Raw genomic sequence first — 260,361 nt, 5'->3', positions numbered from 1 at the left:
GAGTGTTTGTACTTTGTTCTTTGAAATTTGTTTATCTTCAAAAAGAAGATCCCCGGATTTTATTTTCATTAAAATCTTGCATCATAAACTAAAGCCTATTTTAGCTTCAGACCCTGCAAAAAAGCTTGTAGTGATCTGCTGTACAATATGGGAGACTTTTTTCCTTGCTGGACACAGTTAATCTTGAGTTGAAAGATTTTCAAAAGTGCACAGTAGTTTATGGGCCTAAGTGTCAGGTTTCAAAGCAGTGTTGTGATGTAGAAGTCCAAGTTTCACCAACAGAGAGACTCTGGGTCAGATTCAGACAGCCTCTTTAACATCTTTGTGATGTTTAAAAAGTAAGGGCCTGGCCTGGCCTTTACCTGCAGCAGACTGATGCAAGGCATGTGAAATGTCTGTGCTGCCAGTACAGGGAGATGAGTGCCTCCAAAAAGACTTCAGAAGACCTAAATGAGGATGTTACCTTTCCCCATTGGTCCTGTGGGAAACCTAGGTGACTCTGATGGATAAAGCCATCCTATTGTCTAGATAAAGCAGAAGTAAGTGGACACAGACCTTCCTCTCTTGGTGTCCTGGGGAGCTGTTGCCTTGGGAGTCAGAGCGGCAAAGTCTTGTCTACGGGAAAGCTGTGAGTTGTTCCCTCATCCCCAGGGGATGCACAGAAGTACTACTACAACATATCTAGAGCTCGTTAGTCTCAGGATGCCAAATCAGGTGGACAATCCAAGTCTTGGTCACATTTGCACACTTCTGTCCCAGTGTTATTTCCACTGTCCCAACTGTTCACTGCAGCTGCAACACGGTCATACAGGCCATGAACAGAAGCCAAGCTTCTAACAGGATGGGAGAGAAGCGCTACCTGAAGCTCAACTTAAAAGACTGTTTAGTTGCTTCCTGTCATGCGTAACAATCCTGAATACTTGCTGTGTTGGTGCAACACAAGCATGCAGGGCAAGGAGCTCACTGTGTCCAGCCTGCTCTGGGACCCTTATTGAAGGACTCTACAGACATTACATGTGTGCTGGTTCCCATGTATACCTTCCCTTGTTTCCCTCAGATTGTTAGGAAATAAAAGCAATAGAAGAGGTGGTAAGCACTAGATGGGTCAGTTGTACTCCAGGAGAGTTAATCTGTCTCAACATGTCTAAACCATTCAGCTCACTACCTGGCTTTCTTTGGGGGCACTCTGGTCGCTGTTATCCTACAACAAATCATGAGAAGATTGTAACTATGTGAAAAAGGTCATGGCTGGCTACGTCAATAGCTTCCTTTGAAGGATGATGACATGATCAGAACACAATGAACCCAGTCTACCTAAATCCTTTTTAAATCAGACTAAAACTCAGACAGGTCCCAGACAGCAATCCATTCCACCTTGGTCTAATCCTTTAGGCCCTTAAATTTATTAGATACCTCCCTGAAAGCTTTGTGGGAGTTTAATTTCAATTTTGGAGCATTTGTTCTGGGAGGTAGGAGGGGGGTTCCTGCCTGTCTCTTAATGGCCCATTGCAATTCATATGTAGGCAGACATTCATTTGAACTCCACCTAAGTTCTCTAGATATACCCTGAATAACATGCTCAAGTCATGACTAATGCGCCCTTATATAGCTAGGAGTTCAAGGATCATGTGGAAGGGAAAAGACAAGCAAAGCCTAAATAAAGGTTTCTGGTTAAGGCAATCATCCAAGAGGGAACAGACCTCTCATTTTCAAACCAGACTCCTGAAATATATGTGCACTTTACATTGGACCATCTCTGCTTAAAAATACATGCAACCTTGAGAGCCAGGACCAAGGCTTCCCCCTGTCTCATATTCAAGCTGGGTGCACTGAACACTTCATGTTTTACCATTAGGAGCTTGTTAATTTTTTTTAACATTTTCACTTGATACTGAATGAAATGTAAACTTTGAAAAGCTCTCCTATTTCTTTACCTCTGCCAGGAGTAATTTTAAAAATTGAAAATTAACCATATGAGAAGGAATAGCTTTATTCACTGAATAATCAAGATATATACTAAATGAAAATACCCCATTTATGCACAGCAAAATGGCTTCCTTATAGCAAATTGATATTGCTGTTTTGCCTGGGGGAAATCATTCCATAAGTATAAGAAAAATATAACATTGAAATACAAATTTATTTACTTCTAAGGTACAAACTCTATATTTGCCTGTAAATGAAACGTGAAATAGTCCCTCACAGCCTCACTTTATTTTTTCCCCCTTCAGTTTTTAACAGAAGCTATAACAGTTTGGCTATAACACCTTTTTTCGTACAGGTCTATAATAAGAAGAATACAAAGACACAGTTCAGTATTGGCATAGCCTGAGCTGCTAAGCAGTGGGAGACTTTGCAGACTTTTCTTTCCCCCTAAAATTGATTTTGCAGTCAGGCATTTATTTGCTATAATCCTGTTTATTTTAGAAGAATATACATGAAATGTTTTCCTGAATATGGTAGAAAGTAAGAAACAGGAGGCAGTTACTTTGCATATCTTTCACCTGCTAACATTTTACTCCAAATTCTCTGGTTTGGATTGCTCTTTGAATTATGCAACAATTAATTTTCTTGCCATTTCCTGTGTTTTCTAATTCCTGCTTGTTTCTTATGGTATACAGACATTCTGCCATACATATATAGCAATTTCAGCTCAGCTCGTGTATTACCACTTAGTCTAACCTTTGAACACTAGTTTCCAGTGTGCCAGCTGTTAGTAAAGCAACTGGAAATTTAACTGTTTCCTTGTCTGGCTTGAATGAAATAGCTGGCTTTACTAACCACATCACTGTTGAAAATCTGTGATCCTGTATCAGCTAAAGACTGGACAGTTATGAGCCATCCAGCTTGCAGCATTACTGTAAATTCTGAAAAAACATTTAATTTAAGCTTTTCAGTTGGGATGTTTATCTCCCTGTGTTTTTTCCGTACTTAGGGCAATGGTAATGATGGAGACTTTGAGTGTGTACATTGCAGATTAATAATAATACTTATGTCATGCTAAATTTTGCAACAAAAGGCTCACAGGCAAAAATGAATTCTTACATTTGAAATATAAAGACATGGAGAGTGCGCTAATCCAGAAATTAGAACCTTTTTGAAGAAGCATAGCTATGAACTATAACTTAATTTTTAACATCATGTCCAACTTTTTGGCTTTGATTGATATCAATAGATGAACCACTATTACAAATATGGAAGAACTGTGCTTCAAAAAACCCTTAGAAACAGCCACGGGCTATTTCAAAAGTATAAAACCCAACTGTTCTATAAAAAAAATTGTCTTGGCAGATATTCAGTTGGCATGTTTAATGTTATTCTGAAATTGGCTGAAACTTTGTTGGAGCTGATTCCTCACTCAAGACAAAAATAAAAATGGAGTAAACTCCTTTATCTGATAGCTCAAATTATTAGATGTCACTAAGCAAAACACAGGTCACATACAAGGTCAATTAGGAATGTCAGCTTTATGGACAGAAAGTTTGTCTGTGGGTTGAATGCAAGCACAAAGAATGGTGTAGTGGTTAATGGGCACGTGTCTGAGAAAGTACTAACAGAAACAAAATTTAAAAGAACTGCAGCTTCCATGGTCCCTTTTCCGTCCTATAAAGATTTTATATACTTGCCATCTTTTCTCCAAGCCAGAAGAACAGGCTACATCTATTAGGATCCCTCTCTGCTTATGGGGTTTTATCTAGTGAGAAATGAAATAGGATTGAGACTAATTCGACAAGTCCCCAGAGATGGTACATGGGTCACCAGTTTGAGATAAAGTGTGATCCTATATAAGCCCAGTAATTCAAAGCCTGGACTCTAGAGGGAATGAGATCTTGGACTGGTATTTCTGCAACAGTATGGAAATGGAAACTCTCAAATGTTATATCTCAACCCCAAACTCTTTTTATGAGAGCAAAACTACAAGATGATAGTGCCATTTTGTGACCATCTGTGTGGCTCTGGATATCAAAATGGTTATAAAGTAATGACGGTGGAGGAATTTGAACATACAGGCCCGCTGGTACTTGGCACTCCTTATCCTACGATTTTATTCACACACAAGAATGAATTAATAAATTAAAAAAAAAAAAAAGATACAGAGATAACAGGCAAAGTGTGTCTACTTCCATTCTCGAATGGACCTATAACCAGTATGAATATGGAGACCCGGGAGAGCACATACCCTCAGTCTGTGGGAGGAAAAAAAGATGTTCAAAAATAGATGAGGAAATAATTACCAGCTGAAGGACTCGCATAAATGCCCATGAAAAAAAAATTATTCACTCTTTAAAGAAGGACAGAGTAAGAGGTTTTCAAGTATACTTTTTTAGTTGAAAGAGTATGCATCTCCCAGATCAGATAGGGCCAAGTGTTCACATTGTGATGGTTGTGATTACACTGTTCATTTTGTCCACTGACTTAAAATAAAATCAATTTGGAAGATTATTTAACCTGAAAGGTGATGATGATTCAGTATATAAGAATCAGAATCAGACTGAGGTTTCTTTGCCTACCTTTGTTGCTTGACCATTCATGTCTTTTCAGAAGTGATAAAGCCTCATGAAATCCATGCAATGACCCTTGCAGAATTTTCATTATTATCCTTCTTTCCCCATATTTCACAGTACACAACAATAATGTTGCCCTCGGTGTAAATGTGGCAATGGATCTATGCTATGGTTTTATTGTGCAGAACAGAAGATAAGATGATTTAAAATTTGTAAGCTATCTGCCAGGTTGTAGAATTTAATTTGCAAGACCAAACTTCCACAATATTGTGTTTATGTTGCAATGTCATTTACTGTTTAATAGAAACATTCACAATGCCCTAGTTCCATCTGTTAGGAATAGTGAAGGCTGATAAACACTATGCAAACACAAGATGCAGCTTTCTGGCAAATTATATTTAGTACCGCCCCCAAACATAAAGCAAGATTTATAACATTTACATCTCTCTTTTTTTTTTTTTACTGTACAGTAATTACTCTAGAGCTTTGACTAGATATATAAATAACACACACAGTTTTACATTTAAATTATTGCTTGAGAAGTCAGGGACAAGTACATATATATCCACCCACTCACACAGACACACACATACACACACACACATATTTCATACCTCCATTTGTACTGCAGTTATGCATCTTGTTAAGGCTGCAGAGTTTGTGATATACTACTCGTAAGTATATTTTTATCAGACAAATCTGGTTGAAAGGGAAGCCCACACAGTATTATGCATTGTATGAAAAAATCTTTCAGTTTTTGATTAAGAAAATGGTGATGAATTAGATGAGTAGTAATAGACCCAGAAAGGGCACTCTGATAAATAACCAAAGATGAAACTACTGCTGTTCCCTGCTTGCAGGAGAGAGATTTTATAGCAATAGCGCAGGTGAGTCACTAAGCAAGGGTGTGAGCAGCTGTGGATGAGGTGTACTAGCCAGAGAAAGCTACTGATAATGCTGTCTGGGCATGATCTCTTTATCACCTGCCATGAATCAAAGAATGGAAAATTATATTACACATTTAAAGAAAAACAAACCTGCAGTCTGAACTAGTCAGTCTATAGAAACACTGCAGACACAGTTTAAATAAGTTGATGTTTTCTTTTTCTCAGATTTGATGCCTGCAGGTGGATCTAAAAAGATGGAAGATTTTTTTTTAATTTCATTTTTGAAGCAGATATATTTCAAAGGAATTAAATAAATTGACAAACCTCATTGTAGTCACTCCTGACAGTCTTTGAAGTTAATGTGTATTTCTTCAATGGCAGAAAAAAATTGTTTGTTTTTCCAGTCAAGTTGCCTGACTTTGACTTAACCGTACCCTTTCCAGTACATAGCCACATTATTTAAATCTTCTAGGCTGTTTGAGCAGATCATGTTATAGCCTGGTCACTTGGAAAGTTAAGCTGTAACACTCACTTTTGGAAAGAGAAGGTGTAAAGAGCAATAAGCCCTCCTGAGAGGAGTTTTTCACATCCAATTCCTCAATTATATTTGAACTTGGAGTAATTAGCAGAGGGAGATGTGATGTTTATGGAAAAAAGGATATTGTGGGAAGCAGCTCCTTCCTAGGCTGTCACCCCAGGACAAAACGCCTTTCATTACTCCAGCTTTAGCAGAGCAGCCTGCAACACTAATATGTTTATGTTTCCATCCTACATTTTTCCTATGTTTTAGGCATTGACTTCTCAATTTTTTTTTGCCTGTCACAATAGGGATGCGACTTTAATGTGAGCTCCAAACTGCAGCAGAAATGGGGAAGAAAATGTGTATATTTACAACATATTGTCCTAGATAGCTGTAGTTTAATCTATTAACGTGGATCCATTACTGGCTTTTTGCTGCAATACTGTGTATGTGGCTTCTCTGCAATATGAGTGCAGCCTTTGGGGTATATGAAGTCAGAAAGACTTCACTTGAGAAGTGGCCCTAATCTGGAATACAGTGAAGAGTCAAGGAGAAATTTTTCTACACGGAAATAGCAGGTCCTTTATCCCTCTGGCCATTATTTCTTCACAGTATGGAATCTCCAAATGTGCACCCTTCCCATTCTTTGCTCATGACCTTTGTTGTAAGGACAAGCATTTTCTTATCTTTTTCTTCCTGGAGTCAAGTTAATTTATTTTACTGATCATATCAAAGGCCTAATTCTTATGTTTGTACCTGTATTTCACTGGATGCGTTTAACTGGGTGTAAAAGAATGTTAAGTAAAGATAACAGGATGATTCGTTTGAACACAACAGGTACAAATTAAGTTGTTTACTGTATTATATACATTGCATTGCTTATCCTGTCTGATAAGCAGGCTCAGTAACATTCAGCTCTCACACATCTCGTAGGTGCATCAAAAACATAACTTTTTCGTGTCAATTTTTTTAGTAGCAATGAAAGTAAAAAAAGAAGGTTCCTGATTCAGAAATTAGGTTTGCCAGGGTTTCTTTTCCTCTTAAGTATCTGCCTTCCTCCTGCTGCAAGGAGCTATTACACTGCTGGAAATTACAGCCTGGTTTGTTATGAACAATTGAAATCGGTCTGTTTTAAAGTGTTGAAGCGAATGCTGGTTTACTTTATCAGGTTGGGCTGTAAAGTGCAACTAGTTCATGCAGTAGAGACAGGGACCTCCAAAAGAAGTATGATGGATGGATAAGATGGTCAGTTAGCCGTTGTCTCCAAAATAGCTGTTTGTGTGAGTCAGCATCCCGATAATAATATCTCTGCTTGTGGTCTGGTATCACATAAGGTCTAAAGAGACAGGCCTGCATTTTGAACCTACTTTACAGCAACATTTCACTACCACTGATGAATAAGGACAGCAGAGCTAATTAATTAGGTACAGGGTCAGAGTCAATTAGACTGGGAGGAACCTCTCTGCGGAAGTTATCTGGTCCAATTTCCATCTCAAACTAGGTCCAGCAGGTTGCCCAGGTCTGTGTCCAGTTGAGTTTTGAATATCTCCACGGATGGAGTCTCCACAGTGTCTCCGGGCAACCTGTTCCAGTGTTTGGCTGCCCTCATTATGAATACTTTCCCTCTAATATCTTATCAGAATTTCCTTTGTCCAGCTTGTGTCCATTGCATCTCATCCTTTCACTGTACGTCTAGCAGAAGAGTCTAGCTCCATCTTCTCTACATGCTCCCATTGAGCAGCTGTAGTCAACCCTGTAGTCAAAACAAGTTCTATTAGCCTCACCTCAGGCCCTAATCACCTTGAGACAAAACAGTTTGTCTAAACTTATACATTACATTAGTATACACAGTGTAGAGTTTAGCTCTTGGAATCAGGTCCTAGATATACATCAGACTTATCTATGCGTGCAGGAGCCAAAGGAGCAACATCAAAGTACAAGATTTCTCCTAGATACATGTAAATTGTTAATCTGAATTAACTGCTCTGATACTTAGATAAATTGCCAGGAAAAATGGCAAGGTGTATTTGTATTGTTATATACGGCATTAGTGGAATGATAAGTAAGAAATAATGTTATGTCCTTCTGACTAACATTTAAAAAACATATATAGCAAACAATATTTGTAGCTTTCTTCTAAGTCTTTTATAACTGGGCAAAGTTTGGAAAATATACCATAAAGTCATAACCTAATAAGCATCACTTACTAAGTTTACCCAACATAAAAGTAACTGGTTATTTGATTATAGTCCGTCAGTACGTACACTGGGATGAGATTTCTTAGATCAGAGCATTTTTGAATCAATAAGACAACACATAAAAGTTCTGTGGTTGGAAGGCAAATTTATAATTTTGGGTTAAAATGATGTACAATTTTGTTTTCAAATATGGCAATTTACAATCAAAACAACTTACTTTGGAGGTAATAAACTCACCATTATGTGAAGCCTTTACATTGAGATTGGATGTCTTTCTGAGAGGTGTCCTCCAGCCCAACCAGAAATTATAGGTCAGATATAAGAATTACTGGGTGAGGTGTTGTGAATTTCAGTATGCAAAAGCTCAGACTAAATTATCAGTATGATTACTTCAGGTTTTAAACTCTGTGTATCAACACCCACACCAAAAGATGGTAGGAGGAAAATATGTCCTTTGTATTTCGGACGTAACTTAGACCGTCTTCTTTTGATACTCAAAGCAGTGTGGGTTGTATCTCCTGTTGCAAATAACTAGATTTTTATGATGATTTCTGGCCATTTCATAGGTGTAATGAAAAGGAAACTCATTAAGTAATCTACATGGATAAAAATCCCTAATCATATTTCATTTTCAGCTCCTTGTAATTTACATTTTATTTATTGATTCTATTGCATATGAGATTGCATGAAACAAACAAACAAACAAAAACAAACATAAACAAAATGCATATAACTGTGGAAGAGAACAGAAAGAATGTTCCAAACCTTTGAAATGATTTGTTTTGCTCCTTTTCACTACAGGTGGAAGCAGAGTGATATTTAAAGCACCCAAAGAGTGCTATTAAGATAATTATGAGCTAAAATCCCTGCACTTTATCTTTCTGTGATGTTCCTAGTCCGAAAGGCATTATGCTTGAATTTTCTGTGATTTCCCCCAGAAAGTCCTCTCCTCTTCACTGGGACTGCTCCTGCTTTGCAGGACTGGGTTCTTAGTCCCTGGAGCTACTCCATTACTGCTGTAGTAGCATACCATGTGCATTCCTCAGCCTGTTTACACAACAGATTGTAGTAGATCTTCAACTTAATATCCTAAAACCTTTTTTTATGAGGCATAGAAATAAGCTTTCCTTCAGTAAGTGATACATTCTTAGCCTTCCAAAAGCATAGCCTAAACTTTAGAAACCTAAAATAAATTATATGTGTTCTACAGAATTCCCCTAAACAAATGAAACTGAGGGATATTTTATAGCAGTAATCATTTCTTACTTGCAAATGTTTCAAAAGATTCCCACAGCAGCATGTATTAAGGAAGTATCCATCTGTTCTTGTTTCTCTGCACAGAAATGTGTTGAATTGCATTTCTAAACGTTCAGGGCTGTCATTAAAAGGGGTTAGCTGTGACTGTCACTTAAAGCACTCCTGATATTGAAATTATAATGAAGAATAGCTTTGTTTCTGTTGCAGTTTGAGAATATGATTAATAGTTGCCTGAAGAAATATCCTATCAACTGACTACTGGTTAAATTTATATTCTGAAAACTGCTTAAGTATTCCTGTGAGTGAATTGGAAATGCTGTATCAGCAGCATTACTGTTCTCTGAAAATAGGGATCAAAACCCAGCTGTTGCAGCTATGTTAATGGATGAAAAAGGTTAAGAGAACTGAAGCATTTATACTGCACTTGAAACTTATTTTTCTACTTAAATATTGAAGGCTTTTCAGCTTTCTCCTCCATTGAGAAAAATTCTTTGAGTCACTTCTAAGGAAGGCTTCAGAGTCTCTAAACTTGAATGCAACAGCATTGGTGGATTGGAGCTTCATGGATGCAGCAGTGGGATCAGTATGAAAAAGGAGAGATGCATATAAGCTGAGAAACCCAACAGATCAGTGTGTTCTGAAGTGAAGCAGAAAATGATATGAATGAATGTATAAAATGTCATGAAACTTCTACGTACTTCAGGTTGTTATAATTTAAGTATGTATATTTAAGCTATGACTGTCATATATTCAGTAGATAAGAAAATATAAATTGGCAAACGATGTGAAAGTGTTAAGAATCAAAATTCTCTCCTTGCTATTTAGCATTGTACCCCACTAAAAGTCCGGGAACAAAAAATTTTAGCAAAGTTCTACATACAGCGCATATGACTATTAATTATAACATCTCAAGAATCAAAGCTAAAATACTAGCAACTGAGGTATTGAGGCTTCATATTAGTTCATGATTTGCAGTGGCTGATTGCTTCCATCAAAAAAAACCCCTGCTAGTAGTGCTTCCTCAAATGCCAAGGTTATATCTGTCCGTTACATTTTTACTTCTACTCCTATATTCCTTTGATCCCATCATTCTCTCACTACGGTATATTGCTTTAAGTCCTAGGGAACATATTGCTATTTAGATGTGGATAACCTGATTTAGATACTTGGTCGACAAATACTCTAATTTCCATTATGGAATTAATTCTGGTAGTGCCAACCACAACTGTTTAAGGTTGAAGCTACATGCAAAACTTCAGAAAATTGGTTTTGAAACCACCAGTTAAAAAAAAGAACAAAACAGAGCTTTGCATCTTCCAAAGAAACCCCACAAACAGATAAAAGCTGCCCAGCCTCCAGTTGGCATGGGATCGTTTCATCCAACCTTAAATGCAGTTATAAATATAATTCTTGCATTGGCTTTTTGGAGGAAACAGGTTTTTGGAAGCTTGTTTTTTGGCTGTTGACCTTACTGCGATTTTTAGATCCACCAAGATGCAAATAGAGGAAACTGGGTTTCTAAGAAAAGAGTTAATTAGGAATATTGAAATTGATAAGTGAGAAGAATATGGGAGTAGCATTTTTACCTAGAAAAAGCTACCACAATAGAGCATGCAATGTACTAATTTGTTCGATGGAAAAGCATGGATTGCGTACTATGATTGTTTTGGTAGCAAGCATTTTGATAAGCCACCTGCCAGGTTAAAGCAGTCTCATAATGTAACCATGGTAATGTTGCTGACGTAAATGCGAAAGAGTGGTTTGTTCAGCCACTAAGAATTAGGCACCGTAATGCATTAACCAGAACTGTTAGGAAATGCTTGGAAATAAATATGTAAAATAGGTATAAAAGGTTCTTTTCGAATGCTTAGTGTTTTACTTGGGGCAATATTTGTTAACAGCAGGCCCCTTGTTTATCTGGCTAAGTGAACGAGGTTGTGAGCACTGAAATAGATAACAAACTGCTATGTTCTGCTCCGCTGCATTGTTTTGTGCGTTGATGGAAAACAACCGTTTTTATAAAAGTATGTTAACCCATGCCTGTGTATGTGCTGAGCAAGACCTAAGATTTAAATTGCAGAAAATCTGGAGAGAGACAAACCTAGCAAAACCAAAAAGTTCTAATTAGGCTTTATTACAACAGCCAGTGATGTACTTTTGTCTTTGAGGAGTTGCTGCCACTTGCAACCCCTATTTTCTGTGTTACTCTGCTGTTTTCCATAGCTTTCCCCCCGCCCCGACATTTCCTGCCCTTCTCACATTTGCCTTTCATGTGGCCCTCAGTTCTGTGCTCTTCTCACACCTCCAATTTGCAGCTGCACTGCTTCACAAATAATGGATGTGTTTTCTCCAAAGAGGCGATGATCTGATGATGTACTGTCTTCAACATGAGTACTGACTCAATTAATTTCTACCCTGATGTCAACACAAGTGGTTGGAGGACTGTGCTGCAAATCAGATCAGAAAAGAGATCCACTTTAAAATAAAAGCTAGCCCTTCTCTCCCACTCCCCTTTTTTAAGCCAGTTGCCTGGTTCATACTGTAGCCCCACAAACAGTCGCCTATGCATAATTAGAGAGATGCCTCAGGGAATTTTATAGGGAGTGGAAGAGAATACTGATTCTTGCTTTGTAGCCAAATGAGGGAAAAATATAAACTTATAAAATCTGTATTCAACCTTCATGCCAAAAGACAATTTGTATGAGAAGAAAAAATGGAGTTCTTAATGACCTCTCTCCACAGTCATACCTTGTATTTATTTTGGTCGGTTACCAGTAGAATTACTTAATATATTATTGTTTCATAACTGATTATTTAAATTCATTGTATCTTATTTCGCTGGTGAATTCCAATTAACACAGGTAGCCCAGACTGTTGCTCTTGGCTATGACCCAGTTGTTGCCATCTTCTCCCTGTTCTACCAATTTTTTTACTGACTTCCTCTAGAACTTTTGTTCTGAACTCTCACTTTGCTTTTTTTTTTTTTTCTTTTGCTCATTTTTCAAGGTTAGCACCAGTTCTCAATGGTTCACAAATTTGCCAGACAGCACTCTGCTTTCTGGAGCATACTTGTGTCCCCCAGGCTGTCATCTGTTGGATTCTGCATAGAGGAGTTGCTGAATTAGCACATGTATTTGCTGCTGAACTGCATCAGGTTTTTTGGCTTTTTTTGGGGGGGGGAGGCGCTGAGGAGAAAGTGTTTGTACAGAAGTAAGAGAGATACAGTTTTCAAATCTGTTGTGGCAATGGGAGCTCACTTGTAATAAAGGCTATCGCGGATTTGGGGTTATGCAGCTTTTTTTCTGTCTCTGAAGCTTTTCTTTTCTCTCTTATGTCCCCGTAGTTGTATGGAGTCCACTTGAAATAGGCACTCAAGGTAAATATCTGAGCTAAGGAAGCTCAAATTGTATTCTTGCAAATAACGAGAAGTTGCTCAGTGTTCCAGGATTTGTGGGTTTTTTTCCTTTTTTCCATTCTTCATCTTTGAGAATAGCAGAATTTAACCTATCAATTATATGAAACTCATAGTTGGTAAAAGAATATTTTTTCTTTTAATAACTTAAAATACATTGGGTTGCTTTAAGCATGATTATATATCTTCATAATTCTGTGGTTACTCACATTACAGGATCCAATTCTCCATTAAAAGGAGATTAAAGAACTACTATGAAGATCTGCTTATTCTTTCATATTTTCTTGGTTTCTTCTGATCTGCTAACATTTGGGATACAAGGTGCACTGGGGATAGCACTGTAGTTGAAATCAAAAGAGACATGAAAGATATATAAATAAAAGCAGAATCAGAAAAGAAAGAAATCGAATCATTCATAAGTAAAGGGCAGTAAATAACATGGCCAGTGATTACATTTGATTAAGTGTTGCAGAATTTGATTTTGCTGCTTCTTGAAAGTTCTGAAGAAATTCATTTTTTCCTCCAAACTGCACTGGTTTGGGACTGCAAACGACAGTGGAAAAGCAGTGGTAGCCAAAAGCTTCCATCTCTGAATAGGAAAGATACATGACACAATATATTTTCACTGCCAGGAAATAACACAAAAACATTCTTGACTCTTTAGTGTGTACTCAATCATGGATAGAAAGTCAACTTGCTTAGCTGCAGTGTGGCATAGATTTCCAATAACTTGCTTTTCCTCAAACACAAACATATGACAGCACTTCAGGAAAACTACAGAGTGAATCTTTCATGACCTGAAAATAATCTTTTTAGATTTCTATGAGAAAAAGAAAAGTTTGTTTATTTGGTCTTTTTCTCCCACCTTGCAATTAAGTCAAGTGCTGACACAGTTTGCTGGATTATTTATGCCCCAAACCACTCATATACAGATGATGTCTTCTCTGGTATTGTGAGTATACAAAATTAAAACTTTATATATTTAGTAGTAATAATAGTAAACCAATATACAGAGTTATCATACAGTTGTGTATGCTGCTGCATAATAGGTAGTCACTGTTTTGCCGTGCATCTGTGCTCTAGTAACCAATCTATCTCAATAGGTCAGGTCACATTCTATTAGTGTTTTATACAGAATAATACTGTCTCTACCTGGCCTTGCTCTGTTAGGTTGACCTATGGGCTTCCATCATCTGCAGTGTTTTGGGTGTGGTTGCCCTACTCCAGAGGAACAGCGTAGAGACATTAGTGGGGCTGGATAGGCAGCTCCAGGGTGTTCCACCCATGCCCACACTGCTGGTACTTTACTTCCCCCTAAGAACAACCTGACACTGTGAGGCACCCTTGTAAGATGAAGAGATGTCTCTTGCATGATGTCTGTCTCATAAAGCCTTTAACATGTCTCAAAGGCTCTCCAAGTGCTGTCCCAAACTCAACTGTCCCATATATATGGCATGATTTCACTGTGCAGCTCTTCATGAGCAGTTCTGCCCAGCACTGTCCATCAGTATCCACCTTAATTTCACTGTGACAAACTAAGACAAATTCAACCTGAGATGCTGGGAAGCATGAAGAAAAGAGCAGAAATCTGCAGAGAGCATCAGGCTTTCTCTGCCTGCTCTCCTTGTATTTGAGGGCATCCCTTTCTGTCTTGTATATTGAGAGTCTTTATGGAAAAACATTGGCCTCCAGCAATGTCTCTACTGTTTAATACAGTTACATCATATATATCTATTTCACGCTTCAGTCATGAATTGACTACCACTGTGACACTGACTTCATGATATAACTGACCACGTTCATAACTCTGGGGTGGTAGCAGTAAGCAGCAAGTATGGGCTGCCCCACAAGGGAAGGCCAGCCAAGAGCTGAGGGTGACAGCAAGGCAGGCAGGGTAGGCACCACACCAAAAAGGGCACGGTCCCACAGAACCCGAGCAAGGAAAGCGCAGAAGGTCCAATGATGGTGACCAGGACCAGCCAATAGTCCAGATCATTAGACACATCTGTAGTGATGAGGCAGGTTCAAGGCCAAGCCAGGAAGTCAAGTCAGTGGGTCAGGATCAGCAACGCACACGGCCAGACACAGGAATACCAGGAAGGTGGCTCAGGCACACTGCAAGGGTGTGGGCCTGAACTCCAGTGCAGCTCCCAAGCAAAGAGCAGGAGGCTTCCATGAGAATTCCCACAGCTCTTTCTCACACAGCTTTTTTCCCAGCAGGCTGACCCAAGGTTAGAAGTGCACCATAACGGAGTTGGAGCATAGGCAGCCAGAGCCCTACGAGAGGTGAAGAGATTGCAGAGCCCGCTGGTGCACTCAGGGCCCTGAGAGTGACATGCTTGTTTCTAGTCCTGAAGGTATCAGCCTCTTAAAGGTAATCATGCTAGAAGGGAGGGACAGTTGTCTAGGGCTTGGCTGTTTACTAGAGTCTGGTGAAAGTCTGCAAAGCCATATGCTATTTGATCCTCTGCACCCTGGCTATTTACCAACTCAGTGTCCTGAGCACAAGCAGGCTGAGCTGTGCCAAAACCACTGATAGTTTACCCATGGAGGGGGCATGCAGGTGTCATAATTACATGGGATTGCATTCTCCTGTACTTAGTGATCCATCACACCCACCATGCAGGTTCGTCCATGCTAACATTCAGACCTGAACTGGCCATATTTTGACAAGCACATAGAACTGCCCATAGCATCATCATGCCATTATATATAAGGCCTTATCCTGACAACTTGATAATTGTCCTTTGAAAGCAGTGATGCTGCCTCTGAGACTGATGTAATGCCAATGTGGAATATACCTTCAAGATCACCATGTCCTGCCATGTATATAATGATCTGTGGAACAAAAAGAGGAGCTTGTTAAAACTGAATGGCACCAAAACTGCACAGTCAGATGACAAAACCAATGGGAGCCAGCCTGACTAAAACTTTAGTCCTGGCCTTAGTGAAAGTTATCTTTCCTTGCAATGCCACCTGCAACTACATAGTTTTTGCCTCTATGTGCTGGTATTACATCCAGGACTTGAGAATTAACAGTTTCCTGACAGCAGCTCAATTGCTTTGAGACAGAAGAAGGGATGCTTGGACCCTCACTCCCAGCAAACACCTCCCCAGTGCAAAACAGTTGTAGTATGCTGGAGTCCTTGCTATTCATCTACAACTTAGGAAAGCTCATGACAGAAAGAGGAGAAAGAGAAAGACTGAGTGCTGAGTACTATTCTCCCCCTTCAGATAAAACAGAGAAAACATTCACCAATAGCCCTGCACATTTTGGTCCAGATGCAGTAAGAATACATACTAAAAAGCCGATCCTTTTGACTGCAGCCTAATCAAATCAGGCACTGCGCATCACTGAGAGACAATCACTTTTTATCAGGGCCATCTAGAATGCCTCTGAGGTTAAATACACTCACAAACACCTTTTGAGCTATGGCCTAGGGCAAATTATTCAGGGAAAGAGAAAGAATAATATAGAAAGGCACATTTTCTCCTAGGTCACTAAAACAATTGAGAAATAGCTCTGTAAATGCAGCAGGCTCCTAGAGATTCAGTGAATAGAAGTGAAGGCCCTTTGCCTTCACTGCTGTTACTTTGGGCCACAGATCGAGTGTAAGACTATCTGTTCTTGCATTCAGTAAGAGGACCTGTTATCTTCAAATAATGTAATGAAGAAAGTCTACAGAAGACAAAAATTCAGCCTAAACCAAAATTAAATAATAATTTGAACTTGGTTGGTTAATAATTGGAGTGTAACAGAAAAAAACAAATTGTACTGCATATATGGAGTACAAGTAGAGTGTGGCAGAGGTGAGAGGTCTTTATTACTTACTTTGGGCTTACAGTACATTATAAGACATTGTTGCTTATTTGCTGTTATGGTACCTAAGATGACTTGTTAAGTAACCTTCCTCCTTTCCTCCCTGTACCTTTCCAAATAGCCATGTAATACCTCAAGCACATATATAATAAAGTTAAACTTAATAGAACCAAAATTTAAAAAGACAATTTTATTGATGTATAAAGATCTTATTAAAACATAAATAGCTTCATGCATACCATTTTGAAGATATAAAGTACTAGGTACACATTATTTCTTTTAAGGAAAAGATCATTAAATTCTCCAATTTTCTCTGAAAGCTGAAATCATTTGAAAAAGATGTATCAGAGCAATTTGATAAATCTCATATGCTGTGTTTGGATGATTAAGAATGTTGCTAGTATTTAGCATGTTTTTGTTTAAAACACTGAGAAACCTGTCTTCAGAGACAAACCACCGATAAATGAATATGTTGCATCAGAACTGTTCACACATTAATATAGCAGCAGGAACTGTCCTGTCGTCAGGGCTTGGAGTGCATCCCCCTTCTGGGAGTTTAATTGGTTATGGGAAGGAGTTTTGTGGCGGACTCCCAGGTCAGCTCCTCCGCTGATGTGCGCTGCTGTGAGGAAAGCTGGAAGCGAGGGCTGCCCCCCTTTTCCCTTGGGAGCCGCTTTCCAGCTGGGGCTGCACCGCTGGCCCTCGCCTGAGCCACATCATGGCTCTGCAGCAGCTCCGACTGTGCTCAGTCTCAGGCGCCCCATGCTCCTGCTCCTGACCCAGAACCACTGGCTCGGCTCCTGGCTTGGCCTCAGGCCAGACTCATTGCTGTGGGCTTATTGGGGGATCTCCAGGCTGTGTCTGTCTCGACCACTGTCCCTGGTCTTGATCCTGACCGGACTTGTTGCTCTGCATCCTGGCTCCTTGCTGGCACCTGCCTTGTCATCACCCTCTGCTCCGGGAGCCCCTTCCCTTGGGAAGCAGCCAGCCCTCGTTGCGCCCTGATACTTTCCTGCTTTGTTTTGAGAATAACCATTCTGAAGCATTCCTTGAAATTTAACATAGCTGATTTACACATCAAACATTTTTAAGTAGGACTGTCAGCCAGTCGCACATGTGCGTGCATTTGTGCAAGCCATCACAATGGCTAAAAATTACTCTTTTCTCTGATGTTGACCTCTTTCACAGGTACTGTAAAAAGAGATTTTGTATCACACAAATTACCCTGAAGTTAAATATATAAATTTGGCAGTTAGTTGTTCCTCACAGGCCTTGTTTTTTTACCACATAGTTGTCAACAGCCAACATTTTGAAGCAGACACTTGAAAAGGGAAACAGGACTGTGCTTCTCAGCTTCAGTGAAATGTGTCAAACTAGGTTATGGTTTGGACACAGAGTCTGAGCAAATTTTGTGAAGAGTAATGCAATCATTCATCTTTAATAATGTATTTTTCTCTTTTCTCTTTTTCAGAGAAAGACTTGTAGGCTAGAGCCCTTTACGGGTGTGCTGGAATCTAGGTTCATTCCCTGTGTAGTCCTAAGTACTTTGACTTTCCTTAGCTTCAGCAGAAAATGTCATTTATTCTAAACATGGCACATGCAGAGCTCAGGTCTAAGAATGTTTTCTCATGAGCAGTTTGTACAGAAGGTCTTTTTCCTCCAATTTACAGTTCTCCGACTGTCTGGCAGGTGTTGTATCACCTTCTGTTTTACAGTGGACCTAATTATCTATCTCACATTGGAGCAGGGCAATAAGCAAGCTAGAAACAGCTAAGATTGGGCAGTGCCCTCTGCTAACCAAGAGAAACATGCACTAATGGAGACTTCTCACATACAAAAGTGTGTATATATTTATACATAACATACGTGTATCTCAGCTTTCATATAATGAACTTGTCAGAACAGAAGCCTGCAGACCTTTAAGAAGCACAGTGTTTACTACATTTTCTTTATAGATGGTGTTTTGTGCCATGAGGTGCAATAAACAGTTGTATACTGGAGTAATTGCCATTATAATTGCCTGGTGATTTTGATGAAGATTTAAGTGATTTCAGTGAGCAAAAGTTTCCATGTCTGGAACTAACTTGAGGTAATGCATAAAGTGAGTGATTCACATTATCTTCTTCTCCTAGGTCACTCTCCATTCCTCTACAGTCATCCCTTTTCCAGTTACAGTAATGTTTACAGCCTTGCCCTGATAATCTAATGTGAAGCTAGGTGATATTCTGAATGAGAACTACTTTTATTTCTATTTCTTTTTTTCCTAACAAGTGACTGAATCGGCAGTACAGTTCCACCTATCTGCTGGTGCTTTTCCATGTCAGCAGCTGCTACTATGAGTCTGCAACAAAATCAAGGGCGTGGTTCAGCCATGAACATTTCAAACTAACTCTTCTGTTTGGCCTTGGGGCGTTGCTCTGTTACCACTGTAACAGTGTCTTAGGTATAGCCATACAGTAGGTAGATTTTTGGACTCTTATTTTAGTTCTCCTTGACATTATTGATATGGGAGCTCATACTCAACTAGAGCCTGTCATTACATGACTGCACAGCCTTTGAAAATCTGAACAAATCACATGGTTGTTCAGTCCATAAGCTACAGGGCTGCTTGGGTTTGCTGAATTCTCCATAGAGGGCTTTGGTGATTGCCCTCTTACGTACTTGCATCAAAGGTGTTGCAGTTTCCCAGTTAATAATATTCCTTCTGCTTATCTCTGTCTTATAACTAACATGTGGATTAAAACTTCACTGGGTGTGATATTTCTTTGAGATTTTGCTGGCAGAGATAGTATCTGCCAGTCCTATATTTTAATTGCAAATTCATTATATTAGGGCTAGAGTATATTCCTTTTGTTGAGACTCCAGATTAGAATGGCTTGAAGTGGTATAATATATGTACTGTAAGAAGTTGCTCAGCTGCATCTGAACAATATAGGCATTGCTTCCTCCTTCTGTGTCTTTTCTTTTAATGAATAAATGATTTGAAAAAGATGCCTAACTTTTTGTAAAACAGCAGCTATGCTGCACAAAATATACACTAGTGACAAAACCTTTGTCCTAGAGTGTACAATTTGCATGGTAGGAAAGAGAATATGATCCAGTAAGAATGAGTGAAAAGTAAAAAAGTGAATAGTGCACAGCACAGGTGATAGTTTATTATGTGTTTTAACTTCTACCATGAGTGATTTGCAGCCAATATATTAAAGACAGGTTTTCAGGTAGATCAGAAGAAAAAAACAGCAAGCTTTGGCTTGAAAATGCTGCATGAAAATGAAAACATCCCAGGGATGAGAATGATACCCTGGAGAAAAATACACCTTAAAACAGACGAACAGAGCAGGTAGCTAGATTTGGAAACTCAGGAAAGGAGTCACTGTATTGAGCACCTCAGTTGCAGGCAAAAGTTATCCTGATTACCCTGAGCACCAAGACTGGGGCAGGAATTTTCTTAATTCATGACGTACTCATGCTTGGCTCTGATAATTTCTTTGAATGCTGGAGCACGTAGCAAAAGGAACAACAGCACTCCCACCCCAGCTGACCATGGTCACTTGGAGGAGCTGGATACTACAACAGCGCCATTCTTTTTGAACATAATTCCCATTAAAAGGCAGATCAGGAAACCAAACGTTTATTTCAGTGCACAGGACAAAGCATTAAAAAAAGAAAAAGGCTTGAAAGAAACACAAGAACTTGTTTCTTTCCGGAAAGTCTTGTCCGCCGCTCTAAAAGCCCAGCTCTCATCACGGTGAGGATGCCGAGAAGGCTGCCTTTTCTACTCAGCATCGCCAATATTTACTTATCCATCAAACGTGCTTAAAACAAACGCCTCCCGCTACTGTTGTTCCTGCTAGGGAGGAACCAGGCCGTCGCTTAACGCCAACGTTTATCTGCAAGAAAAGCTGAACCGAGCAGCGCCAAGCCAAGGCCCCCCGGCCTGGCCGGGCTGCCCCGGGCAGGGGGCCGAGGCCGCACGCAGGAGACGCGGGCAAACCTCGGGCCTCGGCGGGAGACACCGGCCTCGGGAACGCCCGGGGCAGCAGAGGCCCCGACGGCGCTGCTCTGCCCTCGCGCTTTCCCGTCCCCGTCATGGCGGCAGCGGCTTCACTCCGCCCCGCCCGCCTCGTCCTGCCGCTGCGGCGCAGGGGCGGGGAGCGGCGCTGGCGCCGGTCGCGGGCTTTGTTCGTCTGCGTGTGCGCCGCCGCCTGCCTCCCTCCCTGTCTGCCTCCCTCGCCCGGCCGCCCCGCCGGAGAGCCGGCCGGGCCCCGTGCCCGCAGAGGCCGCGGGGCGGGGAAGCAGCGGGCTCCGCTTGTCTCCGTGCTTCGCCGCGGCGCCCGCCCCGCGCTCGGCGGCGCTGAGCCGGGTGCGGAGCGGCGGCGGCGCCATGGCCGGCGGGGCCGCGGCCGAGCTCTCCGAGGCGGGCTGGTAAGTGGCGCCGCCCGGCCCCGCCGCCCGCCTGCGCTAGGCCGCGGCGCCGCCTCACCGCCATGCCGGCGGGCCGAGCGGCGGGGTGCGTGTGTGGGGGAGGCCCGGGTGTTTATCCCTTTCTTTGTGTTTTATTTCTCGGTGAGCGTGCGCTCGTCTTCAGGAAGCGGCGAGAAAGGGGCAGGGTGACATGACCCCCGCGCGGGCCCTCCGTGGTGTCGGCGCGGTGCGGATCTGGTGTTATTTTTAATCGCGCCGTGCTAGTGCAGCCCTTTCCGTGAAGAGGATGAGCTAGAGCAAGTGCGGCTGAAGTCGGTTAAACCCGCACTCGAGGCTGCAATCCGGCTACTGCTCCTCTCCAGTTTGTGCTAATCGCTGGGCACCTTATCGCTTCCTCGGCGGGGCGTCTCGATGCGTTGTGGTTTCCAAATACCCAGTGCAAACTCGGCTTGTTGTGTGCTAGCCTGGAGGTGCGTCGGCTCGTTGACCAGAACTTGATGCCTTACTGATCAGTGTAATTCCCTTATTAGTCAACGCTTTGCCTCTTCTCCTCGACAACCTGCAGCTCTTTCCCCAGAGCAAAAGCTCGTTACTAAGTACCACGCCACAGAGCAATTTATTTTGGCTGTGTTTGAGAAAACCGCTTAAATTGTGGAAGTATCGTTATTTCCGGTGGTGTTCGAGGGGTAGTTTTATTTCCATGCTTTTAGTTTAATTTCGCGGTTTTACTGGGTTGTACTTTCATTTATGGCTAACATAAAGAATTAAAACAAGTATCATATTTTAATTGTTGTTTTTATGGTAATACGCTTGATAGGACTTCTTTCAAGTTTGGATTAAAACAAAGCACATGGAAGAGCTTTCGTAAATATGCTAATCTGTTACCTTTCTGCTGTTACAAATTTGGTTTAGCTAGTTTTCACAGTATAGCTTTGTGATACCAGTTTGAGGAAAATTAGTGTCTTTAGGTCTGTTTCTTGAGTAAGTGTATCACACACTTCAAAAATACTATTTCTTTAAGGGTGTGTAAAGTTCAGTATAGTCCTGTGATTACTGGCTATTAGTGGATTGAAACAATCTTAATTAGTTACTTATGATAATTTTTATAACCTAAACTTATTCCCTTTTCCCATGCTTTTTGCTCTCCAAAAAGGAGAAGGCTTTCCATAAAAGTAACTGAATAATTTATGCTTTTCGTGTTTTTTGTTATATATTCAAAACTTTATCACACAACTTTAAATTATTAGATGTTTTGCTACTTGGTCAGTTTAATGAATGCCATTGTTAAACTGCTTTTAGGTGCTACAAATACGAGGCGAGGTATGTTATTCTGCATCGTTTGTCTTTCTCCTTCGGGGTGTATATTGTTAATGGCTATTAATCACTCATCATTCTTAAAAAGTTGCAGGGTGTGAACCGAAAACACAGTGACTGAAAGATGATCAGGCAAGTAGTGGGCTGATTATCTGGTCTGCTGGAAGTATGCTTTGACTGAGTTGTATTGGGAAGGGTGGCACAAGGGAAAGGGGAATGAACACCTGTACTTCTCAGGAAAATGAGGTGGAGTGGGAAAAAGAAATAACACATCAGAAATGTTCTTTAGATAAGTTTTCAGGTACTTTAAAATAATAACCTCGACATCTGTGCTTTTAATTGTTTTGCCTTTGCTGTCATGCTTGTGACTTTGCTGTCCTCTTATTATTAGTAGCAGATCCTAAAGTCCTTTAACACGCATGCTACAGTTGTGTTATTTAACGTGTGTTTCTGATGTACACTTGCAGTTAAATCATGTTTAGTACCAATTTCTTTTGGTCTCTTCTTTGGTTGGTGTCTCCTCATGTCAAATGGTTATGTTTCTTAGTGCAAAAATTGAAGCTGAGTTTATGCATTAAAATCTGTCCCCACAGAAACAATTGAAGCACCAGAACAGATTAAGAAACTATTGTTCCATAGTTGCAAATCTGCTAGCTTGTGAGATACTGCCTATTCCAATTCAGTTACCATAACTTTTGTAGATCTTTAAAGATAAGTTACTATAAACACTTGTTTACATGAATTTTTGCAATTAGTTTTTGTTATGTCTCTGAGTATGAAGTTTGTTTCCCAGTAAAGCAGTGACATAGTGTAGTTAATGCAATATAGTATACTTTTTTTCAAACAGCTATTGTTAGAGTCATTTATTGACAATTTGTCTAGAAATTTGTTTGCTTTTTTGATTTGTTTCAGTATATCAGTTAAGTATTTCAAGAACTTTTCAGAGAGGAAGTTTCTTTACATACAGCTACAGGAAGTTTTCCTACAGACAGCTAATGCTGGGAACATAGGTTGGGTTTTGGAGGGGGATATATTTCATGAAAATAGGTAGAAGACCTCAGTAGTTTGTGAACAGAACTGCAGGTTTTTTAAAGAGGAGGAGATTTCCTTGCAGCTGTCTTAAAAAGTGCATGTTTTTTGAGGCTAGTTCTTTTCATTATATAGTACACTGTACCTTAGAAGCTGTATGTCCAAACGTGAGATTAAATAGTGTGCGTTTGTATTACATTGTGGTGAAAAGATACTTTGTCTTGGAAGGGAAGTTGTGTGTTGTGTGTTAACACTCTCTCTCTCTCTCTCTCTCTTTATTTATTTTTTTTATTTTACCAAACATTTATGGAGAGGAGGGCTGAGAGGAAGAGAGAATTCTCTTTTTGTACTGTTATAGATACAGTCCTGAATTTTGGAACAAATTTTCCAAAGCTGCCATTAACGTATAGACCTAAATGGAACCTAAATTATTGAATCCAGTGTTCTACAATTCCAAGCAGCTATGTACTGGACATGAAGTCCAAAAGGACTGCAGAATGAACCCTCTTTGTGCAAACCATGAACATTTCTCAGTGGTCTGCAGCAAACTTCATTTTGTTTGTTTGTTTTTGGAAAGTCTCCCAAGTAGCATTTCATAGGAGAACAAGAAAGCAATCCAGGACGTCTTCAGTGTCCTAGACCTTGCAGAACTTGGCAGTTTATTACATGAAAATGTCTCAAAGTTTTGGAAGGTGAATGAACAATATACTGTGTCCTGCAGCAGGACTAGCCTGTGGTCCCACTGATCAGTCTGGTGACTGGTTGATCTCTGAATGTGGGAGAGTAAGACCTGCAAGGTGCATACCTGAAGAATTTCTTAGTATAACTAAAAACTACAAGCGAGTTCCTTATCAGGTGGTACAGATTGCTTTTCTTACAGTATATGATGCCATAAAAATTAGTAGGGCTAAAGCAAAAAAACCCACTATATAGTCTTGTAAAATTTTGCATGTTTTGAAGACTGCGTAAGTAATGTTCCCAGTATGGCAAGTTATTACTAGAGATGAAGAAGCATCAGAATTTCATTGGTTATTTGGAAACATGAGTGTTTAGCAATGCTGGCATCAATCTAGTCTAGGTTCGATATGTTTTGTAAATGAAAGCTATATACTTTGTGTATATGGACCTATTTTAAATTGACTTCTGTGGAAGTATTTAAGTAATGTGCTGCATAATGGTTAACTTTAGATTTAAGATGAGTCTGTCCTAGCTAACTTTTCTTATAGGATTAACCATGTGATGTGATCTTCAAGCTGTAAAATGGGAATAGGTGTACACTTAGAAATGCAGGGAAATGCCAAAGGAACTAACCTAACACCAGTCTGTAAGAATGCAGCAGGAGTTCAGGAAAGTAGTTGGTTACAGGATCCTACAAGATGATGCCTTTTGCTTACATGTTCCTTTGCTGGTCCTCTGAAAGCTCTTTGGCAAGCTCAGCTGAATTTCATCCCTATACTGTATATGAAACAAGCCCAGCCTGGATAAAATATGTTCCCTACACAGAGGAATAATCCAGTGATTCACAGGAGAGATGCATCTCACTCTTGAAATTTATGACAGTCCTGTAATGACTTACCTATGTGGCTTATGAAATTTGATTGGTACTTGTGAAATCACGAAGTTACAATACAAAGCCAAGTGCTGCATAGTTGCATTCTTTTGTCAAGGTGTATCCCACGCTGGCTGGCATGATTTGTTTGCATTCTTGTGGGATCAGGAATAATGGATTGTTATAACCTTGTTTCTTTATGTTTTGTTTGTGTAGATATATCTGCACATATATATAGCCATTTTCGCTCTGGAGGAGCTCAGAAGGTCTGATACTGTACCTTCTGTTAATGGAAATAAGCTTGAGAAACTAATACAGGTTTTGTTTTTTTTTTTAAGAAGTTGCTAAGTAGTAACAAATTACTGGAATTGTATGGAATCGTCCCAAGATTTCAAAGAAACTAGGATATGGATGTAATAAATAGTTAAAAAGATACAGAGAAGGATAACTAAAATAGTTAAGGAGATGGAAGGGGCTGATGAGGGAGCTATGACGGAGTAGCTCTCTTCTGGGAGACTGACGTGTTGGGAGCTCCTTAAACTGGAGAAAGCTGAAGGTGGAAAACTTAGTAAGGTTTATTTAATCTGAAGGCAGTAGGTAAAAGGACTGTTGAGCTGTTACTCCCCAAATCCTGCAACGTTGTTGCGCACTGAATTCTGCGAGGCTGGATGGAGGAAGCACTTACTAAGCTAGTAGCATTCTGGTTTCACAGTAGGAAACAAAGTATTTTTACACAGTGATGGTGAAGGTGTAGCATTTGTTGCCGCATAGGTTGTGGAGGCAAATTGTATCAGCAGGCTGAAAAAAAATTACACTATTTTATGTACAGTACTCCTATAAACAGATTTTTAAAGGAAATAGTGATGTATCCTCTAATAATCATAATCCACTGATTGTGACGGTCTTGCAGGAGTATGAGAGGAGCAGACTGCAGGAAGTGACTGGGGTCTTAAGCTGTTCCTAAGGAGCCTTTCCACTGTCCACTGGCAGAACGCTGGCCTAGATGAACCATGAGCCTGTCTCACTAGAGCATTTCGTACATTCTTACTAACAGTAGTGTTTTAATCTATTAATTTAAGCTATTATTGGAAAGAGAGAAATGGAAGATAGCTAATACGATACTGTTTTATTTTTGTGTTATCTGTAAAATTAGAGGTTGGTAAGTCAGACAGTATGAGTAAAATTGATAACTATTCTAAGAGGAGGATTATCAGTCCCTTCAATAAATGTAACAGGGGAAGTGGCAAACTTTCTTGGCTTAAGCAGAGTGAAATTGATCATCGTGGACCTTTTCAGAATTGTTTGCAGGGTTCAGTGACCATGTAACTAAGATATGATTGATATAGTGCTCTTGAATTTTTAAAAAATATTTGACGATAGACCTTGATCAAAGTTTCTTAAGCTTTCTTGATGAGGATGGAAGCTTATCCTGTGGACAGTTGGTTAAAACATGAGAAATAAGATAAAGGAACAAATGGTTGCTTCATGATGGAATAAAGATATCAGTGGATTTCTGCTGGGATCTAAGACTTTTTCATATTGAATAATACTCTTAAGGAATGATAGTGGTGTGGCACCATAGCAGTTTGCTGGTATATTCAGGTTAGTAAAATCTAAATTGACTGTATAGTTGCAGAGCAATGTTATGATACCATTGCCTAGTAGTTTCAGATGGCAAGTATAGTTCAGTTTTGATGAATGCCAAATGATGCATGTGGAGGGAAAATAATGCAAACCAGTATAAACAATGATGAGCTCTCTAAGACTGGTGTTACTTTAGAAAAGGGCAGGGGTCACAGAGCTGTTAGGAATTATTCAGAAAGACATAATGGCCTACCAAATTATTTTAGTCTTTATGTAAATCAATGGTGTATTAAAAACTTGAACAGTGTGCACTAATGTAACCATCCCAACACAGCAAGGCTTTCATAGACAACGAAAAAAAAGAGAGATGTTGGATCAGAGGTATGGAGATCTGTGCTGGGGAAGATGAAGGTCTTTAGTTTGGAAAACAGAAGAATAAGGGGAGAGGTGATAGAGGTCTTTAAAATCCATAGATCTTATAGAAATGATGACTGGCAAGCAAGAATAGTCATTTTTCTTAGCATAAGAATTAGGCCACCTAGTGAATTGAATTAACCATGCTACTTGATGAAAATTTAAGTAGCTGTTCAAGCGATGTGCAATTGAATTGTGGAACTTAATTGCCACATAATATTGTGGAGCAGAAAAATATAAGTGGGTTAAAATAGTAATTAGACAGAATCAGGTAGGGGTAGATGTACTGAATGCTGAACCTCATGGTAGAATGCAGCTACTAGCTCTAGAATTGCCTGAAGCTAGGAATTATTCCAAGCATTTCTCTCTATATTTGCCCATGTCTTACATTCTTTCCCCAAGTTGCCTGCTTCTAGCCACTCTTGGAGGAAGGCCACCTTATTAGATAGATCTGGATCAGATAAGCACATCCACACTTTCTTTTCTTATTTTTATATCATAGGTATTTATCTTCACGCTGTAGTTCTGCTGAGAGAAGGATTTTCTCCTCTCGTTTGGAGTGGGGAAGGAGGAGGTGGGAATCTGGAGAGAAAGGAACAGGACGTTCAGTAATGGGGCAAAGAGAAAAGACAAGTAAGTGTGACAGACCCCTCTGGACTCAGCCTTGGGTGTAGTTTCTGTTGCCTTACTGCAACTCAGCGTCTGGTTTTTTATTAGTTGCCGGAAGGGCCTCTCCTTCTCTTGACTTGTTATGCCAGCTCTCGGATCAATTTAGGAATCTTCTTTGGGGACACAGTCTTTACATGCTGGTTTCTCTGACTAATGTGCTAGGAAGCTGAAGGACTGGTTTAAGGTATTCTTTGTTTATAGAATTGTTGCAGATTTGAATGAAGAAGGTTGCTACTGTGAACTCTTTACTCAAGAAATGAATAAAAAGTGTGTAGTCTACTTAAAACAATTTTAAAGGTGAAAGTTCTTTAAATTATTACGGACTTTTTTTAACACCCACCTTTTCATCATACGGTGTGTTTCAGGTTGATTCTCTTCAATGAATGCATTCTGTAGAAGCATGTAGACTTTCTGTAGCTAGTTTCCTTTTTGGAGTCTTTGGAGACTTCAGAAGTATTTAGTTTCCCTTCAAAAGTTTTTTACTTAGTCTTGTAACTCATAGGCTTTGCCTTCTTTTCGAGATGCCAATATATTATGAGGTCAGGTGTTATTTACTGTATTTGACTCAGTGAGGTAGTAGTTTCCTTCTTTCTGCCTCTTTTTCTTCTCATGCTCTTTGATCTTATATTGAAAAGTATACATTATCTCTGAGTTGAAGATACCTTCTAAGTTTTGTAATATTTCATATTGATTTGTTTATTGATGAACTAATTGATATCATCATCTAAATGAGGTAAATGGGTGGAGCTTGTTACACAGTTGTAATTGTAATTGACCACTTAGGGCAGATTTACCTCTTTCCTCCCACGATTTGGGCTTCTAAGTATACTGTAAAGGGAAAGTTTAAAAATGTACTCTTGACAGAGATTTGAGAGAGAGACTTGGGCAGGGTGGAATAGCAGCATGCTTGATTATTGCTTGCTTTTACCAGCAAAGCCAGATGAACTTCCCAATGGAAGAGTGAGTTAATGAAAATAGCGATGTGTTTAAGAAGTCTACTTTTTCCTAGCTGTCAGTTTCTCTTACGATGTGAACAAAAGTAAAAGCAGAGGTAATTCAAACTTAATGTTCCCGGAGATTTAAATTATTAATCAGATAACTTATTCTTTCTAGAAATTGAAAATTTGGGGGTTCTGGACTAGATGTTGCATACAGGCAAAGGAGGTCTCAGGGGAGAGCTCTTCACAGAGATTGTGCACTCTAAAACCATGCTATGAGACTCTCGAGACATGATTTGGCTCTGCTCAGACACTGTATGTTTCAGACTTCCCAGATGCTGGATTCGCTGAGCAACAGGTTGAGGGGAGGGTGGTTGGAGAATTTGCAGTGAGGTACTGTTGTCATTTATACCAATAACAAACAGATGTTCAGCTTTTTTTTTATGTGTGCATATTTTACTTAAATACCACTTTACATCTTAATGTAAATAATACATATGGGAGTATGTAGCGATACAGAGACATCCTGAAGCTTAATTTAACAGACAAAATTGCTACTAGGAATGTTAGCTTTGAAAATATCCTATACATTAATTATTTAGTGGTTTGCTTGTTCTGTGATGCTCATAACAGTAACATTGAAGCAAATGTAAAGACTGCTTCTCCAAGCTCTTCATGTGGTTCATTTTTTGAAGAAGAGGACGTTTTTTCTTTTTTTTGGGGGGGGGAAGGGGCATGTGAGTAAAAGGAGTATATTTAATTCCATTAAAGAAAATGATGGGAACTCTTACAATGGCATCATTTTGAACCTTTCTCTTGAAGAAATGTAGCACAGGCATTAGAAATGGGAGTAATGATATTAGCTGATGGGAAGAGAAGACTTATTCTGAGTTAGAAAATAGACTGCTGAAGTTGCATGTTTGACAGAGAACACTACCTGGTGAGTGTGGTCAAGATTGACTTTTTTTTTTTCCCCCCGTTGTTTGTCTCATATAGTGCTCCAGATGACTATGAGCTTCTTGCGTTGTCATGTCTGAATAAAAGCTGTTGAGGGAAGCCAGAAGAGGAGAAGGCACGCGTGTTCAGACAGTTCCAAGATATTCTTAGTGCAGTGGCAGCTGTTTCTCTGGCTTGGGCTCAGGCTTAGAACTCAGTTTAAGACTGGCTGCCAGCATTTTCCCAAGGAAATGTGAGTGAGAAACAGTGCTGACAGCTTATAGCTCAGCAACAATTTAATGAATTTCATTAGATGAAGAATGAAAACCATCTTTTATCATTGTGACTTTTGTATGTCAGATTGCTGTGGCCTGTTACGAATTATGGAATATCAGATCTTCTCAAAGAGCAAAGTATGTAAGAATATTTGCCCAGTGCTTTCTGACTGCTGGAGTTGTTACTTGCATCTGCTGTATTATAGCAGTGCCACTTGCTAAAAGGTTATCTTGTCAGTTTGGAGTTAGCGAGGTTGTCTTGGATGCATCTCTGAATGTTAGCTGTAAAAGTTTGACTCTTGTGTAGCTGCTGTTACTCTTGGATACTAGTCGGCACGCTTATCACTAAGTCTCTTTTCTGTTGACTCATATTAAAATTGTTTGCAATCTGCTGAAGTTTGATTCTCTTATATTCTTTTACTATTGTAAAAAAAAAAAAACTTATGTGTTTATCACAATATTTAAGTAATTTTATAGATGTAAATCAGGAGATATCGTTAAAACATGGACTGTAAGTATGTACTATCCAGAATCCTCACCAGGTGCATTAAAACATTATTTTCACATTTTAGGAAAACATAATCACTTATTTAACTCTCACTTATATTGATGACAGTATAGCAAATGGGGAAAATAACACTTTCAACAGTTAAATGGTTCATCTTGGTATGTTTTATTGTTTGATAGAGAGATATGCCATTATGGAAGAACATTTACACTCCTTTCTTTTGAGTAATGTTACCATAATTACCATTACCGTCACTACAGTGAGAATGAGGGAGACTTTCAAAGGCATCAGGGCAGTTAAGTTTCCTGGATGTTCTTGAAACCTCCCCTTTTTTTATTTGTTAAGTTGTGGTATTGTATCCAAGAAAGTTTTAAATACGAGGCAGAAGTGTTTCATTCTGAAGTACTGTTTAGACTGGTAACGTCAAAGAAGCATTACTTTTTTCAGGTTCTTAGAACACTTTGTTTTGTAGTTGACAGTACTTGCAAGTGCTTAGGTTTTCATTTAACTGAGGAAGGAGAGAAGGAAAAAAAAGTCAGTGAAGGAACTGAAGAAAAGTGGGTAATTTTCAAGGGTCTGGTTCTCACTTTAGGCAGAGTAGTGATTTCTGAACGAGGCCGATCTTGTGTTGAAGTGTTGAGCTGCTAGGGAACGCTGAGAGGAGCCTTATGTAAAAAATGGGATCTGTCAAGCTGCACTTTTTTGAAAATGGGATGTGTAATGAACGTAGTAATTGTTCTTGGTTTTGAAAACTTATTCAGAGAGTTGTGGGGTTTTTTTTTTCAAATGTGACATATATAGTACACAGATATACGTCTGCATATGCGTAATTATTGATAGACTTGAGAGCTGCAGCTCAGCTAGTTTAACAGTTTGAAATTCTTCTGTGGCAAGTACTTGTCCTCTTCCTCTTTGTAGCTCTTCACTTATGGATTGCTGTTTGCAACTTTGTATGTATTTTTGCCACAAAATAATATCAAGTCTATTCTTTGTAACTATGAAAATCAAGATAAGTGAAGGAAGTGACTGTATCAATGCATATACTTAATGTTTTACGCAATATTCAAAAGCTAAATCAGTTTGGGTTTGTTTAATAGTGAAAGTTACTCTTGAAAGTGTAGCATGAAATGATTTCAAACCAACATTGGGTCATTAAATAAAGTCAGGGTTTTTTTTTTTCTTTTGAGGGCTAATGAAGTCTCTCCATTGGAAGGTGGCTTGAAACATTTGTTGCACAGATTTCAGCGCTTGCTTTTGAATGGTTGGCTGAACTGAGAAAATCTATGCGGGAGGAACAAATGACAAAACAAGCACTTTGAGTGTTTTCTATTCTTGCCATGTTGAGTTTTGTCAATCCACCAAGTTTTCAGCCTTGATCACATTTATTACAGCAATTCATGGTTAATGCTCACCATGGTCTTGGACTTCCTTGAAAGGCAGAAAAAATATTGCATATTTTTTGAGTTAGAAAAAATTTTCCTTGGAAAATGCTGCTAAGAGATAGCCGAAGGGTAGTCTTCTATAAGTTTGGGAAAGGGGAATACAAGGGAAGGGAAACCTTTTTTTCAACTTCTTTGTTCACTCTCTTTTCTGTTTCCTTAGGTTACATTTGAGTTCCTAACCTAATCATGTTGTCATGTGATAATAACATGAAGAAATGGAAAAAGCTTAATAGAAATTGCAATTCTAGATTATATTATGTTCTAGCTATGATTCAGATGACGATTCAGATCTAGTATATATTCAGATGAAATTGTGGTGTTTTACAGCTGCAGACTTCCACTCTTGAATGTTTTTCAGTTTCTTCCCTGGATTTACTGAGTTTGTAATTTTTGTGGATGTGTTATATGCAGAAGAATTAGTGTGTTCCATTGTTGTTTGATTATCAAATTAAAAACATAACTTTTATCTGCTAATAATAATTACTAGTCACTTGGAATTAAACTTGTGCAAGACATTGATTCCCCCCCCCCCACTCCCCCTCAGTGACTGACTAGAAAAAAATAGTTTTTATTCACGTGAAACATTCCTGTGATTTATTAAATAAAAGTGAAGGAATGGAATTGAAAGCCTGGATTACAGCATAATGCAAAAAACAGATGAATGAAGACTGTATGTTACTCTCCTGTTATTTATCCTCTGTCTGGGTGGTTAGGATAATCTCTTGAATGTTAGAGCCCTGAATTCAAATCCTTTCTCTTCCTCAGTAACATGAGGTCACAATTCTAAAATACTAAGTATTAATTAATATTTCTCAATTCAAGCTGTAAAATCTTACTTTATCACCATACAGAAACAGCACTGAACCATAAAACTACAAAATGAAACTTGGAAATATCATTAATTGATATTCTGTTATTTAAGCATGTCTACCATATCAGTGTCAAAGACCTGGACTACTTCTGCTTCAAGACTAACCCTAACCCTAACCCTAACCCTAACCCTAACCCTAACCCTAACCCTAACCCTAACCCTAACCCTAACCCTAACCCTAACCCTAACCCTAACCCTAACCCTAACCCTAACCCTAACCCTAACCCTAACCCCCCCCCCCCCCCCGCCTTGTTATTTCAGAGAGTGTTTTAGTAAACTGTATGGAAGGAACCTTTCCTGGTGTCTGGCCACATCTCTTTTCTGTGTTTTGTTTATAGCAGCGACAAGCTATTTCTTCCCACTTTGTGGGAAGACAGACTGTCTGTGCATTGATCTTGCTTTGTATTAATTACAGTGACTTCCTTTCCAGTGTGTCTTTCTTACTTGTCTCTCTTCTTCCATTTAGTTGCACTGCTTTTAAAATTGTCCCTTGATTTGTCAAAGAAGTCTTTATCTGCATCAGATTTAAGATAGTTTGGTTTACAAGTCCAGCTTTGTGTGAATGTCGTTCCAGCAAAACACTTGTAAAAGCAATGCATGTTTTCTCTTGTGCAAACTGGTCTTTCAGTTCTTAATAGCTTTGCAAAAGTGTTTGCTCTAATGAAACTTTACTGTTACAGATACAAGCATTTTAATTAAAAGTATTACTGGTGAGTAAAAGCATCTTTCTGATAGCATGTTTTAACTGTGCTTATGGATACCAAACTTTGTTTTGCAGTCATTTGCCTGATCACCTCATGTCTTACAGGCCTACGGGCATCTGTAGATCAGTGGTTGAGTAATACTGCTAGAGTGCATGTGCAGCTTATGAACTCCAACTTGGAAATACCTCTTGGAGGTCCTTTATCTTTTTTTTTTTTTTTTTTTTTTTTTTTTGTTAGGAGATCAAATTGAAGGATACAGTAGTATTTTTCAGTTTTAAAAATATTCAGATCTCTGTACCTGTAGCCAGCTATGTTCTTCTGGTCACTGCTAACAAGTCAACAACCTCTGATATGCTGGCACCTCCCAAACTTTTCAAATATATCATTGAAATGCAGTGTATTAGTTTTAAAACGTGTTCTTTTACATTGCATAAGTATGTATGTCTTTGCAATTTTTACTTTCAGTGATTTTTTGCAAAGAGACTATAAATCTAGTTTTAATGGTGTGTAGAAATGGCTGTTTTTAGCATAAAGTGGAGTAAAAAGAAACCTGCTGCTTTAGCAGCATTGAAAATAGCTTCTCTGTATGCAGAAAAACTTGCTATGTTGAGTTAAAATTATATAATAATAGGTGCATGTGTGCGTTAAGCATAGATGGCCACAGCTGTAAATAAAATATTCTTCTGCTTAGCATCTTCAGTTATAACATAAATTTTTTTTGTTTCAGTAACGAATACTCATCTTTCATCCTTTGTCTTCTGAGCAGGTTGTGACTACTACTTCTTGTTTCTTTGTTTGTTTTGATGTTTAGGAGGGATGTGAGTGGATTGTCTCCAAAAGTTATATTTTTTTAGTTAGAGTCACTTCTGTAAGAAGAGTACCCACGACAGCAGCTGTTTTGGGGGATTTGGAGGTTGGTGATATAATCCTTTTAAAAAAATTTCAAATAAAACTTAAGGCGTTTGCTTAGCATTTTGCTTTCTGAGTCAGTAGACGCTGGAGCTGCTAAGGTTCTGTTCTTTCTCAAATTAATGAGTGTGTCTTGAAGCAGAAGTAGTCCAGGTCTTTGACACTGATATGGTAGACATGCTTAAATAACAGAATATCAATTAATGATATTTCCAAGTTTCATTTTGTAGTTTTATGGTTCAGTGCTGTTTCTGTATGGTGATAAAGTAAGATTTTACAGCTTGAATTGAGAAATATTAATTGTCTCCTTCATGAGTACAGCTGATAAGTTAAATTAGGTGATTAAAAATGACTAAAATTATACTTCCACTACTAAAAATATAGCCTTTTAACCATATTACTAGTTTCAGCCTCAATAAATCAACTTTTAAGTATCATTAGTGGAAAGAATGCACAAAAAAATTCCTGTGAGAAAGCATTTTGAGGCATTGCTTCTTGTAAAGACACCAGGTTTAGCTTTCTTTTTAGATATTAAAAATATTGTAGAAAAACTTAGGTTGGAAGAGGGCCTTTGGGAAGGTCATTCTGGTCCCACCCCTTACTCAAAGTGGGGCTAAGTCCTGAGTTAGGTCAGCTTGCTTAAGGCCTTGCCAGGTGAGCTTTGAGTATCTCCAAGGCAGCCTGTTCCAGTGCTTAACCACTCATTGGGAAGATTTTTTTCCCTCGGGTCCCATGGGATTTCCGTCATTTCAACCTGTGTCTCTTGCACCTCATTGTTTCACTCTAAATCTGAGAATTGTCTGTCATCTCCATAACCCACCTTCAGGCAGTGTGTATGTGGGAAATTAGATCTTCTTTGTGCCTGCTCTTTTTCAGGCTGAACAAACCTAACAAACCAGCCAACAACTCTCTCAGCTTCTGCCCCTATGACATGTGCTCTAGCCGCCCGAAACCTCTTCGTGGCCTTTTTGTAGGCCTCTTGTCATATTGGAGAGCCCCCAAACTGGTCACAGCTTTTAGCCAAGGCTTTGTGCTGGGAGGAAGGCAATAACTACTTCTCTTGACTTGCTGGCTGAGTAAATCTTAAGTGTTTATCACTATGGGCTGACTCCTGTTCCTTGGGGAACCACAGAGCTGCCTCCTGTCCCGTCAGGTTGCCTGTCTGAACTGTTGCAAGCTCTGTTTTCGTCCTTGCCGAACTTCATGACATTCCTGTTGGCCAAGGAACCAGTATGGTGATGCTTGTTATATGTGTATATTTTTACATGCAAACGGCTTTTCCCCCTGCCAAATTAGCACTGTCATATTTTTCCTGCCCAGAAGTTGTGCATCTCCTGTAAGGTTTAGTTTACATAGGAATAAGACCTTTTAATAAAGTGGTTATGTTAGAATAAATTTGACATGATTATGCCACTGTGAGCTATTCTGGTGTATAGTGAAAAAGTTATTTTGTAATGTACTATATGATTATGGAAAATGTGATATACCAGCAGTGCATATTAAATAAATAGCCTGCTAAATAAGGTACAGATAATCTGAAATATATTCTCACAGTGTGTATATTTGCATTTATTTTGATTCTTCAGAACAAAGTGACAGCTGAAAAGTGATTTAATTCATAGCAGAGTTTTCAAGTAAAACTAATGATGTTAATTCATGCATCTCAAATACTTTGTCAAATATCTGTACAATGACATAAAAATAGTGTGAATTAGTCTAATCTTTTATTTGTATATTATCGTAAAAATCTGAGGATAGATTGCCAGTATTTTGATTCTTAAAACTTTGCCCTAACCTTCAAAACATTATTTTTGCAAGCATTTCACCTAAAGCAAAATTAAACTGAAAGCTAGACTGTTGGAAAAATACTGTTTTCTTCTACTGGCTGAGTCTCTTCTCTTGATGACTTTTTTTTCCAAGTCATTTTTTCCTCTCTCACTTGGGTGTGAGAGTGTCTTCAAAAAGGTCTGTTTTAGTTTGAGTTTAGTTTCATAACTTTAGTACACACTTGTTCAGTTAGAATTTTAATGCAAAGGTGCTCATGTTTCGCATAAGACATTAAGGAATACTTTTAATAGTTTTTTTGGCAAGTTAATTTCATTGGTAACTGAAAGGGGTCAAATGTAGTCATATTTGATGAAAGGGCATTAGTTACTGTAATATGCAAACTTTATCTTTGCATTTTATATCTTTATTCCTACTCTTGTAATAACTAGAAAAGAGTTGCCATAACCAGTGATTTCTAAAGGATCTGAATAAAGTAATAGTGGTAGTACCAATGAAATGGAAGTATTAGATAAATAAAATGGTAATCATGTTTTTATGTTTCTGTAGCCTAGCATATTTCCTGAAAAGAAAGATAAATTCCAATGATGTTAGTTAAAATTGGGGGAAAAATAAAAAATCAAAGATTTTCAGCAAGGTTTATAGACCTCTAGAGGGGACTGTCCACTGTACCCAAGGTAAAAGCATCCTGAACTGTGAAATAGAAAATTTTTAGGAAATGAGTTGCAAGTGCAAAAGAGAATGCACCGAAAGGTGTAAGAAGAAATTACAATGCAAATTTTTAACTTGAATTGGCACAGTGTGCAAAAGAATTGAACATTGGAGGCTGTGAGGAGTTTAATGTGATGAAGGCACATATGTGAGAGAGTGCATGGAGGCTTCGCTGTGGGTTGCTTCTAGCTCAAGGTGGCTCAGTGAAGCCAAAAGAGGTTGCTTTCAAGAAGCACTATTTAGTTGAAAGGAAGATGAGTGGGTTTTTCTTGTTTGTTTGTTTTTCCCCTGAAGCATAATGCACAAAAATTGTCTTCCTTTTGGGTTAGTATGGCATATATTTGTTAGAAAAATAGTAAATATTGTGTATGCTTGTTTCATATTTACCATCAGGAAATTGGTATTTTTTTTTCTGAAGGTGTTCAAGTAGCGTAAAATTCACTTTGGAGCTGGAAAAAACAGCTCCCAAATGAAGTAATAGCTGTGCAATTACACTCAATGGAGTTGTTTCTGGATGTATAATGACTTAGTTAAGAGGATGCATCATATGTGAATAGGGCTTGGGTATAACAAGTGCAATATGTAAAGGTGACAGTTGCTTGGAGGTTAGTAGCGGTGAGGAAATTAAACGTATTGCACTTTAAAATTTACTTTTAAAAAATAATAATTTAAATGTATAGTTCTGCCTGAAAGGATGAAGTTACCAATTATTACCCTTTCAAAAATTGAGAAAGTTCTTGTAGAGAGTCACTGTTATATACATTGATGACATTTATCAAAATCAGTTACATGCACTTCATAACTTGCTGATTGTTGCATTAAATAGTGTAAAGAACAAAGATAAAATAATTTTGTAGTTTGGACTATGAAAATGTAGCTAACTTTTAAGTTAAGCAAACTCTAAGAGACTGCTTAAACTTTTGAAATCCTGGATATCAAAATACTCTATATATTTGTGTGTTAAAATTTTATAACAATTATCTGAAATAAATATCAAATATGGACATATGTTTTGAAGAAATAATCTTTGTTTGTACTTGTTTGTAATTACTACAAAACTACTAATCTGTAGCATTTGTGACAAAATGTGTTTGGTAAATCACATCACTGCTTGAAACTTGTATACTGTTTCTTTTTGAGATTATCCTTTAATTTTGAACTTTTTTCTTGGAGATTTTGAACAAAAATGAGTCCAAATTGAGAAATACAGACTTATTTTTTAAAAAACAAAAACCACCCAAAACCTCCAAGTATTTCTTGAACAAATGTGCCTGTCTTATTTGCAGCTTCATAGGTAGAAGACAGGAATTTTCCACTCTGAAATTCTCCTTAGCATGTGTACTAATTCTTAGTACAAACCATTGCTGGAATGCCCTTTCTGGTTTGACAACTACTTCAACTTCTGTTTTATCAAATTCACAAATTGGAGACTAATACAGAAGAGGAGTGATCTCTTCATTTTATGCAGAAGTAGTGTTTTGAGCTAACTTAAGTTTCTTGAATCTGCAGCAAAAGCTGATATCTTCCCTCTGGCCAGCTTTTCTTGTTCAGTCTCTGTGATTGATGATCTTGCACTCTCCTTTGCTTTGCAGAGCAAAGTTTCTGTCCCGGTAATCTGTTTCCAAACACATCCAGTAGCTGATGTCTGTCGAGGAGCCTGAGAGTCGGGCAAATATGCAGGGATAGTTCCTCAGAATGTTCTCCCAGCCTTTAAATCTTTGTGGTTAGGCAATTTTATATATTTATCAAATAGATTTTTTTTTTGGTGAATCTGCGCGGTTGTTATTTGAACCTATGTAAAATTTCGGCATCCACAAAATACAGAAGAAAGATATCCCATAACTTTATATGTCATGTGAAACACTCTTTTCCTAAGTTTATTGAATCTGACACTTGCTAATTTGGAGCTAGTGAACAACCAGTGCCTTTTTATTGCCCTGATGTCACTTATGACTGTATAGATAGTTAAATCCCTTCCTTGGTCTTTTTGCGTAGTGAACAATGCTATTCTGTGTAGTTACTCCTCAAAAGGAAGGTGTTCTGTATCTTTGATCTGCATTGTTATTGTGATATGAAGGAGGGCAGAGAGAAAACAGGATCCTGAAAACAGGGAGAGTTTAAGAAAAGTGATCTGAAAAGGAGGGGGAGAAAGTGAAGACGCATGCATTGCAGATATATATTGTTCAATCTCTGTCATTACAGAAGAGAATGCAAAATGACCAGGAAATGTGATGTGATGCAGATGTACTAATTCTGCAAAAAAATAATAGAAAGATAATTAACAGTTTATTAAGCTAAATAAAGTGCACAGTAAATTACATCTGAGTTTCAAAATTGCAAATGTATGGTCTTTGATATGATGCCCTTAACCCTTGAGGTATTTGCGAGTGTGGGTAGAAGAGTGAGTATAAAGGTACAGTCATTTGCATATACGCGAGTTCAGGCTTAGCTTATACATGCTTGTGTGAGACTCAGTGACTGGATGTGTATGCTCCTAGGTCATTAAACATGCAAAGTAAGAGGATTAGTTTTATCATGCCATCTTTCTCTGGAGATGTTGTACCAGTTTTACTTCTACACAGATGAGTGTGATCAGTTGCCGCTTCTCAGCTGAGAGGCAGTTATTTCTGGAGATGCCTTGTCTCTGTTGTTTCTTGCTTGTCTGTCTGCATCCTAAGCTCTGTTGTAGCCCTGACTCCATCATATACTGAGATGCATTTTAAAGGCGTGCAGGTGTATATTTTGCACTTGACTGTTTAGCTTAATATTACTTCATAAATGTTGTGATGCATGCTTGATTTCACTATTTCTTATTAGAATATTAGAGCATAAACTTTAAGTAACTTGCATATTAAAGGAAGTCAATATCCCAGTTTGGAGTCCTAGCATCATATGAATAGTTGACTTCAGTGATGAAATGACAAGCAAGCTGAAAAAAAAAATGTCGAGGGCTGTGGAACTACAAAAGTGTAGTTTTCTTCAGACTTGTGCCCTCCAGACCTAAAACCAAACTCATTATTGTTGACTTTTCCCTTAGACCTTCCTGACTGCCTGCTGCAGAGCCCTTGGTGCTTTCTAATACCTGTGTACTGTCATATCTCATTTCCTTCTTATTTTCTTTCCTACCCCATAATATGCTGTGCCTCCTCCTATGTCCCCATCTGGTTGGCAAGCGTCAGCATGTGTTATGGCTGGTTCAGAGCTATGCATGTGCTCCAGTTGACCAGCTGATTGCTGCTGCTCGCAATGGAGGCGAGCCAAGTTCTGTTTCCCTTTTCCACAGTGCAACTGCTGATTTGTATGTCTTGCTTCTACCCAGCTGCTAATTTCTGTGAAACTTTGAGGAACTCACTGTCTTTGAGGCCTCTGGTTCTCTGTCAGATTTGGCTGAAATTGGCCTGCGTGATTACAATTCACTGATGTGATAGGGCTGCTGGACAGACTGCCTGAATGTGTAATTGTTGTTTTCTAAGGGTAATTGAATTCAACTACTTTTTGAAAACTTTTGGAGTTGCTCACTAAAACAAAAAATGAAGAAACTAAATTTGATATGAAATGTTTTGTTTGACTCCAAGCGAAATGTTTGCTTTCTTTAAAGCCCTTAAAAGGAGCAAGGAAGAATTTGGCCAAAGTGTTTGTTTCCCCTTACAGTCATTAGTTCAGGGACTAGAGTATTTCCGTATAGGTGAAATAGCTACAGTTCTGGTCATAGGGATTTGAATCATATATTCTGCCTCCTGGTAGACTGCTTTGTCTAATCTGTAATATATACTCTGATGTTTCTTCTTTTATGCTATTCCACTTTTTATAAATAGTCAAATTTCTTTAGAGTTGGCACTGCATCCCAAGCATGTCACCTTAGTGAGCTGCTCTCGTTCTTTCCTTTGTCACTGTGGGTATTTTAGCAAGTGGAGCAACTTCAACTGAAGGAATAGACAAAGGCTCAGTTACCTGGTAGGAAACTGTGGAGAGATGCTAATGCTTATGCAGCGTTTTGATTTGAATTCTAATTTTTGTGCACCATCTTATTTATTGTGCAATTACCTACTGCATTTATTTGTTGCTATGAAAATGTGCAGCTGCAGCAGGGTGTTTCTAATCCTCCATTCATGATTTTAGTGGCAGAAACCAGGCTTGTTATGCAAGGCAGGTTGAAAGCAACCACTTTCCTAGAGGCTTGTGAGGTAGGTATGATTTCAACAGCTGCAGACAGAGTTCTATCAAAATTCATCCAAATAAAAATGACTAAAATGACTAAAAAGACCGTTCTTACTAATTAGTTTATAGAGTTCCAACTGTTACTGGCAGATAGTGATTCTCCAAAATGCAAGAGAATAATTTTTGAAGAAGATTCTCTTTTTGATAATGAGATGTAGAAAATAAGTTTCAGTGCAGCTCATCCTGATTGGAGCAGTGTCTTCAAAGTAAGGAAAATCATGTTGCTGAAGTTTGCATTGCAAATTCTACCTTTTCCCAGTCTTTATGATGAGACTGCAAGACCTATCCCAACTCAGTCATGTAGTTCTGTCCTTCTTGGAAATCAGAAATCAGAAGTTAAGGACTTAACTGCTCTATTTATCTGGATCCATTAAATTTCCTCTCTGTCACCTCCTGTCTTAAATGGCAGAGATCAAGAACAGTTGTATATGAAGCTGTTTATCTTGTAACTTGTCAGGTGGAAGTAGATTGGAATTTAACTGTCCTTAAAACCTGTAAGGAAAGCAGAATCTGAGTTAGATGAGCAGGAGGGGAGTATTCATAAAGAAAAGTGGAGTTACAATCAATTTTAAGTGTCACTTGCTTTGTAGTAGACTAAATAGGCAGCAAGAACCACCAGGCTTCTAACGTAACGCGTGTTCTGACCTTTAAAAACATTAACTGCAGTTAAATGACTATCAAGCAAGAGGACTCAGAATTACTGTTGTTTGGCCTTTAGCTTTTTAGGCTCTAGAAGCATCGCTCCACTGCAAATTTCCTTCTCTCTGTTATTCTTGATAACACAGGAATAGTGTTTCCTAATGCTTTCAACTTGTATGGACACTAATTTTCAGATGGCAAGCCTATTATGTTGGGTACCTGGAATATAAATGTTCCTTGTGTGTAAATATGTATAAATGTTTTATTATCAATGTGAGAATTATTATAAAAAAACAATAGGGTATCTGACAAAATGGCTGTAATGTTACTTAGCTGGATGCTACAGTGAAGAAAAGGACTTATTTCTCCATTCTTCTTCCTGGACATACTTTCTAATTACTGTTGAAAGAACATCAGTGTGCAAAATAGTTAAGTGGCCTCACTTGAAGTGTTATCAAAAAAAAAAAAAAAAAAGCAGAGCCAAGTTTACTTTTTTGGACAACTTCTCCGAGCTTTGTTATTCATCCATATATTTGACTCCCTTTTTTTTCTTTTTCTTTTTCTTTTTTTTTTTTTTTTTTGGTCTGAGTCCTTTACATTTCTTTGTACTGAAGCCATATAGGCAGTTTAAAGAGATACTTTTTGTTTGTTTGTTTATTTAGTTGAGGGATAACCACAGTGTGTAAATGTTACTAATGACTTACTGGACCTGGGCACCTCAAGTGTTCGTCTCTCTCATTCCTCTCCCCGCTTCCTTTTCTCTGTGGTTCACTCACAAATTACCTGAATCCCACCCGCTCCGTCTGACCTAACTGATAAATCTGGATGGAACTGTGAATGTACTTGTATTTTATATTATATACGTTTTGGTTATACATTGCCATGTTAGGTCTGGAAGACAGAATTGGAGCTCAGTTAATTCAGACCAGTTACAATTTCCACTGTTAATAAAGGGTTGTATAGATTCATTTCACTCATCAAGAACAGTTTTTGTTGTGCATGTTACTCTACAGCTAATTTGTAAGGTAAGATTCGCACTGAAGTTTTTTGACTGCGGTTAGCACAGAGGTCTGGGATTATATCATTATATATCCAGCAATCAAACTTATTTGAAGGAGATATAAGCATGTGGTTACACATGCAAAATGGACCAAATCACATGGTAAAGAATTTGTGCTGGCTGTGGGAAAGCAGGATGATGACAGCCTGTGAATAAAAAGGGAATTCTCTGAGCAGATCTGTATGGACAAAGCAAATTTTTGAGATCAGTATGTTGAGTTATATGGCTGTTTGACCAGTCTTAAGAACCTAAAAGCCAAATTTCCTGTTACCAGATGTTTAGCTCCCCTTAACTTCTCAATGGCAAATAACTTAATGGCCTTACTAAGTACAGAAAGCGATTTTTGATCTTGCAGAGGGTCTCTCTGAAGAGATGGGGGCAGTCATGTTTGGAGAGGCATATGAGAATTGCATCATGAGTAACTTTTTTTTTTTTTTTTTTTAATTCTGTGGAGGCGAAGTTGGTGGAAACTTAAAGAAACCTATAAAGACAAAAGAAATAGCTGAGTGTAAGGTTGAGCAGTAAGAGATTCTGTCTTCATGTGTACTCAGGCCGTCCTCACCCGCAGTCTGGGTGTACATGAAGGCAGAATCCCGTACTGCGTTGCTTAAGTAGACATTTACAGCTTTTCAGTGGGATACAAAGCAGGGAAAAGGGAAATGCTTTAGGTTTAATCTTTTAGTACACTAAATCAAAAGTGTCCTCCTGTGCCTGGTGTGAATTAAAGAGCCTTGGTATATAGAAAATACTTTTGAGCCTTTTAAGGTCCTGAGGAACCTTTGTAACATGTACTTGACATCATGAAATTAATAAAAATATATGTTGTCAGAATAAAAAATGGCAGGCCAGATAGCAAGTTGCTTTGTCTGGACATACTAAAGTACTATTTCCCTGCTTCCCCCTAAATATTACCGAGTCCGTCTGTAACACTTTACTGACAGTCTCCTGGTGATCTTTGGACAGTGACTGAGAGGAGACTGCTTTGCATGAAATGCAGAAAGCTGAAGGGTGAAATGCAGAAAGCAAAGGGGTGAACGTTCAGTCAGAGTAGAAGCAGAGGTTGGAGGAAAGCTAGAATAGGAGTTTGCCCAAGTGCAGAGCTCACAGCTCTCCCATGCAGGGTTCTAAATGCACATGAAAATACTGATTGCTCACAGGAAAAACTGTGCAGTTGTTTCAAGCTGGGCATTCAGAATTAGTGTTTGTCTTTTTGACACTTTCAGCCAAAATCTGGCTGTGCTTAATTTCTTATTTTGAAAGGAAGGTAATATCATCTCACCTTAGAGGAGCACTTGAAGGCAGATTTAATTATTTCCTAGCGTTCACTTGGATTCTCCAGTGACAATATCCTAACTGAAGAAAAAAGAGGCTTAAAAGGAAGCTAATAATTTAGCATGGACTTTAAATAGCGCTTTTTGGAAAATAAAAGTGACTGCATATTATATTGCCTGTATCCTAAGCAAAGTAAAGGGTCCTGTAGAAATATTATCATGTCACGAAAGAGTAAACCTTAAATACATACAGATCAGTTGTTTATGAAACCTCAATTTGACCTTAATGTTTGTACTTTCTAACCCTTTTGGTATTGCCTTTGAAACCTTAGTGTGTATTTAATACGCTTTTTATGTGCAGTGATAGAGACTCTTGAAATCAAGCTGTAGATTTTCAGTATATCCATTTGGATAAGTTAATGAGAGCACTATTTTTCTATTCCTGAATTTTGTGTGTCTACATGTGAAAGTGTGGTTATAAAATTGATGAGAAAACAATGAGAAGCTGTGCAGGACAGGAGAATTGTGTATTTTTATGGTGCTCATTCGATGAAGAAGAATGGAGACTGTAAGACTGCATTATTGCTGCTGTTAACTGGCTGTATGCTGTTTGCTGCAAATTTGAGTTACACAGAGTAGGAACTTACACTGGCATTTCTTCAGTGAAAAAATAGCAATTTTTACTGAAAATGCCTGAATTAGCGGAAGTTTGGAGTTATTTCAATTATGTATATTATTCATTGTCCATCGTTTTCTTTCTTTGATGTCAAGGCAGTCATTTAGTAGAGTCTCATCTGTTTCACGAGGGTTTAAAAATTGTTTTGTTTTGTTTCTGTTAGAATTGCCCTGGTAGCAGTATATGAGCAGAAAAACCCAATTTGATGCAGGAAAACTAAGGATATGAGATACAGGAAATTAAACAAGATACCTAATTTGTAATTGTTACTAGGACATATAACTCATCAGTAGAAGTTTTTGTGTGGATTGGGTCCTTCTGCCACCATGCTTAGCACTGAAACTTTCACAGTTGCTCTCTTAGAAATGCTGTAGTACCAAACAGAGGACTGAATTTGCAGTGCTGTCTTGTTACAGATTTAGTCATGTTATCATTTTAGGAGGAATAATGAAAGAATAATAAGAGCTGCACTATCAAGTAAAGATTTGATATACTTGGTGTAGATTATGTAGGGAGGGGATCAGTACAATTTTGGCAAGGGAATTTGTGAGGGCTTTTCTCAATGTTAGAAGTAATATTTGGAAATTCCTCAATTTTTGGAGTAACTTAATGTGAAAGTCTATTGTGTGCTCTGGCAAATTTCTTAAAATAGAAAAATATGTACCTTGTGATTTTCTTCAGGTGTGTATTTCTTGCACATAGGCCAAACTGTCTAAAACCGTAATCCTATAAATGTGTGATTAGAGGTCAGAACAGTAGTCTGGTAACTAGTTGAGCCTTGGACTTTGAGGTCAGTAATGACCTAATGTTTTACGCTGAGAATGATAGGTGAGGTATTTCATGATTTCTGGCTTTACATGTGTAGTTATTTAGCTTTTTCCTTTTAACCATTTTCAAAATCAGTAGTAATAGATAATAGACATTCAAGAGTGTGTGATCCCATTGTAATATTTATGGAGAAATATTTTTAGTTACCATACTTTCTGATGATAAAATATTCTAGTGTAAGCACTTTATGGCTGTACTCGTCCTGTTGGCTGTGAAAGTTGCTATACTTTGTGTGCCTGGAGATGATGATTTCCATATGTGACATAATTATGTCATCCTGGCTTAACAGCACCTCACTTCTGCACGCTTTCAGACTCTATTATAGCCATCACTACTATAGATGTAAAAGAAACTTAATATTCAAGTAGCAATTTCTCTGGTATCATCCAGTTAAATCTAAGCATTTTTTTGTGAGCCAACAAGTTCAGTTATCAAACTGGAGAACAGTCAAATAATTCATTACTTTTTTTTAGGTATGTCCAGCTGTTCGCTTCTTCCTCTTAGAGACAGAATAGGAAGCAAAAGTGTAGTTCCTTTTACTACAGAACTTCTTTGCTGTGCAGGAAACTTTAGGTGATTTCTTGGGTTGATATTTTTATATATGTGTGTGTTTACATGTACGTGTGTGTATATACGCATATATATGTAAAAATTTGCTGTTTCTGAGAAGATGATTTCTTTTTCTTAGTATTAAGATTCTGCCTAGTTTGTAGAGTTTATATCTCATACTCCGACATACTGAAAGGCTGTCTTGCAGTTGTCTTCAAATATTAGGTAAGTCTTAGCCTCTGCTTCAGAAAGTATAGGTCTTGTTCTGACACCTGTTGTCAAGAACATGTAGCTGAAGAGTTATGTTCCAACAGCAGACACAAAGTTTGATTGTTCTGTCCAGATTTAGTTGTCTAAAAAATTAGATGCCTCTATTGAGCTAGTTACTCTAAGTCTCCATTAAATTTACAGATATAATTACCTCCAAAAGACCATTCATCTCTTTCTAAGCTAGGTGTCCAAGATAAGAAAGATAAATTGCTCTGTTGACTACAAATGGAGCAAAGAGTGACTAGTTCAAACTCGCATATCTAGCTTAGCCTCTGCCGTTAGGGTCACTGAATCTCAGCAGAATTGTTCAGATGGTGCTAGTTCAGTTGCAGGTTGCTGCTTCCTGTTTCTAGCAGGGGATTTTTTTTTTTTTTTTTTTTTTTTAAGTGCAAGTCAGCCCTTATTGTATGCTTCTGAGGCTTTGGCGGTTTGGATGAGATACTGCTGTTTGCTTCACCTTTTGATTCTGGAGGTCCAGTTCAGTGGGCCAGTGGCAAGTTCATAAAATCTTCCTTTTTACCTGAGCCATTTTTTAAAGGAGTTTTTGTTTTTATGGGTTGTTTAGACCATAGCTAAGATGGATGTATATTAACAAGTGATTTCTCTTACTATCCTTTTTTTTTGACCATGACAGACAATATTAATTGTTTCTGCTTTTTAATTATGTTTTTAATTATAGCAACAGATGTAATAAATCACTGTATATAAAATAAATGTGCTTTTTTTGTGCCTTTTCCTTGGAGGACATGGAAAAAGATAAGAGAAGAAAGAGTATGTTTCTGTATGTGATTTTTGCAGTGTTTCTAAATATGAAGTATAATAACTTGCTTCAAATGCTTAGTTGCTGATTAAAAACACTACAAATTTTGTTCATAAAAATACTCATTTTTTGCATCTGAGTTCTTCCTAACCTTTAATTCATTCTTCTCTTCAGTGTGCTCGTGAGGTAGCAGAATAACTTATCCAATATTTCATGGATGGCAGTTGTGACAGAGGTTTTGCTTTTCCATTGTTACCTAAGAGGGCAGTGTGCCCACGTGAGCTAAGTGCCAAGTTCTCTGGACTCGAGGGCTCAGCAATGTTACCTAAACGTGTGGGTGTCTACTGCCAGGTCAGATGCCAGATATGCGAGCTGGTAGGTAAAGGACAGAAGCATCTGGTATTCATCTAAACTGTAGATCTGGTGGGATCTCAAATGGTATTAGATATGTATGTGTAAGGAGTTGGGTCTAGTCACTACTCAATATGGTAACTATGGAGAACTCTTTAAACTGACTATGTTAGCCGACCTTATTACTGACATGCCTTGATTTTTGGCATATTCTTGTTGCCTTTGAATACCTGATTTCTGGGGTGGGGAGGGTGGAAAAGAATGTAATCTGAGCAGAAAATTTTACGTGTTTTCTTCATTGATTAATTCTTGGAAATGAATTTCTTCTTAAAGTAGGAAACTGAAAACTGAAGCTTATAGATTTAAAAACAGTTTTTCTGCAAAGATAGGCTGTTCTCATTTGTAGAAACCATGCAAGGTATCATTCTGTTAAAATTCCTGTGCATTATGATTTGAGAAGGTAGGACAACTTGGTGCTAAATGTTTAGTAGCTTACTGTGCTGTGGGTGTGTACACTGTTAATGTTGTAGCTGATAAGTAGAAATAATCAACTATAAATGAAGTAAGTACTTGTGTTGCAGTTCATTTTCACAATTTGGATTTTGATATTTTTAGTTTCTCTCCCATAGTTTAAGATTAAGCCAAGTATGCCAGTGTAGTTAAGAAATGAAACTTTCACAACTGAAACGGTAAACCTTCTGGATGTGGTTATACTGACAAAATTTGTGGAGGAATGTATGCTGTGAGTGTGACTACTCGGGAAAATAGTCAGACTGCTAACAAAAATAGCAATGATGGTACAAAACTTTACATTGATAAATTCATAAAGCCTGAGAAATCAGAAGTCATATCTCAATCATACTGTGGCAGATATTCTGACAGTGTAGTTCCTGTTTCAGCCCCTGTATGTAAAAATATGAAACAGCTATTCCAAAGCTTGAAACGGTGACCTGCGGTGGGGTTGTGACAGATGGAAGCAGGGTCATAAGGGCCATCAAAAATCGTTTTTTCTAAGTTAAATAATTCTTTAGAGCACTGGTTCAAAACTACCTCAGCAGGAATCTTACAAAAGTTAACGAAATTTTGAATTGAATACTGGATGTGAAGCTGAAAATTATAGTTAGTAATATCAAAATTGCAGAGGAGCTGTAGAAATCTGAAAAACATATCTGGATAGGGCTGCTGTGGTGGTGGGACACCCCTTTGTCTCTTCTCCTCTAGCCCCAGGATGTTTCCGGGAGAAACGGGGCTAAGACAAGTGTTAACTTAATTTAACTTCCAGTAGGTTTTGTTTTCTTTCTGAGATGTCTAAACTTTTAAAATCTTGGTATGTCGAGGTACTAAGTTTGTCATATACTGTACATCCCCTCTCAAAGACGGGACTATTTCTTGTGTGCTGTTGTTGAAAACTCATCTTCCTGCCTGTCAATAGCAGTAAGGACTTTTTGTTACCTAATAATTTCTGCTAGTTTTGGATCTGTTGCAGTGTAAGTTTTGAGGAGAAAGTGGCTCTTTCTTCTTCAGCCTGCAAAACTTAAAGTTTTATTTTAGTACTCTGCAACTTTTTATTCTTTTTTTACTATCCGGATAAATTCTACTTTTTTGTATTTGCCCTGGTAGCTGTAATAATGGTAGCCAGACATGTGTTTCTCTTCAAAAGGAATGAACTCTGGAAAGAAGCAAAATTCCAGCTAAGTGAATTACTGCAGATGATGGTAAGGGATCAGCTCTTTGTAGGCTTCCAATCTGGGGATCAGCATGTTACTGTCGACCCATGGACCGTCTCGCAAATTACACGTGAACTCACTAGTTATTAAATTTTGCTCCTCGTTGTGGCTATTTGTAACGAGCCATTAACTATTGCTTCACAGGCCATTCATAGTCTGCAGGCAGCCTGTGAGAAACCACTGTTTTATAGGAGGGTTAAGGAAAGATAACTTCAAAAGCACTTTGAGAATCTCTTACGGAAACAAGCGATCGGTGTAGAAACAAATCCAACATGTGCATCACTGTAGCAAGAGGACTCCTTGAAAGTGAATTGTTTTTATCTACGGTAGTGTAGTGATATTGTAGCTATGATGGCCCAAGGATAAAGAAAGCGAGGTATATAGGAAGAGGTAATGAAGTTTGGGAAAAAAAAAAAAAAAGTGAGTGACCTTTTGGGCTCAGAATCCTTGCATTAACTTTTAACAGTAAGTAAAATGCAAGATAAACACACAGCAATGTAGATGCCATTGTTTTGGATCAGCAGCTAAGCTTCTGTACTTCAGAGCTCTTGAGAGAAAAGGGACTTCAGCACCTGGGAGGCAGGGGAAGGAAAAATGGTTCAGGTATTTTCAAAAGGAAGTAGGGGCAGTCTTTGTTTGAAGACCATGGGTAGTTGACTTGTGAGGATGGTTCTCAGTGTTTGGGAGTTTTTCTTACTGATCGTTTAAATCCTTTCTATAGTGTTGCAGTTCAGTTTCAGCTACGGAGTGTTTCTCCGTATGTTGAATCTCTCAAATGTGAATGCCCCTATGCTTAGTGCCTTTACTCTAGGAGACTGATAAATTTTGCCTTTGTGAATGCCGCATCTGAGTGTAAAATTGTGGAATAATGTTCTGAAATGCCATGCCATGATCCTGACTTATACTTGATATAAAAAGGGATAATCATCACTGTACAGGTGCATACCTCCAACAGTGCAGAGCTGTTACAAGATGCTGAAAATAAAATTGCTTCTGTTTCTTCCTTTCCGGTGCTAGTAGAATAAGAATAGGAATAGCCCTTTGCTCAGGCTAAAACAAGGAAGCTTTTTTCTTCATGCACTATAAGAGGGTAGGTTAGAACCAGCGTATATTCAATATACCTTGATACAAAGCTTGAACAGTGTCCTTTAAAAAGGATGGGAAGCCTGTCTTCCCTCGAGGAGAGGGGGTCTTCGTCCTGGGAATTTGTAGAGAGTGGGCTTGAGGAAATGTGCTGAATTACCTAACGAGCCTACAAAAATGCTTTAACAACCTAAGATATTTCACAGCATAAATCTGCAGCTTCCTTAGATAAAGGAAGGGAATGAATCCACCTTTTGTAGCTAAAGCTAGTTGTAGCTGCTTGAACTAATTGTATGCTGCTCTTTTGATGGTAAAACATGCTATGCCTCCATAGAAAGGGTTGAAACTGCCACGGAGAGGTTCCAGATAATCTCTGCCCTGAATTTCACTACTCCAAATGCCATTCCCACCCCCGACCCTGGGGAAATATATATTCATTCTTCCCTGTTGTACCAGCTCAGCCGCTTGCATTCGTCGTAGCAAAAAATTTGCTGTAAGATGCTGCCAGTGACTACTTGGCTGCCATCCTGCAACAAGAGTAGCCTGCATCCCAGTTCTCATGCGAAATCATGCGTAGGTTAACCTTTGTAAACCATCTCAAATAAGTGAGCGCTGTCTGTGTGGAACAGTTTGGGCTATTTATAGGAACAGTCAGATACTCTCTCTGCATTAGATAGCTTGCATGCAAACTACGCAATTAATGCCTCTGGCAGTTGTTGCTGAGAAGCTTCCCCACTGTGAGATAATGTCTCTGAGAAACTACCCGCATGGAAAGTAAATCTGCTTTTCACCTTAAGTTTCCAAATCACTGGGTCATTGAATGTGGAAGTATAAGTAAGGCATCTAGTGTTGAAATAGTTTCATATACAGGAACTAGTTACAGTTTGTGTCTTTTCACTTTAATCTGACATACAATGTGAGTGAAAACTGGCAAATTTTGAGTGAAAGGTGTTGTGTGTCATCATCCAGGATGTCATGGGAGGATTATAAGTGCCACAAAGCATATTGTAAACTAACATTGGTTGAATTTCAGATACTGTAGTTGAAAGCTAGCACTTAATACAGTCTAACTATTTAGAAATTAACACTAAGGGAAAGTCCAGATGACCAGGTGTTCTTCAAAATCTGAACTGTAGGAAGAATCTTTCAAGAGAAACATCTCTTAAGGTTTTTTTTTCTTCTAAACTTGTTTCAATTAGTGGTAAGAAACAGGCTTTTTTTCCCAGAAGGCAATTCTTTATCTCCCCCTGCCTTAAAGAAGTATCATAAGGAACAAGTTAAGGTAGGGGCCTTACATATGAAGTACTTTTACCTTATTTTATTTCTTTGATCTATTCATCTGGATTGTCTTGATCCAGATTAGGATAAAATTATTGGTCTAAAGTTGCATAACAAGATTACTGCCAAAATGCCTGTTTTTCAATATATGTAAAATTGAATGATTTATATGTGATGCTTTTGTAAATGAGGCAACAGAAAAAATGGGGCTGGCAGAAAAGGCTGATTGGCTTTAGCCATTGTTACTATACCTTTTGCTTTTTCATGTGAAAATGAGAATGTTAAAAGTCAGACTAACATTACATTCTGTAAACAGTTTGATAATTTTTCAGTGCTTTTTCTAAACAAATGTAATCATCTGGCAAGCAACAATAAACACATTTAAGAACAGGGCATGACAAATCATGACAGGTAGGCAAAAAGCAGTAATCTTGTATTTTTAATCCAACTTTTTGTTCTTTTAGGTATGTACTTAAGAGAAACTGCAGTTTATGCAGGCACAATTGTTTGTAAGATGGGGGAATGCCAGTAGGAGACAATAGCAAACCTGGAGGGTTGTAAGTACTTCAGAGGATAAGTCTTTTAGTATTTAAAATGATCTTTGAAAATAGCATGGAACTGAAAGAATGCTCTGAAAGAAAGGAATATTTTTTCAGTAAGAGTATTGCAGTTTTTGTGCATGGGAGTAGGTAGGATTAATCAGCTATATAAGATAGGAAATAACTGCTTAAATAGCAGTTTTGCAAAGAAAAGATTGAGGTTTTCTTTTTATTATTTCTGTTTTGTGTTACACACTATACAGGATTTGCAATAGCATGCTGTTGAACGGGATGTAGAAAGCAAATGTTCTTGTTTTTTAATCAAGAATGATGCGGTAAGATACCTGGAAAAAGTCCTTTCACTTTGGTCAGCACCTTAAGGCATTGCCTGGGGTTTGTGTCCAGCACTGTGTGACAAATGTGTGGGTGAGGAGAAGGAGAACAAGGTGACTGAGTTGAAAAACTAGAAAACAGACGTTTTAGGGAAAAGCTAAAAAAAAAAAAAAATAATAAACAAAACCCAAAAGACCCCCCGAACTGGGATGTTTGAACTTAAAAAATGTCTGTCCTCAAATATATACAAATTATACTCTCCTTATAGCTATCTATGATGTTTTAAGGGCTTCAGTATGGTCCTGGAAGCTGTACCTGACTTTTTTTTTTTCCTTAAAAAGAAAAAAAAAACAAAAAAAACAAAAAAAACTTGACTTGCATTTGCACTTACCTCTACAAATTGTATTTAGATAAGTTTATTTTGCTGTAGCATTAATGGGTGACATGGGAGACTAATACTAAAAAATAAAAATAGTAGCGTTGAATAAATAAATCGCTATGCAAAAAATATTGCAGTTACAGGAAGAACTGTGTGCTTTCAAGGAAAATGTGTTTATATTCTGAATCCTTTATCTCCTCGCAGGATGCTGTGAGCTGCACATTTGACTGCTGTCTCATCATGTCTTGGTCATAAAACCTTGGTATCTTGCATGTCCTCTTGCGTATTATTCTCTAAGATAATTGCCTTACTCTCAAGCTGAAAGACTGCAGAAAAAGTAAGAACTATTTAGATCCATGGGGAGAAGAAAGAAGATAGCGGGGAAGAGAAAGAAATGGATATTAACCCTTACTCCAGTGAAAGTTCTGTGTATGCTAATCTTATGGCTTTAATTGTTCTGTATGAACAAGGAATCACCTTGTGTTAATGGGGTTAAATAAAAATGGGGATAAATAAGGGCTGCGAAATACACGCAATCCTTACGAAGTCTCTGTTGAAGACAAATAAACAAAACTTCACAAGAGGCAGGCTAGAAGGGAGAACGTCTGCTGAGATGCTTGCCTTTCTAACTGACTTTGCTAAGGTGAAATCCCAGTCCCTATAATAACCTTTCACTGGAGTTTTTTAGTTTTGGTGGAATGTTCAACTCAATTATGTTCCCAGTGTTAGTATTCAGTTTCAGAAATTTAAAATACAAATTTTATGATTTCCACAATTAAGAAGTGTTTCTAAACAATAGTTCAGACTTTAGAAATAACAGATATTTTAGAGATTATTTTTCAGAAAAAATGATTTTTAGTATTAATTTATGTGTATTTGTTGGAGCTGCTTTTCTTTTGTCTGAATTCTGGTATGGTTAATTGGAACTTAGTTCTTACTGCCATACATCGTGATTTAAGTTTTAAAATGTTTCCTTTTGTTTTGGCAGAGAACTAGCTGTTCTCTGGCGGTAAATCTGGCTTTTCTATGCAGTGGAATGTCAGAAGAAGCACAGCCTCACTTTGCACCTTGCAATAATAATTTAGCATAAATACTATAATTGCTGTATTTACCTTCATTTTATAATCTAGAAAAACACAGTTAGAAATTGCGTGAATTTAAAAGGCAGTAACATCAGTTTGAGTGCAGGAAGAGAAGAAGCAATACTAAATTAATGAAAAGAAAAACAACCAAGGTCGTTCTGGAACTGTGTATTAACAAAAATAAACCTATGAAGCTGCAACCAAATATTTGTTAGTGATATAATGACCGGCTTAAAATGCATGCTCTTTTGTGACCCAATCTTTTGTTTTTTTTGTCATTTTTATGCTATCAAGTTACTGCTTGTAATACAACATCACTCAATACCCTTAAAAATACGCTCATCTTTTTCCACATCGTAACTCTTGTTTTTCTTTTGTGCCTGGCTTGAATAAGAGAATGGTTTCTATTGCTGAAAGGTTTTTAGCTTCTGTGTCTGGTCTAGTTTTTCAATGATGAATTCCAATTATACCCAATTGAGATAGTGATTTTAAGGATTTTTTTCTGTCACACAATTGTAAACTTCTACCATTCAGTCAACCAAATGATGGTGGGATCATAACTTTCAATGACTAATGATGTTAGTAGACTGGAATGAATTGTTATGGTCCCAGGTCTTCAGAAAATCAAAACTTAAAGAACAACCTAAATATCAGTTACAGAATTGCATTCAGATTCTTAGAAGTGGTTATAAAACATTTAGAAGTAGTAATTGTGGCTGTGATGAGAGGAGGAAAAAAAGAAGATCAATATCAGCAACACAAAGACTGAATTGCCTACATTTATCTATTTGATAGTTTCTTGCAGGTCTGTTTCGGAATTGGAACCGTTATTGATTTCTGAATCCTCCCCAGGTCATTAGTTGATGAAAATACATATTATGTTCCTGTACAGTAAATTATCGCTTGATTAGTAGTATTGTATAAGCTGGTCTTGTTTAATTCTTGTCTTGCTTATTATAGTATGCTAAGCTCGCTAATCTGTCATGTAATCAGCTTGGTAACACAGGGGGAGGCCCCATACATATCAACTGTTTACTATATGTCTTATAAATGCCAGTAGACCGGGACGTTACATTACAATCCTTCATATTTTGAAGATGTGAGGTTTGAACCTCTGCTAAGGCAGCGTTCAGAGCAGAATACTTCATTCTGGCAGAAAGCACATGGAAATGCTGCCACGTAAGTGTGTTAGGTGTATGCTGAACTGGGATTTGGTGTCTTGAAACGTATCTCTCTTTACCAGTATCAGCAGCTGACTTTTAATTTCACTTGTACTTACATGAAAAATATATATGCCTTTATAATTGTTAAAGATTTCTTTGCTGAAAGATCACCAAATGAGCTTATGGAAAGTAAATAGCTTTTGATCCAAGGTGTGAAAGAAAAAAAGCACCTAAAGGGCTGACATTAGCATCTATGAAATTGTGCCAGAATTCCAGATGAATTTAAAAACATGGAAATAAAAGTGAATATATATCGAAAGTGCATAGAGATAGCTATAAAATACATTTACTGAAGGCAATATAATTTTAGCTTATTTAAAACCAAGCTTAGGCATTTGCACATTGAAACGTAATGTTCAGGTGCAGTTGCAAATTGGACTGAGTTCTGGGAATTGCAGGAAGGTTGACGGGAAGGGATTTCTGGCAGTCGTCTAGCTCAAGTGGCTGCTCCAAGGAGGGCTCTCAGCGAGGGGAGCTGCAGCTTTGTCTAGTGGAGCCTTCGTAAGGTCCGAGGATGGAGCTCCTACAGCTGCTCTGGGAAGCCTATCCGTGTGCTACTTGACCTTTTAAAACTGCTGTATGATGCTTGCGATTTTCCATTCTTTTGGTACAGCTGCTGTTTTAAAGCAGGTCAGCAGTTTTTGTATTTTGGCTCTTGCAGAGCTCTTGGGTTAACGCTCCATGGTGCCGGCGATTTTTATTGATGCTGCTGCTGTTCTGAAAACTTTGTTGTTGTAATGTCCATTTGAGAAGCTGGCTAAGGTGTGTGTCTTGGCAAGAGCTCTCGTGTGGAAGTCTACCAAATACCTATTGCAGAGCTTTAATCTAGAATTAATAATAATAAAAAAACTATGAACTATAGTTTTAGTCCTTCTTGATCATTCCTTTTGCACCTCAGTCATTTATCAGCCTTGTCATTTCTGTCAGGCTTCTTGCATCTACTTTGAAAAATATATTGTTAGCTTTTATCAAACTAACCCACCACAATATTTTTGATCAGTCTTTCTTCTGACTTCTAGTTTGTTTGTGGTTGGCATAATTAACCTTCCTTTTTCCTTTGAAGTATGTCTATTAGATTTTGGGTTCAAATATAAAATTCACTGCGACTTTATGTTTTTGCCCAAATCATTAGTAAAAATGAATAATACTGGCCTGAACAAAGTTCTGTGGGAAGCCACAAAACCATGAAACACGTTTCTCCTCAGGGAATAATAATACCTCACATTTTAAAAATAATTTTTAATAGTGTTTATCTTTTTTCCTGAGCTTTTGCCTGCTTTTTGAAATTAATAGGAACTAATTTTCTATATCTGTAAGATTCTGTCTATAGCTATCTAAAAATGTATATAGCTTTTTCACTTTGACGTGAAGTTGTCACAAAAAATGATAGTTTTCAGTCACTGAAGCAAAATAGAGTTCCCAGTTTGATTCAGAAACGCTCCTGGCCTTACATACGTGGTGGTGAGATGAGTGATTTCTGTAGCTGCGTTTTGATGTGATTGAAGATTACTTTTGGGTTGTGAAACTTGTTTTATTTTTTCCATTCCAGTAAAGGAAGTTGTGTATCTTCTATATGTCTGTCTCATGTGCTTATAAGAGACTGGAAAAGTGGAAATATGAGAGATAGGCAAAAGTTCTTTCTAGCTTGATGCTAAGTAACTGGTGATTGCAATGTTTTATGTTGGGAAAATTCTGTTTTTCCCCCCCTCTCCTTTAAATCTTAATTCCCTACTTCCTAACAATTGCTTCAGTTTTTGACATCTTTAATATGAAAAAATTACACTTTGATGTTAGATAATTTTTAAATGTAAGCCATCTTTCAAAGTGTTGATTTGTACCTTTTGCGCTTACTATAAAGCTGAAAATAAAATAGCTGTTTACATATGTTTGTATAAGCCTTGAAGGTAGTTACCTTTGCATATTCTGAAAGTGCTGTTAATGCAATTTAAAAGTGTATCACAAATAATACCCTAAACATGCAGCTGTACAGTTTAGTATAACCTAACCATGTGCAGATCTGACAACTTAATTGGTAGCTTTTATCCTGTCCTTCAGTCATTTCTTACTCGTTCAGTTTTCCCCTGTTTGCAGATGCTAGTGAAAAGAGATGAGCATTACAGCATTCAATGAAAGCTGTCTAATCTGAGCTTTTTGAGAACACAAGGAAGTAAATTCAAGAGCTGCAGAGCCCTTTCAGAGAGCATCCCGCTTAGTAGCGCCTTCCCGTCTCTTCAAGTGAGGCTTCAGCATGCTTTCCCCTGCCTTTCCCCGTCGCTTGCTTGGAGAAGAGCGGGGGCTGTCCCCAAAGCAGCCTCATACAGAACTGTAGCACCAGGCATTCTCTGATTTCCAGAGTGTCCAAATCTCATGCAAGACTTTTACAAATGATTGTTTTATGTTCTGCCATTGGGAACAGAGAGAGTCTGTTCTTGATTGGGGGCAGCTGACTCTGGTTTTTAGTCAAGCATAGAATGTGAGGTTTCTGGTGGCTGCATGGAGATGGTTAACGTGGCTGTAAGGGTGTTGCTAACTCTTATGGGTGGTTCAAGCACCAAGTTGAATTCTTTCTAACTTTTCTGTTGTGATATGTGTTTGTGAAAGACCTCGTGGTACCTGTATCATAACGTGGTTTTAAACCCTTTTGTGTTTTAAAAAATAAAATTGTATCCCCATAGGAATTTTATGGAAGAAAACAGACTTGGAAAAAGCATGCATCACACTATGCATCACGCTGTAAGCGGCATTGCTATAAACAGCTCAGTCATGCAAGTGTTAAAATCAAATGTCATAGAATGTACATTCTCTATTGTGTAAGAACTTGGTGAAGAGTATGTTGAAAATTCGTTTTGGATGCTTAATTTTTGGAACAGAGTAATTTCAGGGAGGCTGGTGCTCGTGACTGAGAAGAGAAGGGTGGTGTGTGGGCCTGGAGAGGTGCGTGAGAGAATGATGGACTAGTCAGGCTAGCCTAATAATAGATAATACCTCAGTTAGCATGTTAAGCCTATGCTAAAGAATAATTCTAAACCTATCACTGGCTAATAATGCTTTTGTGTAAGAATAGTCATTGTCTGTTAGAAACAGATGAAAAGTTGGGGTAGTAAAAGTAACTAAAAATGCTGACATAAATAATACAGACTTTGAAGCACTTGAAGTATTGCTGGGAGTGCTACTGTCTTTGATGTGCCCCATGAGAAACTTCTTTATCACCAGATCCCATCTCGGGTCCTGCTGACCTAGGTATAAAGTAGCTCTTTCCTGCTCTACCGTATTGGTGCAGGAGGGGGAAAAAGGCTGCTGGTTAGGGAGAGCAGATGCTTCTGCCCTTGCACCTCTCCAGGGCTGAGAGGAGGGGGAGACGCTGGCCCAGCAGTAAGGTTTGAGAGGCCAGGGAGCTGCTGAGGGAGCAGCACACTGTGGTTGGATTGGGCCTCACAGTGTCCGATGCAAGACTAGTAGCATTGCTCATGCAATGAAAGTATTGGTGCCTAATAATTTTGGTGGTGTCTGGTATCACGTATATTTAAGACTGCACTGCTAGCGGATTACCGGCCTTTATTCTGTTACGACTGAAGGTTTCTGCCACCTGGCAGAAGCAACCTGGGATGAAGCTAGTGCATTGATTTTGCTTAAAGCACTTCAGTTGGTTTTTCTTTTCCTGGGCTCTGAGGGTTTGCCTTGCTTTTCTTAGGTCATGAGTTCACTAACAACATAGGTTTTTACTGCTGTGTAATTATGTTTACTTCCCCACTGTAAAAAGGGGAGGAGGGGAAGCAGACATTTTGTTTGTACTATATAATGTTAAAAAAAATTGCTTTCAGTCAATTTCTTTTTTTTAGTTATAAAACTACATTGGCTTTCTTAGCTGGCTTTTTTATTGAAAGACAAGTGTCATATACATCTGCAAGAGGTTAGACCTTAAATTTTCTCAGCTAATGCATGAGTTTGAGCTTGGGGATGCATATTTTATGAATTACTTTCTGGGGTTTCAGCTTGACCTGGCTTGGAGACAGCATGTAGAAAAAGTGGTACATGCCCATGAGCGAAAAGTTATGTAGCTAGGATAGAAGTTTAACTGCCTGGGGAAATGAGATGCTGTAGTTGCTGTGCAGCAATTTCGAGAAGATCAGTAATGTTTAAAATATATGCTTAAGTATATATGTTCCCAGGAAGGTTCCTTTCCTTTAAATACTGTCCTAGTTGCAACCAAAATTTGGTAATTCTCAGTGTGCTTTCTGGGTGGTGCAAATAAGTAGAATTGTGCTAGGAAAAAGGTGTACTTAAAACTTACTGTGCTAGTAAAAGTACACTCTGTTATTTTAGCATTTTGTTTTTGCACCTTTGAGGAGTAACTCAGGGAAACACTTTAGATTCCTGTAAGGCAGTGACAAAACTGGCTGGGTCATGGTTCACTGTCAAAATGTGAGGCTGTGTGAGGGCATTTCCTTGGGCAAGTTCTGTTTGATGCTTTCATTAAAGACCTGGATGATGGTGCATGAAGTATTAAACACAGGATAAAAATACGTGGGAATGTGAAGATGTTAGTGCTTAGGGTTAGAATTCAAAGAGATATCGACAAATTGGAGAAATGATAGGGCAAAAATATATGCTTAGCCAGTAATATTCACCTGTTTAAGGACAAGATGTAGAGCAATGTAAGGGAGCATGCATGTCTTTAGATGTGGTTGCCAAAAGGAAAGGCATCATCTGTTCTTCATGTGTGTGAAGACGACAAGAAGCAATGGAAGGTAACGCAGCAAGATTAATGTTAACAAAACCTTCACTTGCTTGGAGATTAGAAGAGTAAAAGTAAGATTGCCAGGAAGGCTACTGAATCTACATTAGAGCTAGTTATCATTCCTGACAGACACTTGCCTTGTGGATATAGAAACAGCTAATCCTAATTTTGGCAGGACTTTTGAATCCTTCTAAAATCTTCTTTATTCTTTTTTACCCCTAAGTTCTTTTTTGTTTTCTCTTATACAGTAACCTGTATAATACTGCATTATTCTTTATTTAAAAAACTCAAGAGTCAAAGGCAAGAACAATGTCAGTTGTGTTCCCGGTGCTATTATGCAGGTTGGAGGGTATGAAGAAGTCTCCTCTTTAAATCAGATTTTCATGTTTAGCATAATAATTTTTTTAAAAAGTGTTTTTTAAAACAGCTTTAATGATAGTCCCTCAATAAAATTTTTAACATTGCAGTATAATTCCTTTATACAACTGAAATTCAGTAGAATATTGTGAAACATTATTAGACGAGTGCTCAAAGTTTAAAATAGCTGATGTAGAAGAGACCATTTTTCCGTTATGTAGCAATACTGGCATCCAGTGGTTGGCTTGAGCTAGTGCATCCCTCTGTATCATGCTCTGCTTACATTTTTTAAGAGTTTTGTTGTTAAAATTGTTCTCTCATCTTTCGTGACATTAGCAAGTATGAGACATTGGAATGCTCTCTACAAATAATTATTTTGCTTTGAAAGCTTATCTTCTGTGTGGCATAATTATATAAATCTGAATCGGAAAGCAATGGAGAAAGACTATGATTTCTGCATACACACGTTGAAGATTAAAAAAAATATATATATAAAATTCATGATTAAACCTCAACATTGTTTCATGTGGCTGATACTCAGTTACAGGAGGTACTGTTAAAGCAGTTTGCATTTTCTGCTACCATCAAACTGCTTCTGTGATGAAGTGTGGATCTGAAATAAATTTTATAGACTGTGTTTATTAATGTTAACTTTCCTCATTTACTTTTTTCTTTAAACAAAGCCTCTCCTTGTACAGGTAGTAGGAGAAAATCACAGTTGATTTTTAGAGAAATGTAATATGGGACGGAAAAAGGGTTGAAGGTAGCCGAAGATTTGTTTGCACATGAACTATAAACTACAGATAGTAAAAAATCTTGCATGCTTTTCAAGAAAGCTGCATGTATAAAATAAACCTGTATTAGAAAAAGTCGTTTACCTGGTAGATTTAATTCTAGAATAATGCTTGTATTTTAAACCTTTCAGAACTTGTGTATGTATGTATGCATGCATGTTTGCCTGCACATAAAATACTCATTTTGTCCAGCAGTACAGAGCAAATGAAAATGCATCTTACTTTGATACCACCAATTTTTTTCAGTGTTTCAGGCGTGTGTGGTAATAGCATAGCAATAACAGTAATCTGTGTATTTAGGTCATGCCAGGTGTAACCTATTCTTGATAAAGTAAAGCAGAAGATAAAATAAGGTGAACCGAGAGACGGTTGAGATGCTGCAGAATTATAGCCCTCAACCATGGGAGGTACCACAATGGAGAGTGCACATGCTTGTAACATGCAAAGGTGGGATATTAAATTGATATCCTACTTGATATAAAGGAACAGAAAGAAAACAGCTCTGTCTGTCTGGTGTATCTAGTGTGTTTTTCGATGTGTTACCTAGGACAGAAGCCTTGCTGAAGCCTGGTTTTCTAAGAATCTTACAGAAAACCTTTCCATAGAAGAATTTCAGATTTAAATTTATTTGTGAATGGATCATATAGAAAATGCTGGTTCATTACTAATGGTTTTGTTTTAATAATAGCTTCATTGCTGTATTTCGCTGGAAGGTGTTAGAATCTGGGTACTTCCATCTCTTCAGTTTAAGAAGTAGGTGTTCTTCTGACAGAAGCTGTTACTAAGGCGATTGTACTGGTATATGTCTTGTGTGTGTGTGGGGGAGTTCAGGGAGGAAAATATCCCTCAGGTTTTAGCAAGCATAATGTGGAAGAATTGCAATAGAAGCATTTATTTTCCTTCCTCTGCCCTATTTCTTCTCCCTTCTGGTGTCCTCCCCCAAGAGAATGTTCTACAAATAAACATCTCAACTATTGGAGGAGCTTTATGTCCCTTTTTTTGTAAACTGCCTTTTTTATTTTATTATTTTTTTTTTAAAAAAAGATTCACGTTCCAAGGCCACAAAATCTCTATTACCTGACTCATACAGCATTACTTATTATAATTCCTTTGATGTCAATTGAATGATCTGCATTACTTCAATTTATAACCTTTGAGATTGTTCTTAAAGATCTTTGAGAAAGAAGTCTAGTGAGTCCTTTTTCTTTTTTTCACAGGATCCAAAGGCTGTTGCAGTGTTCATTATTATAGTTAACAATCCTTGTAGACAAAAGTTCAGTGCTCTTTTTTTTTTTTTCTTTCCTCCCCCTGTTATGCTTTTCAGCCTCATTTTCCAGAATAGTGTTATCTGAATTGTATGTTAAGGAAATAATTTGTCTCATTGCTCCCAGCACACGAAGATGTAGATGGTCAACTACTGGCTAGCTTTTTACTTCTTAGAGAGCTCTATAGAGTTTGCCTTTTTCTCACTCTATTGTTTTTCACTCATGTCTCTGTTTCTCTATTTTATCATTTTTCTTCCCCTCCCTAGCTCCTTTACCTCCACCAAATGTGCATAAATCTGAAATGCTTGTTAAGAGGAAATACAAAGGGAAATTTATTACTGCAGTAGCACTGTTTTTGTGTTAGTTGTATCCCCCCTGCCCCTTTCCCTTGTTACAGAAGGGAGAGGCAGCTTGGGATGGAGCTGCAGAGAGCATGAATTAGCCAGGACGCAGAGTATGGAGCTGCTAGAGGTGTCTTGGGCTGTATGGGTTCAGGAGCTGCTTCAGCAGTGTGGTCTAGTGCATGGAGGGCTGAGGGCTGCTCCCGGCCTTCTGGCGAGAGGAGCATGTTGGGCTAATGTAATAGGATCGCTTTATACTTCACCCTTTGTTAGCTAAGGTAGTGGCAGGTCCTGGTATCCTGGAAAATGTGCAGAACAGGTAATGTCAGTTTTGTGAGTGTAATGCAAAGACACAGTTTCAGTGCTACTCCCTTTGACCTCTGAGGAGGGTTTTTCTTTTTTAGCTCAGGCAGAGTCTTTTTCTTATCTAATACAGAGAATAAAAGACTGAGTGGCCTTATGCTGTAAGGGTCCTTCCTACAGTATATCACATACCCTCATTGAAAGCAGATAGAAGAGGGGCCTCTGCTTTTTTCAGAGCCCGGAAAAAGATTTGGAGACCTTATCATCCATGTGCTTTTTGGGAAGGATTATGCCAACTGAAGGGTTAATTTTGCAAACTTTTAACTACCTTTTCACATTGTTTTACATTTGAGAGGTGGTATGTTTTTCTGTAATAAATACACTTACAATATTCTTCAAATACTGATTTTATTTTTTTCTTAAATGAGGTAATTTGTGAGCCTGTAGCAGGAAATGCTCAAAGTTGAACAATGAGGAGAAAACAAGATAATTTATTTTCAATAAAAGCTTTCTGTAAGGTTATAAAGAAAATCTAAATGTATTTTGACTATGCAGTGCTGTGTAAAGCAGCCTGTGTAGGAGAGGTTATTAGGGTAAAACAGAAAAGATTGGGCTGGTATATGCTTGTTCCAGGCTTCTGTTAAGGAAGGAGAAATCTATTTTGGTTGCTTTTGGTGTACAAGGTTTCTTGGTTGTGCTTCGTTGCCCCCCTGCAGATAATTTCTTGCACTCATTGGTCTGGTTGCAGACCTTGAGGAGCTTGGAAAGCGCTTTTAATTTTGATTCTTTATAGAAGTCCTTCAGTAGAGTTTTACTGAGATAAGTGTTGGTTTGCTCTTTCTTCTTGATGAAAGTAATTTTGCTCCTGCAAATAGTTTTCATGTGTTTAAGTAATACATGCTTTCATGCAATAAATACCTATAAAAACAAGAAAAGCAAACTCTAAAAACCCCTCACACTTGGATGTTTACAGATGTTGCTTTTTTGAAGAATGTTTTAATAACTGCATTGATCATTCTTTTGCTGAAAAGCTGTAGTGGTTGCTTAAAACAAGCTAGCTGATGTCTCCAAAGGGCATTCACTGTTGATGCCTCTGTTGCATTGGCAGAGATTTCAGTCAGATGGACAATGCTTTTTTTAAGTGCTGTTGCTTAAGTTAGTAAACATCAAAAATTAATAGCCTTTCACAGTATTTTTGTATTCATCATTCTGTCTCAAAAAAAAAATCACTCTGCTTTAGTCAAAATTTTCAGTTTTTAAGATAGCAGTTTAGTTCATCTCGTTACATTGGAACTTTTCAACTGTGTTTCAGTCTTCACTTTGAAGGGAGAGATGGAAGCATGGCTAAGCAGTGCATTGGATGACAGCAGAGTTAATGTACTTTATCCTCTGTGGGGAAGTTCTAGTTCTAGGTCAAGTTCTTACTTAGTCACGCTTTCTAAATAAATATTTATTTATTTGTTTGTTTATTTATGGAAAATCTTAGTGCCTTCCTATAAAGAACTAGAGTACATGATTCCGTAACAGAATTGCAGTTCTGTTAGTTCCAAGGGAACTGGAGAATTACTGCATTTGCATTGAAGAGGGAAGAGGAGGGCTTTTCCCACAACCTGCCCAACAGTCTAAAATTCAGCTCATGGCATTCGTACACCTTATGTTCAATTTTATGCTGAAGGTAACAGAAGGTAAACTTGCAGAATTTATGATACCGCTCTTTTTAGGAAGTTTATGGTTGGTGTAATTAAATCACAATTGAAGCCCCAAGTGCAGGATTTTGCCTGTAGGATGTATCTGTTCCAGTTTCCTCTGACACAGAGAGTGGGAATTCTGTTCTGCTTTACATTCTGACTGGAGATAACAAGATCCATCTGCTAATTCAAAGCATTTATTTGAATCTGCACAGGTTGCGGTACTTGAGCTCAGAGCCGCTCAGCTGAGAAATCCTGTGTTCCTATGCAGCCTAGTAAATCCTGCCGCCTCACTCTGCTGCCTCTTGCGTATCAGAAATGGGACTGCTTCTTCTCATGTCATTACACAGGCAGTTTTCCCTGCCGTGTGCACTTCCCCCCCCCCCCCCCCAGTGTTTTGTCAGGATTTGCTAGATCTTCTTGTCCGACTTGAACAGTTTAGGGGTCATATCAGGTGTCTGGAGAGTGCAACCAGGGCAGTTAATTAGTCTGGCATCGCCATCAGGGCTGGAGAGGGCGATGTTCAGGCTATCGGGGCCAGAACCAGAAAGGTCTATCAAGTCTACTTCCCTTGAAATGTTTTATATTGCTCATTTTTTATACTGTGAACATTATTTTCTTTTAAAAGAAAGATTTCTTGAAATACTCTGGAATATTTATTTTTAGTATGTGTTAAAAAGAAAGCTTAATATAGATTAAATTGTTGCTTTATTCTGGGGGGAATGGTGATTCCTTGCCAGGTAGTTAGTACAGTATCTGAATGTTTTTTGGGCAAGTACTGTTTCAGGTTCAGTATCTAGTGAACATCAATTTTTTTAATGGTTTCTGTGACATATTAAAATGAAGAGCTGTGTAGAAAAGACAGATTGCCAGCTATACAAACATGAAAACTGGGGGTCCTAATAGGAAATATTAGGGAACCATATGTATATATATAACAAAATAACAATAACAATAATAACAAAAGTCACAATTTCTGACCACACAAGTTAAAATTATCTTTTTAAAAATATTTTTTGCAGGTCAGAACAGGTCAGCCCTTTTGAGTTGAATCAATTACATTTTTTCTTGGTTTTCTGCTGAGCAAATTTATTGTATGCTGGTAGAATTTTGGCAGGAAATTACTGATCCCTGACTACCAACATAAAGATCACAAGTGCCATTTCTGAATGTGAGTGTGTAGGAATTTTTCTATTTTTATTTAAACCTTTTCACCATAGTTGGTTATTGGTACAAGGTAGTGCTTTTCCACTGTTGTCATTTACTTTGTAGCCCAGGGAAGCAAAAATAAATTTTCAAGGATGGCATTGTTATATGCCACAACCTTTCCCGGCTTAACTGTACAGTCCTGCTCTTTAGAAACAGTGTTGCACTCCTCCCCCATCTCCTTTTTTTTTTCCTCCTTTTTTCTGGGAAGTGTGTGAGTAGAGGTATGCCACTTAAATAGTGAGTTTAGCCTAAAATGGTTGATTTAAAACAAGTACTTTGGGGGGTAAGGGGTTACCCTCTGTGACTTAATTTGGATGATGGCTGCATTTTGTATTTTTTTTTTTTTTTTTAAGAATTTATGGAAAAAGGAATCTTACATTCAATCTTGTTTCAGTGTAAGGGAACTGATTTCATGGAGTGATCCTTCCAGTTTGAGGGTTTTGTTGTGTTTTTGTTAAGGTATACCTTCTATGCTAGTGATATCATAAGCACAAACTAAATATAATAATCCTTATATATGAAAAATGTTTGCCTAGTAGGTGTTCATGTGATGTACTAACACCTATATATATATTTTTTTCTTTAACAGGTATCTTTCAGATGAAGGAGTTGAAGCTTGCATAAGTTCCTCTGAAAAAGTCAATACAAATGACATTATCCTAGTTGCCCTTAATGTAAGTTATGGTTGTGAATTTTTTTTGACAAATCATGCTAAAAATCATATCTGTAATTGCTCTGGTGCAAGTTTGTCAGGCTAATTAGGTAAACAGACTCATCTGTGTGATTTACATAAAGGTTAAAGTGCTCTCTCCCAGCCCTGGGAGCAATAACATGAATTATTTTAGAATTTTGCTTGGAAATACACCTGCTGCAAATGGTGAAACTTGGAATAAAATGAACATAATTTGCAGTAATGAAAATATTTTTATATTTGTGAAATGTTAATCGGGAGTCAAAGTACAGCCAAATAGTAAGATCAGAAGTGTGGTGGACAGACAATGGTGTGAAATTATAGTGCAAAATATTAATTGTTGTGATGAGTAAGACATACTTACATAGTGCCTTTAACTTCTGGACATGGTATTCCCTCAAACAGATGCAATCTGATGGTGAATTTTCCTGTGACATGTACATATTTATGTACCTACAAAGAGGTTTTTTTTTTGATTTACTGTAGAAATCTCGATTAGCCTGCCAATAAATAAATAACTTGAAAACAAACAAATTTAACCTTTTGAAGGACTCAAGAAAGTGTGTGTGAATCCTTTTTTTTTCAAAATTCTAGTATTTACCTCATTAGTAAATATTTATAGGTCTGTGCCCTGTCAAGAACAATGAAAAGAGGGAAGACATTTCAATTGTGTATTTTTATGTTATTCTGTCAATATGTTGAGAAGGAGAATTTTTCTTTGAGTAGGTCTTCTGAGTCATCCATATCCAGAAGTATTAAAACTTGTACAGGCTCCATATAGATTTATGTAAACTTTTTCTTTTGTAATAATTATATGTAGTTGCAAGAGGAGAAAATGATATGGTAGAACACTTGAGAAAACTAATGCTTCTTAATGAAATTGTGAAGGAGAATTGGCGGGAATTTTCTTGTGCATCTTAATTGAGATTCAGCCACTGTTGGTTTAAGAAGGTATTCTGAAAAAAGTATTTCCTCTCCTCTTCTCATTTCTTCTTCTAAGCATGTCTCTGATCACTTGCATATATGCCTGCACAAATTCACGTAGCAAGTTTGAAAAGAAGTAATGCAAAATTGTAATGTATTTCATTCTCAGACTGTTAGTAGTATGCTTGTATAAGTCTGAGAATGTATTCCTGCTTTAAAAAAAAATAAAATAAAAACTTCTAAATTGCTAGGCTTAGCTTGCATGTGAGTATATGCTGGCGTGAGTACAAAGATGATCATTTGTGCACGTATGTGTGTTGTATTTCCACTTTTGTGGTCTTAGCTCCAATACAGGAATCTGCACCGGTGCATTCCTAATGCATAAAGCTTAGTTTGTTTTTATTTTTTCTGTTTTAACATGCTGCAGATTTTAGCCATCTGGTTCATTCTTTTGTCACACATCACCTTGACCGAAATGCTTGCCCAAACTGTGTGTTGGGTGATGAAAGTGCTTTTAAGGAGATTTGTTCCTTTGATCATTTGAATTCTTTAGTTAAATGTTGGTGGGTATGTTGCGTAGTTGCTGAACAGTGTTGTGTAAGTGTTTATCTCTCTTCCAAAAGAAATAACTAGACATTTAAATTAAAACGCATTTAATGTAAATATTATGTTAACTTTTACTCTGGGCATAACAGCAAAAATTATCCCAATGTTTTATAAGAGATTTTTTGTGTGTGTGTATGTAAAAACAGACTAACAATGCTTTTCTTTAAGCCCTGGATAGAGAGAGGAGAAAAAAGTTTACTGAATTAAACATCAGAATTGCATCTTATAATTAAACATTACTTAATCTTTTTTTCAACTACTAAAAGTTTTAATCATCTTTGAAAACGTTCTTAAAATGAGAACAATGCTAATAAAATAGCAAAACAATTCATTTTATAAAACCTTTGTCTAGTTTTTAATTTTGTGGTATAAAAGTTTTTTTCCTGCTTTCTCAGTTATTCTTAAAGAGATGGGTTTTATATGGTCTACAAACAGTTGGCATTGCATAATAGCAGAAGGAATATCCTTCTTTTTCCTATTTTATGGTAATAAGTTTTTTTTGAAACAGGATATTTTAGGTTAATTTTTTTTGTCTTCTGTTTTAATTTCAGACAGATTTAAGAACCATTGGCAAGAAATTCCTCCCCAGTGACATCAATGGTGGAAAGGTAGAAAAGGTAGACAGTGTTAACTATCAACTTCACTTTTTCAGTCTTCTGTGATTTCTGCGTGATAACAATGTTCTGTGCTGCATTATTTTGTTTTTTGTCATTATTTCACATCCAAATAAAGCTGATATTTTAATATTTTATAGTATAAATATATTGATATAGTAGTTTGCCTATTAGGCTTTATAGAGAGGGCTCTTTTTTATTTCTTTCTCATCTTTGAAGAGTCTTAGATAAATGTGAATGTTCCTAGCACCTTAGTTTATTACTCAGAATTAAGTTTGCCCCCATCAGTATGCCCTTCCTGTTTTCTTCCTGATGTTTAGCCAGCAGAATATATAAATCAATGAATTTTATTTTAAAACAAGTGGTAATTTTTAATTCAAATCATTATTCTTAACTTCCAAATATTGACAGTCTGTATCGCTGATGTTCCTGGGAAATGTATTTCATTAGTGCTGAAATTCGATATAGTAATGAATCAAGGCTGGCTGGTTTTAAGAAAGAAAGATTGAGAAGAGAGAAGCTGTTTGCAGCTGTTTGGATTTGTTTTTTTCTGCTGCTGCTATTGTCTGAATGGAACAGTGACTGATGTAACACAGTCTACAGCTGTGTATTTTTCTTCCTCAGCAAAAAGGGGGCATTAACATCATCAGCTTATAAAAAGCCCACTTGAGAGATGCTCTATTGCAAGACAGATCATAGCTTTTAGTCAGACAGCAATCTGTACATGAAACATAAACTAACTTTTAGGGAAAAGTTTTAATAATTTTATTTTTTACTATGTGGAACTATCTTTTTGTGAGTATTGTAAAAGCATTTTATGAACTATTGGTATTTTATGAACTACTACTGATTGATTGTTTACCTATTTACGTTTTTGGACAACATGGTGTTTGAGATATTTCAGTGCTTACAGCTTTTTTTCCTTAGACAAATTTTGGTTTTAGCTGTTTCTCATATCTATGTTTTGACAATTTTTATTCCTCTTCAATTTCCTGTTCTTGAGCTATGGAAAACACGCAAAACAAATTATTTTCTTTGCCAGCTGTTTTAGCATTGTTTGTTCCTCGGTTGCTTAATTGAAGTTTTATGGAATTTTGGATTTCAGGTTACACAATATTGACCAGATACAACTCTATTTTGTTAAACGTAATTGTCAAAGTAAGGATTGTGTGTGTGGTAATGCTTGCCTTTGTTTTGTGGTTGAAACATGGTTTCATTTCAAAGTGATTTGTAATTGTGTTTTGAGTTTTGTCACATGGTTTTGTTGATTTCTTTAAAAGTTGTTGTTCAGTTTTGGTTCATCACTAAAAGTATACCTAGTAACTTGTCCACTTCTTCTGGAGCAAATGTTTTCTAAATTTCTATTGTCATTCCATAGTTCAAGTGGTCAATTAAATGAGAAACACTGTAGTTCCTTTTTCCTCAAAACTTGTTGGCTGTTATATGTAAGAATCTAGTTACATACTTAAAAAGTTTGCTTCAAGTTTAGATGCACAAGTCAGCACTTGGAGTTTTTACCGTTTTTCGTCTGAGATTAGAGAAAGTGAAATTACGTAATTTGTTTCCACAAAATACAAAGCTTTAGCACAAAACAAAGGACTGTGCTTGAAAACCATGGTGGTTTGTGCTTCGAAATAGCTGTGAGATAACAGCCACCCTTTACAGGAGAAAGCTACTGCACATGTGCACCCGAAAATACACCTGTATTTCGTAAAGTTGCACATCACAGAACAATGAGCTGTGCCTTAAAGCCTGCTAGGGGAAACGATGAGAGAGAATAAAGAAGAAAGAAATGGTAATTTGTTTTGTTCCAAGTTTTATACTTTGCCTTCAGTTTCAGTGTGGATGTGATACTGACCTCTGTGGCAAGATGAACAGGAGCATTTGGAAGTTGTGATTACTGTATCTGAGCAAGCAGAATTTAAGTTTGGTGCAGTCAGATTAGAAAGGATCAGATGATGTTCATCCTGAATTCTGAAAACTGACCCATGAAATCACAGGTTTAATAGCAAATATCATAATATGAGATTCACAACACTTAGTTTGGTCCTTCAAAAATTTTTGAGAGAAGGAACAATTTTTAAGGTCCAGAGGAAAATAAATGAGTAAAAAGCAGCTACTTTATCCAAGGGACATCATAAAAGTTTAACTTGGTTTTGTGTTTTGGTAAGATGGTTGAATATCAGATCCAGGTCTGATGTGTTTCCCTTGGCTGGAAAATCTGAAAGTACTTGGTGCATTGCCTCAAGGGAATTTGTAAATAAGGATGAGGGACACGGGCCAAGTGCTACAGTTGCAAGATGGGTTAAAGAACTGACTAAAAGATGTTACCAGTTGTTTGTAATGACAGGGGAATGTAGGACTAGGAGGAGGATTTCTGATTCTTCAAGGGTGAGTCTTGGAACTGATCTTGTGATTGATTGCTACTGGTGTTAAAAATGCAAAAGAAGCTACAAAATTAAGGTGCTCTTTCCAATACAAAATTGGCTTGACATATGCTATAGGGAGGATTACATGATCTTTAAATTTACTTGTATAAAGTGAAACTTTATGTCTGGGGACTGCTGTAGGCTGGGAACTCTGTACTTGGGAATCAATGCAGAGGAGAGAGACTTGATTATAGAAAGTGTTGTTGACTGTAAAAAATACAATGTGGCTGTGAATAGGTAAATGGAATTAGGAGTTATTTTTGAGACACTTTTAGGTCTGTAAAGACACTGCTGACACTATTGCAGATGCCGATTGTATAATGTTGGTCGCTGGTTTTGAGAAAGGTAAAATTCAGGTGTGGCAAGTACAGAGGAAGATTACTAGGAATGTGGAAAGAGTATGTTGAAAGAGCTTCCTTCATAGTCTAGCAAAATTGAAACACGGTGGGGGTATAGAGTTTGTAAGCACATCCGAAAGGAGGAAGAAATAAAAGGGGAATAAGATTATTTTAAGTTAGAGGACAGTTTTCTACAGAGAAGTGTATTTAACTAGTTGTGAAGAAGTCCAGGTTAAAAACTGAAAAAAGATATTTGATAATTAGCCTAATAACATTCTGGAACACATTTTTCGGGTAGCAGTTGTCAAGGCAAAAATCCGAGCTGTTCTTAAAGGGAGCTTGGTAAATTTCTGAATGGGGTTCTGCCTTATGGTTGAAGGTGATGGAAGACTTGGTGATAAGCTTGAATGACACAGGAATCCAGGCCAATCCAAACTTTCCTTTTGAAGTTTGTTTGATTCAAGGTATTTCTGTTTCCCAGGTTGTCAGATAATTGAGACAGATCAGTGATGATAGATTTCTTCTGTTTTTAATAGTTAAAGAGTGAAAATCAAGACTGAGGGAAAGAACATTTTTTCTTGTAGACAAAAGATTCCTGACAACAGTTGCAGGAGTTTCAAGAAGTTGGAGGAAACAGGCAGGATCAAGGGAAATAATGGCCCTTAGTGGTCAGTGTTATAGGACTTTTTAAATTTGGCAGACTGGCATACTTCTGTCAGTACTGTTAAAGAGCCATGACTTTGCACACATGAACTTTTAGTAATATTTTATTTACTTTATTTTTTAATCAACTGTATTTTATTGAGATCATAGATCTTAGGGAATTATTTACCTCCCCCTGCCCGCCCCCCCCCCAAAAAAAAGAAAAAAAGAAAAGGAACCATCAGCAGGAGGGAGATAATACTTCAGCTTTCAGAAAATAGTAATGATTGTAAAGAAAAGATTTGTGTTTCAGAATGACTCATGTTTGTAATTTTTAGCCCAGACTATTAGATAGTATATGGAATCTTTGCTTTTCTAACTTTTAAAGTAAAATAAAGCAGCTCTGAGTATTTAAGTGCTGCTACTTAATGCAAAATATAATGTATAAAATACAGGATGTATAAAAATATTTAATGTTACAGAACTACACATTTAGCATATAAAAGATAGCACTTGCTTTATGCCAGTAGAGAATATTTGTGGAGACAGGAATGATTTGTTTATATAATCTCTCAGAAGAAAGTAGTCATTTGTTGTTCAGAAATGCTTCAGAAAGCAATAGAAATTATATGCTACAGTTGTTCCTCTCATCTGTGACAAGGATCAGCACTGCTTGTTTGTATGTTGAAAACATACAGTGTATTTCCATTTTCCATGGAAAATAACTTTTATTTTGTGGTATTAATGCAATATGTAAATATTTGCATACAAGATGACATAGAGTCTGAATGTGAAACAACCTGGATATTTGACCATTATAGGTGATTGTCAACTTTAGCCTCATCTTTGCGCAAAAATGTTTTATTCAGTCATTTGTATCTGTTTTGCATGGCTCTAAAAAAAATCAGTATTACCAGCATTAACCACAAGATGGCCATATTTGCCTACGATTCAAAAAAGCTGCCCCCCCCCCACTGTCATGAATATGCATGAAGTATTTTTTTAATGGTATAAAAATGCAAAGAAGGCTATATGAAGTTGTAAAATGTGAAATTTATTAATGATATTACATTTACGGCATAACTTACTTTTCTTTTGAGTATGTTAATGTTCTATTACGATTTAAGCATTCATCCCAGAAGTGCTCAGAAAGGATTTTCTTGCTGAGATGAGAAAGATGCTTTCTGAATACTGGGCACTTGATAGTAACCAGTTATTACTCAAATGATTACCTATTCTGATTACTCTTTAAAGTTACTCATAGACTTCCCACTGGTTCTGTTGTTATGATATACAACTAACTGTGCTTAGCTGCCTTTTATCTTCTCTTCCACTATGGATTTCTATTGGTTTCCTGAAGGCTTTTTTCTTTTTAAGACATGATCAGGTTCGTTGTTCCAGCTACAACTGATCTGCATTAAAGAAACTTCAGTCTCAAGTTGCTCATCTTTACCTTTTTATAATAGTGCTACATCAGGTCTCCTGGTGTAACTGTGCTTGAAGCTGCACGTGTCAAAAATGATCCAGCTCAACTTAAACATATTTTTAGTAGATTTTTCTCAGTTGAACTGATTTTGACAAGACTGAGTTAGTGTGGTCATGTTTGTAGTAATATTGGCAGATCTGATCTGGTAATACTTTTGGAGTTAGCTGTTTGGCAACTGTAGGTAAGCTATGGGCCATCTTAACCTTCACCTTTTCACCTTGATAAATATTTTGATGGTCTCCTTATCCCATAATGACTACCTCAGGAGCCTTCAAAAAGGCATGAGTACTTGCACATTTTTAAGAAAAAATATGTAGTGCTAGATATAATAAGCTAAATCTCTGTGAAAGGCTATTTTTTCTTGTTTGCAGACCAGTTTCAGGGTGCCAAAGCAACGCCTTTAGGAAGACAGTACAATAACAATCTTGGAAACCGTAGAGTGCTATCTAGTTGCTATATTGCAAAAGTTGTTAAAAATTATTAGGTAGCTATTGCTGGTCTTTTGAAACAATCTGAACAGACTGATTTATCAGAACGTTATTTTTCCACGTAGATGACAGAATTTTGTTCAATTAATATATTTCTGTATATTTTGTCTTTCTAGCTTGATTTGAAACATCTATCACCTCTTATTCTAAGGAGAGGAGTAATGACTTAATTTCTGCTTGCATGCAGATAATTGACAGATATGGTGGCAGTTATAAGTGCTGTTTGAAGAGCCCTGATCTGAAATAGTTACAGTTTTATCAACTTTCAGGATTTGCTGGAAAGGCCTTTGGCTTGCTTTAGACCTAGATAATAAATGTTTCCAACTGTTGATTAGTTCGTCCCCTGCAGCCAGTGCAGGGGATTTTATGATTTTATTATAAAATTGTTTTTTCTGAACATGACATGGAGTGCTTAGATATGTTTCTTCATATTGAAGAGGCCTGTAAGTTAACTACGAATGAGTGAATTATGTTTTATTTGAGCTGTGTACAGAAAGACATGAGTATATTCTCTCATGCAATAGTGTGGATATTTATTTACTCTGTTTTTCTTTTGAAGAGTCATATATGTTCTTGAATTAGCACTGAGAGATATGGATAAAGAGAAGTAGTGGAATGTGCTATGTCCCCAAGACTTCTTGTACTACGTGTGTGTGTATATGTATGTACACGCATGAAATCTTAGATAAGCTGAGGAAGTGTAGTCTTGGTGTAATCATGGACTACTTGAAAAATCACTCTCGAAGTACATATATTTCACTGCCAAATTATGAAGGCATTTCGAGGTGGTCCTACGAAGTCTACTCCTGAGTGTCATTTTGATGGATATTTTTGGTTAATGGCTCAGTAGAATATGAAGAACGATAGTGAAATTTGTAAATGACATCAAAGAGAAAGATGATGCACTGAAATGGGAAAGGGGACAGGGCCTTCGGGCAAGATCCTTCCCTTACTGAGATCAGAGACTCAGGATTTCTTCCTTTTTCTTCTAATGGCTATTTTTGCCCTGTCATACAATTGTGGATTTTAGCATGTGAAAGGCATCCTTCAGTCATCTATCACATGCTTTTTAATTTTGTATTTAGTTACTTTTTGTACTGAGCCATAATAGCTTTGCACACTGCAGATAGTTACCTATTCTTGATTTTAAAGCACTGTGCGCTGTAGAAAACAGTAGCTTATTCCAGAGATTCGTTATCCCTGTTATCATTATATACCTTATATCTGCTTTTGGATTTATTAAACTTCAATTTCCAGTCATTTGTCTTGTGCCTCTTTCTCTTGTTTTAAATTTCAGACCTCTGACTTATCCAGTGTTTCTGCCATAAATTAATTTCAAAGCTAAAATATTAACATTATAATGGAAATATTTCTCTTTTTTCACCTTGGAAAGGTAAGCAGATCATTAGTGATCTTATTATAAAATGTGCCATTGTTCCTCAAATCATTTTGCTTATGTTCTGTATTTTAACTTATTTGCTTCCTTTAGAATCTATTTTTTCAAAGCTGTTTATAGTATTACTAATATGGTGCACAAAAATACTTTATTTTTCCAGTTATATTTGTCTAGTTTTTGGGTTCCAAGGTCATTTTGAGCTGCTTTTCACAGCATTCCCTTGTTAACACATTTTCGGTTGCTTGTCCAGTTTGTAAATATTTTTGGAGTGACTGGTGGACCGCACTCTGGGAGTCGAGCCCCATATTATTATTTACAGTGCCTTCATTTTTCTGTTCCAGATAGTACAGTTACGCTTTGCTCTTTCTTTGGTGTTCTGGAAAATGGTTGCTGTACCAGCATCAGATGATTTTCATCTCTCCATCCTGGTATGCTGAAAGAGGTCACCAAAAGCACAGGGAGGAGGAGTTCTGTGGAACCTGCAATTTGAAGGAGCTGGTAGCATGCGATAACAGAGTGGGCTTAAAGACCTTGTAACTTTGGACTGATGAACTCTCTTGGCTGTGGATAATGGCACCTACACGATCCAGTTGTTACTGGGTTTGGAGGGACGCTTTAGTGTGCTCAATGAGAACAGTGACTTAGAAAATTAACTATTAGAATTAGAGCTTTCAGTTTGGCTGACTTTCTGACCACACCTGTAGGTGTGCCTACTGACCATAGCTGTTTTGGAGGGGGACAGTTTGGAATAGCCTTGGAGTAATTTTCTGTCTTGATTCCCACAATGACAGTTGCAGTAATCAACACAAAGAGACCTGGGCTAGTAGGTCTGCGTTCTGGATTCACCTAAAATCCTGTGATAATAGTCCCTTTTTCTGCAGGAAGACTGACTGACTTTTCTGTTGTCATAGTTTGCCCTTTTCATGTTATAAAAGGGGAAAGGAAATAGTGAGCTGAGCTGAGGCTGGGAGACACAGAAACTCTAAGGCCCTGATAAACTTTGTAATTATTTCTGTGGTCTTAATGTGGTTTGTTTTCAGAATGCTACAAGCTCCTTTTTTCACTTTTGCACCTGTTTTTTCAAAACAACCTGTAATTTCCATTGTGAAAGAATGCTAAAGAACCAGACCCTGTTGTGCAAACTCAACAAACGTGCAGCTCTGCTTTATTGTAGTGTATGCTTGACACTAGGAAACAGAAAACATGAATATATTTGCATATATATTTATAGTTAGTCCTCATTTCTTCACGCTCCAGATTTTTAAGGGGACTATGAAACAATTGTTTAAAAAGAAAAACAAGTACCCAGAACTAGAATTTGCTAGACATTTATACAAGAAATTACTATCACAGTAAAGGTCAACTGAGTACCAGACCTAACTGTGGCTAACTAGAGATGCTTCTCATTTACCTAATACTTTTTCATCTAGATGTTTCATAAAGTTGTATAAAACTGAAAATTGTTAGACTTAATTTAGGACAAACCTAAAATTAGTGCATTGAAGCAACCTCTGAATGAGGCACTGTGTTCATTTGCTACTACAGAAAGAATCTTTTTCTATAAAACGTCTAGAGGAGAAAAAAAAATCATTTGCTGAAGTTAATCAATAAAGGGAAACTTGTTCTCATACGGTACATTATCCAGTTTTGCTTCCATTGAAATCAAGGGAATAAAAATTTCCGTTCACATCAGAAACAGAATTGGTCACGTAGTTGATATAAATAAGGTTCATTCAGAAATGACTAAAACTCAATACTGTTACTCTTTATTTACATTATTTTCTTCAAACTCTCAATTATTGAAGAAAAGTGATACAAAAGCTGCAGGTTTAAGTAGATTTCAAGTAAACATAACTTACTCCCTTCAGCTTGCCAGATATCATCCATCTGAAATACTCTATATTTTGTGATTTTTATTTGAAGTCTTAAAAGGTGCAAGGTTCTTGAAATTTTAAATTCATTTGGAAGTGTGAAGAATAGGAAAGCTATGTAGAAAATGTTATTTATATTACTGGCTGTTGTTTCAAGACTGCAGAACGGTTTAACTGAGCTGGTGGTGTGTAGGGTGCCTTTCTTGCTCCTTTTAGTAGCAGTATTCCAAAGTGGCTTGGCTTTCTCTTGTGTTCTTGTCCTAGATGACATCCCTCTTTCCTCATCTTCTCATTTCTTTTACCTAGTCTTACTGCTGCTGTTCTTTATTTTATTTATTCATTTATCTCTTCTTTTTAGATATATTCATGTTCTAGTTAGTTGCTCTCACTTCATGTTCTTCTGAGCTACCTATTTTGTTTCTCAAAGGGAGGGAGCTGATGGAAGTAGCGTTCTTTTTCGTCTTTTCTGCTGTCTAGAGGTGCTTCTCTGGTGCTAGAGATCAGTTGGACAGCAGCAGATTGTTCAGTGTTGCTTCTCAGAGGGATCAGAATAATCCTACTCCCTTACAGAGTGAAGGAGTAGAGAAGACCATCACGATTGTTTACTCTGCTGTAACCTGAAGTTGATCCGTGTTTTTTTTTTGTTTGTTTATTTGTTTGTTCTTTTTTTTCAGTAAGATATAAATTGTGGTGTGGATATGTTGCATTTTTAGCTAACCAAGAGAGAGCGATGTCTCTTGAGGTTGTTATTTTACATTCTGGTTGCACCTTTGTTTGAAGAAGCTATGTTTCCAGTCAGTTTTTACAAAGCAGTTGTATTTGAAATGTAGGCTTGTTACGACTTCAAGGCTTCAAGCCTTCAAGGCTGGCTGTTGTAGAAATTCTGGCAATGACAATTTGTGGGTACAGTGTGTGAAATCTTATCTGTACTCTGTAGTATTTTGGAAGTGGCAGTATTTGTTTAGTGTATAGGTATTTTTTTGTGCACCTTTCCATAATTTATATTGTGACGTTTATAAAACATTATAATGCTTTCTCTGGAAAAGCCATTTTTACGTATTGTATGGTCTAAAACATAATGAGTGATAGAAATTGGACCTGACTGTCTAATCAAATTACACTTTGTTTTGCCTGGGGGCATCTGTTAGTATGTCTAGATAATATTATGTGTTTGGTTCACGGTGTTAACAAACATTTTTGTCTTTTCTATTTTGCATGTATAGCTGCAAGGGCCATGCGTTCTGCAGATACAAAAAATACGCAATGTTGCTGCACCAAAGGATAATGAAGAATCTCAGGCTGCTCCCAGAATGTTGCGTTTGCAGATGACTGATGGACACACAAGCTGCACAGCTATAGAATATGCTAGCATATCAAAAATAAGGTGAACAACTTTCTTTTCAGAGTTTTTCTTGGCACTTAAATGCCCTTAACGTAATGGAAGCGTCCTTACTAATATGTGAAAAACTGCCTGTCAGAACAGATTTTTGACTGACAAGCAGCAATGCAAAGGACAAAGTTTGGTTATCTTATCTTTTGTTCTTTTTATTACTCTTCTGATTTAATTTCAAAAATAATGTAGTTTTGCTGTGTGTCCTCTTCGTTACTCAACTTCTGTGTTCTTCTGTACTTTTTCCACTTCAGACCCTAATAAAGGAAGAAGTCTGTGGTTAAGTTGTAGAGCTTTGGTGGAGTGTTTCCCTCATGATAAATAGAATAAAAGCGAAACAACACCTTGCTTCTCCCCTTAGCCCCCCACTGTATGCACGCTTTTTGATGAGATTCTGATTTGCCCACCAAGTCCACCCTGGTGTCTGAAAACCTGTGGTGGAGAGCAACCTGTAAAGTAAAAGAAACATTGGGCAAAATGAAATCTTGTAAGAAGAGAGCCAATAGCGATATGCAAGTAAGACTAATAAAATATCTTATATAGTCATGCTCTTTGCTTAGAAAACATTTATTCTTCTATCATTCCTAGATTTTGTATATGAAGGAGAACCTTAAATTCAGCATGCAAAGGTATATATGAATATAATTTACAATACCACTTATGCTGAAGTTCATCCTGGAAGAAAGAGGATTTGTGTAGCCATCTGCTGAGTCAGAGTTAACAAGGCAAGCAGCCTTTTGGGTGTGTGTAGACTTGAGTTTCCATTTTTAGTAGCAGCAGAACTTTTATCTGACTTTGGTAACAAGAATGTCCCAGGTCTGAAGCCTAACTTAAGCAACTAGTGCTGGTTTACTACGACAAGGCTTTAACTTGGACCAAATTAATAAATATCTCTTCAGTTAAAAATGAAGGCATAATAGACCTAATCACTGTTGAACATGGGGAATTTCTGTGTGTTTGGTCATTTGGATGTTGAAAATCATCTCTGGAGTTGTGTGTTTTGCTCTTTGCTGTATGACAGCTTATTCTGGTTTAAAAAATAAAAAATTCTTCCTTCATCTTTCTCTGCTAACTGCAACAGTTGCACATAGACCTTTTAAATGTCATCTTTTAATGTTAAACTACTACTGAGTAGAAGCCCACTTGCAGTTCAGAGTGATACTATTTTAAAAGGTAGAACACTTAATGATATTTTAATTCAGCCTTTGAGCCATCAGACCTTGGAATATCATATTCCAACATGAATATAAAAGGGCAGAAAAGAAAGGCAAATAGGCTGCCATGTAAGTAAATTCTATATCACACAACACTTAAGGAAGAACACCCAGTAGAAGACCTAATTTGACAGCTCATAGATGGTCTCCAAAGTGTCACAGAACTCATCACTCTGTTGTGATGATTTAAGCTCTTCTTTTTAAGTAATCCTATATGAAATTAAGTCTTTGGTGTGAGTGTGTTACTGTTTCAGCTTTGAAATTGGATCACTGATTTTAAATAATGTGCTGTTTCACTACATGGTGTTTCTTGTTGAGCAAATGCACAGTTTGCTTTTTAAATAAGAAGTTCTTGTTTTTAGTGAGTAGTGTTTCCATTTACCCTTCCCTTTGCATAATTCCCCTTTGTTGCCCTATTTGTTTCTCTTTTTCTTTTTCCTGATGTTTTATCAGAACAATAGAGATAATCCATTAATATTGCTAAGGTTAATGTCATTAGTGCTAAAATTGGCTGACTCCACTGTGAATGTTCCTCACTGTGTGGTAAGGTCCCATGATTGCCACGATAGCATTAGCAGATTTTAAAGAGGTTATTGTTGAAAGGTTGTGACTGACTGTGTCCTTTTTTGTTTCTTGCGATTAAAAATCACTGTTTCCCAGCTATGCTACTTGTCATATCTTTCAATTATGACATGGAGATTGATGATTCTTTTACGCGTCTGCTATTTTTTTTTTTCATAGGGAGGATTAAATTGACAAAAAGACATGTATCTCCTTATAGGAGCTGACCACAGAGAGCAGCCATATGTTTTTAAAACAGAGAGTAATGAGGGAAGAAGCACTACAAGGTGCATGGCTTCTATATTAATTCTGGACCAATCATGGGTATTAATAACATACAGAATCTTTTTTTCCTAATGGCTCTTTGTTTTCTCCCAAGTTAAAGGTCTAAAACAAATGGGACAATTAACCATCTGGAGAATCTCTATTTATTAACTATAACTGGGTCCTAGGATGAGGAACTTATTCTTAGACAGCTGACTTTGAGACATCTTCTGTTAGTCTAGACAAATCATATTCTTAGTTTGGTATTGTTAAATTAGATTTTAACCAAACAGACAATTTGCAAACATTCATCTCTGTTAGAATCTAATTTGCAATATGGCTTCTTTGTGTTATGAATGGGAAGTGTTCCAAAAAAGCTATTGAAAAGTACAGTGCTGTACTTTACTGTGTAAAGGAATTATTGGAAAGATTTTTGATGCTAATCTTTTATTATGAAATATGACAATATTTGCAGTAAAATAGCAGTAGAGTTTTGTATTGGTTTTTGTAGCAGAATATTAATAAACACATTTGAAATATTTGTTTTGTTTCTACTTTCAGCCTGAACACTCCACCTGGAACAAAAATTAAGCTTTCAGGAATTGTTGAAGTGAAAAATGGATTTTTGCTTTTGGATGACAGTAACACTGCAGTTCTCGGAGGTGAAGTGGAGCATCTTATAGAAAAGTGGGAATTACAAAGGGTGAGGTAACATCACTGCAAATGCTTGTCTTACACAATGCAAATTATATTTAATGACCTCAAGCTTAATGTTAGCTGGGAAGTTCAACCTTTTATAACTTTACTGTCCAAATTTTTTTGCATGAAGCCAAATATGTGTAAATAAATCATATATTATGTTGCAGATGAAGAAATCTCAGGTGATCTTTGTATGGGAACTGATTCCTTCTGTAGTCTGAAAGGTCTGAAAAATGTTTGTCATCAATATTACATGTATTTCAGTGCAGTAAGGATTGGTCACTTCCCTAAACAGTGCTTTTTGGTGCTATAAAGTGACAGGATGGTGCATTTTACAACTACAGTCTGCAGAGCGTATATTTGGGAGGGGGAGAGGGAGGGAATATATTAAGCTTACCGAAAGTAGGGAAGTTAGCACACTGAAGTACAGAGTCTGTGTTGCAGATTTCATCCGTGCTTTAGGTAAATTAGAAAGATGAATTGAAGGTTTTAGTCTTTCAACCAGCCATGAAAAGCTCCTTTACTCTGTTTTAGTCTGTTTACTGTCCTAATAGAATAAGTTAGTGAAAGAAATTTTTTTTTTCTTACATTTTGTCACAGATGAGTGGAAGTTTCTAGAGCAGGAAGTTGTGACCCTGTTACAAGTTGGCTGATATGTATATGCTAAGTGACTGATTTAGATTGCATTAGTTTGTCAAAAGAATGCAGATGCTCAAGTGTTGGGGAATGGCTTGAGGAACAGGGACACAGTCCTATGGAGATGCTTGTACAGGTGCTAGCTTGAGGAAAATTACAGAGGTTTTGAACTTTACTTGACCTTTAGTTACAGCACAGTGTAGGTAACAAACAGCACACCACTAACGGACAGGAGAAGTCCCTGGCAGTCGGCCAAGGGACTTGTCAGGAGGGCGTGTACAATTCTTATCCAATGGTTGTGCGCCAAGTATGTAATCGAGAGTAGAATGAGCTATATAAGCTGTGCTTGTTACCAATAAAGTTGAAGCTTGGTTATCACCCACATTGGGTTGTCTCTCGCTTCCCTCGTCTGTCCTGCCCTGACACTCAAGCTTGATGTTTACTGATTGTTTTTACAGTACTGAATGCTTACTGGGTCTACTACTACTACATGCACACATCCATCCATATACATGTCTAAATTAGAGTAGCTTCTTAAGAAGCTGTGTGATGGTCTTTTCTCTCTAAAGTTCTTTTTTTATTGTTGCTGATGCTAAGTTTGGCGTAATCCTTTGTTATCATAGATGGCCTTTTGAGCAGCTGAGCCAGAATGGATTTGAACACTGGAGTTGCAGGAACAGCTGGAATGAACAGGGTGCTTTGCATGCTTTTTGTGCTTTTATAGTTGGAACTACAGTTTTTAAAAGCATTCCTGTATTGGGTGAGTGTTTCAAATGACACTGCCTGTTTTATAAAAAGAAGGTTCTGGGACCAGTAGCAGAAACTTCCCATTTTATCATTTATATTCATATTTATCATTATATTTATATTGAGCATAAAGTCTTGTGAGTGTTCCATCTCATTAGAAAACCTTAAATTTTAAGGTTGATGGAAAGGGAAAAAAAACTTGTAGAACCAAGAAGTTCTTAAGAATGCTGATTGGTAAGAGAAGGGTCAATAAAATCAGTTAGGTTTATGAATGGTATTTTAAACACTCGCTTTTCATTTTTATTTAGCCTAATTTTCAAAAATAAAGGCTGTTCCATACAGAATTAATTTCTTTTTGAGGTTGATGTCAGGATATAACTACAGAACATGTTCTGATTACAATAAAGAAGACTACTGAATAACCATCAGCAAGTTGCTGATTCTGACAACTTTCAATATTTTTTGTTAGCCAGTTATGCTGATGTGTTTAATAAGATATGCAACTTTGTAGCATAGCTCACAGTAATAAAATTATACTAATGTAGTTGTCTACAAATTCCCAGCAAGAATGTGGCCAAGTCAACAAAGTGGTCAAGTCCCTGGGGGTGACAAGAAATCAGTTTGGATGGGTGAACCATGACCACTGGGAATCTTAGTTCCAGTTCTATATCCAGATTGGCAACTCCAGAGATAGGGCCCAAATAAATCTATAGAAGCTGGATGCTATTTAGCTAGCAGTTTATCCATGAACTTGATGTGTCCTGTTCAGAAAACTTTATAGAAAAGAATGGTAGATCATAAGCGAGATTGTCAACTTTCAAAACTATTTGAGCAAGGACATTTCTACTCCTTTCTAATCTTGCTAGTCAGGATTAAATCAAGTAGTGAACTGTGTGTTCATAAAAAGACTTGTATTTGTGTGACTATTTCAAATTACACTTTTTAAACCGATCTTTTTTCTCACCACTGCTGTGTCTGAGGAGCATTAATTGGGCTTTCTGTGTTGAAGATAAGAATAAGTTTCTTTTACATTTGCTAAAAAAGTTACTTATTTGAAATCAAATAATGTTACAAGGTTGTTTGTGCAGTCTTAAATGATTGCCCTTGTGCCTATCTGTACAGCTTCTAGTTGCATAGTTGCAGTGATATTTAGAAGTGCTTTATACAATTTTGTTCCATTCAGTATGAAGCTTGAAATTGCTCTGGGGAGGAATCAAGTTTTGGCAATGAAAGACTCGCATTACGTTTGTAGTGCATGTGGGATGAATGTAATATTCTCACATTACAAAAATAGTTTATGGGGAATCAATGCAGTATTCTTTGTAGCATTTAGTTTCATCATAGGGGAATTCTTGTCTAGAAATTTCTTTCAATTTTTTAAGTGTCATATATTGAACAGTAAATGAAAAATGCGAATGTTACTGTGTGATCTTTTCCTCTTGATTATTTGGAAATGTAAGATACAATGTGTCATGGGCCTACACTTCTAAATAATGGTCACTTCATAGCGCTGCCAATGTTCTGGTGGTAACTGGTGTTTCAGGCGGTGAGGATCGCTATCTGTGAGGTATTGCTGACCCCCTTTATATGAGCAAAGGGCTTTGTGTTGCTATTAGTCAAAATAGGAGATGATCTGCAAGTAATGCCCCAATCAAATTTTGCTTAAATGATTAGTGAAACAGTGCGGTAGGCCTCTTTTTCTTTTTTAGTGAAACTGTGTGGTAGGCCTCTTTTTTTTTTTTTAAACATAGAATCCATAAAATTGTGGGTAATCTAAAGGGAAAATCTCTGGTATGCTTAATGATTTTTCTGTTTTGGTCAATGTGAGGCTAATTAGTTTCCCTACCTGATGGGAGAAGGAAGTGGTTTTATATACACTTCAAAATTCATATTAGAAAGAAGCAAGCGGGGAGAGAGTAGTGTTTAATATCTGTGTCCCAGGAGAAGGGACTTCATTGTGTTTACTTCGTGGTGTTCACCTGTTAGGCAGAATCCTTTCATCCTGGATAACAGTTTTATGCAATCAATTGCTATGGTTCAGAATCCTACCTAGTGTTAGTAAATGTGCAGTTTTGGTAAATTTCTAAGTGCTTTTTTGTTTTCTACCAACTTACTTGTTTCAACAATAATTTGGAACAGTCTTTCTTGTATGTTTTTGCTGTAGTCCTGGTTTAGAGGGAAAAAAAAGTATGAACTTAAATTTAAGCGTGTTCTTTCTGATCATAGGATACAAGGATTTAACTGGGATTGATTGCTCAAGTTCTCAGGTTATCATATAAATATTTTTATTATAGTTGAATTCAGTGCTGTAGTTCATTCCAAATTTGCATATGTTTCTCTGGATCCAAACCAGAAAAAGAAAAAAGTATGGTGTTTATGGGACTGGATCACACAATTCTTCATTTTCTCTGTAGATTTAGGGTGTTCAAACGTTCTGGAGGGACTGGGTGGTAGTTTTCGTTGCTTCTGTTTTAGTGTGGGCTTAGTACCATGGCTGCAGGGATTTGATGCCTTCTGCAGTGAGTATAACGCTCATGGTGCCTAATGTTAGATGATGTCCCTAATGTAAGATGTCAATTGGAGTTAGTCACCCTAAACTCCTTTTATAATCAATGGAGATAAGTAGATTTTAAGCCATGATATATCTGAGAGATGACATAATCCCTTAAAGTCCCTATTTGCCTCCATTGGCTCTAAAAGAAGAGTCTAAGGTCACTAACTCAGATATTTACATAGTAGGTGCTGTATAAAGTCAGATGAAACGACTCCTACCCTAAATGCCAGACTGTACGCTCAGGCCTGCAAGGAAGAGCTTAGCTGTAGAGGCACTTTGATTTTTGCCCTTCTTCCACAGTGCCTTTCCTGACAGAGCCGCGGTAGGTCGGAAGGCAGAACCCTCCCTGGCCACGTCTTGCCCCTGAAATGACTCCTGGACTGTGCTGCCTTAGCCAGTAGATATGGGAAGGTATGAGCACACTCCAGTGATCAGCTCTTGGGTTGGCCTGTAGTTCTAAAAAGCCACTTGGAGTGAACTGATTGATACTAGAGCAAAATTTCCTGGATTCTGCACTTCTAAGTGCTTTGTTTTGAATAATTTATTGAATATTTTTTATCAATGTTTTTGCTCCGGGCCCAGAGATTTTTCTATTTTAACCCTGAAAGGAACTAATAAACATAAGTGATTCAGTAAATGTTCTTTGGCACTTTAATAAAAAAGTGGTGATTTGGGTTTTGTTTAGTCAAATTAATACCTTACATACTTTAAGAAATTCACTGATAGTGCATCAGCTTAAAGTATAGTCACATGTTTATCCTACAGTTTTCACATAGGGGAACTTATATCTGTTTTACATCAGCATTAGAAATATATAGATAAATATTATATAGAAACTTAAGTAATGAAAACGTTCACTGCCAGCAACCAGTAACAAATGATGTATGTAATTATGCATGACATCTCCAATGAAGAAACATCCATAACAAAATAAACCTCAGGCAATAAAGAATGGAGAAGATGATAAAACAGATGCATTGTAGGAAATATATTTTAGCATTTCAACAGCCTTAAGGACCTTTCCTCCCTTTTTTCCAGTTCTGAAATCAAATATTTCTGTGTATTATGGAATAATTAACAGGTATCAAAGCATGGATTCCAGTGAACTTCATTATTTTGCAGCTTGTTGCTGTTGTCAGAATCTGTAAAGAAACAGGAACAGTGCATCAAGTATAAATGGATATTTTTGTGAAATATTTTACAAATCCATCCTTTCTCCATTGCTGATGACTAGTAACTTACATTATTTGAAAATACGTAGTTTTCAGGCTTAGCTTCCTGAGGACCTGGTTCTGGCTAAGGATTTAAAGCATTTCTATTCTATAAACAGTAGTCTTTTCAGTAACTGTTTATAGATGAGTTCATTAATTTGATCCCTTTTTTAAAGTTTCTAAAACTGTTTGCCTTCATGACCTCCTGTGGCAACAAGTGCCAGAAATTCACTGTGTCCTGTGTAAAGAAACAAATCTGCTGCTAGTTTAGATGAGTGCCTCCTTGTTCTAGTGTTGCAGAATTTGGTGAATAATGAAGTAGCCTGCATTTGCTCTATTGCCTTCATGGTTCTGCAAGTTTTGATCATATTTTTCCTTTCCGTGCGCTTAACAGCCTTCTCCTTGCTCAAGTGCAGTGCCCCAGGTTTTTAAGTCTCCTAATAGTGCAGTTGTTCCATCTGCTTTATTTTTCCCTGTATGACTTACCCTCCATTTATCTTCAGTGAAGCTTTTCTACTATCTTTTTTGCTGGCTTACTCTTGTGAGGAGATCTTCAATCTTTGCACAGTGTTTGACTCCCCCAAAAGAGCCTAGTATCATCTGCAGACTTAGCAGTGTCCCTGTTTACTGCCATGTCCAAGTTACTGAAGATGTTGAACCCAGCCGTCCCCAGCACTGCTCTCTTGAGAGACCCTACTCTTCTCTGTCTGGAAGTGTTCAGCGCCATCCATTACTTCCTATCCATTGACTAGTTTTCAGTCCATAAAAGAACCTCTCTTCCAATCCCGTGACAACTTTTATTTTCTTTAATAATCTTTGTGGAATTCTGCCAAAGACTAGTTGAAAATCTTTAAAACAAGCAAAACTCCAGCATCATATAACTCTGTTCTGTTAGTGAGATAGGACTTTCCTCTACAGAAGCTGGGTTGGCTCTTTTCCAATGGACTGTATTTCTCTGCGTGCCTGTTGGTCTTATGCTTTGTTATAAAAGCTATCATCTTAACAGGGTTGAAAGTCAGACATCCTATCTGTAATCCCCAGAGGCTTGTGGAGTCCTTTCTGTGCATTGAGTTAATAATAATTTAGTTGTAATAATTGAGCTGCAATTATGGAAAGGCCTGCATGTGTAACTGTACAAATGTGAAATAAGACAATAAAGTCCAAATAGGAGCCATAATTTATACTGAAAAATAAACTTTTACTGAAGCATTTGGTAAATAATTTACATTGACCTAATTGTATGACTCTAGATTTTTATTGACTGTAATAAGAATTTGAACAGCTAAACACAGGCGTCTTTACCAGGAGACAAATATCAGAACTAAGTCATGCTTAAAGAACAGTACTGAAATTCTTAGTGAAAGAGTTGATTTCCAAATATTTCAGTTTTTTGAATTAAAAAAAAAATATAAATAATCACAAATTAAGGAATCTGAAGTATAGGATGCCATTCGGTGTTCCCTTGCTGAACTTTGCAATATAACTTTTACATTGGGTAGACTATTTTAATTATTTTTGAGAATTAAAAAGGTAGGCTGTTGTACTTATTTTTCAGTTTCTGAACACTATTGCTGGTAAGTGGTCCTGTAATAAAAATAATCATTTCCAGCAAGTATTCCCTACTCAATTAGGTTATTTTATCTTTTTGTCCTTTGAAAGTCAGATCAGATAATCAATGCTTCAGAGCCTTGTCTATATTGATTTGATTTTGTATTCTATTTCATTTATGTATGGGTTGCTGTTCTGGTTGAGTATAAACAGTGTTTAATTGTTGCTTCAGAAACTGAAGAGTTAATAATAAGAGCTACATTTTGCAGATTCCTTTAAAGTGTGGGTTGCTACTGACTGACAAATGTTTCCTGTGTTACAATAGCTGACACTTTACAGTTCTTAACTAATTGACACTAAAGGACCATACATTTTAACTTCCACTTGAGCCAAATACTTGATTAAAAGGGTATCATACTTTTTTTGGTGCTTAAAATGTTTATTTTGCAAGTTTCATCTACATTCTGAAATGGAGACTGTTACCAGATAATCTGTTTTTTATTTGCAATTTATTAATCAACAATTTTCTTTTACAGAGTTTAGCAAAACACAGTAGAAGTAACATTGGAACAGAAGGTGGTCCTCCTCCTTTTGTGCCTTTTGGGCAGGTACGGTGAACTTCTGTTTGTTGTTGAAGTATAAAGTCACAACATTTTGTAAAATAGCCTGGATCATGGTATCTAGGGGCTCTAGTTCCATTTGCTACCAAAGCACCTTCAGTCATGGTGACCTAGATCCAAAAGATTTGTTCTTTGAATAACCACAGCATCCAGGGAAATCACTGCTATTAGTCTTAAAATAAATAAATTAAAAAAAAAATGCAGTGGTCGGGTCACTTTATTGAATTAATTCGTATTTAACACTTTTCACTCAAGTTTGTGCTTCAATTTTGTCTGATGTGGAGGGGCCTTTGATTCTTCCTGCCGTATCTTGTAGGCACCAACATCTTCCCCCCTTAGATGACAAAGATGTTTACAAAAATAGTGTTAGCCACATCATGAACTAAGCTGAAAATGTAAATTCTTTGGTCTCTCTTGTGGAGCAGAGATGTTTGCCGTCAACAAAGATAGCTAAATGTCCTCTGTATAAGTTTTTGTGATCACATTATTTTTCTAAAGTTGTGCTACTCTAATGGAATAATGCTTTATTTTTTTGCAAACGAGAGTAGACAGAAGAGTTGATTAAAACTTTCTTTTGTACTACCAGAAATGTGTGTCTCATGTACAAGTGGATAGCAGAGAGCTTGATCGCAGGAAGACTCTGCAAGTGACAAATACTGCAAAGCCGGTTGCTGACAATGATGAATTTGAAAAGCAGAGAACAGCTGCCATCGCAGAAGTAGCAAAGAGCAAGGAGGTTAGAATGCATGTGCTGCAGCATTTTACTTACTGTGTTTGGTCTTTTATTGTTATTTTAAGTAATTAAGTATTTCTCTCTTAAAACAAAAGTACATTCTTATGTTTGCCTCCTTACATATCTCCTTAAAAAGATAAATCAAAAACAGTGGATCCTTTTTGAATTGATGAGTGCATTCTTATTCAAATGCAGCTAATGGGATGAACATACAGCTGTATCACAAAATATTTTATTGTAGATAGGATTTTGATAGCTCTATTAAAATGTGTGGATTTTGCAGTTAAACTAATGAGATTAAAGTAATAAATACAGATTATTAATTTCAGTCTGCTTTTTCAGTTCTCAGAAACCCATGATTCCCGGAGTTCTGTCTTATAGACAGAAGCTAGCTATAGAATAGCTATGAAATTTTGTTCTAATGCATCAGTTGTTTATGCCCTCCCTCAGTTTTCCATTTTAGCTTGCTGTTATAATTTGTTAAGTAACTCATAAAAACTGAAATTATGTACCTTTTTTACAGCGCAATCTGGGCATGGGGGAAAAATAAGGTCCTACCAAATAAATTAATCTTTTTTGTGTAAATTAGCACTTTATTTGTTGATACAAAGCACAATCATAAAAAATACAGCTGCATCAAGTTTACTGCACTTTGTGTAGTAGCTAAACATTAAGGCTTATTTTCTGAAGTGTTGTTTACTGAAATGTTATTTTTGTGCTTATCTAAAGACCAAGACGTTCGGAGGAGGTGGTGGTAATAGCAGAAGTAATCTCAGTGTGAGTGCTGGAGGGAATCGAAACAGGGAACTGTTCCAGAAAGAGAAGACTGCAAAACCTGAGGGGAAAAATGAAGGTGTCTACCGAGAACTGGTAAGGTTGAAGACTTAAATGTAACTTTAAACGTGTACTATTAAAAAAACCAACAATAACAAAGCCCTGAAGAATGAGACTTTCTTTTCAACTTATTTTAAAGTCTTTTTTAGAATGCTTAGGGTGTTTTTTTTTTTTAACCTTACTGAGATAGCTGAGGTTCAGCATGATTTTGTAAAACTTTAATGTCTTCTTACCCAGTAAAAATTAAAACAGTGTCCTCACAAAGGAAAGTAGTAGTGTATGTGGTATAGTTCACTACAATATAGTTTTATTTTCTCGTTTAAGTGAGTATTGCATGTTAACATTGATTAATTTGTTTTAGGCAGGAAAACTTCTGTTTCTCAATTTCAGCATGTCAAGTAACATTTTGATGTAGCTTTTCTTCCATGTAAATTTAATATTCATTTACAAAAATCTGTTTTAAACCATTCATTTGACACTGAGAAAACTACATGCTGCTTCTGATATTTAAACTTGCAAAGTAGAAATACTTCTGCTGTAGCATTGGAGTGTCATGCTGACATTGTCACAAATAATGTTTTGTTTTCAATAAGGTGGAAGTTACCATTGGAGAATCTGAAGTATGCTTCTTAATCTAAAACATCATATTTCAGTCTATTTCCTAACTATATTTAGTAAGAAGTGTTCTTTGGGATCACCTCACTGAACTAAATGGATATAAGATGAGTAGTCCTTGAAACTTCTGTTTTGCTTGCTTCAGCAATGTAGAAGTTCATGGTGGAGGTTGTATTTGTAATCAAGGAAAACTCAGGAGAGAGATTTCCAAGTATGCAGTAACAATTAATGATTCTGATTTGAGTAATGAAAGGAGGCTGAAAGAGGTGTCATGACAATGTGGTAACTCAGTATACCAGTATCAGACTATTGATTATAAATATCAATTACTTACTGTTTAATATTTTCCAGCTTATTTACTTTTACCAAAAATTTAACAAGCACAAGAAAATACATTTAGGAACAGTAACTGCCAGTTTGAATTTTGTTCATATTGTAAGTACCATCTTCTTTCAATAAGATGGCTGCTTCCAGCACTGTGCTTAGAAATGCCAAATACAGAATTGTAGAAAAAAGGGCTAAAAGGGTGTCAGGAGGTCATTTAATCATTCCTATGCCCAGTGTAAGACCAGCGATACATATTATTCTTGAGAACTGTGTGTCTGCCTAAGTAGACTTAAAAAAAAGTTCCACATAATTTAAAACAATGGCTAAAACATACGTTTAAAGTATTCTGTGCTTTTTTCCTATGAATTGCAAGAAAATTTTATCACACTGCAGTGTAAAATAACAATATTTCCAACTTAATGAAACTTTATGAAGTCATTTAACACTTCTAGTTGCTTTTTACAAAAAGCAAATATGAACCCAGTAAGTCTAGAAACACCTTTTCAGTTTTATGTAATCATTTTAGATCTTAAGAGAACAGATAATAAATTTGTTTTATCTCTTGGAATTGTGATATCAAGTTGGTTTGATTGTTGATTTGTATGTGTGTGTATATTTAAAGAGCAGAGGTTTTTTAAACCATTTACTGTGTTACCTTCTGGGAAACCTGAAGCACTATATCTTCATGAACAAAATAAGAATCAAAGAAATAGTTTCTCCTGTTCATTTATAGGTAGACAGTAGATTACTTAGCTCAGTCATCCTGCTCCCTATAGTCCTTCTAGTGTATGTCCTACAAGTCTAATTTTCCTTTTTTTTCCTGGTTTTATATCTGAGAACTGGCAAGATATGTGCTGTATAAATAAAGTTGAGGGAAAGATTTTGACATCCACAGAGGCTTCAGATATTACCTTCTTTTTCGAACAGTCTTTATATCTGGGAGATTGCCCTTCTCTTGGGTCTCAGTGTGGCCTCCCCAAGATTATATCTCCACAGCTCAGAGCAAAGGTACTGTATGTATGAATCTGCATTTTCTGCCAGTCCTTGATGAACATAGCTGTCATGTGCATCTACAGACAGAGAAATTGGCAAATTTCCACCACTGAAAGGAGGTGGTGCAGCAGTAGTGTAAGCTAGAATTTCTCTTCTCGTTCAAGACAGCTACTATACCTGCAAGAAGGAGAAGAGTAAAACAGATTTGCTGAGGAAGTAGCAGCTGGCACATCAGCACCCCCTTTATTGAACCCTCTTTGCCATGCAGCAGAATCTAGGAGAACGGCCAGCATGAGGATCTGTCATATTTTGTGACTTAAAACCAAAAACGCTCCAAAAATGGGAGATTTATCTAATTGAAAGTAAACCTAAGTGGGATGACCATTCCCTGTAGACGTTTACATGATCGTTCTGCCCGACTGGATCTTGGAAACTTTAGTAGTTGCCATTCCCTGTATTTATTCAGTCTGTGGACATTTGATCCAAGAATATTGTTGATGAGTTTGGAAATGAAGAAGGGTGCACAGAACAGTTGGGGTTAACTCAACCAAGCGTGTAGAAGTTTTATCCAAACCCTTCAAAGTTTTATCTTGCACCTCCCAATGATTTTGGATAGCCGAGTATGGTTTTGAAAGTTATTTGGAATCTTATATCTGGCTTACTAAAATGTCTGTATTGAGATAGCAATCATGGGCTCCGATTTAGGTTCTCTGCTCCAAAGGAGACCTGCGTAAATCTGTTGGTCCAGAGCACACAGTCTATCTTGAACTAAGAATGAACACATCAAATATCAGGAGAAAATGAGGAATGGAGTAATTTCATCATAAAACTGTGGCAACAGGGGGAGGTGGGGATAAATGTTATCTGTTTGACAGTTCTTCATAGTTCTAATATACATTTTTGTTACTAAAATAATTTAAATTCTTTTAAGCAGTGGAAGAATGTGTCTTAAAGAGTGAGTTTCTTGAGTTTTATGACCACTGTACTGTTATTTTGTCACATGTTGGCTACATGTTGCATTGATCATAGGACTCCAGGTAAGAATGTACTTGGTTACAACTGTTGCAGTGGATGGCTAACTGGCTTCAGTTTGGTTGGGTGTGGGATGAGGAAGGACAGAGGGCCTGCCAGAGGTCTCTGGAAAGCGGAAAGCAGAAATCTCTCCCCCCTCTCCCCCCTCTCCCCCCTCTCCCCCCTCTCCCCCCTCTCCCCCCTCTCCCCCCTCTCCCCCCTCTCCCCCCTCTCCCCCCTCTCCCCCCTCTCCCCCCTCTCCCCCCTCTCCCCCCTCTCCCCCCTCTCCCCCCTCTCCCCCCTCTCCCCCCTCTCCCCCCTCTCCCCCCTCTCCCCCCTCTCCCCCCTCATTTCATGTTCAGTGCATGTAGGTCTGTCTGCAGTAGAAGAGATAGCAGCTGAGTCTTTTAAGCACAGTGCAGATGTAAGGCTATTTTCTATAATTCATGCTCTGCGATTCCTACGTTACGTTTCTGTCACTATGTTTTGTACAACTTGCAATAAGAAAGCCTGTATTTCTGAAGAATAAAGTTGTTTGTATTTCTTGGTTTTCTTCTACAGAATAGTGATTACATGTTTTCCATATTTTAAGAAATACGTAACTGGGTTTTGTATTGTTTGTAAGAGCTGTGAAAAGGTTCAAACAGGAACAAAAGGCTTGTTTTTATACCAGCGCTACTTTGAAAGATCCTTTTGCTTTTCATCTGAGAGAGAGTGTATTACTGTCTGTCAGACATTGTGCAGTGGCAGAAGAGGTAGACTAGGGGAATTTCTGTTTGAAACCACCTAATATTAAAACTGAAAATCAATGAATTAAAAATGATAAAATCTCTGCTAGCCAATTTTTTAGACCTAAGAGAGCTTATTTGTAAAGATTGTATTAAAGGCTGAAATTTTTATCATCAATGAAATATGAATTAGTGTTTTAATTAAGTATTAATGTACAGTTACAAATCTGGTGGTTTTATATCTCTGTTGTAACTTATGATGCGTTCTGTGTGTATCTTTTGTTTCAGGTTGATGAAAAGGCTCTAAAACACATAACAGAGATGGGTTTCAGCAAAGAAGCAGCAAGACAGGCCCTTATGGATAACAGTAACAGTCTAGAGGCGGCATTAAATTTTCTTCTGAATGGCAGTAAACAGAAACCCATTCAGGGACCACCACCTAGAGGTATAATTTGCAAAGAAGTGCTTTAGAACAAAACATTCATGAGCAAAGGAATATGTGTATGGTAGATTGCTAATGTAGTTACGTAAGAGCATATCTACACATTTCTTTTCCCACAAGTTATAACACATTGCAAACCTGCGAGCAAATACTTGGAAAAGATCTCTGTGTATTATATTTTCATCAAAATTTTTGAATATTAAGTCACAGAGTTGAATATCCTTAACAGGAAAATATCTAGATTTATTTTGATTAAATTTTTAAGGTAGGAAATACAAACATTTTATATATTAAGAATACTAAAAAGAAATGTGAACACTTGCTTGTTTTCCTTCATCTCTCATTCCCAAATAACTTCCGTGTGATGTTTGCAGGTAAAGGAAAGGGCCGAGGACGAATAAGACCTGAGGATGAAGAAGAGCTAGGAAATGCCAGACCATCTGCACCAAGCACATTGTTTGATTTCTTAGAATCCAAAATGGGTACTCTAACCATAGAGGGTAAGTTATTGAAATTAATATATCTGGAACCAATATTGGACAGTGTTGGTGGAATTCTTTGTCCTAACTTGGTCATATAAAAATGGCTGTTAGAAGTTCCATCACAGTCAGCTGTAAGAAATGAGGAGGACTAATGAGCTATTCATCTCTTCTGAGGAAAGGTCAAATAAATTGCACTGTGATGGTTTGTATTTCTCACTTGACTATGGAAGAGCTTAGGGTGATTGTTTCAAGTTTAGATGTCTAAAACTCAGTCATTTTGAAATTAGGGGAGATAAATCTTTGCTCCTTAATCTAACTACTTAAAGGCACTTGCAGTCTTTGTTGGCTTTAATGGGCTTTCTTGTTGTTAAGAAGTAACTAAAAAAAAAACCCCCAAAAAACCCAAACAACAATCCTCCTTCCTCAGCTTATAAATATTACATTCTGCCTGGTGCTCAATTAAGAATTTAGTAGAAAGCTGAATTGTTTTTCATTCCTTCAGTCTGACAAAGAAATTATTTTTTTACCTGTAAAATATTAAATGACCTTCTCATGTTTTGTCTGTTTAATAGAGACTGAGGAAATGCAAGATCTTAGAAAGAGGGAAGCCTAATAATTTCAAAGATTTAATGTGAAAGATTTTTTTCTTTAATGTCCTTTCAGTCCTTCCTGCAGCAGCCATATAAGGATGTAGTCTATAGATCAGGATGTCTGTTTAGGTTTAAACTGTTCATTAATTTGGAAGCAGTAACAGATGCATTAGGAGAGGGGGAAAAAAAGTGAAACTCCATGCAACCTGAGGTCTCTAGAGACAGCTAGAATATTGCAGTAAAACTCTCAATAAGCTGAGCAATAAGTTGAGATCCTTTTTTGTTTTGGGTATGGCCTTGAAGGTGTTTCAGTGGCTATGAAATGAAAATATCTTCTTACTTTAACTTAATTCCATCACAAAACCTCACATTATGGTATTTTTCTCCCTAAGAAACAACACGCTTTCATAAAAGGGTGAAAATTAGCATCATACTAATAATTTATATGAACTGTTTGATATTTTGCAGTTCTCTAAGAAGTTAATGCATCCAAGGAATCTCTGCATTTATATACAAGGATTTCAATTTAAGTTCCAAATTATTCTTTTTGACTATAGATAATGATTCTTGACTCTTGTTTTGTGTATTCTCATTGGATTTGGAATTAAAATTTAAAAAAACTAATGTGGAAAGAGGAAAACATGCTTGTTGGAATGAGGGCAAGAGCTGAACAAGAGGTGGTGTTTATCAAAAATTTAGAAAGAAAGTACCTGATGGTGAAAATGGGGTTTAATTTCATTTTTTGTATTATAGGATGACAAATTGATTTTTTAGAATACTGTGTTTTAAAGATTTTTTAAAAAAATGTTAAAATTTTTTTTCTTCCTTGCACATGATAAAATGAGCAAGATGTAGTGCTAATCCATTGATAAAGTATCTAAAGTATCTCACTAGTGTTTTGTGTGTTTTGGTTTTTTTTGAAGTAGTCATAAGCTAAACATAATATTTCTGTGGACTAAAAATCTGGGGAGATAAATCTTTGCTTGTTAATCTAATTACTTAAAGGCACTTGCAATCTTTGTTGGCTTTAATGGGCTTTCTTGTTAAGAAGTAAACACATCTTCCCATCTCAGTAGGAGTTAGTGTATCAAGTTCCTGTTCAGGATTTTTCCTTTAGGTTATTGAAAATCTGAGGGAAAGAAAAGGTGTATCCATATTTGAAAAATATAGTGCGACTTCAAAGTAACAATATGTCATTTATCATCTTTGAATTTGATTAATTTTAAGCACAACAAGATGAAAACCAGGTGTTCTGTTACTGGTAAATTCAAATTCATGTGCATTTATGGATTTGTACAGAGCATAAAGCTATACAGATATTTAGTACTTGGCTCATTTGTCTTTCTTTAGCGACTGACTTAATATGACTTTCCATAGTCTTCCTATACTGCCTTTTCATTTTTGTTAATTTGGAGCTATGTTAGGTGCAGTTTACTGTGTAGGAAGCCAGTCTGTGTGCAAGAAATTTTCTGTCAGTTACTGAAAATAAGGGCATGCAATCAACAGCATCTGACTGGTTAAAGACTGCTAAAAATGTGAGGAAATTGGCAGAGTCACTTTTGTCCCTCAAGGATGGAATATGATAGAATTAGGATGGACTGTTGTCAAGATGAAAGAATACATGTTGAATATTTGAGGAAATTTATCCTTCAGGACTGATCCAACCAACTTATTGTTGGCTGCTATTGAGACTTTTGTGTGTGAATATGTGGTTTCTTACACTACAGATTTGGACATGCCTTGTTTAATAGAATTTGATGTTTTATCTTTTTAGAAAGGACACATTGTCACTTTTCACCAGTAACTCCAGTATTATCCTGCAAGGTGTGACTTTTGAAAATATATGGTATGATATATGGGAATTTGCAGAGGTTGTAATGAAGGACGAGTAACTGTAGAATAAGGAATACATGGAAGGTAATTTGGGCTGAAACAAGGGCTCTTACTGGATACTCTATTTAGATTGTACAGAGATTAACTGTGGGAAGAAAACAGTGAATTTATGAAGCACTAATTTATGCAACCGAAATGCAAACTTTTAAAAGTTTATAGGTTGTATAACATATGCATATATGCATATATAGTGTCTAAGTTGAACTTGGCAGCAGATTTTCTGAGCTTTGGGAAAAACAATGTGAAGTGTTTAACAAGTAGCACTTTCATGCTAGCTATTAAAGGAATGCAGGAAATTGCAGATGAGGAAAAGGGAGATAATACCTATGATAAAAGCTATGTTGAACAGTTAAATAGCAATGCCAAAATGTACTTGGTAGTAGTTAAACTCGTTGGTGCAGTCCCCCAAAAGTCCCCCTTTTGATGGTGTACTAGAAAGAGACCACTGCTGAGTTAGTAAGGAAAAAGCTTAATTACTATTTATTTATTTAGTAAGTCAAACAAGATGGATTCTCAAAAACTATTTTGGTAGAAATGTGACCCATATTAAATAGTGGTCAGTTCTCTTTACCTGCTCTTAATCTGGCACTAGGAATGTAGTAGAAACATGTTAAAAGAATCAAGACATCTGAAGCAATGAAGCTTTTCCTAGGCCTTTGTAGTTTTTCAAATGCAAAACATATTTGAAAGACAAAAACAAAGCTTAGATGAAAAGGATGTTTATATAGTCTTTTTAAGTAAAGAATGTTGCTCCTCAGTGTGTTGATCTGGAGCTGTCCTTAATCACTGTGGCCAAGACTGTATGGTTACAATTTATAAGTAAAAGATTTTTATAATTTACAGATAGAAGTAATTTTTCTCTAAGGTGTATATGCAGTTCTAATTAATGTTAATGAGGTTGCATGTGCACTGAAGGAGAGAATAGGCCCATATGTGAGTTGGCTTTCCCATTTAGCTTGGATGCAAATTGCTGAAATGTTGCTCAGCTTGATTTTTGCTGCAAAAAAGTACAAACAGCTGTAATGTCAGCCGGTGCCTGCACCTGAAATACAGTAAATCATCATGATCACTCTGGTTAGTGGAGAGAGATCTCTTTTTGAATGTGTTATTTCTGTTTGTGGCTTATTTATATTATAAAACGTGCCCTTTCTTGCTATCGCAGTGCATTTATGCTTATTTGTCTAGGTGTGTATTTGTGCTTGAGAGGTTCATTATTAAATTAGAAATAAAAAGACGAAGTTGCGTAGACTGCATCAGTGCACCAAAAAAAGTTTTCTGTGAGAAATATTAGGATTATCTGCTTCCCATTAAATGCATGGTGTATTTTTTTTATGAATTATTTTTGTGAAATCATTCAGACCCCTGAAGCTGTGTGTTTACAGTTGCTACCTCCTTATGCAGTGTAGCATTTTGTATTAATACACTCGAGTATTTCTTGCAGCCTGCAGCAACTAAAAGTCAGCATGTTCAGGTGGGAAGAAATAGAGCAGTCTAATTGCGTTTCCGAAGCTGTGCAGGGAATGCCTTCCTCTAAGAAAGAGGAAGCAACAGCAAAGAAAAAGGACATTTTCTGTTTTAGAAAACCTAGAACAACGGTTGGGCCCAGGAGCCAGCGGAGCAGCTGGCAAAGCCAGGTGTCTTGCTACTGCTGGCAGAATTAGATGCACTCAGAGCCCTTTTAGAGTTCACCAAACACTTTAATGATGTGCTTGGGTCTATTAACAGAAATACATTTGCTTAGAAAATGTGATAGCTTACAGTCCTTTGGCTTGTGAATACTATATGATCGCTGAGTCTTGTTGCAACTGTCTCTCTTTAGATAAATAGTGTTTTATATTCTATTTCTGTCTAGATTTTACTAAAACAGTTTATAAAAAGTGGGAAAAAAATTAATAGAGCTCCTTTCTTACGTATGTTTAGAATTTATGTAGCCACAATTTTATAGCTGTTTTTTGTTAAATAAAAATTCAGATAGTTGTAGATAGAATATTTATATCATGAGTCTTTGCTGCTCGTTTCAGAAATTTTAACACATCTTTAAAAAATACCAAATATCTTTCAAATACACATGTTCGGCATTAGCTGATACAATTTTGTAAAAGTGTGTTCAAGTAATGAACATAATCTCTGCTTTTGTATAAATTTTCCCTTTTAACTAAAATTAAAAAATTGTCATAAATGTCGTAAGAAAAAGATATTTCTACGAAAACTTTGTAAAAGCTACATAGTTTTTGAGTTGCCAGAAATCTTAATGCATGTCCTAACATTACAATATGTAATCTGATGTGCTTTCCTGAATTGTATTTTTAGGGGGGGAAGCTTGATGGCATTCATGCTAGAAAATATTCTGATGATGATTATTTTGGGGAGTTGGACCTGAAGACCTCCAGAGGTCCCTTCCAACCAGCTATTCCATCTTTCCATTATTATTTGGCGAAAAAATGTCTTTTTAAATGTTTGTCTCCTCCCCCCTTTTGTCTGAAGAGATAATAGTAAAAGTCCCTGTATTTTCTGGCATTTGGAAGCCAATGGGCCTTGCTTTCCGGTTGCTTGGTTTCATTTTGTTAGTTTTTGTTTCCCTTACTGACTGTGTCTAGTCTGCATGCCTGTGTTTTTATGGCAGATTTTTTTGGTTTGTTATCATTCAGAGTCTACTTCAAGTGGATTTTTCTAGAAATGCACAGTCATATGATGAATTGCAGGCTTTTCTCTGCCTCTGAAAGTGCTTTCTTTCTTTGCCAAGTCTGAGAAAACCTGTACAGTCTGATGAATTTAAACACTTCTTAGAAAATCACTTGTTGACAATGTTCTTTCTGCCATTTTATGTCCCTGCGGTCATTGAAACCAGTCTTATTTAAGTTCTTTAATATTAGGTGTCTTGATTTTGAAGTTCCATCCAAACTGAGATGGCACAAGCATTGACGGTGTTTGCAGTGCGATGATGTTTGCCAAAAACAGGATGTGTCTTACTGGCACCTTTTTCACTCCATTTGATCTTGTCAGTTGTTACCAGCATAGAAATGTAGCTCTTCCTCACTGTTAGAAGAATAGTGGTCCAAGATGAAAGACATATCAGAGCAACCATTAGGAACAACTCAAATATGTAATGTTACATCTCCAAGTAGAAGATCTCGTCATTGATCTTCTGCAAAGTAAGTGCCCATGCTGGCAGGTTTTCTGTCTTTATATGTGGCATCGTACATCCTCCACTGAATATAAAAGATTGCTCTACAGTATTTTATCTTGCGCTGTCCCATATGACCTCTAAAATCCCAACGTGTTTTTTAATATATTTAGGAATGGCCTTTGTGCAGTGACAGTTGTTGTGAATTGCGGGCACTCCTACCATTGCACTAAAGCATATGATCAGGAGTATATGATTATCTGGAGTGGCCACATCTATCATTATCATTAATGTTAGTCTTCTATATTCTTAAGACAGCTTTTAATTTCTTCTAAATAACTGAGTGTCTATGTAGAAGCCAAAAAAAAGGTAGTATTTTTGAACTGGGATAGATATTTTTTAATTCTGTGCTGCACCACATTTTCTTCGAAAATGGTTTATGTGATCTAGGGAGAAAGCGTTTGGAAAGAAAAATTGTTTTTTCTCAAACACACAAAGAGGATTGATTTGCTTTTCTCTGATCATCTCTCCTTGCTTTTCTTATCTACTGGTTCTTATTCCATCTGAAACCGAGGTACTGTTGATTGTTGAGAATTTATAAATTTACTTTTGAATTTGCAATTACAAGGCTAGGTGGTTCAGTTTATGAGCAGGAACTGCAAAGCAGTTCTTTAATTTGTTATCTTTGATTTGCTCTCTTTTTCCTATTTAGACTAAGCAGAAGAATATTTGTGAATTAAAATAGATCGATACTGTGTTCAAGAGATTTTTTTTTTGCTTTTTAGAGATGAGAAAGCACAATAAGATTTTCTTTTAATAAACACAAATTAGTTATAAGGTGTATAATCTTTTGTTCTGTAAGTGATACCCTGTGTTTTTTTTACCACATCCTCTCACTTTTCATAGTCAATGAAATATTGTTTTGCTTTTCAGTAATTACTGCTGTCAAAACTATTTAATACCTGACTCTCATATAATCAACTAATTCTTTAATAGGTAAAACATAGTATATAGTAAACATTCTTTCTTTAAAAGAAAATGCATAGAATTTTGAAAAAAAAGCACAGTTGTATCCTACAGAATGTTTTTGCTGTAAATGGTTTGTTACTTTTGAAGGTATTTTTATGTTGAAAGTAAGTAGTTTGAGCTTTGACTTGGAAAGAGAAACCTACTGACTGAGCTATACACAAAAATACTAGACAAAACTGCTGTAACTAGCCTCATTTGCTTGCTTCCTTTGAAGGTTACTGAACAAAAAGATTTTTCCATTAATCTTTTTTTTTTTCCTCCTTACTTTTCTGTTGTTATGGGGAGCAATTCATCTGTTTTTGCCTGCTAGAATAAGGAAACGCAGACACAGAGATTTTTAGGGAAATCAAAACAGTGCTGGGAGACTCTGACTGAAGAATTAAGGAAGAACCAGACATGGACAAAAACACTAAGAACCTGACCATGTTTCTGATGTTGCATCTCCCTTTAGTTCTTAGGGACTGAGAGCAGGTTGGTGTTTCCATCCACTTAGAATACAAACCAATGAAAATTTTTGGTAGACACCTACCTCTTTGAAAAACCCAAGCAAAGATCAAAATTATCTTTGAGAGTTATAGCGATGTGCTCATGATGATTATTCTGGTGATTAGAACATTGATGCAAGCTATAGTAGGCCAAATATTTTCAGTTGTTCAGAATTTCCTCTTCCATCCTCCAAGAGACAGGCTGTGCATGGGGTTGACGCTTCATGCTCCTTCTGTTAAAATAAAGCTCCTGCAGAACAGATGGAAAAATTAATGGGACCACAGAAAAAAGCAAGCAAGAGGGAGCATGTCTTTGTAATCTGTTGATGAGGAGCATGTCTTTGTAATCTGTTGATGAGGACACTTTGCGAGGAGGGAGCAAGTCACAGGCTGTAGTCTCTGCTTCCTGTTCTGACAGTCGGGCTTTGACTGATACACAAATTTAGACACCCAATTTTGATTTACACATGGTGAATTAATTGTATTATGAGGTTAATAGCTTCAGCAATTACTAAAGATCACCATTTAAGAAATGGAATCTTTCATTTCTGATCTGAATTTTCTGTATTCAGCTCCTAGCTGCTGCATATCATTATACCTTTCTTGCTAGATGGAGAACCCGATCAGAAGTCCCTTTTCTAGTAGGTTTTTAAAAATAATAATAATAATAACTGAGTTGTCTTTTATTCATCAGCTATATTAGTTGTATGGATTGAGCTTTCTTAGCCTCTCATTAAAAGATTTTTCCAGATTGCCTTTTCTCGGTTTATCAGTTTTCTTCTTTGAGTATGTATTCCATAGCTAAATACAATACTCCTGTAATGGTTTGAATGATATTTCGCAACATCACCATGCTGCTTCTGTTTTGCAATCAAAATAGGAGGAGAGTTGGGAGCAAAAAGTTAAAAATGTTGAGGGGTAGGATGCTGGCAAAATGGGTTTTGGTCAGGTCCATTGTGGACTCTCATTTCATCTCACCCCACATCTGAGCATCCCAGCTAATTTAGCTGCAATTATCCTCATGTCCGTGGTTGCCAGTGTTGTCCACAGGAGGTATGTGCCAGCAGAGACCTGGACCATGTAGGAGGCTTGCAAACGATTGCCTCTAGCAGAGATTTTCTTACTGTGTCATACTGTTCTTAACACCTCACCAAATGGTCCCTCAGAGGACATCTCCGCTAATGGAGAGTGAGCACTTAGCACAGGCATGGCAGAGCACTTAGAGAACCAGCCCTAGGAGTTCTCCAAAGGGACAGGGCACTTCCATTCTTTCAATTTATCTTCTGCTTAAATTTTTATGCTTGAGATAAACCATGATGCTTTTTTTTTTTAGATATGCTAACTTGTATTTTTACAATAGAAGACAGTCTGGGGCTAGAACATCTTACCTAATCTCAACAATCTCTTTTTCTTCCTTTAGTCCATTATATTTTATGTATTTCCCCAAATGAATTAAAGGTTTGAAATGCATTAATACAGTAAGATATAATTTAAAAAAACCCTGTTTGTTTCATTTCTTGGTAACACAATTTCTGTGAGTATTCGGGGGGGGGGGGGGGGGGAAACATGAGTTCCAACTTTTCTCTGAGTTAAAGGGTTTTTTTTTTAAATTTGGAGTTCACTGTTTAGTAGCCATGTTTTCACTGAACGTGTTGCAGTTGAGTAAGAGAGATCTAAATTGCAAAATAAAGTAATATCCATTATGAAGCTTTACTTCTAAAAATTGAAATTCAGGCGATGTTAATTGTGACGATCAAGGAAAGCAAAGTCATTCTTGTTGTAATAATATATATTGTCATTAGCAGCATAGGTTAGGAGATTTGGTATTCTGTCAGTAACTTCAGATAGAGAAAATAAAAATATATTAAATTTCATATTTTTAATAAAAAGTTTGCTCTATTTCCTGTCCTTTTAAAAAATTTTCCAATCATTTAATCCCATAAATTTTAATTTGTAGTCAGTGCAACTGTACTATCATTTTTTCACCACTTTTTCTCTTTGTATGATTTTTACTTTAGTAATGTAGACAGCTTCCACTTTTTTTTTTTTAAACTGGAGCACATAACTAAGATTCCAGTCCCTCAGTGTTCCTTTTGTATTTTAGAAAATATGATATTGATAGTATTTATGTAATTTGACAAACACTATCTCTTTAGTAAACTGGAGTTTTACTCTGAGACATGAGGCTTATGCAAATGTGCTATTACTTTCCCTCTAATTTTTGAACCTTCTGGCGAATTTGAGATGAAACTCGCTGTAGGGGTAGATGTTTCAAAGAAATGCTTTCATCAAGTTGCTTAAAAATAGAAACCACGTTGGAAAGAGAAGCCCAAGTAAGTGCCACTGGTGTGGGAAAGGCTACTACTGCCTGTATGAGCTTAACCACATAATTAAACATGAGGGAATCCACAGGAAAGAGCTACAGGAAACTGTACTTCATAAATACCTTTATTCATGGAGCAGTGTTTATTTTTATTTATTTATTTATTTTTTATTATCGCATTGGCTGGGATCAGTTCCTGCTGGTTTCTTCTATGCAAGAGAATGTGATTGTTTGTGGACACACAAAAGCTTAAATGACTAAAAAATAACTGAGTGACGGTTTTTAAATGAGAAGCTCCAGTAGCTGTCTTAAAACTACCCAGCAGAAGACAAAAGCCCTGTCATTAGTTTTGAAATGGAATTTTTCCAGATTATTTTCCAAAACGTCTAGTTATAATGATAATGGCTGGGCTGATGTGTCTTGCTGTTTGACAGAATAGCATGTCATATTTTTCACCAAATTAATAATAGTTTCTACTGAGTGGAGATCAAACTACTACTTTTCTGGGAACTTTAGCTAATGGTTCATTGGAGGTGGGCAAGAAGTAGAAACGAGAAACAGTGCTGTTGCAAATTGCTGCTGCTGCTACCAGAAGAGGGAATCTGTGATTAACCTCTCTGATCTCTTACCTTTTTCTATTAAAGAATGCTTAGATGTGTTTCAGTTATTTAGTGGTCAGATCAGACAGCACAAGTTAATTAAGGAAGTGTTTTTATCAATCTATAGACCTTTTTGTTGACTGAGTGACAAATTAACATTTGCTGTTATTTAGCAGTTTCCTTTTGGAAAAGGATGGTGCTTGAACGTTAAAAAACATTTTTAATGTGTCCTGCTAATTCAAGGCTGTTGTGTGGAATGATATAGTCCACAAAGAAGCCAGTATGTTTTTACCACAGTAGTTGAATGTCCTTAGAAGACATAAGATGCGTAAAGCATGGTAAACTGAAGGTTAGAATATGAGACTGTCTCAAGTGTTTTTATATGCGCCCTTTGCATGTCACGGTAAACAGGTCTAAAAAAAAAAAAAAAAGATGCTATTCACTGTTTTGAAGTCATCTAATCTCTTCCCATTCTGTTAACATTTAGTACTATTTGAATCTTCCTGTACCGTTTAAAAAAAAAAAAATCTGTAACTAAAAATTCAGATACACTTAAATAAGGTTGTTGCTTTTATATCATGATCACATTATATTGGGGAGAAATAATTCGTTTGAACATCCTGTTGTCCAACTATTTATTTGCAACCAGTATATTAGAAATCTGTTGTTGTTTTTAAATTGTTTTAAATAAATTTGTAACAGTTGGCTTTTTCTATTAACACCCTGCAAAAATTTCTTTTGCTTGAAATGAAGTTATATAAATTTTTTCAGTAAGTACTTAATTCTGGATGCATCTATTTGTGTCAGCATTTAAACATTTAAACATGATGCTGTTTTTTTTCTTAGCTGTTGCACTCTTTGTAATCCGTGTGCTTCTTTGAAGAACAGTAGATTATAATTGTAAATGAAACTTGTTTTTTTTTAAATGCTATCTTACAAGTAATTCTTGTTAAGTAGATGAATAGCATTTGAATTCTGAATTATTTTCTTCTAGATTTTAAAGACTTTTTTTTTCTATAGACAGGAATACTGTCTCATATAAGAATGCTTGTAGCTTTTTACTGGAAACAAAGTCAAAAAGGTGGAAGAAAGGGCAGAAAGATAAGCTTTCTGCATCTGTAGGACAGCTGCAGGTTACAGCTCAGCCATGTTCAGGGACAGTCAGGACTGCTGTCTCTGTATGCTCATCTCTCTGGTAGATGACCTTCAGGCCCATGGTCTCTCCAGTATCCAGCTTCCAGATCTCTTCCAGATCTCTCTCTATCCCACTTGCCAGCTTCTCCAGCCTGATTTCGCCAGCAGATTCAAAACGTGTGTGTGTTCACGCACACACAGGCGCACACAGACAGAATAGAGAACTCAATCACTCAAAAAATAGTTTGAAGTTAGTAAATAAGAAGATGGAACAGATCAGGTGCAGGAGCTTGTCAGACAAGAATGCTGATGAGGAGCCTGTTTACCTGAGACTGTCCTGTTTTATCTCATTCCTTCTCCATTTTCTCATGCCTGCTCCTTCTGTATTCACCTTGATTTTTCCCTTCCCCTTTCTTTGGCTTTTTCCCTAAATATCCCATAATAAGTTTTGCCCTGTCTCAGAATCCCCCTCTAATGTCCCATAGTAAGTTTGCTCTTTCCCATGGATCGACGGTAACCTTGTTTTTCTTCTCATCAGTTGACGTTCTGGTCTAGTTCTCCTGAAGGTTAGGCTTGAGTGGTTCCTGTTATGGCCCATTGATCAGGGTCTTAACAGTTCTGTGTGTTGTCCCCATTAGCTTCAGTTTGTCAGTTTGTGTTCATTTTATCCCTTCTATATCTTGTCTTTGTCTGTTACGCTGAATAGCTGCTGTTAACAAGCTATTTTTACAGCAAGTTTCAATTTGGATAATAAATCTCCCTTTTTTTCCCCTCATTTTCCTCTCTCCTCACTTCTCCACGTTGGAATTCTATTTCTTTCTGTTAAATAACTGTTGTTCAAGCAAGTTACTGATGTGCATGGGGAGAAATGAGTAACCTCCTGCAAATTTATGTCCAGTATTCCTCATGCTGGTAGGTTATTTGGTTCTAAGTACTGCAGACGGGTATATGCCTTCCAATAACTAGGAATTACAATCTACAGTTCAAATGTCTTTTCTACTAATTCTTGGTTTACATTCCATTTCTATACCACAAAGATAAATGCCACTTACTTTTCTAATTAATAGTATTGCTTTCTTAATTAGTGTCTGCAACAGTATTTCTGAAATGTTTTTATGTGGAAATATTTTAATAATTGAAATAATGTCTTTTTCTTTGCAGAACCAAAATTGCAGTTTCAGCCACCACATCAAGTACAACACAAAGTTCTGAATACAGAGCAGAATGGCATCAAAGAGAACCATTCGAGACATATTTCTCGCAATGACATGAGACAACCAAGAAATGAGAAACCCCCTCGCTTTCAAAGAGATATTCAGTATTCAAGGCAGGCTTTGGAAGGTGGTGGGTTACAAAGAAATAGAGGTCCTGAAAGGCACATCTCTTCAGAACAGTGGACAGATGAAAAAAATAAAAATGACAGACATTATCCTAGAAATGACAGGCCAAAGGATTTGGGTTATTCCACAGCCACTCACCAGAGTGATGTTTCTTTTAAAAAAAGGGATTACAATACGCATAACAGAATAGGAAAAGGGGCGTCGTTCACAGAACTCAAGGAGAACTCTGCTGCTCAAGATATCACAGACAACAATAACCAGAAACGTGGGAAAAGGGAAAACCAAATACACAGTTCTGAAAGTTTTTGTGATAGGAAGCCACGAACAATAAGTAGTGAAACCTTTACATTAAAAAGTGAGCAACATTTTGGTGTGAATAATGATTATCAGAATCCTGCTAAAACTGATAATTTTAATGCTATACCAAATGGAGATACTGAGCACCATCAGAAGGGAAGACGAGTAGGACCTATCAAATCATCAGGACCCACTACGATTCCATCTTTTGATGAAAAAATGTTGTATTATAACACTGGACCCAAAAGGAGATCTGGGCCCATCAAACCAGAGAAAATACTAGAACCATCGATTCATGTGGATTCTGGAAAAAGCTGGAGACCAGGGGATGAGTGTTTTGCTCTTTATTGGGAAGACAACAAGGTATGCCTTAGCCAAATAACAAGTACCTCAGATTGTACCTCTAGTGTTTTCTTCTGTACTTGTGGGAAACCTAGCACAAAGGGTTTTGTTTATAGGTGTATAATTTGCGTCTTGGCTAGCATCTTGTTCTGTTTATAAGATATAGGGCTTGAATTCATTGCATGAAACTAGGTGCTTAAATTAAGTCACCTTGGAGGTGATTGTGTTTGTCTGATTTAGGTTGAGTTTGGGATGACTAAGCTCCTAACTTTCATTTAAGTGCTTAAAAAGTGGAGGAATGCGTATGGGTCTAGGTTCCCGTAATATTTTTGAAGGAACAAAAGCCAGGATGCTGTACTCTCCAGAACAGTCTATATGGTAAATGTGTGATGCTTTTTTCCTAGAGTCAACATGCAGCCATTATTAGTGTAAGGGAAGGTCAGGGTCTGTGGGGATGGGGCTAACTTAAAAAGAGCCTCTTTTATGTCCAGTATCATAGAAAGGAAACAGCAAAAAGCTTGCTTTCTATTATCACTAGATCATTAGCTGAAGAATTTATGGAATAAATGAATTATGCTGCATGATAGTTTTATTTGATTTTTTTTTTCCCCTAAAAAAGTACAGGTAAGACTAAAACAGGTAGTAAAACATGCAAAAATTTTGGTATTGAGGACAGGCACATGCAGTGGGTTGACTCTTTCAAATATGAACATACGTTTTGGGTGGATTCATTAACGTGAAATATAATGGTGTATTATGAAATTGTCTCCTGTTTTGAGAAGTGTGTTTGCATCATCATGACATACTAGCTGTTCAGATTGTGGAAAATATGAAATCTGCAAAATTAGGCTGGGATTACCTCATTTTAACTTATCTGCAAAATCGTAACACAGTTCATTGTGTTAGAGTGGTTTTTTGAGGACTGTTTGTTTTGACTAGTCATAAATGTATTACTGTAGGAAGATGTCATAGCCCAGATTATGCTGCTGCTCAAATCTAGGGCAGTTTTGGAAACATGAGGATAAAATACAGTACTGAGTTTAACCACTGTAGGAGACAGTGATGTCTGTGTTCAGTAAGACAAAAAGTGATTGGATAGGTTCAAGTTGACTTTTCAACATTTATCCAAACACTGAAAAACAAAGTTGGGATTGATAAAGGAAGACTTTTTGATGGGCCAATTTTTTATATTTTATTTTAGTTCATTTTTAGTATGACAGTGTTAAAAATAGGTATATATTAACATGCATAGTATATATGTGTATATGTATAAGCGAGTGCCCATTAGGCATGTATCTAAAAAAAAAAAAAAAAAGTCACTTCTCTATATACAGCAGCATTTGTATTAGTCATGAATTTGTTTTGCTTTGCAGACAAATGAAAAAAAAAAAGGCTTTTAAATGTTCTAATTCCATAAGCTAGATATATTCTTAATAATTATTCTAAATTCATTGTTAAACCGTAATTTGTATTGTGCTACTGTGTCCTTGCAGTTATGGGCCATGTTTAAAACTGTTGTGAAGGTTTAACATACAAATATCTGGTACAAATCTTACTCAAAATGTAATACTGACAATGAGTAAAAATATATGTAAAAATTATAGTTAAATTGTCTGTGGTATTTCAGGTAGTATTTTGTGACCTTTGAAAATTTCTCTTTTAAGTTCTACCGGGCAGAAATTGAAGCTCTCCATTCTTCTGGGACAACTGCAGTTGTTAAGTTCTGTGACTACGGAAATTATGAAGAGGTGCTTCTCAGCAACATCAGGCCCGTTCATGCAGACACATGGGTATGTGATAAATTGTATACAAAGATATAAACTACGTATTCTGTACAAAATATGTAATCCTTCAGAAACAAGTGCTATTCATGCAGAGTGCTAATTTAAAAAGTGTGGAAAAATACTTAAAAAGCAAAATACACAAACAAAACCTTCCTGACTTTTAGCTATCTATATGAAATTTCTTACTGATGATGAAAGTGTAATATCATGTGGTATTTTTGATGTATAATAAAATTAAATTGTATCATTTGAAAATGAATACTTTAATTAACCTGTCAGATAAACAGTTTTATGCATATTTTCTCTCTAAAAGTTGTGCTTACTCTATTAAATACTAAGTGATTGTCAAAGTCAGATTTCTGTTTCATTTCATGTACATTGTATTTTGTTCTGTAAAGATCAGAAAACAGCCTTTTAAATTTATATTCTGAAGGTTTTTACTATATGTGTATGTATGGCTAAAAATAGACATCTGTTTGTATCATTATTTTATTTTGTATCACGATTTTATTCTTGTTTCAATGATTTCTTCTTTGCCAAATATTATGGTGGAGGTGTATACTTAGAATTTATTTTATGAGGTTTAGAATGTATTTGCCTTATGGAAGCTGAATTTTAAAAGGCTTTATTTATGAATGTCATGGAAATAGAACTACATTTTGGTTTAAAAACAAACAGGAATACACAATTTGCTGCTTATTTTTACTATAAAAGCTGCACAAAAAGTGTTCATGTTTGTATATCGATTCCTTTTCTTAATGATGAGTTGACTGTGCTTATTTTCATTTCTTACTTGTAGATCATATAGCCATGTTAGTACTGCTGCAGAGGCTGAACGGTCAACTACTGTTTCCTGCCAGTGGTCTTTACTTGAGTTGCTGCCTGTAGCTCTCAGGTGCCCTTATGGCCTCTCTTTTGTAGTTCAAAAGATATCTGAAATTCTTCTCTGCTGATATATTACTGTTCCTATGAAAATTTTCATTTTATTTATTTATTTTTTCTATCCTACTAGCTGAGTTGCGAGGTGCCAGCCTTCTCCTGTAGGATTGTTCTTCTCATTTTGACCCCTTTTCTGGGTTAATAATCAGCCTTTTCTTTGCACTTTTGATGATAATCATAAGGAGTGGCGTTTCTTAAACTGGAAGTTAGTCTTCACAGTCTAAGAACCTGACTTTAGAACTTTTAGCTGCCAACCTAAAGCTGTGGTCTTTCTCCATGTCTCTTCTGCCCATTTCTGACCACATGTTCTTCCTTGGCCCTCTCCCTCTCTATTAGATCATTCATTCAATCATGCAGCTACAGGATGAGTTCAGTGAGATGGAAAACTTTTTTTTTCCCCTGCTTTTTTTTTTCTTCACGTTTAGTTTGTTAAAGCTGACACAAAATGATGGGACAATGTGTGGCAAGAAGGTTTTGCTGCTGACTTAGCATAGTCATAACATAATGCTGGAACATAATGCTGGATCCTAACCCAGTCTTTGAGGCTTCCTTTGTTGTTCTTGGGGAGAATTAAGCGTTTTCAGGGGACCTTTCAGTCTGTTCAGAGATCAAAGATACCTTTCTCGGAGTGCCTTTTTCTCTGCACTGACTCTCAACAGACCCCAGATGAGTAGTTTGAATTCAGACAACTATGTTTAGATCGATAAAGTCAAGCAAGATAAATGCCACTCAACAACTTAGTGGTAAACAAAGGTTTAACGGTTTCTTTCCAAAGTTTTACTGTTTTGTTGCAAGGAGATCCTTGCAAGTATAGGATTTTTGTGGGAGAAAGTTGCACTTTGCTCTTCACTTTTCTGGGTTTGGATGCTAATTCTAGGTCTCATTCTGCCTTTGTAGATTACTTGATCACTCATTGGAGTCATGCTCTGATACTCAGGGTTCTCTTTTAAGCTGAACACCGTTGGTCACTTTTCTGTGTCTCAGTGTTCGTATCAATATAGAAATCTAGATAGCACACAAATGCAAAATGAAGTTCTCATGCTGCTTATTACCTAATTCTTTGTCATAAGATGTATATGACTTTGTGATATTTACTCCTTAGGGGAGAAAATATCAGATTTTTAAACTGCATTCAAAAATATCTCTTCTTTCCTTCCACTAATCTATGTTATCAGCAACAATGACCTTGTTTTATTAGAAGTATTCTGCTGAATTTATTTCAGTTCTTTTGAGTAATGTGGCTTCTTAACCATCTGTATTGAAGACTTGTTGTTACTAACATAGAAATATGCTATTTGTGAGTTCTGATGTCCTAATATTGCCTGTTTTTCAGAGTCCTTTTTGAAAGAATTGTTGATATTAGAAAAAGCTTTAGTGGCTTGATTTCAAGGCATATATATACATACATATACATATATATATAGCCTAATTTTTAGATTATTCTGAACTGTTTTCTCCAGCACGCTTTTTTGTGCTCATATATTGAATTTCATTCTCTGTCTCTGTCTCTCTCTCTCTCTTTTTTTTCTTCCAACAAACTGGTGAAAGTACACCAGTGCAAGAAAAGCAAAAAAACCTGCTGAACTAGTCACATGAAAAAAACAGCCAAGATATCATGGTGACCTTCTTTCAATGACATGCCTACCCTTTAAGCACCCAAGCTTCTGGTATATACTTCTGGCAACCTTCATAATTATCAAAATGAAAATAGTAAATTGAGGAAAATTCTTTATATTCTTAACCTTTTCTTTTTTTTCTTCCTTACCCCCTGCTGATTAACATACAGGTCTCTACACTCAATGTTCTAATACTGAACTGGACTGCATTATTTCAAGTTCTTTCTTTTCCTGGATGTAGATCCAGTCTGCCTAATATCCTCAGTATCCATTCTGCTTTCCACCTTCATGGAAAAAGATATAGCTAGATGATCTTAAGATTCCTTAAGAATTGATTATGGACACATTGCCCAGTTGCCCTGGGTCCTTGTGAGTTTTGAGCCCCTGTGATAGCCAACATGCTGCTACTTATCTTTCTCACTGCTGGAAATGTAGAAGATAAAGCTGTATTTTATGTAAGGTAAATCAAACAGCTAGTGGGGGGGATTTTTTGAATAATCACATACAATACCCGTATATGTAAGAACAGTAACTTTTTTTTTTTTTTGCTTAGCACTTGTAAAATATGTATTAGTCATGGGATTCATAAATATTTTTAAGAATAAAATCACATTTAGATTCCACAATTTTATAGTTCTTTGAGTCTCCTGTATGTAAAATTACAAAACTGTATCCTTCTGTTTCCCTACATGTAGGGGTGGTCACTTAATGAAAATATTATAGTCCCAACAAAAATTTCAGCTAAAAGCCATTGTAGAAATAAAAACTGCTTGTTCTCCTTGTAAAAGATGTAAGATTGTGGTAACAACTGAAAAGCATGGAATGTTAAGGGCCTTTCTGACTCACTTAATAGTCTGTTGTGTGGAAAAATTAAATAAAGGCAAGATAATACTTTAAAAACTTTAAGTCTTAATTTTATTCTCTCAGCTGTAGGAGGTTTTTTCTGTAATAAGTTATGAAAAAATGTAGCCTAAGTGCTTATCTTGTGACTTTTCTCCGAAAGCCAAATCCGTTTTTCTTTTACATTCTGCATTTCCTTAATCATTTGATAGGTTTTCTTCCTCAGTTTACACTTAGGTTTACAGTTTTTTGTTTTCTGTTATCATGTGAGGGAAATTAAAAGTGGTTCTTTTACCACCTACATATGTAGGTACCTTATTCTGATTCCTCTCAAGATGAGCTAGAGTTGAATTCATAAGAACTCTTTTGTTATACTACTTAAAAAAAAAAAAAAAAAGAGAAAAGAAAAGAAAAAAGTTACAAATGATATCTTAGTCTTCTCTTCTCGTATCTTGCACTGCATTTCTCTAAAGAGGTAAGAAGGCAGAAATTATTATCAAGGTATGTATATTCCTAGTTCTCCCATAATCTGTTCTGTTCTGTGCAGATAGAAAATCTACTTTGCAGCTCATTTGTTTTGGACCCTCCAATAAGGCAGGAGTCAAAGAAAGAAAAGAGCAGAGCGTCTTGGACTACAATTAATTCATGCCAGCAGACATTTTATTTAAAAAACTGTCGAAAGCACAAATTTGGTAATGTCACAGAGCCATAAGGGCTTCTACAGGTGTTGACTTCTCTTAAAAAAAAAAAAAATAATAATAATAATAATAATTCCGGCCCTTCTTATACCTGTCCCCAGTTTCAGGTAAGTAAAGAAGTAAACTTTTACAAAAACTCTGAAGGTGTTGGAACCTGTCTCCAACAATATAAGGAGCAATGCTGAAAACCACAGTGGTGTTAAGGATTTCCACTGCCTCTTTCAGGCTGGAGAAGGCTTTTGCTGGCAGCTTTGGCCTATCTGTGTTATGGGGGCCCTGAACACAATTCCAGGGTCTTGTTTTGCAATAGGCAAATACTTAGAAGGACTGTGTGCCACTTTTGATGGCTGCTCTCGCTCTTTGCCCTGGATGTTCTTAGTATGACACCATGCTCTTTTTGCGTTTTGTGTCAAGGAAGAAGTCTTTGTGAATAATTATGTAGATGGAGTAGATAAATCATTTGTATCTCGGTTGAATCTCTTATCTAGCTTCTATGCTCATTGAGTATACAAAAATGAAGCTGTTAAAATAAGATTTTGCAGTCTACTTAAGCAGTTCTAAGACTACTGTAGCAAAACTGCTTATCAATAGTTGCATCAGACAACAATTCATTGTTTTTAGTTCTTTGGCTTCCATACCATTAGGAAAACCTCTGGAATCATTGTACAGTTCTTAATTATCCATTGACTAAATGAACTAAATGAAGACTTTTTTTTTCAGTAGTTTGGGCTACCCTTACTTGTGAATGGTGGCATATATTATTAATTGATTTACTTTTAATCCTAAAATTTACTAGGGTAGACTTGATTTCCACAAAAGGCTTTCTCTCTCCTTTCCTAAAGCAGTTTAGATTTGGGGTGTTATTTTACGTGGATGTGCCTTTGATATCACATTTCATAGATATGGTGATTTCCGTTGCCTGTGTCATCTCAAACTAAAACTGAAAGGTATTGACCTTTTATAGTCTATCCCAGGCCTCTTTTTATATATATATATATTTTTTCCCTCCATTTCTTGCCAAAGACTTTTTTACTAACTGGAAATGTCTCAATGTCCCCTTAAATTTCATCACTTCTTCTGAAGAGCATTATCATACATTCCTTTACATAGAATCAACCTTCAGGTTATGTCTTGTCTTTTCTGTCAGGATAATTATTTTCTTTTTTGCTTCTGTCTGCTTTCAAGAGGCAGTAGTTAGACACAAATATTGTGGAAAACATTTATCCTGATAAACCGCTAGTAAATACTTTTCTTTAGCACCTCTGTCCTCTAAGAAGATTTTCAGACTTTAGTCTGGAATATAGACAGATGATCACAAGTTGGTATCTTAAGTTAATATTCCTCTAAAAGTTAGTGGCCCTGAGCAGAGATATAGTAACTGACCCTTGAAGGTGGTGAAGCTACCACCTTTTGCTTTTAAATAAACTAAAAGTGGGCAGACTTCGGTTGAGAGGAAGTAATTTACAGTTGGTGGCATAAAAGAATTGCTTTCAATGTTTTGTCCGTACCATTAGGCAAATGCGTATCAAGCATCGCGGAATGCGTTTTAGTTTTCCACTCAAGCATTTCGTATTCCTCAGACTATAAAATATCATAACAAGCTACTGCCAGTAATTAAGGTCAGAGTAAGAACACATTCTTCTTGTGGTTTGTAGTCATTGGGAACAATTGAGAAAGTTAAAATATGATACTTTGAGCATTACACTCTTTTGCTTTGTTTGTGTTGTGTTGTCTTGTCTTGTCTTGTCTTGCTATTAAACGTAATTGTGTCCCATGTCACAGGTGATTCGTTGGTGACTGCACCATAGGGACTCTGACGCAGTATGCTTTAACGTGTTTTAAGTACTGTTTTTGATCCTGCTGTTATATGATAAAAGTTCTTCCGAGTCTCATTTTGTGAGATTTTTTGAAGGATTTTATATTCAGATTACTTTGTACCGCATTTACTGAGGTTGAACACAAATTTGTCCTATTTTAGGCACTGTTTTTTATCTCAAAGCATGTTGACGAAGTCTGATGTGTAAAAATGTCTGGACTATACTTGACATACCCATTTCTCTTGTGATTTCCCAGTCTCCTCCACATCTCAGTTTTCTGAGTAGGTGCATTACATATGAAAAAGATGCACTGAATCTTCCTTGTACACTTAATGTTTGCAACACTATGATGACATACAAGTATTATCACCAATAATATCTGTAAACCAGAAGTCGTCCAGAATGGAAGAACTAAAAAAAAAAAAAAAAAGTTGACTGTGAAAGGAATTGTTTGCAGAAAAGTGATTTGTTTGCTTCATAACTTGAGAAGCATATAAAATTACTCCTTTTGTATCCTCCAAATATATATAGATAGATCCAGCTAACTATATAAATTGAGATTTTTTCTGCTGCCATTGTTTTGTTTTCTTAGGGCAAATTTTTGTAAAATTTATAACAATAACAAGGATTCTTCCTTTTTCTTCTTTTCTTTTTCTTTTTTTCTTTTTTTTCTTTTCTCTCAAGGATGCTTTCTTTTCTTGATATTAGTGGTATCACTTGAAAGTTCCTTCATGTCCCAAGACAGACATTTATAGATCATTGCTAAGTGAGTACAGATATGTCTGAGCTAGACATAATTGTTCACAATGTGTAAGAAACTAGCAGCAGTTCATCAGATTTTCTCAGACTATCTTTATTTAGAGAGCATAAATAGAAAATGAAATGCTTTGGTATGAAATTCTTCAAAATTTGTTTGCCTTCTGAGAACTAAGTTAGTATATGTAAATTTTTCAAAGTGTTAGGGGAAGTGGTATTTACTTAAACTTTACACAAAATGTAATGTTTTTGATAAGTTAAACAAGCTCCATTCATTTTAGAAGTGTAAACCTGGCCGATTGTGCATGTATGTATATGTTTTTTCTCTTTACATATTTACAAAAGAAAGGATGAGTTAGGACATGCTAGAAGTCATTTCAGTCCTAGTCTTGGTGGAGTCATATGGAACACTGAAATTCAGGTCTATGTTTTTCCTTTAGAAGATAGCTTTGGCTTTGGCTTTCCTTTATATTTGCTTTCCTTAAAATACATAGATGGATATAATTTTATCACTTCAGTGTCTGAAACTGGGGCAACCATGTTGTCCTAGTTTACATGGGACAGGCTTACGTTGTTTTATCTCTGAACATCTTGTGCGGTAACTGTAATTACAGAATTTTTAATGGAAACTCCCATAGTGAATATTAGTGGTCTTAAAAGCATGTCAAGAAGGTTAACAGCTCATAGAATGACTTTTTTGTATAGAGCTTTTTCAATTCAGGGCATTGCTTGACTTTCTGGTGTTTCCATTCTCTTAAGTTTAAGAAAGTAGACTAAACATAAGTGTGTAAAAATGACTCCATTTTCAGCCTGATGCCTTATTTAATAGGATGTAGAATTTCTCTGAATTTAAGTTTTATTTGATGTAGAAAAAATATTTCTTCAAAAATGTGTAATCTAATTTAAAAGGTACAAGAGTGAAGATTTCATTACATATCTTGGTAAGTTGTTCCAATTATTAATAACCTTCACTATTTCAAATATATGCTTTGCTCCTAGTGTGAGTTTATCTAGTGTAATTTTTTTTTCTTTTAGCCATTAGAGTTCAGCTACTAGATGCTAGAGCTGTCTATCAAAACTCTTTCTTTAGGCTGTGATCAGGACAGCCATTAACTTTTTTGATAAACCAAATAGATATTGTGCTCTTGAAGCCTTTTACTATAAAGCGTATTTTGACCACATATCCTTTAACTGTTCTTATAGCTCTACTTTGAACCCCAGTTTGGTAGTGTTCCACTTACTTTAGTGTTCACTGGAACTGGAGATGGTATTTCAGGAGTAGTTGTAAAATAACCAAGCAGAGAGAGGATGTTTCCTAATAGTAATGTCAGGGAAAAGTCTGTGTTGTGTGTCCGTCCATCTGTTGTTCCCCCCACGTCCCAGCATGCACTAGAATAGGAAATCTTTGTGATAATATTTTAACATTATAAGTATAGCAAAAACAGCACAATCAAGAATATGGTTAACATTTGTTTACTATATGAAAGCATACTTTACAAAAGCTAATAAATGTGGTAATACTTGTTTCTAGACATAATGGCAGACGGTACGGCAGCTCTTTGTACCCGAACCAAGAAGAGCCTTAAGTACACTCAGAAGATGCATTTTTTAGTTCAGTGATATCCAGATAAACAAGTTTGCAGGAGTGACTATTGGATATGGAGTGTTCTCCATATCTCCATATCCACTCGATCTCTTTATTACTTTCTTCAGCCAACTTATGCCGAAATTCATCTTCATGGTTTCCAGGATATATGTATATATTTTTAATTGAAGATACAGTTATTATATGCTGGTTGTCTAATCTTCAGTCTTGATGACTGGATCTGAAATAACCTCTTAGGCCTCTGATTCTAAGTCCAGTTTTGAAAAGAACCAAATATCTCTTGATATATTCCAAAGTTTAATAGTAGTCAGCCCCTGTAATATTCAGCCCTGTACATGTATGGCTTATTATTAGTAATGAACAGCATACTCTGGGGCTGTTAATTGAAAAACATGTGCATTATTTTTGTCAGTTATAGAATGTTGGGTCTTTTACTATATCATAATGTGTTAAGTGAAGAACAAGAAACTTTATCTTCCTTTCTGTTCCAACTTTATATAGCTTGTTTTTAAAAAAAGCAACACTTGTTTGTCATAGTGTCTGTATTTTGTCAAAAGTACGTTTGCCAGTAATTTTTTTAGACTGTTTAGAATTAATACTCCTGTAATCTTCTTGGATTTATATAAATATGTCCCAAGATGTAAAGGCTGTATGCTTTCCTCATTTATAGTACCCAATCTTTAATATACTAGCCATGGTCCTGCAAAAACTATTTTTAAATATATATGTGGAAGGAAGACATTTGCAGTTTTCTTGAACATAATTCTTTCAGAAATGTTGTTGATGGTTGGAAATACTTATTATTACTGTAATAAACATCTATCATTACTTGAAGCATCTGCCAAAAGTTAGATGAGTTCTAATTTATTGAGAGAGAAAAAGTAGAATGTCAATGATTTTGAGGTTAATTCCATATTCCTTTTAAAAATTAAGTGTGATGTTCAAGAGCTCTTTGCCAAGTAGAATAATTATTTATCAAAGAGTAAGAGCCAGTTACGCAATAAATTTTTGACGGTTATGTAATTTTTTTTTTCATGTTTCATGCATTTAGTATGTGTGCTATACATACTGAACATCAAGTGTAGGATCTTCTAACTTGGGACATGCTATCCTACAGGAAATATAAGAGACTATCTTAATTGCTCGGAATGATTGTTTCAGATTCTCCTATGGCTAGGAAGCACATTTATCAATTTCTTATTTTTATTTTTTTCCTCAACACCCTATATTCTAAATATTTTTATTAAGATCTGGTTAGAAATGTTATTTCTGACTTCTTACTCGGAATCCTTGAGCTTATTTTGTGTAGGTTCATTGCAGTAGGTATAAAATAATAATCTCTTGCTGAAATGATCAAAAAGGTTTGTATAGTTATTTTATGGCATCCTGTCTTCTTTTTCTTTCCTCTCCCTGCTGATCTCTTTTCTGTTGTCCTGGACACTTCCCTTCTTTCCCTACTTTGTCTTTGCTCTTATAGGACTTCCACTATGGGCCAAATGGCATGTAGGAGAAAATGAAAACAGGAGTGTTTCGCTATTGCAGTAATGTTTGTTCCTTTCCTGATGGAGCTCCCTCAGTGTACTTTCTCTCTCTAGCACAGTGATGATGAACCCGCTTGAGTAGTATGGCCAAAAGTGAATTTTTGCAAGATACTGGATGTGGACTTAGTGGGGTTTCTGTCCTTTCTTTCCCTCTTGGCCCATTCTGGTCTCGCTTCTTCTCCCTGCTCACCTAATGTGTCTCCTTTCCCTGGCAGTGAGGAGCTTTTACTCGTCTTTCTTGCTGGCCTCTCCCTTCCTTTCTTCCAGTCTATTGCCTCTTCTCTCATTCTGACTCTGTCTGACACCCGCTGGGTTACGTCAGCAGTCCTCCGTGCCAAGCATCGCTGCTGCGGAAGCTCAGAATGCCGTGTGAGGCGTGGCGTTCATCGCAATGGCGGTCATCGCAAATGACATCGTAGGCCACAGAGTTTCATCATCACTGTTCTAGGTGAGGAGAGGAGTTGAGCCCCCAGTGCAAGAACCCCTGGTCTTACACAGCAAGCTCCAAGCCAGTTAAAGGAGGGAGCTACTGAGCAAAGATTGATGTCTAGACCTGAAAAAGGACTTCCTAGCACCGTATCACTGGGCGAGCTTCATCAAGGAGGGAAGGGGAGTGCTGCAAACGTGAGTAAATTTTGTTTTGGGGGGATTTTTATTATGTAGTGCTTTGCTTCTTGTACAACTGAGAAGTTCTTAACTTTGGTCCTAAGCTAGTGACTAATTACATGTAGGCATGACAAATTTGCTCAAGACCAGATTTTAGAGCTTTGTAGCAGTTTACTGTAAACTGCCTGTAGCAGTTTAAAAAATGGTAATATTTATAAGGAGACTATTTTGCCCATTGTAGTTTTTGATGCTGCTGTAGAACTTGTAGGATGGCATAGCCTGTTTTTTTTTTTTTTTTTTTTTTTTTTTTTTTTTAATACTAGTTAAAAATAAATAGTAGGTGAAATTCTGTATGTTTTACGTTAAAATGTAAATGTTCAGCATTTATATAATGGAGGGGTATTGACTTTCAAGCTAATTTTTTTCTTTTTTTTTTGGTGGGGTTGTTTTGAGTCACTGCATGGGTAGTTTCACCTTTAAGACTTTTTTTGTTTGTTTTTCTTATTGCTGTGGCTATGTCCCTGTACCACCTGTAAGGACATTTTTTTTTTTTTTTAATCTAGGATTTGGGATACTTTTCTGTGTTTTAAAATTCTTATGTGTACTTAAATACTTTTTGCCGTGTTTTACTTTCTGGATTTGTTTTTGTGCAATTAGTCATTCATAAGCAAAATCATATACACATTCACTGTGTATATAAACTTCAGTTTGCTGTTGATGTTGGAGATAAATATATGCCAAATTTGGGCGCACAGAAGTGCATACCCGTGGAATTCTCTTTCACCTACAATGCCACCAAATTCCCTGGTCTCCTCCTTTTATTTAGCTTTTGATGATGGTTTCTGCCCTGGCCGCAAAGCATGGATTATTTCTCATGCTATTATTTAGTGTTTTCCTCATTCTGAGTTTTCCATCTGCAGAAATTTTTGTTTACTTGCGAAAATAAGCCCAGCTGTAAATGTGTGGGTTTTTGTTGTTTTTTTTTTCTCCAGAAGTATATGATTTTTCTTAAGAGTGAACTTAGTGCAAGGAAAAGGAAAGTGAATATTGAATTTTTTTCCAAGTCTACACAAGTCGTCTTTAGGCAATATGTTTAGGAATATTTCTGTACAACCAGTTAAGACTATTTTTGTCATATTTCCAGAGATCTTCATTCAGTTTTGTTTTCTGAAGTACTGGATGGATAGTTTTAAAAATGTTGAGATGGGGGGGGGGGAAGAGCATGGAAGGTGTGTGTGTATGTGGGGGGGAGCGATCAACCCTTAATGTGCACCTGATTTCAAAAACTGACACATTTACTGTCATAACTCCTGCTTATAGTGGTTACTTGCTACTGACTTCATGCCCTTAGGTTTGTTAATTATTTTGTTGAAAACGTATTTCCATTTCCAGTTTGTGGCTTGCTTCTTGCTGAATTGAGAAAATTCTATCTGCTGGATGAATGCTCTTTTCTATAGACCTCGCTTCAGTGTTTCAACTTTTCTTTTAGAAACTATTAAATATAAAGCTGTTAATATTTATAATTTGATATTTATACTGCTCGGTATGAAGAAGCTTATGTGAATTGAAATTAGCATTACTTTTATGTTAAGAAGTCAACACAAGCTGCTGGTTTTGGAATGCGATATGAATAACTTAAATTTGTATTTATGAGACTTAAAATTCATGATTTTTCTGTATTGAGAACATTCTGACAATTTGCAACAGGGAATGTTTGTGTCGCAAGCACAAATCTCACAAGAAGAATTCTACATTTATTTTTATTTGCCACAGGGAGTGACTGCAAGTATGAACCCCCTGTGTGATATGCTTAAGGGGAGCAGACAAGCTAGCAAAATGTGGGATAGTCATGCCCCAGGCCTACATTAACCTTAGCTTTATGGCAACTTGATTGGAATGTATGCTATTTAGAAAACAAACAAGTGCTTTGTCTTCAAAGCTGAAGAAAAGCAACAAAATGCTAAGAAATGCTTATGTCTGATTCCAAGTAAACTGCTGTGTTGCTTTTAGCAGTCTCAGATCTAACAATATGATTTTCCCTCTTGTCCATCCATCTATTTTGTATTTCTTGATTTTTCTGAAGAATCTCTAAGTCTTCTGTCATTTGGTTATTGAAGGTTTCTTGCCTCACAAAAATAAGCGTGCTGAAAATGAATGTTGTCCTAAAAGAACCTGTTAGAAATCATAACCATAGAAATTGTTTAAAGCTCAGCTGTTTTTGTCACTGCTTATTTTCCTTTTCCTCTGCTGAAAGGTAATGTAATTTAAAAAACTTAGTAGTGTATATCCCATTTTTTTCAGGATTACTGAATATTCATTATAAATTTAGTATCTTAAATTAATATACAACAAGTCTTTTTCTAGTGGGAAGAAATGGTACTAATGTTTATAGCTTGCTGGAGAAATGCATTGCAGAATTGTACAAAAATTAGGTGAGAAAATATAAATTTGACTTCTGATGTTTCATTAGTGGCAATATCAACGAAAGAGATTCCTCCTCATCAGTTTTCTTCGTATGCTAAAGAAAGGACTACTCAGGGAAGGGTCAACTTGAAATTTTTATTCCAAAAAGGAGAAGGTAGCGTATTTATGGCATAGCTCCATGCGACCTAGTTTTATATGCCAAAGTTAGGACCTATTTACTTGTTGCCCACCTGTGTTCCATAGAAACACAGACATACCCATAGAAGGGTCAGCTCCTTTTTCTGAATGTGAATAAGAGAAACCAATGGTTTGTGTGCATGTAGCTTTCAGCTCATTAGTCATTACTCAGAGGGCACATTAATGCCAACCTGCTTTAGTTTGTTAAAGGGTGCAACTGTGCACCTGAGTGGGGAAGGGAGGGGAATAGTGGAAACGAGAGTAAAGAAGGAAGCAGTGGGAAGAGAAAGGAAAACAACTCTGTTTTGGCAGTGGCAAGACATCACATTGGTTCAGCTGTCCATGGAATTACAACCTAGATGTCAGAAATAGGTTGTTAATTTAAGGTTGTCATATAGTTGATTCCTTTACTTAGTTTCATCACTTATAAAATACCTGCTTGTAGCATAACAATGCACTTCAAAAGACATAGACAGAAGCTAAGTATCAAGGATAATTGAATGCACCTGTGGATTTTCATATCTACTTTCTGAATGGCATATTAAAAGGTTAATTTTTTCATGTAATTAATACTTTAGAATTTTTAATAGAAATAATATTTATTGATTTAAACAGTCATATCCTTACAACTAATTGTGTAGTTTCAGCTCTGATATGTAAGACATTACTGATATGTCTTATTATCATATGTGTAAGATGCCAGAAGTATATTTTTCTAAAATTGTAATACTACCCTAACTCCTTTAAGGGTACATTAATAATGCTAATTTATAATAATAATTTTAAACATCATGTAGAAGCTGCTGCACTTTCTCACTACCTGTTGACAGCGGTGAGGGGTCAACACTATACAGGTCTGGCAGTATAATGTTGATTCAAAGTTGTCCCTTTTACTCACATTTTAGCTCAGAAATCTGTATGGATATGTAATTTCTAGACCCAGTCTGATATAGACATGTTGTGCTTAATGAAAAACTTTGTGTATATCCACACTAGAGAAAGGCATGGGAAGATTACCCTGTGAGAGGAACTGTTATTTTCAATAATATGCATAATTTGCAGAGAAAAATTGATCAAGAATAAATACGCTGAATTATTCTGTAACAGACACTTCAAAAAATGTTATTCCCACAAAGTCAATACTTGGTTAGACCCAAGATCCCTGAAAAATCTTTACATTACTGATAATTTCTACTAGGAATGTTCACATTTCATTTGATAGTAATTTTTGAAATTATGCCATAATTCTACTCTAAGTTGGTATAACTTAAAACTTATGCTTTTATTAAATAGTAAAAACTTTTTTTTTTTTTGCATTTAAGTGTTCAGATAAAACCTTATTAAAAGTTTAAAGGAATATTCTAGGCACTTTAGCCTATATATTTTCTTCCAAGTATGGGATATGTAACTGAATTTCTAGTAAATAAATAAATTTAAACAACACTTTTTAAAAAAACCACTGATTTGTTATTTATTTTAGCTTCCTGTATATTGTGTAATATACTGCAATTTTAAAGATTAAGTGTAGCTTTTCGTAGGAAATCTGATTTTTTTCAATATAGTTTTAGTCTGTTTGTGGGATGGGTGTTTTTTTTCCTTTTTTTTGATGCAGGAGGAGAATCTTATAGTCTACTTTATATTGATATGAGTATGAGTAAGTAGAAACCGCAAAAATTTGAGTATTCAAGAAGGTCAGCACTGGATGACTAGACAAGAGAAGGGAGGTTTAGGAAAGGAATTTAACCAGGAAAGCAAGACACCATGTGGTGTGCTAACAGCCAGAGACAGCTGTTGCTGAAATAGCAGGCAGTATGAAAGAGGCACAAAATCTGCACCAGGAAATGGAGTTGAAATGCACATGGCAGAGAAGTTTATTTTGCAAGGAAGGAAATACTCTTTTTAGTGAGTCCAGCAAGTTTTTCATGCCTTGAGTATGTGAGTGAAGCTTAAACTGATAAAATGGCTTGCCATTGCTGAAAAAGAGAATGCCTTATGCTGTTTTTGCCTTCTGTCTCTTTTGTCCCATGTTTCCTGACTCCACACTGCTCCTCTGGGCCCTCCTTGCATAGGCTTTGGTGCTTATCCCTTAATAGCCCACAGAAAACTGTGCACTTTCTTGTTGCAAGCGTTCTCTATATATTAACAAGTTGAAATGCCATAGCAGAAGGGCCCAGTGAATGGATCAGAACTTTCTGCCCCTAAGCAGGAAAGGAAGGCGGACCAGTGGAAGGCCACCTATTTGTAGGTGGGAACTGCAGGAGCTGCTAAGCTGTAACCTGCAGCTGCATCCTAAATACACATGAGCAGAACATGCAGCAGTCAAAGCTTGTATGTGTAATCCATAACTTCTGTCCTGCTCCTTACTGTCGCCACCCATTCCTTGCGCTATAAGTCATAATGCTCTCAGAAATTATGCAAGCAATAATAAAACCTATAATACATGTAACTACTCTGATTATGATCTTGTAAGTCTTGGCTCAGACTTACTGTATTTGGATCACTCTGTAAATTCATCTTTCTCTCAAAGGTACAGAACAAGGTATTCAGGCACTGTGGATCCAACTCAAAATGAGTGCTCATTTCAAGAACTGCACATATGTAAAAGTTTCCAAACATTTCTTTTGAATGCTCTGAAAGAAGTCTTGCAATTGAAATTCATTGAGAAAGTTTTTTGTAAGATATATATTTGGTTTTCTCTAATATTGTTAATTTTAAGGGTTATTAAAATCTTTTTAACTGTTGGATTTATGGCTGCATTCTGCAGTTGTGAAACCAGTTGAATTTTTGACATACTGCTGGTCACCTGGCTGGACTGGTGTTACCTGCTTGTTCACTAAGATCAGCTCATAAAGTATGGTAGCAGTGCTAGCTTTTCAAATTCAGGATATGTGGGCTCAACAAATAACACTGAGGGTGCATATATTCCTGTTTCTATGCTTATTAAGTTCCTGTCTTATGAGATGGAACAAAGATATCAATAGTAAGAGTAGATTTTTATTGAAAAAATTTTGAATAGAGGCTGAAATTCCAAAGAACTTATACTTCCCTTCTTAGTCTAAAAGTATTCAAATATTCTTTGTGAATGTGCTGCGAAAAGCTTAAAACTTTGAATAAAATATTTGGGGAAGGCAATGATATTCTCCCTGGGAGACACAGAAGTAGCTAAGAATAATTGTCTGTGGTTGAGCTTCTTTTGAAGTGATGACTTAAACAACAGTTAAATACACTTTTACTAGGGTAGAAATTTGCATTAGCACCTTCTATTTGCATACTTATGTACAAAACTGCTGCCTAATGGTAGTAAGTCAGGTTAGCAACTAATGGATTATTATTCTGAACATGCATATCAGAACATATCTTGGTTTGCATTTAGTTGACACATCAGGTTTTGAAGGCTTTCATGGCTACCAGCCAGGTTAACTTCTCTTGTTACATTGGATTTTGTTGCTGTTTTTTAAATAGGTACTAATTTTTCTAGGTTGACCTACTAGGAGGTTGTACCACTGATAACAAGTCAGTGTCTGCTCTTCCAGGCAAATGATATAGACACTACAGCTAAACTCTGGTCCAGGGCAATGTTGGATCCAAACCTATTAATGTAATACTTGTGTTAAAACTACAGATATACTTTCTATTTTAAGATTAACTGAAATCTCAATAGCATGTGAGGGTATTAAAATAGCCTTTTTTAATGTTCATAAGTTTTAATGATAATTTTTATGAGTTATAAAGTCTTTTTTTCCCCCAAGGATTTACAACAACTTCGTTATAAAATGGATTTTCTTCTTTTTCCTACAAGATGTGATTTTTGTTATTGATTCTTATTCAGAGATGATCTCCTTGGAGTAGGATTTAGATTGCAGTGCTTCCTGCATAGTACTTCATACAGCATTTCAAGCCCTTGAGTCAGATACTTGTAGATGAAGTGCTTGATGCTGATGACTTAACTCTCAATGAAGGAAATTCACAGAAGATTAGAGAAAATACTGTATAATAGGTGTGTCTGAGTTCAGCTGTTTTCAGTATCTCAATTTTAAATATGTAAAGAATTCTGATATTCGCCAACCTCTCTCATGCCATTCTAACCTGTTACTACAATAATTTCCATGTGCATTTCCTTGTTTTTTGTTTTTGTTTTTTGTTTTTTTTCTCCCTTCCTTGTGAACCTGTCAGTTTTCAGTATTTCCTGCAGTTGTGCTAAGTGATGGTAGTTGAGCATTGCCCTAGGTAGGCATAATGCAAATACTAGGAAACAGAATTCCTGCTTCCAGGATGTTAGACAAATAGTGTACAGAAGCTGATGAGATGGAGATAATCAAATATTTTTGTTTCTGGAGTAGTTCACTAACATAAAACCTTTATTGGTAATGGAACTTGAATAGCCTAGGAGAGGAGATGATAGGTTACAGAGGTTTGTGGCCACCTTTGCTTTATGAAATCCAACCCAGATCTTATATTGATAAGGAGGTAGGAAAACAAATAACTTAGAATGAGTCAAAAGCAACTGACAAATAGAAATCAAGGAGTGATTAAGACTGGAAAAATAGGGCTAATGGCAAGGTACGTGACCTAAGTGATGGAAGAAATGTAGATGATTGAAATTTGTTTTAGGCAGAAGAATAGAAGAAACAAGGGAGTAAATATTACAGACCATGCATTTTGACTACAAAGAGTGGAAGCTGTTCCAGAAGAGGGAAGGCAGTTTTGAGCATGGAATGGAGGAATTTTACAGTAAAGGAGATGGACCCAGAAAAATGGTCAAGTAGATTATAAAATAAAATCACAATGAAAAAGGAGGACAGAATAGTAGTGGTGTGTTGAGAGTCACTGATCAAGAAATGGTGGAAGAGAGGAGATACAATTACTTTTAAAACAAGAAGCCATGCTTAATGGATAGGACTTGGCAAATCATTATTTTGAAGAATCTTGGATCCTATTTGAGATCAAATAAATGCATAAGACCAGAGAAACAGATGACAAGGTATATGACTTGAAGATGGCAAAAACATCAACAAAGATGACGTAGAGAACTGTTGAAAGGTGTTCTGTTGCTAATTCTCATTATCATTTATTGCAATGACCATTTTTATTACACTCAAAGCCTCAAAAAAGTGAATTTGATTTTCACATTTCACTACTGTCTATTGTAATAAAACTACTTGAGCTGAAATGCGTGTATCTGAAGTGTTCTTTCTACGTATAAAGACAAACACGTCAAATATGTGTAAGGCAAATTCTAATTTTAATTTGGTTTGATTAAGTTCAAAGGATCAACAACATTAACTTCTGTGAGGTTTGATGAGGACTTGCTGCTACAGAAATTTACGCTGATATACTTATCCCCAGGAAGAGGCTGCATTTGTTATGGGTAAAAGGTGATGCAGTAACCTATTTAATTTCTGATCTTTTTGAGCAAAGACTATCAAGGTTACAAAGAAACTGTGATGTCTGGTTCATTACAACCTCTTGAAAACATCAGTATGCATTGCTAAGCCTTCAGTCATGCATAGATGTCAATTTGTCTTCCAGTTTTGGAGAAATCCAAATATCCAGCAGATAAAGTTCAGCATTTTATTCTTGAGAAGAGTAATCTCTTTTATTTTAGATTGAAGCTTTGGCAAAGAAGTTTAAGAAATAATGTAATTACATCTTTGGTTTACTCTTTGGCAAATAATATGAAAAGTTTTTTTCTCAACTGTTCAAGTTGTTTAGAGTATACTGAAAGAGTGGGAGGTATTTATACCACTTAACTTTAGCCAATTAGTTTAGCTTTAAAAATTTAGATGTTAGTTTTTATAGGTTTCCTTGTCAATGATGGGAGATTACTTCATGTTCTAAATTGGGTCTGGACTAGACCTATGAAAGTCATAGCATAAATTTTCCTAAAATGTTGATGAGTGGAAAGGTGGCAACATTTGGTGATTATGCAGGTAGTGTAGGGCTGACAGGATTGCAAAACACATACCTTTGCATTTTGGTTGGGGCTCTTGTTTGTTTTTTAAAGATGAATGGACCCATTACCTTTGATTTAGCCATACCAGTTACATAGCAAGCAGTGCTGTGGTACTGAGCAATAAAATGGCAGCTGAAAAGGCAAGTCCAAAACGGATGTACTTTTGACTTAGCAATGATTTTTCTCATTTTGATAATATTTATAATTATCCAGGTTCAAACATCTTCACTAATGTTAATTGTATACTGCAACATTAAGTAAACATGTTCATATGCTTATATCATTAACCCGGAAACTGAGGTGAAAACATTTAAGTACTTTTCTCAGTGTCAAAAAAGGGGTAGGAACAAAACCAGAATCTCTAATCTCTCCCACTTTTAAACTTTAATCATAAGACCATTTTAAAGTATCTTTTACAATTTTGACTAAAGAAAAATAAACACTAGAGGTTTGGGAATATATAAAACAAGCAACCTTAGTTAATACTGACTGACAGGAAAGCTAATCTTCCTGCTTTGTCATATGTATTGCATGCTATTGGATATGTTTATTATGTTACGACTAAAGAGGAAAGTCCAGACTCTTTCCAGAGATGAAGATGGTTGCAGCCTAAGGGTAGTTTTCTCCTAACTAGAGTGTCTCTCTTTCAGGACTGTGCTTCTGTTTCACCCAAGTCATTTGCTCATTTCAGGAGTTTGTTTTATCTTTGGCATGAAATAGGAACAGTTGTTGAAATGATGAAAAACTACCATTTTTCCTCCTACCTCATGCTCCTGCATGAGTCTTCCTGCTCTTTCTGTAATTAGTATGAATGTTATATGTCAATAATGTGTCATCAGAAAACATTTCCTGGTATTGTGTGGGGGGCGGACAGGACATGACTATCAAATTCCTTAGCTCTGCTTTTCTGTTTCTTTCTTTGGGATAATTAGTGTCTCTGAAATTCTTTATGTGAGGGATTTTATGGTGCTGGATGCAGTAAAACAGATACAACATTGACCTGAAGTAAGCTTTATGGCAGAATGCCGCAGTTCTCAGCACTTGGCTACAGTGAAGCTGGAAGATTTAGAGCAATTAACTTGTATGTGACTGTGCTGGAAATGTGTTTTCTTTTCTCTACAGTTATTGCAGAGCGTCTTCCTATGTAGCACTTAATCTGTGGTCCTGGAAATCTAGCTGTGACTGCAGATGTGCCTTATAAGCAAGAGATGTTAACCTGAAGAGCAAGTGTGTCAGACACTTACCTTAGAAATGCAACTTATCAGCATTCGAGTTGATTCTGAAGGAGTGTTGTTTCTCGACTAAGATTTGACTTTTTACAAAGGAAGGAAAGTTAGATTGTGGAGTTTCCTTGCTGTCTGTTATAATGAAGTATTTTACTGCTGTGATTCACTTATTGGTCATTAAGTGCATGCCGCATTGTAAGACAGTTCCTAAATGTTGGGACTGTTGATAAATTTTTATGAATCATTAGCTATTCTTGGTGTGTGTTCCTGTATGTTCCTGTATTCTGAGTGAAAGGGGATCCTGGGTTATATACTCAGCGTGTTTTCCCAGAAGTGGATTTCTTGCACCATATTTCCTCTAGACCTAGTCTTTCCCTGTAGAGTTTTGTTAATCTTTGCTATACTAAGCCATACGTTAGTCTTTTCCTCTTGTGTGCAGTTACAGGCTATGTCAACTGAAGACTTAAATCAAAAGGACCTGTCACCAGCTGGTCTAAAACATACACAGCTTAATACATAGTATCATATGTGTCCAAAATCCAATGTTTTGTTGAGTTTACTGCCCTCTGTTTGAACAGGAGAGTACTGGATTCTTTTTTGGGGGAAAGGGAAGGCAGGAATTATTGTCATCAGCATTGAAAGTGAGCAAATTAGAAACAAATCTGTTACTTTCCAATGTTTAATTATTTTCTGCACTACAAATTCTGTTGCCTGCTCCAGTCTTATTTTAGGATATTAAAGAAATACAATTACACTTGCTTCTCTGAGAAACTGTTTGACAATCGTATTCTCAGGTTCAGGAACATTTTCTTGACATTCAGCCTAAACTTTTGTTTTTCTGTTTCTTTGTTATAAACTCTAGTGCTCTAAAAATTCTTCTCTATCTTTAATGTATATCCCCTTAAAATATTCTGCCAGGTGAATGACTTCAGTATTTCTTTTGGTATTTTCAGTATTTCTTTTGGTATTTTCTTTCAGTACTTCTCAGCCAAACTACATATTTAGCTATTTTAATCTTCCTTTGTAAATCATTCTCCAAACTCTTAATAATTGTTGTTGTTCTCTGAACTCCCTGTAATTTGCCATTATCTTTGTGGAATTAAGATGCCCAGGAGTGAATGCAATATTGCAAACTTGTTATTACCTCTCCTCTCATTATTCAGAGGCCATGTTTATTGTTGCTGCATGTAGCAAATTCATATCAAAATTGCTGTCCACTATTACTTGTAGATTTTTTCAATATTACTGCTTCACAGATTTGTATCTTCTTTTTCAGACGTGCTTCTAGAATATATATTGTCAGATTTTGTTGCTTGCATTTTCATTCCCTAATTCCTTTATTTCATTTCACACACATTCTGCAACTCCCAAAAGGTGATTTTTCTCCTGTTCTAGCAGGTCATGTAGGTTGTCTTCTTGAGTTTGTTGCCTGTATGACTTTTGGAAAATAATTTTTTGCTTTCCTACATATGCTTCTTGCAAGTATTTAATAGCTTCTGCCACTGCCTTGGGGAATTGTGTCTTGAGATGCACCACCTTGTATTTGCTAGCTTTCCTACGTTTGAAAAAGGGAGCTACTCACTCCCATTATGTCACTGATTTTCTTAAATGGTCATCAGCACAGAAGTAGCAGTTCCTATGCATGCACTGATTGGTACATGTGTGTGTGTGTCTGTGTGCATATACTTACTCATGTATAATTCATTTGCCTACTCTTCATTTAAAACAATGCTATTTACCTGCAGGAGGAGGATGAAGAAACATATGAACAAACTCTAGAGTTCCGCAGAGGAGGTGATGGTCAGCCAAGACGGTCCACACGACCTACTCAACAATTTTATCAACCCCCAAGAGCTAGAAACTGATTAATAAGAATTAAAAGGTAAATACATGATACTGGCATTTTATTTGTGGGTGTAGATTTCAAGAATTTATATCTGAATTGTTATATATTTGAGTATTGCTCCTTCTTTGTGATGTTTGTGAGAGAACTTCCTACAGCTTTGCCAGTAATAGGCTGGTATAGGGGCCCTCAGCAATGAGTTGAAGGTAATGAGCATATTGAAAAAATAAATTATGGTAGTTATCATTATATGAACAAATACATTCTTTAAAATTACTAGACGAATGTTGTTTCTCATTAAAAAAAAAAAGTGATACTGAGCAAACAGTAATGCAGGTATGACTGACTGTATTTAATAGTGGCAATCTATTTATGAATTGTGAGGCATAAGCCCAAATCACAGTGATTCCCACACCTACAGAGAATTATTGATAATAAATCTGTCTTATCATTTAAGTGAAAGATTCATAGTTGTGCTTTCTCAGGTTAGAAACCCCTCTTTGCAGTCACCTACTTAAAAGATGCATTTGGCAGCTGGTCCTGAATTTTTTTAGTGATATGGATATTTTTGTTATAGGAGGTGGATATCTATTTTTCTGTGAATTTTCTAGTTGTAGAAAGAGACTGAATATACCTGTAGGAAGGGGTAAGACAAAAAAAAATGCTTTGGAAAATAACTCTGTATTTTTACATATTATGGAGAGGCTTGTGTGGTATAAGCAACCTTTTACTTGATACTTTTAAACCTGGTAGCAGCAGTGATTTTTCTCTTTTTCCACATACTTTGGGCTAGCTTCTTCCCTGAAGCACATGGATGCAGTCCCTGCTGCATTTGGATTGTCTACCTCTGTTTATGGTCCAATATGCTAGTTTTTATGAGCCATATATGTCAATGAATGTGTTTTCTACCGTTTTGCTTTAGCAAGGAAAGGAGAATTTGCAATTCTAACATTAAAATCTATGATTTAGTGACCTTGCCATTGAACGATGAGGTGCAGGTCCTAACAATATTCACCATACTCTGAATCTTAAGGATATACTTGAAGCTATAGTTTATTAATTAATTAGAAATGTGAGGATTATAATCACACTCAGAAAATATAATATCCCTGATATTTACATTTAGAAATTTAAAAAAGCCAATCAGATAAACAAATTGTAATTCTTTCACTAACCAGATCAAGTACTGCATCCATCTTACTTGTGAATCTTCTAAGTCCTTTTTTCTAAATGGTTGATTAAAAGTCTATTCTGAATAAAGAAAGCTTTGTGAAGTCACATAATATTTTGTGAACATCTACCATGTATCTTGCATCTGATTTTTTTTCTATTAGCTTCTTTATTTTTACTAATATGTTTGTAGTTCCTTTCATTGCTGTAATCTTCCTCCATTCATGTGATGGAACAGGTGCTGGGGTCTGTAGAGCTTTTGATATTTCTGACATGTAATTCCAAACATTTTGCTTGTTTGATCATATGCTAAAATACCTTCATTTGGGGGAGTACTGGCAATGTAAGAAGCAAATTTTATTCCTGACTCTTTTTTTTTTTTTTTTTTTTACTCTGTAATACACTATTTTTGCACTTACCATTCAATTTTCTATTTTAAGTAAATATATCAATCACCATCAGTAAGCATTTCATGTGATAATTATAAAGCAAGCAAAAACACTTCTGGTGTATGTGTTGAGTTCTAAACTAACTCTTACTGTCTCAGAGAAGTGTTGTTTCATTTGCCTAGCTAATGAAATTTGAATTCAGTGTAGAGGACAGTCTAAAATATTTTTTGTGCCTTTAGGAATTTTGGTATTTCTCTAATTTTACAATGTAAATCTGGAAAACTGTTTTTTGCTTTGGTCAGCTGAGAGGAGAGGCAATACAGACATCCAGAGAAGTTGATAGTAACTCCTGTGTCCAAGGAGAGTGAATTAACTGTTCACAAGTAAGGAACAACTTTACTAAGGTAGAGGTTGTTGTTCCTTGCAGGTTTTCTTGCACCTTTTTCTTGCACCTTGCTTTGACAATTCTAGCAGGATCCTGATTTAAATTGACTGCCAATATCATTTGTCAAAAAATATCATAAAGAGATTGGATTCAGGTTGTGAATACTGTCAGTAAAGCAAATTTAAAGGCATTTGTCAATAAGTAGCAATAGTCTTTTCCAGGAAAAAAAAAAATTCTGCCAAGAAATTGTGAGGCAAGAGATGCCTTCTACATAGGAGATGGGGGCAGGAAGCATTGCTTAATCTTAGCTAGCTCCTGTATTACTTCCACTCAAAACAATCCTTTATTTAACTTAGAATTTGTAATGTGGATTTCTTTTTTTTCCTTTGTCAATGTGTTGTAGTGAATGTCTTGAAGACTGAATGGCCTGTTCCTTTCTCTTAAAGAAGGTGGCATTTCGGGTCATCTCTGAATAGCATCAAAACCCAGAAAATTTTCCTCAACTTAAGAACATTGCATTGCAATCTTTTGGAGGATGAAAGTATTGTAGTGCCGTATTCAGGAGCTGTATCTGTGTGATGTAGACTACCTTTCCCCTGCTAAAATTGCTGTCTGAATTTTGTGTGGAGTACAGTATAACTGAACCCATTTAGAGCATTGCATTCAGACTCCTTGGACTCCTTGTAGATTGTTTAGGGTATGAGTCAAATACTAGTTTTAACAGGTTTGTAAAATAAGATACTCTCCTAGAGAATAAAGATACAAGAATTAGAATCTAACTTCAATAAAAATATCTCCTGAGCTTACATTTCCTGGGTTAGAATGTCATGATAGTATGAAAAAGGAGGGGAGCAAGTAATCAGAAATGTGTGTTTTAAAGGATCATTGCTTTTGGAGGAGCTTGAAAGGACCTAGGAGTTCTTGGTCATTATTTGTTTCTTGGGTTTTTCTTTGCTCAGTGACAGAATTAATCTACACCTTGTCAAACTTGCTATAAAATCTGTATTGCAGTCTTTTCCAATGGAGAAATCACATTTTTGTAAGAGTCATTGCCTAAAAGTGTTCTTTCCTTGTATTATACCAATGCTATCTATTGCATTGGAGTGCAACCTTCTGATTTAATCTTTTGAAGACTTATATCTATTTAAGTACAAAATAATAGATATATACTTTTTTGAAGGAAAAAAATAGCAGTAAAGCATATGTTGCACAAAAAGCAGAGAGTTTTTGTGCTTATCTATTGTATTTTTTTCATTTAGCAATCTTCTCGGGGTGGGGGGAAATTCACTGGCAGCTCCAACTTGCTGAGGACTTCTAGAAGAACTTCTGGCTTTTACCAAGCAACAGGACAGAACAAAGAAGGCTGGTGTGAGCGGAAGGAATGCAAAGCTGACACCTCAAAAGAGACTTTTTTTAAAGTTCTTAGTTACATGAAGCCGAATACTTTTTACATATGAAAGAAGCAAATTGTCATTGCTGCCATCAATAAAACCACAGTGCACTATTCTATTCTTTGCCTTGTATTCTTTTTACTAAGCCTCCATTGTTAGTTTACATAATAATAATGTATTATGATTTGTATCAATTTTGAATTGATTTTGGTTCTAATTCTGCATCTGGTAAAGCAAAAGTACAAATTTCTATTGTCTCAAAAGCAGGCAAGATTGCGCCTTTAATTTAGATTTTAGAGTAACATTAATAAAATATTAAAAAATTCTAGCTAATTATTGTAAAGTGAACTTCTGAATACATTTTGACTCTTTTATGTGTTTCTCTTCCAAAGTTGCTGGAGGCCAAAATAAGGAATTTGTCTATTATGTTGTTCATGAACTCTGACTAAAAGGTTGAATGGAAAGAATATTGGTCAGTGTTTCACACATTGTTTTCTAAATAATTTTAAGTAAATATTTTCTTTTTAGAAATATTTGTATCATAAAAATAGAAACATTTCTAACACAGCAAAGTAGTTTAAACTGAAAACACCAAAAAATGCATATTTAAAACATAAGTGTGTATGCATGTGCTTGCTCTTGCGTGCGCGCTCTCTTGCGCTCTCACCCCCCCAACACACACTCGAACTGTTGAACAGTAGGTTCTAAATTTTTTGTAGCTTTAAATTTTGCTTTTATTGCTTCATATTACTAGAATTTCTTCAGTTATCAATGAAACTTGAAGAATCTTATATTGCAAACTCTAGTTTTCATTCTCAGCTATATCTCTGGGATTATGCGATTATAACAAACTGTTGAAACTTCACTATTTTTTGAACTGAGAAGCACCACAAGATCCATGTACCATGCAAGTCCCTTGTAGGCTTTATTTGGATGGCTTCATGAGGATTGAAATGGCACATATGTGTTGATATAGTTCTGCAAAGACAGAGTTCTACCTGAGATGTGTATTGATGGTATACAGTAAGTTGTATAATTAATTTTACAGCATTTCTCTGAATGCTCATACAAAACTGTTTTGACAGAAGAACTGAGTTTGCTTAGATGAAAAGAAGTTTTATATTGATGATGTAATTAAATGTATTTGCAGTACATAGTATGGATTTGTGTCCCACTGCAGTCGAATCTTAGCAAGCACATAAATATTTGCAGAATAGTAAGGAACTGAATGTTTTTCTGCCTTAATACATCCTAAGCATCTTTTTGAAACTTATAATGCAACTCACTAATAAATTTTAAGAAATTTGAAAGTATAAAAATGACTGCACAATGTTGAAGTTCTTTGCTGTCAACTGACACACAGCAAGTTTTATGAAGTTTGTTAGTTTTAAATTACAAACCACTTTCCAAATACTATGTGTCATCCTGGTCACTTTTGCTAAATTGTACCAGCAAATAACTAAATTATAGATCTAATACATTGATGGATTTTGGATGCTTTACATCCAGAATTATTGCTAAGACCATTTATAGCAGCTATTCAGCTTCATAAAGCTATGCAGCCGTAGCATTGTTTTAAAAAGCAGGGTGTTTTTCCATTTAGTAATGGACTGTGCATTAAACGAGGGCCTTACAATCTGTGGACCAAAGCAATCTGTGAAATTGAAATCCCTTTTATGTTCCCTTGATTTCTCATTCTTGCTGTGAACTTAAACATAAAATTCAGAAAAGTGCAGTCTGATATAGTGAACTGCGAAAATAAAGACAAAGCATATCAATGAAAATTTGAAGACTGTAGAAATATGATGCAAAATTCATCTGTAATAGTTGTGGCATTCTGAAATTACCAAATGTAATGCACAAGCAAGCAGCTGGAGAGTCTCTTTGACAAGACATGTCTTTGTGTGTTTTATAATCCTTTTCTGTCCTGGTTTTGACTGAAATAACTTTTTTCGAAGGCTGTGCTCATTCTTTAGGATTAGAGTATCAGTGATTGAGCAGCTAAAAACTATTTGCATCAACCTGTTCCTGAAAAGCAAGAATACACGTATTTGCACTCCCATAGCTGGAACATGATGATAAACTAGGCAAGTTTATAAATTATTTTCTTGTTTTGCAGAATCCATCAAAAATTAATTTACACATGAACACCCCAAAATAATATACAAATATAATAATTTGCCAGTCATAACACAGTAAAGTTTACACGCACAAGAACAACCTTAATTTAATCAGCTTTAATGTTCCAAAAAGGGGCTTCAAAATTGATCCAAAAGTTAACTCTTAATTGGTCAAAGGTAACAGCAGAAGCAGCTTCCATACTCTGGAGCTTTCTGGTGTTGCACCCGTGCTGCTAAATAAAAAAGGCAGCGAGTGTACACTGAAACTTGATCATTCACACTGTTTATTTACCAGCTTAATTTCTGGCTCTGCTTTGGACTGCTCTTGACTAGCTGTTTCGGAGACAAATCTGTCACAAAGGAACATAGGCCTTAGCAAGCTGGACATGATCCAATCTGTGCCACATGACCTGGGGACCAGCAGCTGGTCCCTGGCCCTTCTTTGATAGGAATACAAATATAGCCTGTGAGAATTTCTTTCTTGAATTTCAGGAATGCAGTCCTAAGGAGGGATTTTTCTTGTCTTGCACTTGTATAGAAATATTTTATTCCTAAAAGAAATAAGAAAAGTTAAAATTCCTGATTTGAATTATTCTAAAACTGATGTTCCAAGTTAGTAACATTATTACTCAGGTTATGAGTTGATTTTAATTTACTTCGCCCTCCACCTTTATATTATTGAAATATAAAATCATTTTGAAGCAAAGAATGGAAATATTCTGTCTCTATCTTAACAACTGTTTCCTGAGTTTTATAACAAAATTTCATTGAAGTTTTCAAGTTTTAGAATTGTGGCTTGGACTAACTAATATCTTCCAACAGATATTCCAGTCCTCTTTTAGAAACTCCATCTCATCTATCACATTATATATGAGCAGAGAAGTGATCTGTTAAGTATACAACTGTAAAACCAAGGAATAAAGACTCCTATAATTTACTCAAGGAATGAAGAAGCTAATGAAGTCTGTAGACCAAAAACTCCAGTGCTGTCTTTTCCATCCTCACACCTCCTCATATGCTGTTTATGGAATTCACATTGTCAGCTTCATTCCCTAAAATCATCCTTATAAGATTGTTTCATTATTTTAAATGTATTAGAGGACATAGTTATTCTTAACTTTAAAATATTTCACCCCCAGCAGAGACCAAAATCAGATATGGACCTTCTTTGTGATTTTTCTCCTAGATATCCCACACTAAAAGGAAGATGCAGAATTTTTCTAGCTACCTTCAGGGATGTGACAGGGAAGCTTTGCACGGAGAGACGTAAGCGCAGTCTTAAGCAGTTCCACTTAAAATTAAAAAAACAAACAAACAAAAGCTCAAAACCCAACAGAGTCAACATATACAATTCATGTCTAAATCACATTTATCATGTATGTAGGCATGTAAATGACATTAGTGAAAGAGCAGAAGCAAAAGCATGTGGGATGGGAGCCAAGCCCTGTTTTGCTGCAGGTTCAGAATTTAGGTGAGTAAAATCATCACTGAAAGTGTCTATCTTTGTTGTTGCTTAAATGCTTCAGTTACTTATATAAAATTAGGAGGGATGCATCTGAGCCTTGATCACTAGGTGGAATTTCTAAGAGCAGAAGTAATAAAAATAATAGACTGAATAGAAGCATAAATGGTTCTAGTTCATTTATAATCATTTAGAACTAAAAATGCTACTGTTGGGCATGTACAGTATAAATATTCTTTGGGGCAGAGACCAATTCTTTGAAGGTACAGATTTATCTTCACGTAAGTCTCAGCTGAAACCTTTAGTAACCAGGGCTATTAAATATTAACTATTGTTTCAGAGGAACTTAACGCTGCCTTTACTTATAACATGAGTTAAGCTTTTTTTTTTTTTTCTTCATTCCCTGATCAAATCTGTATTCCTAAAATTCTTGTCTGAGATGAGGTATGCTCAAGCTGGAAAATTACCTTGCTAACTACCGCTGGTATTAATTAAGGTATAGCAGAACTAATATTTAGTTCTCAAGAAGGAAGAGACTCATTCAGAGTGTACAGCTGGTCTAATAAGACAGTCTTCAGATTGAAGATAGATCTCTCAGTATCCTAGGTAACTAACAAGTTACCTTTTTGAAAGATCTCATTCTCGGTGTGTGAAACAAGAATACCCACTGAACCGGTGTTTGCACAGTAATATGTGAATTAGGGAGACAGGTAGGTTCATTTGTTGATTATGATACTCCAGCACTGTAGGCAGAAGGCTGAAGCTGCCTTTTTCAGGGAAAAAAAAGAGATATTTGTGAGCCTTTTGTAAGGGAAATACCCTTTAAGCTGGAAAAAAAGTAAAGCTGAAAAAGGTTAGACAATCAGGATGTTCAAAAGTTCAGAGGGCTTTTTTAGGGCAAATGGTAAGTAGGCCAGGACCTTTCATCTTTAGAGAAAAGACTACTTGTGAGAGGCTGATATATAATTGAGTACTATGGGAAAGATGAAGGGGGATTGATCGACTGCAAATTGTTAAAGGCTGGGAAGATACTTTGAGAGAAGTATCACTGAGTGTTTACTCATTTCCCATGTTCTTCTGTAGGCACCTTCTTCTGGCCACTGTCAGAAACAGTACAAGGCTAACTAGACTTTTGGTCTGATCTATGTTCTTTTTGTTAGTAACAGTGTCTTCTAGGTCTAGAAGGCTGGTATTCATAGGCCAGAGGCCTTAGGAGCAGAGGGACAACTGATTTTCACTAAATGTCTGCTGGTTAAGATGCAGCTTTCCCTAGGAAATGAAGGGTTTTCAGCACTTACTTAAGACATCTAAGCACATTTTATAGTCATCAAAGGCAGGTAACTACTGAGGTTATCAAGAAAAAAACAATGATGTTAACTTCGTACCCTAGGGGAAAAGGGAGGAAAAACAGCTTGTGGTCCTGCAGAAAAGGGAGAGAAGAGTAAGAGGTACAAGTTCAGGACTGTAACCTTTCTCTTGTTATTGTATGATCTGAAACCTGCTCAAAGAAACAGAAAATCTACTTGTGCTTTTGCCCTTTTATCTTGAAACTAGCCATGCCTGCAATTCATACAGTCTGCTTGTCTTTCAAAATTGGGTCCCGTTTTGTTTGAGAATTCTTCTGGGGCTTCCTTATGAGGAGAGAACCACAACAGTGGTGTTTCTCCTGTCTTTTCGACATCAACTGTTTTGTGTCTACTTTCAGATGTCAAGCAAATCAGTTGTCTGAAATAACTGTGCTCTACTATCAGCCTAAATATTTGTTTAACTGAGGTTGGACATTGCCAGTACTGAGGTAGGCTTCATCTCCAGTCTTAAGACCCATGTTTCTGGGGTCTTAACCCACATTTCTTGCCTGAACAGGCTTATTGAGATGAATACTTCTACCACAGACAGCACAAGTAGTGCTTTTAAGAGGTCTCACCAGGGACTGAACAAATCAGGGTTGAAGCATGCTCCATTTGTGGTACTTGCTGATTTAGATATGTAGAACAAGCCTGAGGTTGCAGGTCTTGGACTACTGTTGGTATCAAGAATTTTGACAAGCCTTCCTTGTTGCTGCCATGAGCTGGAAAGTCTTCCAGCATCTAATGAAAGATTGAAGCATGTAAGACTTTCTGGGAAACCTGTAGCAGAATTTGGGATTAGATTGCCTGTCAAAAGCTGGATAAAATTTTTCTTTTTTTGTGTCACTAAGTGATGCAAAAACACTTTCTTAGTAGATCTTTGGTAGCAGCCGTACAAAGCTCTTTGCAGATGTTTTGTGCAGATGACTCTTCCAAGGCACACTGCTGGAATTTTCTCTGGAGAGTCTCTGCAGTGACTTGAGCCCTATGCAGATGAAATATGCTGGAAGTATGGCCCTTTGAGGCAGTATTAACAATGGATACTTTTTTTTGGATGGTGAGAGATTAACACTTCAGAAAAAAAACAAATCTTTTCATGGAGATGCACTTGACATTAGATACAGAATGAATAAAAGCTTAAAGGAAAGAGCAAAGATTTAGTCTGAGGTAAATCTGAAGAGATGTTTGCAAGAGAACTCCCAAATAGCCAAACCAGCTAATGAAGGTTGGCCTTATCTTATCCAGGTAGCTGAAAAAAAAACCGTGAAAATGTAGGGTATGCAGTCTCTTTCTAGCATTAAATGTGGGTGGAGTGGACTTCACATAGAAAAGTCTCCAGTGCTTGTGTGCATGGACACACACACATCAGTTTGAATGGTTGTCTACAGATATGTTCATGAAAGAGAATCCCAGTTCAACTTTCCTTTCATCAAATGACTTGATCCAGCTCCAGTAAAATATCTTATTAACTTTAATGAGAATTATATGAGCCTTAAGAATGCATTCTTGCACAATTTAGGTAGCTCAGTTCAGATTTCTGCTTGCCACAAAATTGTTGAGACATTCTGCTTTTTCTTTTGAAATGTTTCAGAGAAGCTTATTCTGTGACAGCAGCTAAACTAGGGAAGGTACTCCAAAAAACGCAATGCACTGACTCTCTTGTGACATTATATGTATGTGAAAACCGTTGTGTATTAGTAGTCTTTACCGTTGCTATACTGTAATTCCTTTCTGTTTCTGGCTTTCAATATTGATTTCATTGCAATTGTTTATATTGGCCCAATTTTGACTTTAAATGACAATTCTGTTTTTGGTCTTACTGGGGTCTGAGAATGATTCCTAATAATAATAATAATAATAAAATAGAAGTTATTACTTTTCCCGGGAATTTGAAGGATGGTAGTTTCCATACCAGCACATGGGCTGTTGATGGATGTACCATATTCTGGATATTCTGATGGTATGAATAAGATGAGAATAAAGCCTTTTGAAAATCTAGTATATATTGAAAATAAACCTCAGAAGGGATATCCATCAAAATTTATAAAAAATACACATATTCAAATAAGTAGGAACTGTGGGAAAGCAAATGATTAGATGCGTAATATCAGCAGAGCCACAGATGACTTAAAAAAAAAAAATTGTAAAATTCTGCAACTGCTTCTAAGGAAATATTTACAATCATATTCAAGTGCCTTATAATATTTCATGCAGCTTTACGTATTCATTAGGACATCAAATTATCACTTCTTTGCTCTATTTCCATCTTTAAAATGGATTTGTAGATTGGTATTGTGCAGAATATAATCCTGTCATTTTCAGACAATCTGGTATGTGATAGAATCTTGAATGCTTTCCTTTGATTTTATACCATGTGTTTTTGAAGTATTAAGTTAAAGAATATAAGTAACATTTTATATTTGTCTTATATTTGGGGTTAAGACTATTTTGACTATATGTTGTTAGCAGAGGCATTAGTGACTAAAAGTTTTAATCTTATGTGACTGTATACAGATTTAAGTCCCAATTAATCAACCATCTATTGTTGAGTCTTCTTTTTGTAGGTATTTAGCAAAGGAATGATTTAAGAGGTATAAAGCTCTTCTGACCGTGTTGAAAATAAAGAAACAAATCATCTCTCTAAGCAAAAGGGGATGTGTAGGTCTTTGGATAATAAAAAAAACCATTAATAAGGCATGCTCTATCAGTTTGACATGGCACAAATGAAACAGTAGTCAGTGTTTGTGCTGGGGAACAAGAATCACAGATAGACAGTAGGAGTGTTTCAGATGCTATGGAAAGCAGTAAAATCATTTTCCTCAAAATTGTAATAGTTTTTTTTAATGAAAAAATTTGTTTTTGTCCTAATCAAGAAAAAAAGATTTCATCCAGATTGATTTGTGGGGTAATATAGATTTGCTCTGACGTTTCTACTACTCAAATACTCCTAAACATACTAAATATTCCTGATGGTCAGATACTAAGTGTGTTTTTTACTTAAGAGTCTCTTAGATTCTCAGTTGAGAGACTCCACAGCTCCCTCTGATCAGGGGCAACCAGCAGAGCTTGTTAGCAGCAGCTAGACCTTGCTAAAGCCTCCCAGGAGAAGTTAAGACCTCCTATGGCTGTCCTTAGCTGGCTCTCCTTAGTTGTCAGCAGCAGGCACCCTCTAGTTCCTCACAGCGTTTCCTGAAGTTCCCCACCATCTCCAGTAAGATAAGAGTTATGAAGTGTGCCATCCACATCAGCTGAGAACCTTTGAGCTATGCTGCAGAATTCACCATTTTTTCAAAATGTTGAAGATCTGAACAATTTTGATATGGAGTTGTCATATTTGAGAACAACTTAGCCCAGCATTTCGTTGGATCTCTATACCCCTTGAGGAACCTGACTTTTGTTGCCTCTGGCACTCTAGCTTTCTGACAGCACTTTGGAAGGAGCCAGGCAAGAGTTAGTCTTGGAGCTCTGGATATATTTGTAGCCAGAAAGCGGAGGAACCAAAATATATACTGATTTACTGGGCTGATGAAAGTTGCTAAAGAGACTAGGATATTGAAATCGGTTTACAGGTTCCTCCTAATTTAACATGAAAGGCGATACTACATACTTGGAAAATATGGAAGATGCTGGCATTGTAGTTAAATAGTTGATAACAGTGAATGAAATTATTGGTAAGAACTCATTGCAAACTACAGTTGTGTGTACTTGAACAAGGATGGGAAGGCGGGAATAATAAGGATATAATGATGATAAGAGAATTTTGTCAAATAAATCTGAAAAGTGCTGAAATACAGCATCTATTAGTATAGAATGGACAAGATTTATAGAAAGAGTCTCAAGTTTAAGGTCCCTCGAACATGTCACCCACATCACCAGCATTTGATTTTCTGTTTTGCAATGAATGTGAACATCTTCATGTAGATGTTAAGGCCTTTAATACTGTTTAGCTCAGATATGGATGAGGTGCTGCTGTTTTTCTAGTAGGTTGAGAAGAGTAGTCTGCCACCTGATTGTCTCTGCCTTTTCTTTTGATTTGTGGCTAGAAGTTGTGATAGGTATTGTTGTGCTAATGGAGTTCTGTCAAGAGGCCACAATGCCTCTTACGGAGGGTTATGCACTGAAGTTCAGGCAATTTGTATAACAGAATTCATGTCACCACCTGACCAAAACATTGGTCTTCTCTCATCATTATTGTACCCCCTACTGTAGAAAAGCATGCATGAATGATGAATCATATGGTAGACATTGCTTCTTTGTTATGTACAGTTATGTTCTGCTTGTGCAGCAGGTGTCCAAGGGATGACCTGTACTTCTTTCTGTGATCAGCGTGTTTCTCTAGGCCAGACCGTTCAGCTGGGCTGTTTCTGACCTGTAGCCTGTAAACTGTTCACTGTTGCATTAGACAGTGATTTCTGTGTTTTTTACCTAGATAACATAACATCTACAGTATTAGATTCAGAGCCAGGGTAATGCAGAATAATACTGAATGGGGAGGGAGAGGTCATTCATTAACTTATCCCTTCAATAAAGTTCCTTAGCTCTTGAAACCACTTACCTCTGTTATTCCCAATTACTCCTATTCACAGATTCTTCCAGAATTTTTAATTCCTCAGAAGATTAGAAGTCTTCTAACTTACAGACTAAATGTATTTCATTATGCATATTTGTTCTTATGTCACCATGGAGCTTAAATTTAAAGAGCTCTCATCTGACCGTTGAGATACTTGTAGGCAATTTCTGAACTATGCTGAATGAGGGCATGCAAGAACAATACTCTGAATCTTTTTGAATAAATGTTTGCTGTGGGGTAGCATGCCATTACAGATGATTTTATGACTCACATCATCCTTGATTCTTAAATTGTGTGCAGTGATTTCTGTTCATGTTGTCCATGTCTTCTCTTCATGTTGACATTTTGTACATGACTTCACAGAATTAATTAATTCATTAAGCTTATAGTTTCACAGTTTTTTTTTTTTTTTTTTTTTTTTTTTTTTTAGTATTTAGGGGAAAAAAAGATTACATTGGATCCATAGAATGGTTTAGGTTGGAAAGGACCTCAGGAAGTCTCTCAAGTCCAACCTTCTACTCAGAGCAGTGATCTCTGGGGTCAGACCAGGTTGCTCAGGGTTTTATCCAGTCAGGTTTTGGAAACCTACAGGGCAAACTGCTCCAGTGCTTGTCTGTCCTTATGAGGAAAAAAATCTTTCCTTATACCCAATCTTTTTTTTTTTATTATTTTTGCCAGTTTTTTTTCATCACCCCACCATGCATCACTGTGAAAAGCTTGGCTCTATCTTATTGATAACCTCTCCCTAAGCACTGGCAGGCTGCTGTTAGGTCCCCTTGCAGTCATCTCTTCCCCAGGCTGAACAAACCCCATTCCCTCACCCACTTCTCACAGGGCAAATGATTCTCATGGTGGCCCTCTGCTGAACTCATTCCAATTTATTGATATCTTCCTTGTAGTGGAAGGTCTCTAGACCATCCTAAGCTGGATGCAATATTCTGTATGTGGTCTAATGAGTGCTGAGTAAATGAGAATGACCACTGATTTTGATGTCCTGTCAGTGCTCCTCTTATACAGCCCAGAATGTTGTCGGCTCTCTTTGCTGCCAGAGCACACTGCTGGCTTATGTTCTTGTTGTCTACCAAGACCCCCAGGTCCTTTTCAACAGAGGTGCTCCCTAGACAGTCAGTCACCAGCCTGTATTGCTGCTAGGAATTCTCCCTTCCCAGGTGCTGGACTTCACTCTGGTCCTCGCTGAATTTTTTGAGATTTCTGTCAGGCTGTTCCTCCAGACTGTCTATGTCTATTGGAACGGCAGCCCAGCTCTCAAAAGTATCTATTGTAGATCACCTCCTAATTTAGCATTTTCTATTTAAGGAGGTAACAATAGCTGGGATAAAATAGGAAGCTGAGCAAACATAAAGGTAATGCTGGAAGTAGGTTTGTTGGTCTTCTGCAAAGAAACAATATATCAGCATTCAGAAGATGAGCTATGGATCAGAACAATTACTACCTTCTTAATTACCATGGATCACAAAGGCACATTGGTTGGACAGCCCTCAATAGGTGATAATAAGAGGTTATTATTCAAATATCTGGGGTTGTGTCAGACAGAAGTGACCTGTTCTTCTGAGGCCAAGTGAAAACTGAAAACTTTGTTCAGGAAGAGGGGCTTTAGATAAGAATATATGGCAGGGAGTACCTGTTACTGGAGCATGCCATGTGATATTCCTCATTCTAATTACAACTTCCTTTTTTTTTTTTTTCTGTGTTATAATGTCTTATCTCCTTAAATATGAGGAATATCAAAAAAACTATTTAAATTAAAGAAAATAAAGTTAAGAATATAATTGTCATTAAAATAATACAACAGATCATATCCTCTAAGGCTAGCTGATCCAATGCTGATACTGTGAATTTTCTTGAATATGCCTGTAGAATAGTTTGGCTCATGCTCCCTGTATGCAGGATGACTGTCACTCAACAGAAGATTACTATGCTTTGCCAGCAGATATTGGAGCTTTGTGTCAACTTGGTGATGCCTCTTGACAAGTTGTCGAGCTGACTGGTTGTTAAACTCCACCCTGAGTATAAAGACAGGTGAAGAGTTGAGCAAACCTCACACACAAACTCAGACAGCAACAAGCCTGGGCAAGAAGCAGCTTATTATTATGCTGTTGTACTACCAGTATGAAGCAAATTTTGATCTTTAACATGCAGCTGGAAATGTTTTGAAGTAGGGCAGGGAAGCCATCTGGTGACAGCAATACATTATGTGATACGGTAGAACCCAGAAGCAAAGTAGTCTAATGCTAATGCTATCAGAGTAAAATCTCTGTGCTAGCTACTTGTATTTCCAATGTAGAATAAAATGAATGTCTTGGATAACGTCAAGAACAGGGCTAGCCTTAGGCACAACATTAACAAAGTATGACAAGCATTGACTTGGCAACAGAGAAACTGGACTAATCTCTCTATTCCTGGCAGCAGGACCTGAGGAACAGGCAGCTCCTGGACTGGTCTCCAAATTGCCTCCAAAAAAACTTGGAACTGTACAAATCATAAGTCTAGGCATATCCTGAAGTGCCTGTTTAATAAAAAATAAATGTTCTCTAGAACTTGCTCTCAATGTGTATGTTTTATTGCTAGCAGTTGCTAACAGGAGCAGTAACATATATCTGCTTATCCCAAAAAACTTGGAACAGACTGTGCTAGAGTAATCTGAAAGAATGGAATATCCTATTTTCTTAGTTATTAGACTTCCACATCACTTTAAGTACATCTCTCCCTTTGTATTTGCCTATGGGGTGCACAATTAGAGCATCACTTGAGGATTTATGCAAGACTAAATTTTAAGAGTCTTCATATAGTGAGCCTTTTTTGGTACAGTTCTTCCAGCTGCTTCTTTGCATGTATTAAATATGAAAGTCATTAACATATTTAAAACCTTCCTTTGCATGGAGATTTATAGTGGGAGCTCATCTGTTATGAACTATGATATGCTGCAAGATAAACAACCCAAAATATGGCATAAAAGTCAACATCTATACATGATTAATTAAAGGAATTAGGGAGGAGAGACCTCAGTTGTGCTTGGCATATTTGAAAGTGCCTCCCATTTATCTAATGCCAAATAATACAAGATCAAATTATAATGCCGTGGTTCATTGAGCATGGTTGATTCAGATCATTGTTCATTCACCTAAGGCCTGTCATTGAATATTTTCATTGTTAGTGAAATGCATGACTTAGAGCCTAGCAATGCTTACTTTTACAAAGAAGACCTGTTTATAAAACATAGTTCATTCTAAATATCTCAGTACAGGTACACTTGGGCCTACAATATGCTGAAGTACATTTTCTGCATAGTAACTAGATCAGGTAAGGGTATATTTTTTTCCTTCATGAGCTGGTTATAACAGAAAAAATCCTCCTGTTATGAAGATTTATGACAGTTTAAAGAGGAGACACTCCCTTTCCCTTTTGGAAACAGGTTAGAGTAGCGTAAACACTGTGACTGTACCAGAGTCGTCAAAGCAGAATGACTTTTATGCATGTTCTTATGCCATACAGATATAATAGAACTTACCAGCACAACTGCAAATTGATAGGTATGTTGTATAATTTAGCAGATTCAACTTGAAATAACATTATTGTAAACACATATTGCTGCATATTCATTAGTCCTGTTATTTGCGATAGCTGGATTAAGCTAGGAATGCCTACTGTGGTGTAGACATACCTGAAGGCCAAGATACCTGGTTGTTTTGCTGTGTAGTAGGAAAGCACTTTTTCTAGCTACTAGGAAAAGTAGTATATTGTGGAAACAACTTAAATACTGTATGTTTGTCTGTCATGTGACCCACAAGTAGGTACTGCTCTCCACAGAACCCCATGGAGATTTATGTGCTTTATCGTATGAGTAGCATACAGACCTGCTCTGGAGAGGTTGTTCAGAAAGGTTGGAAATGGACTGGGGTGTCAGCTGCAGAAAGTGTTACAAGATAGGCTGCCCCCAGACCATGGGACTGACTGCCTCTGCCTTGTGGAAAAACAAGTGTATGTGCTATTCTGCAGCACAAGGCTGTGAATGAAAATTGTAATCTCTCCCCTGCTCCTTCTTCCTGTAAAACAAAGTAGTTCATGCAACCTTTTCCCAGTAAAAATTCTGCCCATTCCTCACTCCACATCTGTTTGGCTACAGGGTAAAAACAGTCTAAGAATAGCTGAGCTGACCTCCTATCTGTCTGGTCCCACCCACGCTGGGTTTCCTAGTGTGAATTGTATCAAATTGGTATGACAGAAAGACCTTATGCTTTTTTTTATTCTTCTCTGTGGGCAAACAACCCCGCAGTCAGCAGAGCCTATTGTATTCCAGAAGCCTTTTACCTGGTAATTCTTGTGTTTTTCCACTGCAAAGAGAGTATAACTTGGCAACAAGCAGGAGTGGATGTCATCTGTATTTCATTCATTTCTGATTGAGAGGGAAAATAGAGAAACTGCTGTTAGTTCAATTATAGCAATTAATGGTAAATTTTTGGTCACCCAGAGCCACCAGTCCTGAAATGTCATTCATCTCCTTATTTTCTGTGTATATTTGAATTGCTACCCTACTTTTTTACACTGATTTTTTTTATTTTTTCTCAGTGATGTTAAAGGAATCTAAATTTGTATTGTACTGTATGTGAATTGGAATGATATACAGAATGATATAGAAAATACTAAAAGAGGATGTCATATTTGCAAATAAACATATTTCTCACAATTTAAAAATCCTGAAAAATTGTTGTTGAAATTGTCACTTCAGACATGAGAATAAAAATTTTTGCTTTCAGAAATAATAGTTAGTTGTTTTGTTTTTCAGCATCAGTTTTAATGTGATTTTTGCTCTGGTTTGATTCCTTTGTTTTGAATTGCCTTCTCTGTGATTCTTGCATTTGCTATGGTTTATATGATGCTTTACTTTTTCTAGGGAATGTGATTTCTCTGTATGATGTTATCCCTAAGTTACAGGCTCTGGCATTTTTGTAGATCTGTTAAAAACAGCAGAAATTTGGGTCTGTCAGAATATATAGAAACATTAATTACAATTTTTCTCTTATGTATCACAATTTAGAGCTGAAAATTAATTCTGAAATTTTAATCTAAACATACAGAATTCCTTTTTCTTTTTTCCCAATACAAATGGAAAATTATGAAAATATTCATCCTCGCTCTCAGTAACCATTCTTGGTCAATATGTATAAAAGAGCAGAATAATTATAAAGGACTAAAAAGTCTAAATATATACATTTATGTATGCATTGTCTACTGCCAAAAAAAATACAGTCTCCGGGAACTAGAAAGGAATCTTGCCCATTGCTATAAATGACCACTGAAACAGCTGAGCTACCTAACCATAAAGTCTTTTTCTTATTACATGAATTATTTTCCTCACACAGTTAAGATTTCATTCTTTGGAAGCTTCTTCATTTTAAATAATCATTCCATATTAGACTGGAGAATTGTGTAACTCAAGGTTATAGTAATTCTGGATCCCTTTGATGGTCCACCCCTGTCCAAGCAAGAAAGCAATAGATAGAGTAGGACCAGACCTAAAATTCCCGGTTATATAATGCTTTACTGCCTACAATGAATCTGCATGTGATGAGAAAAATCCCTTTGCCCTTGACAGCTGAAACATCCTGATGCCGAAGATTAGGGTAGTCCCTGTGTTCGGGGTAAAAGAAAGGAGTAATCATGTTTATTTGGATAGACGACACATATACAAGCAAGCACATAGCCTGTGTCTTGATCTCCCAAACATAGTATGCTGTGCTTTTCCATCTATGAGAAGAAAAAGAATTAATGGACTTTCTGGAGTCAATTAAAGTTGGTCTTAATTCTTCAGTGATGTTCACATTAAAAATGACTAAGTCCCTATAAGTGTCTCTGTGTGTTCTTCAAAGTGTGTATGTTGATTACTTGGTTTGTTAGTACCTCTTGACAGAGTTTTGTGATTCTGTGGTGATTACTTTGATAAACATCCAGGCGATCTTTTGAACTCAATTCCTCTGATTCTGAATGAAAATGTCAAAATCAAAGTTTTCCAAATTGCACAGGAGTTTAAGAATACTGCTTGTTCATCAGGGGTAATTTCAAGCAGATGCTACTTACAGCTGCTGAGATGTACATGTCTGACAACTGCAATTTCCTTTTTACCTTGGATGTTACCTTTCTGTAATGGCTCTCTGTAAAAGCGTCTGATTTCCAGAGTAAACTTCTCTGAAAGGGAAGGTAAAAGAAGATGAAAAAAAAAACCTCCCGCTTTAAGTTATGGTTTTTTCATCAGTAGAAGCAATGTGTTACACCTCTGTCCATTACTCTGCTTTATATTTCAACAAGTGATGCTCACAGTTCAAGCTGTGACCTTAATATGCTTGTCTGTTGCTGTCTCATAAAGCTCCTCCCAAATCCTTGTATTCTATGTTTATGGTTTTATCTAAACATAGTTATTTTGCCCACTATGTCAATCCAAATACAATAGTTGTCTTTTTAATTGGTGTTGATTCCAATCTTTTTTTCTCGTGGAAGTTTTATATCCAGTGTTATCATCAATGAGCAGATTGCTGTTGATTAGCAGGCCTGCATTTAGTAAACAAATGTAGCAGTTTGTTTGCAAAGGTGAGAAGGAATTGCTGAGCTAGAGAGCATGAGTGCGTGGCTACCTCGAGCGGTATTCCTCCTTCCTCCCTGCCTTCCATCCCAGGGACACATAGGGAAAGTCAAGTGTAATGCAGTGTTTTAGATTTTCCTGACTACAAAGAAGCAATCCTTAAGACATCCACAAAACCTTGGAGGTGATTGAAGGGTATGTAGATGATGGGAATAGAGCTTGTTTTTTAAAGGTAAATCTGTCATAACCTGATATTGACTGCTTGAAGTGCTCTGAGTTTTAAAACAGAGTTCTGTGAATTTCCAGTTAGAAGAAGATCTGACAATTGGGTTTAAATTGACTGTCCAGCCAGGGACACTAGAAGAATATGGTGGCCTGTGACTTCTGCCCCTGCTACAGACCCTACCAGAGGCATGTGGCATTTGGAGACCAGACCCTGCTGTTTCTGATGAAGAATCTATAGGATTCCTATCTATAAGAAGATTGCGCAGATATTTTGTGACTTTTTGCTGCTTCCCACTCCACATGTTCAGATAGGTCTCACTGGGCCTGTTGCTAGCCTGACAGCTGAGAAGAAACATTGGAGGTTAGCTGACTTTCTAGCATGGGGTAGGGAGCCTGACTGCATGGCTACATTGAGGGGTATCCCTCCTTCACCCCCTGCCTCCCATCCCAGGGATGCTTAGGAAAAGTCTCACTCTCAAAATGTGTCAATGTAATAGCAGGCAGTAAGGGAGAAAATGGTGAATAATATTCATCATGGAGTGTCTTTGTGTCCTGCTGAGGTGTATAATACTGCTTTAGTGTCTCGACTGAACTGGTCCCTACGTGCTTCCATAGAAAATTTTATTTTCCCTATTTTTTTTAAACATTAATTCTATTTGTGAAGTGATGTAAAGGAAGTGTAATCCAGTGTAGTTGCTTTATTAATTCTGTATTTAAGATCACTGCCTTTTCCTGTAATAGAACACTAGCTCATACACTGAAAGCACGTTTATCTTACTTTGGTATTATTAGTTCCAGGAATCCATATACAGCTTGAATAATTTGCAGGTTTTCCGTTATGCAAAGTTTCGCCTTTCTCTAAATTCCTTTTCTTTCTGTCCTCAGAGGGAAGGTAGTTCTCATAGAACAATATGAAGTTTCTGGTCAAATGGGTAGCTAGGAGGAAATATATCTTATTTCCATTTTTATTGCACAAGGAAACTATTCATCTGTATTTCTATAATTTATAAATTTGAGTGAAGTTCAAGAGGGGAGGACTGTTTTTTTCCATTCCCTCTTGTCTTCAGCTAAAGGTTTTTTCTCTGTTCAACTTGTTCTTTTCCACTAAGGGGAAAACCCTGCCTTCTATTTAATATCTTTTTTGTCTGCAATCAAAGAGAGAGAATTTAATATAAATATAATTTTAATACAAAATGTATTCGGTAAAAGCAAGTAAACGGATTTGAGTATTCATAAAATAAGATTTCATAAGCTGATTATATTAATGTGACTATCATACATCGTTCTGCTTACAGAACTTTACGGAGGGTCTCTTGCAGCATACCCTTCTCAGAGGTAGGTGTAGGTTCCCGCTGATCAAAGGATGACTACAGCAGCTCCGCTGCCATTAGACGGGGCCCCACTTCAGCTTTTCTCTTTCTCACCAGGGTTCTCTCCTGCCAGTCCAGATCATTTGGTTTCTTTTCAGAAACTGAACCCAGAAACCCTGGGTTCAGAAAACTTCTTGGGAGCAAAGCAGTCAGCAGATGCATAAATCTGCATGTGGCATTTTTGTTAGTCTGTGGAACACAATGTATAGAGTTCTTAGGTTAGAACAGAAAAGCAAGACATAAAGGCGCATTTTGATTTCCCTGCTGCTTGACTTATCACAGACATGCATGATCTTCTTTGCCCTAGGCAGCAGTACGCTTACTACAGCTAACTCTTACCTCTACTCTTTGGCTCAAAATTTCAGCCAGGGTCAGTTCATGGGGATGATTTCTGTGGTCTCTTCTCAAGAACAGAAAAGGACCTGCAGAAAGTTAATTTAGCTTAGCAGTATTTTTGCATGTGAATGTCCCAGTTGTTACCCCCATCACATATCCAGAATAACTCTTTGCACACATTGGCTCTTCTTGAGAGAGGCAATTGCACAAAGAACAGGGCTGCACACCTCACAGCAAAGCTGTTCACCCCTGCAACTGTGGTAGGTAATGCAGAATGCAGCAGGGAAAATCAAATATATACATTGATGATTACTTTAGTAATTTTTGCTTACTCCCCACACAACTACACTAGTTTGAAACCATCAAGATTTACGCAGTGCTGGTGGCTTTGTTTTTAACATTGTTTTAACATTGCATCATTTTAACTTTGAATGTACACCAGGGCTTAGAGATATCTTTTAGGTTTTTTTTGAATTCTTCAAGTTTTTAGTTCCAATGGGAAGAGAAAGGCAAATTTAATACAACTACACCAAATGGTAATTGGTGAAAAACCTATTGAAGAAGATGCATTCTCGTTGAAAGTAGTGAAGCTGTAGCAGACACATTGAAATTACCCAGAAGATGCAGACATTTAGTAAGAAAGAGGGGTGGAGGAGGGGAGATGTTTGTTTTAGTGCTGTTCCTCATAGGAATCACAGAAAGGAATTAGGATTATTAAATAGAGTGTATCAGCCTTTAAAATGTCTCAGAAGGGTGAATGGCTCCACTGACTACCGTAAATAGGTACAGTTGAGGGCAATCAGGCCAGTGGAGCTTATCATCAATTTTGGGTCTTCAAAGTTCCCCAGGTTAGGTGAGGAAAGCTTTAGATAAAGCACCCCTTGATATCAAGGAGGCTGTCAGCTGGAGAAGGGGGATCTGAAGAGCAAGTCTGAAGCAAGGTAATTATTTTCTCTGAAGATTAAATTGGTGGAAATTCTTTTTCTCTTTTTTTTTTTTCCTAGTGGATAATGAGGTATTTTGGAACTGTACACTTGCCTTTTGAGCTAGTTACCAGGGAACACAACCAGTTTATGCAGAGTGTAAAATGCAGTCAAAATGGCCAAGAAGTAATGAATAATGAGTGTTTAGTGATGGAAGTAGTAGCAGCTCTTGACCTTTATAACAATTACAGCAGCAAGAACAGCAGCAATTCTTGTTTTACCTCCTGGAAAACTGAGACGTTTAGTGTGTGCAAGGACACAGGAACCCACATTAGATGGTGGAATCCTCACAGAAATGAGGACTAGAAGTAAGAACTAGATATTCAAAACCTTCCTGCTGTGGAAGCTTTGGTCATAATTGGCACTTGAATGCATTATCGCCTTACTGGGGATACATCATAACTTGCATGAGAAGCTTAAGACTATACAAGGATTCTAGTTCAGTTTGAACTAAGATAAGAAGCCTTGATTAAGGCAGGAGATATACTTGTCTCAGATTTCAGTCCTACAACTGTGATTTAGGAGACCGAGAATTCCTGTATTCTGTTGCTGAAACCAGAGATGACTTTTTCTTCAAGAAGCGGTAAACCAAGTGACCCTAGAACAATTTTTCTGCGTATTCCCAAGGGGATCCTGGAAATGGGTTTTGTTGCAACTGGATGCTGCCTTGATGTTGCCTAGAGAGGGCAACAGAGCAAGTAGAAGTTCAGCTGAAGTGTAGCTGGGTAGCAGACCACCAGAAGATTTCAGACCCTAAGGTGCTTGACTTAGAGAAAAGGGGACTTAAACACTGAGACCTTCCTCTTTTCACAGCTGAGCTGGAGCATCCCTTTGCCATGTACCTGTTGGAAGTGGGTTCACAGATATCTTGTCCCCAGGAATGGGAAGGGAAGATGCACCAGAAAAGGAAGGGTCTATAATTTGCTCTACTTTGTTAGGGAGAGCCAGAAGTTTAGAAGCTATCCACAACACTACTTGTCTAAACATTGTCAGAAAAGGAAGAGTATGCTTTAGTTCTATTTGATGAGAGGCGAAAGAATCCTGTGGGATGTATATAACAGGGAACATGGTCCTTTAAAAATCTCATAAAACATCTGGAGCGGCTAGATAACATAAATAGGCACATGGGATGAATGGTAGTGGAGAGAGTATAGATAGAAGGTACTAATTTTACAAGTTTCAAAGGCTCTACAAAGTCAGGTCCTTTTGTATTCTTGCTGTGAAGTAGTTTACTTATGGGAAGAGAAGGATCAGAGAAAGCAAGGCAGAAACAGTGCTGCTGAACTTGGGCTCTTGCCTGCATCTTTGACAGCAACTGCTTAGCTGTACTTGTCTGCAGAGCTGTCTGAAGCTCAACCTCAAAATAACTGTTCCATATTGTAAGACCCAAGCAGACCCTCCATCTGGTTTGAAGAGATCAACAGGGTTATTTGTGTGATAAGCTGATTTTAATTATGTAATAATTTAAACACACTCATAGTGATCCCCAAATCACCAGATCATTAACAGAATGCAACAGTAATATAAATTGGCTATGAATATATTTAGGCTGGAACTTGAGGGTTATCTGAATTAGGATTAAAACAGCTCAGCAACATACTGTACTCAAATTCATTCTGACTGCTGTGCAGCTTGCAAGAACTACCATAAAACTCCAAATGTTTTGAAATGTACACTTAACCTTCACTCTAGGGCTTAACACCAGGGGCTATTGAGCCTTTCCTGCCTCAGGACACATCTCAGCTGTTCTCCATCCTTAGTTTCAAGGTCTCAACAGTTCAGTAACACATCTAGCTGTTTGGTCTCTAGCTCTTATTTTCACTTTAGCTGAAACCCTAGACTATCACACTTGAAATAACTGCTAACCTCCCTATCAGTAACCATAGCCTAGTTTCTGCCAGCATCTTTTTTCATCCTAGCCACATTGGTCTTTCAGGATGTAGGGTTTTTTTTAAACCCACAGTTCTGACTTCTAACCTGAACTTTGCTTAATTCTAATTAGATTTCTGGCTAGAACTCTTCTGTAACTATACAGATTCCTGGCCTGGCTTAATAATGTGTAAGAAGTCTTGCTGAACTTGTGGACTCTGATAAAAAGGTTAGCTTTCCCCCACTGGCCTGACCACTAATCCTAGCCACAATCCTAACCATAATCTTAATATGCTAGTCCTGCTGTTCTCTGAAGAACCTCACATAAAGCATTTACATTACCCTCTTTCTAGCTGGGTTATCCTTGATGTTTGCAGAAGGTTCCCGACTGTTCCTCGAGTACAGCTGCTGTTGTATGGTCAGAAGGACTGACCTATCCCAGAATTAGTTTTAAGCTACTCATCCCTGACAGTACTACAAGTCGTCTGAGGTCTGTGCATTGTACATAATTCAGCAGTAAATTTAATTCTTCCACCTCAGCCTTATAAGATTCTTCTCTAGGCTGAGGTGGAAGCTCCTGAAGATACTCTGATGCAGGACTGTGTTGCTCTGGGTAGATGCCATCCCCAAATACACAAATCTGAGGCCACAATGAGATGATCTTTTCTATGATGTTGCAGTTTAGGCTGAAGAGTTAAAAATACTGAACACTCTTTCCTCAGACTCATTTAGGGAATACTGACTGAATATCAAGACAGTTGTTGCTTCTCTGAGGCAAATGGGGAGCATGTCACTCCCAAAGTACTTGGAGCTGGCTACACAACCAGGCTCTTGCCTGTTTCTCCTGATACTCAGTACAGGCAGGAGCCTTGGGGCAGGTGACTAGATACTCCTTTTATTTTAAAACCTACTGCCGTATCACTTCGTCTTGTTGTCCCCTAACTCCAACTGTATGATCAGAAAAAGTGGTAGTTTAATCTTGAAGGAGCAAGCCCATACAAAATAAATGGAGGCCAGTTGTGACTGCATTAGCTGGGTTTTCTTCACCTTGGCATCGGTGAAGGTTGTATTTCCTGGATACTAAGAACCAATTAGAAACTTCTGAGACTGTCTGATGTTTTTCTTATCCTCTCTTGGTTCAAACTGGTGCTAAAGAGCTTAGTGCTCTTTCTGTGAGTCAGAGGGAGAAGACATGAAAACTGCATCCTCACATCGCTGGAAAGACGGAGACAATCCTAGAGAAGACAAATTGAGCGATGTGTTAAGGCTGAGTGTAAAAACAGTAGCCACAGTGACTATATGCCTGCTACAGTTGCATTTTCTTTATCAGAAAAGGCAAAGGGATGAGAATATTTGAGGCAAACTACCTTTCTCTTTAATGTGAAGATACTAATAATAAGGAGGAAAAAGCTGTTGAGTGTACACAGCCTGAGCAGCATGTGGCATAAAAGTAGTAGGGGAAGGAGGGAGTATCTTAATTTCCATATTGAAGTAGATATCATCTGAACCAGAAGAAATTACCTCTGTTCTGCCTTAGATCTTCCTAAGTCCCCTCTAGGACTGTGAAAGGAGGAAGGTGGGGAGCAGAGGTAAATCTGTAGAATATACTAGAAAAGGATGGTATAGGAGGAGACCTAGGAGGTGGCTTACATAAGGTTTTGTGGTGGGAACAGTAGCAGGAGGTATGAGTGAGAGGAGAGAGGGGTGGATGCACTCTCCCACAAGCACTGTGCAGTATGCAGACGCCAGGACTGCTGTAGGGGAGGCCAGCCGTGGTGTGAGCCAGGAAGGACCGTTCTACCTTGGAGCTATGGATCAGTCCCCCAGACCTCTTTACTTCAGCAGTATAGATATGGCCTTTGTATATATATTTTTATACACACACACATGCACACAACTTTCAGTGTTCATAAAGAATGTATAAAAATGGATGCTTTTTTCTTTTTCTTTAATTGGGGAAGAGGTAAGCCTTTTCTGTAGGCTGAAGGAAGGGGGAGGTGTAGCTGTTAAGTGAAAAGTATCAAAGGATGGATAAAGGAGTACTCTGTGATGATGCTGCTTCTTCCAATACCTTTTACTCCCCTGAAGGTAGTTGCACATTGAAGAATCAGTAGCAAAAGGATCTTTGGCAAGGACCGATAGTCTTTTTTTTCTTTAAGTAGGTGTTGATAAATTTGTTTTAAATCCACACTGAAACCCACGGTGATGAAAGCAGCTATATCCCACACACCTTGAAGGCAAGGGTCCAGTGTGGGAGAAGGGTAAAGTTGCTGATCATCTTATTCCTCCTTCATACTTTCTTTTCCTCGCATGCACAATGCAGTAGTGGTGATCAACAAAACAAACCAATTGTAGATGAGGGTGACGGTTATGGTTTCACCAATGGCAGCCTTTTCTCCTCTCTTGAGGGTATAGAAAGCCTCCTACAGCATTTGGCCAATTTAAGGTCCTCACTCTCTCTTCGGAGCGTGGTGGGGTGGAATTTCAGTCTACTCAAAATGTGAGGAATACTGAGTAGCCTATGTAGGATGGTTACGTTCCTTCATATATTGAGATTCCACATATTGTTGTAATTTGATTCATTTATGGTTTGTTTTATAATCACATCCCTTTACTTTTTCTAAATCAATATCTAATCACTGCTCCTTCTGGGAAAAAATTTATAATTCATTAAAGGTTGCCTGAAAGAAGAGTATGAGTTTTATCTTAATAATGTGCATGCCAAAAGTCAGTGAACTGTTTCAATCTTTTTCATTGTTTTCCACTTCTTGTGTGATGGAAACATCGCTCTGGAGTTGGAAAATGCAGAGCAAGGTAGCAGGACTGAAAGAGAAAATCCATTTATTAAACACATTTTACAGGGCTTCCTATCTCAATAAAATGCCTTCTTATTCTTGAGAAGCTTAATCTTACTGGTATTAACTTGGCAATCATGATCACATGCTTTTGTTTATGGGTTGAATATGTCTTTCTTAGTTCTTATACAATATACACTTTCAATATTATGAGGTGTCAAGATTTCTGCTTCTCTCTTTTTTCCGTGCCATATACTGATGTCTTCAGCTATCTAATGAGAGAAGTTTTTTTTTTTTTTTTTTTTTTTTGGTATTGTAGAGAAGATGGAGCCAGATACTTTTCAGAGGTACACAGGGAAAAGATGAGGAACAATGGACACAAGTTAAATTGAGAAAAATCCTATTAGATATTAGTAAAAAAAAATTCATAGTGAGGGGAATCAAATATTAGAACAGGTTGCCAATAGGTCTTTTTCAACTTGAATTATTATATAAGTCTAAAATACTCACAGTAAAATAAGCAAGATGCCTGTGCTGACTGAAAGCTTCCTTCCTCCTCAGGCTGTACTGCCACAGTTCTGGTCAGCAAAGGACTTAAACTGCAAAAATGTGCAACATTTTCCTAAGGCTAGAACTGTTACCTATTGCATAGTAAAGCTAAGTTGATTTAAGTGGTCCCTGTCTCCTTAGTCATTGTCATTGATGTGGCAGTTAATGTTTTTGTGCTACCGCATCTGCTTTTTTGCAACGGTGCGGTTGGGCAACTGATAAAAATGGTATTTCCTTCAGCTGGATGAATCCAGGCTGTGCTGTCACAGGTGGATAGGAGCAAACAGGAAAGATCCAGTCTGAGACTAGTTAAAATCTGAGCCCTTCAGTCTATGAAAATACTAAAGAATTCACTGAAGTCCTTTTGCCTTTTTTTTTCCACTGCTGTGGCAGACTTCTTTCTCATGTGGCAAATTTTGATACAACAGTGCAACCCCAAGTTAGCAACAGAGCTGATTCAGCTCTTTTCGGCATTGGCTGCAAAATTCAGTCCAGTCTTCCAAAGACAAGGAAAACCGGGAGAGCTGAGACTTTGACTATGACATTTGAGGCTATTTCTCATCTGTTTCCATATATAAAATTATAAGGCTTCAGGGATCAGTCCAAAGAAACATAAAGTTATATGTGCTGATACACATTCCTGTTTATACTGAAGAATAATCAAAAGAACAAAGAAGCTAAGCAGAAATAACATAATAATGAGTTTATCGCTTTACATTGTAAATTCTTGAAGCATAAGCTAATTTATAAGCTGTTATAACCTTTAAGGAGAGGAAATAGAGAGCCCTAGCCGGTAGATAAAGTTACTGCCCTTGTCTGGTTTTTGTGGTTTGGCAGTGTAGAGAAGTTATAGACAGAAAAACTTGTAAGCTCAGAGTCCCCACATTTATTTTTAGTTTTATGTGAGGCATTTGCTAATGGCAAAATGTCCTTGAGGTTAGGGAAAGTTCTTTGGCACTGCTGAGTTTCTGCATTCCAATTTTATTATGATTTGCTTTTTGCAATTAATAATAAAGCAGTTTGTGAGGAAACAAAGGAAAGTGATGAGACTAGAAAGGCCAAGTTATTAACCCAGTGTTATTTTCCCCCCATAAGCAACAAATACAGTCTAGGAGACACGGGTAACATTAAGTCTATCCCGTAGACCATCTTCTATTTCTTTCTATTACAGATTCATTCTCATATAACCTTATTGACTTCAGATGATTTCAAAATGCAAAAGCTGCAGAAAAGTGGTACTAAGATGATCAGGGAATGAAGAACCAATCTTTCTAGAACGAGTTAAAAGAAACAGATTTGCTTAGTCTATCAAGAGAAGGTCTAATTGCATAGTAAAAACATATCCAGTGTAAATGCCAGAAAAGAAGAGTCAGAGGAGAACAGGAACCAGATGTGTTCATTTTGTCATGCATAAATTTAGGTTCGATACTTTTATAAGATTATTACGTTCAGAAGGGCTTAGGCTTTGGGTACATTTACTAAAAGTGAAATAGCTTGATTGCCTGCGTTAGGAGATGCTGGCCTTGATAATTCAGGAGGTCCTTCTAATCCTTTTCCCAGGGAATTACAAAATTTCTTACCTTCTAACAGCATTTCTTGCCTCTCTCCAGAATCTTTTGCTGTTTGCAGAAGTTTCAGTCTGTTTGTATGAGGCCTTTTTCCTTTCTTTGATACAGGGTTGATTGCTTGTTTTACAGGGAATGGGGGATGTGATTTAAGCACTAAAATGCCATTCATCAAGGGTAATACAAAACATAAAATTGTATTTCATTTTGGCGGAAAGCTTTTCAGTATGTTCATTTGCCTAAATTAGTCATTATCTCTAGGCCTAACATAATTTCTCATTTTTGTCTGAAAATTTTAAATGACTTGAAAAGTATTTTTGTCAGAATGTAGGGAGAGCTATTTGTCATGGGTCTCTCTCATTGAGGCTGGGTTTGTACAGGTTGCTAAGCTTGTAAATGTTTTACTATCCTCTTTTTTTTATTAGCTCTTTGTCCTTCAACAGCAAAATATATTTTCTATGGAAGTACTAGTAGAATGACTTTTTTTTAAGCTGGTTTTGCATGGATCATATCAATTTTGTTCTAGTATTTTGTGTGTGCCTTGCTATCTTTTGATTAATTTCTTTGTCTCCTGGGATGCAAATTGCATCATGGCAACTTGGCATGCACATGAGCTATCATCTGCTTTCTAGTCCTTATTTAGGCATATTGACATATTGTTAATATGCCTTATAGCTTCCTATGGAATCACTGGGAACAGCACTGATTCTGCTGTTGTATTTATTTATGAGATATCATAGTAGATATAATCATCATTTTGTTCACTAAAATCTTCATAAATTAGAAAGAATTAATGTCCTTCCATGCAGAGAAGCTATGTGAACCCCATTTTGCTTTAAAGGGAAGTTCAAAAATAGCTAGGGATGACTGATTTATAAAGTTTGGGGAAAATTACCAGGTGAATTTGGTATAGTTTTTGTATGACAGCAAGAATAAATGAAACACCTCAGGGAAGATTCTCTCTTCACTGGTATAAATTAGCATAACTCCACTGAAGTGAATACAGCAAAAATAATTTAACCAACTGATAATCCCTCAGGTTATGCATTTCTTTCTTGTTTTGTTGTTAATTTGAAATGAGAGGACTAGGAGTGAACTTTTTGACCAAATTATTCTGTGGGGGATCAGAGCAGGTCATGGATGAAATAAGAGTACAGATCAACTCTGAGCTCTTTCCACATGAGTTATACCCTAATGATGGCATCATGCACTCCCAAAACTCAATTCCCTGCAGCCTCTCGCCTATTCCTACTTGACCCTGATCTGGAATTACAGTGTTATCAGAATCATTGTAGCATACATTGCATTACTGGGTATAGCAAAAGAAAGTCAGAAACTTGGCATACTCGGAATGGGAGTTACCTCATCTACCTTAAAGCACTTTCAGAGTGCAATTCATCTGCTGTGAACACCAGCTTCTCCAAAACCCTCCTCCTAACAGGATGGTAACCCAGGTCTGATCAAGATGTTGACGATTTGTCAGATGACTGCTGCCTTCAGTATTCAACTTAGCAGCTGTATTTTGCTGTGGCATACATTTTTTGTTATGTTTAAAACAGAAAAACATTCAAAAAAAGGCCTAACTTCTTTTCCCCTTGCTGTCTGAAAACAAATTGAAAAATGATGCTGCAAGCTTTTTGTGTGTAATTGTACATCTTAGTGGTCTGACAAAATTGTCCTATTTGCAAACAGGGTGGCACTTTTTGGTTAAGTAAAATTAGCTTCAAGGTACTTTTTTTTTCCAAAGGAAATTCTTACTTTAATGATTATCTTCATGTAAAGAGTTTATAAAAATTAATACCTATCTGAATCAGACCTGTGTCTCTAGTTTCCTCCATTTACTGCAAGAATTGTTTCTGTGTTGCACATGTCCACAGGAGGTAGGACAGTCACAGAGAGTCTGAACTGTGATGATCTACCTCCTTCTGGAAACTGTATCCTGTTGGGGCAGGACCTCTCTATATACATGCCCTAAAACAGGCAATATCAGAATATCATTCAGGACGGTGACACAACATGATTTCACCAGGTGCTGCTGGATAGGACATATTGCTCCTTAAAGGTCCAAGCCAGACATGTATTCCCTCTCTTGATCTTTGCTCAGCTGATGGGTGCATTTAGTAGTTCAATGAAGTTCAACACTTTGGATTTTTCAAGCATGGTTCAGTTATGATTTTCTCCCAGGGTACAGACTCTATGCATATATGGATGCTCATTTCCATCTGGGTCTGATAGGGCAATGGGGCTGCCACAGCCCTCTTTCTCCTCAAAGGGAGATACTCTTCCTTAAAACTAAAAAGGCACTTCTCATTGTGAGATCAATTTCAAAATTAGATTAATATTAACATATTAATTAGATTAATATGTATGTGTTCATATCTCTCCTTTAAAAAATGAATCTTTTTACTTCAATTTCTGTTTTAAATACTTTTCTATTAGGGTAACAGTGGGAAGCTATGCAGCATAACCATCAGTTAATGGCTACTAATTATTCTGTAAATTGAAGCTAAAGGCAGAAGTGTTGTTGCAAGCATGTGGCAAGAATATGATAAGAAATATAAAGTTCATGTGTTTCAGTGGAATAAGACCAATTTTTTTTTTAATATAAATTAATCTTTTGTATTGCTTTGGGGTTTGGTTTAGTTTGGAAGAGATTAATTATATAAATAGGATTGTTTGTGTATTCTAATTAATACTAGTAGTTGATACAGTATTAAGACCACATATGATGTAACCATTCAGTATGCACATGAGTTAGATTTTGTTTGGCATCAGTGAAACAAAAGCTTCTCTTTTCTTCCTCTGTAATTATACTGATTACACTTATTTTTTATTTTTTTCTCTATTATGAACATTTAAACACTGAACAGCTTGTTTTGACTTTTAAAAACTCAAGGCTTAATGAAATATTTTAATACAATCGTCTCTAGCCCTTTTTGAATAGAAGAAAATGAAAGTGTAGAAAAAAACTATATTTTTCCTTTGATGACTTAGTAATTAGTCTTTTTCTTCTTTTTGAAATGCCAATGTTCTGCCATTTGCTCTTAGAATTTAATGATACTTTTAATGCTTTACAAAAAAATTGTAAACGACTGTGCCAGGCCTAGTTTTTTCATAATTTTGCATTTTAGAAATATAGCATTCAGCAATAATTTTAACTGTTGTTCTACCATGCACAGTTTAAATTGCACAGTTTACATGCACGAAAGTTAATTCCTGTTGCCACTGAATATATTTGTACTTTCCATTGAAGTCAATGGGAGTCATGTGCATGAGGACTGAAAGCTGTGTAATGTGCATGTAGTGCAAGGGTTTATATGCTCAAGTGACTCAAAAACTTAGAGGTCAAATCAAAACCAGTGGGCAAAAGAACAGGAGCACAAAAAAGCTAGCTTGATGTGGACTGTTTTAAGAAAATAGCATGCTTCCAAGCACATAAAAAGCAAACAATCTATGACTCTATTTCTTTGACCGAGTTTGTCCTCAGACGTTTATACACAGCCCCCACAAAAGTCAATATGAAGCAAAATAAAAGTTGAGTGGGAACAGATTGAGCAACCAGAAATATCACATTTGCTTTGTGATAAAATATCTTCCTATGAGCACTCTTCCCTTGGGCTGTGAACATCGGCTCTGCCAAGTGACTGATGTCATCCCTTCGTGCCTCTTGTGCAGATCCCTCTTGTGCCCGGAGATCTCTCTCATGCTTAAGATCTGAACTTTGTGAAGTGCCCTGACATGGGACAGATAGGCATCTGATCAATGCTTTTAACGTTGGCCTTAACCCACAGGCAGTTCTAAAGAAAAAGTTAGATCTGCTGTGTCCCTGTTCTCAGTCTTTATAGTTAAAGCCTCTGCTGAGAAATGAGTTAAGGGCTCACAATAAGAAAAAATAAACCAAGGAAGAGGTTGGTATCATCTGTGCCTCCATTCTTTGGAAATGCTGTGATATTTCTCTGGTTATACTATCTTTATCTAGTTATACTATGTTTTTCCAGGATAGTGTGACAATGCAGTACCATTGCACAGGCTTCAGCAGACTTGAATGTATTTATTTTAAAAACTGCCCTGTACATTTGGATTGTGGCCTTTCTGCAGTGAAGTGACCTTTCTGGCATTCAGGACCCAGTGCTTTTCCCAGCCCCACGGTAGATCAGAGACTTGAACCTGGCTCTCATGAGAGCAAAGACGGAGGCTCTAACCAAAGGACTTGCCCTCCTCATGGACAGGCTCGCGGCTTTAACGTAAATGGGTGTTTTTGTTTGATTTTTTTGATGCTGGTTTCTACACATGCTGGACAATTCCCGTGTGGTTTGGAACAACGCGTTTATTGTTCCCGATGATCAGGGCTGACTCCCCGAGGGGTTCATCTGCGCAGCAGACATCAGCAGACAAGGCTGCAAGCTGGAGCCAGAGGCAGCGAAGAAGTCGCTATAATAACTCTGTCCCGCTGGAGGGCTCCCCTGCACTGAAGTAATCCTCCTTTCTAAGGCCACCTCAGGTTTAGGGCTGTCTTGCCGGCAGTGTAATGCAGAGGAGCTCCCTAGCAGTGGAAGAAATGGGCTGAGATGTGGAGACAGCACGATTCACTCCTGAACTCAACACCCCCATCCCCTTTGCTTTTTTCTTTTCTTTTTTTAATAATCACTGCCCTGATTATTGTTATCAAGCAAAAAATATGCTAAATACAATTCAGAATTTAGTGACGCTCATTATATTTTGAACTTCGCATTCGTTTCTAAGTGAGCTTGGCTAAATATCTTCACTGCTTCTTAACCGATTGCAGCTTTAAAAAAGGTAATGGCGATTATTCTGAAACTGTTCCCTTTATTATACTTCATATTTTTAATGGCTACCTTCGGTACAATCACACTACTTAATAGCGCTCTAAAGAGAAAGTGACTACACTCGAAGTAGGCTACTCTGCTCTTTTTCAGTCTTGCTGCTTTTAATTTCATTAAATGTTAAAATAAAATCATTGTTCAATTTAATTCATGAAAAGGTTTAAGTTTCTGTTGAGATTTCAGGTGGTGGTTAAATCAAGTACTTGAGAAGGATGCTCTGACTAGAGGGCTCAAGTGATTTTGTGGAAAAGTGTGTGAAGGCAAGTTAGCGACCTGTTTTGTGTGTAGCAGAGGAATAGTCTTCTACAGTCCTCCATTCCATCCAAAATGTGTTAGATGTTGCATGACGTATTGGAAAGCTCCATATTGTAAGTGAACTTTCGTGACTACTGTAACTTTTCAGCTTTTGTTAGAAATGTTAGTTCTTGGTAATTTCTGCATTTTTCCTTACAAATTCATTATACTATTTTCAGGCCAGATTTCATGTTGATTTAGTTAGTAATTAGTGAATGTACCTAGTTACTTTTTAAATTCACGATTGTTTTTTCCTGCATCAGTTGCATAGTATTTCAAAAGCCTCATATTTAAATTTGGATGCATATATCAACTTCTTCAAGAGACTCGTTTTACTTATCATAATATGTTAGGTAGTCTTTGGTCTTCTCTTTAAGGCAGAAATAATTACTTGAGCCCAGCACATTCTTACTGATCATTAGCTGATATAAAAGGAGTTCTCCTGGGCCCATTGACTCTAGATCACACATCTTTCCCATAGAAATGCACAGCTATGATCTGCATAAAGATATCCAGAAATAGGCTTTAAAATGAATCTTTTTAATTACACTGACAATTTCTTTTAAACCTTAAAAGTGCATCTTTCTTCCTGCTTTCAAAACAACTTTCTGCAGTCGTTCCCTCCCCCCACCTCTGCAAATGTCACTTGAAAGGGGCTGAAACCATAATTTAAAAAAATCCCCTCTTGTACCAGAACTGGAGTTGCTCAACTGCGAGGAAAATTGTTGTTATTCATGAAACTTTCCAATTCAGCCAAGTTCTTAGCCAGGGGTATTTTAGGAGTTTATGTGAATGAATTTTTGTTCATCCTTCTTACTGCTCTTCTGAGATTATTTAGTTGCAGTTTGCCCTGACGGAGGAAAGCAGGCACAGCAAGGTACAGCAAAGCTGTCAAAATTTGCAGTGTTCTTCACTTAGAGACAGCAGTATAGAGAATGTTTCCTAATTACTCCGAGCGTGGGTATGTTAAGATTACATATTACATAGAAAGAAATCTTAGCACAGTGGCTTGTCTGAGTATCATATCAGGAGGTCAGAGTACTTGTTTTGATTTGTATACTCTATGTGCTTAGTAATTTCTCTTTCATCTGATAAACTGATAGAAACGCAGCAGCTCGTGCTGACCCTTCACAGAGTTGAAGGAGAGTACCTGTGTGGTCTGAAACTCTGTAAAAATTTACATGGCAATAAAAGTATTAGGATTCATTTCCATTAGAGTCATTGCAGTGTCAGTGAAGTATAACCCACAATACAATAATGAACAGACTGCACAGTTTATAGTTTCTGAGCTGCACGAAATGTTACTTCTATAAATATATTTTAAAAGACCCACCAGCAAATATTTAAAAATAATTGCAAATTATTCAGTGATGCACACACATAAATGAAGGAATTTAGCTGAGGCAGTTATAGTGTCTCCTGCTGCTGTGCCAAAAGTATTAACTGAAGACCTCCCACTGTTTGCAGATCTCTGCAGTAACTAGGTTGAAAGCTAGAGATCTAAGGTTTAGATTTTGGAGGCGAGCTGAAAAGATAACTTGTGTAAATAACTGCACAAGTTTCACATCTAACAGGCTGACTGTTTTGCTGCTGCTCATGTCCAAGACGGTTTGCGACTTGCTATGAATGCTTTGGGAAGGCTCATTTCTGTAAAGATTGTAGGAATGGACTGTAATCAAAACATTCAGGCAAATGGTTTTTAATGTGCTTATAGTCTACAAGATGTGGAAAATCCATGCACTTTCCAAAGCTTGAATGGTTCTGTGTGTCCCCACAAGAGCTGATACTGTCACTTAATTCATAAAGTAGCAAAAAAGTCTTTCTGAGTTGGAAGCTAGCTGTGCTTCCTCTTTTTTCTAACATGATGACTCTGCTGCCCCGTGTCCCTGAGCATTTCATGACACCTCGAGGCAGGAAGAAGTGCTATGGCACCGTTTTACAGAAGGGCAGCAGAACACCTTGTCTGGGGTTGCACAGGGAATGAGCAGCACAGCCAGAAATTGAACCTGCTCTCCTCTCTCCCAGCCCAGTGTTATGTTCTTTCCCTTGCTGGCAAGCAGAGAGTACCATGGATACAAGTAAATAAAGAAAGAAATCTTGGTAAGCTATTTAAATCCAAATATCTGTGACTTTTAAGTTTATATATACATATCTGAAATTAAGATAGCATTCAGAAATGTGCAGTATTTTTGTTAAAGAAGCTGCTTGTGCATTATGTATCTTAATTTCTCATTTCTTATTTTTGAATCGACTTTATTCAGATGTTGATTATGTGAATCAACATTTCTGTATTTTCTAGATATGAATCATATGATGAGAGTGTTGGAAAAGTTTCTTTGGGCAAGAGAAGAGCTACATTTTCTTTTGAATTTTTCTTTATAATCATAAAAAATGAAAACATACAGCTGTGTTCATCAGGCAGTGTAATATGCATCTTTTTATGAGAGAATTATATTTTTAAAATGTTTCTTCAGGTATATTTAAGGTATGCTTATATCATGCCCCTCTTTTCCAGAGGTGTTTTGTAGGTGCTTCGTTCTCATACACACATGCAAACTGAAGTGTGACCATATCCAAAGCTTGTGGGTATTTGGGTTTCTACGTACAGCTTAGGACCATCCATTTTACTTAGATTGTTGTTACTTCAGAAGACCTAGAAACAGGTTCTTAGAGGTGGTAAAAGTGCTGGGCTTGTAACTGAGCCCAACCTGTGTTTCTGTGCAGGCAGAGTCTCAGCATGTGGGTACAAATGTCAAATTACTCTTGTTCCTACTTTGTAATTCTGAGTTGGGGATGAGTGTGAAAATGCGTGCGGCCTTGTTGAAAAACTGCCTGAAATGTTTATCTTGTTCATCAGCATTTTAACACTCAATGTGTTGTCCGAAAAGCGGATTCGTTGCCTGGTGTGCAATAAGCCAATAATTACACACTCAGGAGAGACATTTGCTTATTTATTTCAGAGCTGCGCAAGCCTGGGTGCTTGGTGGTTTCCCACAAATCAAGCACACCCCTCCAACTTTTCAAGTAGCATTTATACAAACAAATTGCCAGGTTTGCAATTTTCCCTTTTACACTGATTGGTTAGTGATTTCTTCATTCCCCGGTCCCACCCCTGTCTCTCAAGGTCCTGACGAGGAGAAGATAGTAATTCCAGCAATTAACACTGCCCCAGCAGGGACAGTAGGTGTTATCTCCCAAGGTCCTGACGAAGCGGGAGATAGTCCAGACCCCTTAATTAACATTGTTTCAGCAGTGAGAGGACGCTTTGTTTCCCAACGTCCTGGCACCCAAGCAGGCCTTATTTCAAAGCCCTGATATCCTCCCTTTTGGAGTGTGGGGCACACGAATGCAGAGTGCTTGTAACTCCCTTATCTTTCCAGCCTGCACCAGCTCTGGGGCCCTTTCTTACTGAACTAGGAGTGCGGCCTAAGGCTTCAGCAAATGTAGCTACTCATGCTAAGCAAGTTTTATCTAAGTGACTACCTCTAGACAGCTTCAGTTCAATAATTTACAGTTCAAGTATTCAGTTAAGGATTAGCAGTTCTAGGATGCCCTTGATTAAAGATTGCTTCTTTTTTAGAAAACAGAGATAGAAGTTATCCTAATCTACCTAGTTCAAACATTCTTTCCGAGCTTCCCAGGGTTGTCTTGTAACAAATGGGCTCTGATATAGTAAATGATGTTAAAGATTTTTGTTCTTTAGTGCTTCGTTTTATAGGAAGACATATTTCTCCATTTATTTTTGACATTGTTAAAGCAGAGAGTTGGTCCAGCTGTGAATTTATCAGCTGTAAACAATGCTCTCTGCCTTTGGACAAATTTTAGTCTCTTACAGTTCTCGCTCTGCCTGGAGTGAATCTCTGTGACTGACAGATCCTTGAAAATAAGAACATATAATGGAAAGGCTGGCAAGACCCTTAAAAACTGCAAAGCCAAGGGCTTTGCTATAAACAACATAATAACAGAATGGATTTGAATGTCATCCCTGAATTTCAGCCTTTTGTCACTTTTCCTGTCCAATTGTCTGTGTGACTGTTTCACCACAATACTTACCAGTATATTCCGAAAGCTCCAGTTATTTATCTGCAGGCTCTTACCATAACAGCAATAAAAAAAATGCATTGGGATGTTAACAACTTTTGCTTTCATAATAGGATAAATGTAGTGAAAGCAAGCTGGCTATGGGATGAGGTAGTAGTTAAATTAAGCCGAAATATGTTGTCCTCTGGTTGTGATGTGTGCTGAGATATTGGGGCTTGTCAGCATGAAGTGTTGTAACATTGCATAACTCTGTGCTAATGAGTCTCGGGATGAAGCTTAAGGAAAAGCACAACTCTCTTCTTTCTCCTCCTCCTCAGCTTACCTGAAAGGACCTTGGACTAGATGCACACATAACTGCTTAAAGACAGTCTCAGTCCTGAAATGGGTATGTGAGCTTCCCCATATACCATATGGGAGAACGAGGCACCTAAGATGGAGTTCTCAAAGGTTAGGAAGCTTTTTAGAAGGGGATAATATAAACCATCCACCAGAAGATGCGAAGTCTTGTTCTGCATTCAAATGTCTTCTGGACTACAAAGACCCTCTCTTTACTTCTCTCCCCTGATCAAGGGCTCTGAACCCTTTTCTAGACTCAGCTGCCTGAAGTTAGGGATAGAGCTGGGAGCATGGCCTTTCTTTTCAAATATTTGCACTAGGTCCACAGCTGTTGCCTTTCTCCTTCTAGCTGGCAACTCATTACTTAAAGCACTCAGGGAAAGTCCAGCTCTGTGTATTTAGCTCATGTGCATATTACTATTAAAAATCAATGTCCCTAATGGTATAGGGTAGCAGTTTCTATTGCCTTCAAAGGAGAATCAAGCTCTGTTTTGCCCCTGCTGTAAACAAGGATGCCAAGATTTGAATAAAGATAAAAGGTTTTACTCATGCATCGTACTTTAGGTATCGTCCCCAGCCAAGAAGGTGGGAATAGTTGTCTGACCACGGGAGTTAGCTAGTGGCTGGGACAGAGGTGGGCTTCATGAATAATCTGGCTGACAAACTTGTAGGGTAAACTTCAGATCAGGTTTAGGTGCTTTCCTTTAGATTACTAATCCAACAAATCTACAAAAGCCATCTTATAGCCTGTAGTGTTTATATAGTTCTGATTTTTTATTTATGTATCAAAGGCTAGTTTGATTGGTTTCTGTTATCTAATAACCAATGAGCTCTTCAGTTACTAGCAAATGAGAGGAGATAGGGATAGTGGAGTAAACTGTATCCTCTCTCATTAATTCTTTTCCTTTATTCATATCCTCAAAGCTACTCTGCTAATAGATTGGGAAGACTGGAGAAATTCAAGTCATACCGAAATGTACTAGATGTAGACATATTAATAGAATTCCCTATTTTCAGTAACATGCTTTCATACTTTACCTGTCCTTAACCGAGTAAGTTACAAGGAGCAACATCTGCAGTTTGTTGTGAGGTTGCAACTCAGTAGATAATTCAATTATATGCCTTTCTGAAGCTAGATCAAGTCTGCATACAGAATTTTATTGATTACATTTTAATGCGAGAATTGCCCGGGCAGCAAAATGCTGAAACACTGATCAGTTGCCACAGAGTCGATGGGTTGCAAAATCCTGCAATATACCTAAGCATTGAGAAGAGCATATAGGTAGTTTCAGTGGAGGCTCAGATGTCCCTGAAAGCCTTTCAGTAATGACTTATAAAGTGACCACTTAACTTGCTGATAGTATAGTTACCTTTTCTCTGTCCTGGAGCCCTGCTTATGTAGCTGCGCATTTGAATGAAGAGTTCTGGTGAAGGCTGTGGTTTGCTTACATGGGAGAGTCACAAAGCGTGAGATGCAAAGAAAACATGATCCTTTATGTTAGAGCTTCAGTGAAATTTCAGCATGGGAGACCTAACTTGTAGTCCACTCGTGCGCTTCATATCAGGATATGAAGGGGCTTTGGTTGGTTTCCAGTGTCTAATATAAAATAAAGTGCAGAAAAGTCTTGGTCTTTGTTCTTTGGCAAGTGCCTGTCACTAGCTGAAGGAGAACTGGACTCCAGACACTTGACTTTGCTTATTCTCCTCTTTTTAAACACAACAGCTCAGGAACAGTAGAAGGTGCTAATGATGTGAGGGAATTCATGACTGATATGAAAGAAGTCCCTCCTCTGTTTGATGGGATTCATATTTGCATTGCCCAGACACTGCCTTAGCTATTGGGCAATGCTGGACAGACAGCATCTGTCTTCTGCTGTTGAATGCTTGCTGATGTGCAGAAAAAAGTTCAAGGTTCTTCTAATTGATCTGTCTGTTCCTTTTATTTCAACCTTCCACCTCAGAGTCACATCTCCTCTTTATTTCTAATCCTTTTTGTCACTCAGTTTTGTGCTCTGCCCTCTAAGCAATACAGTGCACTTAAGAACGTTATGGGAGCAGAGTGCTAGGGAAAGAACTGCATTTGAAAGCAATGATTCTCAAGCTATACGTTTGGAAGTATCAAAGGTCCCTAAAGGCCTCCTTGATGTTACATTAACACAATGTCTTAAGAATCAAAAAAGAATAAACAGAGTTTCTGAGTCACTCCGTCACTAGGAGATAACTCTGTGTAGAACCATGAGAGCCATGGTATACATTGCTGGAAGTTATCTGTGGTGTGAAAATGGACATAGTTTTCCACAAATGACGTCTATTATCCACAATGTTTGGATGAGAATATTAAAGCAATTGTGGAAAAGAATATTCTGGATAAGCTTTGTTAGCTCTCTTTGGAAAAGACAGTGTTATGTCCCATTTTACTGAAAATACATAGAAAACCATAATACATTAAAACATCAAATATGTTAATGAACTTGATCTAACAACTTCTATAGGAAACACTAGAAGATTCATTGTTTCAACAGCTGAGGGTTCACTGTTTGCTTTAAAAAGTTGTCTCATAATTCACCTTTATGGAACTTTTGATAGATTCGTTCCCTGAGAGAAAAGGAAATTATAAATAAATGAACTACAGAGCTCTTTATGTATATATTTGGAATATTTGTGTAATCCTCCTTTCATGCTATGTTTAAAGTTGTTGTCTTGAAAGAATTAGTTTGTGAACCTTAATGAGGTAAAATTAAATATTTTGAATTTAAAATTATAAGATTTTTCCAATAGAAAATAACAATGTATTTACTATTTGAGAAGCAGTGTTGCTTACAACATACTCAAGGGACATGACATTTATCACCTCAAAATAATCTGAGATGCTTTGACATTTGCTGTACATATACAATAGTACAGCATTTGGTAAGCTTATATTTAAGGACTGTATGTGAACTATTATGATTTAATTTTAAAATTCCAGAATAAAGTCTTTTCCTTAATGTTATCTTTTAATAGCACTTTTTACTCTTATTCTGTATTAGTTCTGTATGTGCCTGTAGTAGGTCCTGAAGGGTCTTTTGGAATTGTAAGTTCCTCAGGATCAAGAGTCTAGTATGTGTTTGATGTGTTTTACTTGACAGACCAAGGATGATTTCCTAGGGGGACTCAGATGACAGGCTAAGGAAGCTTTAGTTCCCCCTCCTCTTTTGCATTGTAAGATACGGTATGCACTCAGAAAACAGCTTGCTTCTTTCTTTCTTTGTTTCTTTGTTTGTTTGTTTGTTTGTTTGTTTGTTTGTTTCTCTTTCTTTCTTTCTTTCTTTCTTTCTTTCTTTTTGAGCACTGATCTCATTTCTGCTCATAGTTCATCTCTCTCTTTTTGTCCAAAACTAAATGGCCTCATTTCCCTGAGTCCCCAGTGTGAGATGGTTCAGGTACCCATGCATATGAAATCTCCCTCTGCCTGGGTGCTTTGCAACATGAAGTTTGTTTATTGTTTTTCTCTTTGCATAAAAACATTAGATAAGCAGGGACTGAGAAGTTAATCATTGCAGTCTGCTCTTGAGAAATAGCCTGAGAAGTGGTGGGCTGTGCAACATGCCTTATGTCTGCAGCATGTGCACCATAACAAATCTGTGCCTTGGAAGAATTAAGAGGTTAAAAGTGAACAAGTTCCAAAACAGAGGTTGTGTCCCAGAGGAAGTCCCGCCAGCAGCAAAGGAGCTCCAGATCAAGACCTTTTGCTAATATTTGCTGTGGGTATAAGTTACTGAGAAGCAAGTTGGAGAGCAGAGTTCCTAACCAGAGAATTGGCTTGAAGCAGGCTGCAGTAATCTGTACTGCCTGAGGGTTCAGACTAACCTCATGTTTTGAGGAAGATCAAATTCTGTCTGTTTGGAAAGGCCTGGACTTTCTGTCCAGCAGAAAAACATGTTCTTGCTCAGACTACCATTTGAATGTAAAGGAGACGCTCCACATATAACAACAAATTACACATCTGCCTTAGTGTAGTTAAACATGCTGTTTGTAACAGAATGCTCACTGCTTCTTCCAAAATTTCTGGATACTATTTCGCAAACAGGTATGAAGATTGTAGTCCAGTACAGACCTCAGCTAGTTTCTCTGTGGCTAATGCAAACATTTAATCTTCATGGCTGCACAGGTGAAGTGGCTTTAATTAGCCCTCAGTCAAGCAATGCTTTCGTTGTTTAATTCTTTGTATTAAGTACCTTAATACTTGTTTTGCTGCCACTGTCTCTTCCATCCAATACAGTAAAGAATTACTAATTTTAATATAATGATTTGTGTGTAAATAACTGCAGTATCATTTTTTCTGTCTTGTTGGTTTTAGTTACTACATCCTGGTAGGCTTCAGGTTTCCTTAGAAAAATGTAATTGATTTTATGTCCGCTGCACAAGAAGAGGTTATGTAAAGCTTGGAAAATGATACCCTTTACTCTCTTATTTAATTGTATGTTACTACCTACAGGGGTATAGGACCCAGGTATTTTACTTCTTCTTCCACAAATTGTAGCTTTTTCTCTGAGACCTTTAACCCTTTTAAGCTTAGGAAATTTAATAACTCAATGCTAGCCTTTCTCACAGCTTCCTCTGTTTTTCCCGCTAAAAGCAAATCATCAACATATTGAATTAGTGTTATCCCTTCCTCTGTTTTATAATCCATTAAGATCTTCTCCAAAGCTTGCCCAAACAGATTAGGGGATTCGGTGAACCCCTGAGGGAGAACTGTCCACCTTAACTGCTGTTTTCTATGGGTTTCTGGGTCTTCCCACTCGAATGCAAAATAATCCCTACACTCCTCTTGTAAAGGACAAGTCCAAAATGCATCTTTTAGGTCAATTACACTATACCATTTATCTTCTGGATCTAATTGATTTAAAATGGTATATGGGTTGGCCACTACTGGGAAACGGGTTATAGTTCTCTTATTGATTTCTCTTAAATCATGCACCAGTCGATAGGTTCCATCAGCCTTTTTAACTGGCAATATAGGTGTATTAAAAGGAGACATGCAGGGCTCCAATAAGCCTCCTTTTACTAGTCTGTCTATCTCGGGTTTCAGTCCCCTTCTTCCTTCTTCCGGGATGGGGTACTGCCTAATCGTTACCGTTTTTTCCGGATTCCTTATTGTCACCTTGAAGGGTTCAATGTCTAATTTCCCTATAGTCTCTGGGTTGTACCAAACTTCAGGGTTAATTTGTTCTTTATCTTGGAGTCGCAAAGGGCATAGTTTTACACAAAGTCCTTCATTTTCTACCAGCACATTTATACCTATTGAGATCATTAAATCCCGCCCGAGTAAATTATATTCTGCTTCAGGTACTAATAAAAAGCTCCCTCTCTGTGCTGTTTCCCCTATTTCTATGGGGATATCCTGGAGTACTGGCACCTGGAAAGGTTCTCCTTTGGCTCCAATTACATACATAACTTCCGAGGATTTTCCACATCCCTTGGGTATCTTTTGTAGGGTAGATCTTTCGGCTCCGGAATCTACCAAAAATTCCAGTTCTTGCTTAAGGGGAGCCACTTTTAACTTTATCAAGGGCTCTGTCCCTCTCTGGGTCCCCAACAAATAGAGCCCCTGACCCCGTCAATCCTCTTGAAACATTTTCTCATCAGCTATTCTTTTCCTACACTCCCTCCGCATATGTCCCTTTCCGCCACAGTAGAAGCATATCATTTCCCTTCTATCTCGCTGAGGGTTTTCACCCCCCGGTTGGGGTACCCTCGGCAGAGCTCTCCTTTGGGGTCTTCCATCCCCATCCTTTCTTGTTTGCCCTTCTTTTAAGGCTACTACCAACATACGAGCTTGTCGCTCCCCTACTTTTTCTAACATACGTGCCTGCTTCTTTTGGCTCTCTTCCTCTCTCCGCACATAGACTTTCTGGGCTTCCCTCAACAACTCGTCCAGTCCCCTAGCTTGCCAATCCTCAATTTTCTCTAACTTCTTTCGAATATCTGTCCAAGATTTAGTTACAAACTGCGTTTTGAGTAACACCTGCCCTGCAGGGGTTTCCGGGTCTACCCCAGAATATAGTTGAAAGCTCTTTCTTAGCCTTTCTAGCCACTCAGTAGGAGTTTCGTCCTTCTTTTGGAATTCACTAAAGGCCTTGCTAATATTCTGTCCCCTTGGTACTGATTCTCTAATGCCCTGTATCATTATTATTCTCATGTCCTGCATGTGAGTTCGGTGTTGTTCATTCTGGTTATCCCAATTAGGTCGCTGCAGGGGCCACTTAGTATCAGCCCTTGGTCCCTGCTGGTGTTGCTGATCCCATATTCTCATTCCAGCCCGCCTAATCATCTCCCTTTCTTCCGTAGTGAATAAAATCCCCAAAATTGCCTGCATTTCTTCCCAAGTATACGTATTTGGCCCTAAAAACTGATCCACCTTTTCTGCAACCCCCAGCGGGTCTTCTAACAGTGCTCCCATCTCCTTTTTAAAGGATCTTACATTTTCTGAATTAAGGGGGATGGATACGAATCCCATCTGGGGTTGAGGACCACCCAGGGCGATTTCTCGTAACGGGTACATAAAGTTTTCATCCTGCCTCCTGGTTCTCCTTCTCAAGGACCTTCGAGGCCCCTGGGAGGAGTCTGAGCCTGTATCTGAGTCCTCCGCTAATTGAGGAGTGGATGGGAGAGGATGGTCACTGTCTGGGATTGCCCTGGGCATTGCGGGCGTTGGAGGGGGAGGAGGTGGCACATATGGTGGGGGAGATAAGCACGGCTCTTCCTCCTCCACCCCCTCAACCTTGTCTCTACCTTGTTCATTCTTTTCTTTTCCCCCCTTTTTCTCCTTAAGGGGAAATAGCCCTCCCGTTTTGGGGCTTAGCCATAACTCTGCATACTCGCTTTCTTCAGGATTCCAGGGTTCCTTATCATTAACCCACAAATTCAAAGCTTGGCATATCCAATCTTCAGATGACCCATATACAGGCCATATTAGTTTATCTGGTCGGATCTGCTGTCCTCCCCACACTTTTGTACAATAATATACCATTTTTGATTTATCTTTCTTTTGTCTAGGGGGATAATCATCCCATTCCTTTAACATGATCCCAAGGGGACTATCTGACGGTATCGGAGAGATTTCTTTCTTTGCTCTCCGCATGGGTCCAGATGACTTACTTTTTGTCTGGCCCATCTTCTAGGGAGGATTTCTCTTTATGGCTTATATTCTCCCCCTAGGTTATTCTCCCCGACCAAGCGGTTTACTACTCACCAGTCTCGTCGTCTCGTCGCTTGGACTTCGTGCACAAAGATTAAGGGGAAGCCGGCAATTCCTTCTGTCAATTTATTACGTTCTTATTTTTATTTCTCTCGCTCGTTATTAGAGGGGCTGCCCAGAGTCCCGAGTCAACGCACTTCAAATGGAGTGCGGGCGCCTTGTTGACCTCACGGATCTCTGCACAGCTCGCTCTATCCGAGTCACGGCACCAAAATTGTTATAAACTTTCGGGCACACAGGAATCAAAGTCCACAGTGCTTAAAGTCAAATTTTTATTATATTCCTTTTAAGCAATAAATTGACAGAAATACAGCGCTGGGTGCAACGGGGGTAGTAACCCCTACGATTCCACCCCGAGATACTAAACGCGTGAGCTTTTATACAATTTCTTAGGTGATATTTGCGTGACAAGAAGTCCAACCAGTATTACTAATTTCCTGGCAACCTTTAATCATTTGGTTGTTATTTTCCTTCAAGTCCTTCATCTGTTTCCTCTTGACCTTTTTAGAGACTTCCTTCATCTGTCACATTGACCGCGAAGTGTACAAACCGGATGCTTTCTGAGGCCTTCTTCGGAGTCATGCTGGCCACGAGGCGCATAAACAGGATGCTTAACCTTTACATCACGAGTCGGACCTTTTTTGTTCTTGGTAATACATTCCAACAACGGGTACATATAATTTAAAGCATATACATAACATTTCCAACCTCTGAATAATGAGCACACATAATTTGAAACAATACTCCAACCCCTTGGCTCATTCATTTGATGAGCACAGATTCCATCCATCACAGTCCCCCCTTTTTCTTTTGTTACTCATCTTGCTCATCAAACATTTGTACAGCTTGTCGGCTCAGCTCAAACTCAGGGTCTTCTTCTGTTAGCTCATACTTAGTTCGCACCAACATCAAATGGGCTGCTTCTAAGTGGTTCTTAACAATTGCAATTAGTTTGTTAAAAATACAAGGTCCAAAAGTTAAGCAAGCTGCTAACAATAAGGCTGGTCCTAAAACGGCTGAGACCAATGTGGTTAACCAAGGGGAGGCCGTAAACCAATTTTCATACCAACTGCGTTGTGCCTCTTGTTCTTTCCTCCTCTTGTCCAAACTTTCCCTCAATTTAGTCATTGAATCTCTTACCATTCCTGTATGGTCTGCATAGATACAACATTCTTCTTTCAAGGCCGCACAAATGCCCCCTTCCCTTAAAAACATAAGATCCAGACCTCTTCGGTTTTGTAGCACTACCTCAGATAGAGATCTCAGTGACTTTTCTAGTGCGCTTATAGACTGCTCAGTTTTGGCTAGATCCTCGTCTACTGCCGCACTTAGTTTGGAAATGTCATAATTTCCTTTTATGAGGGCGGTTGCCCCAGTTCCGGCCCCCACTCCTCCTAAAACCAATAATAATCCTACAGTTAGGGCAGTAATGGGCTCCCTCCTATACAAATGGCTAATCTGGAGAGTTTCCCGAACCTCTGAGACAGTATATATGTAACTCTGGGGGTGATATATTATGCGGGGTAAAATCATTACTTGCACACAAAATTCCTGTATTGTCAATAGATACTTACGGGAAATACAAGGGGTAACTCCAGATTTAGAACAGATCCAGGTTGTACCTTCAGCAGGGACTAGCCAGTCTCCTCTATGCCTTATCGTACCATTCTTATTTGCACATAAATGAGCTTTATCCTTTGGAATATTTCCGATACACCTTCCTTTTCCTGTTATCTCTGTTAGAGAAATACCCTGCTGGGTATTATTCTCCCACTTACAGCTTCCTGGGTTGCTTCCATTCATTAGTTTTGGTGAGCCAGCAATCCCGATGGCTTCATAATAACGTGGTTTAGGATCATAACATAGCCAACACTTGTCAGTTAAATTCGGATATGTGTGATTTAGGACTATGTAACTGGTCTCCATCAAGTTCCAGAGAGTGTTTTGTTTTAAAAATCCCTCTGTGAATACATAATCTTGATTTTCTTTTGCTATTTCTGTCTCATTTATAATGAGACTTGTCTTTTTTCTCTGTATAGATACTTCACCTGTCAAAACCTGATTGGGACCTACTGAGTTAACATCTGCTGGAGCTGTCTCCTTCCGGATTACAAAGTGCCCTCCAGGGTCTGTCCCAGGGACATTCAGTCGAATACCCCAAGTTTTACCAATAACCCAACCCAAGTCGGTAGGTTTCTTAACAATTAATTTAATTTGTTGGCAGATCTCCTTGTTTGGAAAACTTTGACCGCAACCTGTATCTATATTATTATGTCGAGTGGGGATGGTACAGCCTTTTGGTACCCATTCCACTGCTAATGAGGGGTCCTTACCTCCCCCTGTGATCCACTCCGGGGCTATAGTCTCACATCCCCAATAGGCACAATAAAAATGTCCCGGGTATTGACAGTACCTTTTCCCTGGTTTATTACTAGGGCACATGTAAAACGTTGTCACCCTTTTTCAGCATTCCTCATTTAGCAGGAGCCCTAAGGGTACTACGAAGGTAGGGCTTCCACTCGTAATATTCTCCTTTAACGTGGTCTGGTCTTCCAACCTAGATATTGTCCATTGGTACGGTTGATGGCTAGGCGGAGTTTCCCCAGATATCGTGGTACTCAACCACAGGAGAATCACAATCATTATCCCCACTTTCATGATACTCTGCCTTTCCTCGTCTACTCCATTGCAGGGAGCAACGGGATTATTGGTTCTTCTCGGCAGCAGTAACATTCTTCAGGGGACGTCTTTTACGTAGTTTCCCCTAATTTGTAAACTGGTTCCCTTTTGATGGCCTCTTACATATACCACCGCAATTGTCTTAGGTCCCCTTAATGCCTCCAATATGTCTTTGATCAGTGTCTCATGAATTAATTTCTTTCCTTTGGAGCTTATTAACCCCCTTTCTTCCCATATTTTCCCGAACGTAGGTACTATTCCGTATGCATATTTTGAATCTGTAAATATGGTCCCATCCTTATCTCGTAATAATCTAAGAGCCTGCAAAACTGCATATAGCTCGCAGGCTTGTGCAGACCATGATGGGCTTAGGGGGCCTGATTCAATTGTGCGTAAGTTTTCTCCATCCACTATGGCATATCCAGATTTCCTCTTTCCTTCTACCACTCGAGAGGATCCATCTACATACAACCATTTCCCCTGAGGTAACTCTTCTTCTTCTAAATCAGGTCTTATTTTTGCCTGCTCTTCTATAGTTCTAATACAATCATGTTCCAACGACTCTCCGGGAATCCCATATAAAAATTGAGCTGGATTTTGTAAATGAGTTACCTCAATTTCCAATTTGGGAGAGGATATTAGTATGCTTTCATATTTCAATAATCTCACATCAGTTATCCATTTTTCCGCTTTTTGCTGCAAAATCCCCCTTACATTATGAGGTGTTTGGACTTTAATTTCCCCACCCATAGTGAATTTCTGGACTTCTTCCACTAATAAGGCAGTGGCTACTACTGCCTGCAAGCAAGTAGGCCATCCCCTGCTGACTGGGTCCAGTAGTTTTGACAAGTAAGCCACGGGTTTCTTACTACCCGCCCAGTCTTGTACTAGACCTCCATATCCAGTTCCTTCGCTTGTATTTACAAGCAGCAAAAAAGGCCTCTTCAGGTCTGGTAAGCTCAGTACTGGGGCATTCACCAAATCCTCTTTCAGTTGTTCCAACTTTTCCTGATCTCCCTCATTCCACTTTACCAGACCATCCTTTGTCAGTTTCTCATACAGAAATTTAACTTTTTTGCTATAGTCTTCTATCCATTGCCTACAATATCCAAAAAGGCCCAATAGTTGCCTTACCTGTCTTTTTGTTTTTGGCGGTCCTAGGGTCAATAGGACCCCAGGACCCATTAAGGGATGCAGGGGGAAAAAGCATGTTGGGATTGTGTAAAACCTATTATGGGATGTTTTAAGGGGACTGTGCATATATATGAGACTTACTATAACATGTTTAGAGGGTAGGACCATGGGATTTGGGGGAAAGGGAGGGATCAAGATGGACTGGGGAGCAACAAATATGGAAAAATAGAGGGAGAAGGAGATAAAGGGCCTGGTCACCCTTCTCTGACTGTACCATGTTTGATCACTATGGTCTGCCTTCTTATCTTTTTCTTAAATCCTATTTCTATTCTCTGCATTGATGAGCTATCGTGTGTGTGTGTGTGTGTGTGTGTGTGTGAACACTAATGAACTTCAAGACAGACTAGCTGGTGAGTAGAAGAGGTCTGAGTACCAGCAACTGGATCGGGACCTCAAACCTCCAGGGGCCCATAGGTCCACGTGCTGACACCTGGGGAGTCCAGGACATCAGGGACCTGCTGCTCCAGCTGGCTAGACTGTCCAAGGCTAGCTGCTGGAGGGAATGATATTATGCATGTGCATATAAATATCTACATATATGTATACATATATTTCTATATCTACACACTGAAGTACATTCTACTATCAGACTTCAGTACTGATCAGCTGGAGAGGAGAAAGATGATTAGGCCACCTCTGCTGTTCATGTTTGTGCCAGCGTGGTGTGTTTTCTGTCTGCACTGATTTGTGGGACTGGCCTTGTGTGTGTGAATGTATGTATACCTATGTATATATATTTATGTATATACACACACGTGCGCATGTGCTACATAATATGCATGTGTGCCTGTTGGGATTGCGTGCTCAGCCTCACTGCTGGGTGGACCTGGGGTCAGGGAGCTGCAGTAATCTTGCATTTATCAGGCTACTAGATTCAGCAGCTTCTAAGAGAGAACTCTAGTTTGAACAAGCAAGGTTTAAAATAATCCCTATCTGAAAACATTTTTTTGGAGATGGCTCTATTATCTCCAAGCCGTTTTAAACCTCCTGCTTGCAGAGGGTGGTTCATTCACATATCTGCTAACTTTGCTCTGTAATCCTTAGAGACTTTATTTTCTTAAGATTGTGTCACAAGTTATTTTCAGAGAAGAAAGAGACTCCAAAAAGAACTGACAGGCAGAAGAATCACAAGTCAAAATTGTAAAGAACAGGGCAACTCATTCTTTATTAAGCTGCCTGTATTGAACGACAGAACAAGCCTCTGCTCCTTGGTGTGTGACATTATAACAATGAGCACTTTACTATTACAAATTGGTACTGTAGTTGTAGAAATGACTTATTGGAGCTGTTTTTTCCTGTATGGGGGGAGTGCTAAATCGTAAGGTCTGGTTTACTTGTTTTCTCCCCTTGTGGTTTACTTGCATTCTCTTCTTGGGGCAAAAGGCAAAGCAGTGTTAAAAAAATGTTCCAGTGAATAGGAAAAATTTAAATAACCTTCTATTTGAAATACAATTATATATCCCTTCCTCTAGTTTCACCCAGACATTTACTGGTATTACAGGATAAAGAGAATAGGGATCTGATCCAAAGACTGCTGAAGGGTGTCTCTGGTTGGCTTCACAGATGTATTGATCTGGCCCTTGTGGAGAGGTAAAAGAAATTTACTGTGTTCATGATACAGACAATGTGATTCGCTGTGTGTGTTTATTTAGTGTGGTGAACTAGAAATGCATTATGGTGATACAAGTTCATAGCATTTTAAAGAGTTTCTAAATCCTGTCTACAACTATTCCATGCGAGTTCAGGTCTTTGTTCTATGCAGAGGTAGATGACGTAACTGATTGATCTAGGTTATTAAGCAAAATCATATGAACCAAGAAAAAAGATGATGTTAAGGAAACCTTTGCCAAATGGGACAGTGCCAAATGCAAGCCATCCTGGTAGGTCCTTGAGCTCCTGATCCTGTGTAGAGAACCGGTACTAAATGTGGTTTTGTCTCGACATTGCCGCTGCACCGCCATTTCCTGGCATTGAACATCCTGCCTCGAACTAAAGAAACCATCTTCTTCACAGTTTAGAGGTAAACAACCTCATGCGCCTATGCAGGAAAAAAAAGGTGCAAAGAGGGCAGAAGAAGCCTTCTAGGGGAACAGCATGTCTGGCACGAACCGCACGTACACATTTGCGATCTGCGCATGAACAAGAGACTCCCCAGAAGCCCCCAGCCCGTTTCTGGAAGATTCCGAGAGGGCGGACTGCGCACAACAGCTAATCTGCATGGGAAGTGAGGAAGCACCTCCCAGAGGTGGGGCAAGAACCTATAAAACCTGCAAACTGTGTGAATAAAGGAGAGAAGGAGCCCCGCAGAGTGGCTGCCTGTGCGCCGAACTCCGTGCTCTTCGCGGCCGGGCCATGGCTGCTGCCACAGGGGGCTTGCAATGACTGACGATCTCGAATGGAGCCAGCGGAACATCATCGGACTCGGAGTGGCGGTAGCTAGTTTCTTTTCTCCTTTCCCAACTTTCTCTATCTCTTCCCCTTGCCCTTGTTCCCCTCTCCCCTTTACCCTTCCCCCCCACCTTTTCTCCCCACTTTGTGAAAAATAAAGTTAAGAGGTTGTACGATATTTGACCGGTTTTAGGGTCTTAATCTCATCCTTGGGATCGTAACGAAACCCTCCCAATATTGGATCAGCACATCTGTCCTCCTTTCAGTGCTGCCTTGCCCAGACCTCTTAAATGTCCTGCATTATAGTCAGCTGCCAAATGCCCTTGGTGTGTACCACACTTTTTCCATTTGGCCTATTCTTCGGGGAATCCAGGGGAATATGCTTCTTCCCTTTTGCACTCTCTACAGGTCTGAAGACAACTTGCTTTCTTAATGCAATTCTCTCTATGTAGGAATAACTACTTCACAGGACAAGTCAAAGACATTGTTCCTTACATTTGCATTGCTGTGGAGTACTAGTTCCCACCAGTTTAAAGGGCGGAACTACTTATAATGGTTCTTGTGAACTTCAGCACTGCTGCTCTTCTTCAGGACAGATCTGAGGACATGGGCAGTAAAATCCAAATGCTGTGGGAATCAGGGTATATGCAAAGAGAGCAGTGAAAACAGGTACATGCCTGCTCCACTAGCGCCATGTACTTGGCGACACAGCCCACCTCTTGCTGAGAGCCCTTTAGATCTGTAAGCTCCCTAAGCCTCTCAGCCAGGCAGTCGTGGTCTTCTCTTGCCAAGCTCCCAGGTTCTGTGTTTCTAGCCTTACAATGTTTCTTTTTGGTAGTGATCTATACTCTTTCCTTCACTTCCCCATTTAGATTTGTTACTTTTGCATTTAAATCAGATGGTTTCCTTCTGTTTTGCTGCATTGAAGGGAAATCGGTTGCCGCTGATATTACAGGTGGTTCAGGTTCCTTGTTCTTGATTTTGTGGTCTGGCCCAGCAAATGTAATAAGCCGTCCTGGAAGGAGGTGTCTTGGTGTCCAGTAGCCCTGACTGGAAGAAGTTAGTGATTCCATGTGGATGGAAAAGACAAAGTCTGCTTGGGCTTCAAAACTATCACATAGTTTGCCCAGTGCTTGTGCATCAAGCTTCCCATTGACTGTGGATGCACAGTCCATATAGTTCAATTTGTTGAAGTCATAAAAAAACAGAAAACATTTTTATAATGGAAAAATATTGCAAATCTTTATACTCTGCGCTTTTACAGTCACACGGGAACTGTAATTCCAAGTCTATTTAAGACTCAGTTGAATTCAGAGTTCTTTAACTAATAAGCTAAATTCTCTGAGGTACAGGTACCTGCTATTCAGTGACACTGGCAAAGGAAAAGAGGTCATGATAACAAATAAAATAACACTGACAGTTCCAACAAAAGAAATATGGTTTTGAATAAAAGGAAAAAAAGTTGCTAATTTGAGACACAAACTTGAAGTGAGCATTTAGGTAATTATATTAAATTATGCTTAATGTAAGTAATTATAATTATTTAATTATGGCATAATTCTGCACAGTTGGATTCCATCATGAAACATGTTTGGTGTCTTGCCCGCAGAGAGGCAACGCTCTCAAAGATAGTGCATCTATACCTGTGGTAAGCCACTGCATCCAGAACAGGCTTGGGGTCTCTAATGCTGCTTACACAGCTGGAAGCTCATGGAATGACACAAACTGGAAATAAGGAGAAGTAGTTAAGTCACCCTGAATGCCAGCCCATGAAGACTTGTCCTGGCAGTGCATTTTCTAATGCTATGTCCAGCTAAGTTTTAAAATTCCTAAGTAGTGCTCTGCTTTTCATTCTTTCCTTGAAGTGATTATGCCACAGCTTAATAGATCCCCTTATCAGAATATTTTTTCTAATATTTATTGAAAGTTTTCATATTAAGTAATGTAATTATATATATATGTATTTTCTAATTATTGCTACTATTTTTCTTATCTGAATAAAACACAGAGGGATTATTTTCTCCCTACTTCTGTGATGAGATACTTCAATCAGAGTTGTATTGCCTTTTTTGTTTTTCTATCATATTACATAGTAATCTAATTTGTTCCCAATTAAAAATCTCTAGATCTCTTCTGGCATCAGTGCCTTTCAGATTCTTCCCACCCAGAGGCTAATAGTTAAATTATTTTTCCCAGATGTATTAAAGTCCAATCCTACACAGAGATTTATGTAATTGCTCAGTTTTACGCTTAGTGACTACTCATGTTGAAGTTGATAGGACTACACACAGTGCAAAAAGTGAAGTATACATATAAATCTTTGCAATATCAGTCCTTTAATGAAATGAATCTCGATTAAAAAGTGCAAGTGATGTTACACTATAAACTTTCAGGTCTCTAACCCTTTGACTAACTGATGTTCACAGTTTGTCTCAGATAAATATGGTGTATCAGTGATTACTGAATAAAACCAAAATGAAATGTTTAAATTAATAAATACACTGCTTTACTCTAAGAATATTTTATGTCTCTCAAGGTATTTTTATGAAAGGAACCTGTAAAGTTCAGAATTCTAACAAAGATTCTGCTTGTTTTTTTAGAGAAGTTAAAATTATCTTTTTCTCTGTATGCATTATTCAAAACAACCAGATGCTTTGGGGATTCTGGTTGCCTTTGGAAGGAATTTAACATTTCCAATTTAGTGTTATAATTTAAACTGAAATATCTAGGTCTAGCATAGTTAGCATACTTTATTGCTTTCTGTCTCATTGAACACATAAGACTGAATTATCTTTACGGCTCTCCAGTTTAGGTTTCTCTCGTGTTCTAGACTCCTTTGTTGGGACATATTTTCTTCTGCATCTCTAGGAGCTGTCATTTCCCAGCAGCTTTGAAAAATTTAACATTTTGGCCTCATTCCCTTTTTAATTATTTCTTGCTAAGTTAAAGCCAAACCCTTTTGATATGCTCTGGCTCAGCCACAGTTACTGGACCCAAAGCAGGATTTAATACCCGTGGCCTGTGCTACATAGCAGAATGTACTGTGTTATAGCTGTGGTCCCTTTCTACCCTTCTCTGAATCTCAGTGCTCATGTAAAGCTCTGACTGATTTAGAAGTGTGGCAGTTTGAGCCCTGATTCAGCCAACCTTCCTTATTCAGCAAAACAGTAAAGCATGTGCGTATAGTGGAATGGTTGCTGAACAGAAGAAGATAAAAGGATGCGCTTATATTTTGCTGAGCTACTGTATAAGAAAGGTTAGATTTGGCTCCCTGAGTTTAAGGCAATGGAAAGTATGACATAGTGTTTTAGTAATTTTCTGTGACGTTCTGTGATCTCTTGTTCCTTATGTGCGTTGAGTGTTGCTATACAGAAAACTTTCAATTATGTTAGAGCTGCCCAGAATGAATACAAGGAAAAGCTTTAAACTTACTGTGGCTGGTAATCTGTATGGAGTCACCAGAGCTGAAACTGGTGCACAGCCAGCTGACTGTTCTAGAATAGAGAGAAATTTTTCTGCCACTATACTACCTGTACTAAAGTTATATATGCCAAAATATTTTCATGATGTCACAGGATTTTATCCTAAGCTGTGAGGAAAAAATCCAGGAAATACAGTTTAGGTATTTCAGACAAGTATCATACTTGGGCCTTGATTCAGTAAAGCAATTCACTATTTGCTTAAGTTTTAGTGAAATAAATGGCACTGCAACACAACTTAAAGGAAATTTTTATTTCTATTTTTTTTAACGTGTGCCTTTGGGCTGACCAAGCATTCATTTCCTTCCTGGAGTTTTCATATGGGTGTCTCGATGAAGGTTAACAGACACAGGAATCTCTTGGTGTTTCCAAATGACAGCTGAGTTTTTACTACTTAAAATATTTTAAATGACAAGACAAGGAACAGAGCTTAACAGGGAATTGAGTGAGTTAGATAGCAAGTGGTGAACTCAGAGACTTGCATTTGCTATAGTTATATGTTCACTCAAAATTATAAAAGTCAGTCTAAGAGATAAACAGTAAATCTCTTCCTGCTGAGCTGTTTGCTGTGTGGGCTATGTTCTTTCCGCTTCCTCTATGTCTGTAGGAGGAAACAAATGTTTTGTCTTCTGCTTTCTTGGGAGCACCTTGATCAAGGGAGACTTTTCTTTCAAACATTTTCCCTTTTCCCATTATCCTTGTCTAGGTTCGTTCTAGAAGGAAAGGGTGATTACAGATCTCCTAGGAAGCATGGGAGAACCCTCAGCCTGGTGACAGTTTTTAAGGATGTGACAGGGAACATAAAATTGTCCATGCTGTGGACATCCCACTGTCCACTATCCAGCAATAGCCTAGGGAAGGGTATATGAAGAAAGTCATAATTTAGTGGTATTTTCCAGAATATTCTTTCAACCTCCAGTGGTTTGCAGTGGAGGCACTTTTGGATCTAGGGTTGTTTTTTTGCATTTATCAGCCTTTGGTAGTTTTTCTTCTATGAAGTCATTCAGGTAGTTTTGAACCCACCTAGAGTTTTAGGGTCTGTAACAGCTGGTGGCAAGGAATTCTGCAGTATGGGGGCACACAAGGGAGATAAAGAAAGGTGGTTTATTCACTGTGACAGCTCCAGTTTAAACTAGCTCTTCCTTTCTTGCCAAGTACCTTGGATTCCACCTAAGGAAGTCAGCACATCATCTTTGGGTGTAGTTTTAACAGTTTGGTCTACTGCTGCAATCTCCGTATAAACACACACACGCGCCTGCTCACACACTTGCCCTCCCTGCGGACCATTCATGCAAAACCTGCCATGCTTTGGTGGCCGGCAATCAATTTCAATCTGTCAGCCCTGTCTGTCCAATTCTGCTTATGTCGGCTTGCCAGCCTCGGTCTGTCAGCTGCTTGATGAATTCTCCTAGGGAGCTGAAGGAGAAATGAGCCGGCTGCTGGCCCTGCCCTGGTAGAGACCCGGTTATTTTTGCTGTGATTCAAAGCATATTATTTCCTTCCCCATGCAAAACTGTCTCTGTGAGGAGAGGAACTGTGGAAGGGGAATTTGGCATTTTGCTGTTTGGAAAATAGGTGAGGGACTGGTGGTTTGGGCCAGACTGACCTGGATTGAGCTGCCTAATTGTAGGTACTTAATTTAGGAGTGTTGTCACAGGGTGCTCTCCTGTCAGTGGAGTGAGATAATCTGCTCAAGGGTGATTCAGATCTCTTGAATTAGCCTGCTGTTCCAAATTACTTTGGAGATGCATGTCTTTTCCCACTGACTTTAGAGGCTGTCTACGAAAACTGGATAACTAACTTAAACATTTAAGGTTTTTACCTAAAAATAGGCATAAATAAGTGTGGGCAATGGTCGGGGGTGGGGGGGATGTGAGATATTCACTGTCCACAGTCAATGGGAAGCTATCAAATATACTAGTTATCTTAGGCTTGGGTGTTCGTTAGAGAATGTGAGTCTATTAGAACATTGATGACCAAAGCTGGCTTTTTAGCTTTTGTAGCAATTTATGATGTCATCTCTGAAGTTCCTTCATCTGGTTCTGCTATGCTGTCCAGAGGGGAAGTTGCCCTGTTAGCTTACGTTTGAAATACTTTAATCATGTATAACTTTCTTCTCTCCTCCCAGCTACAGGTCATGTGCTCTTTTTGATTGCGTTTGTAGGATAAAAGCTTCTTTGAAAGCAGAGCCCTACTTGTTTTCTGCTATGGCACTTTAATATTCTAATCTCAATGCTGCCTCTTTTAATAATACAGTAGACTGTAATTTATAGATGATACCAAAAAAAGAGATCATAGCACAATTACAATTTAGAAATTTAAAGTTTAATTACTATCCATTCACTGTACATTAAATCTACTGAAAGAGCATTACAGTGGATTGATTGTTCTCTCTTAATCCATGTAGGAGAAAAAGTTTAAGCAAGTACAGTTGAGTCTTGTCCAGACTTTCAGCATCATGCATGCCATAAATTAGTTGTGCTGTGTGATGCTGCAGATGGTATATGTATACGTGTGATTTTTGTTGTCACGTTTTTACTCTTTAGCTTTAATTTTCTTATTGCCCTTTATGCCACTCAAGACATTTTATGATGGAATAATCATTGGGACAGTTGGTAGGGAAGCAAAAACAAAAAACAAAAAGCAATCCCACAGACAGTAGTTGGCATTTTTTAGTAAGACATAGTTTTTAACAGGATAAGCTGATCAAAGGCAATGAGAAATAAAAAATGAGGATCTGGGTTGATCCATGCCAGATTGTCTTAGTGCCAAAGAACTGCTACAGACGTATTTAATTTACTCTTGTGGATATAACCTTCTGTCTTTGTACCTAATTCTGCAGAATTCTGGGTTGCAGGATACTTCTTGTTTAAGGCACACAATCTCTTTTAGGCTGGCTCTTTTATTTGTATGGGGCTAAGCCAGAGCTGTTGAGTGTGAGTAGGCTGAAGCTAACTCTGTATGAACACAACTGCATTTTCTTCCCTGCTTCTTCATTGCTACTTCAAGTTTTGAGCAGGATGCAAACTGAGATGTGCTCTTTCTTTTCTCCACCCAGGTCTCCTCCTCAGGGTTGAGCAGGTACGAGAAGATGAGCCAAGGTTTGGGCCAGCTTCTGTTCCCATCTGATCCCTTGCCTCTACTAGACCTTTTGCTTCACATACGAACTCATAGACAGCCTTCATAGAACAGAAGGAATGCTCTTATTTCCTATCATGGATGAGTTACAACCTGTCAGGGAAATGAATTACTGAAAATTCATGAGCTCGGTCTCTGGGGTGCTCAGCTGATAGTGTGAGTGACTGGCTGGCCAGAAGCATTCCCAGAAACCAGCTAAAACTGCTTTCTGGGCTAGTTTGATCCACCATCCAGTTTAGTCATCCCTGCTCTGTTATATTAGCTCTCTACACATTAGGAACTGCTGTGTCTTAACTAAGACTACCATGAGGACTGCTTCTGTGAAAATATTATCTTCCTTAAGTACAATATTTGTTTTTCATCTTTGAAAATCTATTCACTGCTAGAGACACATTTCTGTTGTCATTTACCCTTGCATACAGAAATATTAAATCAACTGAATTGTGCCTAATTTAGGCAGAGGTCAGAACTGGTCTGTATGCTTTGAATGACAAAACAGCACTTCCGATATCTTGCCAAGAAATTGCAAGAACTGCATTTTCCTTTTTAAAGTTTTTGTTTTGGTTAATTTGAGTTCCAGCGTCTTAAACTGTTTTAGATGCAACACCTGAGAACTTGCTGCAGCTGGAAATCTGAAAAAGGTCATTTAGCTGAAACATTTGTTGATGGGTGTTTGGGGATTTTTTTGTGGTACTTAACAGTCTCTATATAACAAACAAGTTTCCACCTTATAATATGAAACTGCCAGAAGTGAAAGTGCAGAGAGTAATAAGAAATAGAATTATAGTAGATAAATCATCTCTTTGTCAGACAGTAATTTCATCGTCAAGACCTTTTAACAAGATACTCTACATGTCTAACTATGTTTCTCTTTTTTTTGGGATGATTCAAGGTATCTTATTTCTTTAAAGTAACATCTTTAATTCCCTCTAACAGGCAGGGGTTTAGAGTTTTGTCTGCTCTGAAAAGACAAAACATGAGGAAAAGGAAAATAAAATAAATAAATCTCCACAGTGCAAACAGCTTAGAAGTCTTTGGCTTTCTATCAATGTAAAGTGATTAAATTTGCATCAAGGAATTAATGCACTGATGTTCCGCACTCTGTGCAGCTGAACACTAAAGTATACATTAATGGTACAGGAAAAAAATAATCTTATCATAATTCCCAGAGATCTGCCCAGTTAAGGCAACAACATTTTTGTCTTTTCCCCTGTGCTGGCAGAGAATGCTTCATCAGCCTCTTCATTAGTATGCATTGTTGTATGAACTGATTCCCTGTTGTAGCTGTAGACTGTCACTGGCAGCCACAGGAGGTCCAGGAAATTATACAAGTATGGATCTCAGAATGATTTTTAATTAAATGTGGCAAATAACAAGGAATCTATGGTTTGTTTTGATTCATTTACATTATGGTAACATCATTTTATTCATAATACACTGACACTTTAATTCAAATTTCAAACAATCTGCTGAAATATCTATTAAGGCAATTTATGTTTCGTTAGTTCTGTGTGAATTTTCCTCTGTTAGAGGTTCATTTACCTACAAATCAAAAAGCCTTCAGTGTCTCTTTAGTTATAACATTCTTATGAGAATATTCTTGACAGCTACAGGGTCTGTGCATGTCCGAATCTATTTGTATACTCTACCTTTGCTAAGGTTATCCCTCGTACAATACTCCTTTGTGTCATTCCTGTGGCATTTGTTTGTGAGAATTTGGTAACGAATACAATTATAAGTCACCTAGAAAAGAAAAAAAAAATGTATATGACATGTAAAACATGCAAAAAGAATTACAATTTTTAAAGACAGTTTTCAGCATCTTTCACAGTCTTGCTGATTGTTGAATGTTGCTTTTAATATAACATTTAAGACTTTTGTCTTATATTTTAGTGACAGCACAAATTTAAGCCATGGTTAAGTTTGTGTTGTAAACTTCTGTTCTCAGGATGCTTTGTTCAGCTATACCTATGTGTACATATTTATAGATGTATGTATGTATGTATGTATGCGTACATATGTATGCATATATATGGCTTACAATGAAGGAAACTAATTTCAAAGCACAGTCCTGTTCCTGTTCAAAGTCATGATGAAACTTTTATTTTGTCATTATATTTCAGTAGGAGGAGCCATAGGGCTTCAGAATGACTTCTTTGCAATTTAAAATAAACCACGTACTTTTAAGAGCTGAGGTACAAATATATCTTTGACTTTATTTTCATTGCATTGATTTTCCAGGGACAAATTGATTATGTAACTCAAGTATTTCAGTTTATTAGTTCATATGAGTATTCTTATTTTAATAACTCTTTGCAACATGTAAAGCAACATTTTATGAAAAGGTAGAGAAAACTGTCACTATACCTTCATCATCCTTATTTTCCTACGCAGCTGGCGTTACTGAAACATAGTAATGCACCACTTCCTATGACTGATCTTTCATATGCAAATATGTCCTACCCTGAATATGCATCTGCACTCTTTGATATATAATAATAATGTCAAGAATTCCACTACAGTGTAATCTGTCAATTAGTATCCGTCAGTCTGTCAATTGAAACTCAAAACATGACCGACTATGTTCCGTGTTGTGGATCTGTAAGACATATTAGCAATAGTTTGCATTCAGTATTTGTAGAATTCTCACTCATTACAGCGTGTTGTGAATGCATATTAAGAATAATGTGCTAACTTTTAACACACTGATTGACGTGCCCCCACCCCCAACCCCCAAACACCTTTTAAAAGCTGACATCTTCCCTCTCCCTCACATCAAAAGATACAAAATGCCAAGACCTATGTTTACAAAATGTTAGAGTTCTGATTTGGACTTTCAAAAGCTATAAGCCGTTGGCATTACTTAGGGCTTTTGTAAAAAGATACCAAGCCTTTACCTGGCAGTAGTCACCTTAATTTATTACCATTTGAAGACTACATGGTTGTCCATGTAAACTGAATTAGTAGTTTCAGCCCTGTTCCCAGGGGACAGATATCCACACCATAAAACTGCCTCCACACTTGTTACTAGGTGTATTTGCTGAAGCCTTCGCAGGTACAGTTAGCATGGAGTGAAGAAGAGAGTCTGTGAGCAATTCTGAAAGTGCGTTGCTTCACTGTCCTCCCATTGTAATGGGTTTGAGACCTGCTGAAGACAGTGTTTGGGAAGCACTCACCCCCCTGCAGTTGTTTGACCCCCTTTGGGGGTGGATAGGTGTTTCAATTTCTGAGGCAACCAATCCACACACTCGAGTACATCGACATCAATAGTAAAAGAGGGTCTGGGAACACGCTTGAGTGGTTGGATGCTGACAGTCCGTGCTGGTCCTTGGCTACCTCTGCCAAAGTCAAATCTGTTGTTGGGAAGCTTGCTGTTGGGAAGATGGGGAGATGGGCCAGCCGCGAGCAAGCGCCCATGAGCTTCCTTGTGGCACACGGCTGTGTGACCAGAAACCAGAAATCCTGGTTCACTCTTATTTAGCAGGATTTATGGAGCCTTCCTTACTATCATATCCTGCCCCAGTGCATATTGCTACTAAGTGAGGGCAGGGAGGCTGGGGATCCTAGTCTGATACTCCAAGGTCTAATCATCAGGCACTTTATAGGCCTGGAATAGCAATGAGCGTTATTAGTTAAAAACAAACAGAAATGCCAGTGGCATTTGAGTGACGCTGCTGTTAAATGCAGCTTTCCAGTTTCTCTGTGATCTTTTACAGTGGCTGCAGTTGCGTTTTGCTTGGATATGCTTTTCTGCGAGCTCTGCAGAAGTCCTGAGATCTCTCTGTCCTCTTAGCGCTGGTGAAGATGATCATTAATCAGTCTGCGAGGGTGAAGCTAGAGCAGCCATTCGCTGATACTTCAGGGACTTTTTCCCCCTCTCTCCTGCTCATGCACCCAGGTGTTCACTCAAGGTGACTCTAGAGCTAGGTTTGTTTGAATTCTCTGTCCAATGCTGCCATCTTGATCAACTGTTTCAGTCCTGCATTTTCACTGTTCTGCTTCATTAGTTTTAATTTTTCGCATTTTCATCTCCTGGCATCCATTCATTCATTTCTGGGCTTTGTGAGTTCCTCTGACTCCACGAGACCCTGTTGGGTTTTTTCGGTGGGGCCCACTCGGTAGGCCTGTGTCTTGTTTGTAGTAGCTTTTTGTCTGTGTTAAGTTCTTATAATTCCTCAGCAAGTGACACTTGTTATTGATACGAGAGTTTTTCTCTTGTGTTATTCTGAATGTGAGATGATGTACATGACTGTCAGTTGTGCCCTGGAAACCTGGAGGCAGCACAGAGAGAATAATAAGAAATGACTCTAGCGCATAAAGGAGATTACGACCCCTTCTATTACTATTTCTAGCCTTCCAGGAAAAGCCAGTCAATTCACCCATTTTTATAGCAAAGTTGCTAGGTATAGCACAGTAAGAGCAAAAGAGAGAGCTTATCCTCAGAGCAGGATTTCATTACTTGATAAGTTTAGGTTATAAACAATATTACTTGTGTGCAGTTTTAACTCATTTAGTTCATTGAAATCAGCTTTATGGAGGTCATGGTCATTGTGACTGCTATCTTTAACTGGATTTACCCATGCACAGCTCATTAATAACGGTATTATCAGACAATAGTGAAAGTCATAGTATATTGTTACCTAATTCAGACAGTCTTCATGCTGTTGATTTATATGAACTGTAGACATTCCAATTAAAGGATAGAATGGAAAAAAGAAATCCACACAATCCAAACATAGATGATGAGTATATTTAAAACTTGGTTTGTGGCAAGCAAAGCATTTTGCTGTTTGTTGCTTCCTCTGTTGCACTGTTGATAGAGTAGATCCAGAAACGAACTGGTGCCTAAAGCAAGATCGTTAGAATCAGGAGACATATTTTACATATATGTAAAATTGTTTTCCAGAGACTCCCCATGTCTATTTCCCTGCCACCCTGCCCTCAGATATTGCCTCACATTAAACAAACCTAAACTCAATATAAGCTGTCTTTTATTTTAATTTTAAAATTTACCAGATGTCTTGCATCACCATGCATGCCTGTTTACTCTATTTATAGCATCTTGTATAGTTCCCACCTTAGATTCAGAAACTAGACTCTGTTATGTCCCCCAAAGGTCCAGACCTGCTTGTTATGTTTTGAGCATGCCTAACAAATTACAGGATCAAGCTCCTTGCAAAACAAAGTTGTGCTCACTTGATTTTGGAAAGGAAAGAGAAGTCGTCATTTTTTTTCTATAACAGCTTAGTGGTTCTCTCACTAACCCCAGAAATGTGAGAGCTGGCTTCATCTGCTACCTGTCTGAATTGCTTCTACCCAAGTAACGTTGCTTTCATCAGGTTATAGGCTCAATTTCATGAGGACACTCCCCCCCATTTTGTGCTACGTCTGTGTGACTATGCAAAATCACATCTTCTGCTGTGCTTCTTATTCATGTATTTCCCTGACCTGCAAGCCTCTGTTTTATTGCTCCTTGGTTTATAGTAAAGGTAATTACATAATGCTTGAAAGATTTCAAAGCAAAATGCAGATATATGGCAATGAAGGATTCCTATGCTATTAAGGACAACCTTACTTCACTTCTGCAAGTTTTATACATTTATATTAGTATTCTTTGAAACACCCTGACTGAACAATGCTGAAAAGACCTCAGTTCTTGATGAGATGGGTAATCACTTGCCATGTTGAGGTTTTCATTCTCTTCTTTGAAATTGAACCCACAGTACTGATTAATTTTATGTCAAGCATTTTGCCCAGTTAGATGAATTGTGGTCAACAGATCATGTTATTTTGACTACAAAAAAGTGAGTTTGGTAGTTTGATGCATTTTCTTCTGAGGGAGAAGTATGGATGAAAATGGAGTAGCAATGTCTCTTGGACATCTGCCACTGAAAAATGTTTGGTGGCACCTTCGTTATTGTGAAATAAATGACTAATGAGCATATTATGCCAAAACGTATCTTACGTTTGTGAACTGTCTTTGAATTCTATCTATTTCAAAGCTATAATACTGAATTAAATTATCAAAATATACTTATTTTTAACTAACTTCATTTTCCCCCTCAAACCTATGAAAAACTGATAACATACCCAAAAAACCACAATTACCATTTGGAGTGGTAACCACTGACTTCCATCCCTGAAAATACTCAGAACCTTCTTGAGAGTACCTGTCTCTGTTTTTGGAATTCATCACTTTCAACCAGTTTCACTGGCCTTCTCAAACCAAGTATCTTGTGGAGCCCAGGTGGAGATGGGAATGAGTTGAATACTTTTCAACTAGTTTATTAACTTCAAGAAAGGATGTAGTAGTGTCCTGCTTCTGGAAATAAGTCTGAGGTTAAAATTAAATAAATATTTATATATTCAATATAGAATTTCACGAGGGTATTGAATCAAGTTAGACCCATTGGGAAAACTGCTGGAAACATGTAATATGCTGGCAGTTTCTTCATATGACACTAAAACTGTGTTCTTTTTCCCCTTCTCTTACTTTTCTAACTGTGATGAGCTATCACCTGTCGTGTTGTGATGGCTGAGTTTCTACTGAGTGTTTCTCAACTTGTGATGAAAATGCCTTGTGAGGTACCTATCAGGCTCTAATACTTTTTTTGGTTTACATGAGTTTATTGGTAATGGCCTTGAATCTTTTTGATATATGTGTATCTGCCTCAGCAGATGAATTGTCCGTTTGAGTACATGGATTTCCTTTCACCATTCACTCTGAAAATGACCTCATCACTTGGGAAATCTTCAGGTGCCGTCAGTGCTGTAAAAGGCATAGGTAATAGAGGGAGAGTGGAAAGAACTCTATAATTCATAGGAAAAATGGTAACAAGGCTACAGAAACATGGTCATGCAACCTTGAAAAGTACAATATGTTAAAGGAAGTTAGCAGCAATATGTTTTTCCTTGGACAGCTTTATGTATGTTAGGAGGCTATTTAAATTTAGTAAGGTAGAGATGAAACAGGTGCAGAGGCTTGTGGGGCCTTTTATCAGGTCAGTCAAAATATCAATGGAAGTGTTCATAGCTTTGCTCCGTCAGTAGACTTCATGTACCTTCTTCATTTTTTCTTGGTGTACTTGTATCATCCCCTCATTTCTTTTCTCACTTGTTATCTTCTCTGAGATTGATATCTGCAGTAATCCAGATTCCTGCCTTTTTCTTACTAGTTGCTACACTGTCCTGGGTGATTAGGCTGTTTGCACTGGAGCTTTCTGGACTCTTTGAAAAGCCAAAGAGTATTTGGGATTGCTCTACGAATATACTTACTCTCAATGAAACAGAAAAATACAAGAAACAGCGATGACACATATAGAGACTTCAACCAGATGAGGTCTGAATGTGCCACACTTGAATATTTGTGGTACTTTTGAGGAAGGAGTTTTTAATGGCACATTCAAACCTTATCTGGCTGCTGTTCTCATTTATACCTGTACATAGGAGTCCATGTATTCATAGATCAATCCCATATCAAACCATTTGGCTTCTTTCTTTGACTGATTGGGGTCATCAGTATTCCATTTTCTATATCTTCATTTTTATTCTGTTTCTAATCATTCTTGGCTGCTGTGGTTTTTGGGTTTTCTAGAGAAGTTCTCTTGTCTTTCACACTGTGATTGTTATTTGTAAGTTTGGTTCCCACTGTTCCATTTGAGTAACATCTCTTCAGAGTTCACTCAGCAGTGAGTGCTGTTGAGATTCAGTACACATATCTTCAGGTGCTTTGCTTTTAATTAACAGCCCATTTCAAATCCTTCTGCCTTTCTTATGGGTGAATTGCATTGTGGCTTGCTGAGTCGATCATTAAGGGGTTCTGGGCCATTAAACACTTTCTGTTTTTCACTTTATGGGATGTTGGATTTTGTGGCTGGGAGGGCAGAAGACAGATGGTTTTAACTTGGCTTAAATCATAACATTGCACATGTTACTACGTCCTATCTAGCATGCTGTTTTTTCTGGTTATGTCACTGCCTTGTCGATCATCTTTGTTATCTGATTTGTTAGTCTGATTTTTGTCTGACTTTGTAGATTAGGTACTATAAAAAGAGGTCAATATATTGATCCATCATATTAACTTGATTGAAGGGCTAACAATAAAATTGACCTATGCATAGCATACTGTGACATTCCTGTGCAGCGTTTAACTTTAAGCAGTCTTAGGAACTCTGTAAACAATGTCGCAAGCTGTACACATGCTGTGACTTTTATTTTTTGAGTTTTAAATAGTAAGAAATAATCCCCTCTGTAAAACATAAATAAGGAAAAAGAAGAAGGAATCAATTTATTTTTACACATGCTGTATAAATGAAGTGAGGGTCTATGTGCTTTCTTCACATCAGTGGGTCCTTGCATGCACCATTGTCAGCAAATTTGTCAATACTCATGAACCTTATATCACAGTACTGTTCACCTCTTCAGAGAAAATTAGGTTGAATATTATATCTAACTTTTTTTTCTTTTTAAACCTTTCTTTATACTTGTTTAGAATCTAATTACTGAAAGAGATTAGATGGACTGTAAGTCTTGCTGGTACAAATACACCACTTCTGGATATTTCTGAATTGCATGTTTTCTTGACCAGCCATCCATTGTATCATTCTTTTATCAAATACCTGTCGTGAAGTTAGTGTCCCTTTTCTTACTGGTTTCCATCACCCTTTTTGTTAGTTAACATTATGAAATGGAAAGAAAGAAAAAGTATTATGAAAAATGGAGACTCTAAGGCGATTATTAGCTGGTAATGTACACAAATGTTATTCAAATTCTCCCATATAGGTGTCTGCAGTCACTGGACATACTATGGAGTTATCAGAATGGTGGTTGCATTTGGTAATGCCAAATTTTAATGATGTCCAATCTATATAGTTGAAGAGTGAGAAATGTGAGTTAATGAGCTATGTAATAGGATGTAGGATTTGAGTTTGTTACAAGATGCTAGAAAAGCAGAAATGTTTCTGACTCAGTTTGATGTGTAGCCAGATGGGGTTTATTAGGGTAAAAGATGAGTTGAGGTGTTATTGTGTGTTAAAGGAAGTTAGAAAAGGGAAAAGAGGGTTGAAAGAATAATCAGCTCAGGAAGAAGCTTACATGGAGATTTATATTGCAGTCACTTAAGTTAGCCATAAGGCAAAACCTGGGAATTCTGCGAATTTTCTGTTAGTTGCTACAATAGAAAGAGGGTTGAAACAAGATCTGCTTAAAGCTGCACAGTGCTTAGTAGGAAGAAGTTTTGATTTTTGGCCTTAAGGATGTAAAAGCAATCAAATGCAATCAAGATGGAGCAGAGGAGCTCCTGTGGACTAATATTTGAAGATCCACTCGCGCAGAAATTTGTGAAATACAGTCTCAGTCCAATGGGAAGATGAGCAAGCAAACAACCCTGCTCCTCACTCTACAGATTTTTTGTCATGTTAGGATATTTTTTTCATTCAGTACACTGGCAAAGTGTTTATAATATTCTCTTGGAAATGAAAAACAGAGAAGATAGATATTGAAATGTATCTGACCTGAATAAATACGTAGATGCATAGATTTTTATGTGCTCACTCTCATTAAGTCACCGAGAACCAAAATGCTATAGGGTAAATACAGTAGTAAAATATGGACATTTAGTGATAGAGTGATCCTTTGCAATGAGGAAATGGGGTCATTTCCAGGCTAAAAGGCTAGCACCTGACTGACTGCAGATCCCGCTAATTAAATGTTGTATTCCCATATGGAGGGATCTACAGAAATATACCACATCCACTGTTTAATAGAAGGACATCATTTTGCTCATACAAGATAAAACCAGCACGAATCCTAATTAAATCAGAAAAAAAAGTAGCAGATTTAACATGGAAGTGTCAGCTTTGAGTAGAATAAGTTTTGCACTCAACTTTCCATGGCCCAGGAGATACCACATGAATTTTTCAACTGTCTGTCACTTGCGTATCTGCCAGCTGCTCCAGAGATCAAAGTGGGCATCTGAGGGGCAGTATGTAGATATGTCATCCTGGATTACTTGGGCCTATAATCTACAATGTACTTCATAATGAAGCATCAGTATAGGTTATTACTTGCAGCAGATGCATAAGTCAAATACTAGTTGAGTATTTTTTAATTTATAAAAATCTATACCAATTATCCTCAGACCCAATAATACTAAATTTCAGAAGAAATAAGTACTTTCTAAAATTCATGTATATAATGACTAATTTGGCATCTTCTTAGTAAGGGTGATGTTTTCTAGATGAGAAAAAAGGATAGTAATTTTTTTTTCTTTCCCCTTTCTTTCTTTAAAGTGCTTTGTCCTGAGTGAATAACTAAAGCAGAAACTGAGCAAAATAAGGAATTGAACTATAGTATTCTCTGGAATAGATTTTTTTTTCTCTCTTAAAAATGGAATCTGTCAGAAACTTTTTGTTTTTTAGTATGTTGCAAATGCCTAAAATGTGTTTTTATGAAGAGCTTGTTTGGGTGATAGCACCTGGGTAATTTACCATAGTCAAAGATCTATATATGTCATTCTTTTCAGAGTGAAGAAAAATTACTTTTCATAGTCAAAATACTGCTTTCACAGACAAAGAGAAAAAGTCTGTAGCAACAAACAAGCCCTTGCAGCATAGTGGATTTTTCCAAGAGCAAATTTCAAGTTAATGGAATGAGTGCTGATGAAGTTCATAAAGTACATTTTGAGCCTTTTTAGCCGCCCCCCCCCCCCCCCCCCCCGCTTTTTATGGATTTAAAATCTTTTTTTTTTCCCCAGGCAAAATTTCCAGAATTACTTGATGTAACATCTTGAATGCTAAATATGTCTTGAATGTGTCTGATTATATAGTTTTATGGTTAAAACAAATGTATTTTGGAAAGCTGTGAGCCAAATCTTAATTCCATATCTAGCAAAAGGATGTGTAATACTAAGATATGTGCAGTCTGGAGCAAAGGCAAATTTGTAGAAGTGTTATTAAAATACCAGCCACACAAACAAGATTGTTTTGAGAAGACTTTGTAGGGAGGTGAAAGTTTGCAGAGACAATAAATGTTTTTATTAGTTCAACTCTTGCACCAAGCAGAGCAGAGATGCTTTTGTGCAGAAGTTCTTCTTCCAGTGACCTATTTTTCCATTCCTAATAATTACCTCTCCATAAGAATCTTACCTCGCTTAGCATAGTTTCAAAAACACTGTTACTAGAATGTCTTTCATTCCTTGTCACTTCAACACGTTTTTGTGTGTCCTTTTTTGATGTCAATGATTTATAGCATCTTCCAGCTCACAGGTAAAGTATTGATAGCCGTAAGCCAAGAAAATATCTATATAGAACTGTATTAGAAACACAGCTTATGGATGGTGACTTTCCATTTGGCTTCCAACGCACACAAAATCAGGATAGTTTCAGCTTAAATCAGTTCTTTGAGTATAGTCAGTGGTTCAAAGGATCAGCTACTATGAGGAAGCTTTTATTTCCATCCTCAACTGTCATTATTTTTTGATAACAGTGTTTCATTAAAAAAAAAATCCCCTCGAGGTTTTGCTTTGGTAGCTGCTAACTATATATGCTGAGTTTTTCTAATGTTTTGATGATGTTTCATCTGGGAACTGGTGTTGGTCATTGTCCCGTGCTGATGAAGCATGTAATGTATAATTCTGTTTCCTGCTGGCTTGTAGCTGAGGGACAGGTTTCAATTAAATTTAAGTTATTCACTGAGTTTGTAACTCGTCGCTATGTTCATTGCTCTCTTACCAGGAAACAGTTATTTAGATATCGAGGATCAAAGAGTGAACAGATTTCATACTGAGTTTAATGGACAAATAATAATCACTTTTAATTTAATATATGATGGACAGTTCTGTTATTATAATCACAAAATTTCTCTTGTTGCCACCAGCTCAGCCTGCTGGACGTATTATGCTTGAACATATGAGAATTATAAACTATTCCTTCTATTTGTTGGTGCTGTTTCCCTCAGTGGGTGTCTGAATGTTGTAGCTGTATGAAACTTATTTAGCTATTTTTACACTGGAGAATTTGGGGTAGGGGAGGAGGTGAAGAAAGTCTCACTCAATTAAAATTTTCAGGGGGAAAAAAAAAGTGTTCTGTAAAACAAGTCACCATTGGAAAAACTTCTAAACCAAAAACAAAATCTTCCCTCCTCAGCAAATTTTACAAAGCACAACAAGGGCACTTTTAAATGGCATATGCTTCAGTTTTGCACACAAATAGCGAGAGGTCAGATCAGATCCTTGCAAGTGCCTTGTACCCAGATGCCGATGCAAATGTTGGGAATGGAGCAGCCCCTCTTAGTAAGTCATGTCACATTGCTCTGTGGAGAGTTCACGAAGTTATCGCTCTCAGAAAAGACAATTTTGAAGGACAAACATCTCACCATTACAATTGACTAGATTTTGTATCATGTGTGAGGTTTGTTATCCTGCTTTCTGAAAAACTTCTCCTGTGCTAGTGTTTGCTCTGTTTTCTTCCTAGAAGGTCTTTCTCTCAGCCCCCAGTTTAGTTTCTAAGTGCTTATCGAGTTGATAAGCCATCGGTGTTCTCAGACAGATAATCAGGCACCATGGAGGAACATGTCCATCAAATGTGTTAATTATGCATGCATTTTCCTAGTGATGTTTCATCCTTGTTTATAAGTACAAAAGAGCAGAGGAGGAAAAGAATGGTTCATTTTGGCCCTAATTTCTTCTGCAACATGGGCTTAACAGAAATCAGACAGAAATGTTTCTGGGAATGTTTTGTTGACAAATATTGGCAGCACCTCAGTGAGGAAGAGAGTAAAAGCTTTAAAACATTCTTTTCAATTATCAAAGCTCTTTGTTGAACAGATTCAACATCTGGTTTACACAGATTTCCCAAGGCAGCATCTCTGAGAAGTGCTCTTTGGCTTTCTTACTTCAGAATTGGACACTCCAGCCTCCAGGGCCCCAGGTCTCCATCTTTCTTTCTCTGGGAAGTGGATTTTACTTGCTGCCTAATCATCTCTGTTCAGCTCCCCTTGCAACTCTGTACCGCCTTATGCCTATTTGCTATTCCTTTTATGCCAATGGCCATAGTGAGCAGGCACCTTTGCTTAATTACAGTGATTTATTAGCTGTGCAGTACTACAATGGTGCTAGATCAGATGCTCTGTGAGGCAAAATTCCTGATCTGAGGAATTTAGATGTCAAAGTGATAGGTGTTTTGTGAATACCTATGCTAGAGAGCAGGCTAGATCTAAATTGGACTGGTGCAGGGCAAACAAAAGATGATGCAGAGTGACGGGAGCCGAGATGGTAGGCTGTGGTGCCAGGGCATGCTCTCAGCTGCCAAGCACTTTCTTTTCCACATGTAAATTGGCTCCAGGCTGTCTTCATTTCTCTAGGCTTTTTGCTTCAACTTGAGCTCACACCCACACCTGCATCTTTTGTATTTTGGCAGTATGCTGACACATAAAGTATTATGCAATATTAATTCCTGAATTTTTTTGGCAGTCATCTGATCACAGGGCTGGTAGTGAAACCAAAATTATAAGGAAAAAAATCAGAAAAAAAGTCTGTAATAGAATTTTAGGCCAGTTTAGGTGAAAAAGTTATTGTCGTTTGTTTTTAAATTGAAACATTTGGGTGTTTTTGTGGGAGTGAGTTCTGTGTAAAAGTATTAAACTTTTACACAGAAATTGATTTTTTTTCCTCTAAGGAGTTGAAAACATTAAAATCTATTTATTACTCATATGCACTGACATTTATCATTAATTTTATGTCCCATTGTATTGCTTTCTTCATGGCAAAGCTAACAGTCATTTGTTGTTCAGTGATATACACTCAACACAAGGTGCATGGCTGCTGATTAAATAACAGACACATTAGGATCCTTTTTTATGGATGCTGGCAGTAGCTGCTGCTTGATAGTAAGGAAAGGGCAATTTGCTTCTTGCTGCCCTGGTGGGCTAGCGTTGCTCAGTGCATGTTTTCAGTCAACAGCCCAGAATTTTTTTTGTGAAGAATCACCTTCTCCCTCCAGGAATGGAAACTAACAGTTTGGAGGCTCGTTTTTTTATACTCATTAAATAAATCCATGTTCCAGGTTTATCCTGCCTCCATCATTCAGCATCAAAGAGGACTATCTTTGGCAGAAGCACTGTTGTTTCTCCCAGAGGCAAAGCAGGGGGAGACAGAGACTTCAGAGGACGGCTTGGCTCTTGTGTGTGGGTGTTGTTTTCTGGAGCTACCTCCATCGGTCAAAGAGGTTATCCAGCATGATTCCGGCTCCTACTTTAGGTGCTTCAGGTGCAGGAAATGAAACTGGGCGAATGACTCATTTTCTGAATCTTGATGCCAGATGGTTCAGGACATAGGCCTGCCTCACCATCCTCATCTCTGGGAGAGCTTTTCATACCAGCACATACTCCATGCTGGGTCATGGAACCTGTGTCCTGTCATGTGGACACATCTTTACAGAGGATGCCCCTCTCTGCACTGGAAAACCACCTGTGGAAATTGGTGTAGGCTCCTTTTTCTCCTTGACTAAGCCCATCTGTGTTCAGACGCTTTATGTCAGTTTGTGCTGTTAGCAGAGTGACCTAACCTCACCAAGGCAGCACCAAATTGGACTTACGATACCAGCTGCCCTTAAGCCTTTATATGAGATGGAAAAGTTATTAAAGTTCAAAAAGCTCATTGCATACTTTGACAAAGCATATGACTGGCTCCGCTACTGCATTTGAGGATTTCTTTTTAAATTATTATTTAAACCTTTATGTTGGTTAGGAAATGTAATGGTGAAAATCAGGAAGAAAAGTGGTCAGTACGGTTTCAAGAGTTTGTGTGAATTCTGAATAATTGTTTGCACAAACCCTTTTTTTATACTTGTCAATGCTCACTTGCATATGTAAGCCTTTGGAGATATAGGTGTATCTGATGCAGTGCAAACAATTCTTCTGAAGTCAAAGAACAGAATAAACATGAGATTTAAGATAGGTATCACTCCAATGTAACATTTTGTACCAGAAACTGGTGTTTGATTGGTGTTTATACTATTTAGGCGAACTGTGATATATGCAGGCCCATCATAGCTATGCTTCTTGTTTGCTGGCAGATGAGGACCTTTTTTTGGTGGCCCTTAGCCCTTCAATTGCCTGTTCAAAAATGAGGCCTAGTGAATTCCTTTCCCCAATGAACATGCATTGTTTACTTAAAAGTAGACTCCCTGCAACGAATTGACTTACTTCTCATACTCTGTTTGGTTAAAAGGGGATGTCTTCATTTCCAGGAGGCATATTTATGCCCTTGAAGAATAGTACTTTAGGGTTTACACCTAGCTATTGTGTATTTTATTATTCCTGTTAGTCAGGAGAAATGATGAACTATGCATGTCTCATAATATGTATTGATCTTCTTGGAGATGATTTAAACAGCTATCAATACCCTCTTGTGGCCTCCACATAAGATAAAATACTGTATCTTCTCTCGATTTGCAATTCTTACTGTGGCATGAAATCCTCTCACAATTCTTTTTATTCTCTTTAGCAATAATTCAAAAATATCTCTTTATTTTAACAGTTAATCAATTAATAGAAAATTGCTGCATTGGATTCGGGTTGTTTTTCTGGCATTAGCTTCATTGTTACTGTCCAAGTTTTCTCTTTTGTTGTCTCTAGTTTCACCACAACTTATTTTGTGGTTTTCAATCATAGGGCTTGGTCAGCCTATCTGGTACTGTCAATCCAATGAAGAGAGCAGAATAAAGTGCTGGTAAAATTTACTTTTTTGTGATAGAATATGGCTTATGATGCATTAACTATGATGTAGATTTTAAATATAATGGTGAATTCCTGAGCTATGACAACGACATGCAAAGGTTAATGATACACAAATATACCAATGATACAAAAATGTAAATTTCCTATCCACGCAGAAAAATGTTTTTGTAGGATTTTGAATGCTTTTAGCAAAACTCAACACATGAAATGAGCAGCACAGAGCTGCTCTTTTGACAGCTTCTATCATTCTGTTTCAATAACATAACATTTGATTAGCCCCAAATTTTCTTTGCTATTAATTCAGAAATAGTGTCTGGATGATTGCATTTATAACTGCATTGTGCAAGCAGTGTAAAAATCCACAATAGCAAAGGAGCTTGGACGTTCAAATCTGCCCCTGTAGCTCCATGGATACTTAGTTTCCTTCATTGTTCTGTGTAGTTTATTGTTCACTTGGATATGTTTTCACTCTTTTGGAGTCTTTTTTAGCATAATTGATTAAAGCGCCTCTATATAAATTGAATTTCCCATGTGGACTTTTTAAAGCCTCTGGAACCTGATAAGCTTTTGTAACAGAAGAAGAAATGTTTCATGTGGCTTGAAATCCTTCTTGCATAAAGGAGCGTTTCATCAGCCAGTGTCTGCTCTGCTAAGCTCTGCTGGCACAGGGACACCTGAATCCCATAGTCTAACTCTAACCAGGTTTTTTGTCCTTGCCTCAGGGTATGAGATTCAAGAAAGTTGCTTTGTTCGTCAGCAATAGAACACATTGGCGAGCCAGCACATTAAAATAACACAGAATTTTCTCTGTTCTTGGAAAGAACTTTGCACAAACTGTAAGAGAGGATGCCGCTCTGCTCATGGGACTCTTGGGGTAGAATTGCTGTTTAAAAAACTTGAAGTAAGTAGCAACCATTGGGAATTTAACTTGTATATAAAAAGGAGAGGGAGTGGGAGAAGCATTAAACATATCTCACGTTAAATTAAAAATCAAACTTAGAAAAACTTTAGCTTCAGTTTCAAACTCTGGGGCAAACAAGCTGCTATCTCCTCACTAGTATAGTGTGTCCTGCAACAGTGACAATCTATGAGTAAGGATGAAAGGTGCTGTGTGTGGAAAAAGAACATTTTTAACCTCTGTCACTTTAAAATATACCCATTCCTGCAGCTGCAGTGCAGCCCTGAAATGGAAGTTGTGTATGTTTTAAATTAGTAGAAAGTAACTATATTGTCTTCTTCCAAGGGCTGTAAACATGTTGCTTTTTTTCTTTCCTAAGCATTCACAAGCTTGAACATTCACCACCGCTATGGCAAAATGCAATCAATGAGCACTCTTCCCTCCCTCTCTTTTGTTTGAAATCTGAGACAACTGAGGAACAGAAATGGAAAAGTTTCGGGTGCAGGCTTATTTTATGTTTTTTTATTTTGTGAATGTAAGACTCTTAGATTAGACAATTCTCTAAAAGCAGGCTTGCAGTTCAAGGGGTGCAGTTCAGTAGAAAGAACTGTGTGACATACCGATGTCACTGATAGATTGACTGGGGAACCAAGTATGTCTCAACCAGTGTCAGAATAGAGACCGTAGCTTGATATGGAATGAGAAAACTTTAAACTTTCCTCTGCTTGTGTTGCTGTTCTGCCATATCTTATGCACTAAAAAGACTTTTATCAGTTAAATACCTGACTGGGGACATGACTAAATGTAGCTTTTTCACTGCTGGTCATGAAATACAGCTGTTTTAGCCAATATCAGCCAGTGTGACAGCATGGTCTTATAATACATTAAAATGCTAGGGGTGTCCTGCATGGCAACATCATTTAGATGACAGTAACAATGATAATAGTAATAGCTATGGTAGCATAGGAATGATGCTCTTGCTTTTGCTGTGCAGAACACAATTCTGCAAACAGTATTTATTTATTTATTTATTTATTTTTAGAATGGTTGAAATTGGAAGGGACCTCTAGAGATCACCTAGTCCCCTCCTCCTCCCCCCCCAAGCAGGGTCACCCAGAGCAGGCTGTCCAGGACGCTGTCCATACAGCTTTTGACTGTCTCCAAGGAAGGAGACTCCACAACCTCCCTGGGCAACCTGTTCCAGTGATCAGTCACCCTCACAGTAAAAAAAGCTTTTCCTTGTGTTCAGATGGACCTTCCTGTTTTTCAGTTTTTGCCTATTGGCTCTCATCCTATTGCTGGGCACCACTGAGAAGAGTCTGGCCCCATCCTCTTTATGCCCCCCCTTCAGATCCTTATGCACATTGGTAAGATCACCTCTCAGTCTTGTCTTCTCTTCTGCAGGCTGAACAGGCCCAGCTCTCTCAGCTCCTGCTTGTATGACAGATGCTCCAGTCCCTTAATCATCTGAATAGCCCTTCTCTGAATTTGCTCCAGTAGCTCCATGTCTCTCTTGTACTGGGGAGCCCAGAGCTGGACACAGTCCTGCAGATGTGGCCTTATCAGGGCTGAGTAGAGGGGGAGGATCACCTCCCTCGACCTGCTGGCAATGCTCTGCCTAATGCAACCTAGGATACCATTGGCCTTCTTTGTCACAAGGGCACGTTGCTGGCTCATGGTCAACTTGTCCACTGGTGCCCTCAGATCTTTCTCCACAGAGCTGCTTTCCAGAAGGTCAGCCCCCAGCCTGTACTGGTGCATGGAGTTCACTGAAACTGGTGGTATTGCTTATAGGAGGTATTCAGAGAAGGAGGTGTCATAACCTGTCTGTGATGACCCAAATGTCAGTGACACAAGCAGAAGGTGAGAGGGAAAAATACTGCTGAATCCACTTCCTTTCCAAAAGCCTAGGCCTATTTGTAATAAGGAAGGCTTCAAGATACTTTTGTTGAGAAGTAAAAGTTTTTATTTCTAGCAAATATTAAAGAGCTTGCATTTGGATAGGAAAAGAAATCTCAGGAAACTATCTTGTCTATCAAGACTTTTGGGGTGTAAGTTTGTGAGAATTACATATCAGCACATTTTCCTGTAGAAACAAAGCAGATGGATAGACAATGATTTTATTTCTGTTACTGAGGGACACAGGAAACCTAGGTATACCAGGTATATGTTTGCCTAAGCTATGTAAATGCAGATCAGCCCTCAGGAGAAAGTGCTGCCCAAAGCCCTGATTCTACTTGGAGTATTAATACTAAATGCTCTCTTAAAACACTGTGTGTCCTCAGCAATTCCTTCCTCTGTTTGCTTCTGGTGACTATTTTTTCTGTTCTTTTCTTTCTTGCAGGATGAGGCAGATGAGAAGAAAATAGTTGTTTGCAGGGTAGAAATTTTCTGCACAAGTATACCTTATTTATCTATTTATCTACTTATTTATAAATCTGGAGGATTTATAATGGAACCCCAATTTAAGTATTTTTATATCACTATTTGGAGAAGCTTCTCTCTTTGACTGATAAAGAATCTTGAGTAACTAGCTTTCTAATTTCAGTGTAATATATTGTCCTATGGAAGTTCAGTGAAAAAGAAAGAAGGGAAAAATGACAGACTGGAGAAAAAGGATAAAGTAGAGCAGATATGGAGGTTTTCTTTCTTTCTGTATATTCTTCTCGTTCTTCTCTTAGGGGAGAAGTGATTAATTACTGCATTTATAATGTAGTGCTTCTCCAAAATTAGGTCATTTGCAGATAACTTACTCTATCAAGTATCCAGCTGGATATAAGTTCATAATATACCTGTTAAGGTATATTAAAAAAAGATATATTAAAAAATTTTTTTTTTGTCATTGCATGGTTATGTATTTATTGTATATCTTAGATGGCAGGAAAAGCTGGGGTCATCTTTTATTGCCAATGTTTTTCCACCTACAGTCATGGATGGTACTTGGTTTTATTTCCAGGTAAAAAAGAAACAATATTCCTGTCATACATTGTGGAAAAGAGGAACAAAACCTGTCCTGATGCTTCTCCATCCAACTCACCAAGGAGTTTGCCAAAAATTTAGGGAAAAAACTTATTTAAGCTGAGATCTTTAAAAGGTTCTCCTGCGTGTGCTTTGACAGATGAGGGACTGGGCAAGATGCAGATCAAATATGTAACCAAGTATTCATCTTGACCATTTTGGGATAGTACTCATAAAGCTGGTGGCTAAGTTGTTGTTGAAGCTGTCTTCATCATGTCAGCTTGAGTTTTCATCTAACTGCATATTCTTAGCTACAAGGATTTCTTGTAGAGTTGGGAAGAAGTCAAGCATGTTTCCTTCAGGCAAATGGTATAAAATTGTAGTTTCTTAATCATTAGCTCAATTTCATATATGTATTGGGAAAAAAAAAAAAAAACCAACAACCCCCTTCAGGACCTAAATTCAACTCATTTAGGCAACCCCTCCCTACCTCTCCCTGAAAACCTGTGCAAAACACAACCCAGAACAAAAGAGCCGTCAGAGTGGGCTAAATGTTGAAGACAGAGAGTGCCTTTCAAAACAGAAGACATTGAGGCATGGCTTTGTGACAGAGTGGGAGCTTGTAGTACAGTTCAGAGAACATTTCCCCACCTTGCAGCAGGGATCAAAGGACAGCAGCACAGCACATGTTCTCTTCTGTTTTGTCACACCAGACAAAAGTAGTTCTTCAGTCTAGAGGCCTAGCCTCACTGATAATCATTTTGACTGAAGAAGACAGCAGTGCCTGTAAGGCTCTTTTGGGAATCAGGTCCACCCTGTGGATACTGTGGGGTACCCCTGTAGCTTCTATAGCTGTGCCCTAAGTGTATGCTTCACACTATGACTTTGCTTTTTTTTTTCTTCCCCTATTGTTGATTTTATCTCCTCAGTTCAAATTCCTGCACAGCAGGCTAGTCAATGGTATCCTCATTCATGAAGCTATCAAGCAGTAAGAGCTATAGCTGTTCCGATAGGGAAGAGGTGATGGAAAGTAAAAACTCCATGCATGTATTTTTGTACTCATAACAAAAAAAAAAAACAAGAGAAAACCAACATTAATTATGTTCATGGACTGTTCAAGACGAGAAGAATATTTTCCGCCGTATCACCCAAGTAGCATAATGCTATGATGAAATTCATTCTTCTGTGTCTAGCTCCCCCGTCAGCAAAAGGGTATGGCTTGTTTGCTTTAGCCACTTGATTACTCATGTCATGAGGTAAAATTTTCAAAGAAAGTCCTTTTGTCATATTTCAGGCAAGAAATTGATTTCATATTTTTGTGTGTATTTTTTTGTATTGCTTTACAGATCCTTTAGTTTGCTTTTGTAGAACTAACTTGGCTTGTCTTTAAATTCCTATGCTTATTCTTAAGATGGCAGTGGGGACAGCTGTCTCAAAGGACTTCATCACACAACACAAAATTTGTGGGCATATTCCACATCCCATTTGATACAAATCAAAATTTCACAATAACTCTCATTATAAATATATATGCTTTTCCAATAGCCAAATGTATCAATGTGGCATTTTCCCAATGCTTTTCCATAGCCAAGTGTATCCCAAGTGGTGAATCAGGTGTGGACTGTACTCCAGTGTCTCTAGCGAGCTGACAGAGCTGAAATCTCTGATACATATTAATTTCCTATTAACATCCTCTGATACCTATTAATTTCATCCTTTAGAAAGTACCAGTCTGACTGACTGACTGTATTTTTTTCACGGAGTTCAAGAATAAGCCTGTGTAAACCTGGCACCTTAAAGCCTGGGGAAAAAGGTTGATCTTTCCATGGCTCCAGTGAGATGGAAGCCTGTATGGGCTTTCAGACTCTGTGAGGAAAACGGACCAGAATGGTCCAATGGGTATCCTGAAACAGTTGGTTTATGGGTCTTGAAACATCTGGAGGCATTTTGGTTGAAGTCAATTAGTTAAAAAGTTGGAAGAAATGTGAGAATCATGATTATGCTGGGGAAAAGGCAGGCAAGCCAACCGCTTTCTGTGTATACTGAGAGAAACAGATACCCAAATCTGATGGCGCAGCTGTGTAGTCCACATGAGAAACTTTAGGGAAGGAAAGCTTGGGGATTTTCCTGAACGGAAAGGGAAGATTTAATTAGGGTGTGGACTGTTTGAGCCTCCTATTTGCTGCTGTACTGCTCTTAAGAAATAAAATGTGGTGAAGGTGGCATTTACTGTCATTTAGTTCGATTTGGCGGGTCTGGGCAACACACTTGGCTGGAAATTGGCAGTGAGAGAGACTAGCAAAGAACATGGTTAGTAGCAGGAGCGAACCTAGATGGTGAGGGGCTTCTTGGTTAACTGAAGTCACAGCTGATATAGGAGGAAACTGAGATCAGTTAATCAGCCTGGTCAGCAGGAAGAACAGGCAGTCCAGCCCATGGTGGAACCGGGCAGACCCCAGGGAGACCTCTTAACCCAGCACCATGAATCCAGAATGTGTTGTATTTCATGTCCTTAACACCCTGTCTGTCAGTTGGGCTCCTATGAGCTTGAGACTGAAAAATGGCTCACTGCTGCAGTTACTTACAATTAAAGGAGAAGGACTTATTTGGGACTGCTCCCAATTCTGAGAAGTATTTTGATTTTCTGAAAACATGCAAATTTCCCAAACTGATATTTTGTTGACCTTCCTTTTTATCTAATCCCAATAAAATTTATTTTTAAATTATTTTTCTTTTTAAGGTATTGTTTGTGAAGTAGGGTTATTGTTTACTGAGTGACCAGACAATGTAGGCAGTGTAACTCACTTTCCGGATAGGGACTAGGGCCAATATCATCTCAGTGTTTTCTATAAACACTAAAATATTGGACTGGGTCCTTTTTGCTGCTTTTTTGCTGGCAGAAAAGTTACACTTCTAAACATATTTACTTTGTGCAAAACCAAGAAAGCTATACCAGTAAGGTTGTGCCCCTAATCTAGTGGACAAGCATAATTTTTTGAATGTATCACCTATCTTTTGACGTTAAAATGACCGATAGTTTCCAGAGAGCAGGTGAAAAATTTGGTTATTGCAAGTATGTGTGCAAGAAGGTTGAATTCTAGTGCTTTGACTACCAAGTTGAAATTCACTATGATGTGGTAGAATAAATGTCCTCCATTACAGGATTTTTTTTTGCATACCTCTTTGAAAAGTGCTCATGTGTCCACAGGAGTGTTCGTTAGATATTTCCAAAACTGCTGTTACAAAATACAATCAACATGTCTAGGAAAAGAAGAATGAAAGAAAAAGTTTTGCTATTTTTTGAAATAGATAACTTTGGCAGTAGTTGAAGTCTGACATACAGATATGTTTTTGTGTAGCTGATGGTTTATTAAGTATGTTTTCTGGTATTCTACTGAAAATTACTGCTATGTTATTATCAAACACTGAATAAAAACGATATTTCGAAATGATTCTCTTTGAAGAACAATTGGTATATAAAACAATATTAACACTGTAGCAGAGGAAGCAAGTGAAATCTTGTTGGAATAAATAAGCATTATTTGTGCTGATTAACTTCACAGGTAACCATTCTGTAGTCATTCCTCTTTTAGAAATATAGATATTTTTAATTTTTCCTATCTATCTCCAATGAATTTTCTCATATCCTTTGAATAGGCAGTGATCAGCAAAATAAAATCACACTCCTCTATCATTCTCCTTTCTGCTCTGTATTCCACCCATTTAGTCATTAACATTGTCTTGTGTGAAGAGGCCATCTGTGTAAGAGTTTGCAATATTTTTTCTGGAACATGCTATCTTGTTTTTTAACTAAGTTTTCTAAGAAATAGAGCTTATGTATCAGTTGTGTGGTGTGCATGTATGTTCACTGTGTGAATCTGCAGGCTGATTCTTAACAGTCTGACAGAGGTATATGTCTTAAAATAATCACTTTTTAAATTTAAATCCTAAAATATTTGATCCTGTTGATCATCTACAGTCATACATAATAACTGGGCATACTATTTTCTGTTCTCAGAGCACTGCTTGTTTTAAAGCTGCTAAGCTTTAAAGCTCGCTTCACTGTTAAGCATGGATATCCATGCTATTAACTGCTTTCAACTAACCAATATTTTGATTTAATTGATGTAATTAACTTTGCTCGTCACCAATCCTTTTTCCAGACTTTTTGGTCTGGCAGACTAGCATGTGTTAGATAAGGCTGTTAAGTATTTCCCTGAAAATCCTGCACAGTATACTGCAGCAGGCACAGTTAACAAGAATTGAACTATAGCTAGTAACCTCTGTGGAAGAAACAGTTCCATTATCTTAAATAATAAAGTTCAGAGGCAGAAAGATAAAGGCATTTCCCTTGCTATTTTTAATCCTCTAAACTTCAAGATCAAAAATGGAAGATAGATGTCTCTATGGAATGAATGAGAAAAAAATAGAAAGATCAATGACTATGTGTTTTTTTTAATGCATGTAAGTTTCTTGACATTAATTTAATCTGTCATTGCAGCAATTTTTTCAGCTACAGTGCTGTATGCCTTCCATAACTAGAAGTTTTGATTGACAGGTCATGAATGTGGTGGGATAGGAAAAAAGAATACTGCTAAGCGGAAAAGAGGGTAAAGCTTTTTTTTTTTTGGTTTAAGTCAAAAAGAGTGTGCCAGAAACAAGCAAACAGTGATTCACAACAGCTGACAAGTGGAACTATCAGTTCTGCTGTTATTCTGTATGTCCTTTTGCAGCCAACATTAACCCTGTGTCTAATCAGTAGGTTTTATGCAGTTGTCTTAACATAAAAGCAACAATCCAAAGTGACATGATGCTACCAAAAAATGATGTGAGTTTTCATACCATAGAGATCTCTAGATGAATGAGGGATGCTGGCAAAAGGCTGTCAGTCTGTGACAATCTGAATAAGAATCTTTTAAAAGTCAGAGATACTGCAAGGGTCAGTGAAATCTGTGAAATCACACAGCCATTACACATGCAAAGCTGCAGAAGCATCTACTGCTTGCTGAAAACTCTCAGCAGCATGAACACATAAATGCATATGGCCACTCACCAAATTCTAAATGGAAATTGGCACCAGCAAATGAAAGTTATTTGAAATTAAAATGCACTTTAGCATATTTGTACAAAGAATACAGAGAGCAACGTTTGCAAGTTTGGTCTTAAATATGTATCACTGGAAGAGTCCATCATTATTTAAAGGCATACTTTTGAGAAATGCTTAAAAGTGAATCCTAAATGAAATTGTCTCCTTTGTGTTAAAGAGACTTTTGAGTAGCCAGATGTAGTTGTGGCTATGATTCCTATTCAATTATATTCAGCAGAAAAAATGCTAAGCTCCATCTTCCACCCAAATCTAAACTAATCCTTTGAAAAACTGATAGCAAACATTGGTATGAATAGCCGTCCATATTTCTTTTAGCCATCCAGGCTTTTTATGCCTTTTTTCATTTTAAATGAATTTAATACATATGAAAGTTTAAAGAAGCTCATCAGAGAGAGAGAAAAAAATCTCTTCACAGCTTTACTGAAACAGGGTTTTGGTTTCCTTTATATTTTCTCTGAAATGTTTCTCTTCTAGGAACAGAAAATACACATGCCTGTTGAGTACCTAAGCTCTATAGACACTGGTGCCAAAGGTAGAACTGTGATGTGATCACTGAGGCTCAGATTCATTTCCAAGTCATGAACTCGTCTACATGAGGTTCTTTCTATAGTAAATGGGCACAGGTAAGCGTCCATCCCACCTATCTTAGAGATAAATCATAATCTGGAGATGTCTCTCTCTTCCTCATTGTCTAAATGACTATTTAAACTAGATGCCTACAGTTTAGACAGCAAAGATTAGCTGAGATATGTCGTACCCCAGATAAGTGGAAAGAATAGTCAGGAGTTAATGAACTCTGTAGTGCAGCGCTTGTAAAATTAAAGAAGTAAAGCCAATGATTTAATCACACTAGTTTTGACGTTGTCAGTCTAGAGAAACTTTACTAAAGGTGTGCTCACTCCAGCTACTTCTGGGTATGTAACAGCTAGTTTTGGAGCATCATTGGTCTTCGATCCTCTGTATCCAAAGGAAAGAGATAAGCATTAGCAGAGGGTGAGTCATCCCGTGCTGCCTGAATGACTGAAAAAACAGACAGCTGTTTTCACTAAGTTAGTTAATGGTGTAACAGTGCCAGTTGTGAGTTAAACATTTATTTTTAGAGGAACTAAATATTTTTTTCTTCCTCCTTCTGGGTAAGACTTTCCAACGTCCTTTCCCAGACCACTGCTAATGTCACTCCTATAGTTGATAGAAAGTAAACTTGGTTCGGCTCGAAAACTCTCTGTAAATTGTTAAATGAAACTCATCACTCAAATTTCATTTGAACCCGGGAAAGCTCTGAATTTTCCGAATGCAAAATTACAATGTAGGTAGTTCTTGAGGGTAACTAATTTTTTGAACTATGAAAGGGACAATACATGGTGCAAATATATTTGAAAAACTGAATGCTTTGTACTTCTAGAGCTTCTCAAAGACCGTTCTGAGCTCCAAGAACTATATTAATACACATCCAGTTTTGAGGGAAATTGAGGTGGCTCTATGTTGGTTAAGGCCAAATGTTGTTGCCATAGGGATGCTCTCCTCAAAAGAACATGGATGACAGGACTTTTTTTGACATAACCTTTCTTTTATAGGGATGTTTCCTCAGTGCCTAGGCAATCTCAGCCCTGTTCTCCATTCACTGTACACCCTGCCTCAAATTATTTGAACCACACTGGCACAATGTATCCTCTGTCAAGTGGCTTGTAGACAGCCACAAGGTGTCAAGGCTGTACTAATTTTTATGCAGGAGCTCTGTGAGTGCCGTGAGTGCGGGAGCTTGGTATTAGATAATAGCAAGGTTGTGTTGGTCATGCTAGGAAATGAAATGGGTGGCATTTTGACATGTATCTTGTCTCCTGACTTTTTGCACTGCAGAAAGGCCTTAACTTCAAAGTTCCCTCTTGCCTCCATTTTGAAATGACCTCTCTGCCTCCCACACAAGGATTTTGTGTCTGTGAGCATTCAGCACAGCTTCCCTCCAAGGGAAGAGGTCTTGGCCCTATAACAAATTCAAGAGACATGGCAGAGGGAGACCACACAGCACATGCCGGTGTGCTTTGGCCTCACAGTCTAGAGGCAAAAAAGAGAGGACCATCATTCAGAGGCTGAATCCCTGGGCATAAATTCTCACTCTTCTGCTTTCTGTGGGCTGCTGGACACAAACACGATCTGATTTACACAGAGCCTGGGGAGTGTTGTGAGGAGGACTGACAGCCCACCAGTGGGTCACATCCTTCCTCTTTTTAATTGTGCCACTGAAGGGTAATGGTAACCCATGGGCAGATTCCCTGTGCTGAGTAACAGGAATCGCATCACAAAGTGTGCATGGTGCAGGTGTGCTGGGGTGATGTTTATATAAAAAGCTTTTATTCCAAAGCTTGCATTAGTGGTATTTTCAATGCAGTTGTGACCTTGTTCTAGAATAGAACAGAAGATACTGAAATAGATTATATCAGAGAGAAAAGAGGGTAATATTTGACCTCAAGAACAGAAGATACCAACTGAAAATCCAATACTTTCTTTTCTGCTGTGTACCAGTTGTTGAGAGATTCCTAAGGTAGAATGGTTGTACACAGAATCAAATTATCTGCCGATTTTTACCCCTTAATTAATGTTATTGGGAGTATGATGTAAGTCAGTACACAGTATCATCTCTGCTGTGGACTGGGTGCCTCTCCAAGAGGAGTTCTGCTTTTAATCAAAGCAGCAACGGTCACCAAAAAACAGCCAAAATGGAAGCAGGGCTCAAATCCTGGAAGCGCTAGTCTTGTAGCACTCTCAGTGAGGCCACAAGCATGTTTCCCGAATATGCCTTGATCAAAGACTTACAGTTTTGAATCTCTGAAGTTCAGTAGAGCGACTTTAAGCATAGGTAGGTAGATATTTTTGTAACAGTGGTTTAATGATATAGTATTGAAATTTCCTAGTCAACTCATTTGGCTGCATTTGGAAATGGCTGCTTTCTTTGAATAATGGCATTAGAAAGACAAACTAGAAGGCACTTACTTACTAATCAGTATGCAAGATAAAAGAATCAGCCAAGCCAATGCGACATCCTAGTGTAGGAAAGAATCAAAATCATCAAAATCAAATCATGTGAGATAAGACATGGCAGTGAAATGATGAAACAATTCATGTGTGCCCAGTATCCTGATTAAGAAATGAGAGGAATTGAATCTTTCAGTTTTATATGAACATTTGAACTTGAAATGCCTTTTTTTTAATAAGGAAAAGTTAAAAAACAACCAATTTTTCAGGGCAAATGGACTACTAACCTGTGATGATTTTGTTTTCAGAGCACAAAGGCCAACCAATTTGCATTCATCTATGATAAGATGGAAAAAAAGATTTGTCAACAAGTCATAAAAAGAACAACAAATTAGTGTGTCATCTGTGTGGCAATGCTACACAAGGCTGTCCCCTACAATAACAACTGGTGCTGAGATAATACAGAGAGAAATGGAAGAGAGTTGAATTTTATGGAATACTGGTAAGAAGAATTTTAGTACTAGAAAGAAAGTACATTATTAAAAAAACAGGAAACATAGAACATTCAATATATTCAGTGATATGATGTCAAAAGCAATATCTGTAAGAAGAAACTGAATAAAAAGACTGAAATTTTATTGAGTATTAATAAAAATGAGAAGCACCCTAAAGACGGCAAAACACAATTTGAGGAAAAAGAAACTCTAATTAAATGAAAGTAAACAAGCTAGAACAAGGAAGAAAGGTCTTTATATAAATCGCTTGAGTCTGGAAATATGCCCTGTACAAATGAAGTAGTTACATGAGATTGTGAAAAGAAACCATTAAACCTATTACCAATAGTCTGCTCAGCCACCATATAATCAAAGTTGGTTAGAGGATTCTTTGTGATAGCACTGATCTTAAAACATATCATCAAACTCCCAGCTATTTTTGTCTTTAGCAGAACCAAAAGTAATGTGAAGTGAAATATACTCACCATCATCATTGTCTTGCTTAACATGAATTTTGTTTTGCAAAGTTGCTTTTAATCAGACTGCTTTTTTCATTTAATAGCCATAAAGAAATTTAATATATAATATAATGAGAAAAATCTGATTTATTCCAAAAAGTAGTTGACAAATAACAAGGAATTAAGTCAATTTCATCTCTCAGCTTTTCGTTCATTTTTTGTTAAAATGTCAGTGAATAAACTAATACAAAAAATAATCATAATTCAAATGCAGCTTCCATCACAAAGTGTCTTAGCAAGCTGTCATTTACATTCACTGACCACAGGAAGCACTGTATCAGATCAGTCTCATTGTTTAGAATCTGTAGAAAAAAGGTAGAGCTAAAAAAAGTCATTAAAAGGTTGGGATTATATTCATCTGTATTCATCTGAGTTCATTATGGGAAGTGAATCTATAGCAATTAGCAATGAAGCATTAAAGAATAACCAATATTTCATCCAAATTGCCTCCACAAATAGATGCAAAGCTGAAGATCTTAGAACTGAGATATGGCAATCTTTTGAATGAATTGGTGTAAATAGCAGGATAACAGGAGGTCTTTTATTTGGATAAATGGCTGTCAAGAATAGTGATTAGTGAGTAATTGATTTTTAGTTATGTAACCAAAGGATCAGTCTGAGTGGAAGCAAAAGAATTTTTCTATCTTTTTTGCTGAAATGTAAACAGTTTTCTGCAGAATGTCCTAAAGAGCAGCAACTAGAGCAACATTTAGCAACATTTATCTGTACAGTGGGCTCAAACCCTACAATGTAAGGGAAGGTCTTGACCCTTTGTCTTGCACACAGTAGATGAGTACTTTGGTCACTGGGTAAGTGGGTTAAAGGCTGGAACTATCACATCAGTATCTTTAAAAATACAACACAAAAAGAAAAGACTGCTGACATTTTTCAGTGAATCCCCCCCTCCAAATTTTAGATGATCGAAACCATGTATTTTGACCAAATAAAATGTTATTTAGAAAAATAACTCAAATCAGTCACAAACTTTGCAATACAAAATTGGTTTACACTGCCTATTGGTTCATTTTTCCTCCATACAACTGAAACTTTTGCAGATGATAACCAGACATGCATTTATGTTATGACTAGTGTGAAGTGATTCCACTGTGCGTCAGCAAAATATTGCTTGAATTTGTCTCACCAAAAAGCATTACCATTCACGTTATTCCATGATTTTAATTTATTTAGTCCTATTGCACATCAGCAGTTTGATCAGAAGTGATGCGAAACATCATACATGCTTGAAAAGTCACGGAAATTTACATAAGCAGAAAATAATTACCAAAGTTGGTGCTAAGATAAGCCTTTTGCTTTGAACAAGTTCCCACAAACCAAATTTTACTTTACACGCTGAAGATAGAATTTGCAAGCAGCCACCCCTTTTATCACACTTGGATATTTGCTCAGAGAAAAATGCCATCCCCTGAATTGCTAACACAACTTTCTGCAGCAGCTGTGGACTCCTTGGAGGCCTTTTGGCCAAATACCAAAGTAGCTTGTCTCTGCTTTGCGTGTGACATTTTGTTTGATCACATAATAAAGTGGTAAGGCTGTAGAATATATACATAGCACTATACACTAACAAGACATGTATCCTTTAATGTCTCCCAGTAGCTTTTTTCAGTACTATACAGGATGTGTTGACTTGACGTGATCTAGTATTTATATCATCCGTTGAGCTGATGTGATAAGTCACGTTCTTTTCTCCTTCACTTCTGTAGAATCAATAAAGCAAGTATTGTCTTCAAGGTCTATTCCTGTATGTGTAATGCAGGCTAGGCCCATTAAATGATACGAACAAATGGTAATAAAAGCAGAGGTTAGAAGAACATCCTTGAGGGAAAAGCAGTCAATAATCTCTCTGTTATGTTAAATAACAGCATACTGTGGAAATGACAAGGCTTAGCTCCAGAGAGTGTTGGAGTAATAAGAACGATCAGAAGATTTCCTAGGTTTAGGAGGACTCAAGAGTCAACATGTTTTTTCTGCTATTCAGAAAGAAAGTACATAATACTCAGGAGCTGAGTCTTTATGACTTACCACTTGATATGATTATTTATGGTGGTTAAGGTGGGTGTACACAGGTAGTGTAGTGAGTACCTTTTTACTTACATTTTGTGCTGCTGTAAATCGCCAGCTGACTCAACGTTGAGTGCTACAGGGCAGTAGGTAGGTGAAATCCTGGCTCTTTAACCCAAGTAGGAGTGCCTGTTGAGCTGAGGCTGAAAATCAATCCAAAAAAATCAATTGGAATATTCTGACACATTATTAAATGCAAGTGTTATAACGTTCTCATTTTTTATTTACTCAGTCATGAGATACTAGGTAAAAATTTTGAAAATGTTTAAATGACTTAAAAGCCGAAGTCCCCTTTCAACAGTGGTACAGACATGTAGGCCAGGGCTGTTTAAGGTTGTCAAGGCATTTCACAGTGTCAGTGATTTATTCTGTGCCCATTATAAAAGCATCTGCCAACATAATGATTGTCAGTCAGGAGGGTGATCTTTAACTGACAGCAGAAGCTTCCATTTTGCAAACAATTTTACTGGCAAAACACAGCTTTTGTTGAACTAGCTTATTTTACCTGAAAGGGCCAGAAGTTACGTTAGTGGAAGAACTGTTTTGTAAGTGCTTGTCAGCATGATAAAAAAATACCAGTGGGAGTGAATTGCTCCTAATCTAGGCATACCTTTAACTGTGTATATCCTGTTTTGACAAAAGGGCAGAACTGCTAAGGCTTGTAGGGCAAGACCTAGTACAAGACTGAGGGCCTTCAAGTTTAGCTCTGGAAAGCCTAGGTTGTATGAACATGGTCCTCACAGAACCCCAAATCCCATGATAAGTACAGCTCCCTGTGCACTTAATGTGCCATTAATTTAGTATTTCTGACATACTGATTAAATAAGTATCATAATCCAATATCAGCAAAATACACCTTATGTGGATTCTAAGGTTTAAGAAAGCCATTTTCAGTGGGGAAACATCACTGAAAGAAAGTATTTTCAATTACTTTCCGTTGACATTAATAATAGGACCAATGTTTTCAACATTTCCATCAGTAATTTGAAAGGAAATATAGAAATTCCAAAGACAAACTTTGCAGAATGATGCAAACTACCAGAGTAGAAAATAGTGCTCAGGACATAGAAATTCACCAGGCAAATTTGAACTCTTTTATCAGTGTCCTCACCAGCAATATGTATTTCAGTACAGCCAGATACAAATGTAGTCCTTTCAAAATGACAAATGCAGAGTTTAGCTAAAATCTGTGGACTGCACTTTGGAAAGGTTTCAAAAGTAACCTTTTGAAAAGGTCTTCTAGTCATCATAATAAATAAAAAAACTGGGTTTGAGCTCCCATTATGAAGCTGTGGAGAGAAAAGCCAATAATCCCGGGATGTTATGAATTAGGTATTTTTACTTCTGTCAATGGCATTAATTCCTGTGTCTGAGCTAATGTATAAGAGAGGGCCAGCGATGATATCTGTGCCCAGGGTCAAGGAGGACTGATTAGCTCACATCCATGCTGCTCAGGGCTGGCCTTCACTACATCAGATTTGTCCTGGATAGGGCCGGTTGGATCAGTTCAAAGCAGAGCTAGAGAATAAGTTAACAGTCAGAGTGCATGACTGGTGTTCAAGCTCACTCCTTGGCCCTCTTTTCTGTAATGCAGAATATAGGTGCACCTGTTAAGATTTTAATTAGAATAGTGATACAGTTTTAGTGCACCTATCTTCAAAAAAGGTGTGGGATAATTCTAGAGAGTTCAAAAAAAGGCGTCAAGTAGTTGCAGAGACAGGAATAATATACATTAGTGGAACACTTGAGAAAATTAGCTTATTTAGCTTTTTAAAAGGGAGGGTGAAAGAATGATGTGATTATAATGCATAAATACCCAGAACAGGAGAAAATAGACTGGCATGAAGGACTTCACAAACTAGTGAAGAAAGACATAGCAAGAACTCGTAACTGCAGGTGAAGCCAAACAAATTCATGTTCTAAATAAGGTGTGACTTAATAGTCAGCTGATGAACCAAGGAATGGACTGGTGTTCTACTGAAGGAAGTGGGGGATTTGTCACCTTTCGATATCTTCATTTAGTTATGGAAAGGGCCAGCTGAAACCAGTGGTATGCAGAGTCAGTTTAGATGATCTAACAGATCCCTTCTGGCCTTTACTTCTACAGATCTATATGTTAAAATATTAGTATGTAATTGGGAATTATCAGCTAAACGGATAAGTTTCATCAGATCTAGTTTGCATTGGTCTAGAGATAACAATTAAATGCAGGTGAAACACCTATATATGCAAAGGACTAAAAGTAATTTTATGAGGTAAACAGTACATCATTTGTGTTATGACTGTGTTCTCCTTAAAACACTAGGTGTGGGCTATTTTAAAAGATATTTAATATTTTTGGAAAGCACTGCCTTGACTGTAATGGAAAAGAACAATTTTCCTAAACTAAGAGTAAGGTGTAACAGCTGTGATCAGCAGGGTTTTATTGAACATGTATTTCTTACTATGCCTGATCTGGAGGTGGGAGATGGCTGAATTAAACTGCTTAATTTTTGGCTTGTCTGCTGAGACTGGTGAAGGAGAATGCTTTGCGATGTTGACTTATGGGCCATGAATGTTCCTGCCTATGGAACTGGACTGGTACAACCAATTCACTGTGGTTAGCATATTGGTTTAAAAAATAACATATATGTGGTCTTTTTCTATCATTATTTATCAACATCACTTCTGAACCAATGAGCTAGTGTTCAGTACGTCACTATTCTGTTTACCAAATGTCAAACCATCACCAGTAATCTGATGGTCTACTTCTTTTAAAACTATGGCGGCATTGTTATTAGCCTGGGCAGGAATAAGAGTGGACTAGGTGCATATACACTGTCAAATTGATTTGCTTCTTGTTTAACTTCAGGGACGTAGCTTCGCCAGTCATCTGCACTGGGCACATGTTAATTCAGTCGTGGACTCCAAGTGTTGAACTGAGCAGTTGAGATCTGGGTATGCAAGAAAGGATGGTTTGTTGCAGGGCCTGCATCCTACAAAGAGCTCTGACAGGAGCCAGTACCTACCCTTGTCCTTATAACCAGGTTTCCCTGCAGGCTATCAATAACGGAGACAGTATAGATGGACTGCAGGCCATTAAAAATTCGGTCAGTAAGGATTGTAGAAGCTGTAATTAGCTCCATTGTGAGACAGAGTGTGGGGCAAAGCAACCACATCAATTTCATTTATAAAAATAAAAAAGGATATGAACTTCATACATTTTGAAGTCAGAAGCCACTGTTGGATGTCCTGGGTAACACAGGGCATAGGACTTTCATGAATTAATTGTCATTGTCTTCTATGAGACCCAGACCTTTATTGTTCATCTTATCACTGTTACATGTAACTACTGAAATCACAAGATCAGAAAGAAATTCAAGAAATTTTTCAGTTTATTCACTCCGACATTTTCGTTGTCACTTGTCGTCCACTGGTTCAGCATCGCATGCTGCTGGAAAGGGAGCTAAATGCCTAAATAGGTGAGAAAGGAAACAACCTCACCTATTTTCAAAAAGTCATTGAAATGGACACTACTTCTTTTTAAAGCTAGTTTTCCTCTGTATTTTTCCACTCAGCTGAGGTCTCCACTCTCCAACAGTGAGGAGACTCCTGAGGGGGACTGCTTTCTCCAAAAGTGGCCAAAAGCAGATACCTAGGTGAAAATATATTAATATGGAGATTATGTGGGAATTCTTCCTGGTATATTCCCAGATCTGCAAGCATAAGGAATTCTGTATCTATCTGGACATGTTACCTTCGCATTTACTATTACTGAATTTATCTTTCTTCCATGAATTTCTTTAACTATTTTGTGACCAAAGATAAACTTTGGAATCCAGAGCAATACATGGCAACAAATTCCACGTATTAATTACATATTGTGTGAAAACATTCCTCCTTTGTTTTGAATCAGCTACCTGATCATTAAATTTGATGCTCTTAAAGCTTATGTTATGAGAGATGCTAAACAATCACACTTCATTCACCTTTTCTCATATCTTTCATGTGTTTACAGACTTTTATTGTATCCTCCTTAGTAATTTCTCTTCCAGGTTCAAGAGGCCCAGTTTATTTAGTAATTGCTTATATTCAAGTCTTTTCTTAGCTTTGATCACATTTATTGCCTTTCTTCATGCATTTTCCAAGGCTACTATATTCTTTTTTTTTTTTTGAAATGGGAGAACTAGAACAGCATACAGCAATCAAGATACAGAAGCACTGTGGAATTAAAGGGTGGCATAATTATATTCTCTGTTTTGTTTTCTATTCCTTTCCTAATAATTTCTAGCATTTTGCTTGTTTCTTTGACAGTTACTGATCATTTTCTTAGGATTAACCATTATAGCACAGGGATCTTTTTCCTTAGTGATAGTAGTTCAGAACACATCACTGTATATGCAATTTAGGATTACTTTTTCTCCATGTATATCATTTTGCATTTATCAACATAGAATTTTATCTATCTATCTGCTCTGTGCAGTATCTCTTTAAATTCTCTGTAGAGTGTCAGTGGACCAAAAAGTAACGATAGGGCACTCCTGAGAAATACTATTGCATATCAATGAAGGTGATAAATACTGTAGGAGAAGAAAAAAAAAAAAAAAAAGTGCTCCAGGAGATTGAACAAGATTTTTCAGAAAGCCATGGCAAGGATTTTTTTGTGCATAATTAGACTCAAGAGAAACCTTATATAAGTCCCAACGATTTATACTGACAAAAGGTGATGTACCCAAGATTATTATTTCAAGATAGTAATAATAAAAAAATTCTGTATTAGCCAATCATCTTTCTACTTTAATCAGCTAAAAATGAGTGGACAGCCCTGTGACATTAATGAGTAACACTATTTTTTTGCCTTCAGAGTGTGGTCACTTTGAAATACATTTTTCTGACACTAATGTGTGTTCACTGACACTATGTCTGTTCACAGACATAATTAAAGACAGATCAGAATGGAAATACACAAGGGATCATGTGTCTGAATTGTTTGCTTATAGAAAATAGAAAGGAGCTGAATTTCTGTTTGAAATAGGAAGCTGGGAAATTCATCATTAACTTAGCACTTCAGACCAAAGAAATACGCTGTTACAAATATATGTGAATATAGTTATGTAATATATTCCAAATTTTAGACTGAAATATATTAACAGGGATGTTGTCTCTTAACCATTTGTGACTGCTTTGCTGTTCTTGCAAAATTAGAATCATTTATTTTCATTCCAGAGTAGAGAAAATACTCAGGTCACAGTTAAAGACTGGATGAGTCAAGAACAAAACTCAAGCCTGTAACTTAGTAAATATAATGGTATTTGCTGAGAAGAAAAAATATTCCTAAGAAGATGACCTAGCAATCTTTCAGAATAAATTTCCTGGTTTTTGTTAAGAAAAGCAAAATGTAGACCAAAGAGCAATGAAAGAAGAGAAAATACGTAAGGACTATATCTTTATTTGAGATCCTAGAGTCATTTATCAAGGGTAGTTCTTTTTCTCTATTTTTCATATGTTAATTTTTTTTAATAGACTGCAGCCACTGACACTGTTTCAGGTTCCAGGAATCTAGCCCTTACATTAAAAATCAGAAATCACACAACTCTCAACAGTTCAAAGGGAGGCCCAAGTAGTGGGTCGAAAAATAACACTTATTCACAAATTTTCATATTGCATTCCCAAATGTATGCCCCCAGCCCACAAACTTCCACTCCTGTCTCTCACAAGATATTGTATAAAACAGTTTGTCAGACCTCCATCATTCTGTGACCAACACAGGGTGCATGGCAAAACAGAATCGGATCACTTGTGTACTGTGAATCCAGATTTTTTGTTGGACCTTCCTAATGAAGAACATTTGATCTGCATTTAGTGCAACCACTGTCCACCATATATGTGTTGAATTGTTGGCAGGTTTTCTGCCATGCTTCCTCCATTTTCCATGTCCACAAAAACACCGGCCACAAACCTGATGCTGCTTATAAATATAAATATAAATATAACTATATTCCTTCCTGTAGTACTCTAGCATAAGGTGCATGTCAAAGTTGGAGAAGACAAAGTAACAGGAATGGGGTATATGCTGGCAATACCCAGCTGGTGACAGCCTGTTGGGATAATTTTCAGCGTGTTGCAACAATTGCTTCCAGGCTTCTCTATAAACCACATCTGAGCCTTGGCCAGCCAGGATGCTGCTAAGTTCCTCTCTGATCCCTATCAATGACTATGCCCATTGCAAAGCAGGCACAGCAGAAAGCAGAGTCCGGCAGCATTTCCACTTCCAAACAAGTACCTGAGCAGATCTCCATATGATATTGTCCCAGCCTCCCCTGATGAGACTGTGCCTGCCTGATGCTTTTGCTTTTCCATCTGGGTGGGGGCTTTCAAGGAGACATTTTTTTTTCCCTCTGTAATTTTCTAATATAAGGTAGCTGTTAGACTTGGGAGTAATGTTGCTCTCTGTTTGCACTTTTTTTTTTTTTTTTTAGGACTGGCACACTCAGATATGCTAGGTTTAGAGCTGACAGCAGGCAAAGTGACAGCTCATACACAGGGCACTGTGAAGTAAGCCTCTACAAGCCTCCTCTGCAACTCCAGAGTGTTGAATTGCCTGAGTAAGATTTGTTGACTGGGAGTTCTCTGTGCTTTTCTTCCTTTTTTGAAGCTTTTATCTTATCTGGGATAGTATTGCCTTTCCCTAGGCAGATTTATGCTGCAATACTTTAAAATGAAGGTTTTAGCTTCAAAGCATTTGGCTACTGAACTGAAGGGCTATGGTTGAAAGCTCTGGTCAAGGGCACAAAGCATGTCTAACCACGTCTTATCCAACATGGCAGAGACATTTCTCGCTTTTTTGTTTCATAGTTCTGCTCGCCTTGATCTATGCTTAAGCACTAGTACGAGAGTAACAACTTGATCCCGCTTTATCTCCTAGGTTAGGTCCTCAGAGAGCTGCAGGTTAGTTAGTTAGTTTCCGCTGTGAATCAGACAATGAAGCTATATTTAACTCATTTGTTGGCTTTAAAATAGAGACATAGGAGTTTTATGTGGCCTTGCTTTCCAAGTTTCACTGCTTCTCATAGAAGATAGGAAAAGTTTACAGCATGGCTCTTCCATTTCACATTTATGATTGACAGACTGCTGATATAGGTGTCCAGATTTCAGCTAGATACCCTAAATTCTCTTACAGTTAATGAAAATAAATAAACATTTCCAAGGCACAGTTCATCTCATCCTAAAGTAAATGTCTAAAGTAGGTCAAGTGAATAGTGTTGTAAGATTGCTTATGTCCCTCCACTAACTACCAAGAGGACCTAGAGTGAACAGCTCATCTGTTGACACCTAAACAGTTTAAGTCTAAAATTAAGTGCGGTGATTCCTTTTCTAATCTGTTGCTTCAATGTAGGCTGACTTCCATGCTTTAATATTTTTGAGTGTAGGACTGGAGTTTGGCTGGGGTTGGATTCTTGTCTGAAAAAATTTACTAGAGAGGACAAAAAGTGGGGTTCAGTTCCAGGTTCAGACTCCTGAATGTAGGTTTCTGCAGTGCAGGTATCTCTGTGTGAGCTATGTGTATAAGATCCCATATAGTCAATGTAGGACTATTCAATACAGTTAGTGAAGCTGAGAGCTGTTCAGCTGACCAAATGTGCGTGTCTTTTTTAGGCTGAACCCCAATAGCTCTCCAGACTCTGCTGACTGTTTCGACTAAATCTGTACTGTTCATAATGGAGGCCTAGATACTTTACATATAGATGCATTGTAGACATCTACATTTAGGTGTCTGAATATGAAAGTGAACTGTACCTCAAAGAAGCTACATGGGTCATAAGCACACAGCCTTTGTGAATTTATAACCCAATATAACTCCGCTGGGACTCCATAGAAATATATAAAAGCTTATAGGTACCCTATGGAGTCCACAGAGTATGTTCTAACATGACTGTTTGGCTTCTAAAATGTCTATGCATGTTTTTGTATTTTTGGACATATTCTATTGCATGTAGTTAGGTATTGCACCTGCAGAATTTTCTATGTGTCTGAATGGTGTTTTTACATCCAAATATCTCCTTATGGGGAGTATAAATGCTTAACCAAATCCCATAATCTGATTCAGGCTGTTCAGAACATGGTTAAAGGGACACCAAATCTATGATATAACTGTGGAAAAGACCGTGACTTTTTCCTTTATGTCAAAGAGGTTGACTGGTTCATCATCCTATTTTCTGATCCTTTCTTCTAGAACTAAATTTGAAGGGAGATGTTGCTGGTCTATGTAGATGTCACTTCCAGTTCAAGAATTCACAGGAAGTTGCACCAGACTCTTGAATCTTGTGAGCAGACCAAGCGAGAGATTTCCAGGACCGGACTGGGAATGTTGATAGTGTACAGGCTGATATGATAGACTTTGTATTTTTTTCTCTGACCTTTTTTTTTATTTTAAACTGCTTGAGACTTGGTTTTGTAGAGATCCAAAGATACTGCTTTGCTTGACTTATATTATGCAGATATGAAATTCCTTGGCAACAATGGTCTTTTTTCCTGGCTGTGGACAGTGATCTAATGATCTTCATTATTATTTGTGACATCTAATTTCTAACTACAATGCTAAAAGTAAACGAAAATTAAGTATAAATATTCCCTTAAAAATTATTTAAACCCCATTGTTTTAAAAAAGAAATTAAAATGGCATGCAAATTATACTTTAGAAATACTTCATGTTTCCTGCTTATGAACTTTATTTGTGGCAGAGTAGTTTTCACTTCAAAACCATATGAAATGACTGCCTAGAAACACTAATCCAATTCTGTTCTGCGTTTGGAAAATAACATGTTTTCTATTTTCTCTCAGACATTTGCTAAGTGTTTAGAGACCAATTTATCTAGACAGTGTGGAAAAGGTCTAAAAATTGGACAATTTGTTTTTGTTATAAAATGTACTTTCATTTTTGAGAAAATGTAACTCATCTATGCTTTTCATGCATTGCTCAGTTTTGAATGGAGGTAATTAAGGTGCTGTAATAAAATAACTCTTTGCTGCTCTACATTAAAAAGTTTTTTCATTTATGGCAAAAGTCAGCTTGCAAAATTGAAATGAAGTCTAACAGTCCAGTTCGTCTTAAGATCAGTATAACTTCATTGTCTTCAGTGGAAATAGTCTTGAATTACTGTAAGGGTTCTGGTTCTAACTTTCATTGATTAAAAAATTTGGACAAATTTAAAGGTATTAATCTGATTTAAGGGGAAAAAAAAAGTATAATCCTTAATATTCCCTGAGTAGAGAATACTGTTGATGCATACAATATTAAATCATAACCAACTTTAGAGCACTGAATAAAGAACAGGTTTAGAAATGCCCTCCATCCAAAATATCTAAATAACTGATGAAGCAATTTCAGAGTCATTAGTATTTATATTTGAGAAGTCATGAAGAATGAATGGAAATGGGGTAAATGCAGTACCAGTGCTCAGAACAAGAGGAATCTAAGAATGACAGGCCCATCAGTAAAGCTTTTGCTCTTGGAAAATTCTGGAACAAATTATTTCAAAGCATCTGGAAGATAACTAAAAGGATAAGTAACACTCAAGAGATATCTGTCAAAAACAAATATTTTCAAATCAAATATCATTCCACAGAAACATACTAGGCTTTGTGGATAGGGGAGAAGAAATGGATAGCTTTTACCTTGAGCTTAGTAAAGCTTTGGGCACTCTGCTGTGACAGTCTCATGAGGAAGAATATTTTTGCTGGAAATGCAGCATGGGTGAAAAATAGATTAGGCGGCTTTAATTGGAGTGTAGAAATAATGGATCCAAAGAAAATGCAAAGGTGTATTGAAGGTATTCTGGAAGGAATCTGTCCTGGACTTATTTCTGTCCAAAATTTTCATTATTGTCTGGGTGGTGGAATACAAAGAACGCTTATTACAGATGATACAAATCTGAGAGAAACTGGCAGAAAAGATTAGAATTCAGATGGTAATTCTGGTACTGCAGAAGTGGCTTTAAAAATAGGGAACAGTTCTACAGAGAGGAGTGCAGGCTACTGAAATAAGGAATAATCAGCTAGTGAGAGAATCGCAGGCACAGGAGTAATGGCCTGGAGAGCTGAGACATCTCCTTCACTCAGTACCTTTAATAACAAGCATGGCAGATATCTACCAGGGGTGCTCTTCCTTGAAGCAGAGACATGGTCAACAAGTTCATGGGTGGTACCAAACTGGGTGGAGAGATTGCTATTCAGAGGGACTAGAGGAATGGCCAATGGGAACTTTCGGGATTTCAACCAAGACAAATGCAGAGTCCTGCACCTGGGAAAGAATTCCTCACCTGACCAGCAGGGCAAATAAAATTGTACTCAAGGACCTGAGAGTCCTGGTGCACAAAAAATACAAGTCAGCAGTGTGCCCTTGCAGCAAAGCAGGCTAAATGCATATTGGACAGCAAGAACAAGATCCAGCAGGTTGAGGGAAGTGGTTATTCCCCTCTATTCAGCCCTTCTAAGACTACATTTGAGTACAGTGTCCAGTTTTGGGCTTTCTAGAATAAGAAAGACAGTGATGTATTGGAATGATTCCAACAGAGGCCACCAAGCTGGCCAGGGGACTGGACTACATGGTGTGTGAGGCAAGAGCTGGGTCTGTTCAGCCTTGAGCTGAGCAGGCCAAGGGGAGATCTTGCCATTGTCTATAACTTCCTAGTGGCAGGGTACAGAGAATACGGGGCCTGACTCAGCGGTGCACTGTGAAAAGAGAAGAGGCAACAGACATAAGTTGGAACATGGAAAATTCTGACCAGATAAAAGGAAAAAAAAATGTACTGAAAGGGTGGTTGAACATTGGAAGAGGTTGCCCAGAGAGGCTGTGGAGTCTTCATCACAGAATCACAGAATGGTTGAAGTTGGAAGGGACCTCTGCAGACCATCTAGTCCAACCCCCCTGCTCAAGCAGGGTCACCTAGAGCACATTTCCAAGGATTATATCCAGATGGCTTTTGAATATCTCCAAGGATGGAGACTCCAGAACCTCTCTGGGCAACCTGTTCCAGTGATCAATCACCCTCACAGTAAAGATTTTTCTCATGTTCAGATGGAGTTTCCTGTGTTTCAGTTTGTGCCCCTTGCCTCTCATCCTATTGCTGGGCATCAACGAAGAGAGTCTGGCCCCATCCTCTCTACAGCCTCCTTTCAGATACTTACACACATTGATAATATCACCTCTCAGTCTTCTCTTCTCCAGGCTGAACAGTCCCAGCTCTCTCAGACTTTCTTCATACAAGAGATGCTCCAGTCCCCTAATCATCTTTGCAGCCCTCTGCTAGACTCTCTCCAGTAGCTCCATGTCTCTCTTGTACTGGGGAGCCCAGAACTGGACACAGCACTCCAGATGCTGACTCACCAGGGCTCAGTAGAAGGGGAGAATCAGCTCCCTCGGCCTGCTGGCAACACTCTGCCTAATGCAGCCCAGGACACTATTGGCCTTCTTGGCCACAAGTGCACACTGCTGGCTCATGGTCAGCCTGCAGTCCACCAGATCCCCAGGTCCTTCTCCGCAGAGCTGCTCTGCAGCAGGTCAGCCTCCAGCCAGTACTGGTGCATGGGGTTATTCTGCCCTAGGTGAAGGACCCTGCACTTGCCTTTGTTGAACTTCATGAGGTTCCTCTCTGCCCAACTCTCCAGCCTGACCAGGTCCCTCTGAATGCCAGCACAGCCCGCTGGTGTATCAGCCACTCCTCCCAGGTTTGTATCATCAGCAAACCTGATGAGGGTGCACTCTGTCCCTTCATCCAGGTCATTGATGAGTAAGTTGAACAAGACAGCACCCAGTACTGACCCCTGGGGGACACCAGTAGCTACTGCCTCCAACTAGGCTTTGCACCTCTGAGCACAACCCTCTGAGCTCTGCCTTTCAGCCAGTTCTCAATCCACCTGACTGTCTGCTTGTCTATCCTGCGCTTCCTGAGCTTGCCTACGAGGATGTTATGGGAGAGAGTGTCAAAAGCCTTCCTGAAATCAAGGTAGACAACATCCACTGCTCTCCCCTCATCTATGCAGCTTGTCATTCCATCATAGAAGGCTGTCAGGTTTGTTAAGCATGATTTCTCCTTGGTGAATCCCTGCTGACTGCTCCTGATCACCACCTGATCCTTCACATGCTTAGAGATGGCATCCAGGATGAGCTGGATCCTTTTCCAGGGATCGAGGTGGGGTTGACTGACCTGTATTTCCCTGGGTCCTCCTTTTTGCCCTTTCTGAAGACTGGATTGGCTTTCTTCCAGTCCTCAGGCACCTCTCCTGTTCTCCATTGTCTTTTCAAAGATGATGGAGAGTGGCCTAGCAATGACATCTGCCAGCTCGCTCAGCACTCGTGGGTGCATCGCATCAGGGCCCATGGACTTGTGGATGTCAAGTTTGCCTAAATGATCTCTAACCTGATCCTCCTTGACCAAGGGAAAGTCTTCCTTTCTCCAGACTTTCTCCCTGGTCTCCAGAATCTGGGATTCCTGAGGGCTGGCCTTAGCAGTAAAGACTGAAGCAAAAAAGGCATTCAGTATCTCTGTCTTCTCTGTGTCCTTCATCACCAGGGCCCCTGTCCCATTCAGTAGAGGGCCCATAACTTCATCCTTGGGCAACCTGCTCTAGCTGACCTTGCTTTGATCAGGAGGTTGGCCTCTAGAGATCCCTTTCAACATAAGTTACTCTGTGTTTATGTGATGAAGACTTTGACAGGAAGAAATATAAAATTTCATAGGTAGTATTATAATTCATTGTAAAACATGCTCCGAAGTGAGAAAAACAAATGCTTTTTTGTTGCTAGGCTATGTTTCTTCTTTCATTAAATAAATGACTTAAGAAACTATCCACACTAGAGAAAGCAGATGGTGATATCACAGACAAATATTAACTCAGATAATCAATTACAAGTTGTGTGTGGCCACACAGTTAATGCTGTGTGCATTTATCTGAGGGGTCAGACATACCTGCAAGTTACAGGGTGACAAATCAGCAATTACAAGCTGATGCACATAATAACTTGGGTCTATATGCAGTCAGCTTTAGTGAATATGCTGAGGATTGAATGAACTCGAATTACCATCATTTGCTGGGTTGAAGTGCTTACATGGACAGTGACAGTAATCAGCTTCTGACTAGTTGGCATGACAAGTTCTTACCTTAAAGTAACCTATTTTTGTGTCTCAGCTCTTAAATTTTACCCTTATATGCTTTCATATTGCTTCTACTAGTCCCAGTTCTACCTCGTTTATTCTTTCATTCATCCATTACTTTCTGTTCTGGTATTTTTGCTTCCATCGTTCTACCTTGCCTCTGTCCCTCTTTTCATCAACTCCTCTCTCTTTTCCTCCAGCTCTCTTCTTAGTCCTATGCTTCTTTCAGGTCTTCTCCCAACTTTCCAATCCTCCACATTAATTCCCCAGATCATCTTGTGCCTTAATTATAATTCTGTGCCTACTCTTTGTCTTGCTTCATCTGATCATGAGTATGCAGTGAACTAGATTACACTGAATATTACTGGATTTATGAGAGGAATAAATCTGGTCCAAGATATTTAACTATGTGTTTGTAAAGCATCATGTAAATGCATAACAACAGGTGTGATTAATACTATTACTGTTGTCACACTTAATAATAAATGTGATCAATAGCAGTATAAATATAGTGAGTCACTAGTGGTGTAGATGTTCAGTGAAAGTGGTTTTGAGAGTAATAAACCCTGTCAATGGATATTATTCTTGATTACAGAGGAGGCATTTTAGTAATTTACCCTTCTCGCAATTTACCTGCTGTAGGTAAAATATGTAATGTATCAGTAATTATTAATGTACTTTGGACTACTTGTTTAATGAGAGGAATAATTACTGTCTGCTTCCATTCTTCAATCATTCTGCATTGCAGCATGGAAACACACACATTGGAATAGCAAAGAGGCAGCTGCCGAGTTTTTGGGTTCTAATTTTTAACTGTCTCAGTGGCTTAGTTTTTCAAACATTATGTAGTTTTTTTTAAAGAAATATAGCGTCACAACAGTGAATGCCCTGATTGCAGTCTAGGTGGTGGAGTTGGGAAAGGATTAGAAAGAAGTATTACATGTTTGTCATGTTCTTACTTTTCCCAGAGTATCAGTCTGGGACTACTGGCGAAAGCAGACTCCTGTGCTAGATGGACTGTTGACCTACCTAGTGCAGCCATCTGCATGTACATGGGGAGCGTGAGGTGCCTTCAGACAGAATCCACAGAAATGGATGCGCTGTGCTAACCAACGGCTACACTTGGGAGGAACGTAAAGGCAGGACATATGGAAAATGCCCTGACACAGAACAGCGTATGGGCTCGTGCGTTGGGCTTTGCTGCTGGTGGTATGGAGCTATAGATTTGAATTTTCATAAAGAGAAGGGGACCTGTTCCTGCCTCACCTGCATGCTTGCTCTGGATAGCTGCCTGTTTTAAAATGAGGTGGTGGTCAACATATCGTTAATGTGAAGGTAACTGCAAGTCTGTGCATGGCTAGGCTGGAGGAGAGATCCAGTTTTTGAATCTTTCTCAAGCATAGGCAAGAGATAACTATTCAATGGTTCAGCTATATGCAGACATTTATAAGAAATAGAATTTAGTGCACCTGGGAAACTTTAATATTACCAGCCAAGAAACTGCCAGGGATAGATGCTTAAATTCTGCGTTTGTCTCATGAGTTCCTTTTTTGTTTCTAGACTCATGTGTTTCAGTTCAGCTACCGATCAATCATAACAAGTTAATCAATTAAAAAATTAAAAAGTATATTTTATAAAATAAATTTGAAATCAATTTCAAATTTTACTTCATATTATTTGATAATAATTCAAGTAATAAAATCATTAATTAATAATTCCAGTGAGATTTAATATTTTTTGAAATGGTCCTAGTTGCTCAGGTTACTGTCTCATGATGTTTGTTTTTTTATGAAGCTGTAGTTTCTGGAGTTATAATGATCAAAGTTTATCCTTTATCAAAGCACATTTGTGGAATTTTTGCTGGTTCTTATAGTTGCAGATAAACTTCTCAAATATAATCACACTGTAACCTAAAGAATAATTATAAAGATATCAACAGGTAAGCAGAGTCTGGATTGTGCAAGTGGTTATTTTTGAATGACTGAAGCTAATAAAACTGCTACTAACAGAGGTCTGGACTTTGAAATAGTTACTACTAAAAGGAAAACATCAGGAGAAAAGCAGAAAAATGAAATATTACAATATAAAGTTATTATAATTAGACTTAAGAAGTACGTCACAGTATACAAGTAAATACAAAAGGTTAAAATTTAGTTTTAAATTCTTAGTGAAAGAACAGGATAATACTGTAGAAGGAGACTTAACTGTGTTCCTGAATTGTGAATTAGCACAATAAAGAAGGTCTTTCTTTTTCTCTGAGCTTGACTTCCTCTGCGCTCTTGAAGAAATGTCTCTTGTAAGACTTTGGAACTTTTCTTCTTGGGCAAGCAAAAGGGAGGCTTATGTGCCCAGAGACTTAGGAATGGTGGAACTGGTAGCTGCAATTAAGCATTAATTTGATATTCACCCTGTTTTATTCTGAATGTTTGTGCCAGCTCAGAAATCTCAATTTGTTATGCTAATTAGGCCATCTTTCTGCATAAATAAGGCTATATTAAGACAGTTTTACGTGGATAATAATTTGTTCATAGATTTGATTTTTCTCGTTCATGATCGCTCCCATTTAAATCAATTACTTATTTTGAGATGAGTGGTAGGAAAGTCATACATCTGCACCCCTGCAGCACATACCTGGGGAGCTTCTGCTGAAGTGTTTTTTCAGTAACAGAGATAAGATAATGCTGGGCAGACTGAATTTACATACTAAGTGGCATTTTTTTTTGTAGATGTACAAATAGATCTTCTATTTATTGTAATGTGAGTCACAAATGCTCCCAAAGGTAAGTCTGTGATACCCTTGTAGCTTCTTTCTTATAAGTGGTAATCACTGCATATGCAAACAGATACACAAAAAACATCCTTTCTTTTGGATTAGAAGCAGTTATTATTTTGCTTTATATATATATCATAGTGTTAGTAACCATCTGAAAAGTAATGCTTGTGCTTGTTGCGTTCATTCAGGGTCTCAGTAATATTTTGAATACTTAAAAGAACTCAGTAAAGCTCAGCTGTGACTGGAATATTGGAAAGTGCTACAGGTTCTGCCTAATTACGTCAGTTGATATTGCATCAGAAGTTTGCAGCTTGTCCTTTGAAAATGCACAGTTCAAGTGTGCTCCCAAATCAAAACAGGCCATGTCACGGTTTTTTCATCGTTTAATCTGGTATTTTTTTAACGTTTTGAGCTCAAGAAGTGAAAGTCTACACGAGGGATTAGGAGAGAGAGGAAAAAGTAATCAGTCTCCTAATGGTCTGTATGTTTAGAAAGCATTTGGGGATAAAGTATGGCGGCCCAAAGAACTCTTACAAATACAAATAAAAGTACACATACAGGTACAAATATTCATACAAGCACAAGTACAGTACTGAGCTCGTACGATACTTGTATGAGTACAATACTTGTACGAGTACAAATATTCAGCTCAAATTTACTCATCCCGCATTTCTGAACGTTTCTGGTTCATACGGTTCCTGAGCAATCTCATTGAGTCATAATAGTAATCTGAAGCCAACTTTTGCTGGCTCAAAACAAATCTGAAATTCTTCAAACTAAGACACAAAACTGGGAATCATTCCTCTAATTTTAGTCTTGATATTATTCCCTGCAGATGCCTTAAGAGGAGTCAGAACTGGTGGGGTTTTGTGCTATTTATATGAAATAGACACCTGGAATGTATAGGTCCACTGCTTTTTACCTATGTGCAATGTAGAGACTAGACCTAAGCTTTCCTTCTAGCTTCAGAATTTGCATTCCTCATGGCATTATGAACCACTGTCTGTAGAAAGAGGGATGGGTATCCCTTCCAAAATAGCTTTAGCAACAGACCCTTAGGCAGTCTAGGATCCTGCTCTCCTGCTTCAAGCACTGGGCTGTTGTGTTACGCCTAGTCAGCTACATTAGCTATGTGTCTTCTCAAAGTAACTCAATGCTCCTTATCCTTATTAACCATATGAGCAAAGGAATGCCAAGTAATGTTCCTATACACTTAAATCTCTCTTGGCTATACTGCTACCTGTGCCAGTCAGCACTGCTAAACTACTCTAGGGCGTTGTTCAGCACCTAGAGAAGACCAGGAGCCATTTGAAATAGCCCATTTACTGTGGCCACCTTATTTTGAAGGGTGTGGAAACTTACTAGTATGGTGTGGGCTGTTCTGTGTTAGCTGACTTAGGTGCCAGAGAACAGCCCTGGACATTTACTTCTGTAGATGTAACCTCAGAGGAAAAGGTTGCTTAATTCAGGTGCTTAACTCAAAGAAATGTGGGAACATAGCTACTGCTCTGAATCTGTTTCCAGTGGGCCAGTTCTAGGGAGATTCCCTGTTCAGTATGTGCTCCACCAGTTGTCATGTTGATTGACTCTTAGTTTCCTTAAAGCTTATTTACTCTTGCTATATTGTATGTTAGACAGTTGAATTAGGGGTAATTCCCATGCTGAAGAGCTAAAAGAATTTGCAGGTTAACAAAACTCCTTTCTCCTTACATTATCTTTTAATCTATGGTATAAATGTCACAGGAGGGATCCACTTTGATAACCAGGAAGGCAGGTGATGTGATACACTGTTTCTGCTACTGGAAGCAGCAGTAACAGCTATTGACTGATCATAGTATGACTCCCACCATGGAGACGCAGCATGGCAGCTATAGCACAAGGACAGGGATGCAATGACATAGTGCGTTGTGTGCCCTTTGATGAGATGGGGCAAAACTGATAACAGTGAAAGAAACCAAAGCTGATATCTTTAATTATTACCTCTAGTAGCAGTAGTCATGTAATACTTCACTAAACTTAGGAATTCATCCAGAGTCCCAATGTTTTCTTTTGACAGAAGCACAGCAAGTATTCTGAACCTTGCTTGGCTTTATCCAGGGTGAAAGTGATTGACAGAGTCAGAAATTGCTTCTGCATGAATGTTGATTTTGTTCTCAAAAGATTTGTCATCAACACTCCAACACTGTACAACCAAATTAGTCTCCCTGTCTCAGATATTCTACCCAGACTTTCCACTGCAGCTGTTTTTCTTTCAATGATAACATAAGCAGCACAGTTTATAGTCTCACTGTATTTACAAATGGATGTGTCTTGGGCCTACCTAACTCCAGTAAAGTGTTGAGATTTCTCCTTTGTCAGGTAGATTTTTAATTTTTGCTTACTCACCGAAGCACCAAAGTTTAAAATCAGTGGTAAGTTATACAGCACCATACTTCTACATGCTTTTGTATGTACTATGTGCATTTATATGTGTATAGACAGAGAACCTTGTCAATTTTGCTGCTAAATAGAAAATGTTAACCATAAACTAAAATACATGTGTGGGGTATTAAAAAAGAAAAAGCTCTGAGACTGATAAGTAATTCCCTGACTTTTATGTTCCTTGTTTACAGGCGTATCTAAATTTGGAATCATCAGCACAAGCAAAGGCTGACAAAGTGATAACATTACTCTTTGAGTTAGAAATTACCAATTACCATCAGTTCAGTTGAGGCTAGTAATGGAACAATCCCAAACTATTTATTTCCAAGATGTATATGCATTTGTAATTTTTCTTTTATCCTCATTGACCTTGCCCCTTATTTTTCCACCTGGGGAGCTGTATTAGTCAATATGGCACAGGAATGATGTGTGATGATCACTTTGAGGCTAACGCTAGTTCACAACAAAGTACTCATTGACGAGAACTTATCATAGAGAGCTTTTCACGTTTAAGATCCTTTATGTGATTGTCAGCTTTAATCACAGTGCTCTAATGTCTGCTGTGCTACAAAATCCATCTGGTTTCCATCTGAAAAATAAATTTGGAGAAGACTTTTGATTTCTACTTCATAGGAGGCAGCAGTTTTAATCTGCCTCTCTTTCTGAGGCTTCAGAAATGTTTGTTTTATTTTTCCTATTCAGTGAGGTCTCTCTGTTCTTTCTGTGGCACTAAGAAGTGCTCATTTTCTCATGTTAACTCTTTCATTCAGGATTCTGTGAGGTGCTTTGGTGTCAGCCACTCTTCAGGCCGAAGAGGACAATCAGAGCAACTAAGGGCTGCTTCACAACAATCTACCATTGTGTTTTCCAGACTACGGGAATATTACTGGTAATAGGGAATATCAGAAGCAAATTAAAGCCAGCAAAATATCAAATGAAAACTAACATGTTCCATGCCTGTAAAACAAAAGCTAGAAAAACAAAACAAAACAAACAAAAAAACCCCAAGCACTCCAAAAGCCCTGGCTCCTGCACATACAGCAAAAACCTTATAAAGCATGCTCCAGTTATTTCTGCAACCTAAGCATCCCCATGATTGCTCTTGGTTGTGAATAAGGGTATTGAAATTCCTAAAAACTCTTTGCCAGCTAGTCAAACTGTATTAGAACTGGAACAATCTATGTGACTGGGCTGACCTTCAACAAAATAAAATGTAACCCTTTCAAAAGAAGATTTAATCACTCTAAACAAGTGCAGCAGTGCTACATACCATCCCTGACAAATCAGCTATGGAGTGGAAACTCTGGGTGAATACACTGACTAGTCATTGGCTATCACACTACATATGCAGTTTGATATCAGCTGATACTACATTTCAAATACAGTGTTACACTCAAATTCTTGCTAGAGACAGAAACATACTTTATATATAAAGCTGATAATTTGTTAGTGTATTTGAACTCTTAACAGTTTAATCAGAGACTTATTATTAGTCCAAATGCAATTATTACTGAAAAAGAACAAAACAAAAGAATATTATTAAAGAAGAAAAACTATAACAATAATGGAGTTAAAAATCATTATACACATAATTCTAGTATCAATCCTTTTTCACAGAATCACAGAATCACACAGAATTACAGAATCACAGAAAGATTGAGGCTGGAAGGGACCTTTGAAGATGATCTAGTCCAATCCCCCTGCTCAAGCAGGGTCAGCTAGAGCAGGTTGCTCAAGACCATATCCAGTCAGGTTTTGGATATCTCCAAGGATGGAGACTCCTGAACTTCTCTGGGAAATCTATTTCAATTCTTGACCATCCCCACAGTAAAAATGTTTTTTTTTCTTATGTTTAAGTGGAATATCCTGTATTTCAGTATGTGCCCATTGCCTTTTGTATTGTCACTGGGCACCCCTAAGAAGGGTCTGGCTCTGTCTTCTTTATGTCCCCACCCCAGGAGGTATTTATCTACACTGATAAGATCTCCCTCCACCTTTTGTTCTCCGGGCTAAATGGTCCAAACTTTCTCAGACTTGCCTTGTACATCAGATGCTTCAATCCCTTAATCACCTGTGTGTCTCTTCACTAGACTTGCTCCAGCACATCCATGTCTTCCTTGTACTGGGAAGCCCATAACTGGACCCACCACTCCACATGTGCTCTCTCTAGTGCTTTTTTTCTCTCTTTCGTGTTGTGTTCATTCTTTCAATGTCTCTCTGGATCCTAAGATAAATTAATTCTTTCTGGTGGTCAGGAGGGTGTACAGCCAGTTGTCAGCATCCCATGTCCTTTGCTGGGAGAAGTATGATATTCATGACAATGGCTTCTCCTTCCTCACTCTAGGGTCCATTCGGGATCATTTTAACATACTTGATAAAACATACAACTCTTTAATCTTTTTTCTTTGGTCTGCAAGTTCACATCTGAATGGTGTTTTTCACGTGTTAGATGGTTATTTTTTCTTCTCTTTATTATCCTTAAAAATGGTTTTGACTAGCTCCAGGTCTGCATTTCTTTAATTGATCATTGGTGAGTTGCACCTGGCCTTTGGGTCTCCAGTGCCAGCCTGTGCCCATTTTCATGTCATCCCACGCCTCCTTCACACTGTATCCTGTGTCCCCACTTTCAAGGCCCCCGTTGCCATTCCATGCCTGTATTCCCCTACCCTATATCATTGTGTTTGTTAGTGTCATAAATATTAATTCTGAAGAGAATAACTATTTGTTATCGCTGTCTTTATAAAATTTTGGTTATGCCATACGAAGATCAACAAAAGTAAAACAAATTAGGCTTAGTCACCTCTTCATTAGAAAAAATTGCTGTTACAGATAAACAAACTAAAACCAAGCTGCAGGCAGGTCAAGACAAGTCCAGACAAAGGAAGCCTGACAAATCCTAGTCCTAAGGCCTTGCAAACTCAGTATAAAGCCTATGGCCTGTTACTAGCAGTGGCACTATGATATTTACTGGACTACGGGCATCTAGAAGTAGCTTCTGGGTCTGAGCACAAAGGTCTACAGAGTAAAAAAAAAAAAAAAAGTGAAGAAAAAATATAGCATAACAAAGTTCATGATTTTTATCTCTGGTTTCAAATCAAAGTTTATAGTACATTCTGAAGTGCTGACTGCTGAGAGGGTGAAGGAGTTGCTGTTGCTGTGACATTTAGAGAGCAAGCACCCATAACTGAAAGCTTAAACTTGATGAATTTTTTTCAAGGCAGAACTTGAAGGACTGAAAAATCAACAAGACGTGATTAATCAAGTTGGCAATGTCAACAGACATGAGTTTTAGGCATCGTATTTGATGTATGTATGAATCAGTAACAGAGTAAGGTACCTAACACTTTCAGAAAATGTACGAAACCTATTGATTTGAAAGTTATACAGCCTGAAGCAGCTATCCTGACAGGGCCTTTGTCAAATAACAAAGTTTTACAGTGAATTAATTACATGGCTAAATATGTCCACATATTTACGTGTATGATTCTTAGTACAGCTATTCCATCATATTCAGTGGAAAACTTACTGGAAACATCTCTGCAAGTAACCCAAGATACATATGCCTAAAGAAAATGACCTCTGTCAATCTGCTCTGACAGTGCTAAGGAAGGATAAGAGTTAGCATCTTGGCCACAGAGGTAAACGTAATGACTCAGGTTCACATCGTCTTGCAGTCCACAAATTTCTTGATGCTAAGATCGTACCTAGAAACTAACATTAACAATACACTAAGAAGGGTGTACCCTCTAGTAAGGCCATCAGAGAACTTTTGACTCATTGGCATTGTTTCATGTTTAGGCCATGACCTTTTTTATGTTTTTGTGAGAAGCTTCTCTTTGCTATGAACCCAGAAGGGCTCACTGTCAGCAGAGAAGTTTGAACATGATTCTTTGAACGCGGCTGTAGGCTTTTTTAATGATTAACAGTTGTCCTTAGCTGGTGATGTATTCAGAAATTCATTTTGTGTGGTGTACCTTATCTACCTTCCTGACAGCTCCAAGTACCTAAATGAACAGAAGTTTTCTCTCCTGAGGTTGAAACCAAAGCTTTGCTGACACATAACTGGATAAGAACATTCATCAGAAAACTTGGAGGCTGCTCTTTCCTAGACATATGGAATAAGTTAATCTTGTTTAAGATCTTATTGATGGAGACCAAGAAGAGAGCTGTCATGGACCTTCATACCCAATGGTAGAATTATTTTCCAGGTAGGAGAGGAAAGAGATGCTTGCCTGTCAATTTATCTGAGCTGCTCTTGGTCCCATTGTACTGAATGGGTCATTCAAAGTATCCACTTCGAATAGATAGATGCCTTCTGTGACATCATTGCTTTCTGGGTGACTTCTTATTTCCCAGAAGCTCAGAAATGTTTGCTGTATCTGAATGTGAGTCCAGCTTTCTTTGGAAAAGCCTTGTCAGTTCTTATTCTATCTTCTGAATCAGGCTTGTTTTCCATGACAGTGCCAATTAAACCATATTGTTAACCTTTTATAGTAAAAAATGACTTAACATTGAACTTTCCTGTGGCTTCATCTTTCTGTAGAACATCTTTCATCATCTGGAAAGATGTCCATCCATCATTGTGAATTATTAAGGTATTTTGAAGTGTTGTCCCTCTGAAAGGATTTTCCTCCCTCCAAAAGAGTATGTTATGTTGCTATTTCCAGTACTGTAAGAATCCCAAAAGAATTCCAGGGAAATATTTCCTCATCTACAAATAGAAGTTTTCAGTTCCAAAAACTTGGAAACTCTTGTTCTACTATGGCTACAGTCAAATTTGTCTTCCACTAGAGCTAATTTACCATTTAGAGAGCAACCTCTCAGTCTGTACAAGTGCACAGAAGGAGAATCTGACAAGGAATGAAACTCCAGACTCTGGCACAGCTGTACTGAATGCCGCTTCTATTCTGCCAGATCAGTTTAGCTGTCTTGCTTTTTCTTCTGTGCAGGCTGAGAAGCCTAAATCCAATTAAATAGTGGAGAAAAACGAGAAGTGCAATTGATCTGTGAGAGGAGAGAGGGGAATAAATTAGCATTGAAAAGTTTAAGTTAATAAGTGATTTCAGTGCATTTATCAGACTGGCATTTGAGCCAATCCATTTGTTTTGGAATCCATTTTTACAGTTAGCCAAGAGATAATCCACCCTTTCTTCCTACCATGCTTGCTTATTGCTTTTCAATAACAGAAATAAAAGGCTCTTGATACTCCTTCATAATTTATTCTACAGAGGAGAACAAAAAAAAGCTTTCCTAACATCCCATTTTCTTGTCCTTGCCATATATCTAGTATGCTCCCATAAGACACATATCCTTGTCAAGACCTTTCTTATTCAACTAAGTTTTATATCATTTCTCTTCATTAAGTGTCACCTGGCCTCTTATATCTGGCAGAGTGCTTTGAATATTCAGACAAAGTATACGTAATCTTTTGAAGGGCCAAGTCTGAATTTCATGATTCCTACTTAGAAGGGGAGAATTAGATTAGAAAGGGCTTGAACTGCCCTTCACATTATCACATTGTCATGTTTAAAGAATATTTAATATGTAAACAGAATCGATCTTACTCTGAGTATAGACCGAAGCATTATCTTTACATATTACACAAGCAGGTGTACAGTGCATCTCAGTGTCACTTTAAAGGGACTGTAATTCTAGATCTGCTTAGCATAGTCTCTGCTCCGACTCAAAGCATATCAACATGCAAATAAGGGCATAAATCTTGAGCAGAAGGAAATGCAACAGAAACTTGGCTGTAAATGAGCAAAGTTTCACAATCAGTCAAATCTGCAATATTACTCAATATTTGGTGCATCACAGCTGCTTCTAGTCTCTCTAATCTCAGCGAGTTCCATGTCTCCAGAGCTTTTATAAGCCTCAGTCATGACTTGTGATCAGAGATGTCATAAGATGAAGTTAAGAAGTGCAAATGAGCTCTAGGTGGGAATGCTGATAGGACTGTGGTAAATTACAGTCTTCCAAATGTTTGGTAATATTCCCTCATAGTGTCATAATCTCAGTGTCAAATATTATCAGATCATCAAGACTCTGGGGCAGGATGGATTCCCTCTGCCATTTCTTGTATTTTTTATAAGGGTATATTTTGTAAGTCTGACTGGCTTTCTTCAACTATAGATGCTACGGACACTCAGGAGCACAAACAGCAGGATATTCTGGTGCCTCAAGTAACCTACCTGGGTGTCAGTATTAGATAGCTCTTAAAAATGTAGACCTGGTTATTTTTCAAGAATGCTGAGTATTAATATTTACTCAGTTAGAGGGGGAGGGAGAAGGCAAATTCTGTCATATGAAGAAAACCTAGAAAAATGTCTTTACCTTCTTCTGCTTCTGAAAGAAAGAAGTGTCATTGCAATGATGGAAGATGGGATGGGGGAGAGGATTTTGCTCTGCTCCTCTAAGAAAAGGAGAAAGAACTGTAGCTATCTGCTGCAACTGTGAGGAGATACTAGCAAGACTGAATTATATAGACAGCTGATGTGTCATGCTGGAAAGCAGCGTGCTGTGTGATTGCATGTGGCCTTTGCAACCAGGGCAAAGCATGCTGGAGGAGACTCCAAACTATGGTGAATATATACCTTTGATATTAGGAATTTTCCTAAACACTACCATTCAGTCCACATTGAACTCCCAAAGAAACATGAGAAATTGTTTCCGAGAAGTTCTATAATATATCACACTAGGCCATTTTTTGACATGTACACTTCTATTTTGAGTGTGTATCTTAATTGCCGTATGCATATGATAAAGTTGCAAAACCAGTGACTAAAGCTGAGATTGAGACAAAATTGTGAGTTGTTATTAGAGAAGGCTATAGATGCCTCCTTTCAGAAGAAGGAAAATGTCATTTTTCTGGTGTTAATCTATAATCAAAAATTTTAGATGAAAATGAAAAGACACTAATGAGATATTGTTCTGAGTACAGTAGAGGTGCGGTATTACTGAGGAAGGTGCTGGGAAAGATGTAAAACACTTGCAATGATATATAATCATTAAATGAAATTTCAAAATATTTAGGCGGGTGTAGACAGAATCTTAGAAGACCTCTGTGGTCCTACAGGTCAGCTTTCTACTATATTCAGTGAATCCTTATTTCTGTTGACGTTGAGTCTCTACAGGAAATCAGAGAAAAAAATATGAAGGCTCAAGCAATCCAATATGAACAATAGATGTTTTAATAGACCCATGATGACATAACGTATTTAGTAGGAAGCAGGGTAGTGTTCTTCAGACAATATCTCACATTACAATTGAAAGTCATATGTGAAACACTTTTGATGGCTCTATATTTGGCATTGATTTTTGATGATTTGGAAAAGCTCTACAGGCTGTTAAATTTAAACTCATCAGTTAATTAAACTCATCAGGCTGTTAAATTTTCTGAACCTGTGTCCCACTAAGCTTTCCTTTTTTTTAAAGGAAAACCCTTAATACAGGCTCTTGTCTTCTCCAGCTTATGTTTATGGTATAGCCTCTTTGTGTGAAATCTCTTCCCAGAAATAGGAACTCAAGGCCTACCTGTCTTACAGATCAACCACCTTACAGATTTTCTAATAAGTTAAAGAAGCATAGACTTGTCTGGTGGGCTTTTGGGAGCAGACAGCATTGTAGTTATCTGGGTTTGTGGAAGATGTAGGGAACGGCGATCGGAAGATCTCGCGATGGCACGGAAAGAGGAAGGAAGAGGAAGGATATGACGTAGGGATAGCAGTATGCTTGTAGGTATATAAGTGAATACATGCATACAATAAACGCCATTTGTAGCATCCTCATATTGGTGTCAGTGCTCATTGGCCCGGAGGCAGGGGGAGCCTCCGTGCCGTCTCAGGCGAACGGGAGATTGTCGCATCAGAAGGCGACAAGTGGTGACCCCGACGTGATAGCTGAGACGGCGGACCGCAGGCGGTCGAGAGGATCCGGATCATGGATGCGGTACTTAAGGTTGTACGCGTGGGTGCCCGGGAATGGGTGCTCTCTATGAGAGCGAATGCAGTTGCGAACTGCGTCGGGCGGCTCCTGAAAGATGGAGCGATAGTTAGACCAGGGGACATTTTTTCCCCTTCTAACTGGGAGAAGTGCACTCGAGCACTTGCTCAGAGAGCTATGGCCACTAAGAAGGCCGCAGAGCTTAAGACGTGGGGAGATATAACGATCATTTTAGAAAGGACTAGGGAGGAGCTTGAGACCTGGCAGGCTGCCCGCGCGGCGCTACACATGTCCGCGGAAATGGCGACACAGACAGCAGCGAACGCAGAGGAGCGAACGGAGGAGATAGAGGGAGAGACGATAGTAGGGGATGAAGTGAGAACGGAGAGTGTGGAAACAGACATAAAGGAGGAGGCGGTTTATCAAGAACCAGAGCGGGGAGAGGGGGAGGCAAAAACTCCAGAGGCTTACCCAATAACGCCCTCTTCTCCGCCACCGCCGCGGTATCCGTGGAAAGAGATGAGGGCGATGGAAGGGGGAGAACTAGGAGAACCAGGAGACCTTTGTGGAGACCGAGATATGAAAAAGCCAGTGGCGGGTAGAGGAAAAGAAAGCAAGGTGAAAGTGGAGGAGGCAGAAGAAAAGGAAAGACCGATTATAGTGGATGATCCCCGAGACTGGCTACCGGGGGCCATGATTCGGGTGCAGTGGGAGGACGAAAGAAGAGAAGAAGCAGGGGAAAGACCAGAAGCAGGGGAAAGACCGAGGGTGCCGCACCCGGGGAAAGATGGCGCTGGCCGAGAGAGGAGTGGGCGTCGACCAGCATTGCGGAAGGAGGAGACTGAAGACTCAGGTGCAGTAACTAGGGCGGAGTTCCCCCGCCGCAGTCAGAGGCGAAGAAAAAAAAAAAAAAAAAAAAAAAAAAAAAAAGGAGGAAAGTCACAAGAGATATGGAGCAGATGTTTATGCTGCTTACAGCTCTGGAAGAAGAAACAGCTAAACAAAGAGGGCTATTAGAGGCAGCAGCTAAACAAAGAGGGCTATCAGAGACAGCAGGTTCCGCCCAAGCGGGAGGGGGGAAAGAAATTCCCCTAACAGACTGGAAACTGATAGCGACAGAATGTGCCCTGAGTGGCCTCAAGTTTCGTGCGCCAATAGGGGCCTTTCCAGTACGAGTTGCCCCGGGGGGGGGGGGCAGTGGAATGGATGCCCCTCGACCCAAAGACGGTACAACAGCTATTGAAAGCAGTGCAAGAACAGGGCCTGCGACACCCGGTGACACAGACGTTGCTGGACGCGGCGCACGCGGGAGGCCTAATACCGTGGGATTGTCGCACCCTCGCGCGACTGGTTTTATCGCCCACGATGGTCCTTATGTGGAAAGAAGCGTGGACCTCGCGCCTGCAGCAGGCGTTGATGGCCGCGCAGGCAGACCCGCAGAACCCACTGGGCCAATCCACCCTAGCGCGGTTAAGAGGAAATGATGCGGCCATGGCTACACCCCAGCAGCAGGCAGCGGGCCTGAGACCTCGGGAGATACTGGCGGCAACAGAAGCATCTCGAAAGGCCTTTGATGATATTGGGCCACTGGTGCAGCAGGCAGACCCATGGACGACTGTGAAGCAGAGAGTGGGAGAGCCGTTTGACAAGTTTTGTGACAGGCTACAGGCAGCAGTAGAACTTGCATCTTTACCAGACGCTGCAAAAGGAGCGGTGATGTTGGAATGTATCAAACAACAGGGCAACGAGTTGACAAAAGAAATCCTAAGAACAGCGCCTAAGGGAGCAAGTCTAGGGCAGACGATCAAGTACGTATTAGAACACCGGGACAAGACCACAGCCCTACAGATTGCTGCAGCAGTTATGGCAATGCCGGAGGTTAGAGCTAGAGGAGGTCCAAAAGGAGGCCCATGCTTTGGCTGCGGGCGAATGAGCCATTTGAGAGCACAGTGCACGAATAAGGGAAGTTACGCGCGCCCAACAGGGGGTATGGGGAGCCTTACATGCTGGGCCTGTGGAAAACCAGGACACAGAGCACGAGATTGTCGGCGGTCGGGAAACGAGAAGCGGGGAGGGCAACTAGGGGGCCACCCCTCCCCGGTGAGCCGGCCTCAAGTAGCCCCCGTCAACAACAACACACCGCTGATGGACAGCTCCAGCGACCAAACTCCGAAGGGAAACCCCGCGTGGCCCTGGTCTTAGGGTGTGAGAAGAGACCCCGAGTGAAAGCGCATCTGATAGGCCCACCAGGGGCAGGTCCTCCTAGCATCCCCTTAATAATGATGCTAGATACGGGGGCAGATGTTACATGTGTGCCCTCGTGGTTGTGGCCATCGAGTTGGCCAGCAAAAGTGGCAAGCTCGTTAGATGGAGTGGGAGGCAGGGCGGAGGCTATGATTTCTGAAACCGATATCACAATTGTATTGGAGGACCCGGATAGGCCTGCTCAGATCATCCGTGTGCGGCCATACATAACTGCCATAGGGGAACCATTGTTAGGGCGAGATGCCTTATCGCAAAGCGGCTTTCACCTGACAAATTTAGGGTAAGGGCCACTGCCTACCTCCTCGGGGCTCATTTCGCTGTCCCGCTGACATGGTGCTCCAATGAGCCTGTGTGGGTAGAGCAGTGGCCATTGACAGGGGACAAATTGGCGGCTGCCCGACAAATAGTAAGTAGAGAACTAGAGCAGGGACACCTGGAGGAAAGCCACAGTCCCTGGAACACTCCTATATTTGTGATACACAAAAAGGATAAGTCTAAATTTCGATTACTGCACGACCTACGAGCGGTAAATCAGCAGATGGAAGCGATGGGTGCCCTCCAGCCGGGGTTGCCACTACCATCAGCAATACCAAAGAATTGGCCAGTGGTGGTGATGGATATCCAAGATTGCTTTTTCTCTATACCATTAGCCCTTCAGGACAAAGCTCGATTTGCCTTCACACTGCCCTCAGAGAATCTGCAGGAGCCAGCAGCGCGATATCAATGGACAGTCCTCCCGCAGGGCATGAAAAATTCACCTACGATTTGTCAGGCGGCAGTAGCTAAGGTATTGCAGCCGGTAAGAGCGCAGCTGCCGCGCGCGCTTATCATCCATTACATGGACGACCTCCTAATAGCTGCAGAGACCCAGCAAGAAACCGATCAGGCAGAACAGGCAGTAATTAACTGCCTAAATGAAGCAGGATTGTACGTCCAGAAAGCGAAGACGCAAAGGGGAGAATCTGTCGACTATCTGGGAACCACCATCCTCCCCAGAGCTGTGGTCCCACAGCCGATAAAGCTCAATAGAGAGATACGGACGTTGCATGATGTACAGCAATTGGTTGGAGCTCTCCAATGGCTGCGAGGGCTGATAGGTATTCCCAAGGAGTGGATGGAGCCACTGTTCGAGTTGCTCAAGGGCCACAAACCATGGGAACCGAGGCAGATGACACCGAACGCGTTAGAAGCCCTCCGAAAAATAGAAGATCTCATGGCAAAGGGCGGAGTAACGAGATACGACCCGGCCAGACCTATCAATCTGTACGTGGCAGTTACAAGAACAGGAGCCATAGGCGTTCTAGGACAAGGGACGCCGGAGCGTCCGGAAGTCGTATGGTGGATAGTGTCGAACCAAATAAGTACGGCATACTTCACAATCGTAACAGCGTTGGCACAGATGATACAGAAGGGACGAACCGCCACCGTTCGGCACTTCGTGAAGGAGCCTGAGTCCATTTACCTGCCGGTAAAAAGGAGTCAATGGGACAGCGTGGTCCAGAAACAAGATAGTATAGCAATAGCTTTAGAAGGATTCCCAGGAACAATCAGATTATCGCCTGTGCTGGAGATGTATACACACCTCTCCGTCCTTCGGCCCCATCTGAAAGCCCGAGTGCTACAGCGACCTGCACCAGGGCGCACAGTGTTCACCGACGCGTCATCGGTGACCAGGGCAGCGGTCGTTGTGTGGCAAGATCAAAAGGCCCAATGGCACCGAGTGAAGATCAGCGAGCCGGACAGTAGCGTACAGCATCTAGAGGCCCGAGCTGTGGCGCAGGCATTGCAAATGTGGCCAGAAGAGCATTTGAATGTAGTGACAGACTCCATGTTCGTCTTTAAATTGTTACACAACATGTCGTATCCCGGATGGGCCGGATCGCGCATTGCGCTAATGCTAGAAGCAGCCCTACAACAACGGCGGGCCACTGCCTCCGTTATTCATGTTCGGAGTCATGAGGCAATCCAAGGAGTGTACCAAGAAGGCAACAATAAAGCCGATCAAGCGGCCAAAGGTGTGTGGACAGTCGCAGAAGCAAGGCAGGTGCACGACCTTCTCCATGTTGGTGCAAAAGCACTGGCAAAAAGCTGCAACATCCCCCTCACCACGGCTCGTGAAGTGGTTGCGGCTTGCCCGTATTGCCAAAAAAACCCCCTGTGGGGCGCCGGCATCAACCCCAGGGGGCTGAAAGGAAACCAAATATGGCAAATGGACTTCACAATGTGCCAGCGACTTCGACCACGGCCCTGGCTGGCTGTCACAGTGGACACACACAGCGGTATCATCGTGGCGACCCAACATAAACGAGTCACAGCGCGGGTGGCACAGTTGCATTGGCACACGGCAATGGCCTGGCTGGGTGCCCCAGAAACTATTAAAACAGACAACGGCACGTGTTTCACAGCGCAAAGCACGAGAGAATGGGCCGTACGCTGGGGAATTAAACTAGTGCACGGTATTGCCTATAATAGCACAGGTCAAGCCATTGTCGAGCGAGCAAACTGCACTTTAAAGCAAAGGATCGAGATTCTTGGGGAGGGGGAAGGATATACACAAAGAATCCCCGCGCACAAACAATCAGAAATAATTATGCGCGCCTTATTCGGTCTGAATCAGTTCATCAGGGGGGAGGAGAACAAGACGCCAGCGGAAAAGCATTGGGCGGTCCGAGCGATGCACGAGGGACCAGACGTAAAGGTCCGAATCCCGGAAAAAGGGGAATGGGAAGAGGGGTGGCAACTGGTAACCCAAGGACGAGGGTATGCAGCAGTCAGGCAGGGAGAAGTGGTAAGATGGGTCCCTGTGAAGTGGGTGCGCCCAGACCTCAGGGCAAGGACAAGACAGGAAGCAGAGAGTCAGGTGAATTAATGAATGTCTGAGCTTTATTGCAGGGGAGGACCACCCTGAATGGCCGATGATCCCTTCTAGCAGCAAAGACAGCAGACAGGAGAAGAAGAACAGATGAGAAAAGGCGTGTGAAACCGCAAGAAGAACGCGTAACCAGAAAACCCGAGAAGATGGCAGGGGGAGCAACTCAAGTAGCTCTCCTCGTAGCGATGCTGGGACTGGGACTCCAAGGGGTGAAAGGCGAACCAATGTTAGTGAAATGGGGTAGTAACAATCTATGGCTCACCTGGCAAACCGGACAGGAAATAAGCAATTTTGCCTGACGCTGGCGGGTGCGGGGCAGCTTCTAAGACATGCTTAATAGGGGTCCCATTGAATTTGACCGTAGACCTACCAAAGCTGAGAGAGCATTGCACAAACACAAGCAATATTAGTAACTGCTTGAACACGCTGAGTGCATCATTGCCCTGGGACCCGCAAGAGCTTGACCTTCTGGGTTCGGTAGTGGTAATTGGCTTGGGCTAGGACCATGGGCCAGGCAATTACTAATAGAAAGGTTGCGCCTGCTGCTGATGCTCGTGCTAGGCATATTAGCATGTAGACTAGTGTTTAGATGCTTGGTAAGACAACTGCTAGAAAAGGGGTGGTCCCACCCACACCCACACTATGAACGCTTAACCCGCAACACGGCAATTTAAAGCAAATAGCATAGTCAAAGCATGGGGAGGGGGAGATGTAGGGAACGGCGATCGGAAGATCTCGCGATGGCACGGAAAGAGGAAGGAAGAGGAAGGATATGACGTAGGGATAGCAGTATGCTTGTAGGTATATAAGCGAATACATGCGTACAATAAATGCCATTTGTAGCATCCTCATATTGGTGTCAGTGCTCATTGGCCCGGAGGCAGGGGGAGCCTCCGTGCCGTCTCAGGCGAACGGGAGATTGTCGCATCAGAAGGCGACAGGAAGAGTAGAATTTTGCCTTGATAGTTTAGACCATATGGTCATCACTACTCCACAGACAATTTAAAAACAGAAAAAAAAACCCTCCTTAAAATAATTTTTTCTTCAAAATGTTTCTTTTGGCTTGTCAAATTCTTAGGTAGCTTTTCTTGTTTTCTGATGTGATAAATAGGCAATGATGACTTGGTCATCATACAGAGTACATAAAAAAGCCTCTGAAGTACCATTTTGGGCTTTTATTTATTGTCACGTAACAAGTAACATGGATGAAATGATGGGCTTTCATAACTAATACTTTGCAATACTCAGATCACTCTGTTTTCTTACCTTACCTAACTAAGACTTACTGGGATCAATTAAATGTGATGGGCATATACTGCTGTGTATACAAACTCTCCCTGCTCTCTCTGAGCCTGGTAATTTGATTTCTTTCTGTGGTAATGATTAAGTAACGGGAAAGAGAAGAATCCCATGGAAACATTACATGTAGGATGAGTCCACACCAATGACAGAGGTGACTTCTGTGGATTCATGTTGCTGTTACCAGCATTGTAATGTTCAACTGTTTAACTTATAGTTTCATTACTGCAGGTGGCCAGGAATATATTTTGATGGAAAAAACACTTTCTGCGTATACACATACACAAATGGTAAGAAAATTGCAACTTTCCACTGAGAAAATTGCTAGGAAATATTTGTTTTCAGTCAATTTGATGGCAGCCAGGAAATTATGACTTATGAACTGATGCAAAACATTTTGCTTTGAATCACTTAATCAAAACATTAAACTGTATTTTTCTGTCCGTATTTATCTCAGTCAGATTGTAGTTTGGGCCTGCATTCTTTTTGAGAGTTTGGCGTCCCTGAAAGAGAGCATCCCTCCATAATGAAAGCAGACCTCCTTTTAACTATTGGAGAGGTCATGGGATTCATGGGTACATTTTGAGACTTGTAGTCCTTTTACTGAACTCAGCTGTTAGAGGAGAATGGAGAAATTATGATCCTGAACTACAGCTCTCATGAGAAAACACATCAGAATGTCAAAACAATGTTTTATGTTGAACTAGAAAGGAAATAAGGAAGAAACATTTTTATTTGGGGTGGGATTTTTTTTTTTTACTAGAAATGTCAAGAATGAAACCTTCTCATGTTTTTAAGTAAAATTGTTCAGAATATGCATAAAAAATCAATTTTTTAGTTTTTGTGCCCTATTGAAACCAAATCAAAAGTCCAAATTTCTCCCAGGCATAATTTCTGAATTTGCTCAACTCCAATCATGAGAAAAACTAGGATAAGAAAGTTGAGAAAGGGAGAAAGGTGGTACATGGCTTTAGAAATGTCATCAAGGCAAATGTGTAATGATTTGTGTAGCCTTAAACTGCTTGTATGCTATTTCTATAACGTAAGGTATAATTCTGTACTTTACTATATAGGTACTGTAGAGGTTCTCTACTTTAAGGTATACTTGGACCTGCCACTTTACATTCTTAGAGAAGAGCTTCATTTCATATCCTAGAACATCCTGCTGATACTGTTGCTAGTACTTTACACTGGGGGGAGTTTCATAGGCAAAAAAAAGAAAGGTGGATGTTAGCTGTTGCAGTGACCTATATGCCTGTAAAGAGAGGCCCATCGTTCCTTAGGATGGTATGGAAAAAATGGATCAGGCATTTCAGTGAACAACTAACACACAAAATAATTCTGAAGAGCAGAAAGCCAAATGGGAAGTTCAGTCTAACAGATGAGTTTCTAAACAGTCATTTCAGGAGTGTGGAACTAATGAGGAATGCAACAATAACATCCCTAATTAACTAGACTGTGTTTGAAAATTAGAGGTCAGATATTCAAAGTGAATGGCATCTAGTATGTGTAATTTGCCTACCTACTTCTTTCATCCAGTACAATTTACCTACTCCCTGGTTCAGATTCATTATACTCATTTTTGTTATTTTAATTTGAAAACATTTTCTTTCTCTGTATAATGTTTTGTAAGGGTTTGCTTTACAGTAATGTTTAAAAACTTCAAAGGAAATCAGGGCCTCTTTTTGCTAGATATTATGTAACCATGATGAAATCGTAGTAAGGAACCCTCTCTACCCATACGACCTTACTGTTTAAATAGTTAAGACTGTTTTCCTGTGGAAGACTCACCTCTCTCTTCCCTTTTACATCTTAGCTTACAAAACACTTGACTGAAATTGCAAAATTCCTGCAGACTTTAGAGGAAAAGGATTAGAAACAAGATTCTTTTGTTAAGACAGTAATAGTATTTCTGATATGAAAATGTTTGTTGGTCCTGCCCTTGTCATTGTTGGCATTACTCGTGTGTTAAATGTTGAACAGAGGCATAAGTGAATGCAGGATTATAGTTCAGGAAGCTCATTGTAATATATGCATATATATATAGAAATAATAAATGCAGGCAGCACTTCCATAACTAGATAAAGCTGTGTTTTGAGATGCTATCAATCTTTGACGTATTTTTCATTTTGTCTTGGGAGAGGTAATATCCTTTAATAGACCAGTTGATGTAGCTGGAAAAAACCAGGCATGCTTCAAGCATGCAGATTTTCAGGCCCTGAAGGAGAACTTGTGTGTCTGTTTTCTGTAACCATGTTAGTTGGTCTAATAAAAGACACTATTTCTTCCTAAAAACATGATCTTGCCTGTATCCTTGGACCATCACAGTTATGAAAACATTATTATATTGTTTCTTACTGTGTTAATAATTTCCTCCTTATAGCCTAGATTTGGCTAACTTCAACTGAATTTCAATGTCAGTTTTAGCAAACTATAGGTTCTGTTTGGTAAGCATGATGACAAGTGTCCCATCATTGATTACTACTAGTAGATGAGAATAAGGATCTTATTCCATCAACTTCTACACCAAAAGGGAAATATTAGATATGTTGTTCACAAGTAAGTAAATGTCTGAATTCCTTAACTGGGCAATAATATTTGGCAAATATAACACTTGGTGTTTTCCTGCCTGCTACCAAGGGAAGTGAGTGCGCGTAATACACATATCAGTATATTTATTTTAAGAAGTCATTTTAAATATATCCTACTGCAACACTTTATTCAGTCTTTGAAAGAAGACATGTTGTACTGAGAGACAGTGTATGTCCTTGGCAGATAGTACCGACCTGAAAATAAATGGATTTGGAGAAATAAAACAGAAAGAGGGATCATTAGGAAACCAGCAAGCTGTTGAAAGAACAGTCAGCCAGACACTGTCATAAAAATTTGAAATGCTGCAGTGTTTTTTTTTTATGGCAGTCTTCATTTGGAAAGGTCATGACAGTATGGAGGATGAAGGGTTATCCTTTATGTTCTCTAGCAAAAAAAAAATAGTGTAAACAAATAAATACTGAGAATAAGGTAATGTTTATTAGCCTTCAGAGACTTTGCAAGAGTTTAGTTAAGTTACTGAAGTGCTGTAAGTGTCACAGGAGGTGATTGAGAAGATCAGTACCTGTAACCATAGCCTGTAGATTTTAATGACTCAGAAAAACATTCATGCACATGTCACATTATAATAAAAATACAAATCTAAAATCAAGGTATAATTACATAAAATAGTAGATTTTGAATGTATTCACATATTTGATAAGCTCTAAATGCTTCTATGCTCAAATAATAGGATATACTCTTGCAAATCCCCCTTCCCCATGCAATTGAAGACTATTTAAGCCCCAAATCAACTAACTCCCTAAGCAAAATCCTAAATTATGAGTTTTCTCAGCATAGCCAATGGTTGCTCATGCATTTAAATTAGGCATTTGTTTAAGTTTTTGTTGAACCTTACGTTCTGTCATTTACCTATAAAAGTGTGGTATTTAAAAACTTCTTGTGCAAAACTGCCTGCAGAGAAATGGAGGGAATTTCTTCAAAGCCTCTCCCGCCTGCATCACATGCCTCTGCTGCCAAACATTCTTTTTTAATTTGCTCAAATTTTATAATGATTCATAATGTGAAATGACTAAAATAATTTTTATGCTCATAGAAGTGTGATGCTAACATTTACAATTTTGTTCTGGAAATATTTTGAACCAGGGGGAACTGATCTTCTATGAAACCCAAGCTACCAAACCAGTCACAACATATGTGTTACAGTATTGTAACTATAACAAGCAAGAAAAATAGTCTCAGATACAAATTTCTTGACTAGGCTCTAGGATTTCATATAAATGCAGTTTGAAAAAGATATATTTTTATGGTAGGAAACTGTTGTTATCCACAAATAAATTGTAATGGGTGATAAAAAAGATTAGGCATATGAACAGAGTTATGATTTTGTCTTAAATGGAAACTACAGATTTAAGGCTGTACTCAGCCCAAGTGTTTGGCTCTGCCCGGCTCAATACTTACCTAGTTGCTTAGATGTAAAGAATGGAAAACTCTAAATGGTTTTTTAAAGAGTGATGTTTGTATTTTTGAGCTTACATTTTTATTGACATCGAAATGGCTTTTATGAGTTTATCTATGCCTGAAGTTTATTCTTTCGCGAAATAAAAATATGATGTTTGTGATATGACACTTCATTTTGTCAGACAGACTCATGCTCAGGGAGGTCAGTCTCCATGAAGTTCAGCCAAACACTGCAGGACTCAGGAGTTTAGTCACCTACTTTCTTCAGGTCCTTTGTGGGATACATTTCTTAGCCGTGCCCATTAAAAGAGGTTCATTAAGAGAGTACTGCAATTACTATATCATTCTTCAGGATTTCACTGATCACTGTGGCTGATTTATGCACAAATACTGGAGAAACAGTCTTATACAAGATGGCCAAATGTTTTGGAATTGCAGCTTCTGTCTCCAGAGCAAAAATGATGCTGTGTTCCCAGCGAACAGTGTTGGCATTCATGGGGTAAGGATACCTGTGTCATCAAATCAGTTACCTATCCAAGCTGTCTGTGTCCCCACTCTGACGACCACAACATTCAAGGGGAGTTCAAGCCATCCCTGGCATACTGCCTGCCAGCTGTTAAATGCACCTTCTGGAGATCCAAGACCTGTTATTGCTGCTTGTAAGATCAAGTCAATATGAGAAAAGTCATGAAAGTCACTGTAACCTGATGTGCACTTTCATAATCTGTGCAGGGGTTGGCTACAGGAAGATTTAGCACTCTTCCCAGCTCTGTGATGACCTTAGATATCCTAGGTGGATATAGCTCAAAGACAAGAAAAGCCATGTGTGATGCCATCTGCATGTGTGTCTGCTGGGTCACCCATTACCGTCTCCCAGAATTTCTATTACGATTCGCACCTCCTCCTGGATTTCCTAGAGCTGTGCGAGGTTTTTGGCACTGAGTGCACCTGCAGAGCTGCCATAATATGAGAGTGAAAATGCAGCCCATGTGATTATGAAATTAGTGCCTGCAACATTTTTATGTTATAGAAATAAAAGTGCAGTAAAATTATTGTTATATCTGTTACTAAGTTTAGAGAGTTCCAGGAAAGAATGCTTTCAGTTAAAATTTATGCATTTATATATATGAGTTCTGTTTTTTGCCACAATGCTTTATATGCAAAAATAAGATTGGTGCCTAAGATTAACACTTGTAAGTAATGAAATCTGAAGAATTCTAAATATGATTCATGAAGAATTGTATTTCTTGTTTGTAGGCACTTTTATATAAGTCATCTCCTGCACCTCATATATTTTTTCTGCACACAGCTGTTAAGAAGATTTAATGCTGCTTTCTGCTTTAATCACTTTTTTCTTTGCAGACCCAAATTAGTTTAACTTTTTCAAATGAGTAATCCAATAAGCTTTGGGTAGCTTCCAAATGCTAACATCAGCTGAGGTATTATTCTTTTAAATAATAAGAATTCATAGTTAATGTAAAAGTATGTCTTTGTTTCCAGTTTGAGGATGAATAGGCTAATTTGGACAGAAGATAACTTTTCTTTCTCCTTTGAAACTTTCTTCAAAAACTTTCAACACACTTCTCTGGAAGTTCTGAGATGTCCAGAAGAGGTCCTTCAGCCTCTTTCCCTCCTAGCTATCCCATGTCTTCTGGTGAGCACTTGCCTGAAACAATGAAGTAGAATCAGCACCATGATGAGATGCTGGGATGGAAAGAAGAGAAGAGACCAAAGGAGAACTGGGATAAAGAACTAGGAGTAAACAATGAGGCAAGAGGGGAGAGCAGAAGCCAGCAGGCTGAATCTCCCTGTTGGCAGGCATCCCCTGATGGGCCAATTACTTCATCTCTGCAGCAGGACAAAGACATTTTCTGTGGATCCCAGTCTGGTAATGCTTTAAGGCTGCTGAAGCTTGTCGTCAGGCAGCTGCTCATAGCACAGCTGTGTTCAGAGATATGATTTCTGCCTAACAGTGATTGAAAACCACTCACCCATGGAAGATGTGGTAGAGAAGCAGACCAGGCAAGCCTCCTTTGACAAGTAAAGTAGCCTGCAACAGATGAACGAACTCTGATTCCTAAATTTGCTGGGAGGCTGGGGGGAGGGAGAAAAACTGACTCCTCTCTACCTGCACTAGCAAATAAATGAGGCCATGGCCTCATTTCTAGCTCTGAGGCCAAATGCAAATGGCATGGCACAGCTTGGCAGCCACACGCCGAAGATCACCCCAAGGCAAGGTGGCTGCACCTAAACTACCTCGTGGAGGAGTCCTCGTTTCGTGCTCTCCTTGAACTGTGCCTGGTATTGTCTGCAAACTGCTAGTTGCCATGGGCCAAGACCATGGCAGGGTGAAAGCTAGAGGCTGAGCAGCACAGAGGCCAACAGGCACTGGGCATCGAGGGCTTATCCTGTGCCTAACCATTTCTTTATGCACT

At 37.9% G+C, this 260,361-nt stretch overlaps 2 protein-coding genes and 2 long non-coding RNA genes across 16 annotated transcripts; 2 read left to right on the top strand and 2 right to left on the bottom strand.

The window, feature by feature from the left end:
- The first annotated feature begins 20,749 nt into the window (after positions 1-20,749).
- Positions 20,750-135,152, top strand: TDRD3 (tudor domain containing 3). 6 transcript variants are annotated; one of them, XM_064504779.1, is made up of 14 exons: positions 20,750-21,024; positions 66,213-66,297; positions 68,396-68,461; positions 78,332-78,492; positions 81,099-81,240; positions 88,469-88,540; positions 89,139-89,288; positions 90,015-90,155; positions 94,082-94,238; positions 94,610-94,735; positions 107,056-107,894; positions 109,538-109,663; positions 131,602-131,738; positions 134,903-135,152. In XM_064504779.1, the coding sequence occupies exons 1-13, from the start codon at positions 20,984-20,986 to the stop codon at positions 131,719-131,721; spliced, it is 2,226 nt and encodes a 741-aa protein (XP_064360849.1). In that variant the 5' UTR covers positions 20,750-20,983; the 3' UTR covers positions 131,722-131,738; positions 134,903-135,152. The 6 variants fall into 6 exon arrangements, with proteins under 6 accessions (XP_064360849.1, XP_064360850.1, XP_064360851.1 ...); XM_064504780.1 differs by lacking the exon at positions 134,903-135,152 and adding an exon at positions 134,047-134,300; XM_026111445.2 differs by lacking the exon at positions 20,750-21,024 and adding an exon at positions 65,567-65,585.
- Positions 135,153-137,256: 2,104 nt separating this feature from the next.
- LOC135327142 (uncharacterized) lies at positions 137,257-150,738 on the bottom strand. The gene is made up of 4 exons (XR_010387222.1): positions 150,674-150,738; positions 148,862-148,946; positions 138,383-138,445; positions 137,257-137,705 (listed from the first exon to the last, which is right to left on the bottom strand). It is a non-coding gene; the product is annotated as an uncharacterized LOC135327142 (long non-coding RNA).
- A 1,707-nt stretch (positions 150,739-152,445) lies between these two features.
- LOC112989987 (uncharacterized) lies at positions 152,446-177,695 on the bottom strand. Of its 8 annotated transcripts, XM_064504790.1 has the most exons (5): positions 171,705-177,695; positions 159,216-159,304; positions 157,982-158,733; positions 153,062-153,144; positions 152,455-152,911 (listed from the first exon to the last, which is right to left on the bottom strand). In XM_064504790.1, exon 1 carries the CDS (start codon positions 177,488-177,490, stop codon positions 175,934-175,936), a length of 1,557 nt encoding a protein of 518 aa, XP_064360860.1. In that variant the 5' UTR covers positions 177,491-177,695; the 3' UTR covers positions 152,455-152,911; positions 153,062-153,144; positions 157,982-158,733; positions 159,216-159,304; positions 171,705-175,933. The 8 variants fall into 8 exon arrangements, with proteins under 8 accessions (XP_064360856.1, XP_064360855.1, XP_064360862.1 ...); XM_064504786.1 differs by having other exon boundaries at positions 152,446-152,911; positions 159,216-177,695; XM_064504787.1 differs by having other exon boundaries at positions 152,454-152,911; positions 157,982-159,304.
- Positions 177,696-183,685: 5,990 nt separating this feature from the next.
- On the top strand, positions 183,686-230,402 carry LOC112989985 (uncharacterized). The gene is made up of 3 exons (XR_003260967.2): positions 183,686-183,879; positions 190,373-190,395; positions 229,424-230,402. It is a non-coding gene; the product is annotated as an uncharacterized LOC112989985 (long non-coding RNA).
- The last annotated feature ends 29,959 nt before the right edge of the window (positions 230,403-260,361 follow it).

The sequence above is a fragment of the Dromaius novaehollandiae genome, chromosome 1 (assembly GCF_036370855.1).
Source record: "Dromaius novaehollandiae isolate bDroNov1 chromosome 1, bDroNov1.hap1, whole genome shotgun sequence".
NCBI classification, from domain to species: Eukaryota; Metazoa; Chordata; class Aves; order Casuariiformes; family Dromaiidae; genus Dromaius; species Dromaius novaehollandiae.
The sequence above is the reverse complement of the archived record's forward strand: the minus strand, read 5'-3'. Positions and strand labels throughout refer to the sequence as shown.

Bases quoted from the DNA above. Each gene is read 5' to 3' on its own strand.
- TDRD3 (XM_064504779.1), top strand. From the start codon at position 20,984: ATGGCCGGCGGGGCCGCGGCCGAGCTCTCCGAGGCGGGCTG. The intron at 78,493-81,098 runs GTGAACAACTTT...TTCTACTTTCAG, and splicing joins GCTAGCATATCAAAAATAAG to CCTGAACACTCCACCTGGAA. The intron at 81,241-88,468 runs GTGAGGTAACAT...TTTCTTTTACAG, and splicing joins AAAAGTGGGAATTACAAAGG to AGTTTAGCAAAACACAGTAG.
- LOC112989987 (XM_064504785.1), bottom strand. From the start codon at position 177,490: ATGGGCCAGACAAAAAGTAAGTCATCTGGACCCATGCGGAGAGCAAAG.